We start from the raw sequence: 243793 nt of genomic DNA on the forward strand, positions 1-243793 counted from the left end.
TTAGGAGAATTTAGGAGAATTCAGGAGAATTTAGGAGAATTTAGGAGAATTCAGGAGAATTTAGGAGAATTCAGGAGAATTTAGGAGAATTCAGGAGAATTCAGGAGAATTTAGGAGAATTTAGGAGAATTTAGGAGAATTTAGGAGAATTTAGAAGAATTTAGGAGAATTTATGAGAATTTAGGAGAATTAATTTAGGAGAATTTAGGAGAGTTTAGGAGAATTTAGGAAAATTTAGGAGAATTTAGGAGAATTTAGGAGAATTTAGGAGAATTCAGGAGAATTTAGGAGAATTTAGGAGAATTCAGGAGAATTTAGGAGAATTCAGGAGAATTTAGGAGAATTCAGGAGAATTCAGGAGAATTTAGGAGAATTTAGGAGAATTTAGGAGAATTTAGGAGAATTTAGGAGAATTTAGGAGAATTTAGGAGAATTTAGAAGAATTTAGGAGAATTTAGGAGAATTTAGGAGAATTTAGGAGAATTTAGGAGAATTCAGGAGAATTTAGGAGAATTCAGGAGAATTTAGGAGAATTTAGGAGAATTTAGGAGAATTTAGGAGAATTCAGGAGAATTTAGGAGAATTTAGGAGAGTTTAGGAGAATTTAGGAGAATTTAGGAGAATTTAGGAGAATTTAGGAGAATTTAGGAGAATTCAGGTGAATTTAGGAGAATTCAGGAGAATTTGGGAGAATTCAGGAGAATTTAGGAGAATTTAGGAGAACTTAGGAGAATTTAGGAGAATTTAGGAGAATTTAGGAGAATTTAGGAGAATTTAGGAGAATTTAGGAGAATTTAGGAGAATTCAGGAGAATTTAGGAGAATTTAGGAGAATTTAGGAGAATTTAGGAGAATTTAGGAGAATTTAGGAGAATTTAGGAGAATTTAGGAGAATTTAGGAGAATTTAGGAGAATTTAGGAGAATTTAGGAGAATTTAGGAGAATTCAGGAGAATTTAGGAGAATTCAGGAGAATTTAGGAGAATTTAGGAGAATTTAGGAGAATTCAGGAGAATTTAGGAGAATTCAGGAGAATTTAGGAGAATTTAGGAGAATTTAGGAGAATTTAGGAGAATTTAGGAGAATTTAGGAGAATTTAGGAGAGTTTAGGAGAATTTAGGAGAATTTAGGAGAACTTAGGAGAATTTAGGAGAATTTAGGAGAATTTAGGAGAATTTAGGAGAATTTAGGAGAATTAAGAGAATTTAGGAGAATTTAGGAGAATTTAGGAGAATTTAGGAGAATTTAGGAGAATTTAGGAGAATTTAGGAGAATTTAGGAGAATTTAGGAGAATTTAGGAGAATTTAGGAGAATTCAGGAGAATTTAGGAGAATTCAGGAGAATTTAGGAGAATTTAGGAGAATTTAGGAGAATTCAGGAGAATTTAGGAGAATTCAGGAGAATTTAGGAGAATTTAGGAGAATTTAGGAGAATTTAGGAGAATTTAGGAGAATTTAGGAGAATTTAGGAGAGTGTAGGAGAATTTAGGAGAATTTAGGAGAACTTAGGAGAATTTAGGAGAATTTAGGAGAATTTAGGAGAATTTAGGAGAATTTAGGAGAATTAAGAGAATTTAGGAGAATTTAGGAGAATTTAGGAGAATTTAGGAGAATTTAGGAGAATTTAGGAGAATTTAGGAGAATTTAGGAGAATTTAGGAGAATTTAGGAGAAATGAAATGGAATGTAAAGGACAAAAAAATATAATAGATTTTTTGTATATTTACATAAATTGGTCATTTGGCTAGTGAACGGACACACCAGGTTAAGGGAAAGGTTAAGGAAGGTTTGTTGGAGTTGACTCTAATATAGAAGTTGCTTGATAGGTATCTGCGTTATTTGAAGCACTAGTGGAGTAAATAGGCACAATTTTCTTAGACTTACGGAAAATGTAGACTTGGCAATGTTGGTAGTACCCCATTATGCTATATAAAGATTAATATCGCAAAAAAATGCATTTTTATATTGACTGATACAGTCAATGTTAAAAATATGATACAGTTTATTACTTCGAGTGTCTCATATTTACTAAGGCCGTTTTTTTCTTATTTTTGCATGCAACTGGTCTACACTGTATATACTTCGTGTTGTGAAATTTTGTTTTATATCTCTGTTAGTGATAAAATTAAAGTGAAAACTCCGTACAGTTAAAATATATGTTGTATCTTGTAAAACATTAATTATAAGACTAATTTCACAGTTTCTAATTTGACCGTTTATTCTAATTCATTTTTTTCCCTTTCAAAGCTTTTTGGCTAAAAAAACCGGCCACCTATTAATTTTATGCAAAACGTTTCTTCAATTTTGACATACCCATTTTTTATAAATTCCTTCAGTGCCGATTACTCAATTATTAGTAACTATGATTGAAAAATATATGACAGGCAAATTATGTGAACAAATACACGCATATTTTCGAGAGCCACCTTGGTTACATAGCCGATTATTAACCTTGTAAAACGACATCTCCTAATATATCTCAATTTCTACCGGAGTTATCTAAAATGTCTATATTATATAACATAATATGAGAGACCTTATATTTTCCATATTAACAAATAAATTGGCATCCGATGCACAGATAAAAAATTGTTTATAATATTACGTATACCATGAGAAAGTAGTATCAATATAAAAAAAATGAATTTGTTTCAAAATATATTATTCGACCTGCCGGTCCATTGCAACATTGTCAGTTTATTCATTTATTTATTAACGTTCGCATTTATGATTAGTTCTACAAGGTCTTCTCTTAATAAGAATTAATTATTTGTGAAACAATGTGCGTGAGTGATGACAACATTCCATATATCTACGCGGACCACTTTGTATATTGTGAAATGACATGAAACTGGAGGAGTTGAGGAGTTAGAGCTGACAGAACTTACTTTTTTAATAGCCTCATCCTTAAGTAGTAAGCTTTGACTGTAGTTGAGTCGCTGCGTGAATATTCACAAACCCCAATAAGGGCTAAAAAACATAGATTTGTCTAGCAAGTTTGTAAGCAGTTTTCTTATATTTTCTTATATTAGTAAAACTAATCCAGCACCTTCGAACCGTGATATGGAGGAATAAATTTTTAAGTATCGAAAGCAAAACACGGATATATAAAACTTGTGTCAGACCAGTAATGACATACGCCATAGAAACGAGGGCGGAGACTGGAACTACTAAGCGGAATATTAGAACGACCGAGATGAAGACATTACGCTCAATCACAGGGAAAACACTAAGAGACAGAATAAGGAGCAATGAAATTAGAAGAATGTGTGACGTTCCGGATATAGTGAGATGGGCCAGAACTAGAAGAAGAGCATGGAGATATCATGTCAATAGAATGGACGACGATCGACTGGCGAAAATCGCAAAAGAAGAGAGACCCAATACAAGTAGACCGCATGGAAGACCACCAAAGCGCTGGTATGAGAGCTGGTCCTCGGAGTCACAACTTAGGCTGCCTCTTTGAAAACACAAGGCATAGTCTTAAAATAAGAAGAAGAAGAAAGAAGAAGAAGAATTCAGCTCAAAGGTTAATGTACAATCACAGCAAACTGGTACAGAGCAAACTGTTTACCTGCAGCTCTTGTATCAATCAATATTCGCAGGTTAATATTGCTTCACGAGGTCAAAATAATCGCCTGAATGGACCATGTGTGATTTTCAATTATTCTCTAATCTGAAGAAATATTTATGTAATACACGTTTCACGACGAAGAATAAGATAAAATATTAAGTTAGTACGAGCATCCTCGACCTAGATTGGTCGTGGTTCACTAGAAAGCCTGAGGCTGATAAAAAAGGAATGTTTTCCAACTATCAAGTTGTACAACTTTTGGTTACAAAAGAGCATTAGGTATTATTCTGAACATGAATAAAATCAAAGTTCTAAAGAGACAATTTTTGCATCTCAAAACATATAACGTCTCCCTCTATAACTCAGTAACATAAGAAGTGCATGTGTTTGATTTCTCCGTAGCTATTTTCTCTAACTCCTAGTGGTTCAAGATCTGTGATGGTGGGATCTATATTTATAGACTTTTTACAGAGTTATTTTCTTGTTTTTAACTCGAAATCTTCAATTTTAATATTTGTTCATGTAATTACGCCAAACTTATATCTGTAGGCGAAGACAGCCTAAGTATAGTTCTTCCAATATCAATTGCAGAAGACAGTTATGCGCGGAACAATCAATATTTCATAAATACGCACTAGTACCAAATTGAGAAATGAAAAAGAACGTTCACACCCCGTATAAAATTTGCTAAACATCAGTCCACGTGGTCTCATCACAATGTACACAATTTCTACACAAATACTCCTGCGATAAGTCAGCGATAAGTCAGCGATAAGTAGTGGTGTGACTTGGTGAGATTTATTTAATTCATAAAGCTCTTTAAATAAATAGATAATGAAATTGCACCGTGTAGTGAGAATAAAGACAGGTATGAATTTAATAATAAACATTTAGATATTAATAATAATTGCTGAACTAACAAGAGTAAATAAATTTTCCATTTATCGAGTAGTCACGAAAGGGTAGCAACCCCTTGCAGCAGTTGACAAAGCTACCCAAGATTTTATACGTAGGACAATTTATAGTTTATATTAGGAGAACAGGCTTGCGACATTAGAAGTAATACAGCAAAAAGGTAACGAATTATCCAGAATACAATTATACCAGTTTAGAAACATTGCGTAAAGTTTTGTCAACATGTGGTTTTAAACAAAAAAAAAACTGAATAAACGGATGGCAATAACCGAATCGTCAAGAATAGTTCAGTGGCTACAAGATTATATGCGTCAGATGTAAGACTACCGAAGTTCTAATAGACGAATGGGATTCAAAAAGGGCTCAGTTCATGTCTGGTACTCGTCTATTTATGATTTATAATTTAATTTTCAGTTGTAGCAAGTTAACGAGTTATATTAATGATTTTTTCCAAGTTCCAAGTAGAACTAAAGTTAAGTACATCTGTCTAAATAAAGGCGTAGAATGCCGTCCAATTTATAATGATTCGATTGCCTTTTAACGAATATTTCCTCGCAAAACTATTAAATTCATAAAACGAGGCATCTACGCCTATGGTAGATCAAACAAAATTGTTGGAAAGGGCTTTTATAATCTGAAATCTGCATCCGCGAAGTTTCATAAAATTAAACTTATTCGTTTAAAGTCCTTCTCGTTCATCCTCTCGATTTCCATCACAATACTACATATCTTGCATATTTCGAGGCCAAATTCCATAATGACATCCAAACTCCACTTTCACATACTAGTAAGTAGATCTTCAAACGTTAATTTGAATGCGAACAGTTTCAGATCATCCATATCCATATATATTGGGTGGCTGATATATACCAGTCTGATTAATGCTGTAACCTTTTTATTAAGAAACTGCGTTAGTGGTCGTAAAGCACAATGAAACCAGAGAGGACTTAGGACATCTCAAGTAGCCAAGAGTGCGGTAAACTTTCAAATACCTTTTGGTAATCTCTATAAGTGAGGCGTGTGTGTAATTTTGGGATGTATATAACTATGAAGTTTATAACTTCTTGAACCCATTCGTTACTACTTTTGTATTTCTTCAAGTCACTACCATCCAGATGTAGTCCAGTCATTTTAGGTATATTTAGGCAAGAATGTCGGAAAATTGAGATACCCAGCTATGAAGTCGTTTAAACGTGTTCATTTGATATCCTAAAGCTTCTCTTAAAATTCACATATAGTTCGATGTGAGCAACTTTGAAAATCGTGGGTCAAAAGTCAAAAAAATCGGTTTTTTGCATATTTTTTGCAAATAACTTGTTTTCTATGCACTTTACGCTATTTGTATTCATTATCAATATTGTAGAACAGTAAATTCTCTATAACTTTTTATCAAAAATTTTTTCATACGATTAGTCGTTTCTGAGATAGAGGGCAGAGCGCGTACGGCTGGAATCCCGTTTGCAACAGGTAGTCCCGATCAAAATAATCACTTATAAAGTTATACTTACACTTATAAAGCACTTACCTACCCGTGTAGTTACAAAATCGTAGAGAGAAAAATTTTAATAATATTATAATTCAAACCTTATTTATAGTAATTATTCTTAAATAAATAAAAAATAATAGGAAAGAAGTAAAGATGTAATTAATGTTTATTAAAAAATGTTATTACATACATTTGTGATTGTTAAAATTAAAAAAAACAAATAAAAAATAATTATAAGGATAATGAATTCTGATTTCAATTTTCTTCTTAATCGTCGTCGTCTTCACGTCTTCTTCAAATGCTGCTGCAAGTTCATCCAAATTATTATTATTTTGATTGGGACTACCAGTTAATTACAAACGGGATTCTAACGGCGCGCACTCTGGCCTCTATCTCAGAAACGGTTCACGGTTTGAAAAAATTTTCAAAATAAAAGTTGTAGAGAATTTAATGCTCTATAATATTGATAATAAATATAAATAGCGTAAAGCCCCGATTTGCTCACATCAAATTATATGTGAGTTTTGCGAGGAGTTTTAGGATGTCAAATGAACAAGTTTATAGCGGGGTATCTCGATTCTCCTAGGTGAACTACCTTAATTGACTGGACTAATGTACTCAGATTTTGTTGGCTATGTATGGCATATGTATGAATTCTATATTCTACTGTATATATCCATAATGAATAATCATCATTATCACTATTTATGTTATAGTGATTCTGCTTTTTGTAAAAGACGTTTTATCCTTATGACCATTACGTAAATTTTATTTAAAAAAACTTATTAATCATTTACCATTATGAAACAAGGATGGCATTCCAATTTTTACAAACGACATCAATCAGTGTTTCTAGAAACCGTTATGTTTGTCGACTTTTTCACCTCCACAGCAAAAACACGAAAAAATGCATATTATTCCAAGCCTCTCTGTTAAACGACAGATCCTGAACAATAAATTAACTGATAAAGTTGTACGGGCAGACATCCGAAGCGATATTTGCTAAAACAGCATTTTAATTGATTCAAAGAATCTTTAGGATTGTGTAATTTGAGAAAATTGATACCTCCTAAGATACATGTTTTACGGTAAAGTGGAGAAACTTGAAATATTTTTCTCTTTCAACTTCTTTTTGTAAGTATCTCCAAGTTGTCAATGCTACAAAATTTATTAACAAGTTTTGTTTCGGTAGTAAAACCTTGTAACAAACTTATTTAATTTGAAGTATGTCAACATTCAGCATTCTCACTACGGGATATTCAATTAATTTACAATACAGCGTGAATGCGAATAAGGTGCACAACAAGAGAAAGAATTTTATTTTTAGACTTTTCCAAAAATATTTGATAAAAAGCTTTAGCTACTTTCAAATTATTTATCTGTTATAAACAAATAAAATCGATTATATAATCAGTCAAGAGTTTCAGTATTTTCCCAGGTATGTAGAAGATATTTTCGCCATATTCAATACGAAGAAGACAAACATAGGACGAATTCATTTTAGAACTCAACTCCATCTATAATATCTACCTATAAAGTTCACCTATGAAACGGAAAATGATTCATAGTTACCATTTTTAGATAGTTTAGTAACTAGGAATAGTAAAAGGTTAGAATTTGATGTATTTAGAAAAAACACTGCTACGTGCTGGTACATCCCGTCTGATTTTTTCCATTGTATCCAACATAAGATGACCAGTCTCCATTTCCTGGTTCATCGGTTAATTCACCTTCCACTTACCATCGAGGGATACAATAAGGAAAAGAACTTTATAGAACATGTAGTATATTGGGCAAACTAAGAGAACCGTTATAGTCCGGATTAAAGCAGTGCAATTTTTTGCATCTAAGGTTTTTCTCGAATATTGTTTCAACCCAAATATTCAAAACAAAGGTTTTTTCACAAAATAATCTTCGCGTGATAAATAAAAGTAGTCCGTAAGTTTCTTTATAAGTTTACAAGTAACGTATTTTCAAATAACAAGTAGAACAGGTGTGGCCGGCAGTTAATTGAGCCATTTAAGCTTTCACGACTGTATTTTTTTAACGATCCAGATTCTCCTAAAAAAACAAATAATTCAACTTAAAGTTTTAATTTACGCACCGGCTTCTTATACGCAAAAAATACTGTTAACTCTTGCAAATACTAAAGTATCGATGACAGTAATGATACAGTATTTCATATTAATTTATAGTTTTTTTTAAACCACATAGTAAATAAATTTGTAGAACTGTATTTAATCGACAATAAAATCGCATATTTATGAGTGGAGATATTTGGGTGATAAAATATTTTGATTACTGGCGAATAAACTTATAAATAATGGTATTTGCCACTGGTTGCCTGCAAACGCCATCCTTGTTAGATTGTAACACTCAAGGACGTCGCCAAGGGGGAACAGGAGGGGGCAGCAAAGCGACCAAAGTCCTAAGGCCGTACGAGCAATCGACTTCCTTACCTATTAATAAATTCCGCATCGTATGACAAATTAAGGTTTAATGTATATTGTAGAAAGTATTAAAATATTTAGAAAAACATTAAGATTTTGACATGCGTTTTTAAAATCACCGTCATTTTCATCACGACTATAATCAAAATGAAATTATTGCTATTTGTGGAAGCGTTATTAAGGCGGATATAAAAAAAGTGGAAGAAACATATTAATGCGCTGGCAGACGGAACAGATGTTATTTCTGGCACTGATGAAGAAACACAGTCCAAAAAATGTCTGTCGGATTCATTGAACTAAAAAATTTGGATGCGAATGCACATAGCATAGATGAGATTTTGATAAAAAAAAAGATCTGAATATAAATAATTTGGTCAACATAATACATACAAAATTTCGTATGTTTTCATGTGACAAAAACAAGTTAATATTTTGTTAACCTGTCTTATCCGCCGAAGCATCTAACCTCGAACTTAGTACCTTCACAAAAACCTAACACCAATAATATATAACGTAAATTTTTGAAATAACCATTGTGGAAAACATGTCTTAGTTTGTCAGCTTATTCAACTTTTCATTGAAAATGACAAAGTTTTAAGAAAAATTACAGGAATTTTAAAATTTTTCAAATTAACTGTCAAATAAAAAACTTTTTTAGACGACGTCATCTGAAAGTTATTCGTTCTGTATTCATTTACATACCGAAAGTTGCGTTTTGAGTGATCCATGTAGTGATAGTGACAGTTCCGAATTGCACTTTCGGGTCGCTCTGGAGTAGAGTAGAGAACTTCAACTTCCTCAAATGTGACTCTAACCACTTGAATGTTGACAATTGACAGTTTCATTTCGATGATTTTGCATAACGTTCTTCCACCACAAATACGAATCAATCAACAAATTCTATCGAAGACACAAACACATCTACAGAGATTCCATCAAAATCTAATAGAGATATACATATTCCATTTGCATCCAATCCAATAAATATCCTGGAGATACAATCAACATCACTTTTTGCAAATAATAAATTAATATCGATATTGCAAATATCATTACGTCGTCTAAAAAATGTTGTGAACAACGCGGCTGAAATACTACTTTGTTGGACTCGTCTGTCCAAAAGACTCATACAGTGTACCAAAGGTGTTTTTTTTTAATTAAATTGTTGCACAGAAATTGATATTTTTCGAAATTAGGGACCCTACTTTGAGAGTCTATAATTTCTCAGGTATGCAACTTGATATAGAGGTAAATTGCCCCTGATAAATATATTTTAGGCTCTTCCCTAATGATCCAATAAGGCAATAACAACACGAATTTAAGATTTGAAGGGATAATTTTGAGTTTGAGTCAGCTAAACCAGAAGAGATTCAATTGTTCATGTTATTTCTAAATTTTGATTTTTTGATAAACTTCGAAAAAAACGCAATGTGATCAATTCGTTATGTCTATTTGTTAATTTTATCAAGAATCATATAATAATTATGTAATAAATGAATCGACTTGAAATAATTTCGAATATTATAAAGAATATAAATTTTTCAAAAATAATAGACGTAATCGACCTCAATTTTCTAAAAACTGATTCATATTTAATTTGAACATAATTAGCAATTTAAATAAAATACCTCAATTCAAACCTAGTTATTTAAATTGTTATAACGAACTTTCTTCCTGCATAAATTCATTTTCATCTTTACTCCGTCTACACCACAACCCTTACGAACGTAACGAAGATGTATACATATTCATACAAGTATTATCTCCTCTCAAACATCTAATCGCGGCATCTTCGAAGTTAATTAGGGCATCTGTCATTGTGCGACCGTTGCACTATCGAGCAACTCGAACGCCGAAGCTAGCCCTCAAAATAGTCCTTGCGGTATGCCGCCGTAGGGCGAGGGTTTGATAAACGAAAGCACGTGGCGATGCACGCGACCGACATAAGGTGTTTCTTGTTTTACTGTTTGGAAAAGGAACCAAAGAAATACAATATGCAGTGGCGGCCACGAATGGGTCTTAATATATTTTCAAAGATATTTTAATTACTGATATTTTTTTTTTGAAATATTTGGTTCGAATCAGAATACAAATTTTATTCAGTCCATTGACTAATTCTTGAAGGAAACAAGATATTAATGTTGTAGGAAATGTTTATTTTATGAGAAAAATGCTTCGTGTAGATAAAATCAAAGTTTCTTAAATTAAATAAACAAAGAATACTGCTCTACTGTTTTCCTTGATATCAGACAAGATTTTGACAGAGTGTGGCATCAAGAGCTGCTACACAAAATTAAAAGAACTCTTCTCCCAAACTACTACCCATTTCTGAAATTTATTTAACCAACAGAACCTTCCAAACAAAAGTTAATGAGGAAAAGTCCGAAAATTCTACTATAGCAGCAGGGGTGCCACAGGGTAGCGTACTAGGCCCGCTCTTTTACATACTATATACATCAGTTATACCAGAGACACAGTATAAAACAACAGGAACTTTTGCTGACGACACAGTCAACTTCTCTACTAATCAAGAACAGCAGCAATAAATTTCCAGGCTCATCTTGACTAGTTACAGGAGTATAAAGGACTAGTTACAGGAGGAATAAATGTAACATTAACGCTACGTGAGGGTACATGTCCGCCAGTAAAATTAGACAATACGAAAATACCACAAGCAGATCGTGCTCTAAATACTTAGGAATCCACCTAGACAAAAAAGTTAACTGGAAACAACACATCACAAAAAAAGAAAACAACTTGATAGAGAAGCAAGAGAAATATATTGGTTGATAGGGAGAAAATCCAAAGTCTCTCTTGAAAACAAATTCCTCATCCACAAATCTGTCATCAAGCCTCTATGGACATATGGAATAGAGCTGTGGGTTGCGCTTTCAAATCTAATACAAATATTATCCCGAGATCCCAATCTAAAATACTCAGTCAACTAGTAGATGTTCCAAGGTATGTAACAAACACACCATTTACTGAAAAAAGTTAGGCCAATGGACCTAATATGAGGTATAAGAGGCTGCATCACTGGATGTAATCCTAACGAAGACATTATTGATGTTAGATTATCTAACATTCGCGAGCAAATTAACCCATTACATTACAAGTATAGAAAAAGAATTTAAGCCACAAATTTTGATAGTTACTAATTGAAGTTTATAGTTGAAATTGTTGTTGATGTACTAACTGGTTGAGGTGCTATGGAATTGAATTTTTTTATGTAGTATCAGTTTTTTCTTCTCGGAATCATCAACGTATCCCTCAACCACAGTAGATAATCGCCAACTACCATGGCGTTTCAATGCAGTTATATCCACTCCAGCATCTAATAAATGTTTCAAAATGTAGCAATGTCGTTCCCCATCCAAATTTATCAATACCAATTCTTTCTTAGTAACATTCACATTTTGAAATTTGAAGAAATATCAGCATGATAAAGATACGAATATATCTTAACTATGACAGTAAATTTTCTGACAATTTTTGTACTGTACTTTTTGTATTTGGTTCTTTCACCATAAAACTAAATCTACGATCTCCTAAATTGTAATTCCCGTAGTCTACAATTTTGTTACAAAAAATTGTACTAATTTTAAATCTACTACCTTTGTCGCCAAATATTTCTTATCGGGAGCTTCATTTATGAAATTGTTCTGACGTAAAGGTTCTGTTGACATTTTAGCAAGGAGTAGAAAGTTTATATTTTCTATAAACGATACTGTTAGTATTACACAATTCTGTATTTACGCTTTATATTCTTGGTCCAATAATCTCTGTATGATAACATTCATGGATTGATATCTTAGTTACTTGATTCTTAGGAGAATACAAGGGTTCAAATTAAAATAAAACTAGTCAATGTCCTCCGCTCGTGCCTATTCTCTAGGAGCAGCGTAGCTTGGCTTGAGACGAGATATTTCCGGGTCAATATCGAGTGGACGATTAATCCGGTCAACTTCTTGGTATCCGTATAAGGAAGTAGATTTGAGAGGCTGAAATAAGAGACTGCGAAAGCTAGAGGGATGTGGGTATGTCGATTCTATCTAAAATGTACGATAAAGGATATTGGATTTGATTAAGTTAAGTTTATAAAAATGGACAATTTGGAATTCCATTGGTCAGTCGGGTGGTGAAGGAATATAGTTTTATTAAGGTAGGTATTCGGAAAAAATGTCGAAGAACGGAAAAGATCGTGAATGAAGATGTACATGTATGATGTATTTTCAAGTACGTCGGACGGAATGCGCATGGCGTGGTCGCGACACTTGTTTTGTTTCTGGATGTCTGCATAGTAATTTATCTTCACTGTCTGAATTAATCTTTTCCAATTCGTGATTTACAAAAATTAGATAATAACAACCATTAGTAATATTGAAAACAATAAGATTGTTCCTAAATAATTCCAAGAATCCTTAGTGGTTAGACATTCTAGCTGAGGTTAAACTATCACTGATTAATAAATTCATAAAAATCCTTCAGCTACCCCAAATATTATTAAAGTGTATTCGAGGAATAAAAATTAAATTTTGTGAATCTACGTCACTGTGATATAAACAAGAAAACCGTACTGCAACTATATAAACTATAAAAGCAGCTGTACGGGGCTGAAAGAGAATTTCAGCTTTAAGCGAAATTTCAATTTTAATATGATAATATTTAAACTGTTTTGTGCAAATAGAGGGTCAAAATGATAGATAAATTAAATCTATTGAACTATATGAATGTTAATAATACTAGTTGAAAAATTTCAAGTTTTATATGCCCCAATAAAACGTACTAGATCGGCTTGGCAGATCTGTCACATTAATAATACACTAACAATATAATCATCGTAGTGAAAGTATTGTCATCAAATCACCCTTTTATATTACCTTCCTTCCTCTAACAAACTACTCCTTGGAAATGAAAAACTTCGAGAAAAATGTTAACACTAACACAATCACTGCTGGTCTTGAGCAGCTCAAGGCAGATTGAAGCCTTGGAATCAACCAAAAAAAGGGTGATTCGTTGCGTGGAGTAGGCAGATTGAGACCACGGAATTGGATCACTTCATACCAATGAAACAACCACCCCTTCCTCATCCTTTTTATGATTATTGCTCCAAAACGGAAGCCGAAACGTCGAGAATTTTTACAATTACAATGTGGTTCAACCCGTGACCCTAGTTCTTTTGTTTATATATATATATATACTATGTAGTACATAAATTCTAATAGAACGGGTACTACTAGTAAGTTTATTACAATAAATTTCTCATCAAATACTTAATTCATTTGCTCAATTTATTTGTAAAAATAAACGAATCAACAACTCGATAGTCATGAGTAAAATCCAATCAAAATATTCCGATTTAACCGTGTTGGAAAGCCTCGTTACCTAGGTTTTCACAAAACGATTATAACTATCAATCAATCAATTAACACCAGGCAGATTTCAATCAATAATAGGCCAGCAGGTTAAAAAAAAAATTAGTATCCTAATCATGCCTAAGTAATTTATAAAAAAAAAATTGAAGTTAAAAAGTGCCTACAAACAGCATGAAATAAATATGGTAAATTTTGATAGATTGATCAAATTGGCGCAATGAGAAATTGTGATAGTGGTTGAGAAAAATGAAAAATATTGTGACGACATCTTTTTCAAGCCTAAAAAGTTCAAATATATCAAACCATTATAGCACACAACTTTTGTAGCGTATTTTTGAATACTGGTTACTGAATCTTGTTGAATAATAATGTAGCTCATCAAAGAAATGAAGAAATATATCATAAACAATGTCGAGGAATGATTTTATACTAGAACAAATAATTAAGTAAACGTTCACGACTGTATTTTCATTTTAAAACAAGTCCTTTGAGAAATTACGCATAAATCCTTACGAAAATGACTTCATAGGGACATCAATTGTACTATCTAGTTACTGCAGATTATATTTTAGCTTTACCAAGATCTCCTGAAGCAACAAACCTGAATTTAAAAACAAAGTGGATATAGGACATCAAAAGTATATAAATATTCAACCATACTAACTAGTGAGATTATTTATAGATCCTGAAAAAGCTTTCGATAGAGTCAATAGAAAAGAAACTAATAATCGGAGTAAGAGCTTTATATACACAGACGAAAAATTATGTCAGATTTAGGGAAGAAGTATCAACTATGTTCGAAACAACAAAAGAAGTAGAGCAAGGATGTATACTAAGCCCATTATTAACCATGATGACCCAAGAGGAGCTGGACAGAAGAGATAAAGAGGAAAGCGTAAAAACGAGGAATAAAAAGGCAGGAAATAAAGCAAAAGATGCAGGATAGAAAAGAATGGAAAAAAGAACAAACGTAATGACTTACACCTGAAAAATTAGAAAGGCATTAGGATTAAGTGGGTAAGAATAATTATGAACGATGTAATAATTTGAATGAAAAAATTCGCTGGAGGTCTAAAGAAAGTTATATCTAAAATCCTATGTAGAAAGTGATAGGATAATACATTCTACATGAAATTAAGAAAATTACATACTTTCCTCGATCGAAAATCAATTGAAATGTGTTATTTTTATCACGTAACGTATAATATACTTCTATAAAACTAATAGCTGAAGCAGCCTATAATTGAAACTAAAAATGAAAATTCCATACGAGTTTATATTATTTTTATCCGGGACACTTTTTAGAATTAAAATATACGACGTATTTGGAAAAAACTTTTCCTTTTTTCGTTTCAAGTTTCCGCATATTTTTGCGTATTGTGATATCTCAACACAGTTTTTAATACTAATGATACTCTTCAGAATCGGGTACTGGAACCATAATTTGGATGGTTATAATTTTTTTAATAACTAAAAAACTAATTTCAGAAAAATAATTCACTTTGATTCGCATTCTCCAATCCATAAAGTCATTTTATTAATTTTATTAATTCATTCATTTCTTGATGTCCTTGGTAGCAAATTATCTTAAACTTTGGAGGCCTTTTGAACAGTATCTGGAGGTGTATTTTTCAATAGCAAATTTTTGTATTCGATTATAATCAAAATTTTAAAAATACCAATTCTTTCAGTATAAAACTGATGAAATGATTCCCCTTTGGAAAGTCATGCATAATAATCGTGGAAATGCCGACAAATATTTGCATGACCATGTAGATATTGCGCGTTAATCGTCGGTATAGCGCCGTCAAAATGGTATAAATTTAACATTATAATGGCGCATGTTTCTCTCTGAGTGAGAAATTCTCTGTTTTGAGCGTATAGATGGATGAGGAAAGTGGAACATTTTATTATAATCGTGGAAAAAAATTATTAAAACAAACTTTTTTGCCCTTTATTGGGACCAAATATGCTGCTGTTAATAATTCAAGAGACTGGCCTAAATCATAAACATAACGAGATAAAATGTCATGATTGGTATTCTAAAAATGCAAATAGATGTTTATTTTGATATTACACTGCTGAATATAATATATTCGGTTATAATTCAAAACCTGTCAAAAATAAACGTTTTCAACAAATTCTAAACGTTGTCAGAGAATAGTTATGCTTAATAATTTATTAGAAATCGATAAAAATCTAACGGTTCTTAATGAAACTTATTATAACACGATGATTTCATCGATGTACCATTGGCGTAAATGATATGTTTGTACGAAAGCTCTTACCCATTCATATTGACAGTATAAGATCTTGATTTAAGAAAGCATTATTGCAGATTCTTTAAATTGACGTTTCCCTCGCTATGTTCGTGGTCGAGTGTGTTATCGTTCTATTTCGAATACAAGCTTTCAGAAATTCCGTCCCGTCGACCTTGCGCCCATATGATCCAATTTTATTTTTTACAGTCTTCGTAGCAAACAAACAAATTTGATTTTACCGGTTTCATGATACTAATTATTTCTCGAATATTATATCTCACTCTCTGGAATACAGCACACGACGTCAAGTTCTAACTTTCGGAAATACTACGCTGAAAATTCTTAATCTTGAGAATCCAGAGCAAGGCTTCAAGCTCTAGCTCTCTGTCTGGACTACATCTCCAACTTCCTGAAATACTGTCTAAGACGTCAAGTTCTAACTTTCTATACCACATCAAACGATGTCAAGTTCCAACTCTCTGGAATTCAACGCACGACATCAAGCTCTAACTCTCTGGAACACAGCGCACAACGCTGTTGAAGTGTCAAGCTGAAACTCTCTGAGCTATAGTGCAAAACATTAAATTCTTACTCACTGGAATACAGAGCACTACGTCAAGTTCTAACTCTCGAAAATACAGCGCACGCTTGCTGCAAATTCTTGATCTCCATAACCCAGAGCAAGGCTTCAATCTCTAGCTCTCTAGACTACAGCTCCAGCTTTCGAAATACAGTCTAGAATTCAAGTACTAATTTTCTCAACCACAATACACGTTGTCAAGCTCTAAATCTCTGGAATACAGCGCACAACGTCAAGTTGAAATTCTCTGAAATACAGACTAGAAGTCAAGTTCTAACTTTCTATACCACACCACACAATGTCAAGCTCTAACTCTCTGGAATACAGCGCACAACGTCAAGTTGAAACTCTCTGGACTACAGTGCAAAACGTTAAATTCTTACTCGCTGGAATAAAGCACTCAACGTCAAGCTCTGACTCTCTGGAATACAGAAACTTCCTTTTTGCAAATTAACAAAATTTGTTCCGTTCAAAATGCTATAACTAGAAATAATAGTACAATAGCTGTTCAATTTAATTTAAATTTAAACAAGTATTGCATGAAGATGAGAGCTTACTGAAAATCATATGAATTTATTACTAGTTGTGCCATCTATAAGTCACCCTACGAACTTTTCAGTATACTTAATTGTAGTACTTTTTCTTCTTTTTTATTTGAACAAGCAATAGTACAATAGTAAGACTTGCTTTAAATATGTCCAAGCACGAAGTTCCGTATTTTTTTAATCCGGGAGAAGGTAATTTTCATTAAGGTTCTGGGCATTCCATGAAACCATATAGGCTACCAGCTATTCACAGGGATGAACTGTAGTGAATACCTCTATACTTTTTTAAGTTCATTAATGGAACAATAGAAAAAAAATAATTATTTTTAAATGAAAAATTAATCATTTTAACGTGAAACACCTTTCGCTATGCCAAGAAAAAAGAAATTTATTTTTCATTCGAAACATATGTTATAAATTCCAGAAAGTTTATTCATTACAAACCATTCACCACATTGCATTTCATATAACAATATTTAAGATATTATTCACCAACGTATTAAACATTTTTTTCTTATTTCAATTTGACAAATGGTGGTAAATGTAGTGAAACAAGCAGTAAAGAAGAAGAAAAAGATACAAAACTTACAGACTTTCATTGTGGTGAAATAAAATTGAGTAAACTGCTTTAGTGAACAAAAACGACCAAAGCCACTATGTAGCTAGTAATTTCTAACTACCAGGTATTTGGTTCAATAATGTTAGTCCCCTTTCATGAAAGCGACTGCACTTGGTACTTCGATTCTGTCCGCCTCATTAAATTTCTTCAGCAATTTGTAGTTACATTGTTAGTTGGTCGTACCTCCAGAGGCGTAAGAAATGCCTTTACACATACCAACTATTTATTTTCTTGGTTTTTTAGATACGGACAATTCCGGAGAAGAAAAGGAACACAAAAAGCCAAAAGTTCATTGACATTCAAAGTAACATAAATGAATATATAATAAAAGTTGATTAAAAGCGAAAAGTGATAATTTCGATCACCATCTACTTATACTGTTCCTTTCCATCTCGCCTCAATTTTTTTGTTATGAATCGATTTTCAACCTACTCAAAACCAAAATATTTCTTATTTCAAATAATCTACTATAACCATACTAATTGCTCATTCAGGATTAAATAAACCATTGAATCGATATTCCCATGATGCGACGTTTCTTACCTTCATTTCACCTCTTTCTCCTTACTAATCAAATAATTCAAACTTCTTAATTAGCCATTCAGATCTCACCACTCCCTTAAACGTACAAGTGTCCGTAAAACCATATTATCATTACAAATTGCAACGGGTAGACAGCCGCACGCTTTCTGCCGGCGCCGGTCACAATGGTCGAAACTATCGAGTGACAGGTACACAGCTGCACGCTGTCTAACAGCACTGGTCATTTTAAATATAGTGGAAACTATAAAAGACGGAGGGTGACTTTATTTATTATTGGATAACCATGATCTATGTTTTAGATATTTTTCGATGAAGAAGTTAATTATAACAGAACAAAAGTTTCTAGACCGAAACTATCTATTACTAGATGCTATAGAAAGAAAGTTTGATATTGAAGATAAACGGCGAAAGTTACAAGCAATCCAGGCTTGTAAAGGATCATACCTAAAGTGAGCTGATTGCTGAGCTGAAAAATATATAAAAGCCTAATATTACACAAGTAGTCAGATCCCAAAGAGTCAGGTGATTAAAGCATGTGTACAAAATAAATCCGAACAGAATTGCCAAGAGAGCACAAATGAAGGGAGAGGGAATCAGAAGAAAAAATGAATAGAAGTGGTGACATCAGATTTTAGAAAAGTGGAAATGATTGAGTAGAGAGCAAGAACAGATAACAGAAGCGGATGCAGAGGTACAGTAAAGAGTAGAGGAAGAAGAACAAAACAGAGCTTAAAAAGTTTGATTATGAATTATGTAATAATGAGATATATAAAATAGAATTACTTCTGTTCTTCAAAATTGTGCAGTAGTAGAAAAATGATAGTATGCAACATGTAGGTAGAATAACTTTCAACTTATCATTGACAATGATTCCTTGTATTTGCTTTTATACCTAAATGGACAATACTAGTGAAATTTGTCATTGAATCCTCGTAAATTAATTTTATACCTGCTCTAAATTCGTGTCTACAAAAAATGTTACCCTCTTTGTTTCATAATCACCGACACCTAACTATTAAAATAGGTTGATTATTTACAGGTGTAACGGAAGAACTACTGTGTTTATGAATAAAACGCGTTCTTAATAATCATTAAATATATTAATTTGATCGCAAGGTGTGCATTTCCCCATAATTTATTTGCAACACAATCGAGTATTACTGTAATAATGATTGAAATAAGTATTTGACTGTGTAGCGAAAACTATATTTGTCTAATACTAAGTTGGAATTTCTGGAACCGTTCGTGATATTCATACTGAACACACTGTTTGCACTACCACTACACCAAGACTCACATTTACACTGTAAGCACGCTTCTCCAATTTCAGTTACTTCAGTTACTTCTCCAATTACCTACTTCACGTTCAAAATTAGTTAAGGGCTCAATATTGTACAATGCAAAAAATTGCACAATCACTTGCCAATTGAAATCAAATCGATGTTATCTTTTCCCGCATTTCGCAATAATTTGAGGACATATTTACTGGAAAGTGCCTTCTACTGTGTAAACCAATTTTCTTCATTGTCATTCAAATGAAAAGGAATGGAAATGAGTCAGTTTTGTCGTAGTAGTTGAGGTTAATACATTCGAAATATTCAAAACTATTTTTGTACAACTCAATTCCCATAGTTCCCTTCCACCGTTAAAATCAGAAACATTAGTTTAAAATTTTGTTGATATGTAGAATTATTCTTTAGTTTTTGTAGAAGGTGCAAAATCGGTGAAGCCTCAGTCTATCTAAGGTCTTATAGCGGTAAAAATTACACAATCTCATCGGTGTCTTGTTAATGATGTACAATGAATGGTATATTCTCTATTAAAAAGTTTGAGGATTGGTCAAAAGAGAGTTGACAAATAACAGAGATCTGTATCGTAAAATATGTTCCTGTTGGAATAAAAATTGACGTGTTTCTGCATTATTTCTTTTAAATCTAATGTATACCTCCTGAATGAATAATTATAATTTTTCATAATTTTTTTCAGAAGTCTCTTTATAGCGAACGATTTCCTTGGTTAGGTCTATATATATCTTCTAAACCTTGAATTTTATCGAGTGTACCAAGGAGAACCTTTTTGTTAAGAAATTGAAATTTAAAAAATTGTCTTTGCTATCTTTAGATTGTCCCTGTAAAAGTTAAGGATTATTAATCGTTGGGCATGAATCGCTCCTGTTCTTCAGATAGTCATGTAGAATTATTTATTATTTTTGGGACTTTCTTAACAGAAGTATCGGTAACTTTACAAATTCCTAACTTTAATTTTTCCAATTATAACTTATAATTCTATAGAAAAACTATGCATAAGTAATAAATTTACTAATTGGAAATATTTTATGCTTTCCTCTAAACTTTAATGAAGTAAAAGCTACATTCGACTTTAAAAACTAATTAAGATGTTGAGTTATTTTTTAGAATTATTCGAAGCAACCCAACTGTAAAGTAATTTGAAGCAGCTTATGAATGTTTATTAGTGCTTACAGAAATATCTGGGCCATATACTCGTATCAGAATTGACAGATGGCATACAGGACCAGATATTTTGGCAAACATTTCTTTTTAATATTATTGTTAGGTTACCTACATACAGTTAGATATAGAAAAAATATCCAATTGATATCCAAATTGAATTAGCTTTTTATTAAAACATTATATTATACAGGGTACGCATAAAGTATGAAAATATGAAGATATCTCATGAGGTATAAGACACAATAAAAAAACTTCCACATTTTTATTTCCGAGCATACATTCTGAGGTAGATATTTAGAAATGGGACTCCACCGAAAATTTTTTTGCGCATATTTAAATATTTTCCTCATTACCTTCTCCACTTCTTCTATTGTGTCAAATTTTGAACTGGTAGCTCTGCTGAGAGTTTTTCGGCGATTTGTAACTATCGAAAAGGAGACGGTGTATTTCAAAGGTGGGGTCTGAGGGCACATTCCCCAGTGTAGATTATAACTCTTTCCTTCTGCCACGAAATCTTATCTACACATTCGTCTGTTCATTATATCAATCGTTGAAATCTTATCGTGAAAATTGTATGTATTTCTTCCATTTAATGTTGTAGGTTTCAAGCGCTTGACAGTTAATCATACTTATAATTTCGTGGATCCTGATTCCAGTGCAAACACCCAAAACGTGGAGCGAGCGTGGCGTGATATGATACCAAAATATGGCCGCCGTGATTGCACGTGATATGATGCCAAAATATGGCCGCCGACATTGCACGTGATGTGATGCCAAAATATGGCCGCCGTGATTATTACATGGATGGTTTCATCGCGGAATTTCTGTGTAGACGCCGTTAAGCTAACCACACTGATCGCTTGCAAGCGTTAGCTACAGCGATTAGTGATTTTCATAGTAAATATAATTGTAAATTATTTTGTAATTGTTGTTAATTCATAATAAGAAATAAAACAATTTTTTAATTTATGTATTAAGAAATCATTAAACAGTAAACTAGCATTACGTATATTTTTTTCCGACTACCCTTTAAAAAAATGTTTCCCTCACCTTAACATAACTTATTCCACCCCCTAAAAGTAAATATATAAATAATAATAATTGGAAATAATTGGAAGGAGCTAAAAGGGAAAAGTAATGTTAAATCACACACATATTGTACGAACAACCCCAAAACTATACTTCAGTAACATCGAAAAAGAAATTAAGTCAATCGTAAAATTTTAAAAGAAAATATTTAATGAACCAAAAAAGATTTAAGTCAATTCAGGAGAAAAATAACTAAATCCAGCCCTGTTATCGGGTGTCGGATCGTCCTAAGTAGTAGTACGAGTATCATCTGATGCGGCAACGGTGGCACGCGACCGAAGTTGTGTCAGGTCAGCCCTATTGTACCCCATTATACCCGATCAAAACCTCGTAACCTATCTCTGATATATGGTAACTATAAACACTTCCGCATGGGTCACCGGACCATCAACAACCCTTCTTTTGTTTTGTTTCTTAGTATCTTGAAAATTCTTTCGCGCTTTTTCATCGATTCTTTGTTTTCAATTGATTTAGTTCCTGTTTCACACATTTAAATTATATTTTGGTGATGTGATCATTATTGTGGATGACTAAAATGAAAAGTTTCATTTAAAAGTGTTGGGATTAAATGGATTATTTCGAAATGTAAGTTAAATATTTTTTACCTTGTAATTTTAGGAATTTTTTCATTGTTGTGCAACCTTTAGTAAATTTTTAATTAGACATTAATATTAATGACGAAACAAATTTTTTTTATGATGTAAAATGTTGTAATTAATATTATATACTTATATATAAAATAATTTATAAAAATACAATAAAGAAATGTTCGAGACATTGTTCTATGTTGTAAAAAGTTGTAATTACATATACTCCATGAAATTTATCATTTTAAAAAAAACTGCTACATGAAAGAAATAATTCACGTTATGAACTGTACAGAACTTTTAATGAAAAATAATTATACAATATCAGTTTCTCATATAATCATTCAAATCAAACACAGTAGAGAAATGTTGTTAGAGACACTAAATAATTCAAAAAATATTTTATTAACAATAAACAATAATTAGATAGTTTTTACAAAAAAATTTTCAATTCAAGGCGAATAACGAAACAATCAATTCCCAATTTAAATTATATCAACTTATATTAATTTGTCCTGTATTTTTGAATGTAATATTGTTTGGAATTCCTCTAAAAGTGTGTTACATTTCTATAATAAGGAAAAAAAATAATTTTATTAAAATTTTTAATAATGATCAGAAATTACGTACAGCAGCTGAAACTTTTATAATTCAAGAACAAAGTAAAGAAATGTAAATGTTTAAACAATGTAAATAATTATTTTCTCAGGTTTCTGATTCTAATTAATATATAAAAAAACAAAAATTTAGTAAAAATTGGGACAGTTTTTCGATAAACCAACAGGATGAAGATTGCCTGTCGTTGTCGTTGAATCTGCGAAACTTGCAATTTTGGATTTTGCTTTGCTTTTGCTCGGAGATATATCACACAAAAGAAAATTTTGAATAAATGTTTGAATTAAATATTAATAATCATTTCTAGTTCCAAATAATGAGAAACGAATATACATTTAATTAAGTTATTTCATCAATATAATTTCTCATCTACACCATGAGTCATAGATTTGAATCCAAATTAGGATTACAAATATAAACAAATTGGATAACATTGAATATAAATGAAGAAAATTGGTAAATAAAAATTAGTGCCATTAAAAAATACTATAAATCAACATTTTGAAATTACATAATTCCAATAATCAAACGCATCTTCTAAAAGAAATGAAATTAATATTCAGCTTTAAATAACTGCGTGTGTCTTAATGATTTGACATACATAAGTTGGATGAGTTTTGTCCCTGTAAGTTATTGTAACACAAATTACATAACGTAAGAATTTCAAAGTAAACATTTCAACCAAGTTTAGTTTCAAACTATCGATATAATTTTCAATAGAATTTTGCAACAAGTTGATATCAAAACAAGACCGAGGAAGTGTATGTTAAATGTACAAAAATGAAATTGTTTTCTGAAAAATCATGTCACAGAATCTTATCATAATACTGATTCAATTAATGTATTTCTACTAGCTAAGTAATAACCAAATCTATTATACCGAGAGCAAGGAAACTCCTACTGGACGAGCTCAATCTTTCAAGCTTCGTTAGGAGTCGCGAAACTGACATTGAGGTAGTGGAATTTTCACATCTCAGTGATAATCGTGTTTGTGCCTTCAGTCAATCGAATAGGGAAACTATTTGGAAAATTATCACGGAAAACGCGCTTACGCCCTAGAACTTTGGCAATCAGAGAGCTTTGTTTACTCGCCGCTTATTCAGCTTTTTGCATACACCTGCTTTCGTTTTGCGTTTATTTATATTGTATATATATATATATAGTATATATATTGTGCTAATTATTGTTTCACTTTCTTCTGCGACTCCGTATTTGGAAAGCTTCGTAAGGACCTTCAGCTAAAAAATAATTAGGTAACCAACCCAGAAGTACAAGTAAAATCTGTTCTACTGACTTCAGCAATTTCATAATCACCATAGTGAACCTTGGAGTATTTTATTTTTTCGCTGCTGTCTGGAAAAAGTGGATTCATACCACGATAAGCGCACGGGGCAACCCGATACCTGAACTTAGGCGTCAAACCAGCAAATAACTCAGAATTGATAGAGCCACATATTCTTAGAAGAAATTCTGTGAAGATACCCATACAACTTCTACGGTGAGACTATTCAAGGCCATGACAAAAGCTGGAATCAGCACAGATAGGCTTAAATGTCAATATATTCTATTATTCCACCACCCTCGTCTGGAATTAGAGCATCCTAGAGCTGGGTTACGTACCAGAAACATGGAGCACAGCAATACTTTTATTTCGAAAATAGAAAAAAGTGATACAGCAAACCCAAAATCGTGGGAAGGCTTGGGAATACATAACGAATTAGGCAACAGCAATATAGTTACCCTTTTGGGCTCAATCTGGGAAAGCTAGAAATTAGAACTAATACAGTTATAAGAAGTTGATAGAAAAGAAACTGAGGAAAAAAAGGGATTGATCGTACTACGTGAAGAGACTATTTTATTGCGTACGGGACGTTACAAAAAGAATCATATAATACTAGAGATCGTATAAACTATAAAAAAATCAAAAACAGTAAGGAATGGCGACCTTGAAAGCTTGTGATCGTGGAATCGTTAGGGTGATCTCTGAGGGAGATTTCGCTCTTGCTGTATAATTTGGTATCATTGTTAGTCCAAAGGCACCAACCAAAAAAGTAGATAGTAATATATTGTATTTGCCATCTTTTTTATTTGAAACTTTTTCTGTATAACTCATAGGTTTTCAATAAAATTTATAGGAAATTTTACGCTCTACAATTCAGTTACCACCATTTTTAATTCATCATTGACCATTAACTAAATATTTAGGAAAAACCATATTGAAAAAAGTTTGTAGCGCTATAATTAAAAATCTATGCGTTATACAAAAAAAAGTTTTAAATGAAAAAGATGGATAATATTATTATCTACAATATTTGTCGTACGATGTGCGGTTCGCGAGATATTTAATAAAACGTGTTTTTCAAGATGGCGACTGAAGTGAAGCCCCTTTCATGACGCCCACTTGGATTTACATTCAGGGGACACCACTGAACATATTCAAATAAAAATACCTGTTCCTGTACGTTTTTTATAAAAAAAAAAACGGCACATCATGCAAAGCTTTTAATAATTGGAATCTGTACGATTTTCAACGTTAAGTTCCAGACAGATGTCGAAAGAATGTTAAAACCGATGACACAATGATTTGCCTTGTCACTAAATTACTTATAGTATCTTCTTAAACGCTAAGTTGTAGGAGGATTAACACCATATGTGGTACGAAATTCATGTTGCACAGAAATCACAAATAGCAACTTGCAAGGCATAGAATACAAAACGCTTTTTCTTATATAAATGTCATTTTGACAGCTAGTGAGCTAGGCACTATTGCTATCTAGCAGAAACCTCCTAAAACTCCTCATTTCTAATAGTATATTATTCGGTCACATCGGATTCACACTTACAATAGCTGAACCGGTAAATTCCTTTTATATTTTCCGAAAAATTTTGAACCTCACATCTGTTATGTCCAGAACAACCAATTTGTTGTTCATAGAAGTCATAGAAAACATAATTTTAATTTTCTCAACTCCAAAAGGGTCGTATGGGTCTTTCGAAATGCCTAACAGTCCTAACAGAAGCGCTTTCGCCGATATTAATATCCACGGATTCTATAAATTGAAAACCTGAATTCATTCCTGAAATTTGTAGACTTGAAAGTAGAGAAATTGGAGTAAGCGTTTTTGAGAGGGTCGATCAAGCGTTGTTAAAAGGAGGTATGGATGGTTGTCTGCCTAATAGAATACTAAAGTAGAATTGTAATCCAAACAAATTTGATTGCAATAGATAGTAGATATAAATCAGATTTTCGGATTTGCTGTAGCCATTTTAGATAAATCTGGATTCTCAATGTGTTCTTTAATATTTATTGAATGTATTTATTAAATGTCCTAAATCGTTCCTAAAAAAATTCAATTTTTAAATATAACAAATTATCTCTTCCTCACTCAACTAACTGATAAGGATAGAGTTAAAGGAAAACACAAGAAAATAAGGAACTGAGCACTTCAGGCAATCTGAAGTTCCTCGTCCTCGAAGAACGTAGATATTAAAATACAAAGTCGATTCTTTTATCGCACTTTGTATAAAATTCATGATCGCTCGAATCCTACTGACTGGGCCATTATATATTTAACTTCTGAAACTTTATTTTAAAAAAACTTTATTAACACAAAAAATATCATTTATAATTTTACAAATACAGAATGAATTTTAGTTAATTCAATCATTGAGATTAATTAAATTCATTCAGTATTTGTAAAATTAAAAATTGTAAATTTTTCTGAAAATAAAGTTAAACATAATTCGCTAGTAATTAGATACAATGAGCAAATCTAAAACGATTAGCAAAAAATCACAAATTGAAAAACTGTTATTTCATCGTAATATTTTTTATTTAAAACTAGATAATATAAGATGAAAAAACTAAAAAAAAATATTTATTAAATTATTTATTTCTTCATGACATTTATGTGTTGATAGATTAGATATTACTTAATTGTGGAATTAGGTACTAAAAACTGGTGATAGTGACGAATTTAAATTTCGTATGATGTTCAATTAACTATTTCGAAATTATGGGCCAAATGAAGAAATATTATGATAATTGCCTGTTTGTAAACTGTAGAGCGATGTGCAGAATCCTTCATAGAAATTATTAACATTATTTTTTATAACGGCTTAAAAATTTCAGATTTCGAAATAATTATTTTTCTGTTTACAACTTATTACACATGTTAATAATAACCAAACAATATAAAGAAAAATAAAAAGGCGCTTTCAAAGCACATAAAACTAAATAAATTAAAAATGACTTAATAATAAGCTTAAAACAAAAATAAACAGAGGCACTTAGCAAAAAAAAGTTTTTAAAAACTTTTATCACCTATATGTCATCCGTCAAAGTTAGGAACACAGAGTAATCGACCTGCAGAGTAGACAGTCGATGATTTCGTTTGTGAGAACTAGCTAACAGTGGATGGTATCAAACTGATCTTATAAAATTTAACTAAATGACTACTCGGAAACTATAACTCAGATTCGGACAGATGTTCATGGGAATTAATAGTACACCGTCTTTTAAGAATAAATTTCTAAAGTTCAAATAGCAATAGACAAATGAAATAACGCATCGGCTGATAGCATTCACCTACTTGCAAATCAACGTATAAAGGATCATATCATATGAACACGACCCGATTAATTTGATCAGTTCCCGAACAACAACTAACGTAAATCGGGTTAAATAGATCTTAGTTTTCGAAAAGTCCTTACATTCTATGTTTCGAATAATTAAAACTATGAAATATCTTATTATATTAATAATTTACATAATTATTAATCTTCTAGAAACTTTTTGACACCTATATGTCATCCGTCAAAGTTAGGAACACAGAATTATCGATCTGTAGAGTAGGCGGTCGGTGGTCTCATTTTTAATGAAACTAATATTATTGTGAAAAAAGCGTGGGACGCTTTGTTCCATATTTTTCGTACATCGAGCATAATATAATTTATTAAATTTAGTGGTTAAAGTTATTTTCAAATTTTTATGGTTCCCTGTATATAAATTTATATTATCTTGAACAATAAAACATAATGATCGTTTTTTAAATCAAACGTTACGACCGGAACGGGGCGAATGGGCGGACAAACACTATTTTTTCATGTAAAAGGCTACTTCTTGTAGCTATGATTACTCTATTTTACCGTAAATTGACCAATAACTAGATGGTATTTGCCATAATTATTTTTTCTATGTCTCGTATACCTATTTGATACGTCCCGTCCATGTCGCGCCGCCGCTACCTCATAAGCATATTTTTTCTATGGCTCGTTTAACCGTGTTTACATCCCGCGTTTTTTTCAATTGATACCACCCTCGTATAATGGCTTCTCTGCTTATATACATACATCTCGTCGAAACTTGAATTGCTGTTCTTTTTTAAAAAGTTTAGTTTCTGAAATGAAAACTTCGCTGTAATGCACTATTATTGACTCAACATACATTTCTTCTATCAAGGAAACAAATATTTGTCAATATTTTTGTTTTGTTTTTTAGTTAAATGTATTCAACCACATGTAGCCATCTAACATCCACAAATGGACATAATAAAATACTACAACCGATATCAACCGTCATGGTCGGACCAATATCCAACAACGTCCTATTTTTCCCAATTAGAAACAGAAAAAACTGTCTCACATCAACACCGACAGAAAGAGCCTCAAGAAATTTACGACACCAACACTTACGACAGTTTCGTATCGACGAGCAACGATTTTGTGGACTTAACATCGTTAACGGAAGAAGAAAAAGCTCATTACGGTAATTTCAATTTTTTTACATTGAAGAGAAGTGAGTTTAACAACGATGATGAAAAAAGAACCACCGTGGTACTTCATCAGGATAGGAGGAGCTCAAGAGGTACGTGACTGCTGTCAAAGATGGCACCTTTGATTGGTTTAAACTTAAATTTATTGAAAATGTAGAAGGCGCCAATTAGTTCAGATCTTTTTAAGTACCGCTTTTGCCTAGAAGTTGCTTGTTACTATTAAGCCATTGTTTAATAATACAAAGAAGTTGGTAATAGGAATGAATACAACAGTAACGTGTCTAGAATTCGTAATCTTAATGAATATCTTCATTTATAATTGAATCGGGTACTTGTATAACACAAGTATTATAATTTAAATCTCAACGCACTTCATAACTGCACTACTATTGCGTAATTAAATTTTTAGAATACTATGAGGAACCAACTCATTCATTAGTACTTAAAAAATTTTGCTTTTCTAGGTTATATCAGTGACGTCAGCACATTACCTAATTGTTTTATTTGGTTTTTAAAGAGGTTTTTGATAAAATGATTCTAAATATTAATTTTTTTATATATTTCCATGAACTATAAGATGGATTTAGATATTTTCTTTTGTTTATTAATGCGAAAGTTAACTAAAGATGGTAAAAATGCAAGAAAAGGTATAAAAGAAAAGAATTGTATACCATTTAAATATTTGAGTTTCATAACTTTGTTTTACCCGAGAAATATAAAATTAATAGATTTTCCAACTTTTCACTTTCAGACAGATCTTTTTCTTGTAAATGGGTCTCTTTTGACAAAAAATTAATTAAAAAAACGAGTAGAAATTGACGTTTCGACCTTTTTCGTTGTTCAAAATCTGACTTGTCATTAAAAATTTGCATAATAATATCAATCAATATATCACCTACTGAAAGAATATCAAAATAAAAATCTGTTTTAACCACAAAAAACAATTTTTATTTAGTTGTTACATTTCAATAGCATACAGCAGCCAACAATTAAATTAATCATAGTTTAATTAAAATTAATAAAATAGAACATTTTATTTTACTCAAATCATTATTTTTTTTATTATTGACATCTTTCTCGTTCCTATGTACGTAAACCATTTCTAAAAATCCTCTTTTTTTATATTTTGTAATTACTTCTCAACACCAAAACGTGAAATATTTTTCCTACTACATGTACAAAGACTCTCGAAACAACTTTTCAATTAATTCAATAAATATGATATTAACATAATGAAGGACATAACATTTTATCAATATATCTCAAATAAAATCTAAAATACCCAAAAACAAAACAAAAAGTTATTTAATAAGTACCTTGTATTGCTTGTGACGCTATTTACATACCTAGGTCAAACATCTCATTGTTTAGAAAATAGCTTGAAAGGTTCATCATTACGATAAAAAAATAAGGAGATTCATCAAGATAAGAAACAAGGGAAATTAGAATCATTACTTTTTGAAATCTCCTCCATATTTGTTAATTTTTCTTTCAAAATTTATAACATTGTACTTATGGTATAACAACATATGCTGCTCAATAAATAAGACGATTCAAAAGACACAAACTAAATAATTCAAAAAAACAGCAAAGTTTAAAAAACCTACAAACCACAATACAAGCTCTAGTACATTAGAAAAAAATAGCTGAAAGCATAAAAAGGGCGAACTTAAACTGAAGTAAACAAAACATAACCTCGAAATACGAACTTTTTCCTAAGTATTGTCCTCTCTATGGTTAGTAGAATTTCCTAAAATATTGGAATTTTGTTCTTTACTCTTCTTTTCATATTGAGTTTAATTTGATGCCTAAACTAGAAGTAAGTTCTGTTTTGTTAACCAACTTTACAGAAAACTCCAAAATCCTTGAAACTCACCTTGTTTTCAGAAGTCAATACATACAACAATGTGGACAGTAATGGACTCACGTAATTGTAGCTTGAAATGAAAATTGAATATTTGAACTTCAAAATGATATATTCTACATACTTAAGGACATAATTACTACCTTGAGGTCGCCTCGAAAGTTTTTTCAATAAAACATTTTCTTCAAAATTTTTTTTCACTCGTGCATGTTCTGTCAGGATCACTATCATCAAGTAGCACTAATTGGAGTACTGTCAGGAAATTCTTATATTTTTAACTACTAATTTCTTCATTGTCATTCAAATGGTGGTTTTGAGGTTAACACATTTGAAATTTTCAAAACTAGTTCCGTAGAACTACACTACCATAATTTTTTTCCGCTGTTGAAGTCATACAGTTGTTGATATCAAAAAGAATTGTTCATTATTCCTAAATTTCTTTGAAAATAGAATGATTGTATAACTTTCGTAGAAACTAACATCATTTTTTCGATGAATGACGCCTTCTTCATACAGTTAGCTATAAAATGTTATCAATCTTCTGAGAAAGAGAATCGAAAATTCTCATTGGTTGACATTAGCCCTAATAGATGTTTCACAACTTTCTTTTTACTGCCGTTCCGTTTCATTTTTAAGAGATTTTGCACTTTAAATTGATTAAGACTTGTTTTGCAAAGACTGGGTAAATGTCAAATGTCTTTTTAGTGATATACGACGGATAGTATATTCCTTACTCAAAAAATAAGGTTTTGGGAGATTGGTAAAAGAATAGTTGACAAATGACAGACGTCTGAACCGTAATATATCATATAAGTAATACTTCTTCATGGACAGTTTCTATAGATTTCTCTATCCTCCGAGGTTCCAGCTCGGTTCTGCGCATTCTCAAGCATGCGCAGTATAGATAAAGTGTCTCGACGAGAGAAAAAATGAATATTGTCGGCACCGTAGCGTAGGGACGTTTTTTCTCGTACCAACTGGCCATACAGAAGTATTACATATATGTAAAATATGTCCCCGTAATAATAAAAAGTGACGTGTTTCAATATTATTCCATTGAAATCTAATATATACCGCCAAATTCACGTTGTTTTCTGTACCTACTCTGTACATCAAATCTACAAATTATATTATCGAAACATAACATTGACATGCACATAAAACGAAAAAACTTCCAAATAAAAAATTAAGTTGTTTTATATAAAACGGTAATTTAATAGCAACAAACATAAATAAGCTTATTTCAAACAGATCAAAATGAATAATCAAGAAACGAACGACCCGAGCTTAACGCTTAACAGTTATACCTTCATTTTGTTTTTACTTATATATACGTTGGGATTTGTTATGTATCAGTTATTTATCGTTATTGTCTCATAAAATGTTCGATTCTTAATTTTAGGTCGACGAAAAATTTTGATACGAGACCGTCCAACTTCACCTACCATAATGAAAAAAAGAAGATTAGCCGCAAATGCCAGAGAACGAAGAAGAATGAATGGATTAAATGAAGCGTTCGACAGATTAAGAGAAGTTATACCTAGTCTAGATGCAGAGCACAAACTTAGCAAATTCGAAACCCTCCAAATGGCGCAAACGTATATTTCTGCATTGAGGGAATTATTAGAACGGAGTAACCTTGAAAGATAGTATTTTGTACAAATCTTTTTTTGTAAATCTAGTCTAATAAGAATTATGGAAAATATTTGGAGCAAATAGGTAGTCCAGTAGTAACAAATTTTTACTATTCTCATACTATTACATTGCAATCCGAAGTTTTCCTAGTTCTATAGCTGTGCGATCAAAAGATAAAGTAAAATTGTCAATGACCCATTGGCAGAAGAAATTTTTAAGGCAATTGAATTGTCAATTGACAGTTATATTACTGTAGAACTGTAATTTTTATAAAGACTAATTTTCGATCAATGGTTATTAGCTTCATTCCACAATTCACGCTGTTTTAATAAAGAAGAAGTTAATAAAAATAATACTGTTAGGTTACGTGCTAAGACGAAAATTCAAGCTAATTCTGAAAGCGTCATTTGAAGACTTGAACACTTTGGACACAACACCATCACAAATCCTCAAACTATAGAAACCTAAGCAATCAATCGAAAACACTGCACCGTTGCCATCTTCATGAATGTCTTGAATGTTTCTGACGCTTCTGACTATCAGTCTGCCATATCGAAAAATCAAATTGATATTTTTACATCTCACTTACCGTTCCATACGTATCAAATTCGACTGATGCTTATCTCAACCGCTCACTTCCCTCACTGACTTCCAACAAGACCTCATACCAGACCCTCATAATCCCTTAGAGGATGATTCCAGTTATCAAAAAAATTCCAGGCATCGTTTTGAACTATCATCAAACACCAACTGAGAAGGATTTTATCTTGCCAGCAGTTAATCGTCAAGCAACAGCCAAGTTAGCTCCAGACACAACTTTTATATCAATATTGTCATAATCTCGATCCTGAGCCGTTTGAATGACCTGCAATTCCACCCAGTCGTTCATTAGCAATTTTACTGTAACCTTGCCATAATCCAGTAAAATCTCAGCCCTACAGAAGAAAATTTTCCTAAATCATTTCATAAAACCGTCCGAAATTACAATAATTCCCCATTAAGAACCCAACGAAACAATTTACTATTCTGACTTAACTTCAATTGAGTGTTCATTAAGCCATTAAAACGATTAGTACTTCCAAATGTGTATTTATAATACTATACGTTTCATTCGCGTGTTCATAGATCACCTATATTTAGATTATTCACAACAATGTCTAAGGCAGTGTTTTTCGACGTGAAACCCACGCCCCACAGGGAGGCAATTCTCAAATGGGACTCTACACGAATTTCATTTCGCTCCGGGCCATTTAAATGCAATGCAAGATTTCGGTATCAACTCAATTTTTAGGTATAGACAGGACTTTGGTTTTGCGATTCCAATATATCAACTGGGATTTTTGACGTCGTCAATTAAACCCGCGGGGAATCCCGGACGTTTTAAAATATCGGTAAACAACGTACATGTTTTACAGTATTCAGTTGTGATGTAATTTTCATGGTATAATCTAAACAATCCGAGTCGATTCATAGTTTCACCGAGTTTTGCAAGAGAAAATGAATTTAAAATACAAGAAAATTAGAAGACGTGAAGTAAGATAACGTAGTCAAAATGACAGCACTGAACGACTACAAGCAGGGATGCCAATCACTCAGAACGAAAGCCGCAGTTTCCCCTTTAAATATAACCGTAGTGTCGGAATTCCTCAACAACTTGGTGTTAATTGTCCGTAACAACTGTAGGAAAAGCTCGTTGATTTAATAATTATATACATTGTACAGATATAATTGCTAAGTATTCAATTTTATTTATATTTATTTCAATTGTAGAAACATAATTTTCCAGAAAATGTATTTTACAGTGGCAGTGTAGTGAATGTGTTTTCCAGTGATTTCTTCCTATCATATAAGTATTGAGAAATTGAGAAATAAAAAAAGAACTGAGAGGAGAAAATATAATAAAGTATATAAAAGTAGAAAATCTGAATTGGGCAAGTCACATCGTGGGAAAGAAACCTACAGAAATGGTGAGGAGGATAACTCTATAGCCAAGAGGCAGACCAAAAAATACAAGGAGAAACCAAATTGAAGAAGATACCAGAATCGTAGAAATAGTAGACTGGACAAGAGTCAGGTCCAACAAAAAGAACAAGGGGAGTATTATACCCCCAAGAAAAGAATCGGTAGGCGCACAAAGCGCTAGCCATTATCCAAAAGATTGAACGGCATTATGATGAATATCACGGTGGGGCAAGGCACAAAAAATGTTGGGAAGCACTGGTCTAAATTCAAACTTCTTATTTGAAATCTATCACAAAACACGGGCAAATTCAAACAATAATAAATATTTTAATGTTTTTCACGTTATTTTATATCACTAACGCAGAAAAAGTCAATTTTTTGTTCAAATTGAGACCTAAAGCATATAACAAAAGAAATGTTTAAAAGTAAATGTAAAAAATGAAATAATTATTACAAAATATATTTCGATACCCCAATGAAATTTAGGGAAATCGTTTGATTGTTAAAATAACCTCAAGGAAATGTTACTATTTATTAATAAGGAGAAAATAAAACGTGTAACAAATATATATTTCGAATTGAAAGATTGTACACATTTATTGTCAAAATGTTACCAAACAAGTTATCATACTAGAAGAATTATCGAAAATTACAAATACATCACTAATCATACATTATAACACAACGATAATAAAGCAACAACTATTATTTTATACTTTCGTGTCACTTTTCCCAACTTAATGTCGATTTTTAAGTCCTTGTATAGAAAAGCCTAGATACAAGCTATAACACCCATGTGTAAGAGAAAGAACGCTAACTTATTTCTATTCTCTCCTTTCAAGAAATTAATAGTGTCTGTCTCTACTATCATGTGGCTTCGCGAAAGTAAACAAAACAGACTAAACTTGCATTTGCTTCCGTTTTATTTTACTTAAATATTGTCATTCGACTCGTCCCTTTTTGTAATTTCATTACATACATCTATAAATGTTATTTCCTTCATAAAACTTTTATAATTTGAATATATGTTCCAACATAGTCCAATAGTTCCAATAGTCAATAATATTGTTCGATCATTTGAACAGACCAATGTTTCGCGCGCTTCTCTTATTGGAGCCGCCATTAATTTCTTAGTTCTAAGCTAACAAATCGCGTGAACGACCGCTCGTGTCCAAACTTCTATACAGGAACATTAGTCGATTCATACTGACAGACCCATCTAGGGTTCTAAACTGGAAATAAAAAAATTAATAGATATTATATTATCTACAAAATAAGTGGAGTGTGGTTTATACCTAGGGCAAATAAATAGCACTATGAATTACAAGATTGAAATATGAATTCCATGCACTAAAAATATTGTAAAGAATAAAGTAGCTTTTATATGTTTTGTACGAATATCTTTTTTCTCCCCTTTTCTTCTAATCAATCGTAAAAAAGGTACCATAAGATCTTGATTGATTGCACTAAGAAAAAGTATCTCCACTCTTACTTAATAGGTGTAGAAAACGTGATAATTTTTTGGTTCGTGTCAAAGCAAGACGCCTGCACAATTTTCTATTCTGCAGGTTCAATAGTTTAGGCATGACGGATACACAGAGTTTTTTTGGTATTCGTAATATTGTAAGGAGTTATTAAAGAGAATTCAATTTTTAAATGAACAATAGATAAAGATGTTTGTTGCGGAAATTTAATAAAACTCCACCCAACGATCTTCAACAGCAATATTCTTCGTGTTCCATCATACGCTTCCGCTGGCTCCTGAATTTTAATTGTAAAAATGGGATATTTTTGTAATTATTGGGGACAGCGGAACAGACAATCTCAAAGCGAGGCTTATGATCATGTTAGTTATTATTATTATTACTTTATTTACGAGCTCTGTCAATTTTTTAACGAAGTGCTACTGATACGCAGTAAACGACTTATGGCATTACAGCTTTATTGTTTGATATTAAAATGTATAAATAGGTTTAGTGTTGTAGAAAATTTATGAAGAAAAACAGCAAATACAACAAAACCTACCAGCCTTTATAAATATAATATAGAAGTTCGAAAATTGATTATAGGAAACTACAGAAGTTAGCAAAATTCTTCTTTATATTGACTTCTTCGAGTATGCGCCACCATCTACCGACGATTAGAGAAAGCATCAATTAACAACAATAAATAATTGCACATTTCTCTAAAAAGCATTTACGTTAAATTTGCAAATTTGTCAAATGTAACTGATAATTGCGGCTTCTCAAAGAAAATACAACACGTACAATGTGTTTGCAATCACTGAACAAAATTAGAATAACCGAAGTGTAAATGGAATCATTCCTAGTATATCAGGGAAAGTTTTCTTTTAAGTATTGGCAATATGTGGCATCGGCCTTCGGTGCTGCCAGATTTAATGTTATAAAAACCAGACAATTTTGTCAGAATTTTCATTTGCATTTACCATTTGGAAGAAAGACATACAGTCAATAAGATTCTAAAATTTGCACTCTCAATTTCTAGTGGTTGAACTGAATAAGAATTTTCGAAAACTATGTAACGGGTGCGGCAGCATAACTTCCTTTTTTAAAAAGTTCGCCATTTAGTCGGTAGATGTCGTAACGGAGTGCTAGTGGTCTCGTTCGAGAGGGAGGACTATAAAGTTTTGTCCCGGCACAGTTCAGTCGCCATCATGCGTTGGAACAGTGAGGAGCGTGCGTTTGCCGTTGAGGTTTACTTTTCGAGCGGATGTTCTGTGATCGCAACCCAGCGCGCCTTTCGGAATCGCTTTAATTTAGCCCCCTTGGCCCCTGTCCCGGACCGGAAATCAATTGTTACGTGGGTCACTACGTTCAGACAAACTGCAAGTGTGACAAGACGAAGAACTGGAGTCCCTCGGCCCATTAGATCACCGGAGAACATTGAGTTAGTTAGAACTTCAGTGTTGCGATCACCACGGCGTTCTGCGCGCAAACATGCGTCTGCCCTTGGACTTTCCGATCGTTCTGTGAGGAGAATACTTCATGATGATCTTCATTTTCATCCATACAAGATGGCAATTGTGCAGGAACTTTCTGAACGTGACTTCAATTCTCGGAGGAACGCGTGTGAGGTTTTTCTGGAAGTCGTTCCTGAGGACGCTATTGTTTTTTTTAGTGATGAAGCCCATTTTCATTTGTGTGGATCCGTAAACAAACAAAACATGCGCTACTGGGCTGATACCAATCCTCGACAATTGCATCAACGGCCTTTGCATTCACCTAAAGTCACAGTGTGGTGTGCAATTTACTCACGTGGAATTATTGGTCCCTGGTTCTTTGAGGAAAATGAAGTCACAGTGACAGTGAATTCGCACCGGTATGTAAACATGTTACAGGAATTTTTTTTCCCACGGCTAGATGAGTTGGACTTAGGGGACACTTGGTTCCAACAAGACGGAGCAACGGCACACACTTCAAGAACATCGATGGCTGTTTTGAGGGAACACTTCCCAGAGCGCCTTATCTCAATTAGGGGCGATTTGGAGTGGCCAGCCCGCTCTCCCGATTTGACCCCTTGTGATTATTTCCTATGGGGTTTTTTGAAATCCCGTGTGTATGTGAACCGTCCAAGGACCCTACAAGATTTGAAGACGAACATCCAGGAAGAAATTGCCAACATAACGCCTGCTATGGTGGCAAGAGTCATGACAAACGCCAGAAATCGGTTTACTCAGTGTATGGAGAATGGGGGACGTCACCTAACTGATTTGATCTTCAAAACTCAGTAAAACAAAACTTTATGTATGTGCCTGTATTATAAAAAACGAATAAAAATTTTCTGATTCATACAATAAGTTTTATTAACTTTTGAAAAAAGGAAGTTATGCTGCCGCACCCTGTACTAAATAATCATATCATGGTCTGAATGTCCCTATTTTGTTCACGGTCTTTGGAAAACTGAACGAAAAAATCATGTCATAGCTATATGATAAGATCATTTCTACTCTAATTTCTCGTGAGTGGAAGCGATCAGCTGAAGAATCTACCGAAAACTGAATGAAACGTTCGGAAACCTTTATCAAAATCTCGCTGTGGGTTGGGATCCGCAATCAGTTGATAGATAATTTACCTGATCCCGGAACATAGTTTCCAAAAGTTCTTTTACTATATCCTGAATAAATATGTTTTTTTAAACATTAAAAGTTATTAATTCCGCGTACATTTATAAATTCTTATAAACCTTGAAATTGTTAAAGGTAAGTGGTTTGTCATTTTTGTTCTTGTTTGGCATTTCGACATAAAATCTATTACGCAACTAAATTGAGGCTTTTAATCACGGGAAAGCTATCGAGTTATACATAAGCACATGAAACTAAAGTAATGAAACAACAAAAAAAGTTTTTGTATGTTAAATTTTAAATTCAAAATTTCCATCAAATATTGTGATAAAAATCTTGTTCAAAATCAACTGATAGGTGATCTATCTTACCGAGGACCATAGAATCCGAAAAGCACTAAAATAAACTATTTCATAAAACATTTCATGGAGACAACTGATAAAAAATACAACACGACAACATTGTAAAATATCTGTCATGTATTTTAAACTTCATCTTCAAAACTTTTGTTGTCCAAACAGATGATTACTATTGAATAAAAAATAACTTAATGTGTTCACAAAATCACAATATTTTTACAGACTATGAAATAACTAAATTACGAGGAAATAAGAAAAAAGTAATATGGTAGCTGTATTACACACAAATAGTTCATAATTAAATACAACGTTAGTTTCATTTCATAGTGACTACTTTTTTATTTCAATTAATAAGCGTTTGAATCGAAACAAGAAGCATTCGAAAAAAAAGGATATATCCCTAACTAAGATTAATGTTATTGTAGATAGTGCTGCAAGTACTTGTAGTAAATAAATTATTTTAAAATTTCATTGAAATCTCAAACCATGGATGCCGATGTAGTTGATTACAACGAAGCTTTTAAAATATCAAACATTCAAGATTTTATTGCAAAAAACATATGTTTCAATTGTAATAAATTCTTGAATATAAGTCCTATTTACTGTTTACAATTTAACGAAGGAGATAAAACTCATATTTCGCCAATATGTGGACGTTGTTGGCACATAACTAAAAATCATCAAGGTAATAAGTGGAGACAAATGGTTTATGAAGACACAGCTGCATTTATGACTTTTCCTTGCTCGTTTAAGGATGAAGGTTGTGATTTAATTTTGACATGGGATCGAGTACTTGATCATGAAATGGGCTGTTTGAATGCAATAGTAAATTGCCCGGCAAATTTCTGCAGGCAAGGTAGCAGGATTGAATTTTCTTGTACATGGAAAGGAAATACTACTCAATTGGAAAAACATATTGAAACATTCCACAGGGTAAGTAAGCCAGATCATATTTAACTAATATCTAAGTATTATCATCTTCAGGATTCAATAATGGATCCTCCTTACTTTGAGCAGCTTCCCAATACAGATCAAATATACTTTACTAGGGTACAAACAAAATTAGCAATGATTATTTTTTTAAAAGATAGTGATAGTAAGTACTATTGTACTGTTTTAATAAATGGCAGTAATGTAGAAAGTCAATACTACCAGTATCAAATAGAATTGAAAGATAAGAGTGAAAAAAATTCAATAATTTTAAGAAAAAGTCGATTAGAACCATTCGGAAACCTATTAGCTACATTAGCTAGTGAAGACAAAATGATCGAGGTTAATTTAAAAGCAATACAACCTATGATTAGGAAGAATCCTGATTCAAGTCCAGTAGCAGCCAGGTAAGATCATAAATATCTAAAACTTGAAAATATATGGCACTTATTATTAAGAAATATGGCTTAACAAGTAATTCACCCAGCTTTTATAGCTTGCCTTCCACTTCTAAATTTCTACAGGTGTTTTTTCTAATGCATTTTTGTGAATGGTTACAATAGCATGATAGTCTCAACTAAGTTAATTGGAATGGCAAGAATTAGATAAAAAATTAATTAGTTATTTACTTCAATTTGAATATAGATTGTAAATATATTGTGCAGTTGTTCAGAAAAAATCATTTAATACTAACTGCAGAAAGCTACAAAAAAGATGTTTTTGAACATAATTTTAAATAAAAATAAATTGTCCTCTATTTTGATAAATGTACTTTTTTTATTTCCTATAACAATTATACTATACTTTGATTGCAGAACAAAAGGTGACAACCCTATCAGAAATAGACATAGTTTGCTCAACTTTAGTTTGGAATCGTATATTATAAAAGACCAGAAATTAATTTATTTGTAGGTTTGGAGTTGTCAAAAAAAATAAGAGAGAAATGCAACAGGTTGCTAGAGAAAATGGTGTTATTCTTAAAACAAACAAAACATCTGCTATTTCAAATACTCATTTGCTGGATGAACATATATTATCTGAACTAGAATGCCCTGTGTGTAACGAATTTATGATACCACCTATTTATATTTGCGTAAATGGTAAGTAATATTTTGTTTAAGATGAACACTAGAAAAGTAATAATTTTTAAATTTTTGAAGAAAAAACATACATTTGGAAGTTTAAACTATATTTTGAAATTTTTATCTACAGGAAATGAAAATTTATTGTAAATATATCTTCTAGTTATTATTGAACTGTCTTATGACTTTTGAATGGGACATTCTAAATTCTTGTAACTTTAGTATTCTCACTATTTTGAATTAAATATCATTATAAAGTATTTGTGGAATACTGAAATAAGGAGATGTAGCAGCAGTACATAAATTAGAGCTAAATGGCTAAATGGAGGGTGTAATTTAATTTTAAATGTTGATAAAACAGACTCAAGCCAGCTATGGATCTCCTAGAAGTCGAATTGCTCTCATCTGTATTCAGTTGAGTATCTTCAGGATTTGCTTTGGAGCTGAGCTCCAAATGTGCAAGAAATATACCAAAGATGGACGAATCTGGGTCCTGTGAAGAATTAGAAGCTCTTGAGGAGTATATAGTTTTTGATCTTAAAGAAGGCTCTAAGTTTTTGTAAATCTGACTTATCTAATTGACTATACCAGGACATATTGCTCTCAATCTCAACACCCAACAATCGAATTGGCGGTGATGGTGTCCAGACAGGACCAAATCCTGAACTGCAGGCCATTCTTCTTTGTAAATACAGCAACCAGTGTCTTTGCTGCATTAAACTAAATCAGTTTGCTTGTTTATAAGATTGGTATTGATGTACTAGTAAATAAAACAGTTTACGTTTTAGTTTTATAAAAGAGAAATTAAAAAATATAGAATTGGTAAAGTTGATTAATATTGTAAATCATTGTTTTCAGGTCACAGTCTTTGTAATGAATGTTTGGAAAAAGTCCAATGTTGTCCTAATTGCCGTAGCTCGTTAGAGAATAAAACTCGTAACTTTACAGTGGAAAAACTTACTACTAAAGTACACTATCCTTGCAAAAATCGCGAGATCGGTTGTGGAATATCAACTACATCTGATAAAATTCGGGAACATGAGAGAGTTTGTGATTTAACCGACACGACTTGCATTTTAAAATGTGGAACAAAATTAACAAGATTAGCAATTTATAACCACCTCAACGAAGTTCACGCCGACAATATCTTGAAGATTAATCATATTCATACTAGAGATATTCATGATAAAAAAGAAAATAATTTTGCTATGTATGCGTTTGGAGATATTTTTCGATTTACCATTAAAAGTAAGTATAAGTTCAATGAGCACAATCTAAATGCAAATTAGCTTTTCATTTATGGGGAATGATTAATTTTAATTATTGAGACTAACTTATACCCATGTTTTTGGAGATTTTAAGTATATGATTTGGAATTTTAGACCTCTAACCACTTCAATTATTTAAATTTTGTACAGACAGACTTTACATACAACTAAAATATCTACTAATATAGTTGACCTTCTGAAGTCCATTGGTCTTACATTAAAGATGCTTAAACACTGTATTAAATTACTTGACATATATTATAAATTCTTGTTTAGAGACTGGAAGGAGGCGTTAGTTTGTCTAATACCTACAGCAAATAATCCCACCAAGTTGAAAGATAACCTTGTTGCCAGTAATTTCAAAAGTCCTCGAAAGAGCAGTGAACTACTTTTTTATGAAAATAATCTTTCTGTGCATCAGTTAGGATTTAGTAGGCGGCATAGCACAGCAACTGCAATGTGCAGTATCAATGACAACATAATAAGAGCACTAGATAAGGAGAAGGCTATCATATCCGTCTCCTTAGATGACCCCAAAACATTTGATGTTTTTACAAAGGCAAAATCTAGGATTTGATGAAATATCTTGTAATTTTTTGAGTCTTCTTAAAAGGAAGAAGGTAGAGAGTTTGCAAGGATCATAGTTTGTGAAATAGTATCTTTTGTGCCACAGGATTCAATAGTTTACCCACTTTTGTTTCTTGTATATTTTTGATATATGTTACATTGCCTCTAACAATCAATCAGATGCTTATGGCACTCAGGACCTGCACTACTTTGAATCTTCATATTCAGAAGTAGCAGCTATATACCTAAATAGAGATCTGTTAGACATCCTTAAGCATAATCTAAAGCTAAAGGCAAATAAGAAGTTTTGCTATTTTGTTCTCAAAGATGTAGAGAAAATTTGCAACAAAATTTGAAATTGGGCAGTGAGACGTTGGTATTCAAACAATTTTCTAAGAACTTAGGACTAATTCTAGATGTGCACTTGAGGTTTAAAGGACACTTTAACAGTATGTTTACAGAAAATTTCAAGATGAGAAAAAAGCTTTGTGGATCTTTAGTATTGTCTATTTTTACCTACTGTAATGTTGTTTACAATCCATCGAAAAATAGTGTGCAATATGTATGTGTATTGTAAATTTATTTTTATGTGAAGTAAGTATAACCCAACGATTACAGACACAAAGGATTGCTTAGTTCTCCAAATCTGTCTGGCAAAATTATTTACAACATCAAATCGAATGTTACTTCACCATATATATAATTATTTTGAAATGGCTGAAGAGTTTAATAACTATTTTACAAGCATAGGGCGAACTCTGGATCCACAGACAACAAAATGCTGGTCCATAATTTCAGTTATTGTGGTCAAACTCCTTTTTACAGATAGTATAGAAAGTTCTTCTTGCTCTTCTTCGAAATCACTAATAAAAATACAAAAAAAACGTTTCTCCTTTGAGTGAACCAGTACGAGTTACACAAAAAACTCTAAAGCTATTTCAAAGAGCATATAATTCCCCACAAGGTCTATCGAACTGATTTGCATTATTGTAAAAAGTGAGTATTAGAAATTTGAAAAAAAAATTACATGCATTTTAAATGGCAAAACTTTATATTTAAATTGTAAGTGTTTAAAATTGATATTAAGAGCTCAAACTTGGTTATATGTTTTTTTCTACATGTAGATTAATATTTTGCTTGAGCACTCCAATATGATAAACGGTTCTGTGTTTCCCCAGAACTTCTTCATACTCTTCTGGCTTAAGAATAGTGTCCTTCTTCAAATCTTTCTCAATCAATCAAAACACCCTGTGGAAAATAAAGCATAAAGGGTAAACAACTCGCATAGACGTAACTGCTTTTAGACTTATCGGGTATTGCAGCTAAACCTCAAAATACACATATATTTGCTACAAAATAACAGTTTCACTGAATTCAGCATGGAAAAATCTATAAGAAACAATATCAAACTCAACTTTGAAAAAATATGGACTTGGCGGTTTTTGATTCTGGCTCCTCATATGTTAAATCTCCACTCCTCTTCATAATGTGTGTATATTTTGTAATTGTACTTAATACACATATTATATCAATACGTATTATTATGTTCATCAAAATACATATCAGATATTAGTAAATTTATTTTTGGTGTTTCTAGTATAATGTTATAAAATTCTTCTATTTTGTTTTCTGAAAGACTTTTATGTTTTAGGCGCATACAATTCGCCTCTTAAGTTCAACTTACAACAACTGGGAAAAGATCAACAAGAACGTTTTCGGTACAAGCTGGAAATAATTGATAAATCTGATCTTGAACTACATGTCACAGTTACTAGTGTAGTACAACCGTTATCTGATAATCCAATTAAATCAAATGCAGTATCGATACCTTGGGATTTAGTAAAACCTGCCATTTTTGATAATAAATTATTTTGTTTTAGAATAAATGTGTTCGTTATTAAGAAGAGAAAGTAATAAAGATAACGTTATTAGACTAAAGTAGGATGACTGGATTCTTAAAATGTTTTAATTATTTTTTAACTTTGGTTTTAGTCAACTTGATTAAACTTTTAAATAAATTTTATAATGGAAGGAAAAAACGAGTTAGTTATTATTTATTTCTGGTCAGTTCAAGATTATATGCATCTATTTCAGTTTCGCTCATTTATTTGTTTACATGTTTTTATCATTACCACATGTTTTAATCGATTTCCAAAAATATTTATGATTTAAAAAAAGACAATTTCACTACTACTAAACACACTGTTTACACTACCACTAAACCAACACTCACAATTACAATGTTTGATATAAGTTTCGATAACTAAGTTATCGTCTTCAGAGGCAGTTCACCTTCAGTTTCTGAAAACGATGAATTGGTTATCGTAACGCACGTCAGTGTAATTGTGAGTGTTGTTGTAGTGGTAGTGTAAATAGTGTGTTCAGTATGAATATTACCAACGGTTCCAAAAATTTCAACATAATTTCATTACTACCATGTGTATATTTTTTATTTAAGTGTAAGTAGTTTAAGACAATCAGTTGTAAAAACAGATTTTAGACGTTACATAACATGTAATTTTAAATACTGCATCGCATAATTATAGTCTCATTTACCAAGCTATCTTGTCATTCTGGCTTTCAATTGTATATATGTATTTATGGTATTTGGGGTATCGTATACATTGCGACCCAAAGGATCTATTATGTCCCCCTTTCTTGCTGCAATACTGGAGAACCAAGTGTTTACAACAGATCCGTTAATCCCACTCCTCTCATCTACTAGGTCTAGCGTCTTCAGGTGTTTGTTGAGCCTCAATAGGACTCCTGTAAGTATTCGTAGATTGTTCTTACTTAGGTTGATACATTCAGCAGATCTTCATTGGTTATAGTTTCCAGAAGAGTCTTTGTCTGTCTCAGCCCCTGTAGGTTGTCTCAATAATTGGTTTTGTTCCTATCTACCTTCTTTTCCATTGTTCTGTAGCTGATACCACAGAAGGGTTCAGGTCCCATGAAGGACTTATCTGCCCCTGCTTTAACGAGTTTATTATTACATTTCCCGAGCTCGTTTAATTTTTCTAAGCAATCCCAAACGAGTTTGAATTTTATTATATTCGAGCTTAGAGCTCTAATGGTTGCTTGACTATCGGACAAGGTGATGATCTGTTTACGATAATTGAATTCAATAATGTTTCCGCATTTTTTCTCTAACATAAATGGCTATAATATCCATTCTTAGAACTGTGTAGAAATAAAGTTAAAATATTTACATTGTCACAAATTTTCAATTTGTCTAATCGAATTTTTTCCTTCCAATTAATAAAACAAATTTCATACAACAGCATGCATTTTAATATATATTGAAATGAGTTCTAATGCTCTATCTTCAGTAGATTGATATAATAATATGCTTATATCTAAACTGTTTCTTCCTTGGAAGCATGATGTAAAGACTACAGTAGTGTTTACATCATGCTTGGAACATATGGAACAATTATAATCAAATTATTTTAATGATTTTTTTTTTTGGAAAACTGTGATGACAAATAATTTCATATCTAGGATATAATTGAATCTTCAAGATAAAGTGTAATAGTTCATCCTACCGTTGATTTTTTATTAATTTAAAAATAAACTTTATTAAATTTGTAAACTTTTAGTGACCGCACTGTGGAATAAACAAGTTGAACTTTTTTATATAATCCAGAGTAAAGTAATGCATAACAATTATACTGCTCAACAGTTAGAGGAAATTTTTTTATCAAGTAATATTTATATTTAATATATTTAATAAAAATATGTTTAGTAGACCATATGTACCATCATCCACAAAGTTATTTGTTGTTATATTGGAACTGTTCCTTTTTTAGATTAGTTATGTCAGTAAATCTAATTCAAATGTCTTATATACCACATTAAATAAGAACAAATCAAATCTTTTTCAATTTTCAAATATGTATTTTTACCTAGTGACATTTTTTTCAGTTTGTACTTTCATTCTAATAAATTTTCATTTTTTCATGTTTGTTTATTGGAGTAGACCAAGTTAACACCTCTAAAAAATATTCCACAAAATAATATCATACTTTCCTCGCTCAAAGGCACTTATTAAAACAAAACCATTAATTGAACTCTAAATATTTCTCTAGAAATATAATTTTGAAAATATCGGGCGAAGAGTTACAATTTTAGCCTTTAAGTGGTGAGGCAGGTCTAATATTGGGTCTAAAAAAATGTTATCCATCTCATATAAATCCACCAACTTCACCTTCTCAGGACATAAGTTTGTTAATTGATTACCAAATTATGAAAGAACCTATGGAAAGAATAAATATAGGAAATTACCAGATATCATTTATTTTTTGCAACCGAACTTAAAGTCTGTCTCATAAACTAAATAAACTAGTAGGAAGAATATAGAAATTTGAGAAAGGAAATACTACAAGCTCATCCTATCAGCATTCTCAAAGTTTTCAAAATGTGGTTTCATACTTCTCCAAGAACAAATGAAAAGGTTTGATATTACTTACAAATGAAAAAAAATTCAGTTATCTAATAGTTTTACTAATTTTTTTTATTACAAACTTATTCTATTTGTTTTTGATTTTCTGTATTAGTTTCACTGGGAATTGCTCCAACCTCTTGCAGCAGTTTCTTTTTCTCTTCAAAATAGTTTTTGTACCATTCTATATGTTCTATTTTTGCTTCAACAGTTAAATATGGATTTTTTGACAGACCCACACACACCAGCTCCATATAATGTCTAATGGGACCTTTCGGTGGACACCAAGGCTCCAAGTGCTCTTCTAAAAAGATGTGCTTTGTAAATTCAACTTTCTTTTCTTCCTCCAATCCTATAAAATAAAAGAAAATATGAACCATAAGAACCAAATAGTGCAACCATTCAAAACCGTCGCAAGTAATGAAGTTAGTATTTTAGCACCATGGAATTAGATCTAATACCTTGCTCGTTATCAATAGGAAATTTCCATAATTTCCCTTGTTCTGTCCACAAAATCATTTGCTGGAAGTAATTTGAAGGAGGATGTGTGACAGCTAATTTTAAATCTTGTTTATGAAGTTTCTGCCAAGTTTTTATTTCATTATCTTGTAGGTCTTTGTTAGTAAATATACCCAAAGGTTGATTACCAAAAAGATCTATTCTTTTGAGTACCCTGAAATGAATGGATTAATATTATTTCACACAATGAGAGCAGCATGTGCAATATTAAACTTATATGATTTGTAAACATATCACACTGTAAATAACAATTTGTTAGGATTAATAAAGATGATTTGAAAATCCAACTAAAAACCATATGCCTAATTATATTAAGGTGATTTTCTGTTGATAAATGATTTTAGCATTGGCTGAACTACAAAATAAAGTTTTTGTGGTATTTACTATCTCTGGAATATTACAGTAAATTTTATCTGTGAATTTACTTAGAATAAAATCATAAAAAACTTGTTAGTATTTAAAGGATGATTCTTGTAACAAATTGATTTTATTAAAACCACACTGGGAATGGATAAAATGTTAAGAATAGTAAAATAAGAAAACTAGTTTCTTAAAAATTTCTCACATTTCTTGTCTTGTCCTTAGCTGTTGAGGTTTTCTAATTTTAATAGGTTCTTTTCTTGACTCTTGCCTTTGATTTGCTCTCATATGTTGTAAAATATTTCGCACTTGCTCTGCTTTAGACTTTTCTTTAGTCTTTACTTCTCTATCAATTTTCATGTCTTTAATTATATCACTAAAATTTAATATTAAAAATCATAAATTATTACTTATCTAAATATTCATTTCTTTACACACTTTAAATTTTTAGATGAAGGTGTGTTGTTATTCGGACCTAAAAGTTTTGCTAACAATTCAGATTCAGTTTGTTTTGTATTTCCACCAATATCTTTAGCAACATCTGTAACTGCTTTTATCAACTGCATTTCTAGAAAAAGTAAAATTTGTTTGTTACTTTAGTAATTTTTCTCTCTAGAAATACTTACCTGTACTTTCAATTTTTTTGGATTCCCTTTCTTCCTTTGGAATCCTTTTATTTTTAGGTTTAGCTAAGTCTAACTTGGAACTTTTAGCCACAATATCATTCTAAAATAAAATATTCGAATATAATTACTTGAAACTAAAAAAAAGTTTATGTTCAATTAAAAATTTTAAACATGTACTTGTATTAACTCTTGTAGAAGATTGTTAAGTTTGGTAACCGTTTCTTTATTTTTAGTTTCTGCATCTATCTTTTTAGGTAAATCTACATCACTGTCGGAACTAGAACTACTACTAGAGTTCTTATTCTTAGTACTATATCCTGCAAACGTGATTTGTGACAAATTAACCATCGAAGCTACATTGGTCTGTAAAGGTGCTCTCCTGAAAAATATATTACTGAGCACTGCATATTAATTCGAAGAAAACAATTACCTCCACATATTCAATTTATTTAAATTCATTTTTCATTACATTTGAAAATTTTAGGTTAGTTTATTGACAATGTTATGTCAGAATTTCTGACTTAGAAAGAGTTTTCGGAAACTGATTATGTCATAGCCATAAGACAGGATTATTGAATTGATTCAATGTGACAGCAATAATGCTTCATTTTTCTTTTAACTTTAAAATCAATTCCTTGCATCCGGTTGTTTTCGATTAATTCTTATGAAATTAGATTGATGAGTGAAGTCTTGCGATTTCTGCACTTTTTTTAATATCTTATATAAAAATGTCTTATTCTCCAATTTGTTTAGTAATACGTATGTGTTCGAAAATCCCTAATACAGCTTGATAATAATTGTCAAAACACCTAAAATCTATTACTTAGCTTAATTAATGTCGACAACTGTAGAAAAACTATAAATATATAAATTAACACACGAAGCTAAAGCAATTGAAAAAAAGGTGTGTAGAGATCGAGTTCAAACTTAATAGTTCCATCGAAAACGGCACCTAGCCGTAATAAAATTCTCATGTTATTTCGAGATGATATCACAATCCGTGACCATATTGTCTTGGGGGACAAACATTGCATTAAAATTATTGTCGGTAGAGGTAGTTTTTTTCATTTTTCTCGTCAAAGTATTCATTTTAATAAAAAAAGGGCTTGAAATAATAGATTCTCCATATACAAATACTATTGAGGGTAGAGAGAGGGAAGAAACAGAATTCGTGTGTACGAAAAGTGTTAAATAAGGGTGGCGTGACTTTAGCATCAGTGTAAATTTCTTTTAAGTTATAATCACTATATTATTTTGTACAACGCGTCTTTAATAATTTTAATAATGAACTGCTTGAGTCAAAAATGATATTTAATTTCTTGACTCTGCCTACTTCAATTTGTCAACAATTGCTGCATTCATACCATACTCTTTGTTTACATCAGCGCCATTCTGGAAGTTTTTTGAACTGTTTGTCCACATCGACGTTTACCAAAAATGACTTATTCTTGGTTAGGATCCGCAATCAGATACTAGATTATGGTTTCCGAAAAGCCCTAGGGATTTCTTACACATTTTTAGCCAATTTTATCAACTGATAAATTTATAAAACGGTTAAACAAATGCTGTCACAAATGACGTTAGTACTCCAGTTATCAAGTAAATATATGTTCGAACTGAGAAAAAAATATTCAATCTAATGTTGTTTAACAGTTAAAGATATGCATAAGGAGTTTGATTGATTTATAAAATATTCTACTACTTAATAAATTATTGTAATATAAAACACACTGTTTGTCTTACGTTTATCAAATAATTTCAGATGTGCCTGTGTTTTATAATGAATACTAGATTTTGGTTCTGTGGTTGCAAAGTTGTTTAGTTAGGTTAGGTTTAGCTAAATAAACTGTCAGAATGAACTATCAGATAAGTGTGTATGTATCATATTACTTATTGTGCTTGTAAATAATTTGTAACTAATTTTTAATGGAATTTTTTTCTTACAGGGTTGTTAGACATTTGCGGTAAGAACATGTAAACTTTTGCTTTGCTATTAGGGTGAGTTACTGAGATGGTAAAATATCTTTCTATTGATGCTATTACTAATTAATTTCTCTAATTCAGAATTTGTTTATTGTGAACTGTAGACATGAAATTGCTTTAAAAAATTTGAAAACAATATGGTGAACAAGCGGTAGAATCCAATATTATTTAACAATGCAAAAATCCTACAATAATGATAGCTTAAAATTATAGGATGTCATCAAATTTATTAGAAAGTATAAGTAAAATGGTAGTTTTTTTAAATAACACCCCAATAGTTTGTAGATTCAATACTTCAAAAGTATAACAATAGATCCATACTAGGTAATTTTGAAAAATCAATGTATTGGACTAGTAGAGAAATACTCTTAAAACTGCACCTTAATACTTAAAATATTAAGAATATTAGGATAAAATAGAATAATAAATCAATAAACATATTTCAAATCAATTAAATGCTTTGATTGGTGCATCATCTGAGAGTTGTTAACAAAAATAAATATAAATATAATATTTTTAACTATGATTTTATTTAATTTGTTCCTTTTTCTCTAGACCTGCTTGTTGAGCATGAAATCTTCTGAGGTACAATCTTAGAAAAAATAAGGAATATCTACATTCTAATATCTCACTAATTTGCCTAGAGAAATGGAAAGTGATGATGAAGCAGATTTGAAAAAAATAGAAGATATTATAAAAGTTTCTCAAGAAGTTGGTAACAATATTCAACTGTTAATATTTTTAATACTAATATACTGTTTTATATTACAGGATAATTTCACTCACTTAGAGTTTCAAGAGTATATAAATTTGAGTGACAGTGAGGAAGATGAAGAGTTTGTAAGTAATATAATAATTGCCACTTATTACTATGAAATATAATTCAAATCTTTCAGGAAATACCAGATTCCATAGATAATGAAGTTGAAAATGAAGATTTGGATAAAAGTAATAAAATTGATATTTCAACCATATACAAATACAGTCCCAATGCTTCATTAAAATCTGAAGAAAAAGCAATAATAGATTCTTGTGAAGACCAAGAGTTAAAACATTTACTGGTTTTGAATAGACAAAAAAATTTACAATTGATACAACTTTATAAAAAATACAAAGATCTTTTGATTGAATGTAAACAAAATATAGTAGATAAAAATGATTTGATAAGTCAATATTTTGAGGCTCACAAAGCTCAGTCTCAGTCCTCAGGTTCCTGGCGTGTAGGAGCTCCTTATTTTAAAACCAAAGACTTTTTTGTAGCTCCTTCAAATGATGATGTGTTAAGAAAAAAAAGTAATAATGAACTAAGTCACTATGATTTACAATTACCTAAAAGGTGGAATAAATTTGATTTACTCAGACTCATAACGTCTGTAAAAGTTAATTACAACTGCAATCAAATTCTCGAGGTTAAGAAAAATATCAAACAGTTGAGCAGTTCTGATGATTTAGAAAAAGAAAATAAGATTCATGATTTAGAAATGAGGTTAAAAGAGTTAGATGATATGGATAATTTGGAAGTACCACCTTTAGGATCTGATAATAATATTAATTGGATCAGAGTATCAGAAACTTTTATAAAGGGTAAGTATAGTTTTTTTATTAATAATACTTATTTAAACTTTCCAATTGTGAATTATTTGAAATTAATTTTTGTATATTGACTTGACCTTATTAACAATTTACTTGATTTGTCAGTAAAACATGACATTTTTTATCTCATTTGTTATTCCAAAAGTTTGATTTTTATAATTTCTTCTATTTACTATTGGCAATGGGTGAAAATAATGAAATGTACAGGAAATAAAGTAAAAACATTCATCTTTGGTACTCCAAACTTATTGTATTTACGTATATATATATATATATATATATATATATATATATATATATATATATATATATATATATATATATATATATATATATATATGTACTACATTTCCAACATGCCATAGATTTTTAATCCAAATCGCGCTTATTTCGATGGATTGAACTAAATATAACTCAAACATCCTTTGAACTTCATAAGAGATTTATCTAGTCATAATGCACTCTCTGAAGTATAAAGATTGTCAAATGTATTATTCAGATAATCAACTAAATTTCTAATCTTCCTAATTCTATAATTTTTATCCAACTTTTCGGTGTCAGTAAAGTGAAGGAATCTTGTGACATCAAAAAACCTATCCTGTAGCATAGTGGTTGCAAAAATTAGAGTATTTATAATAGTTCTTTTTGACCATTTAAACTTTTCTACTGGAGAGTTGAGAATACACAATGCACTACATACTTTCATTTTTTATATTACCATTAATGGCACTCTCGTATATTTAAAACTAAAAAAGATCACTTGTATATAGTTAATTAATTAAGATTGTTTATTATTTTTTACCCCAAAGAAGCTACGAGGCGTTTTTGTGGTATTCAAGAATATATACAAAAAAAATTCCAAGCAATGAAAATATTTAATAAACTAATATTTTATGTCGATATTCTGATTTCGTATTTTATTGTATTTCAGACAGGTATTCTGATTTCGAATGTCGTTCGTGCTGGAATTTAATCGCTCATCCAGCAATTAATAATTCAAAATGGACAGCAAAGGAAAGTAAACAGTTATTGTCACTAGTGCAAAAGTACCGTGCTCAGAATTGGATCAAAATAGCAAAAGAACTAGGTACTAATAGATCTTGTTTAAACGTTTGCCAGTATTATTTCAGGGAATTTCATGATGGTTTTAAAAAAGGTGAATTCACAGTCGGTGAGGATAGGAAGTTGTTACAATTGGTTGATAGATATAAGTAAGTGTGGATATTAAATATATATGTAACAGTTTTTCTGTTTCACTAATTATTTATTTTCAAATATTTAATTTCTTCACTATTATAATCTATTAAATAACATAGTTAGATGTTTCTTTGATTTTAATAATAATAGTGAAAGTATTTATTTTACTTTTATAGGATGGGTACAATCATACCATGGACTAAAATCAGTAGACATTTCAAAAATCGATCTAGGTCTCAACTTCATCACAGATACCTTTACTATTTGAATCAGTCTGATAAGAAAAGAGGAAAATTCTCTGATGCGGAGGATGTAATAATCTTATTATGTGTTAAGAAATTTGGAAATCAATATAGTAGGTGTGCCGAATTTTTGCCAGAGCGTTCTGCTCCACAAATAAAAACAAGGTAAGTTTATTCTAATTGATGGAAATACATTATAAATGGCTGCTTGTGAACTGTGTTCTATGCAAATAATATTGATGAAAAAAAGTAACAAATGAACAAGATCAGAAGAGAATAGTAATCATCACTATAAAGAAAGAAAATATTTATATCTACAATCAATTGTGGAAATTTCAAAGAAAGAAAGAGAAATAAGAGTCTGAAGATGTCTTGACTTGAAAACTTACTGGACTGGTATGGATGCAGCAGCACTAAAGTAAGTTGGAATTTCTGGAACCTTTAGAATGAAAGAATGAAAGGATGAAGAACAATGAACGAATTAAAATTGATTGTAATGATATACCAAAAAAGAGTAACACCTGTGAATGAAAAAAGTATTATAATGAACCCTATTAAGGACATTAATAAAAATGAATAAAGTTTAGAATACATAAAGTTCAATGTGGTGATCAAAAAGACTTTGATAGAAGAAGTTGATGTAAGAAACATACAATCTATGTCAATTCTTTCTATCAGCACTGTTGTTAAGCTGATGAAAGCTGAGTATTATGTGTGAGTAAGCTTGGCAAAAAATTTTAAATCCCGAGCTTTATATAAATTACCAATCTTTAAGTCCTGTTCAAAATTCGCAAAAGTTGAAAGATGAATCTCACAATTCTGATGATCTTGTTAAAGAACTTGCTGTACTGGCATGGATGTAACAGCACTAAATAAAATTGGAAATTCTGGAACCATTGGTGATGTTCATGCTGAACACACTGTTTACACTATCACTACATCAATACTCATAATTACAATATCTGACGCACGTTTCGATAACCAAGTTATTGTCTTCAGACGCTGAAGGTAAACTAAAAACTTTTAAAATTGTTAGTTTAGAGGAATGTATAAAATTAACTATTTACTAATGTAGAATACGAGAAAATTATCATATTAGGGTTAATATTGTTTTCTAGTTTGGGGTTTGAATAAAGGGCAGCTTTCTGTTGTGATTTAAAAATTGGAATGTATGATAAATGATTTGTAGCATACAATGAAATGCCAACAAAGTATCATGAATGTTTTGAACTGCCTCACTTAAGTGGTGTCAATTGTCATTTATTACTATTTTTCCCTATGGACACTTGTGTTTTTTCTTTATAATAGCTTTTTGAAACTTAAGGGTCTAATTGTGAAAATATATGACAAATTGCTAAGTATTTGTGGAGTTCATTTAATTAAAAAAACTTGTTGGTACAACTGATTAAATTTCTTACTTATACATTGTTCCAGATACACTTCTAGTTTAAGATCCGTTGTGAAGAGAGGTACATGGACGGTAGAAGAAGACCGACAACTCCACGATTTTGTTGAAAAATATGGTCCTATGTGGACGCAACTCTCCCGCCAAGAAGGAGTATGTAGAGCAGCAGGCCAGTTGCGTCAAAGGTATTTAACGATATGCGAATATCTTAAATCACATCCTCATGCTACAATAGAAGATGTGCCAAGGAGGAAGCATAACCTTGATTACGATGTTCTGGATAGATTCCATTTAATAGAGTAAGTTTTGTTTTCTCATTATTATTGAATAATAAATTATTAATTAAACCCAAATTCTAATGGTTAAATTAGATGTGAATTAGATAAATTTAGACCATCAGAAGTTACATTACACTGCATATTTATTGTCTCTCCCTACAATAGCCGATTTCTAGATCTACAACTCATTTTCCTGCTCGTGGGCTCTAAAGAACTTTAGATAGGTTAGATCTTTGCTCCTACATGTTTCTTCTTCATTGAGTATGCTTACATTGGCATGGCTTAGGTGAGCTGAAGCTTTGTCTTTCTCTGCAACCATTAAGAGATGTAATTGTTTTGGCAAAGATCCAAATATAATTATATAAAGGTATCAAAGTCTTGAAAGAGCTTTTTAGTAAGGGGAATAAAGAAGTCACTGTGTGTTTTGGTGTTCTCCTTCTATCGAAACTCTTTATTATATATTATTCTACATCAATGGAAGGTTCATCAGGTCCATTACGACATTTTTGCTCCTTTTTAGGCCCTCGTTGATTTCCTTGTAATTCTAAAAGCACCAGACCAAAAAGACTTCTGTTTTTATTACTTGTTTATGTTCAACTGAAGATGTAAACAATTAACCAAATTTTAAGCATATATATAAAAGTTAGTTCTGTTAATTGTATTGCAAAGATTGAGGCTATTGTTTATTCTACATTATATATTTGAATATATTTTTTTTCTCTGAGTTGTTTAGTACAGCAGAACATTTTTTTAGGGAAGCAATAAAGAGATTCGTGGACAGCCCTCTTATCCCATCGCTCAGGGAAGTAGAAGATATGTTGGAAGATATAAAACAAGTGCATTTTGTAAAAGTTGAAATGCATGATGACGATTTTTTTGAAGAAAGAAAACCATTTACAGATATTGATAGTTTATTAACTGACTTTTTTTGGAATAATTCTGATGAAGAGGTAAGCGTTGTACCTCCATCAGTTTTAAAAAGTATAGTTGAAGAAACTGAAATACTTTTAGATGTACTAAAAGTTAATTTAGATATTCCTGAGGATTTGAATAAAAATCTAATGTTGGATAGCCTAGACAAAGACATTTTAAATGAACTTCGTAAAAATCGAACTCTTCATCACACCTCGAAAATTACTAAAATAGTTCCACCGAACTTTTTCACAACTACGGGGATTAGAAGTCTTTTATTGAAAAATTATAAATTTGTAAATTCCCCAAAAGATAGAATTTTCTGTGCTATGGACATACCTCAATCTATTAAGAGTCGAATCAGCAATGAAATCTATAGAGAACTTAATGAAATGGATAAGTCGTCTAAACATGAGATTGAACAAAGTAGGAAATTGTTTTATAGAAGATTCCTCTCTCTATTTAAGTTTCCAGGTGTTTTGACCATTGAAGAACCTTCTAGAGAACTTTTAAGCATATCAGAAAATTTTCAAAACGAATTTAAACCGTTAGTTAAAAGAACATACAGTAGAATGAAGAACAATGAACTAACTAAAATTAATTGTAATGATATACCAAAAAAGATTAGAGTGTTAGATGGAAGTGCCAAGGAATCTCTTAAATTAACACCTGTGAAGGACAAAAGTATTATAATGAACCTTATGAAGGACACCAATAAAAAGTTGTTTAGAATGAATAAAGTTCAATGTGGGGATCAAACAAAGACTTTAATAGAAGAAGTTGATGTAAGAAACTTACAATCTACGTCAACTCTTTCTGTCAGCACTGTTGTTAAGCCAAAGAAACAAAAGAAAGAAATATTATGTTTGAGTAAGCGTGGCAAGAAAATTTTAAATCCTGAGCTATATATAAATTACCAATCTTTGAGTCCTGTTCAAAATTCCCAAAAGTTGAAAGGTGAATCTCATAATTCTGATGACATCAATGTTAGTAAAGCTGCTCTGATGGATGAGTCGGATATTTTTGATGCAGGTAAGTTGTAAAAGCATTCAATATTTTTGAATCTTTTATAAAAAATTTTCATTGAATTTACTGTTGGTTATTGACTGAATTTTAATGGTTCTGTACCTTCCATTGTGTTTCTTAAGCAGACTTGAATGAAAATTACATGAACATCTTTGATCTACGTTAAACAGAAGCACAAATACAACGTTTTAAACCTATTTATAAAATCGGTTTCTTGGAAAATAATAAGGGTTTGAGTTGTTTTTTCGAAAATTTATTTTTATTGATATAAACATATGTAATCCAGAATGATGCTCAGTGTCAAGCTAACTGCTATCATGCGTTGACTTTGTTCTCGATTAATTGTTTTCGAAGTTGCCCTCAAAATTTGAAAAATAGGTTTGAATTGCCCTAGAACTCACAATGAAAATAAAAATTCAATGTGCTTACTGTGTTTTGGGAAAGGTAACATGAATAAAATAAGTACAGTATGCAATTTCAATTAGAGAAATTATTAGACAATTATGATCCAAGTAATGATTGTTTACCACGAGTAGTGTGCAAAATGAATGAGTATTGAGTTGCTAATATTTAAAAACAACCAGACTATTCCTTATTTTCATTGAAAAATCAACTCAGGTCTCTTAAAAGCGATTGCCATTTATGTGAAATTTCAAAATCGTTAATATTTTACACAAAAGTAGATCAAGCTGCTGGAAATACAAGACAGTTTTCAATTAAAAAGCGGTGCGGTCATTTTTTCAATTCAATTCAATAAACGAGGAATCAAACATGCATGCTCCAAAGCATCTCACTTAACCAATTTTAAAAAATGTGTAAATGAATCTTGTACTTTGAAAGATAAAGAACAAGTTAACAAATTTCTCGATCAATATTTACTTAGTATTGAATATTTTCAGAAAATAAAAAATATCATTTAATCTCAACCTGAGGAATACTTCCATAATAGCTAACACTGTTTTAGTAGCTATACATTCAAACAACAGTGAAAAGATATCGGAAGAATCATTAGTTTACTGCTATAACCTTGAAGATTTCATAGCTACTGTTCAGATACTGATACTGATATAGATGGAGTAGGTGGATTTTTAAAAGTATGTGTGTGTCAGAAGTAGAATGAATAACATCAAAAAAATTTGAAGCGTCTGGTATTATTCATATTATCTATAGAACCGAGTACACAAAAAACTACACAAATACTTCGATGAAGTCGTTAAAATTGTCGATCAATAACTTTGGTGGAATGAAACGATTGCTACAGTTGGCATTATGCTTTACTTGTACGTGTTTTTATGCTAAAAAAGGTGAATTTCACGAACAAGGTCCTTATAGAATAATTAGAAAAACAACAAAAAATTATCTAGACTGGATTGAAGAGAGAGCAGACATAAAAGGCTCCGAATTTTAAGACTGTTTCTCTACATTATTCCCTTCCTGAGCTTCACCTACTTTTAGGTGTTGTAAATACATTATACACACACATGTTCGAGAGTTTGAATCAGATCAGATGCTTTAAAGCGAGCAAGTGCATGTAGTGTACAGCATGAGAACACGCAAAGCTCTCCAACTTATAAAATGGACATCAACAACAATTATTTAAAGTTGGAAATTCCTGTTACAAAAGTATAAGCCGTTTATTTCACTTTCCGATTTTTGTTACAAGAATGGACGTTTGGTTTAGATTTTGATAGTGAACAGGCGACGGATACTTCAATATCATGGATAAAATATAAAGTTTCAAACGCGAATCCTGAATACGTTAAATAATTATTACGTGCAGTTTGTAATTTATGCTCATTTAAAAAATGACTTTACTCCTATAATGTATGTGTAAGAAATATGTTATATTATATTTTCTAAAGAACATATCATAATTATTGATATTTCATTATTAACATAGAAAAGATGAATATAATTCATTTATATAATCATTAAATCAAGAATAAAAAGAAATTTTTGAAAAAAACAATTCAGACCCCTATTATTTTCCAAGAGCTAAGGGAAAACGATTTTCCAAATAGGTTTAAAATCCTGCATTTGTGCTCTAGTTTAAGTGTGTACGTAGATCAAAGACGTTCAAGTAATTTTTATTTAAGTCTGGTTAAGTATCGGATCAATAAAGAAGTTAATTATTCCGTTTTTCAATTTTTATTCATATTTTTAAATTCACTAAAATTATTTACAGGAGACGATGATTTGATGGATCTTCAAAAGCTCTCCGCATTTATAAGAACACAAAAACAAGAATCTGAATAATCAGAAACACTGCATGATGTGATATATTTAGAATTAATATTAAGGCTTTTATTGTATTGAAAATTTCTTTTTACTTTTAAGTGTAAATATAATTCTCTTTAACACATACTTCTACGTTTCATTTTGTTTCTTTTTCTAACGACGTATATTGGAAAAGTACAGAATATTGTCCGTGGTACCTGTCAAAAACTTTTAAACTACGGCCAGTCTCCTGGCTACCTTTTTTTAACGCTTTAAAGGTGCCTCTACTTAAAAGAACATTACATATAGGTTCAGGGACCACTTCACTTTAAAGATTAAGTTAAAGTGCCAATCAGGATGAGATAATAAAACTGGCTTATTTATTATAATCTTCATCTCAAATGGAAATATTGGCAATAATGGTTGGGGAATCAACGTTGAAACATTGGAGGCAATTGTGCACGATAGGTTAGATTGGGGGAAAATGTGTGGCCGGTGGATTTTGAGGAAGCTTATCAAAGCGTAAAAGGAACCTCACATGAGGCTAACACTACAACATCTGTTCCGATATTATGAAGACTCTGCTTGTCTGGAATAGATTGCTAGATCTGACAGATTTGGTGCTAATACTTTGATTCGGAGACAAAACAAGACAGTGTGTAATCTAAGCAAGCGTTGTAACTTTTATCCAAAAAATTTCACTGCTGTGCCCTCGGTAGACAAGATCGGTAGATCCTCATAGCTTTCTTCAATATTTATTCAAAACTTCATGTCTCCACTAATCCGTCAATTATGGGTCTACAGCGCTTAAATTGTGCCACATCTTTCGAATACAACAATTTTTTGCATTAATGGCACAGGATTATCTGAGGTCATGGATGTTGGTATTGAGAGTTAAGTGGAACCCAAAAACAGGTTACTTAAGGTAAGAGGGGAGGAGAAGTAAACAAACATAATAAAAAAACAAACGAATTTAATAGAAATAATTATATAGTACATTTAGGTACATATTTACAGGTATTAGCTTATACAATCATGGCGAGTCTTTTAACAATAATTAATACAATAACATATATCTAACTACAGGAATAAAACAAAAAAAATCGAAAACCGGGCAATGCAGTATTAATAGCTATCTATTAATCAAGCAGGAAAATTAGACTTTATTAAATTATAGTCCTCATTATTTCCCTTTTTATTTCAGATTAATATTGTCTAACTTGCTTGCTCTGTTGCGTTATGAAAATTTACGCAGGCATTAAAGCAACATTTTTTACAATTGGTCATTGACTTTATAACTACGACAATTAGCTGAAAAATTATTCGTAAAAAGTCATAACATGTCAATATATAAGGTTGGCAGCTAAGTACTTTCGCTTTTTACTTTTAGAGACGCCTTTATTTTTTGAATAACTTATATTAGTGCTCTACTTTGCCGTTTGTCACGTGATACTGGTCACATTGACGTAACGTGAAGAAACCGACCATTTCTTGAAAAGAATCATCGCTGGTGATGAAAAATGGGACTTGTACAGTAACATAGTTCGAAAACAACACAAACCACATCGAAAGCTGAAAAGCAACAAAAAACCTCATGTTGTCAATGTGATTACAAAGGTGTTGTGTTTTTTGATCTACTTCCAAGGAACCAAACGATCAATTCTGATGTTTACCGTCAACAATTAATGGAACTGGATGAAGCAATCAAAGGAAAACGGCCAGCATTGTAAAGTCGAAAAGGTTGAGTATTTCACCATGATAATGCAAGGCCTCACACATCTTTGGCAGCAATTGGGAAACTATTAAAGCTTGGCTGGGAAGTGATGTTCCACCCCCTATACAGCCCTGATCTGGCATCATCTGATTATTATTTATTTCGAAGTTGACAGAATTCTTTGAACGGTCAAAGTTTCACAATCGCACCTGGTTCAGTTTTTTCCTGATAAGGACCGAAAATTTTATGGGCGCGGAATCGTGAAGCTGAAAGAAAGGTCATTGAGCTAAACGGAAATATATATAAGTAATTAGAAACTGTTCTTTGTAGAAAAAAAATTTTTTTATTTTATACTACAAAACCGAAATTACTTTGTTACCAACCCAATAATAATATCAAATGTAGTCACGAGCACCTTTGGTTTGATATTAAAATAACTGTGTTTAGAATATCTGTAAAATTATTCGTAATATTAAATGCAATAACTGGATGTGATGCAAATAATTTTAGTTGTTGGAAAAAATTTATTTCAAAGATTTTTATTATCTTGTATAAATTTAGTCAAACAAAAATAAAACTGTTGATCATTTTTACATATATTAAAAACAGGATATGATTTATATTCAACAGACAGATGTAGTAATTTCAAATCAAAATTTGGATGCTGCAGCTATCATTAAAAAATTTATTCTAAAAGGTTAATATTTTCATCGATGTGTAAAACTGCTCTGATTGAACTTCAACTATACTTTCCAACTTTTCAAACAATAATTCTTGTTTTTTTATAAAATTTTAGCTAAGTTTATACTCCAGTGAAGCATTTTGACAATTATTTATTTTAGGTTACTGCCCTCCGATTTCATTAAAATTTTAGTATGTTATAGGGCGCGAAAACCATCTCTACAGGTACTTTTTTTCGTTTGTAGAATCAAACAATTGTAATAATTATTCAGTTATTGTCATATTTAAATTAAACGTTGAAAGAAATGAAAAAGTGACAGAATAGAACAGTATGAAAAATTTGTCCAAAGTTCTAACAACCTCCCGCCCCAATCCCTTCCAATCCTTTCAACCATTAATTTTTAAGCAATGATTTAATCGAATTCAACGATTCGTTGTGTATGGTTTCATTGATCGTTTCAAAGGATGCTTTTGACGGTGTATGTAAGGATTAGAGATGATAGTAATAAATTTTTTTTTGTTAAATTGTAGAAAACGTGGGGATTTTCCGAATCATATAGTTCTTAACACCGACAGAACCATTTCATCTTTAATTGTTCAAGATGGAAACAACATAAAGAGAATGGAAAACTTCAATAAAAGCTTAATTTAAATATTATAATCACAATTATTTGATTCTTCAAAGGAGGAAAAATTCCTGAAGGGATGGTTTCCGCCTGCTCTATATATATTTTTGTTCAGTAATTTTCTCTATAACATACTAAAATTTTTAAGAAATCGTAGGAATTTAACCTAATCTAGATAATAACCAGGTAATCATTTTATTGCAACACATTAAGTATGATGTAAACAGGAGGAAAAATTTTCAAAACAATTTGACTCTTTTTGCAATTCTGATATGTCTTGTTTATTATGAAAGTTACAATTATTACCCAACAAAATAGTCACTTTGTATATATTCTTCTAAATTGTTACCTATGGCCAGGATAATTACGATTATTTAAGAATACAAGCAATCATTATACAGTATTATTTATCATGCTGGATTAATTATTATGAAGATTTGGTTAGATGAATTAATAAAATCACTTCTGAAAAAGTGTTTGGAACTCATTTAATAAACAAGAATTTTCCTAAATAAAAATTAGCAATAGGAGATAAATAATCCAGTATGTTTTTTTTTATTTTCAGATATATTTGTTATGATAGAAATATTTGTTCATATATATGAAAATAAAGTTAGGTAGTAACAATTCGAATAAAAAAAATTCCACTTTCAATGTTGTGAAAATGCATAACAAACTACAATTAATTAGAAATCGGATAATAACGAATTATACACGAACTGATGGAAATTATATCTAATTTAGATTTTATTACTAGACTATTTCGAAAGTATTGTTTGGAATCATGAAAAACTTGCTAGTACTTTCGTTCGAAAACACAGTTAATTTTTTTTTATCTAAATTTCACAATTAGTGACAAAGCGTCCATTAGGTACAAATAAGATTGATTATTGATTATATTAGGATGAAGTATGGTAAAAAAATGTCGATATATAATCTATATACTAGATTCTATACTGATAAATAACGTATTTTCTGTTTGAATACATACAAACCAACAAAAAAAAAATATGTACATAATATGTAATTTTTTATAGAAATGTTTTTATTGGTATAAATACTGTATAAACTAAGTTAATGGTCCAAAGTCATATTTGACATACTGGCATACTGAAATAGATATTCGAAATGTTAACCGATGTGATAGTATATTATGAAGAAGCATTTGGTGTGATGCATGTGTATTGGCTACATATAGTAACCACATTACTATTAATTTTCGCATAAAATATTCAATTATTTTGTTAATTAGACCTGAGGTCTATTACGAGCAAAAACAAAAGACTAGTTACAAAACTGGAAAAAAATTAAAACATTTATGAATTGAGGATTGCGCCAGAATGTTTGTATAATATATCAATGTACATGAACGATGCTAGCATCTATTATGTGTTTCAGGTTTCGTGAACCTTGTTTTGGTCTATTTTCAAAAATAAACTCTCAATATATAGACAAGAAACGTATATAAATTTTTTTAAATGTAAGTTTTTTATTTATATAATACTTCTTTTGATATTTTATTTTCTCTGCAAATAAACTAATTTTATATAGGTCTCAAATTTTTTTTTCAATACTGAGGATTTATAGATAAAAATAGAGAAAAACAATATTTGAAATGAAAATATAACAAGGTTTGGCGAAATATTTGAAATAAATAGAAGCTCGAGTCGAATCACATAAATATATACAGTGCAAGATGACACATACCTAGAATTTTGGCAAGTACCTGTTGTATTTTCGGAAATATGCGAACAAGTAACCATTTATAAAATTACCAACAAGGTTTGGTACAAGGCGATATTTGAATAGTTTAAAAATTTCATCAAAAATTCTTTACACTCATAAAAGTATATCCATTGTTATAAAGATAACTAGAAATTAGGAAAATATCAGGATGGACTGATTACAGACATTTTTAGTTAAAAGGTGAATGATGAAAATAGAAAACTCTATTACTCTATTCCAAAGAAGTAAAATCTAACAAAAAAATGATAATTTTAATGCACAGAATTTAAGTGAAAAGGAATTTTAATGAATTAAGGAAAGACAACAGGATATTAATTAAAAAAATGTATTTTGTGCATTTCTGGATAGATAGGTTAACAATCTTTCTGCTGTGATTTGACCTTTATCTACAATCTAGATGATTATTCTGTTATTGAATGGTCAGTAGCACATATAAGAAAGGAAGTAAATTTCAAGGCCTGATAGAATATTTCAAAATGTTTTGTAAATGTTCTAAAAAATTCAGGAGAATATTCAAAGGTCTCAGATTGGCAATAAAAGCAGCACATAACAGGAGGGAAGTATTATTCAAGGCCACAGATTGGTAATCAAAGCAGCACATACTAAGATGTAACTATATCGCAATGCCTTAGATTGGAAATAAAAACAGCACACAATAGGATAGAAGTATATTTCAAGGCCTTAGATTGGCAATTAAAGTAGCACATAATAGGAGGTAAGTATAATCTAAGGCCTCAGATTGGTAATAGAAGCAGCACATACTAAGAGGTAAGTATATTGCAAGGCCTCAGATTGGCAATAAAAGAAGCACGTAACAATAGGGAAGTTGGTAGGTAGAAAGTTTTCAAAATAATCATTGATAACCTGATATTAAGCCGTTGAAAATTGGAAAAGTGAAAATGAGGTTACTTACTTGTATTTCAAGACGAATACGTCACCTCACTATTAAAGTTTCAATATTCGAATATAATCATTATATTACTCACCTGCAAAATATATCCTGCACGAAAATAAATTTAAGGCTTTAAATTACATTGATACATGCTTCATAGCCTGACAGTTTTAATTAATTAGTTAGCTTTATTGTTAGAGTCAGAATGTTGGGAGTGGTCGTGGAAATGCTGCTTTAAAAGAATGTAAAATTGAAGATCTGAATGGAAATAGATAAATCTCGATTGTTAATAATTAAAATAAAAAATTCCCAACCAGTTTACATGAAACAAACAAATGATTATTGGGGTTTTCTTTAAGTACATCATAGAAGTTGGTTATACGTACAGTTGAAAGTTAAACTGAACAAAATATAAATTTGAATACATAAGATTTTCTTTTTCCTAATCTATTGTTATAAAAGTTATTCATTAATAAATGAAAAAAACCATATAGAAGTCTGTAATTAAGTTGAGTATATCGCAATAAAGCTAGATAAATTAATCTTCTTTTCCCTGTAATTTGGCCTTTATCTACATTATTATGCAGCTATTGAATATTTTGGAAAACTCTAAAATACTTCAAAACTGTTTTGAAGAAGTTAGTGAGGATACTCTAGGACTTTTTATTGGCTGTACAAGTAGTGTATAACAGGAGGGAACAAAATTGAAACAACTAGGCAAAATTTTAAAAAAAGTCAAAGTTTTTATATAAAAAGTTATAAACCTTGACTTTTGTCAAACTATATCACCTTGCATAATGTTTTGACATGTTATAGGTAATTAAACATTTTTTTTTCTAATAACATATACAAAATTTTGTGAAAATATTACTACATAAATAAATAGCGTGTAAATTTTTAAATAGAAATGATCATAACTCTTATTAAATTCAATCACCTAGTTTACATAATAAATTATTATGTCGTTAGGTATGAAACGGGTAACATTTTATAAACTAGTTTATACAAACAATGCAAAAATCTAAATATTTTAAAAATTTCGCTTATATACTATTATGAACTCAATCAAGTCAATCAAAAAATACTAAACATCCATTTCTAACTAGATAACAATTTAGGGTAGGGCAAAAAAACTTTTATCAATATTTAGAATTGCCGCATCTTGATTTTTGATTTCCCATTTAAATTACACGGTTTTTTTTTGGAATTTTGATGTATTTCAACGAATTATTGTTCATAGTTGTAGGCGGCCAGGGAACCGTTGAGTACATAGACTTTCAGATAGGCCCGTCGTGCATTACTTGACGTTACTAAAGGCTGATGTCCTTTGAGAAGCCGTTTAGGCGCTTTGGCTTGAACCCATTGATGTCATTAGGCAAGTTGTGAGGTTTGCCCACCGCTCGTATGAGTGCAGAGCACTCTCAGATAACAAGGTCTGCGGTTTCGTCCTCCTCCATGCATCAACCGCACTCCGAATCGTTCGTGATGCCCATGGTATGGAAATGGCGTCTTCCATGGTAGGTGTCCGGTTAGAAATCCGGTCACTAGTCGGATTTCACGCCTGTTTACGAATTATTGTGTAGTAGAAAGAATTGGTATTTTTGTATGAAATTGAACGGCCAACAAAGAAGGTCTCAAATAATTTTTCGTTAAGTCAACTCGATTAAAAGTTATTCGTAGTTAAGGTTCAATATATGATGAGTTTCATAATCATAGTTTTTTACATGTCTTAAAAACATAAAACAACATATTTTTCGTGATTTTTCTCATTTTTACAACACAATTTTATTGAGAAAAAACTTATTTCAATATAGTAGGAAGTGATGGAAAGATTTTTGATGCGATTATGTCTATTATTTAATTATTTGAAATCGGTTGTCAACGCTTTCATTTGAATCGTGCTATAGAAAAAAAGTTTTTTTCAATAAATTTGGAAGTTAAAAATGACAGAAAAATGATGAAAAACATGTTGTTTTATGTTTTTAAAATCATCATATTAACCGAGTTGAATTGGCGAAAAATTATTTCAGACCTTTTTTGTAGGCCGTTTAAATTCCTGCAAAAATATAAATTTGTTTTTACTACACAATAATTCGTTGAAATACATAAAAATTCCAAAAAAATAAATCCCCTATAATGTACGAGTAAACGGGAAATCAAAATACGACGCCACCTGTAAATATTGATATTAAGAGCTTTATCAGAATTTTTTTTTCGTCATCTTGGACGATATTTTATTAGTAGCTAAATAAAAAAGTTTTTTTGGCCCACCTTAAGATAACATGCTGTTTGGTCCGAAACTCTTAAACACAATTATAAAAGTTGTGGTCCAAATTATACTAAATTATTAGTTTATACTTTTTGAAAGACCTCATATACACATTTAGAATTTTTCTCTGACTATACTTAGCTGGTACCAATAACCAATAACAATTCAACTTATAACCAATTCCTAACGTAATAATTCAAAGAATTCCAATACAAAAGATGATATTCTCAATTTTGTATACCTATGTAATTATTAAAAACACCCTGTAGTTATGAAAAACGATTATAGTATATTTAACAAATTCCTATACATAAAATATATGATTCAAAAACAATGTTAACAAAAGGTGGTGGAAAAATTAACGAGTTAGGGATCAATTTACGACCCCTGAGGTTCTCGAATGTACAAATAAAAAAGACTATCAAAACTAGGAACTTAATTGAAGAATATCAATCCGATTTTTTATCATATTAGTAAATAAATTGTATAAAGGGTGTTCAAATCAAAAGGTACGAAACGTCTAAGCAACAAAACCAGTTGAAATTGAATATACCGCTTCAGTATAAAATAGTGAATTATCTAAGGACGCGAATGTAGTATCCGACCTAGATAAAAGCAGGAAATATGTTTAATTGATACTGCAGTACGTATAAGAATAAAACTGGGACTAGGGCAATCTACAGGTGTTAAGACAGGAAAAGACAATGGTGGAAAGCTATAACGAAAGAAAATCTGCTGTCAACCTAGGCAAGAACAACCGGGAGTCCTGTCAGGGCGCTGAGAAACACTAAGGAACTCCAGAACTCTACATCTGGGTGCGTATCAAATAGAAGACGAAGATTTCTAGTAGCTAGAGTCATCCCACGTTCTGAACTTTCTAAGAGGAGTGGGATTAATAGGTCAACTGTAAACAACGACTATCCCCAATATATTAGCCATAAAGGGGGATGCAATAGATCCTTTGGTTCGTGGTGTATACAAGGATATTATTGTGTTTACATTGATAAATTCGATAATGGTGAAAATTATTAAACCGGCCGATATTCATCGCCGGAAAATAAGAAATTGTCTGAACTCATTTTTCAACTACAAATGTTATTAGGAAGCCGATGAAATCGTTTATCAGCAAAATAGTCGTCGATAGGGAATAATGCTGCTCTAGCTGTAACTCCCTTAGCCATTTTCAATATACGTAATGTACCCTTTTACGCGTGAAGCAACCCTATTGCAAAAACATCACAACTGAAGGTTTGCAGAGGAAAAGAATACTACACCAGCGCCGTCCAAATTTAAATCCGTCTCGAACCATTTGTAATTTAATAAAAATCTCTAAAAGCATCTTCCTCAGATGATTATTTTGATGTTTAGCAGTGAATATATCTAAACTGCCGTTTATTTGGCGTCTGCCAAAAAACAATAATGGTTCCAGAATAAAAAAAACTTATTTTCGAAAATTTACAAAGGCCCGTGGAAGCTTAAAGAAAAGAGTTTAAAGCAATTCCAAAAAAAGAAAAATTAGTTCAGCCGCTCTTGACGAAGATCAAGAAATTATAAAAATTTAGATGAAAATATACAAGATTCGAAAAAAATTGGTGGCTTGGAAACGAACCAACCTTTCGGTTATTTAACATTTCAAAAAGGTATTCAAAAATAGCAAATTTGAGTAACTAATTAACAGTAAATAAAGAATCCAGTTCATTGCTCAATACAACTCAAATATGTCCGAAAATACAGTGAGAAATTACATTTCCCAATTTCGTGAGGGCTAGGATTATTCCAATGATGACCCGATACCAAATCAAGCAAACATGGTCAAACTCCGATCAGATGAATATGTTGAGAAAAGATTAGCGCATACAACGCGAATGTTAAAATTGATGATAAAGATCAGCGTTGAAATATTGTGGAGATAATTGGGCAAGATAGATTTGGTGAATGGAAGGTGTAAGCGCAGTGGGTTCCGAAGAAATCCATCAAACTTCAAAAGGAACTGCATATGATGCTAATACTGAAACATCCGTGCTGTTATCATGAAGACCTTGCTTTCCTGGCGTGGATTGTCAGCAGTACTAAGGTTCGTGTCAATATTTCGATAAAAAGAGACAGTATGCAATCTAAGCAAACGAGAGTGATCCTCATAAGCAGTGACGTAGCCTACGTAAGTACATTAAGAGCAAACGTCCTGAATTGATCACGAAGGAAGTCTCCAAGTTTACTGGATAATTCCAAGCTGCTTAAGCATCCACCCTACAGCATGTGACTTATATCTGTTCAAAAAAATCTTAAATATGATTATGAAGGCTTGGACGACAAAACAAAAAGACACAGTAGAGGACTGGCTCTTGTTAGAGCCACAGGAAACCTGGGAATAAACGGTTATACTCGAGTCCTTTGTATGACTTTTGAATTAATACTCCAAATAAGTATATCCAGAGCGTCGTTTCGTACTTTTTCATTTGAACACTCCTGGTATATTTTTGATGAAGATAACGCTTATCAAATTGTCAATATTTTTTTGTCTTGGTAGATGGTAGTGTAAATTGTGTTTCTTATGGTTCCAGAATCACCAACTTAAAAATATTTTGATCCCGTATAATTTATTTTTATATTTGTCATATTAGAAGCATCACTATAATTGTTTTTTATCGAAAAAGGTATGAAGAAAAACTGTTTTTCTTTATATGTATATATAAAAGTCCAAAATAATTTTTTACTTAACGCAACTACCAATTGACTTATTTCTAATTTTTGTACCATAGTGAATTCGTTCTCTATTTGTTCAAAATAAAAAATCAGAGGCTTAAAATCGTTGGTCGAACAACGTTATATGCGGAAGGGCAAGTTTACTTTATAAATTACAACTCAGTCTAAATAATACTTAACGTAGAGACGGTTCTGTTCAAAAAGATTTTTGAATTTTCGATAATTATATAAATTCAACTCTCCAAATTGATCTTTTGGTTCATAACAATCAAATCTGATTACGAATTTTAGATAGAATAGTGAAAAAAATTAAATACTGAAGTGTATAAATTCTAATAAAGCTGCATCACAACAATAAGTATCTACAAACACAACCGTATCATTGATACAACTCCAGTTCTATAAATATGACTAAAATAGTCGACGAATTGAGCCAAAAAATTCAGAGTACCAAACTTCATCTACCTTTTTTCTTTCTTTCTTTCGCCAGCTTCCTTCTTTTCAATATCATTTCGTACAAAACTTCCAAACCTTCGTGCAAGCCATCACCGGTAATAGCGCAAGCTGGTTGTACGTGCCAAAGGTGACCTCCGGGAGCTCCTCCGTTTCCTAACTCGGCGAGCCCCAATAGTTTTTCCAATTCGCGAGGTTCTCGAGCTCCCGGTAGATCTTGTTTATTAGCCAGAACTAATATTGGTACTGTAGAGTTTTCCGGAGCTTTAACAGTCCGTATCAGTTCCATTTTGGCTTCCTCCATTCGCTCCATATCTACACTATCTAGAACAAACACTATACCATCGGTGCATCGAGTATACGACTTCCAAAGAGGCCTAAGTTTCTCTTGTCCTCCGACGTCCCAGACAAGAAAGTTAATACCTGTAACAGATGATTATTATTTAAAAACCAATACGCCAATAGCCCGATTCCTATTAGGTCTTTGGATAACGTCTACTGTTATGATGGGTAGTTTGAACTGTACACGGGAGTAACAACCACCGAAAGAGTCAATGAAACAATTTGCGCTCAGATTGGTATTCAATTTAAAAAAAAAGTTGATAAATCTCATTTAAATTTCCAAAGAATCTGAGAGAATTTCGAATTTTGAAACGAACACTTAAAAAAAATTACATGGTTGTACCGATAATTAAAATAGCTTCAAAATTATGAGATTAACGTAAATATATCTATCTGTGTCCAATTTGGAATCGTAATATAAACCAAATGTCGGAAATTAGTATTTCCTGTTTTACTAATAATTTGATTGATTGACTTTCAGCGCAGCTTTTTGAAAAGGATTTATGAATTATATAGAACAGCAGTTCCTCTCCATTAAAACACATTGTATTTCTAAAAAAACATATCGTTTTCTCATGTTATCAGCCAATAAAGATAACTTAAGCTAAAGTAAACCTCTCTTAAGCGAAGCTATAGTAAACCTAATCTAACCTAATCTGATTTAACCTATCCGGAAAATGGAACCGTTCCTGGTTCTGCTTAGCATTATCAAGAAACATTTTCCAATCCGAATTTGAATGGAAGTTGAATAAATAAAAACATGAACAATTATTTTTTTCTTTTCGACATCTCGGACGTCGATAAATGGCTTCTACGACCTCTAAAACGATAGATTGACCTATTATTATTATGATCTTAAACCGAGGGCGAAATAATATATCTTTCCCAAGTAGTAGTTCTGGAAGCTACAGGAAAAGAAAACAAATTTGAAACCACGAAACAATGTCACCCCTTTGTAGATTGAAATCGATGTTTTGATATTTGTTAAAAATGAAAATGAGAGAAGCATCGAAATTTTTGAAGCACAAAGTCGCTCAACAATTTAACCTTTGTTATGAATAAATTGTCAAGAATGTATTCAGACGTCCTTGAAGTGGAAATAATCTTATTCCCGCATTTATCATCATTTATTTAGAAAGTTTGGTCACTATTGGGGCTGTAAATCAATTAAACAGAACATTTATTGGGGAAAATGTCAAAAAGTTTTTATTAGATAAGTTTAGAAAACATTATTTAATACATTTCTCATGAAAATTTTCTCATCTTAACGTCGAGAAATATTTACAAAATCTAATTTGAAATCGTTTCTTGAATTATTTTATTATAATCGATTTTCCAGCTAGAATTTGTGGTCGCTGTGTATTCTGTCTGCTAACCACGACGTTCGTTAAACATCGTAAATGAAATTAGTCGCGCCATCTGTCGGAAAGCAAAGTAAAACCACCGACATTATCCCATCCGTTCTTCCGTAGATTATTCGTTTTGGTTTTTCAGCCACTCTTCGCCTATACCAAAAATATATTTCCTACAAGACTCTAAGAACGACTGACTTGCTCGCAGAATCTGCAGTTTTTGTCAAGTGCCATGCCTATCGTCTATTAGAATTTGTTTGCACTCCCACCCTAGCTTGAACGTGCACTCAACAGGTTTCAGAGCCTTCAAGGCCGCTTGTCTATAGGAGAGAATTTAATGTGGTTTATAGATAGGTCTCTATCTAAACACTCTGTTCTTCTAATGGTATGCTCCAAAAATGACCAATCCAGCTCCTTGTGTAAGCTTCAAATCATCTTTATATCAGAGAGATACATTTTGAGTTTGCGGAAGATGTTTATTACCACTTCGAATGGGATGTCTCCATCATGGTGTTTATTTTGTCCATAGATTTGTCACTGATTTCTAGCTTTATGGATTTTAGACTTTTCAGGTAACCTCTCAAATTTCCTTGCTTTAATTATTTTTGTCTGAATTAGCCTGTGGGCTCCTCTTCATCTTACAGTAAAGAGCTGTGATAGGGCAGTTTGTCATTACCTCTCTGATACCAATGCAGATCAGCCTTTGAATTTCGTTCACTTTTTTCTGAGCTGTTGTTTGTTCAGTTTTCGGCGAACCAACATATATACAAATGTAGAATATATCACTTACCCTTTGCTTTCCCAATCATCCCTTTAACTTTCTCGCAGTTAAATCCAATTGTGGGTACGGTGTTCAAATACTGATCGAACTTCAATCTGTACAGAGCAGTCGTTTTTCCAGCAGAGTCCAACCCCAACATGACCACATGTAATGTACCTTGGCCGGATGGTAAAGCATCTAAGAGGGATGCATTTTTACCCATATTAGCACCCATTGGTTAGAACAATTATTGTGGAATAACTAGGTATGAAGACGGAAACAGTTACATTTTGATTTTTGGTTGATTGAATGCGAACTGTATCCAAATGTTGAGTTACGACGCTCTACTTTGTAGTTTGAACATGGTATTTTCTAACGATAACCTGTAACAATAGGATCCAATTTATTCAAAATATAAAAATTAAAAAAAAAAGTTTCAACAAAAACTATAATATTTAGGTAGACCCTTAAGGATAGAACACTAGATATGTTAATGAGTTGTATTCACGAAATTAGCTGTAATGTTTGTAGCAGGAAATATGTTGGGCAAACTAAGAGATCTGTTAATATCTGGTTTAACGAGCATCTAGTTCATTTAAAGTATGCATGGACAGGATATTTGGGGATTAACGAGAGCGCTTTTAATTAAAATCATGGAATAAATAAAAATAATTTTAAATTTTTATCCAACAAATCGATTAAATGGTGACAAATTGCCTATGAACGAAAAACTTCCCAATTAAGTAGTTTTCCCTTTCTCGCGGAAAGAGATTCATTGATGGAAAAATTTATTGTGTATAAATAGATGAATCTAGTAAATTTCAGTCTCTGAAGATGATAACTTGGTCATCGAAACGCGCGTTAGACAGTATAATTATGTATTCCAGAAACTCCAACTCAGTCTAGATAATTTTTTTAGAAGAATATTCGGACTCGTTGATTAGTATTTTCAATATTTTACATACAATAATATATACAAGGTGTACAAGTATGATGGATGTAAAAGGATATGAGTTCAATCAATTTGATTATCTAGACGTAACATCTACAAATCTAGAAGATAAGACTTCTAAAAGGTAATAGAGTGGTGGGATATCAAAATTATTATTGAGACTGAAAAACCTTTCAAGGCCAGTCAAATTCAAAGCTTATGAAACAATAATGAGACCAGAGCATAAAAAACAAAGAAACAAAGAAAATAAGCTGGAAATATGGAAAAGAAAAAACTTTATACTATATAACAGTATCAAAGTGCCTGAAGGTATCTGGAGAAGACGTAGGTACAAACAAAGACCTAATGACGAATAGAACGCCATAAGAAAAGAAGACTACAAGAAATCAAGCGGGGTATAGATGAGTTAGGGATGATAGAGTGGAGAGAAATAGCCAAGGACCGAAAGAAGTGAGTGATTTATAGTGAAGGATAAATTTCTGTCTTTTTGATTATGAATAAACAGGGTAAACTAATAAACACTTTTCGAAAACCATAACTCTTAATGTAATTCTAAAAGAAGTCAAATGTATAATAAATTATAATTCTACTTAAATGACTCAAACGAATATCGACCAAGTCATAAGTTATTCAAATAATAATAATAATTATTAAACATACAGTTTACAGAGACGTTCTTTCATTTCTTAATTTTAATTACTCGCTCTTAGTGTTTGGTAATTATGATCATATGTTCCCTTGCTCAATATGTAAACATGTAATTAATTTAAACCGTGACCTTTCAACATACAAGATGGGAAATAAAAAAAAATAAACAAATACACATTATTTTAATGATGTGAATACGAAGTGCGATAAAAGAAAAGAGGTAAATTACACTATCTACGAGTATATAGTTTAAACCTAAAAAAGAATTATCTCATTAGAAATTAGCAATTTTCAAGATCTAAACTAATATTCCGGGACTTTTTGAAGCAATGAATCGAAACTATAATAAAATATAAAAAATAGAATAGAATAGAATAAACTCATTTGTTGATTCTGCGAAATAGATTCTGAATGCTGTTTTATTGAACAAAGGCAATAAGAAACCTCCTATACCAATAAGTTAGTATAGGAGATGAAGACCATGTGCAGTGATCTCAAAGTCATCGATTTGTTATTGTTCCTACAAGATGGATTAACTGAATACTCTTGTTGGGTTGTGAGACAGCAAGTATTCGAAACGAGTATGTTCTAGACGAAATGAATATCAAACTAAATCGTCGGTAGATACCAAAAAATATGATTCTACCCTCTTCACACATAAAACTGGTACCTCTGAAGAAGATAAACCAAAGATTACAAAAGGAAAATTAAAAGATTGAATATTTTTTGGCCCACAGATCCGTTCTAAAAGATCCTAAGTGATGAACAGAGGGAGTATTTCCAAGAAGATTTTTGAAGAGGATCATCAGGGATTTTGGGATGAAAATATGTTGGGAGGATTACTGTTGGTCTATAATTTGTTAATTTTAATTATTTTCTTATTGTCCATACGAAGTTTTGAGAGTAATTAAGTATATTTAGAGAATACGTTGCAGAACATTTTTATTATTCTTTCTGGCTAACTATTACCTGAATATCTTTCATCTGGGGTATAAAAACCGTGTAAACTAGTGTTGCTGCTCGTATTTAGTAATGTATTTATCCTAACGTTGAATCTTTAATTGGAAATATCACCAGAAAACTTTTTTTGGAATAGCTCCCATCTCTTTTGTTGTGCCTTTCTCAAAGCGAGTAATAGAGTGAAAACTTTCAAATCTCTCAAAAAATTTGTAAAAAACTTTCCTATATTATAAAAATGAGGGAAGGGAATCCATCTCTCAATAACTGTGACGGAAGCTGTGTTGAAGAATTAAGGTTGGTACCAAATAATTATTATTATTTATTATTATTATTATATTATTATTATATTAGATTTTTGTAAAAACACAATAGGCAATTGAAATATGTGTGGAAATGAACCAGGTACTCACTACCGCTCTGTAACTGGAATTTGAGCTGTAAATGGTCTCAAGACATACAAGGATATATTGAAAAATTCTTAGCTTTCTAAAGAACCAAACAAAATTTCAATGTCAAAATATTTTATTATTCAACATATTCTCCTCTTAATTGGATACTGGATAATATTTCTTCTTGCTCTGCAAACCAGACCTCCACGATAGTCCTCCAGATAGACCTCCATGATAGTGGGTGCATGAGGGGGGTGTTCTAGTAATTCAAACCCTAAATCACGAATTTTTTTCATGACAACATGAGATTTGTGTGCAGGGGCGTTGTCCTGCAAAAACAAAACCCCTTTGGATAGCTTTCCGCGTCTTTTCTCATTAATTTTTTTCCGTAAAGTGGTCAGTAATGTCGAATAGTAATCTCCAGTTATTGTTCTACCCTTATCCAAAAAATCAATCATGATTACTCCATGACAATCCTAAAAAACTGAAGCAATAACTTTTCCAGCAGATTTTTGGACTCGAAACTTCTTAGGTCTTGGAGAACCAGAGTGACGCCATTCCATCGATTGTTGCTTTGTTTCTGGATCTTAGAAATGTACCCAAGTCTCATCCATAGTAACAATTCGGTTTGAGAAGTCTTCATCGTTTCCAAATTGAGCACAGATCGAACGCGATGCTGCTACCCTTGCACGCTTTTGGTCAACATTCAAACATTTGGGGATCCATTTTGCAGCAATTTTTCTCATGTCCAAATTAACGTGAACTATATAATGAACGCGTTCGTATGAAATATTCAGTGCTTTAGATGTCCGTTTTAGCCCAATTCGACGGTCTGCATCTGGGACTGATTCAGAAACTGGCCTTTCCGATCGGTTATCATCTTCAATGGAAAATTTACCTCTTTTGAAGCTTGCAGTCCAATTTTTCACGGTCGCATACGAAGGACATTGATCACCAAGGATATTAAGCATATCTTCGTAAATCTGATTACCTCTTAACCCTTTTAAATACAGGTACTTGATGATGGCTCGATACTCCAATTTCGGTGGACATCTTTTTTCTTTCAATTTAATTGCGTAACTCTGGTTTACTTTTTTTACGTCAAACTTTACACTTACACTTCTAATAATTTATTGTTCGTTGCATGGTAATGTAATATTTTGTTTATGCATGGAACTGGTCTAGGCTAACTAGATATTAATACATCCTCGTAGTATAACAATCTACTATTTTATCTCCAAAGACTGTTTTATTTTTCGTTATCTTCAATTTGAAACTTATTGTTAATGTATTGTACAAGATCCACAAAAACGTTTACAAGAGTTGTCCGAAACGTTTCCGACATACCAAAGAAACAATTCGTTTTTCTATACGTAATAATTTTTGTTTTTAAACATTGTCTCCCGGCACCCAACGCGTGATTAGCTGACGCATGCTTAATTCTTTAGTTAGTATATGGCAAATTTTGATACGCCGATAATCTTTCTAATTTTACATTACGCAGACGTAAATGATACTGCAGAGTTTCAGTTCACAGTGTCTATACAGTTCATTTGATAAGGCGAATTACTTTTCAAAACAAATAATTGATGACAACTCGATACTCATATTTTTCAATCTCAAAAAAATCCTCACAACTACCCACTTATACAGTTATTGAAAAAAAAACTAAGCGTCCTTAACGTCCTAACGTTCCAAATTGATAGTATTTGAAATAGGTGCAACATAAGTAATTGTCATTCAATATACTCTTTCGTATTCAAATCTATTAATAGTTTGGTTTTTTATACAAACTAACAAGTAGATGTTTACAATTTGCGAGCCCACTAGTACTTGAATAAATAGATAAAATTAACTAATCAATGATCCTTCGCGTGTTTAAATATGAACATATTTTCCCTTCTGGATTCAAGTTAGATGATAAAGATAATTTATTACATCTAGATATATGTTTTGTCCCACTTTTGTATAATAATAATTTTTGTTGGAGGTGTATTATCGCTTTGCTCGCCGTGAGAAATTTTATTATAAAATTATTTTTCAACAGAATGCGTTTTGTTATGAAACTGGCCCTGGTGGAATGTGAAGTAACACGCTTTTAAGAATTTTTATTTTCATGAAGCGAAACAATGAAATTGGAATTAGGAGGTCGTGTGGATTCAGGTTTGAGGTTGTAGAACAGAGTTATGGTGAAAGTATATAATAATAATGTTTTTATATTACTTATTACTTTTCATTACTTTCGGTAACACAAACGGTAGAAATATTATATTATAATAAGTATTTTCAATAAATAATTACATTTTATTCTCTCCCAAAACATAAATTTTATCGATTTGAACAAAGTATACCTTTTTTTTTAAAAAAATCGATTACAAAATTAATTTTTACTATCTTTAGATTGTACAGGATGTCCCTGTTAAATTTTGGGATTGTTAACCATTGGGCATGAGCCGCCCACGGCCTTCAGAAAGTATATAAGTTGTGATTTCGCAAATTTAAATGCCTATAACTCAGAAACGTGAGATAGTATGTCACAATATTATTTTCACATCATCTACTCACTCCCAATTTTTTTGCATCAAGTCCTGATGATCAAGTTTAATTTTATCAAGAATTTGTCATTCGATATTACGAATCAAATTTTACGCCGCGGCGGATAGATAAACGATTATATGCTCTCTTGGTTTAATCATTTCAGTTTTTCCGTGATAGATGAGATAGTTAAAAAGTCAAAACTGTCAAAACGTCTTCAAATTTACGAATAAATGAAGCTGGTAACGTCTTAGTGCACGTTGAAATCGGAGAATACCGCTCGAGCAATCGAAAGTAATCGATTATTATTTTTCAGGTAACTCGACGTAATCGAATTAATCGAGTTTTTTCGCATATTACGCATCGTTTAACGTTAAATAACCGATTATTTTCGAAGTTCTTTCGATATTTTAACTGTTTTGAATATTATATTAAAGTAATGTGTCCGAAATTAGTTTAGAAACAGCTAATTTCAGTACTGAATCATTTATTTCGATAAAATTAACAAGTATAGTCCATAGTCCAACTACACAATATATTCGAGCTTTCGAATACTTATGTATTCATCATCGGGGTTAGAAATTATGATCAAAGTATTAACAAATACTTACATTGATTAATTGAAGATTGTGGTGTGTTGTTCTTTTCAACAAAATTATCAAATTAGTAGGATTAATAAATCAATATTCAAATTGACACGTGCCATAAATATGGAGTCTGTTGATTCCGGTTGCTATTCAAATTGTTGTGAATTTTATTGGTTATATTATGAATGACATTAAATTTTTATAGGTTAGATTTGGTTAGGTCGTTATGAATGAAGATTTATTAGCGAAATTATGAATAACATTAAATTTTTATATATTTCACTTAATTTATAATGACACAACCTATAAAAATGTATTATTCACAATTATTGGAAAGCTCGGAATATATATTTGTATTTGTGCAAATAATATTCAATCTCAAAAGGAAATTATAGTGCTTATTTTAATTAATTATTGTGGCTGAAGTGACTTTTTTAATCAAAACAGAATATTAAGAACAATATACGTCCTTTTCTAGTGGTAAGAGCTTAAGAAGGATTTACATACACCGAAAAAAGATTGTACATAATGAAATTAGTGATTAGTTCTACATGATGTTTGTAAATCTTGTGTAGCGTTTATATAAAGGCAGGTGAACGCAGCACGTTACATTTCATTATCTTTATGACCTAGAATAAGGTAAACATATCAGTGAAAAGAGATTTTTTACTAATGTTTATTCTTCAATTAACACTTTGAATAATTGAAACTTCAAATTTAACATTGGAAAGTTTTCCAGTTAAAATAATTTTCCTGCGTAAAAATCTTACAAGAGAAACACGGTAATAGTCGATGAGACCAAGTGAAAGGGGTTGTGAAAAAAAAATATAAATTTCCACGACTTGAAGCCAGACGGTTGAGTTTCCAAACACACCCATCTCATAAGAAGAGCACCACGATACGAGTCAATCGAAAGAAATAACTTTCAAATAATAATAATTATAAAACTGACACAGAAACACAATTTATTAACGGATTGCAGATGGTATGTATGAGATCGTTGCTCTCCGTTTTCATTAAAAAAATAGTAAGAGAACCTGTTCGGAGAAATTGTACGCATAACTTTGTTTACACTTTCTGAATAAAGATTAACAGTGAAAAAAAATGAGACGTGTTTAGACAAAAATTGACAACATTGTTTCGATCATTCTGGTAAATTGGAGTAATTTATCGGAAAAACTTTTCATCGCCTATTGGAAAATTTAACGAATTTTTCGAGGTTTCGTAAACTCAAACCATTTCTCAAAAGTACTGATCACTTTTTGGACCTGTCTACGATATTCAAACAATTACGCAGTTGCTTACAAAATTCAAGAAATTTTTCTGGTGAAGTAATAATAAATTTTTGGAAAATCAAGCAATTTTTAGAAAATTGAATAACTTTTGACAATTTCTGGATACTTCTGATCACTGTTTGGGACTTTTTGAAAAAAAATTCGAGCAATTCATCAATATTTGCACAGGTTTCTGGAAAATTAAAGAACTTTTCGAAATAAAAATGCATTTTGCAAAATTCAATCAATTTCTGGTAATGTTTTGAGCGTTTCTGGAAAATTCAAGCGATTTTTCGATAATTCCATAGCTTTCTAGGAAGTTCTAGTAACAAAATTTTGGCGATGTTTGGGAATTTTTGCAAAAATCAAGCAATTTTTAGAAAATTGAATAACTTTGGACAATTTCTGGATAATTCTGATCATTGTTTGGGACTTTTTGCAAAAATTCCAGCAATGCATCAATATTTGCACAGGTTTCTGGAAAATTAAAGAACTTTTCGAAATAAAAATGCATTTTGCAAAATTCAATCAATTTCTGGTAATGTTTTGAGCGTTTCTGGAAAATTCAAGCGATTTTTCAATAATTCCATAGCTTTCTAGGAAGTTCTAGTAGCGAAATTTTGGCGAAGTTTGGAAATTTCTGGAAGCAATTTTTTCCAATTTCGATTAACTTCAGGAAAATTCAACTGATTTCTTGCTTACGCTCTTGGAATTTCTAAGATCACGAACCAATTTTTAACATTTTCATAGCTTTCTAAATAAACTTTCCCAATTTCCGCAATGTTTGCTTACGTTGTGGGAAAATATTTAGGAAATTGAAGCAAATAATCAAATAACTGATAATTTTCCTGATACAAATTTAAGTAAAATTAAAAACCAGGATAACCTACAAGTAAAACTAACGATTTTAAAAGCAAAAAAGTGTTGTTAAAGAGAATAAAATAAAACGCACAAAAAATTTAAAAAATCCATAGATTGGTTACAAAGAATAACTCTATGAATAATGCGATTCGAGCTGTCGATAGCTCCAAACTGCTCGCTGACAACGAAAAAGCTCGAACTATTACATATAAACTTATTATTATTTCGTATTTCGGTATATAATTTCAGGAGTTGTTTTTTGAAAGTAAAAGGATTTAAAAATGCGAAAAAAGAATCAATTTTTTGAAAGTTGTAACCGATACTAGTCCCTTAATGTGTTTTCAATATACCTCGAAACGAAACATATAATGAACACACATCTCAACTAAGAAATATTGCGTTGTCTTTTGGATAAAATAGATGTTTCAGCTGTTTTCTCTATCTTTATTATACAAATCCACTAGTGTTTGTTTAAAAAAAATTAGTTTGTAGATAAAATGCGAGGCAGACACGAATCAGCATAATACTCAAATGTTAACTGATGAGTTTGAAACGTGCTTTGAAAAAACTTCACAGCACGATATACACTGACAACATCAAAGACATACGTTTATATATATATATATATATATATATATATATATATATATATATATATATATATATATATATATAGATAGAAATAGAAAGTGTTTTAATTGTAGAACAAATTAATTACAATCATGTTTGCTGAATATTAATGGTATTGTTTTGGATAGTCCTCGTTCGATTGACGTGGCGAATTACCTGACAGAAAGCAATAACAATAAGCCGCCTAGAGGTAGCTCTATCTAAAATAGACGTCAGTCGGCGTTGTGCTACAACCATGTAAACATGTCCGCCATTATTGATGCTCCCGCCAAATGTGAATTGCGGAGTGTGATTCGTTTTCTACAGGCTGATGGCAATAGATTTCTTCGGTGATGTGCGTAAATGGTGTTGAAAGTTTAGAAATGGCTGTAATGATTTGCATGATTGAAGGGGCCAAGTGTGCAAATCTGTCGTTTCAGATGACCTGTATCGACAAGTTGACAGAATGGTTAAAGAAAACCGCAGATTCACCATTACTGCTTTGTCTATGGAATTTCTAGAAGTTTAAAAATCTGTTTTGTTCTCAAATGAATTAATTGGCGGCTATTTTCTTTAAAGAGGGTATTGAAAAACTTGTCCACAGATATGACAAATGTCTCAATCTCTTCAGTGATTATGTCGAAAAATAACCGTAAGTGTACCAATCTTTTGGTAATAAAATTATTGTTTTATATGAACTTGTCTTTTATTTATAGCCTATCGAAGGGTTTGGGTACATTGACAAATACTTCTTGAGTATATAATGGGTTAAAAAGATGAAGAAAGTGATTCTATAGTTGCATCTGCTATATTTTCCAGCTCCCGCATATTATATTCCTCATTAATTTCATTTTCTACAGCTTTTTGTGAATTTTTGACAACTTTGACAAATTATTTTACTCGATGTAGATTCAAACCCCACCTACGCTAGCGAATAATTAGAGGAAAATGATCTTAAAGTCGAAACTCACTAGTAACACGCCACGCCACCCCACGTCATGCGACGTCCGTTCACGTGGTACATTATGGTGTACACATTTGGAACAAGCCACTCGACGACACGCTTATTTTGTTATATAATTATTTTAAAAAGAAAAATTTTCATTAGCTTTGAGTACGTTATGAAGAGCACTAGTAGTTCGTCTAGTGACCTAGAATTTTTAGAAGAATAAATATAAACCCAATGAGATAGAACTTTTCCATAGACTGGCATTCAAAAGCAAGAGAAGGGCATTCACACGTCTTAACCGCGTCGGTTACTTCATATAATTTTGAATCGTCTCACTTGGGATGGCGTGGCGTGGAGTGGCGTGTTGCTAGTGGGTTTTGACCTTTTTGACTATCCAGCTTGGGTATTCATTTTTCGTGGTAATCTTTTAACTCTTAAAATCTTGCGTAAACCTTTTAAAGAACAACTTATAAAAAATATTTAACCGATTTGCCTTGTCACGTATAATATTGTATTCTACATGTGGCCTGGTTTTCTGCTACCACTACCCCAAAACTCACAATTACCTTATCTAACGAGCGTTTCGATAACCAAGTTATCGTCCTCAGAGAACTCTGGGTAACTGAACTTTTCCATAGACTGGCATTCAAAGGTAAGAGAAGAGCATTCACACGTCTTAAAACGCGACAATTACATCTGAGAATTTTGAATCGTCTCACTCGGGATAACGTGGCGTGGAGTGGCGTGTTACTAGTGGGTTTTGGTCTTTATCATTTCGATATTACCCGTTCACTTCAATCAGGGCGCTTGATCTGGATTATTCAAACATATAGATCATACCCGATTATATTTTTCCAAAAGATCTCCTGCTAAAAGTAATTCTTTATCAATTTTTTATGTAGTAAACCATGGATAACTTTTCATCCAGAAGTATGATGGAATTAAATCCAGCTTCGGTATGCATTTTTCTTGATAATTTTTTACCCTAAAACTCACAATTACCTCATCTAAGGAGCGTTTCGATAACCAAGTTATCGTCCCCAGAGAACAGTATGGTCAATATGAATACCACCTACGGTTCTAGAAATTCCAAATTGCAATTTTCTTATTTCTCTCAAACTTTCCGTCAACAGCGTGATTTTATTATGGAAATGATAAATTTCCGTCATTAGTTATCAATAATATCTATAACTATAATTTCACGACGTTTGCGCGTTTAAAAATCTGATTAACAAATTCTGCCGATCTGTTTGAATTTAAAGTGCTCAGTTATAATGAATGGTTATCACCTAATACTGTATCAAAATATATTTCTCAGTAATACTATCTGCGAAATTAGCGTATTATCCTTTCGGGTCATGTATAATCCGACAATGGCGCACACGCTTAATAAAAAATTCATAACTCCGAAGGCGACTCTTGTAGCCCAATTAGAATGTTAAACATGATGTAATACGAGTTAACAAAGCGAAAACGCACGCGAAGCATTTTAATTGTTTACAAGCTAATGACTTTTTTCCATTATAGTCAACGAACTTTTAGCTTTTGAAAAATTGTTATAGATGAATACTCGTTATTGAAATACAAAATATATTGTTTATCATGATGAAATAACGGTGGTATGCTATTACATCTACAGAAATATGGGAAAGAGAATACAGAGATTTACAAAATCGATGCATATCACCATCAAAACTGTGAAAGATAAAAAAGTGAAGTATATCATTTATTTTAAACTTTATCATGAGAAAGGGAGACTCGTTGGTTTATTTCTGAGAGGATTATTTCTGAAATGGCATCGATATAGAAAAACTTTTCTTCTGCGGGGCTGAGATTGCAATGGTTAATGAGAGACTTTTAGTGTGGTATCAATGGGAGCAAAACAATGAGTCTACGTACCAAACAACTGTGATAGACTTTATTTAGGTTACAGGGAAACCACAGAAATCTTACAACATCGACTATCGATGTGGTGGAATTATTATTATTTTCAATAAGTTGTTTGTAGGCTAGTAGTCGAAACCGATGATAAAGAAGTTTTCTCTTAGGTTTAGAGGAAAGTAGCCGTCTAATGGTAAACCAGGGAGCAAAGACTGTCGTTGGCCGTGGAATTGTTTAATTCAATGGCGTAAATCACCGTATCGCGATTATAGGTCATTTAGAGGGCTCTGATTGAGGTAATATCAATATGTTCCTAAACATTGTTACTGGGTATGAATCGGTGGTGTCGCGAAAATTGCGTACAGCGGGAGGTTTGACGAGTGTGAGACAATGCCTGACCCTTGAGGCAACCTAATGCGCCAGGCAAGGAAAGTTCACACCACCAAGAGTTACGCCTGGCTGTTGACTGAAAACAATTGACTTAAACAACAAATCAGTTGTTACTAATTACATAAAATTCACTAACTATATCAAATAGTGTAATAAACTACCCACGTTATATAAAAATAAGCAGGTCCGGCGTTGTTCTTGGTGGTGTACGCTTCCTTCGCTTGCTTCATGAGCCAGGCTTTGCCTCGCCCTCGTCAAACATCAACCCGTCGCGATTTACGCATTATTCGCGTATTCGAATCGGCACTTGTATTGGCAAAACCTGAGTATCAACTAGTCGTAGGACAAGAACATTTTCAACTGTTGGATGGGTAGGATGCAGTAGACGTTTGCTCTATATTCGTAGGTTTTAAACGTATCAAGTAGAGTAATAGGGTGGGTTCGTCCAAACTTTCCCCCAAGTGCCTCGATGAGAAAGTCTCCGTACTTTGTTCAGAGTATCATCGATCAGATCGGCCGGGCAACTGAGTGAATTGTACTCTTAAATAGACGGTTTCTCTGCGGATCTAGATAGAGGAATCTCACGGTATTGGGATTGTTGAAGACGATGACTTGGGTTTTTTGAGGTTTAAAAGTCACCAATCCGAGAATTGGATCAGGAGATTATAGGATCGGATATTGGGAGAGCGTATATCTGATGAATGATGGAAGAACATTTATTATGACGGTAGAAAATGTCTCACTGCATATATGCAGGTGCAGCAGCAGCATTACGTGGTTTTAATTTCTGCAAAAAACATTGACAAAAAACACTAAGCTCTCGATCTATTAAGCTAAGAACTAAAACCTTTGCTATGCCTTTAACCCACAAATAGATTGTTTTTATTTTTTATTACAGTTTCTGTTAAAGTCATTTTCTAATTGATGTTTTAGTATTTCTAATGCGGCTCGAAAGTATTCGTATTTTTAAAGTTATGAATATGATTTTTCATTAAATCAGAACTGTCGTTTTTACGCTTCTTTGTATATAATATGTAGATAAACATCGAACTCAATTTACGAAATAAACCATCTGGTGTTTGTTTGAAAATATGACCAATACTGTATAAAGGTTTACGATCAAACAAAAGACATTTGATTGTATGTACTGTCTGATGTCTCATTCTTTATTCTCTTCACACATGTATTATGCACCCGCATAATTGAAATGTGGGTTTTATTGCTCTTCAATCAAACATAAACTATTTGTTCATTGTTCTAATAATCAACACCCTCCAATCAGACATTTCGTTATCCGATGTCTCATCAACTTTATTTACATAATCAGAACAATAATGGGAATATAATTAAACAAACGGAAATTTGGACTATTGAATATGTTTGATAAATCTGTTAAAGTATAAAATGTCGGGTTCAGGATCTCTATTTCGAGGAAAACAGCGATTGTCGTATCTTAATCTTTTTACCGTTTTGTTTAATTTTATCACTATCATACTCGAAAAGGTCAGATCAAATACAAAATACATTTTCTATTCAAATTTTGAGATTTAGGTTCAGAAATTTATCTATATATGTATTAAATATGTGTAACATCTAAGATGGAATTTATGGAACCGTTGGTGATATTCATACTGAATACACTGTTTACATCACCACTACACCAACACTCACATTTACACTGTCTTCAGAGACTGACGGTGTAGTGGCTGTGTAAACAGTGTATTCAATCCCCACATCTGTTTTTTATTTTGTTTTGAACGTTATTTCTTCTTCTTCTTCTTACGTTAGGACTAGGTCTTGTATTTACATCAAGGGTTTGCCAGGAGTAGTTGGGATGCTGAGGAGCAGCTATCATACCACCTTATAGGTGGTCGTCCAGGAGGTCGAGTTGTGTCTGGTTTCTTTTCCTTTGCAATTTTTGCTAACCGTTCATTTGGCATTCTGTCAACATGGTCTCTCCATTCTCTTCTGCGGCTTCTTGCCCATCTTACTACATCCTGAATATCGCACATGTCCCTTATTTCTTCATTTTTCTTCCGAACGTTATTTATAGCGTATAATTATAGTAAATTCATCTATTTGCTCCATGTATGCAATTTTAAATATTACATTTAGTGATGATCGAGATTGGTTTTGGTCCACAACTGAGCATGCAAGACTCTTGTGGTCTTATGGTTTTTTTGTGGTATTCGTTGGCCGTTAGTTTTTCCTAATGTTGGTTAAAATTAAGTAATTATTTGTTCAGTGTTTAAAAAAATTGAAATATTGATATAACCTCTATTAATGTAGCACACCTTTCCTATAATTAAAAAAAATTAATGTCAAACAGTAAAATATAAAAAAATGTGCCAACACGGCAAACAGTTCATGTTACTCCGTGCCTTTTGACGAAAGAAAAAAATAAAACGTCATATGTGTAAAAATTATGACGTCATCAATATTTGATAAAGCTTGTTTGTCTGAATTATAAAACAATTATCTAGGTAGGGGTGACGTAAGAAAAAAAGGAAATTAAAATGTGTCCCATTCACTATCTAATATGGGCCAAAACGATGCCTAGTTAAACAAGTCATTCCATGTCTAATTGGTTACTTTAAGTCTTTTTAATTGTCTAATAGGTCAACGTAGACCCAAATTTTTAAATCTTCCCATAAATAAAATCTATGGAGGTAAGATCAGGGACCTAAGTGGCTTCAGTTCATTGATCTACGTCTTGTAATTCACTTTCCTTCTAAATGGCTATCCAGAAACCTTCGAAACCATAATGTGGTGGTATACAATCTTATTGAAACTAAATAACCGAGATTCAAGTTTTTTCTGAATCTAGTAGGGAATTTCCAGAACACAACAGTGTCGATTTACTATATCACTTAAACCAAATATTACACTTATAAGAAAATTTGGATTCTCATCAAAATGCCTCATGAACATTTCACTAAATTCCAAACGTCTATTTGAATAATTTCCTGAGAATATGTGAACAAGTTGAACTTAGCATAAGTCTTTCTCGAAAAACTTTATGACAAACGGCATACTTGTGGTTGTTTCATAGGAGTTGTCTTTTTATGACTTTGCATCGTCGCTGGGACGTAACTCTTTTTATGGCCACATGCAAGACCAAGACTAACTTAAATTTCGTCCTGTATTTACTCATCACGTAACTGTCTATGTAAAAATAGGGTTAAGTTCGTAATGATACGATGGCAAGTATGTAACTGTAATACCATGTCCACGAATCATTTGATCGAAAATGGGTTGAAGGTAAATGGAATGGAATGATAAATTTGATACTTGTATTAAACTATATATAACTGAATTATAGTATTACCACGTAGCCATTGTTGAATTTCAGTTTTTTGATGGTTTGAAGCAGGAATAGTTTCTCTGGAGATACTAAAACCACAATTCAAGGCGTACATACGTTCGTGGCAGTTGGATTTTTTTTCAGACACAAAAACCATGTACTTGCTTCCAAATATCAATTGACACTATATATGAGATTCACTAAAATTCACTAACAAACATTCAAGAATAGCTTCTCGACTGTTTGTGATGGTTTTTCAAATTTTTCAGCTGTATATTCAAAATTTACTTATATCTAGTTTGAATATAATTTTTATTTATTTATTCATTTCGTTTACAAAATTTTGATGTTTTTCAGAGATAGTTGCGTCGCCAGATGATTAGGTATCCCCATTTTTTTATCAATCTCGATATCCTGTTATACTAAACAAATTAACAACTTAAATTTGCGCAAGGTTGACGTCATATGTTGGCAATTACATCGTAATCTTTGATTTGAGTAAATATATTCATGAGAATCAGACATTATGTATTGTTTGTTTTATAGCCCTCTAATCTCTAACCTAACCAATTCATATTTTTATAAATAAATTGATTTGTTGTTGTTAATCTATTATTTTATCTACTAAACAAAATAATAAACTTGGCACCACAAGTATGTAGATTTGACTCTTTCGAAATCGGGCTCCCGCAATTTTATACTGTCGTCGCCATCTCATTTTTTGGCTATAGAAAACGGAAAAATCATCCGATTTCAAATCATTTTTTTTTTAAACTTTTAGGCGGATTCACAAAAAAAATATGGGAATGAAAAAAATAAAAATTTATTTAAGTTTCAGTGTTTTTAATGTTCATGTAAACGCACTGATTCATGTACAATAATTGTTGATACCTTTTTTACAAGTAATCGAAGGAAGAGGAAAACGACAATTATTATTAGGGAGAGTCTAAAAGGTTGGAATAAGTGTATAGAATTAAAAGGAAACTAGTTAGAAAAATAAGAATTGTTATAGAAAAAAAAATTCTTGTTTTTTGGTTAGGTCGGAAACATTTGGTTAACCCTCGTAATATGCATAACCTTTAGGTTATTACTAGAAATTAGGGTGGATTGGGGAGATTCGTTATTCCAATTTCCAATGCAACAACATTTTTCTATTTAAATATAAAAACCCTTCCGGTTTTTAATGATTTCGATTAGTAATGTTACGAGCAAGTTCGCGAAATGGGTCCTTAAGCCGGCCCTGCTTGGCTACTATGGAATTTTAAATTTCGGCGGAAATCGTTTGATCTAAAAATTTTTTAATGGCAAGCGGTTTATTTCCATTGTTTCTTTTGATTAATTTCTAGGAAGGTCTATTTATTTATTTGTTTTGTTTCTCTATGTTGTAGAAGTTTGGAGAATTCTATTTGTGGTATATAAATAAATTTCTGCAGTGCAGTTTAGTTCAGTTTATAATGAATAGTTGTAAGGAACAGAACGAATTAGCAAAGTAATTGAAGAATGTAAATAAATTATTTAAGTTAATTAAGTGATAGTGATAAGTGAATTACTGTAAGTTAGTTAAGTGTATAGTATTTAAATTAAGAACGTAAGAGACAGTGTTAATTAATCCGAATAGAATTCATATAAATAAATAAGAAAAACATTATAGTAAAATTTTCTTTGACAAAAATAAAAGTATACATGTGAATACGATCTGTTTAGATATTTTCTTCGTTGTAAACACGAAACTACTGGAGTTAAATGTATTTCTAGTTTTCCCTTTGTGATTTCTTTAGTAAATTTTATTTATAAACAAGATTATCTGATTTAAATAATAAAAATCCTGAAAATTACTATAACCATTTTATAAAAAGTTACAAGCAGCTGGTAGGTGATGAATTGATGAGAACGTCTTCGATGAAAAGATTATGTGCGGAAGTTCTCGAGACGTTTCAATAAATTTCACACCATTGCTGATTGAATAAATAATACCGTCAGGACTACTACCTAAAAACACGACGTTCTTTTTATAAATAAGAACTTAATCTCCTTGCTGTTTTGCTAACGTGATTTACAACGCTTTTATGGTGGTGAACAGTATACTCAACTTTAAATTCAGAGGGCGTCTAGTTCGTAAGGATTTCATATGTGAAAATTCAGAGTTTAAAAGTTTAAAGCAGCTGTGGCAGCAAGAAAAATATGTGAGGTTTAATAGGAAGATACAGTTAATGCCTGCTTTGGAGAGTGAGGTTACAAAGGAAGCTGTAGAAAACCAACCTAGTACCAGCTCTTGCCCCGCCGAAGGATGATAAGTTTTATTAGGCGCTTTGTTACTTCCACTGAACAATGCATTTACCTAAACAACCCGAACATGGAAAATCAGTGGTTAGACGAAAGACAATTACCAGAACCCAAGGAGATATCGATTCGAGCGGAAGTCTTGCTGTGACTGATGAAATTATGAAGGTTTAGCATACTATTTCAGATGATGAAGCTATCAATGCCGAGGTATATAGAGGATAACTGATAGAATAATATAAGGTTTAATCGCAGGAATATCCAGGTTCAATTGGAGTTCTCTTACAACTAAATAATGCGAAATGAGATGGAAGGAATTGGTGGTATAGGACCCCTACCACATGCAGCATTTATTCCGAACGATGCACCGTCAGATTACTATTTATTCAGATCCATGGCGAAATTCTCGAGTGGAAAAAAATTTAATCCAAAGGAGATATTCAAAATATGTAGTATAATTTTTTACAACCGGTCCAGAAGAATGGTTTTACCAAGGTCCCAAAGAACTTGAACGTTGAATTAAAAATATAGAATACTATGGGCTATACTTCGATAATCAAGGTTTTATTTTTGTATGATTATTTAATGAACAATATAAACATTGGACATCTATAAACAATTTACGAACTAGATATTTTATTTATGGATATTCTTACGAAACGTTTCCTATTGCCTTTCTTCTCTACATATATTTTATCCCTTGTATTGATATCAAAAGAGAGTCTGTTAATCTATTCAAAAATCGATCCCATATGGGTTGTTTACCGTTCGTAAATGCTGCTACCTTTGTAGTAAGATATAAGATTAAGTTCTGTCGCTCAACACATGTTCGATAGGAAGCTAGTTTGTTTATTTTATTATCATCGTACGCATATCGAACAGCGTGCAGCTGTGAATGATTGTTTGTTTTAATTAATTTAATCAAATTATTAGTACTGCTTGTTGAAATGATTCAATGTTATATTATTATTTATAACGAAAATATTTTTGCACCCATCGTGAACCTTTCTTATTGCTTGAAAACTACGTGGTTCATCATTTCACATGGTTTCTATCTGTAGATTATTTTTTTGTTCTATTGTAATCAATCTGATTTATATAGTATTGAATCCGAATAGAAAATGTCTTTATGAGATAGAAAATATTTTAACATTCATGTTTAAACATGAGTTCGACCATGTAGCTGCCACGTCTGGTGTGTACAAAGCGTAACCAATTTTCACAAACGTTTTGCAGCATGTGCGGCCGTATATCATCAATAACTAGTGGAATGTTGATTTCCAGTGGATTACCGACGTAGACGAGTGACTTTACATAATCTCAAAAGAAAATAATTCAATGGGAATAAATCACACGATTTTGGTTGTTGAATTGGACCATTACGTAAAATTATACTATCATCAAAAGTAAATCAATTTTAGGGCGGACTATGTGGCGTGTTGTGGCCAGTGAAAACCACATGTTAGTAAGATTAATATCAGCTGTGTTAGAGGTACGAAAATTATCAATGAATTCGCAAGCCCCTAAAGCACACCAAACAGTAATTTTCTATGGATGTAATGAATTAATCTCACCACAACTGGACAATTCTGTTTATTTACGTACCTATTCAATTAAAAATGAGATTTACCGGAAAATATAATGGAACTTCAATATTACTATCAATTTGTGCTTAAGCACATTTGACGATTTGGCAGCGCATAAACTAGTCTTCGACTTTAATATGTGCTGAAGTTGAACTTGAAGTACAACACCTCAAACCGATTTACTTTAATGTAGTAGAAATACCTGCTCCTCCTGTATCTAAAATCAATACCATCGATATCAAGAAATAAAGAAGAAATTGAGCAAATCCTAAACAGACAAACTGGGATATTTTATGATGCAGATGATAATGAAGATAATGTACCACCAGTTGTGTAAGTAGAAAAGTCTTAAATTACAGGGAAACACCAGTTCACCGTGAAAGGAAATTAAAAAATTATAAAGACATCAAATACAGGTAGAAGTGCTACTAAGCATAAACATGTTGGTTGCGAGAAGTATAAGGTGGCAGATCTGAGGTAATGTGCTAAATGAGGAAAGCGGTGCCATGAAGAGTGGGTGTTTTGTCAGCAAACGATACGGACACTTTGAGAGTCCTAAAGGCTTCTAAATAAGGAAATTTATTGCTTTTACAAGACTTTATGCATAATTAAAACATATAAAAGCACAGGGTGCTTCTATATTCAACGCTCTACCACAGAGAGATCACAATACGAGGCCTAGTTGCTGAGATATAGGGTGTTAAAAATTTTAAAAGAAAATCAAAAATTTGCCATAATTTGTCGATTTAAAGCAAAATTATTAATTAAGTTTGTTTATGTCAAAATATTACTTTATTAATGAACATAATGGTCATCAGATTAGAAAAAAAAATTTAAAAATATTCTTGATTTATGGCAAATTTTTGATTTTGATTTAAAACTTTAAGCACCCTATAAATGTATCATTTATTGAGATTTCTCTGTGGTAGCGCATTGTCGGTCGAATATGGAAACACCCTGTATATGATTATTAATCTTAAATACAAAGATACCTATTTTGGTGGTTTATCTAAGAGAGAGCCTTAGGCCTTATTATCCGGCAGTAGTATAAAAATTCCTTTAGATCATTTTTCAACATTTTCAATATTGTTATCGATTACAGAATAAATTGTTTTATTTTCAATTTTTATTGTGATAGTTTTATGGATTTAATTAATATTAGAATTGGTTGATTTGGATGTAACCCACGCAGGTAGACGTCCTGAGCTCGAACGATCAAACCATTTTCTGATAAACTGTGTCTTATTCTTCGATTCTACCTATTTCTTTTGTTGCCATGACTGTTTTAATTTTTGTTTCCAATAATACCCTAACAATACATCTATTGTAGGTATAATGAAATGTCAGACCAGACTCAACAATAAATATAGTTTATGAAAACTAAAAATCACGCTTTTAAAGTACTAAAAAGTTACAAATAAGCTTGGAACAATAATGAATTAATATAACTAGTATTATTGTAAAAAAATTGTTGATGTATGAGAAATATGAAACAAATCGCCCCACGCGTTTTCACAATAATATTAGTTATATTCATTCATTATTGTTTAAAGCTTAATTTAAAAATTATTTTCAAGTTTTTAGTTAACCTACATCTCGTCGAAACTTATCGATCCGTAACAGTGTAGCTGATAAGATTGTCGAAGTGCTTATTTTTCAACACGGAGATTGGAGATTCGAATCCTCTGTCGAACGAAATTTTGATTAAATAAGCCTCTTGCTCTTAGTCCCAAGGAAAGTTACAAACAAATAAACCCACGTACATTAAAAATAGGCATTTTTGACAAAGTTATGAACCTCTAAAGCTAATTGGAGATAGAGAGATACATTACAAAAGAAACAAGGTTTATCTCTGGTAATAATTTTAGACAATTTCACAATAATTATGTTTTATTAAGCAAAAGCTGACGTGTTTTATACAAAGTAAACGTCGTTATAAAGCGTCTAACATCTCGTAAAATATCCAAATATTCGACTAATGAAACAGCATCTTATCTCTCAGATTAATATCGTCAATCTAGCTTAATTTGAGAATAAAAAAACACGTAGGTTTACGAAATCCGGTGGCTTACAAACCGAAAAAGCCGACATATTCAAAACGGCAGTGTCATAATGTTAATTTCACTATTAATTTCATCCACCTACTTATACTGAATGAACGAAATTATTTCTTTCCCTTTTTATAACAACCAATAATGTCTCGACTTCGTGGGCGTTGTAATGTATCAAGTTTCTCGTTCACACTAAGATGATTCACAATTGAAACATAATGGACAAATGTTCCATTGGACAACAACCCATAAACCATCATTTTTTGTTAAATAAGAAACTTTCTGAGATTAGTTGGAATAGTTATTTTCAAATACGTGTTCGAAAAATTCAGGATAACGTGAGAAGTAGATTGATGAATGTTGTTTAAAGCTATCGTACTGTTGCTCTTGAATATTGGATGAGTCTTTTGAAGTTAAGCTTAAGATCAATCTCAAGTTAGACTTTTTCAACTTGACAATCTTTAACTTCTTCCTCAACTTATTTTAGGGCTTGCCATGTATTCTCTAATTTCTTCAGTATCGAATTTGGAATGTCGATATTCATGATCTCTTTGGAGGTCTGCCTGCTGATCTTTTAGTAGTTGGCTTCTTGAATGGTTTTTTCTTCAGCTGATTCTGTCGACGTATGCCTTCTTCTCTCGCCTTCTCCATCGTACCCCTTTGCCAGATGAAAGACAAACAATGAGAGTTTAGTGGATGTTATATAAATTTTGGTAGTCAAAAAAGATGATTATAATTGAGTGTTCGGGCGAAAGAGAATCGGTACATGTGGCGATATGTTCTTGTGTGTACTAAGTTCATAATCATCATCATTTAAAAAATCAAAATACGATTTTACGGGACTCACTTTCGCAATTTATTACGGGATTATATAACAATAACTGTGTTTTTTCTTATCATTTAAAAGATAAATCTGATACATCCACCTGTGACGATCAAGTGGTGTGAAATTGCTACGTAAAAAAGCCGGAACTAAGTGCCTGGTTGACTGAATATGCGGGAAATAATAGTACATGTTCTTGTTTTTATTTATATCCCCCATTGTTTCGAGCTATTAAAAAAAATAGGATGAACAATATTGGTATGAAGCCGGAAGTAGGAACTTTATGGTAATTGAGGAAATTTGGGGCTTTTTATTAAATTTTACAAGTGAGGCAAGGTCGGATACGTCTATAATACAGGTTGTCTCTAAGATATTTTGTTCCAAAGACATTTATTTATAATCTATAACAGAAAAAAAAGACTAATTCATTATTTAGAATAATGTTTAATATTTATGTGAAATTTTTCAATTAAAATCAATTCCTAGTGTGAAATTTTCAAAAAATCGATTTTTTTATATATTTAAAAATAGCATACTAAAATTTAAAATCGATACCTTAAATAGTTTTTGAGTTACAGCCATTTAAAAGAGTAGCCGCTGGGCAGTTTAGATAGTTGCATTGGCTACTGGACATATCATCATTTTATCTTTAAACGCGTTTTTCTCAAAACAGCATTTTTCGAATTTGCTGGAGTTATTACTCGGAGACAAATCACACAAGAAAGCAAATCCGATCGCTATAAAATTTTTTTTCTCTATATAGTTCTCTATACGTTGACCCTCCTGTTTTTTGATCTGCTCGAAAATCGAATTTTGGCAGACCAAAAACGACCAAAATTTTAGGTAAAATTTAATTTTTTTCAACATTCTGCCATTTTGTCAATTTTTGATTTTTTGTACGCCCGAGGGTCATCGTACAGACAATATGTTTTAGTTTAATGAGAATTTTTTTGTTAGGTTTTATCAACGGAGAAGGCTGCAATCATTCCAGCAGTGGAGGACCTTTTTTTTGGCGCCGCTGGAGATCGTGTGTCATTTCAAAAATATTTAATATTTTATTTCAAAAAATTTACTGTGTATTCTCAAAACATGTATAAATATACCCTCAAAATTTTAAAACGATTGATACACAAGATTTTTTTTAATTCTCAAAAATTGCCTTTTTTTAGGCTGCCGCACTAGGTGTGCCCCTTGTGTGGTATCAAATTATGTTATCAAAACAGTTTCGCCTTTAGAATCGCTTAATTTACTTGGACATTATTGGCTAAAAAACGATTTTTACTTTATTGTGTGCGGGTTTCCATCAATTCCACTAAGGGGCAGGACCTAAACAAAACCCGATCTGTCCTATTTGAACAGTTTTGATTTAAAAGTGTTCCAATACTGCTGGCTTTCCCACGGACAATGTGTTTACACCAATTACGAACAGAAATTAAAAAAAAAACTGTTTATGTTCTAAGTTTTATTCAATTTATATAGTTACCGAACGAGCAGGTTTGAAAATGTCGCGATCACAAATTTGAGAAAACAAGATGACGGGAATTTATTTTTGCTATTTTATGATAAATAATTACGTCTCTCTCTTCGGTACTGTGAATTTATGTTGGCTAAGTTTCATTCAACTTTAGCGGTGGACAAGTTACACATTTTGCCCAGTTCAATTTTTCTTCATTCTGTTTTTGTAGTCAGCGTGTTTGGCATGCCATACCCATAAGCATTTACAATTTTTGTAGCCCTCAATTAGGTTGGAGGTTTCTTATTACTTATATAAGAAATTGTGACTTGTTCGCCAAATCAGACTACTACTAAATCACAAAACCGATAATAAAATTAAGCTAGTTCTAATTTCAAGGACGTTTACACCAAGTTGACAAACATTCCTAGAACACGTGGACACTTTGGAGTTACCTTCATTCGCCGGGATACTGTTTGTGCTCGTAAAAACTCTATTCCCGCACTAACAAGTTTAGAAAACGATAAAAGTTCTACAAAAGGACCGATTCTATGTTTTGTTTTTGTCCTGTGTGTTTTGGAAGCATATTCCTCGAATTAAATTCATTGTTTCGACTGTTTTCTTTTTTGTTTGAGGGGTATAATGTTGGGACCAGATTCCATCTTCTTTTTCTTGGCATGCCGTATCAAGTCCTCATGTAATCAGCATGGAAAAACTCTCTCTATTTGAGCTAGTCTAAATAATTATCCTGCTTCTCTTATTCCAGTCCATTCTCTAATATTCTTCAACCAAGAAGCTTGTTTCCTTCCAATTCCTCTATGACCTTCAACTTTGCTCATCATAATGAACTGGAGGATACTAAACCGGCTACCACGCATTATGTGTCCCAAATAAGCTATTTTCCTGCATTGAATATTATCCACCAACTCACGAACCGCATTTGCTTTGTTAAGGACTGCATAGTTTGTTTGCATAGCTGTCCACGGTATTTTGAGCATGCGTCTATATAAACACATTTCCTCTAAGATATTAATGATAATATTTTGAAAGTCCATGCTTCGACACGTTTTTAGCCCTTGATTTAATTAAATTTACATTTGGACTTAAGAATTTTTATTTTTACACACAATCGTCAAAAAGGCCTAACAAACAAATAATTGCTTACATATTTTTAAAAGTATTTATAAAAATACTAAATTTATAAAATGAAGATCAACCAAAATTGTTTTTGTAATCTGCAATTGATATTGGAAGAACTATAAATAAATATCAATGAAGTGAAGAGTCCAACCCCGTCTTCAACGCGGTTCCTACTCTAGAGTAGTTAAAAAAGTGCAAAAATTTATAGCCCTGTACATCATAAACAAAGTATTCTCGACATTAATCCTAATTAAAGTAAATGTACACAAAATTAGTAACATGATTTGGTTGTCCGACCCGAGACGTTTTCCCATGAATTTTATAACTTCCTTTTACTTGTCTTTTTCATGTACCTGTTCTTTTAAATGAAATTGAACTTGGTAACTACTTTCATTTTCAAGTTTCAAGTTTTTTTTTCATTCATTCGACATTAATTGATTGCTAAAGAATCCGTACCATATCTCCTTGGTATCTTTAGAACGGTGTCTTTAGGTATGTACAGTAGTTTTATTTGTTATTGAACATCATTGAAATGAAAGCTATTTTGAATACTCGGTTGGACTAGCAGATAGCCACGGCGGGCGCAATTATTGATACAGACAGATTAAGGTACGTCGTCCCACTTTCGTACTAGTAAGATGAAGATAACTGTTGAAGATGACAATCGTTATAGGAACTGTTATTTTGTAACCGTACTCTACAATTTATCGTATAAAAAAATCCAAATGCAAATGGAAAACCACAAAACATATCTAAGATAAAAAATAGCTGATTTTATTCTCAATATCAGTATTTTTTTTCTAGAGATCTGTAACGATTATAACTAACATCTCAAAACGAAAAAAATTCCTGAGAAACTTCGTTTTGATTAATAAAATTTTCAGGTCCAACTTGAAACTATTCAAAATAATATCACATGAAAATCCAAATATTGTTTTCTTTCATACGTCAGTTAAGTTTTACATTGCCAAAACAATTTTTAGATACATCAAATTGCAGGTAAGTAATGGCCACTTAGGAGTGAAATCCAACCCAAATATTAACTTTATACTACGAGGGTTGCCTTATAAGTTTGTATAATCGAACAATAAATATTTGTAAAAATTGACGTTTTTTATCGTGCAACTAGTGGCAATTTAGAAATTGGCTAAGTTGTTAATAATGATTGTTAAAAGTAGCAAGTTTGTACAAAGCCCTACGTTGGATGATTTTTCATGATTTTAAAAAGGCCTTACACAACAACAATGCATAGAATGGTTTCGTGCAACTTTTTGCAATGAAACATTATCGAAGAAGACTATTTACAATGGGTTTACAGATTTTGAAACTGCTATCCATGATTTCATACGAAAACTGTCGTAGTAGAAATCAAAGAGTAAATCTTGCGGGTAGATTGAATAACTATACAATCCTTTGTCCAATTATTAAACATACTGGAAGATTTTTGCGTCCGTCAGTGATGCATGTCAGGCAAAATCGGTTTTCATCGATGCTGTGCCGGGTGTGCGCTATTAAAGAAGATCGGCAAGTGACTTATAGACAAATAGAGGCGTCTCTAAGGATGTCGCAGACTGCAATACAATCGATTTTACATGAACTAGAACAAAAACAACTGAATAGTTAAAGGAAAAAAACATGGAATTTATATCTCATTGCCCGTGTTCACTCTGTTTATCACCTAATGACTTTTTCTTGTACCTTACTGTCAAACAAATGATAAGCCGACAGCGTTTTTAATCACCTCAAGAAGCCGTTGAAGACTTTCAAAACCATGTTCAGGGTGGCAGAAATTTTTCTATAATTGGTTTGAGCGTATGCAAAAATGTATAGACCTTAATGGCGAAAATTCCGAAATGTACTACACACTTTTTGTGAAAACTTAAAAGACCACACTTATATAAACACGTTCAAAATTCCACGGCGACATAGACAAGACGAAAAAAATTGTCTGCGCGAATGTTAACAAATACACACGAGGAAATTCCTAAAGACATTAGCAGTTGTCTCAACTCCTGTTCGTGATGTATACGGAGAATTTAATAACTATCAAGGTCCCTAGATCTGTAGCATTTGGTCTTTTTTTAAGGTGAACTAGAACAGTAAAGTTTTTAAGACTATACTAACAAAAGTTGACGAGCTGAAAGTAGAAATAACAAATGATTTGAGAATTATTTGTCATTAGGAATGTTCAGAACGAATTTTTAACGCGTTCAGAATATTGTCGGACAGTATTTTATGAAAACAGTTACCAAAATGGCAAATGACAGCGGTATCTTTTAACAGAATAAAGTAAAACGTCATAACTCTGTATACATTATTATTATACGCGATTTGAAGTAGGAGGGTGGATCAAATTTAATTTTTGAATATACGCGCGAAAAGTGTCGTGAAAGCGACTGCACTTGATGTCAACTTTTTAGTATACTTATAGCCATGTGCGAGAAGGATGTATGTGTCTGTTGCTCAACGCATTATGATTCATTTATTGGTCAAAGATAAATGTAAAATCCGCAGAAATGTATCGAAAACAATTCGAGGATGAAGACTCAAGTGCCTGAATGGTGTTCCACTTTCCTAGAAGTGAGTGCCAAAATTTCTGAATTTTAAGCAGAAATTTACACACTAGAAAGTTGGCACGCGTTTCTTGCAGCGATGTGAGGAGAAAGGAGAAAAGTTATTGCACCGAATATTAACCCCAGACGAGACTTGGGTACACCCTTGTATTCCAGGGAGTAAACGTGCGTCTATGGAGTGGAGAAAAAAAGACGAAGGCACTCCAATTAAAGCACAGTCAGCGGGAAAGGTGTTGTGGACCATTTTTTGGGACATAAGAGGAGTAATTGCGTGTGATTTTCTTACTGAAAAATGAAGTGCGAATGCGCAGTAATATACCTAGTAACTTCCTAACAAACAACGCTGGAATACAACGCCAAATACAAATGGGAAATACTGGAACATCCTTATAGTCTCTCTTTGACGCCATGCGAAAATTATTTATTGAGTCCATTGACAGAGACACTTGACGAACTAGGATTCGAAAATAATGAGTAAAATTTTTACGAATAAAATATCCGAAAGATTCCGTAGATTATCTAGGAAAATTGCAAAACAATGTCAGGTCTGTAACTTAGCAATAAATAATAATAGTATTTAACAGGTCCGGGTATTTTATATTATTTATACTATTGAATTTACACCAAACTACAGAAACTCTCTGTATAATAAATTATCAATCAATTGGAAATTTACAAAACATTTCAAACGAGTTTATAGAAATGAGATAAGTTTGAATAATTTTGATCAATTTATGAAACAAGTGAAATACGATAACCGTCACGTTTCTCGAAATCGGAATTATTAATAAATTTTTGTTTATTTATTTTTGCGTTTCACTTTCGTAGAATACGAATGATTGAGTTTTTTGCCCGGTTATTTTTATACAATATAATAAATCATTCATTTAATATACTTATGTGATGAAAACAATTAGGGAATGTAGGTGGACCTCATAAATAAATTTCTTCAAACATTTTAAATGTGGGAAGCAACGATCATTTCACTTTTTCGCCGTTATAACGGAAAGTATGAATTGTATTTCTGTACCATACATATATCAATTAAGAGGGCGTTTTGAGGAAACATGTTCCATGTTTCCGCCATATTAGTATCCATTCCATGCGTCAACATTTTACGTAAATCTGACACATAGTCAGATCAATATGATTAAGAACGCTTTTCATTTTCGTTGTTGGAAAAATATAAAAAAATACTAAAATAAAAAATGTTGCATCCTCACAATGCCTCATGAAGATTTAACAAAATCCAAATGTTTGTCGGGTCCATCTCCTGATATTTCATGTGCCAACTAAACTTTACTACAAACGACTGACAAAATATTGTTATAAATGCCGCTTGACAAAGTGCAAGACAACTTGCAAGAAATTGCAAGCAATTTTTTCAAATGTCAAAATATTTCATAGATTAATATTTGACATCGTTTGAAATCATGCCAGCATCTGCATCATGGCTGCCCCTAACAAAAATTCCATAAGTAAATTAAGCAAATTCATAACCTTACACTTTATTTGACCTATTGTTGGCAGTTTAAAAATAAAAATAACAAAGCTAAGTGAATTGAACAAGAAAAAAGTGGTCAGTGAATAACTGTCAATAATGATATTTACCGCTGCCTCGTTTTCGGAGCCCGATGGACCGGTTGCTTGTTACGCGAAAAGCTACTAGACTTCTCCATAGAATTGCACCTTATACGCAGTAGAAATTATACTAAATAATGTTGCAAGCGCGAGATTTTGCATGCATTGCATTGCACGTTGTATTGCATCATGTCAGGCGGCCTTAAGGCAATTTTTGTTGTAGTTGCGTGAGGGTTCTCTTCTGACAACAAAATATCTAACTGTATCCAGATACTGGAGCATCCCTCACGCTTCCCGTATCATTAAATAATGCAACAATTCAACTTGCTAAGCTTCCTTTCTCTTTGGGTTGAAAGAGACTTAGTGATAAAATCGGGCATGACGCTAAGTGTAAGTCATTTTGCATTTTATCTCAAAAATGAGCGTTGTACGCTTTATAAATTTTGTACATTACTTCATGGCTTTGTATACATTATTTTCTACAATGTAATATATAATATAAATCTACTAAATATTCTAAAAAAACTTTTTCCACTTGAAAGTCTCCAATAGCATCTTGAGTTTGATAGTGGAGAACAAGAAAAATTTATTAGGCTATAAATCTCCTTCAAAATCAGTTGTTTGGCGTGCTTTAAGAGAGCTGGAATACGGCATCCATCTGGAACATATCTTTCTCATACCTAAATGTTCATGCAAAATAAATAGATTGTATTATAGTATGTAGTATCCTAAGAGATGGTTTCATCCTCCGATCTGCCGATTTTTTAAATCATATTGTCCACAGCATCGATGTTTCTCGTAATGACAACCAATTTTGGCATTTGTCTTTGACTGACACACGACCATGACGAAATTCTGTAAACCAATTGTAACCAGTCTCATGGTGGTGACTCATTACCAAAAATTACACATAAGCCTTCACCGGTGACTTTCATTTTTGCACAAACTTTCATTTTTAAAACTTTTACTATCAACAAGTTACTCAATCAATTTCTAAATAGACACCCTAATGTTGAAGTTGTTCTCTAAGGGGTTGGGCTTGAAGACTTGTTTGGCAAACACGTGACTTTGTCCTGGTTCCTTTTTGCCCAATAACCTTAAGGAGTACACGTAGGAGGATTTGGTAGTTGCGGTCTATCCATTTTTTTCGTTGTTTTCCATAAGTCATAATCAGTTGCTTCTGTTGCGTTTACATTCCTGAGTTGGTACTGTATTTCAGTATTTCTCTTCGGTTTTTTTCCTCAATTTCCATTTTTTCGTAATTTTTTGTTTAATTAATCTAGAGGTTTGGATAAAGCAACTAAAATACCTGCATGAAATGCTTTTGTATCTTACTTTTTATAAAAAGCAAGAAGTAGTTAAAGTAGCTGAGAAATTTGTGGACCTTCCGGTATATTCCAGGTAAGATAATGATTTATTCGGATTCTTCCCTTCAGGTAAACATTTCGGTATTTTGGGAATCCCTATTATAAAGAAATAACAACCTTTGGTTAAAACAGGTTGAAATATTATGAAAACCGAAAGTTCTTCACATGAGTAATCAGAAATCACTTTCGGATCTTTCTAAGATGTTTCACTTTCTTGGAATACACCGCGTCACGTTTATTATATATTTTATTGCAAACATATTTGTTGTTATAGATATTTCAATACAAAATTATTATCACGCGGAAACGTTTGTGGAAAAATGAAGCTTACTAAAAAACATGAGGAATGTCAAAGGAGAACAATTTGAAATTTTTTTATTATTGTAGAAAATAATATATTCTGTCAAAAAAGTCAAAATAGATTTTAAAATATTTAAAAAATCGGTAAAATTTGGCTTCTTCTGAACGCCGCTATTTTTTCGCGGGCTTTCGATGACCAACTGCCAGTATTTGTTTACTTCAAGTGTAAAATATTCATTTTAGGTTATGATATTAATAAAATTTATGGAAAAAGTGAAAAGTGCTTTCATAAAACCACTTTCAGTCGTCAGACGTGTCAAATCAATTTTGCAGAGGACCATATATTAAGTTTTGAATTTGGCCCCGTAGGTGGGCCAGATTGAAAATTTAAAAAAAATGAACTGAATTATTATAACTTGCTTCCTGCTAATAGATGATGATACTGTCTTTCTCTCTCGCTGGTCTAGGCACGCACTGCCCTTGAAATTACTGATAAACATCCGTAGACTTGAGAGTACGAGTATTTAAAACATCAGTAGAGGAATCGAATGAAGTTTAAAACTATTAAAAAACATGATTTTTTTTCTGTGACACACTGCGATCGCGGGCCTTATTGATACAGCCCAGGGGCCGAAAGCGGCCCGCGGGCCGGATCTTCGACATGACTGTCGTAGATGATTATTAATGTCAGAAGAATAATTTAGAATCTAAAAACACTAAAAGATCCAACGTGAAAATTTAAGGAAAAAAAAAGTATTTCAAAACGAATTTTTTAAAAATAACTCATTGTAATTGAAATATCGAGTGAAATTAGTTTTCACCCCTAATTTTCAATAGAATGGAGGAAAGAATTTCAATTTTCTACGATTGTTTTTTCCAAAATTAGAAAAACTGTTAGAATGCAAGATTTTTATTTTTTCAGTGCACTTAACTGTCCTAGTGATTAAAGAGTGTATTTTAGTGGAAAAGTGGCCTAGATAAAGGATACCTAAATATTTCCCTCTACAACTTTTATTTAAAACTTTTTTTGATGTTCGCAACATTAACCTCTAACATTTCAGGGTAGTATTTAATTTTTCCACCACCTTCTTGGGAGTTGAGAACTTCTTTACTTTGCCCATAGTTTTGTACGCATTATTCCGATTTTCAAATTAAAATATATATATATATATATATATATATATATATATATATATATATATATATACTGCGTGTATCATGTGACAAAGGCCAATACCAACCTTCTTATTTTAAATGCAACCTCCTGTATATTGTTATTTAAATTTTGTAATGCTGATTAATTTAACAGAAATGTACGAAATAACTATTCTACAAATGATTGGTTATGGGGATACTGGCCAAAAAACCGATTTCTGAGTCTTTTGATTGGTCTACAATGTTGCTTACAGAAACTTCTGTTGTTTCCTTCAAAAAATTATAAAAAAAAACACAAATTCTTATTTTTATTTACTTATATTTACTTAAAGATATCTTTTTACTTTATAAAGATATAAAATTACATTTATTATACTGCTGCATGCTTAAGATGATGATACACCTCATAATTCATAGGAGATAACGAAAGGATTATAGTTATCACAAAAAGAATGTAATCCTGATATAGTTTCATCTTGTTCTACATACCATTCTACAATATAAAGATTTACGTGTATCGTTTAGTAATTTTTTACAAGGGCAGACCGATAAATACTTAGTCTCACCACTCTATGACACTAGTTGGAGCAAGAACAGTTCATGGTTTAGTAAATTTTCGTAAACGAGTACTGGCATTCCTCTCTTTCGATAGTGACCGTCGAAAATTGGTTTAACGGGTTAGAACGTTGTCACACGACGGTTTTTGACCAACAACGTACCCTCGAAAAAAGGCTACAACGGAAGGCAAGCGAACAAAAATTCACGATTTCGTATTGGTAGACCGCCGACTAAAGTTGTGCGAGATAGCTGAGTCTGTAGACATTTCAAAAGAACTTGTGTATCATACACGAAATTTTGTGCTGGAAAAAGCTGTTGACGCGATAGATGCCGCATTTGCACCCTCCGGACAACAAGCGTAATCATTAGACCACTTCAAAGTAGTGTTTAAGCTCAATCCGAAGAAGCTTTTGGCATCGTTCGTGATAATGGACGAAACATGGATCTACTGGTACAAATCAGACACCAAGGAAGTGTTCATAGTAGTGTTTTTTCTTCAAATTCTTCTGTTTTATCTAGTTTTTTAACCGCTTGATAATTTCTCCTAATGTGGGTACTTCTTTTTAGAAGTCTAATAGGTTATCTATTATTCTTTTCCTTCGAATTCAACGTTCTTTTTGTGGATATTAGCAAAGAGGTTCTCCCATATTTCCTTGGTTATATTTGACGTTGGTTATCTTACTTTTTAATATATTTGTATAATTTCTTGTTATCTTTGTTGTTTATTTCTATTTCGTCTACCTATTCTTTAGACCAGTTCGCTTTTCTTCTTTCAACAAGCTTTGTTTTGCATTTTTCCTCACAGTCTTCGTTTACCCATATTTTTGTTCTTTCATTTTCTTTTCTGCCTAAAATTTCTTTCCCGGTTTCCGTTATAGTTGGAATATTTTTCAGTCCTACGTCTATATTTCTCTATGGATAATTTTTGTTGGATTGCCACTGAAGAATTTTGAGTTCTCTAAGTCCCACATCCTTCGTTATTGAGTGATACTTGAATGTGATAAAATTTTTACGAATATGATTTTCAAATTAGTTTTATAGTAGTTACAACTATCGATTTTTTACTTAATTCATACCACAGAGGTATGATGTTATTTTGGATATAAGAAAATTTCGAGATTGATATCGGTTAGATCTTCACATTATTTTTAGTGTTTCATAATTTTTCTCCCATGCTCATTAAGAAAGTCGTCAAGCATAAACAACACGTTTCTCATTTTTGTCTAACATAAATAAGGTAATTCTACCCTTTAAATAAGTGGATGAAAAACGTGTTACCCAGAATCAACGAAATTCTAAAAGATTTATTTATACCCTCACATTCAAATATATAAATAAACGTTTTGTTCCAGATGCTAATATTACGAGGGTTTGGTGAAAATTTAATTTGCTGAAAAACTCAAACTGGGTATATGAAAACTATTTTATCAAATCAACCGTTCATTCCGACATTTCATTAATATAGTAGACGTTCTGAAACCAAATGTAAGTTGCCAAATTTCATTTAGTCGGTCTGTTAACTTACCTAAAAGATTGCCTAAATCTAAAGATGGCTATCGAGTTTAAGTCTACAAATTGACCTATATCTGTCAAAGTTTGTAATTCAACGCTTAAGATCATAAATCAAATATTAAGCATACTACATTTTTGTTAATTAGAGTTCGTTTCGTTTTGCAAGCCCCCAAACAAACAATGACATTTGACATGACATTTCGGACACTCTACAGCAGCGCCTTCTAGTGGGACATACAACTTAACAAATCCATGACAATATGATTCCACGAGGCACATATGAGCTCCCACCATTGTCGATGAAAATTCTGTGATTGGAAATAGAGAATGGAAGAATACAAGTTTAAAATTTTTTACAAGGAACAATACATTTATGTAATTTTTAAAGTTTCATTTGAAAATATATACCTAAATATTTGAACCATTTATCGATTACAGTACTAATCATAGAAGAATTTTTTGTATTATTCATATGCGACTTAACACGCCTTTATAGTGTGAAGTCGTGTATAAAATGTAATAATACAAGGTGGCGCAAAAAGAACGTTTGAATTTCAAACCAGTCTAATTTGCTTTATTTTGATTACATACAAAATGGACTCACATTTATACAATGTTTAGATTATCCGATTTATCATTTGGTTCATTGGAATATAGATATGCACTGTTTGTAGTAAACTATAGTACACTTTTAGAAGATTACTTCAAACAGATGGCGTCGATAAATATCGAAATTCCTTTTTCCAAGTTTTCCATTACTTTTGACAATCATCGTTCAGAATGCGCTGCAGCAAGCGTCGAGACAAGTTTAGAGTTGGAGCGCGCCGCCTAGTGGAGCGGCGAGTACTTCGAAGAACCGACGCCCTGACTCGTCGACATTTTGTTTGAGTTAGCACCGTGCGAGGACGACCAGACGACTTCTGCTTCATAACTGATCAGTTGTTCGAGAAAGCAACCCAACGAAGTATTTTGTTACGATCAAGTATCGAACTATTTCGTGGAACATTGAACGGAAAAACCGTTGAACAGTAATAACAGATTCATTACTATTGAAGAAATGTTTAACAGCGAAAACGCAATGCGTCACGGTCCACTGCGTCGTTTCTACTAAAACTAGACGCCCTAACTTACAAAACAACCAACAATTCATGCGTTTTTTGCGCCGCCATTACTAATAATAACAGTGGGAAAGTTTTGTCAGTGGTAATTCTCTGCATACTCTGGATTTCTTTGCAGTCCGATTTCTCGCCCTATCCTGTATAGACTCTCCAGAATAGGAGGATCTTCAGGACATCGCTGGCTTCCTCTAGGTAATATCCCAGGAATTTCCTCCGTGACTTAATAAGAATTTGACAATGTCAGAGAAGGTATATCATAGGTTTGTCCTTCATTCCATGGTATCGGAAATCCGGATCATCGGCCTTCTCCGTATTGTATCTGCTTACCCTGTGATTCCAGCGCTGACACTGATGATTTTTTTTATATATAAAAGTTTTGGCTTGTCTCCATCCTTATGATTGTAATCATGGCACTTTGTTTTTTTTGCCTTTATGAGTGCTCGAGGTCTTTGGCAATATGTGATTAAAATATTTTCACCCCAGGTTATTAGTTATAAAAGTTTGTATATGGGACCAGATCTTGATTATAAGCAACTTTCTCTATATTTGCCACCTACCCGGGTATATTTTGTTTATATATATTTTTGTTTATATAAGTTGAAACGACAGAGATCTTGAAATTTGGATGGCCATTCAATAGTTCCCCTTCCTTCTATCAATCTGCATGAAAATATAGCATCGATATACTCAGGAACAGGTCTTGACAAATGGGCATCATCTTGTATAAACCAGATGTTTCCATTAGAGACATTAGTATGGTCATGATGGAAAAAAATTAGGCAATTTAGGCACCATGCAGTCGCTCTTGTAAAAATTCAAAATTTCGTATTCCACAAATATTTTTTCAAAGAGTATTGGTGCTATAACTTTACGATTATCCATTCACCTCTTGTGATTGTAGATTCTTATCCACCCAATAATGACTATTCTCTACATCTTTAGATATCTGATGGGTAGAGATAAATTATGATTTTCTTGAACAAATAGTTTGATATCTTTAATGAGGACAATTTATCGATGAGTTGTTTCTTTAAAGCTTATTTTTCCTAAAAATATAAACATATGTGCTAGCCAGTTCATTGAGTTCCTGAATCAGCTTCGATTTGGTGATCACGCTTTTGCTACGCTCTTTGTGAATTCGTAAACTAATGAAGTCACACACGGTTTACCGTAGAGGTTACTCGTACAGGTTTTCTTGCACAGGTCAACTGAATGTCACTAACGTGTATGGGTACGTTCTGATATATAAGTCTTCATTCCTTTTTGCTCTGCAAGGCGTTTTCAAGTTTTTTTAATATAATTTACTTTACACCTTCCCTAATTTGTCAATAATATTGAATACTTCTTTAAAAATATCGATCGTAACATTTTGAAAGATCACTAGCCTAATTTTTTGTCTATTGGATTTGATTATTTTTTTAATTTTCCAAAAACATATCTTTTGACTCCCGTATTTGCTTTATCCCTATAATCTATGAACGTCGAGTCTAAGAGATGAAATTCTACCCGTCTAGCCGATTTTAACAGGAAGAAGATTTCTGGGGGAATGCTGATTTGTTATATTTGGGGTGCGAACAGCTGCTTTTGTTGTAAAATGAGTTTAATATAAATATACCGCAAAAGCTTGGGTATTCCAAATAGTAACTATATAATGTGAATCAACTAGATTTTTCATATTTGACATTTTAATGACGTAACAATTACTGAAAAAAAGAATATCCTCAACAAAAAGTTAAAGTATTTAAAATTTCTTATCGGCAAATAATTGTTTTTGTGGTTTTTTAAAATTTTAATTTTATGCATATTTTAATGTTTCTTTCATTCTATTGTTGTATCAACTTGTGGACAGCGGTAATTTAAGATGTGTTAAAGTCGAGACTAGTTAAACAAAAAATGAATAGAGTTAGGCAGTTAAGTGAACGCGAAGCTGAAAGAATAGCCGAGTTAGTTGGACAGGGACAAAGTTATCGTGATGTGGCAAATCTGTTTGGCGTACACCATACAACCATTGACAAGGACGTCCTTCAGTTTTAACTCCTCACCGATGACCGTTTTTTGCAATTAAATTCATTAAGAAATCGGTCAATGACAAGTGTGGAGCTCAACAGCCTTTTAGGAGAAGTCCGTAATGTAAATATCTCTGATAGATCAATAAGACGACGACTTCAGAATGCAGGTGTACACAGCAGAACAGCTCTCCAGGCACCTTTGCTAACCAGGCGGCATCGTGTTGCTAGACTACGATTTGCAAGGCAACATTTAAATTGTAATTTAGAAAATTGGTGCCAAGTTTTATTTACTGATGAGACAAGAATCAATCTAAGAGGTCCAAATTCGAAGACGGCGAGGAGAAAGATTTTCGCAGTCTTTATCATTTCCAGGGAGCCGTTCCAAGGAGGGAAGGAATTTGTTTTGATGCCCGCACAGAATTAGTGTCTCTTCCTAGACCCGACCTTAACGCAGCAAGGTCGACCTTAACTGACACACTTGAAAATCACGTTGTTCCGTTTTGGGCCATCTATTGGTGATGATTTTCGTTTAATGCATGATAATGCTAGACCACACGGTGCGGCGGATGTTATGAATTACCTATAGGACACAGGAGGAAGCTACGTAGTTTTTTTCAGATGAAATTCTGTCGAAGAAAATGATTTTATTCGACATACAAATGCTAATATTTCAGGAATAATCATGAATACATTGTTTAAAAAATAATGAACGTATTCTTACTTTTTTCTCAAGTTTCTTCCTATCAAATGTGATTCATACTTTTGCAGGAAGGACTTTGGGGCGCATATTTTGCCTCAAAAAACAACCAAAACTACATAGTTCACTTTATGGACGTTGTATCAAATCTAATCATAAGCAACGTGCTAATAGAATAATAACAAAAAGAGAGAAGGAACTACTCTGTCAACCAGATACACTTGAGCCGAGTTTTGAGTGGCTTGATGTCATCGTACTAGAAACAAGTCCTCATAACGAGAATGATCTATTGGATTGTGTGTGGCTGAAACCACCATTTGAGTCAGACTCATAAATATGAGAGATATACAAATATATTATAATATACAGAGTGCGCTTAATATATGGAACGCCTCAATTGTCTCGGAAATGGCTTGCACGATTATGGTGGTATGTTGTCAGATCTTTCCTTTTTCCGGAAAAATAATGAACTTTGTTATTTCAAACGGATCACCCTGTATATTTTTCGCTTTTCGAAATCCTTAAGAAATACTTACGTGCAGAGAGGCAGGGGTCCCAAAAGAACTATAATCTGATCACGTGGTTTAAGGACGCTTCCTATGTTGCCGGTTTTTCAAAATTCTTTGAAGTATAACTGTGAATCGGACATTCGTGATTTTTTAATGGTATTGAATTTAATTTTGAAAAAACCACAAAAAATTTGTAAAAATTGATGAAATCTTCATCGGAATAGATAGAACGATCAGTATAATTTTATATTTGACGATGATTTCATGCAAATGTTGGCCGCGGCTCCGCTTTAGATAGCCCAGGCAGGAGGTCCAATTTTGACACACTCTCTTAAACATATAGGCCGGTATTTCACGAATAAATGCTTCAATATTGGCTTCCAGAGCGTCAATCGTTGCTGTTCTATCCCTGTAAGCATTAGCCTTAACTTGGACCCACAAGAAATAGTCCAAATGCGTTAAATCATACGATCTAGGCGGCCAATTGTCGGGCTCTAAACGTGAATTGAACTGTTCACCGAAGGCGGCTCTCAATTTGGCCATTGTTTCGCGTGCCGTGTGGCATGTGGCACGTTTGCGTGTTAGTGGTTTAATGTCCAATAATGTAAACTGGGTTCGAAATTTAGTCACAAGCTTCCGAATAGTTCCCTCAGCAGGCCGACCAAATTGCCCATAAATTGGAAGAAGTGCGCGATGCATTCTCTGAACCGAGCTTGAATTTTGATTCATGATTAAATTATAGACCAAAACTGAACAAGTTTGACAATGACACAAAACACGATTCGTGCGTGATCTGTCAAAAACAGTGTTGCTAAAAAGATACCAGCAAAAAAATCACTCGTTACTTCCTTGAACGATAAGAAAAAACATGATTGTCATCATTCTTGTAACTTGTATTCGAAGGTTTTAAAATAAACTCACTTTATTAGTTTTATTATTACGAATTAATGATAAATAAACGCTGGTGTGTAATTATTTCAAAGAAAATAAAATGTTGTTTTAATAATACATTTGTTTCTCAATTTTTTTTGTGAATTTTGTTGTACGTTCCATTCTCTGCGTCCGTTTTAATTTTCCCCAAAATATTTTTATTCTAGCTAAATGGAGAGAGAAGGTCAAACTTGAAGGATTATTACAGAAAAGAAATGTTTAGTCATGTCACTAATGCAATTGAAACGCCTCGGTTCCTTGAAATTAATTTTGTGCAGACAAAGAGATTTGCTAAGAAATGACCATATCAAATCAGTTTTTGTAGCATTAGATAAAACCATTACCGCAACCATCAACCGCGGTCGTAGATCCAGAATCCTCCAGCCTACACGTCGTATAAGTGAAGATGATGGCATCTCTACCATTGTGGAGAGGATTCAACATTTCTTGATCACGTTGACGTTAATTCCGATGTTATGATAATGGATCAAGAGTTTGTCGCTGAGTGTACCCGACAACGATATGAAAGAGGTAAAAAGATCCTGCAAGTAACTCGTTAAAACTAGTCTCTATTTCTATGAAGAATTTAATTATTGCTTCAATTTCTTTTAAGAAGTCTCTAATAAATATGAAAAATTATTGGAAATAAAAGTTTAAAACAGCCGTGGCAGCAAGGAGATTTTGTGAAATTGAAGGGAAAGACATCTAGGCAAGATCTATAAAAGTAGTAAAATGATGCCACACGAATTAACCGAAATTCAAGCGAAACATCGAAAAGATTTTTCTTACCCTACCGAAAGATTACTTTTTGATTAGACGTATTGTTACTTGCGATGGAAAATGGATTTATCTAAGCAATCCGAACATGAAAAATCAGTGGTTAGATAAGGCTAATTCGTCGAATACGTTGTATAGAAAGATCGAGTCGAGCGGAAAGTCTTGTTGTAGGTGTGAAATTATAAAAATTTACTTTTAAAACATTCCAGATGGTCGAGGTATCAATGCCGAGGTGTATAGTGAACAGATAATCGAATGTATGATATTTTATTTGAAAAATTTACGGTTTTAGTTAAAAGAAAGCGGGTTCTTTTGCAAAAAGACAATGCTAAACCTTATATTGCAAAAGTTAGGCGGAAGAAGATAAAAGAACTTGGTGATATTGAATCCAGAATATAGTCCTGATCTTTCACCGATAGACTATTTATTCAGGTTATGGCGAAATTCTTGAAAAGGAAAAAAATTCAATCTAAACGAGATGTTGAAAATGCAGTGCGACAATTTTTAATGGGATCCCGTCGCATCGAGCTACTTACTATGAAAATTGAAGATATAATAGAAAGGAGTTCTAATAGTCAATATACATGTCACCAGGATTAAATTCAGCCACTGTGGGTTTTTTATTCGCTTTCTTAAAAACGGGATTTCAATCATTATTATCAGAAGGAAATAGAAACAGATTTTCTGATTCTTTTCTTTTTGGAATTAATATTTGAACTGGTTTTATTGAAAAGAATAGAAGTCATGTATTATTCCTCCAAAGTAGTCTCAAGCATCCGAATCTCGGTTAAGGTTAAAACAGCATTCTGATTGGCTTGACAGTATTTGCAAATTCACGTTGTTAATTTCTGAGTTTTATAACTGTATCTTAACTTGTTCATCAAGTTTCTCATTTATTTCATAATTCATAAGTTGATTGTATTCAATTTCGTCTTGCCAGATGAACCCTAATGTTATTTTTGATAATTTTCCTTCCTATTCTTTTTTGTCATTGTTTCTACGCCATACATTAGTATCGATCATATCATTGTCTTATAAATATTCCTTTTGGTCTTAAAATTTTGCTAATATTTTTTCCTTTATTTCCGAACTTCTTCTTCTTTTACTGTTAATCATTTTTCCTAGATATTTGAAATTTTTTACTTTTTCAAATTAATAATCTCCTACCTGATTGTTTCCTTCTTGAGTAACTTGCCGTACCTCAATTTTTTTTTATCTTATTTATTATTAACCCCATTTATTCTTTTTGTTACGTACTTTCCATAATATTCCTCCTTTTTATAATTAAAACTACGTCGTTTGCTATTATTTGACCCCGTGGTTTTACAAATTTTTTTTATATTTCAATATATATTTTTATAATTCTTATTACGTGCTTCGACAAAGAAAAAACGTTTAGACCATTTCTAGTGTCAATTCGTTGCCAATGTTAAATTTTATATTTTTTATAATAGAAAGTTTTTTAAATAAACGATATACATTGGTGATAAAAACTTTTATTTAGTTTATTGCGAAGCTCCATTAAAATTATAATTCTAGAAATGTATTCTGGTGAACACATAATAATTCCGAATTTAAATTGAATTTCTTCTATATAGCAGCATTACTCTGAATACACCTAACAAAGACGCAGAAGAACGAGATAGGGAAGTAATTTTCTTGTTTTACAACAGCATGTGCGAGATGAAAATAACCAGAAATGCCATACCCAACGTTCATTCTCAATACCTAGAAAATTAAGACACCCTCGTTTCGAATTTCGAAACAGGTGTTAAACTAGGTAAATTATAAACATCTGCGGCGATAGTTCAAATTTATTGCGACAGAAAATCTGTTGCTTTGTAACTAGAGAAAGATCGATATACCTTTCTGTTTTTTCAATAAATCGAACTAAAATTATACAGTGTTTCAAAAAATGTGGCTGGTAGAAAACTGAAAAATAATTGGGTTTTGCTTAGTTAAATTTTTTTTTAAAGTTATCCGTATTCAAGGTTATAAATAGTATATAAGAGTTGCTTCTCAAGTTTTTCCAATAAGTGGAATACAAAGTGTTTGATTGCTTTTCGAAATATTCGCACTTAACGATTTTTGAATACGCTCAAACTAAAAATTCTGGTTTTTTCCACTCTGAAACTGATGTCAAAGATACACGGTCTTTAACGTGTGACGTTTGTTGAACTATTAGACAAACTAATAAGGTTGATTGCAAGCAACGATAAACCGAAAACGTGTAATTCGAGTCGATTAACAAACACTTTCTAAAGTAACACGACGCTAAACTATAACAAACTCTGTAAGTATAACATTCGATTAAGTAATGTCAAGGTACTTAATATTTTGTATAAATATCTTAATCAGCATAATAAACGAACAGTTATCATTGTCAAGCATATGCACTACGGTTACCGACATGATGCCGGAGGTCAGTGCTCATGTTAGATACTTAACTATATACCAGTGATTTTGAAGATATGATTTAATTAAATTTCCACGGATTGGAGGCCCTAAATGCTTAATAACAGATTGCACCATATGCAGTAATTGCAAACACTTTCTAAAGAAAAATAAAAGAGAATAAGCGATTGTGGACCATAACGTATCTAATTTGCTGACGGATATCAAAATTCAAGAACCCAGTGGACATTTTTTGAACTTCTTTCGCATGTCACTGATTTTCAACTAGGCACACATCGTTATGAAATGCCGACGCATTTTTTTTATTTTTGGTTCCAGAAGACTATTTATTTCTACTTCGCCTCAAAAGATTCCTCTTTCAAATTACAGGCAATGCTATTCTAAGCTTCCACTTTTTTGTTTTTGTTGAAATGCTGTTGGTGTTTAGCATCCCACAGTGTGAGATGCTTTTCGTATTTATCGATTAGGTCAGTATTTAAACTTTTTCGCGTTTTTCGCGTTCACAATATTATTAAACAGATTACAAAGTGTGATTTATTAACACAAACGTCCGCGCTCGCGTTCCATCGTCCAGCCAACGTGAACTCGAACGTAAAACCAACGAAAGCATCAGCTTCGGAGCGAACAGTTTATGGATCCAACTTAAGTTGTAATCCTAGCTCGCTGTATTTCGATTCCATTTGTGCGCACATAACCTTTTGCTTGTACAAACCGCCCAAACTGGACGCATAAGTCCTGAGATGTTTCGAGAAAAATCGACAAGCAAGAGATAGCGTTCGCGTGCGCAAATGTATACGCATACAAAAATTTGTCATTTTACTCACCAGAGAAAGTTGACGTACGCTCAGATCAGAACGCAGCTTAAGAGCCACCTCTATTTGACTGTAAGTCACATGTCAATCTTCGAATCAATCGATGTTATTCGAATTGACAACCGAATTTGGCCGTCTTACTCGACTAATGGATGCACGACCATCACAAAATTGTGAAAATTTTCCCTGATGGTGTTTCATTACAGGCCCTTCACGGGTGATTTTCATTTTTGCACAAACTTGCTGCATTTAAACCTTCAGTATCAACAACTTACAGTGGTGCCACAACTCATTAACGCCACCTATTTTTCGATTGTAAAAATTTTAAAAGCAACCCACGTTTAAAAAGCACATAGATTTTTTAAGTATTTTTTCCATTTTTTCGCGAAATCATCGTCTTCAGAATTACATAGATTGGATAGTTTTCATTGGAATCATACATTCTTATACTCAACCATTAAATTCATTAAACTTTATTTACCATGTGTGTTCATCGATATAATTAATTAATAGTTATTAATTTCTTCTACATTCACATTTGAACAACCCAGTTCATTATAATCAACTCCTCGTCGTACCAACCTACTTATTCATTGAATTTTCGAAACGCCTTCTGTAATGAACAATTTAAAAGATCTGGTTTTTTTTCAGTCGACTGATCTCACTAGATTTATTTCCCGATTAAAGTGGAATAGTAGATAAGTAGACAATGAAAATATCGTAACACTAACTCAATGATTGCTTTAGTTGGGTTTAAAAGTCCGTTAACGGCCGCAATAGCTAACCAACGGTCAGCATCCTATTGAGGAGTATTCAGTTTTTACAACTGTAAATGTAATTGTCACTAACTGAAATAAAACAGTTTAAAAGAGTGTTAATTACTAAGTAACAATAATGTAGCCGTTTTATAAGTATACTGTGGTGTAAGTCGTGTTGTAAAATGAGTCATTTAAAAAATATATACAGAGAGGTTCTGTAAATAGGACATGCTCTAAACAGTCTGTCAGTTTCAATAATGTTTCGTTATTGCTGTTATTTATGCAATGTAATAAAAGTTATGGAAAACAAGTAATCGATTTATTACATTCAATTATATCAATCAAGTGTAATGACCAATGGGTATTTTGTTTATTCATAAAGCCGACACTACACGATGCGTCCAACGTTTGCGCCAACATTCGCGTTTCCAACGTACGGCTGTGCATTGGAAGGAAGGCTGGATGCAGTTCTCGCAACTACATGATGCGTTCAACCCATAGAGACCAATATTAGTGCCAACTACGCTCGTCCAATGTGTGAATTTATGGTGTTGGTGCCGGTTGGCGTCAACGTTGGCTCGAACGTTGGGAGTTGGCCGTCTCTTGTCGGTTTTTCGACGAGGCATCAAAGAAAATTTGTCCCAATGTTTGTGTATTCGGCCACATATTTGCGCGTAATAAATCGTCTTTTCTTGCTGTGAGAGTGAGAGTGCTCGTCGTAATAACTAATTATTATTTAAAGTAAATAATAATAAAGTTAGGAGACTAGGAGATATGATCTAATAAAAACGTTTTACTGTCCGACAGTTGGCTCTGCTTGGAGCTAACAGAGCTTGGCTTCAATAACTTCCAATGTCTAGATGCTTTTAAAAATGATACCACCAACATAGCCCAATAATGTGGCGCCAATACTGGCCCCAACGTGCGGTTCCCGGGTAACTGCCATCTTCCAACGTTGGCTGAACATTGACCGAAAGCTGGAACCTTTCCTAAACTTACTAATAGAAATGAAAACGTGGGAAAAATTATGAACAGCTTACAACAGATATAAATTCTTTTAAAATAAACTGGATGATACTGACATCTTTTGTTTTTCATACAAAACACGTAGCATTTACACGAATGAGAACAAGAAGTGTGTGTCTAGTTGTACCACAAGTGTTGGTTCCAACTTCGTTCCGATGTTGGGTATTCCTTTGAAGGGGTTCATGTTCTTCTGCTGGGAACCACTGTAGATTTCGAAAAAGTATAGTTGTAGTCACTTTCCTTTTTTTGGTATCTATTAGCAGCACAATTAATTTAAATTTGTTTAATTGATTTTATTATCAAATAATTAACCCTATCAAGCAATCAATTCTAAAGCTTTTTTTTTCGAAAACTGTTGACGCCACAACGCAGGAAAGATAGATCTAGATCTAATATTCACATTTTTTGAAGATTTGGAAATTGGTAGCGATTTGGCTGCCGCACCGGATCCAGCAAAATTTTCAAAATGATCTATGAAACAAAAAAATTAGGGAACCAATGGTCTAAATCTACTGAAAGTTAATTAACGTACTAGGTTTTTCCAAAGAAAAATCCCACTACAACTACGATAAGCATTTTAGAAAATAATGAATATACACAGGGTGTCTCATAAGTAATCGCAGTTTTAATATGTGACAATACTTATGCCCCAATTTAAACGTATCGTAACTTCTCTTTTTGTTTTTTAAACAACGCAATACGTTTTCATAATAAATAGTATAGAGTAGGATAAAAATGAAATTCGTTTATTTTCAAGCCATTATTGGAAACAAAAGTTTGCAAAAGCACCCGAGTCAGTAAAAGAAATATATTTAATTGAAGGTGGAAATACAGTTAATGGGCTCAGTATTGATTCAATGATTTCAATAATGGAGATTTGACGCTTGAAGTTCGTTCGCGCCCAGGTCGTCCACCTGCGTGGAATATTGAGGTTTGGTGAGTACCAGTATTCGGCGATTATCGGACCTCCAAATATACCATACATCGAATAGTGCCACACGATTTAACTGAGACTCAAGACTTTGCATTGTTACTTGTGATGAAAAACGGATTGATATAAACAACCAGAACATGAAAAATCAGTGGTTAGATAAGCCCAATTGCCAGAATCCACCGCAAAGAACGATCGATTCGAGCGGAAAGTCCTGGTGGAATTATCAATGATTAGTGTTCTTCGAAATCATTTCAGATGATCGAGTCATCAATGCAGAGTTATACAGTGGCAGCTGATATGAATGTACGAAGTTTTTCCGCTAAGTCCCATACTGCGAAAGTTAAGCGGAATCAGATCGAAGAACTTGATGGTATTAAAATTTAAATCCAAGGAAGATGTTGAAAATGCATTGCGACATATTATCTCTTAATTATCTTGTTCTGATAAATTCAACACGTTAACTGCCAACTTCGGAATAATTAACTTCCCGAAGAGATTTTTCTTACATAAGTCAGATACGATAAATTACTTCGGAAAACTTTTTTTAAAAGTCTAAATTTTCTACAACTTTTGGTGATAACTTTGTATTAAACTTGGTATCTCTCGTACAAGAGAAAAAAAACTTCGCGTGATCTCTCTGTTAAAAAAAAAAAAAATAAACTCGGCATGCAATAGGAACCTTTCAAATTAATGTTTTATTCATACGAAACAAATTAAACAAGTGTTAATAACAACTAGTTGTTATTGTATCTAGCGGTTCTTTTAGTATTGGCACACTTATAACAAACAATAAACAGAAAGAAGTTCAGTGACAGCTTATTATACAATATATTGTTTTCGATTTTAATATACGATGTGGACATTTAAATTTACGTCTACCGTTTATTCCGGTTATTAGTGTATCAAGTTTTTTGGAGACAGAATATTATCAAGCCTCAGTCAATTCTTTAAATTCATCTCTTTGATTTGTGGTAGTATGAAAAAATTGTACACAGTTCTGAAAAAAATTGTTTTTCCCAAATTTTTCGGAAATTGATGATTTGATATAATGTGGAAATACAACAAAATATTTTTGTTAAAATTTGTGTTCTCAAAATTTTGAAAATTCAAAATTTCAACCACGTAATCTAAATTTATATATTTTTTCCAATCGCTGTTCATTTTAAGAATAATAACAATTCCGTGAAATTTCATTTGGATATTTTTTTAACGCTTAAACGGAAAAGTTTCCTTCCTTCCAACCATCGCAGTCTTCTGAATCTTATAAATTTGCTTATTTCTTGGTCATCAAACAGAATCTTTATTTCCTAGTTAGTTCTTGTTCTTCACATGTCTTCCTCCTCTACTGTCGCTCTAATAACTGTCTTGTTTTGTTTCCTGCAGTCTCTCTAAGTGTTCCAACAATCGCAGTCTTCTGAATCTTATAAATTTGCTTATTTCTTGGTCATCAAACAGAATCTTTATTTCCTAGTTAGTTCTTGTTCTTCACATGTCTTCCTCCTCTACTGTCGCTCTGATAACTGTCTTGTTTTGTTTCCTGCAGTCTCTCTAAGTGTTCCAACAATCACAGTCTTCTGAATCTTATCAATTCGCTTATTTCTTGGTCATCAAACAGAATCTTTATTTCCTAGTTAGTTCTTGTTCTTTACATGTCTTCCTCCTCTACTGTCGCTCTGATAACTGTCTTGTTTTGTTTCCTGCAGTCTCTCTAAGTGTTCCAACAATCGCAGTCTTCTGAATCTTATAAATTTGCTTATTTCTTGGTCATCAAACAGAATCTTTATTTCCTAGTTAGTTCTTGTTATTTACATGTCTTCCTCCTCTACTGTCGGCCTGATAACTGTCTAATATAGATGTAGATTGGTTTTTTGGGATATGTTCTTGGAGATTAGTATGTTTATAATTCCTGTCTGTTTGCTTCTTCGAGTTAACAATGCCTTTATGTTTTCTTCTACATCGACAATGTCTTTGATAAGTTTTCCAAAGTAGACGCAACTATTGACTTGCTATAACTCGATTATTTTTTACATTTGTTTCCCGTGCTTGGGGATGGGTTATTTTCCATTACTATTCACTTGTTGAGAAGATTACCACATCATATGCATAGGCTAGCAGCTGTGTGACAAAAAAGTATACATCTGAAATCGAAAGTTCGGCGTATCACAAAACTTTCTGATCTGTTGTTAAACTGTAGTTCTTTTTTATATATGTTAAATGTAAACCACAACACGGATAGAAGTCAGAGGTCGTCTACATTAGATCATGGTTATAGTACAAGAAACTAGATGTCGAATCGCAAGCAGTTGATATTTTTCAATAAATTTATAATAAAAATTGTGCCAAATTAAAAAAAAATAAGGTGCGTTTAAATTTACCTCATTCATCGAGATACACTGTAACTGAGAGCAATATTAACAATCTTTCTATTTTTTTCCCAATGATATAAAGAATGTAATTTTTTTCACAAAAATTATATACCAAACGACGTTTTCATATTCTATGTAATATTATTGGATGCTAGTTTAATCTACCCTTGAGCAGAATACGGGCACTTTGGATAGGGTGAATGTTACACGTCAGGTTAACAAAGCTTGAAGTTTACCTAGCATGTTTATTGCTGGAAACCAAGGTGTAGTTACAGGGTGATCAAGGCAAAGTATAACTAAAGAAAAAATCCTCTTCCACTTTTAAATAAGAGTAGATTCAAACCAAGAATAATATAGAATACATTTTAATTGAAATATGATACATAAACAAGTTAAATTGAAGTTTACAGCACCAGGAATTCAAATGCGGTTCAATGAAAGTCACGATAAACAGATATCGGTAAGTGTAATAAAGGAACGCTTACAAAAAGCTGACCTTAAAGGGCAGAATTTCTAATTTCTAAACTCTTGCGACGTGGAAACAGAAAAAAAAAGACTAACATTGGCCCTTGCACATAAAGATTGGACAGAAGAAAACTGGAAACAAGTTCTGTTTCGAGTCCAAATTAGAAATGTTTGCTATCCAAATGTCAAACATGGAAGTGGCTCTATGATGGTGTGGGGATTACCATTAAATATTTAAAACGCATGCTAACCCTTCTAGAATGCGCCTAATTGGGTATGTATTCCAGCAACATAATGACCCACAGCACACATCTAAGATTGTCTTGACTATTTAAAAACCTCGCTCATCTTGCCAAGCTGGGTATTATCACCAACCTGCACCTGCGATGATGATTATTGTGCTGATCTCACATTTTTTTCGGGTGCGGCAATCACATTCATAAAACAGGGAGCCGAGGCTAGGAAGATCTATTGTGTGTCCCTAGTCTAGCCCTTCGGGCAGTCCAAAACTATTCATGAATGCTAGTATCTGACGTTTTTAAGAAAGTTAATTCTTCACTTACAATTTCGGTCAACCCATACCTAACTTTGTATATAACTATTCCGTGAAAACACTCATTTTTGAAACACTTGATCCTGTACACATAGAAATGATTGTAATTTATGAAACTATGTAGCTATCTATAAGATATTTGATAAATGGGAGCCAAAATCAAACAGACAATATCAAGAAAAAAGTTGATGAGTAAAAAAAGATATTAATTTTAAAAACGGGACACCCCGTACAAATCGTATTTGACCGCAGGGGTATTTCACATTTTATTCTATCTCTACTTTTCCAATCTCTCAAATCAAGATCTGCGGCAGGTGGTATTCCTTCAAGCTTTTAATCATCTTCGAATTCGTTAAGCTTCAATGATTTCATAAGGAATTATACGGTAGGTCTACTTCGACATTTTTTATTTAATTTAAACATGTTTCGGTTCATATAAATTTAGTATCACCTTTCCGAGAAATGAATGAAAAGTATTGTTAATTGAAAAATACGAAAATCTAAAGAGAAAATGAGAACGTATAGCAGGAAAGGTAAAGAATTGTACTGAAAAGTTAAGGTATGTATAATTTATTTTTCAAAAAGCACAAAAAACATGTAAAAGAAAAAAAGAATGCATAATTTTTCCAAATTTCAAGGTTTTTTAAAAACACAGAGAGAAGTTAGAGACAAGAAAAAATAAGGAGTAAAAATTAAATTCAGAAATATAGGCCATGAGCCAGCGACAAAAAGCTACTATTTATTTTTTAGGGGTGATAACTAATCCTTATCGTAAAAAATTTAACAATTGTTAAATCGAAGATTAATCTTCGATTTTAGCATGTATTTGAGTGAAATACAGTTGGAATGAATTATTCGTAGATTTGTTCATATTCTCAAACAAGTTTATGATTAATCGCACTCATGTAACTGCTCCAAAGACCATACCCTGAGGGTAGATACCCTCAGGGTAGTATTATTGAAAGCTTTTTGAAAGACACTTATTATAATCTCGATTTTTATGAAAATTTGAATTGAAGCTCTACTTACACTCTTCTACGAAATCTTCCCTGTGCCGAACCGGGCTTTTTATATTTTGGAAGGTGTAAACTACCCCTTATTGCATGTTTCGGGTAAAATCAAGTTTAAATGTATTATTCGTAAATCTGTTGACATTTTCAAACATGTTTATGATTAATAAGATTCATGCAATCCCTCCTAATCATCCACTAATAATATGAAAAGTTGAGAAATAATCTTAACGATTCCTTTATAATTGAAAATTATTCAAAAGTGTATTTATTTTGAATTTAGAATATTTCGTCAGTATTTTTAAGAAGTTTATTTAGAAAAACCAATTTTGAATTATATTTCATCATCACTAATTCTTCCTTTTCTCGCTAGTGTTCGCTGTTGCTCGATCTCTTTTTCCAATGCTCCGAAATTTTGAAAACAAATCTGTTGGTTTTTCGACAATAACTCGCTCAATTTTCAAGCTAGAAACCTTTTTAAAAAAGCATTTGTTCAAGTACTTGAACTTAATATCAATTAAAACTTTTTTCACCCCCGGTTTCGAAAAGGGTGGTTTCGTAAGCCACAATTGCTACGCGAATGCAAACTTTGAACTAAGTATCTACTTCAATTTTTATAATACATAGATTTAAAAACGCTCAAAATTTTTGGCTATAAAAGCTCTACAATTAATATTTGAAACATTTTCTCATAACATGAATAGTTATTGATTTATTTAAGAAAAATTCATTTGTTTTGGAAATGCAATGTTCAATTTAATCAATTATTTTTTCTAAAATAAGCATTCAAAACCGGTCAAATCACATGGACAATATCAAATACGTGTTCTCTATCAAATTCGTATTTCGATGGCAGCTGCAGCTCCCCTAGTTTCGTGGAAAATATTCAGAAACCTTTATAGGAAGTTACAGTATATTTTCAGTTCGTTTGTTGTTAGCATTTTCAAATTCCATTCCGTGTAATTAAACATCACATTCTATACTAGTATCTCAAATAATTATTGAAATGAAATATTGGTTTCATAATTCATAACTCAATGAGGATTAATTGATGTAGAAATTACTTTCAACACCAAGGTGTGAAACTTGTACTTTTCTCAAGTAATTTTCACAAAAGAATGGTTTGAAATTTCTTTTATAAAACAAAATAATTAGAGAAAACAATTCGATTAATATTACACAGTTAAACAATTCTAATTATATTGGGGATTTTAAAAAATTACTGAACAATTTGTGAAACTCATTTCACTGATATTGTATTTATGAAATTCTACTTTTCGCTTTTTTTATATATCAGACGGTTCACTTTTTAGTTCATTCGGATGAATGATCACTCAAGTGAATGTTCTCTTTTCTTTCATTCCACACTCACAGGACAAACACAAAATGACAAAAAAATGAATTTTCTCGAATATGTCGTCAAACGAACTCGAGTGATTGATGCCGAATGCCGAAATTCAACGTCTCTGGATTCGTTCACTAATAAATTCATTTATCACTTTTGATTCATTTAATGCCTAGACGTTTCATTCTTAATGAAAGAAGCTGAATGAAAGACAGAAATGAAGAAAAAGTGAACCGTCTGAAATCACCTTTAAATTCAAAAATATGAAGAATAACAAGGCACCTGGACCTGATGAGCTATCGGTAGAACTACTCGAGCTGTTTGAGGAAGACCAATTACAAATACTGGCAAATCTTTTCAATACTATTTATAAAAAGGCACTATCCCATCAGATTGACTAACATCCTTTTTCACAACAATCCCCAAGAAAACAAATGCGAAGAACGTCGGCGTATATCACTAATAAGTCACATGCTCAAGACATTCTTCAAAGTTATACACAATACAATTTATCGAAAACTGGAGGAGGGTATGAATAGCACTCAATTTGGTTTTAGAAGAGGACTTGGTACTCGGGATGCCTTTTTCAGTTTTAATGTATTAATCCAACGCTGCCGTGATGTTAACGGAGAAGTTCATACGAGCTTTATTGATTACGAGAAAGCTTTTGAAGAATTGATATAGATACTAAAAGAAAAAGAGATTACAGACACCACAAAATAATAGAAACACTTTATCATAACCAAACAGCCAAGATGAATATAGAGGGAGAACTAACAGAAGAAATACATATAAAACGTGGAATAAGACAGGGTTGCATATTATCACCAATACTTTTTAATATATATTCGGAAGTAATTATCCAGGAAGCACTAGCAGAAGAGGATTCGAGTAAATGGAGTCCCGGTTAATTACAGAAAAGGTGAGATGAGTCAGGGAGCAGTATGGGCTACACATGAATTTAAATAAAACTAAATTTATGCACTAAGAGGTAAAAGTAAGAATTGAAATTGCTCGCAGTGTATTTTATAAAATGAAAAACTTCTTTCGATGTAAAAACTTGGATAACGTATTGAAAAAGAGAATGATAAAATTTTACATATACTCGATCCTTCTTACAGAATGGCTACATGGCTACTTCAAACTAAACTTGCATTATCGCTTGAAAGACTTCGAAATGTGGAATACCACGAATATCATGGACAGATAGAACCGCAAATGAAGAAATTTTACGCAAAATGGCAGTTCAAAGAGAGTATTATTAACTACCATAAAGTTAGAGTACTTCGGTCATGTAATGAGAAAAAAATACGAATTCCAAAGATTGATTATGCAGGGAAAGATAGAGGGAAAGAGAGGTTTAGAATATTATGTCTGCGAAACTTAAGTGAGGGGTTAAGCTATACATTAACCAATTGCTTAGAACAGCTGTGACTAAAATACAAATAGTCATGATGATCGCAACCTTCGTCCGAAGATGACACTCTAAGAAGAAGAAGACTAAAGAGCAACTTTTGTTGGTGCTATATGCGCCATTGCGTGGGATATTTTCGATATTTTAGCTCAACATTTCATAACATTATCATCATTTGATTCCCGTTTTAATCTTTTTTTTTATCAAAAAACGTTAACTGTATTTTGTTGTAGGATCTTTGCGTTCTTAATATCCTATAGAAATCTAGTCGCAAAATAAAATTCACTTTATAGTATTGACCAATTGATGATTGAAAATGCGACTGTTGTTGTTGAATCCATATCGTGTTTATCGATGTTCAATTTATTGCACCGTTTAATAATTAAGGACCAAAATTAGATTTACCAAAACAAACCAGAAACTAAACAGAATCAGCACCAAAGAAAACCAATGTGTGTTTGTCGTCCACTAAAGTCATGGCAACCGTTTGGTTGGATACAGTCTATATAATCAACATTGAGTTCCTCCAAAAGGGGGAGCATATTAGGTCAATTTGATGAAGATCTTGAAAAATCACATTTGAACAAGAAAAAAGTTCTTTTGCGCCAGGATATGGGAAATATACATGAAATAGGTTCAAATTGCTTTCTCGTCCACGCTATTTTCCGGATTAGGCCTCTAGTAAGTATTTCTTGGTTATAAATTTGAAAAAATGGTTCGATTCAAGCGATGGAATCATCTCACAAACAAATAACTATTTTGATAATCTCGACATTTTCTCTCGATTTTAAGAATACCATCCAGCAAATTGTAAGGAATTCAAATAAATTTAATAGTTAAATAAAAACTAATTTGGAACGCATTGTATAAACAACAGGTACAACAAAAATATATTTAAGATAAATACAAATAAAAAAGGATATGTTCATATCTTCATATAAAACAGATATAATCCACATCGGATATAAATGTTAATGAACTATAAAACGCCAAATTAGGAAGACTGAATTTCTTAATTACATAATGTGTAGTGTTATCCTTATAAGAATGCGTTTAAGAGGTTTATTTAATGGAATTTCTATACAGTTACTTGTAGAAATGCATATCTGGAAATAATTAACAAAATGACTTGAGGGAGTAGTATAGTAAACACAGAACTTTAAAGTAAATAGTTGAAGTAAATCATAGGTACGATTCACTGGCTGACAAGATTTCCGTAATACAGGCGAGATCATTATTTTTAAAATGGAAATACCCGTCCAATAATAGTAAGAATATTTATTAAGCTCTAACACGTACCACTTTTCAATAGCTTAACTATCCCTGTTTATAAAATTAATAAAATAAAAAAATAAAATAAAATTTATTGGCCGAAAAAATACCTGAACCGTATTATTCAGAATAATAAACATAGAAATAACATTAAAAATTAGTATTCTGTTGAGTTTAATAGTAAGTGGTTCTCTGTTTATAGTGCAAAAAGTGATTATAAAGACGAAAATGTCGAGTCAAACGCATCGCAGTTGCAAAACTTTTCCTGACAAATTTTGCTATATTTATGGAGAATTTATGATGAAATCGCAAGGCAGACCATTTTTCGAAAATGTGAAAAAAGCCTCTTTCAAATATTTTGGTAGTTTAATTGGGGACCAAGACATGCAGTGGGCTCCCCACGCCTGCTTTGTTAGTTGTAACGTGTCATTGGTGCAGTGGATGAATGGGAAGAAACAAAGCATGCCTTTTGCAATTCCAATGATATGGAGGGAACCTACTAACCACTAACACACGAACGAGTGCTATTTTTGTCTAACAAAAACTGAAGGTTATTCTAATAAAGGAAAGCACAAGATCGAGTATCCAAATTTGCCGTCTGTTTCCCATAACGAAGATTTACCAGTACCTAATGCGCCTTTAGATCTGCAAAACATTGTTTTAGAAGATACTGGAGACAACGTATCATCAAGAAGCTCCGAAGAAGTACCAGTTCCGGCAAGCCACATTTGATCGTTCAAAGTGAGTTGAGTGATTTAGCACGTGATTTGGGGTTATCAAAGCAACAGTCTGAACTTCTTGCTTCCCGTCTTAAGGAACGGAACTTGTTAGTCAAATAGTATGGAAAAATGATTGATTGCTCTTAGTTGAGATGCTTATATTACCTAGGCTCTGTAGGTCATCTTCATTCACTTGTACTCCATCATCCGCATAACCTGCGCTGACTTTGTTGACAATTTATTTGATTATGTCCATGATGATATTAAAATATAGGACTAAGGCTATTTCCCAGTCTCATTCCGATAATACTCTTTGTACTTCTTTGGATAGTTTCAATCTGGTATTAATACTCGTTGTATATCCTTTATTCAGTTATCTAATATTTTGATATTTATGAACTACTAGAAACTTTGATACGTCCCCAAGTTTTAGTGAAGTCAGCAATAAAATTATCGAGCTCTATTCATTTTTATCTTATGCGTCGCCCTTCGATCTGTCCGAATCTCTGTTGTTCTCCAGGCATTACATCACTATGATTTTAGCGAGGAATTTAAACACTGAGCTCAACAAAGTTATATTTCAATCATTGTCGGGATTCCTCAAAATGATATACATACAAATCCTTCCAAACAGTTTCTCCGTTCGCCACTGTTAGCTTATACTCGATATGTACTTCTTCATATTCCTCCACAACACCTACTCGTTCGAGTGTGTTGTATCATGTCTCCATAGAAGGAATCCGATGAATACGGGTATTTGAATATAATTAACCTTCGCAATGACCGACGGTCCTTCCAATCAAAATTTTGTATTAAGTCGGTAGTCACGTGTCAACATGATATAATAGAATATTTAAATTAGAATTTATTGGCTACTATTGATTTATATATTAATAATTCAACTGCATTTGGGCAATAAATAGTGTCTATAAACAAATAACATCAACAATATCATAAATTATTTATGAACCGAATATCAAGTACTTCTGCACAAGCCATACGGAATTTCTTGTTCTGATTGTGTTTGCGTGAATATTCGCTCACGAAAAAACCCTTAAAATCCTTTGCTATGCCGATGACGCAATTATAAGTGCCAAAAAATGAAGATGATTTGCAAAGATTATTAAATATCTTTAATCTCAAAGGAAATCGGTATAACATGACTCAAAAAACCGTACGCATTATGATATGCTCATAAAAGAGCCCATTAGGTCAAATAATACAACAGACAATGAAATTTTAGTATCTTGAAATTAACATAACCAGTTATGGAAACGTAGGAGACGATGTAAGAGAAGTAGTCGGAGCAAATAAGGTCGCGGGATGTCTTCAGAAAGTAGTATGGCGGAACAAACACCGAAAATAAGAAAAGCAACAATCAGAACTATACATCAGAAACAAAACTAAAAACATCATAAAACAAAACAACTTTTGGAAACCACAAGAAGGAAAATCCTAAGGTGGATCTCGGGAAAAACACAGCGTAAGAAATAATGGAACCAAAGACAGATAGACTGGTAAAAGTAGCAAGTGATAAATCTCCAATTGAAACACAGGGTGGACGTCGACCATGAAAGAGATGGAGTGACAACCTAGACCTACGATGAGAACAGATATCGAGAAGGAAAAGGCGATAGGCCTATTATGGAAGAAATAAGAAACTTTCGTACGCTAACGTTTTACACTGATCACGATTAGGAAGCACATTCTCGAATGAAATAATTACAGGGGTCATGCGAACGAAATTGACTAATAAAACATTTTGATAAATATCACTGCGCTGGAATGGGACTATGTTTTATGATTCTAGGGAATTATTTGTGAATTTCCTCCAGTTTAGGGGTAACGGTGATCGTTTTTTTGAGATAATCATGGGATTGTGTTCATCGACTGCTTTCAAAGAAGCCACGGGCATTTGAGAAAAAAATGCTTTACCATTAGGTCAAAGCACTTCGTGGTTAATCACCTCAATCACCAGATTTGGCTCCAGTGGTTTGTTTCTGTTTGCCAACCTCAAATTTTCACTACCAGAAGAAACATTTTCATCAAACGAAGAAAAAGGCTGTTTGTGCCCTAAAACTATATCATATTTACCTGATCTGGATGATTTTCATAATTTTGTATGTTTTTTCCGATATTTCATTGATAAAAATAAAAATGTGCTGTATGGCAGATTTTATTTTGATAATCATGTATTATTATCAATTTATTGATGGATGTAATTATTCAAGCTGATATCTTGATAAAGAATGAAATTGGGTCGAAACGTCTCGAATAATGTCTTAAAAAATTTTATTGAACAGTATCCTAAAATCGGCGAATACATACAAACTTTTTCCGCTGAATTAATGATAAAAAAGTTTATGATATACCGCAAACTAGAGTGAACACACTGTATACATCCCATAAATTAACTAGTTCTTGTGTTTAGACATTTTGAATATTATTTAACTATGAATTATAATTTTTTAACGGACATTAGTCCAAAAAAAGGTACCAAAACTTTAATTAATTTAGTGCCACCATGACAGGATGAAGAAATTACACACTATGGAATGTTACCTTGAATTAAATAATTGAAGATACAGTATGTTTTGTATTTGTTAATTATCCGTATACATAGCTGATTACAACCTTGATAAATCTATCATTAAATGATTGTGTTTGAAAATTTTTTTATCAAATATACAATAAATGATAAACTACACTTTATATTACCGGCGGAAATAATTATAAAAAAAACATTTATTTCCTGTCACTCTGGGATGATTAAATATCACTTTTTATAAGATTAAGTGAAACTCGTATTATATCATCCTTTTCTTTGAAATTCGTTGTGGTTTGAAGACCAGGAGGTCACTAAAATGTGAGCTATAAATTAAAAATACATATCAAATCAATAGCAATAACAATAAACATTATACTAATTTCAGATTTCGAAAAGAATCCTCATTGTTTCAAGTAAACTATTTGTCTAAAAACTAGCATCAATAAATCTGTAAAGATATTTAGAATATTGTTACGAGCTCGTCCACGACATAGACCGTGAAGCCGTTCCTGTCCGGTTATAATGGAACTCTAAATTTGGGCGAACACGCCGAATCTTTTGATGTTGTCGGCGCCTTATATTCCCTTTGTTGTATGTATTTCATAATCAGCGTCGAGTTATTTTTTTTGACTAATTTCTAGGAAGGTCTTTTGATTTATTATTTTTTTACCTTCTAGAAATTCTAGAAATGGCCATTCTGATATATATTCGAGCTTGTTTAACAGCAAGAATTAGTGTATGATAAAAAGTCATTTAAATAAATGGTTAGTTAGTTATGGAAGTAGTGATAAGTTAATAATTATTATGTAAATTAGTTAAGTAGAGTGTAAGTGTTTAAATAAATTAACTAAATCACCCCCAACGATAGAAATAGTATTAATAAGAAAAACATTACAATATAGACATCTTCTAACACGGGGTAATTTATACGAGGTGTGGCTATTAAGCAACGAGAATAGCGCTACGACAGAAATATTACGCATGCGCTAATGGTTAACGAGTGTCAGCTGTTTAGACTTGAAACAAATCAGTGTAGCCGTTGCCTTTGTTTGTACAGGCTCACAATTTATTGAAACAAGTTGATGGCAATGAAATTTTTGTCGCGTCCACGTCTTATTGAGAAAAAAGCGAAATAATTTACGTGCGTTTTGAGGGCGGGAAGTGATAGGGGGAGGGTTTTTAAGGGAGAACTGTTTGCGGTAAAACTATAAATTCTATAGAAAAAGTTACACAGCAAAGTTGTAGGCGATAAAAAATTCTACAGCTTTTAAATTCACTTTTTCACCTCAACATTTACATGAAAAACTCAAATAACCCATTTTTAGTTTTTAGTCGAATTTTTTTAGGAAAAATTAGACTATTACGGTAGGCATGACTAGAAGAAAAATGGGGGGCACATCATTTTTCCCATGTTTTGAGACCTCCTGAACACGATTATGATGGTTTTTCGAATGTCTGTAGTTTATATATATATATATATATATGTATATATATATATATATATATATATATATATATATATAAAAGCGAAAACTATTAGAATTCGATATTTTTTCCAGGCATTGTGTGAAATTTTTTACTTTAATTATTTATATTTATCAATCTAACGCATTTATCATGTAACTATAGTATATTTTTTTCGTTTTTCTGAATATCCTAGGAAAATTTACAATATATATACAATGTTTAATTTTTATATTATCAGAAAGTAGAGATTTCAATGAAGAAAAAGCCCACCGAATTTTTTTAAAAAGATATTTTGGCGTGAGAATTTTTGATTGAAGATTAGGGTACTTTTTCCATAAAAAATTTTGATTTTGAATAAAAAAAGTGACAGTGTGTATAAAAAGGTAAATATTCACCGAATTTAGTGAAAAGAAAATAATTTTTTCAAAAGATAAAAATAAAAAACCGAAGACACAAAAATTTTGAGGTTTTGTGTGTGAATACTAAAGTTGCTATTTAAGTTTTTTGACTGGTACTTTTAAACGAGATAAACCGTTTTTACCCATTCACATATCCCTCGCTTAATATTTTTCCCTCCATTTTTGTTATACTCTAAATTTCTCAATAAGTTTCACCTCACTACTGTTTTTTCGCGGTCTTCTCGTTTTTTGGCTTTAGAAAATCGAAAAATCGTCCGATTTCAATGAATTTTTTTTAAATCTTCCTTTTTATGGCAGATTTATGAGAAAAATATGGGAATAAAAAAAAATGAAAACTAAATTCAGAACAAATGTTCACATTTAGTCTGCTTTTCAAACACACCTTCCCCTTGCCCTACTCCCAATTCTTATTAACAGTCAATCTTAGTAAGGTACCATTTTTTTAATGGTGAAAATTTTTAATTTTTCAAAGTTACCTCTCAATATTATACCCTTGATTACAAAAAGTGATTTTAAGAAGGTTTTTCTTCATATAACTAATTATTACTTAATAAAAAAAGATACAAACGGTTATATGTGAAAAAAGGTCAATTTTAAAAGAAATTTTCAACATTTATTTTTCAATTTGTTCGTTTTTTTGTGTAAATTTTGAAAAAAAATATAACAACCTCATTTGATTATTTGGAAAATTATACGTGAATTATTGCATTTTCATGAACATTTATAGCCCTGAAACCAATATTTCCATTTTTTTCTATTCCCATAATTTTTTTCGTAAATCCGCCATAAAAACGAAGATTTCTAAGAAAAATTCATCGAAATCGGATGATTTTTCGATTTTCTAGAGCTAACAAACGAGGGTACCGCGAAAGTATAAAATTACTAATTCATTATATACGAGGGTGAATCAAATATAAACAAGACTTATTTTTTAAAATATTTATTTTGATTTTAAACGCACAAACAATCATAGTTTATTTTTCTACATAATCTCCTGATTTAGAAACACATTTTTCCCAGCGTATAGGTAATTTTTTAATTCCTTCCAGGTAAAAAGAGTCAGGTCGTGTTTGTAGCCAATTGCGCACATATGCTTCAACCTCATAATCGCTGTGGAATTTTTGCCCTCCCAAAGCTTCCTTGAGAGGACCAAAGACATGGAAGTCGCAGGGAGACAGGTCTGGACTGTATGGAGGGTGTTCCAGTGTCTCCCAACCCAGTTGCTCCAATTTTTGTACTGTCAGGGCTGCCGTATGGGGGCGAGCATTGTCATGGAGGAGAATCACTTTTCTCATTGGAAGGTGTCGTCTTTTGCGGCGATATGCAAGTCTTGCATATCGCAATTGCAATATCCGAAGTTGTTAGACGCCTATCACTTTCAACAAGTTGACGAACACTGTCGATGTTGCCCGCTGTAATGCTGGTGCGGGGTCTGCGGTCATGGCTCTCATTTTCAACACGTTCACGGCCCTCCACGAACTGTTTATGCCAAGCAAACACTCTAGCTCGCGACAGCGTCTTTTCCCCGAACTGTGCAGTCAATCTTCTCAAGATTTCGGCCAGTTTTACACCTTCTGCAGCTAAAAACTTTATAACAATACGTTTCGCAATAGAGGGAGGTACCTCCTGCTCGGACATCGTAACGATGGACACTGAGCGAGTCTATGATGATGAGTCACGTGCTTCCCCCACTCCTGACAAACCAACCTAACAGCCAATAACAGCGGAACGTTCTTCCATCACTATTGCGCGCGCAGGTCCAAAAGTCTCGTTTATATTTGATTCACCCTCGTATCTAGTGTTATGTACGAATAGTATGAAAAATTATAATATTGCGAAATGATAATAAATTAAAAAAATAAATTGAATATAATAGCGCAGAAATAATCATAAGCAATTTTTTTTAAAACCACTTATTGTATTAGGTAATCCTACGATCAACTTGTATTTCGACATCACGAACGGCCACGTAGGAATATTGTTAAGCATTGAATTCTATTTCCAAGTCAAGGAGACTCAATGAGTTCTTTTTTCAACTGCATTTAATGGATTTAAAAACGCCGAAATATATTTTTTTGTAACTAGCTATAGTATATTAATAAAAGAGTAATAAAATAATGTAGCATTCGTAATCCAAAGGCGTATTTTCGTATGAAATAACATTTGTATAAATATAATGAATATATCGGATGCACACCTAATTAACCTGCTTATTATATCTAAATAGTTGAAGGTAAAATTTTTCCACAAAGTATGAAGAACATCGTACTGGTTATAAAGGTATAAGAGTTTAAACTTTTTCAGACCTTTAATATAAAATCTCATCAATATAAGTAGAATTACTTTCCACAAATCCAAATCTGAATCAAAAGAACTGTAATGGAATTTAATATTCTTTGAATTTAGCCAATCCTCTAAATCTTTTTTAACCACTTGGTCTCGATTACTATTACTATTACGAGGATGGTTCCAGAATTACCTCGCTTGACCTAGAGATGGCTATAGTGAAAAATATCACTGTATTAGAAAGTACACAATCTATTGGCTCTGAGGGTAGTCATGGTAGGGGAAATTAAATCGACTGAAGCGTTCGCAGTGGTCATTTTGAGCATTACGAGAGGCTATTATAACCGAAATTATAAACAACTACACGTTAAAGTTTTTTGTTTGTTTTAATTATAATAAATTAAATAAAAATGGATCACCAGTGTTGTGTAGTGAATTGTGAAAATACTAGCAGAAAAGGTAAGTGGATAGCTGCAGTTAAAAGGTTCAAGTAAGTAGTACCATAACCTTATTGTTATCAAAACTAATAATTCGGAGTATTGTAAATCTTTTTCTTTGTTATAATTTTCCATTTTTAAAGCTCCAGTTGAGCTGCTGTCAATTTTACTATGATTTAGCATGTCTGAATACTTTCAACTGGTTTCCTGCATAAAACTTTTATATTATAAACGTTACAACTTCTTAAGCGTCTAGATTGAAACCAATTGTTACAAGAAGATTGCCGAACAGTTTCACAAGACAAATTAACTATTTCATCTTCCGAGAATTGCAAGTTTTTCAAATAAGGTTTGTTCATACCCACTTTCATAAATAAAATACTCTTCTCAAAAAATTGATAAATTATTGACACATGTAGCACATTATTCTTTTTCTAAATTCAATTCTACTTGGGTCAACAGAAAATTGATGACATTTTTTACTTTATGTTTATTATTTTTTGTCAATTGTGCCTCTATGATTCGTTTTAATGGTGAATCGACTTCAAATTCAGTTACTGAAACGTTCTGAGGTTCATGTGATCAAATGTACTTAGGTGGCAACATGTTCTTATATACGTTTACTGCATTCTGTTATATATTTTATACTTACTTGTGTTTTTGGCTTGTTCAAGATAATTATAAAATTGTAGTAAGTATTAAATTGTCACATTTTTTTTGACGACTAATTTATTACTATTTATTATACTTTTTTCCAAAATTTTTCTATTTACTATTAAAAAACGTAATAAAACATGCTCTAACAGCCTCCCGTAGTTCATATTTGCTGTGGCGCTGCAGTCACACTCGGAGCGAATACAGCACACAGTATGAAGACGCCATGTTGTTTAGTATTTGTGTGACAGTCATCAATAGTAAATGTTTTCAGTGGATTTGTGAAGATGTAAAAAATTTGTCATCGTTATGTAATAATTTGAAAAGCCTTCGACCAACCAAATTGGGTAGCAAATTTTCATCGAAGCTGTAAGCCCTGCAAAGACCAGCATCGGAGTGGTCGACCAAATGAGGTGACGACTCCAGAAATGAACGTTCGGTTTAGCTTTTTTAAATGGATTTATGAATTAGACGAAACGAGACTACTTCTTGATTGTGACTACTTCATTTCATACAAAAATAGATTTTACCCGAGCCATCGGACATACCAGATAAAAAAATAAGGTTAATCTTATTATACTCGAGTAGATCGAGTGGTGCCAGCCTTGTGGAGATGCCTGTGGATATTGATCTTGAACTTCTGTAGGTTGTGGTGCTCTGGAAAGACGTTTCTTGGTAGCTGATTCCACAGGCTTCCACAGTCCCGAAACATTAGCGTTATGGGCGTCTGCAGGCGAATTTGGTGTTCATGAATCAGGTCAACATGTCGAGTAGTTCTTGCAAATACTGCTCTAGCAGGGATTATGTTGGACAGCTCGGAAGCTTTTCTTCTATGCTCTAAGCTGACCAAGTTTCTGGTCAACTCTGGATCGCCTATAAGTCCACAATCTTCATAGTATTCTTGGGAACCGAGCACCAATTATGCGAGCAATACTCCAAGCTAGTTAAGTTAAATGTACTTAGAAAGCGAAAACGGCACGACTTCACATGAGGTCATGAGGCCTTATGTTTTAAACAATTTCAGATAAATTCAACATAAATATGATATTTCAAACAGAACTTTTAATCGTCTTCTATGTTTTCTCGCAATTTTTCTCATTTAAACGTCTGAAGAGGTTTCAGGTATGATCCCGTATGACTTTTTTGAAAACGTGATTTTCACTATTATATTCACAACACATATGGGTGATTCCGTTCTAACTGTGATTTTTTGTATTCAAAATTTCAAGATTTTAAAATTTAACTTTTCTAACTTTTTTATGCATATTATTCATCTATTTTACTGTAAAAATAAAACTCTAAGAGGAATTTACTACAACTTCAAAGTATCACGAGCAAGACACAAATGTCGGATTTTGAGTTCCACGGTACTGACTCATTTATCCACGGTACTGACATGGTAACTTAAGATATTAAACAACAAGTGCATCAATTTTCCTCAGTTTGATCATAAACATTAGAATTTATAAGGTAATTAGTTTAAATCATTTGTTACGACAAAAAAAAATTAATAATTTATCGGTAAATTCTAGGAATGGACATGACACGGTACTGACATTCAAGTGATGTAGTATAAGTTTTCTTTAAGTGGCAAGTTATATTGTATAAAAATAATGTTTAAATATCTTAAGAATTATTCAATTAACACAAAATTTTTATTAATTGATTATTAATTAATGACTAGTACAAAAAAACAATACAGGACATTGAATATCACAGTTAGAACGGAATCACCCATATATACTTGTTTCCTTTTATAGACAATATATTTTGAGTTCCTTGTTAAGGAAGTAACGAAGTAGAAAATTAATATTTTTCCATTTGTGATATAATTAATACAATAATATAAACTAACTGTCGATACATTCTTTTACAAAAGATAAATAATTTATGTTTATCGGTACTTCGTGTTTCGATATTATTCTGGCGATTTGTCAGTTGCATCATTTCTGCAATCGGTCTCGGTTGGCAGCTTTATGGTTAACGACTAGTTAACATTTTACTAAATTTGTTGCTTACGTAAAATGTTTGTTTTATCATCTGTAAACAAATTAGAATTACCGAGTGAAAACTATCTACTAAGTTGTTCGTTTAAGTTACAAGTCGAATAAACTCGGAGTAATAGATATAGAAAGATTTATTATACTATGTAGTTTTATTCTGAAAGAAGCAAAAAATACGGCGAAAGTAAAAAATAACACAAGATCCTTCCATATTCAAAGGACTCCCAGGACGTACCAGTGTACTGATGCGCAACGCATCATTATTCGTTTTTTGGTCAAAGATAATGTGAAATCCACGGATTTCGAGCAATAAGGGGATTAGTACCTCTCCGCTTTCCGAAAAAGCCGAGAAGTGGTGGCAAAGTTGCAACATACACGGCGCGCCAGAACAAGCGAGAACGTAAGGGTTGTAGAAAAACACATTTTGGAAGACCGACGCGGTACTGTACGCGATATAGCTGATTGATTTTGGCATCAGCGTAAATAGTATTGAGTAAATAATTCATAAAAGCCTCGGTTACCGAAAAATTTCAACCAGATGGGTGCCAAGAATTTTGAGCATAAATTCACACGCTGGGAACTTTGCACTCGTCTCCTACAGCGGTATGAAGAGGAAGTAGATAATCTATTGCACCGAAATTTCACCACAGACGAGACTAGGGTGTTATTTACCGTGTTTTGGGACATGTGAGGAAAATGTGACCAATTAGGTTGGAAAAATATTATTATAATCGCTATGCGACAATCATTTATTTAGTCCATTGAAAGAAGCACTAGGCGGAATGCGATTCGAAATGCGGAGGTAGTATCATCATTCGTGCGCGAATGGTGGCGAGAAAAGCCGAGAGATTTTTAAGAAAAAGGCATCAGAAAGCTTCCGGAGTGGTGGCAAAAGTATGTAAAATCTGACGAACACTATCTAGGAAAATTTTTCATAGAAAAATTCCTGTTTGTATTAATATTACCCTTATAGCTGTAACAAATGCATCTGCAGTCTACAAATCAAAAAATATCGCTTCAAATATGCTTCGAAGAACGTTGTTAGCAAAACTCTCACTTGATTTTGGTTGCCATTAATCTAAAAAATTCCACGAGAAACAACAATTTTTATGTCTAATTGTCAAGATTGTTGTGGTTTGATTTTTATGCCAATTTCAAGAAATAAACAAAATTTTTTTACGTTTTCGCTAAAAATTCGATGTAGCATTACAAGGTAAGGATGCTACAAATTCTCCTAATTTATTCATCAAATTTTTGTGAGTTCGCGTTGAATGAACTTTTTTTAACGCAAGTATTCAATCACCACGCATTACTCAACACCATCCATTTTGATAATGAGATGTGACTCTTCGAAATCGAGTTGGACTGTTACTATAGGCACGCTTCAACAGGTTCAAAATTGTCGTTATATAAATAATAAATAATTGAGTCAGAGGTGGAACAAAGCGAATAACTATATACCAGTGGCGTAGACAAGTCAAGCCCAACCAACCTTCATGGTCCTAAATGAATAAAAATATATAGCGAAGAATATAATCCAGTCATCCGATAATAAAAGTCAGATAAAAAGATAAAACTATTAATTGATTTTGCAAAAACGATATTTTGGCAAAAGTAAATCCAAAATAGACAATTATAACTATTAAAAGTACGGAATCGCATACAATGATTATTATACATACACATCAAACACCCAAACTACTTTCTTACATTGTACTTTGATGGTTTTCGCTGTGCTTCTATTTTTAGAATATTTCAATCATTTCTATATTTATAAAGAGCATTATCTTCATTCTTAAATCCAAAACAATAAAATTCACCATGTTCCCGATTTAACTTTTTGATACTTTATTGCAACAAGTTGACAAAACAGATTTAATAGAACACAAAAATTCCATTTATACAAAAGTTGATACACATCAATCATTAATCCTAAAATAGAATGTAATATAAAACAGGCTAAATATACAACAACAACCTTTTATTTATTTTCAATAATAAGCAGATCTTCATTGACATATGTTTTGAATATAACTTATTTCTGAAACGTCTTGTTGTGTATATGAGATTTAAATAAAAATATAGATGAGGTTTATGAATCAAATTTTTTGTATTCAATAGTCTTATAATACCTTTTTGAGTAATTCGTGCTGATTTTACATTAGCATGTTCCAGTATAATTAAAGGAGAATCAATAACAAATCTACCTTCAAATTTTTACATGGATCAATATTCTGGTTTTCTTTTGATTTTACGTAACTACTTAATTTGAATTAGAAATTTTGTCAACTCAGCTGACAGTGTCTCGTAAAATATTTAACTTGCAGTACAGATTTTATTGATTTTGACAACACTGACCAACATTTACAAAAAACATATCTACTACTCAATAGACTGGAAATCGGCAATAACAAAAAATGTCTGTACTTACTTATAATGAAATAAATGAGTGAACAAAAACAACAAGAGATCACTAACACTAGTTGATTAAATAAACTGTCACAAAGAGTTATTTACTAAATTTAAGAGGTCACAGAAAAGGTCAGTCAAAATTTGATCAAATCCTACACGTACAACACATCCTTCCCTTACCAATACATTTTATCAACTGACAAGAAAATTACCGAAAACTCAAACATTAATCGTTAATTTCTAGCAATCGATTATGCATCGATACAATCATCGATTCTTTTAAATCGTAAAACAATTGTCTATATCTATATTTTAGTAATATTTTCCTAATAAACCAGTATTTAATTTAATAATAATTCAAACTACTTTTAATTAAATTGGATTGAGCTATGACATATAATTGCGGTCGATTATAGTTTGATAGTTCTTAGATAGTATGCAAAGTAAAAAGTTTCATGTCTAAGATATAGGCAATATGTTGAACTGCTAGAAGTATTGTGTGTTGCTTATACATTGGTGCACATCATACCCAAAGTGATATTATATCCTTCAATAAAACTCGATTTCTTTTCAATTTTTCGTAACCTACTCCTTCCACCAGAGATTATTTCTAAAATTGGTACAACTTTGCAATATAAAATCATATATATTCAGCAGTATAAAATTACCATGTCTATATACTTTATATATATTAATCATAGGCAACCAATTATACTTTTATTACCATTGATATATATACCATTGAACCCAACCAATTCAGACGTTATCGTCTTTTATAGCCTATGATAGCTGCTATCCGCCACTATAAATGCTAAGTTATCATAAAATGTCTCTAGAAAAGATTCGGTACCTTTGATAAATGGTATTTTACGCGCCGTTATGATGTAACGCCATCTCCACTTGTAATTGAAAATGAAAATTTACTAGAATGAGAAGTTTGTATAAAAATATTGGGTTAGTTTAGAAAGTTTTACAATTTTTAACTGTTAATTCATCCTTATTGCAATTTTTTCGCGAATTATTCCACTTGAATAATATTGTATTCTACCCGAATGCAAAACTATGGAAAGTTTTGTTTCAAATATGTAAATAGATGTGTAATACATGCAATATGAAGATACTTGGATTTAATAAAGGTATGGAATATATGAAACTTGTTTATTTATATTTATTTCCGAATTAAAATAGATGGTATGATATGTAACTAAATTGATTCATATTGTGAGGAGTATAATAGAATAAAATTTGTTAGCTATTACACATTTTTTCATATAAATAATTATGTGTAAATGTTTGAAAAGCTTCGTCAGTCCTCAGCCAACCAAATATCGGATGTACAGTCTCCACCGGGGTACCTGTTAAATTAATTTCATATTAAGTGAGAATTTTTTTAAGATTGAGTGCGATTTAATATTGATCTAACCTAATTTATCTATATCGAACAATTCCTTCCATATCTACAAATTTTATACATTCTAATCTTGCCACGTTTTGTTTTGTCTAAAAAACAGTGTTATCACAGAGAAATCAAAGAGTCAAAAAACTAACCAAATCCATTCAATGCCCTTCACTCATTGATGGTTTGTGATAGCAACAAAAAATGCAGGTTCATAGTAAATAAAGTTCCTGTATTGAAAAGTTTGACCCTCGTCTCTTTTTGTAATTCCATTATTAATGTCTATAAATTTTAGTTCCTTCATAAAACTTTATATATCCCAATAGTCAATAACATTGTTCGAAAATTTGAACAGACCACTGTTTCGCACGCTTCTCTTATTGGAGCCGCCATTAATTCCTCAGCTAGAAGCCAATCAATCGAGTGGACGATCGGTCTGATAGTAAATAGTAAAAATCGCTACCGGGTGATACAAGTTTGCACTTTATAGGAAAAGTTTTTCAAGGATTCGTTTCGAACGCTTTTTAACACCATCTTCTTTAAAAGACGCTAGCTAGGAAATTTGGAAGATTTTAAATTAGGTTACATCGACATAAAATCGCATCTAGTATCTGTAATTCGTGTTTTGTAAGAGAGTTTTTGGATACTTTCTATTTTCTAAAATCAATAGTTGTACTTATATGTTATTTTAAAATGTATACAACCATTTTGTCTAAAATTTTTGATTATCCAAGTGATGTAAATGATGTAAGAAGTACAGTCAGAATAATATTTAAAGTATTAATTCACTAGTTGGGAAAAATTCTGTTAGAAATTGAACTGACAACAAAATATTATAAAATGAAATACTTGAGAAAAACTTACAAAAAATTTGAAAAAAATTTGTCTGATTGTCTTTGCCAATGTCCAAATGAATTTGATAAAAAGTACTTTCAATGAACTGCACTTTTTGGGTTTGAAACTCTTAATTTCTTCCATAATTCGAGAGAAAGTTACTGATTCAATATCTCATACGTAATAAGGTTTTGTTTGCCATTCAAATTTTACTCAAGGGAAAGTTTGGTGATTCTTATTTTGATTTGTTTGTTTCTACGAGATCATTTTGAATATTACATTTAGCTACAATTGGTAATTTGCACATTATCAATAGCTTTAAAAGTTTTTAGAGTATAATGTCCTTAATTCATTTCTATTAATATTTTCTGTTATCTAAATGATTCAAGTTCAAATAAGGAATTTATTCACTATGCTTTGTATTCTAATACATAGATTTGATACAAACCTGATCTCATGAGCTAATAAAGGTCCATCAGGCCCTTCTCCAAAATCAACTAAGAAGTTTTCATCTAATTTCATACCCCCATTCTCAGTGTCTATATCAATTTTTAGCATTATTGTTCCCTTCTTAACTAAATCTGGATAAAATTGTCTATCCCAAGGTGATAAGAGGCTAGAAGTCACATACAATCTTTTACCGTCTAAAGAAAGTTGTATCATTTGAGGACCTCCTTCGAATCTTTTACCTTTAACATAAACTGGATCTGGCTGTCTTTCAAGTTCTTTATCTTCGATTACTTTTATAGTCGAATCGGAAAGAATTTTACCACCCAAGAATAATTGACCTTAAAAAGAGTTTAAAATTTACTCTAGAAATTAAAAAAAAAGTATTGAGATAGGCAACGCTGTAAAATGAAATCGAATTGAGTCGCTAGAAGTTGAACGTTACCGCATTACTGCGTTTATGCCAAAAGAAGGTTTTCCCAAGTAAATCTTAACAATCATGTCCTAAAATCACGATGTTGGAGGGAGAAAAAGCTTAGACTCAAATAGCAATTATTCATGCAACTCTACCGTGTTTACAGATTTAACAAATAAATTAAATTCTGTGGCAATGTGTCTCCAAAAAAGTGATTCAGATTCGGACTGAATAAATTAATTATTTTATTTTATTTTGTGCTAGAGTTTTAGTAAATTTTACTTAGGCACTTATTGTTCATATTTTTGTAAATGAATCGAATATTCCTGCTTGTATTTTCTACTTTTATTTCCACTCTACCTCACGATTTCAGCTTCTAACCTCTGTGAAGACACTTTGCCTTCTGTGCTTCTCTAAGGGCTTCTCAGAAAAACCTGAAAATCTGACAATACATATTATGGGATCTAAGACGAGTGGAGAGTCAAGAATTACGCTCACTATAAAACCAACCAAGAGATTATACTGAAATACAGAGTGGACAGAATATTATTGATGTTACTAGACTACTAGGCATCAAAAGGTCCACAGTAGGCACAATCTTAGCCAAGAAAGATATCAAGAAAATGAATAAATGAAGTTGGTTTCTGCCTGGCGGAAGCTGTGTTCATCCCTCGTTCGAGGTGACGAAGGTGATTCGAGTTATACCCCAAAAGTAACGATGAAACTGCGGGAGATCTGAAATTGGAGGTAAACGAGGATCACATTAAAGAACTCCAAGAAATCTTGAATGAAGAACACCAAGAAACTCAGCGAAATGTGTTTCCTTTTGAAAAAGAGATAGACGACATCTGCTTTTAAAGATCTTTTGGTTGTGGTGTGTTGTGGTTGATTCAATATTATTATATATAGAAAAGTATACGGAAATTATAGGATTTACTAAATATAACATCTACCTGTGAGTTTAGGATGAGCTCTATCAGTTATGTCGTATTGTCTGACATCTCCATGTAGCCAGTTATTGAAGTATAAATATTTGTCATCCAATGATATTAGAATATCAGAAATCAGACCTGTAACAATTTTAAGGTGCTTATTATTTAACAAAATGAGGAAAAGTGATATACCTTGTATATAAGGAGCAACCCATCCTGTAACTTTTTTCGCAGGAACATCTACAACTTTATGTGCTGCCCAAGTACCATCTTCTTTTTGGTAAAATCTAAATATACAGTAATAGAAATAAAAAGAAAAATCTCTCAATAATAATACTCACCTATAAATATTAGCGTCAATAGCACACCCGACATATCCCTGAGGTTCTTTTGGGTTATGTAAAAACCTAATTTCCAACGGAGCAATACCTTCTTCTCCCAAATTAATACTTTGTATTAGTTCCTTCTTTGTCCACGAAAAGAAGTTGATACTACGCCCATAACGATCAGGTGCGGTATCAGAAAAATCAAAACCTCGCTTAAATAATTTAGGAGCCCCCCATTCTGACGACACCATCACGTCGAAATAAGGTTGATACCAAAAATCGTAATTAAAATACGGCGATTGCTTGCCATTCATCCAAGTTCCTAAAGAAAATAATACGAAAACTTGTTTTAACGACATTGCTGCGTCCAAGTATTCTTTGAAGATTATGTACATTTTAGTGTTTAAATCTAAAGAAACAAATTGAGTTTTTTGATGAATTTTATTACTTTTAAAACACTAAATATTCGTAGTCGGATCAGAGTAAGCGAAAATTAGATAAGAAAACTCAAATATAGTTTGGGACTGTTCAGATCCATAAACCACTATGAGTGAGAGAAGAGACACTTATTCAATGCAATAATATTTTTGGAACTCTCAAAAGTTGAATTGAATTACAGTACTAAATCTACAGCATACTTATGCGTTTGTTTCTCAACTTATGTATTGATTTCATTGGAGAAAGTATATTTGACGTTATTGAAGTGATTTTATTGAGTGATAAAATTGTAAACTCATTCGAAAGCAACTTGCCGGAATCCATTTTCTATGCAATAATGAATAGCAAAGGTTTAATAAACACCAGTGGAAAGTCTATACTGCGAATCAGGTAAACCATTCTTAAAAAAGAGAAGAATATTTCTGAGCTTTACGTATGCAGCCAAAGTAAAATCCAATCCTACCATCCAAAATTGCTTCTCCAAGAAATTCCCAAACCTTTCTATGCTAGAATTAGATCATATCTAAGCGAATTAAATTTCTTCCTTCTTGAATGCCTTTTTATCGAATTTTCTCAGACTCCACCATGGACAATAAAAAGCATCAAATTCATTACCCAGCTTACCTCGACAAACATCACACCAAAAGATTCTTTAGTAAAATACTCGATGAATACAAAACTTTGTACATACTTACACGGACGCATCGAAATCTCAACGTGGTACGGATATGGCTATCATTACACCAACCTCCAGATGTATGCTCAGAGCTCCTCCAACCCCATCCACTTTTCCACTTTCACTGCTGAATTATATGAAATATATCGAGCTACACACATTTCTTCTTCGTCAGACGAACCTAGTTACCTCAAACTCACAGATTCCCTTATCTCAATCGAAACTTTTCAAAATCAAACAGCAACTGCAATACATTCAATAAAATTTTGTTGCATCTTCTCAAATACTGGAATAAAAGGAAACGAACAGACAGACCTCGTCGCTATGGAAGCTGTAAATAGTAGTCACTGACTGACCATGGTCAGTGCTACCGAAAACTCGTATAGACAACGCGTCTCTATCTAGGCCATACGCGACTGACCCATAGTTACTTATTTTATGCTAAACCTGAATCAAATTGACTATAACCTCAAAAACTACCTCAAATGGACCTTGATTATAAATTTATTTTAACAATTATCTGTAGTTGAAATACTAATATTTAACTTGTACTGTTAAAAAAACTTGAATCGCTAATAACAAGTACACTTCGATAAATGTGTCGTAGAATAGTTTAACCAGACTCTAGATAGCTTGAAGATTGTTAAAAAAATGTTCAATTTGGAATAAGGAATACAAAATTTTTTATTTTAGTAATAGTGATCTCGAAGGTGTTAAAAGATATTTTTGTAAGAAGCATCTGGGGAGAGCAAATCAGTAGATCACGGAGACTGAAGATTTACCGAATCTTTTATCAAATTATCATTCAAATGATGTTTACATTGCGGACAAAACTGCTTTATTTTTCTTCCAGATCTAAGGGTCTGTTATGGAGTGAAATGAAGCGGATGACTAGAATAATTTTAAAGGGAGTGTTAAAGAAATCAAACAAGAAAAATTGTCCTCTATATACAACTGGGAAACTGCACTATTTCAGGACATAATTCTTTCAAACAATTTTACCACAGAATAATCAACCACTAACGTCCTTCTAGATATGAAATCTACACGTAGAGTTTATATCGGTCTCCGAATGCCAAGATACCGATGTTTTTGAAGGAATGATGCTGAAAGTTCTAATAAAGAATTGGACAAATTGCTATGAAACAATCCAACTTTTGAGACTTTGTGGCAATTGATGGCGATTATAGCCAACAGTTTTTTTGATTATTGTGATCCCTATTTCTTTTTATAATATTTCTGAAATTGAAAAGCATATTTGAAAATATATGATATAATGATTTTGAGTAACCTTTTTCGATGAGAGTACTCTTCGAGCGAGTATAATATTGAATTTTCGCTTATCCAGGTTCGACTATTTATCCGAAATTAAAGGAGACCCAACAAATGACCTTATCATAAAGCTATTGAGGATAAAGAGTAATTTACCTTTCACTTTAAAAGTTTCTGCATCTATAACGATGAAATCTGATTTGGAGTTACCTACATTGTCACCCAAAACCGAAATCATTATCTCTCCATTTGGTAAACAATGTGCTGTGTGGGGAGTACTACAATTGTATTTTCGTAATTCTTTTCCTTCGATGACCTACATAAAATTCATAAAGTGGCTTTAACAACTTTTTTTTTAGATAAGGAATACTGATTATTCGCTTTATTCGAGACTGATATTAGCTTAGGTTAAGAAGTTTCTAATGGAATGATTCCGCGTATGTTCATGTGTCCAATTCAATCTAGATTGGAACTATTGCAAAAAGATCATCATCTTGTCCAATAGCCAAACAGCCATTAGACACCTAATGACGCTAGACTAGATAATGCAGCGTACAGATTCTGTTGGGCAGAAGACGACACCTCTATCCAAATCAGACACTATGGATTTCCAGAGCTCTACACCTAGGAGCGTATAAAATAGAAAACAAAGATCTCTGGCAGCTATGGCCATTCCATTCAGCTGTACACAGTTGCCTTATGATTATAGGAAGTTATAGGTTAAATCATAGTTGGCTGTGGCCAGTATCCGAAGAGAAGATTCGGATCTGGCCAGTATACGATGTATATTTCATCCGTATAAAGTAGTGTTGAAGGGGACTAGGTTTCAATTTTCCTCCGAGTGCTTTGATGATATTGACTCCGTATTCTGTCCACAGTACCATTCAGATCTCCCGTCTAATTAAGAGTGTTCTTTCCGAAGCAGACACGCTTTCAGTGATAGAATGTCTAAAGACGATATCTCAGTTGTTAAAGCATTGAATGTCATCCTCCATTTTCTGCGTCTGCTAATTCCCTCAGGAGATTTTGGAATTGGATTTTGGGTGTGGCAAATCTCGGGGGTAATGCGGAATCCTAAGCAAATAATTAGAAAATGTAATGGCTCTCTTTAAAAAGTTATTTCGAAAGATACGGAGAAGTGAATTTTTCAAGCGAATTTTTGTTCAACATGAATTGATTATGCAAAAGTAAAATTAGGTTATGACAGTTCTGCATAATGTTTCCATTAATTTTTGGTACAGATTTCGTAAATAAAAATCTTTGCGAAGTCCACGAGAAACAATAATTATAATAGATTTGAAAATGTATTAGACTATCCGAATCGATCTGGTTGTGCTCGAGCAACTTAACATAATATAAAGGACACACTTTATATTAAATGAGCTTATTCACTACAAACCTATATTACCCAATATCTGCCTAAATTACAAATATTTCTTCAAAATTTCTTTACTACTTTTATGTGTTACCTTGTAAAATTCAGGCTTTCTTGGATTTTTTCCAACATCCACTACATATATTCGGTCTGATCCTATTGCTGGTAGGATCAGTTTATCTCGTACCAGCCCGTGGCAGTTGTGGCAACTAGAACAGATATTCCATCCGGAATGGTGTAATTCGTCACCTTTATTACCAGTCCTTAAACGGTGAATTATCTAAAAGAAAATAGAGGAAATCTTGTATTCCACCCCAGTTTACTTACTTACTTGACAATAAGTCGACGATTCTGGATCTACATCAACCGTGGCTAAGAGGTCCGTTTTATCATCTCCTTCGTTAGGATTAATACAAACTACATACAGAAGTTTTTCTTTTGATCCGTATTTCATTGCATCCAAAGGACTGGCATAACCTGGACCGCATTTCACAGAACCTAACCAAAATGTATGAATGAAAATTTGTAGTTGTCTTGAGAGAAGCAGTGACAAGTTTAAACCAGTTATTATAGCTTCTTCAGTAAGGTCTTGTTTACATCCTGATAATGCCACGGTAGAAAAGATAAAATTATTTCAGGGAGAAAACTTCTAAAATGCTTTTAATCACGGATTCTCCATTGCTTTGTTTTCAAGGTTTGGTTTTTATAACTAGTATGTGAGAATTTATTGCAGCCAAGTCTTGTTCGACTGATAGATTAGTATAGTATAGTAACAGAAATATAATGGACGCATCCATTAAGCAATTCATTTTAACCTAGAATACTATAGTAGTTGTGCTATATGTACGAGGATATATTGAAAAATTCTTAGCCTACTATAGAACCAAACAAAATTTCAATGTCAACATATTTTATTACTCATCATAATCTCCTCTTAATTGCAAACCAGCTTTTATTATCTCCTCGTTCGAAGAAAATTTACGACCTTTTAAATTTTTTTTTTCAGTTGAGGAAAGAGATGATGGTCGGACGGAACCAAATCTGGTGAATAAGGGGGGTGTTCTAGTAATTCAAACCCTAAATCACGAATTTTTTCATGGCAACATGAGATTTGTGTGCAGGGGCGTTGTTCTGCAAAAACAAAACACCTTTGGATAGCTTTCCGCGTTTTTTCTCTTTAATTTTTTCTTTGGTTTTATAGTAGGCTAAGAATTTTTCAATTTATCCTCGTAATTAACAGTTATCATTGGTTGACCATTATCTTCTGTAATTTCCGCCTCTTGATACAATGTTAAAAGCAATAATACACATTTATTTTTTCTTGGTATGTACAGACCAAAGTTTTACTGTAGTCAAAACAAAACTTTGAAGATTTATTATTCCTGCCTTTCATTTCTAATAACTCTGGAGGTATCTCCTTATTTTTTCTTATTGTACCTAAGATTGTTAGTTTATATGGCTCTTTTAAAAGTTCATCGGCAAGTCCCACTGAAATGAATCAATTGTCCATCGTGACATTTCTATTGCTGTCGTAAAGAGATTTTGTCAGTTCCTTGACAAATTAATTTGCTATTGGTAGTACCATCCGTTTCTGTTCCTTTGTCTAAATATTGACAGCCGTCAACTAGGTATTTTGATGAGGAATCATGTAGCAATACAATTTTGATATCATACTAAGAGGGCTTGTTAGCCATATACATTTTAAATGTACACCTGTCACGAAATCCCAGAAACTGCTCGTCTATGGTAAGATAGGACGTGTCAATGAATATTTCTCATAATTTATGTATATGTGCAAAAGGATCATATTGTTTTCTTTCTTCTCTAGTCTTTTTATCATCAAATCTGAGACAATTAAGTTGAAACGTTCATAACCCATGCAAGCTTTATAAAATGAACCTGAAATAGTTGAATCGAACATGCGTTTGGCGTTGAGATGATTATCAAACAAATTATAAATTTCAAACAATCGATATTCATTCAGCAACATTCTTTTATAAAATTTTTTATTCATAAATTATCGATAACTTTAAGAAACAAATATTTCTCTTTAGATTCTGATTTTTTTAAAAATCATACATATTGACAATAAATAATTTAAAATTTTAGCGGATGGTTAAATTGTTGTGCATGATCCACCATTCCGTTGCAGTGTGGATCGAAAACCATAATCATATTTTGTAACATTTCAATCGATATTCTGTAACGCCACTTACTTAGAAAAATCCCAAAAAAACTCTAAAGTAAGTACCCCTATGAAAGAAACAAAAAAGTTAATATTTTATTAAAATAATTTATTCTTGAAAGGCTATATTTCACTATACTAGGCACATCGAATAGTCCATTTCATCTTGAATGTTCGAGTGGCATAATGAGAGACTTTAATTCATTTCCGCGTCATTTCAGCACTTATTATGTTTTCACCGTAAACATCCTCGATTTGTCGACGAATATTAGCTATTTGGAAGCATTAAGTACTAGGAAAACGTATTATAGCTCATACAAATAGATATACAGACGATGGATTGAAAGAAAAGATTTAAAATTCTAACTCTTTCTTCCTTATTCATCTTTGAACCCGTTTGCCTAATTCGTAAGCACGCTTCTCCAAGTTCAGAAAGGTCGTTGCACGGCTATCCTCTAAGGAACGCGGAGCACGACCTTTACTATCTACTTCACGTTCAGAAATAGTTAAGGGCTCAATATTTTACAATGCAAAAAATGTACAATCACTTGCCAATCGAAATCATCTTTTCCTGCGTTCTGCAATAATTTGAGGGCATATTTACTATAAAGTGTCTTCTACTCTGTCAACGACTTCTATTATAATAATATTCAATTCCAAACATGCAGCATACTGGTTTAATTTTGTTACTTTTTGTGGTTTTCTTCTATATAGAAATTTTATTGTATTTGTATCTTTATTTAGTAATTTTTATGTTTGTTTTTTAGTTTTTACAAGCTTTTGTCTACAAATTGTCTCCCGAATTGTCTCTCTCTCTCGAATGGTTCCGTAATAGGACATGTGGCTAAGTGCTTTAAAAACAGCTTATGTTCTATTTTTATATTTTTGTCATTTTTGTTGAAATTTACTCTTCATATCAATAGTTTTTTGTGCCTTGAAATCTCTGTAATTCTGTAAAACTTGTTTCTTTAGGAGTTGGTTAAGAATTAGACATTCATCTTTATTCATTTCTAGTTTCTCTAATACAAGCCATCACTGTATCAGTTGTAACTTTTTTATAAACAAATTTCAGTTTGTATGTAGCATATAACCTTGATTATAAATATGTATAAATCGTCGGTGTTGCAGGTTTTAAAAATAAACAAAAAAATATATCCCCAAGCCGAGAAGAGCCGTTTTCACTTATATAAAGCTCTCTTTTCGTTCTCTTCTGGTCAACAGTCGATCGCTTTTCCTTCTATCAGCTAGGACAATATAACCCCACGCAACCACCACAACCTCAGCCTTGCAGAGGAGCAACTCCTATATATCAGGGACAACTCCAACACACCTTTCTCCTATAAAAAGTCTCCCTTATCTTACCTAAAAATTTTCCAACGAATCTCTCTAATATGTATAAAATATTTACATAAATCTTGTACTACTAATAATACTAAGTATTTAAACCCAGATGATTTGATATATCTTCTTCATTATAAAAAAAATTATATACATAGAAACAGAATGTTCTTTTTGTTCATTAAACAATCAAACTGTTTTTAGACTTTAGGTAGTTTAGTCTAAGATAAGAATAAAAACTCACTGGGTTTCTCCATATTGCTTGCTGAAGGTCACTGATAGACTGAGTGTTGTTTATTAAACATATTGAATTGCGTTCTGATTAAAACTCACACTCCTTTCTGGTTCGATTCACTGTTTTTTAATATGTATACTTTTGAGTTAATCAGAATAATGATTTGTAGGTTTTTGAATATTAAAAACAATTTATTTATACATAAAAATATAATTAGATAAGTAAAATATTCCAATCAAGTCGTTTGAATAATAAAAAAAATTGGTTATCTGAGTGTCGAAGTTCGTTGAGGTTATCGAAAATTATTCTCGTGCTAACCAGATATCGGAAGTACAGTCGCCCCCAGGATATCTAGAAAATAAAAAAAAACGTAAATATTCTTTAAAAAAACAAAATCGTTTTTAAATTTTTCTTTTTAGTGTATAAAAATTCAGTAATTTAAGATGTATATTGACGAAATAATTTGAAGTTATTAGTTTTTGATACACAGAAATATAATTCGTGATAAAAATATACCAACTCATTCAGTATTGACAGACTGTGCAATTTATGAGATATTTAATCATATTTACTGAAAAATAGGTACTTTTAAAGTTAGTTGTACACAAGAATCAATCGGAACAAACTTCGGTAAGTTTTGTGTCAAATTTGAAAAAATGTCACAGATTAATTGTTAATTCGTTGCCGTATCCGAAATACAAGAAACTTGATTCATTGAATGTAAAACACGAATTTTTTTTGGAAGATGTTTTGTCACAAATTAAATTTCTGAACGCAACCATAATATTTGACATTTGACAACCAACTATATGTAGATTGATAAATCATAAGTGTTGTCACAAATTAAATTTCTGAACGTAACCATAATATTTGACATTTGACAACCAACTAATTTGTCGATCCATGGATGGATCTCAACTCGACCATTCACAATTTTCTTCTGGGATGGTTGGTTTCCTTCAAATCAGTCGACACCGTTATGAACCAGGAGTCAACTAATCCACGGAGTTTTCTAATTCACTGGAATTTCCTGGATTGCCACCACACAATCAGTTCTCATTATGCTGCGTAACATTAATCAATTTCTGTGCAATAAAACAAGACTGACTGTGAAAAAGGTGATGAAAAACGTCATTGAGGCAACAATCATAAAAGAGAAAATACAAAGGAGGATGTTTTGATCCCGCATATACCGATGACTCCAACAGATTTACCATTTGATTTTAAACGTTTATAATATTTGGTACGTCTAGCCTTTGCGATGACTATAAATAAATCGCAAGGCCAGTCGGTGGAAGTTTGCGGAATCAACTTGGAGTTTCCCTGTTTCGCACATGGACAATTATACGTCTCGTGTTGTTTATTTACACACCAAAAAACAAAACAAAAAATATAGTTTACCAGAAAGCTTTAAATTGATTAAAAGACTGTACCATAACTGTATTTTAGGAAAACTCTGTTTTGTAAGTAATCAACATCATGTGTAATTAATCGAAAATAATAATAAAACTTCATATCGAGTATTTTTTTTATTTGTTTTAATAAAAAAAGGATTCCTATTATTTGTTTTTTGTTATACAAAAGTTTAGATCTTTTATTTATCTATTGAGGCAGTACGAAGTCTAGTTTAGCTAGTTTTTTACCTTCTTAAGCTCTTTTATAGTCTTCTTCATTAAGTAGTAATCAATTTGTCTGATAACAATAATATCAGAAAATTTTTTCCAAGCAAGCACAAATATAAATCCAAATAAATCTGAAATAAATGCCCAAACAACGTCAAATCTACAGTTTACCATTTTGCAGGTCATAGAATCCAAACATTAATCTGGTGTATAAGGGGCAAGGGAAAATGCAACTGGACGCACAGATCTTAAAATTGACAATTTGGATCGTGGGTTTGAAGACTTTGAAGCATTGCGCACGCAAGTGTAATTGAAAAGCGACTATAGTAGCCAGTGCCGGCTAGTCAAGTGCTGCTATGTTATGGGCACATTTTTTTCGAATAAAAAATATTTCTGGACATTTGAATCCTACGAAAATATCACTAGATTTTTCCCATTAACTTCGTTGTTACTATGGAAGTATAAAAGGAAGGAACAAGCACTTGAACCATAAAGAGAAGCCTGAAGTATGTTTAACTTATGGTAAGATGCTTGGAGTCGAAGTGCGACCAATCTATACGTTCTAGTTTTAATAAAATGACATCGCAAAATGAGATTACTGATCGTGAGTTATTAATATCGAAAATTAAAACCAGGCGAGCCCTTTGGAATGATAGTTGTTTTCTTTTGAAGTTGATCCTTGATTTTTCCTAGAATGTAATCAAACGTTTACACTGACATTCTTAAAGACTGAAAAAAATCTTATTGGATCACTGCGAAGTTCATGATAAAGGTGATGGAATTCAACATAAGAAAGTCTATTTCTATTAAGTTCATGAACGCCTTGTATTGTTTTGCTTTTCTTTAAAATTAGCCTTCGCAGTCGTGTACGTTCTATAAGTAATAATAGTTTGGATACCAAATTCATTACGTTCTTTTGGTTCTAAAGATAGAAAATAACTAAAATGATGCTTAACCGATTTGAACAGGACAACGCGCGCGATGACATCGCAAAAGCGGTATCGCTCGACGCACACCAACACTCACAATTACACTCCCCGACGTGCGTTTCGATAACCAAGTTATCGTCTTCAGAGACTGAAAGTAATCAGTGACATGCGTTGCTAGCCAAGAGAAGTACTTTTAAAGATATTAATTCCTGGAATTTGTAGTTTTAGACTCAGATTACTTAAAAATTTGTCCTGGTAATTGCAATTCTGCACTGATCATTACTCCAAACAAAATCTTAATCTCTTAAAAAACAAATACGATCCTCTTTTGCATCCCCATGTTATCCTACTAATGTAATTTCTTTATTTATTTAAATTGTGTGATATCATTTTATTTGCCATAGTTTCACCATAAAGTTGTGGTGTGAAAACGCCGACAGCAACAAGCAGCCGTGTCGATTTCGGTGAACAGCAAGTCTTTGTTATTGTTCAAATAAGAATTTGAATCTAAATTAATTTCTTTTATACATTTACTACAAATTATGAAATATTTACCAACCTTGGTTCGTGGGCTAATAGAGGACCATCGGGCCCTTCTCCGAAATCAACTAAAAAGTTTTCATCGAGTTTCATTCCTCCTTTATCAGGATCGATGTCGAGTTTCACCATTTTAGTTCCAGTTTCAATAACCTCAGGATAGAATTGTTTGTCCCATGTGGATAAGACGCTGGAAGTAACATATAATCTTTTGCCGTCTAAAGAGAGTTGCATCATTTGAGGACCTGCTGCAAATCGTTTACCTTTTATATAAACTGGTTCAGGTTGATTTTCAAGTTCGCTATCTTCTAAAACATGGAGGTCCGAATCGCTTAGAATTTTTCCGCCGAGGAAAACTTGACCTAAAAGAAAATGTTCGTTATCAGGAAAACTGGAAAAATATGATATACTGAACACATATACAGGGTAAGGCAACGCTTAGTGGTTTCCAACACGAGGTGGGGCTATAAAGTTTTGTCTTAGCACAGTTCAGTCGACATCATGCGTTGAAACAAAGAAAAGCGCGTGTTTCCCGTTGAAGTCTACTTTTCAAACGGATTCTGTGATCGTAACTTTCGGAATCACTTCAATTTAGCCTCATTGATCCCTTTTTGAAACGGAAATTTATAGGTGAATGGGTCACTATGTTTAGATAAATTTACAAATGGAATCCTTCGACCAATAGATCACTTGAGGAACTATGAGATGGCGAGAGCTTCCATGTTGCGAACACCACGACGTTCTGTGCGCAAACATGAAATTTCCGATCATTGTGTGAAGAGGATTCTCAATGAAGACTTTCATCCATATAAGATGGCGATTGTGTGGGAACTATAAGATCGTAACTACAATTCTTGGAAAAACACTTGTGAGGTTCTTTTAGATGTCATTCCTTAGAGCGCTGGGCGCTATTGTTTGTGAAAAGCCTTTGCATTCGTCCTAAGTCACAGTGTGGTGTGTAGTTTTCTGAGCTGCATTTATTGGACCCTGATGTTTTGAGTTCCAGTATCAGTAAACATGTGGCATGAATTTTTTTTACAGCTTGATAAGATAGACTTGGTGAATATTTGGTCCCAACAAGATGGTGTAACGGCATACACCGCACGAGAATCAATGGCTGTTTTAAGGGATCACTTCCCAGAACGCCTATCTCAATTAGGGGCAATTTGCTGCTCGATCTTCCGGTTTGTTCCCTTGTGATTTTCTACTATGAGTTTTCTTTGGAAAAACCTTTTTTACGTGAACCGTCCAAGGACCTTCAAAGATTTAGAAAATAATATCCAGGTTATCGTCAATATAACTCTTAATATGCTTGAAAGAGTCAAGACAATCGCCAGAAATTTTGAGGAAACAAGACTCAAACTGGTCATGTCAAATATCTGGGTATAGCCTACAAAAACCCAAAAAAATAAAAAACTAAACCAGAGCCATATCGAGATGTTTTAAATATATTGAGTGTAGCAAACACACTAAAGGTAAATAGTTGTATCATTATAGAGAATTATTTAATATCATGTTAGTTTCGTAAACATAAACTCAAAAACTTATGATTTCATAAATGTAGCTCTTTATGAGCTGGCGACAAAAGTAGTGTAGTGTAGTGTTATGTAGTTACATACCTGTTAGTTTTGGATGAGCCCTGTCTGTTATATCATATTGTCTAACGTCTCCATGCAACCAGTTGTTCAAATATAGGTATTTGTCATCTAACGATATCAAAATGTCCGTTATCATACCTGTAAAATGAAATTCTGTTTTAGAAAAATGTCATATATATATATAAATGTTTTTGGAATGGAAAAGAGTTGTTGATTTGATTATTAGAAAACTTAGTTCTCATATTTCAATTCTAGTCTAAAATCAAACTATTCCTCAAAAGGTAATCACTATTTCTCAACGACATTACAACTTTCTCAAGATCTGCAATTTTTAGAGAAATAGAGAAATGTTTGATAACCTATAGGCTATACATACATGCTTATAGGCTGCTCATATCTACGACATTAATTCTATCAAAAAATAAATTTGGATATCCTGGATATATTTGGGGCCATTGACAATACATATGTCCGCCATAGATGGATTCATGACATGTTTACGATGACAATATTAGAAGCTCAGATAAGTAACATTAGCTTTGTTAAAGCTACTCGTTCAAGTCTGGTAGTAGATGACAACTTCATAGACTCACGAAGCTCTTGTTTTCTACTGCATAGGCTCAGGGCGAGAGTAATTAAATCTCAGAATTATTGACCAATGGCACCTAATATCAAAAGGACCAAGATTACAATAATCATATCCACCCGATTGAAGTCCTTCTCTCTAAATGAAAATATTTGAGGAATGACACTGGTCAGCGAGCTTCTCTGGAATAAATACATTGTAATTGATTGTAGTGAAGCAATAAAGGCTCTGATGGTTAATAAAAACTTGGGTTTGTAACCTCAAAGTACAGTGCTGAATGTATGTCAAGATCGTGAAATCGATAATCACATATGGGTTGGTGTCTGGCACACCAAAGTATGTCAGATTAGCACGAGGACAGATACTTGCCTGTGTGCGATATGGAGAAGTATCCAACTAGATTATCACAAATCTCGCATGGGAATTGAACTGAAAAGAAATGCGGCATAACTAATTATTGTGACGGTCAAGCTGCTATCCAAACATTGAGCTTACATGGTTCGTTTTAAAACTGGGAATGCCATAGCTAAATCTATCTCCTGGCACGGAACCTTTCCGTGGTATAATAAAAATCACAAAAAAATTTTCGGTTTAAACAAGAATTTGAAACATAGTTAGTCTGCCCTATTTTTTTTCTTGACTGGATCATTACAAATGTCCCTACATGCCTTTAACACTATAAGATATAAGAAATATTTGGATCTCAATAAAAACATCTCACTGGTTCGCTTACAAGTCACTGCCTCCATAGGTAGCACCTAATATAATTGAGTAGTACAGGTTCTGGGGAGAAGGAAGAAACTCTAGATCATCTAACTACAGAATGCTATTACATGCTAGCTGCACTAGCAACTTGGACATGACCCTCGACAAAGCAATACCATATAGGTAGTGGAATGTAATGTATTAGATCTCTGGAACTGGAAGGTTAACTGTAGAGAGTCCACAGACAAGAGCGACTCTGATGGGAAGCATAACATACCATAGGGTTTGTAGTGTGTTGTTAACTCCTTTATATAATCAAACCTAATCTAATCCAACATTTCAAGTTTTGCATCTACATTTATATACCCACCCTGTATATAAGGGTCATCCCATCCAGAGACTTTCTTAGGTGGAATGTCTATGACTTTGTCGGCTGCCCAAGTACCATCTTCTTTTCTATAAAACCTGTGGAATGAAATAATAATTAAAATATATAAAATAAGAGTAAAATAAAATCTCGTCAATAATTTCATTTAAATAATAGGGATACTCTTAATTAACTGGTTGAGTATCGATTGCAAAATACTACTTTTTATTCTTCTTTTATTTTTCCACCTTTCCAGGTTTTTGGAAAAGAATTCCGGTTTCTCTTGTGAGAAATGTTTTTATTCTTGTTCTTCTCTACCTTATTTGGTCTATCCATCACTTCTTGTAAATCTGCTTGTTTCCATTTTAAGGATATGTCAATACGAATTTAGTTTTCCCTCAATTTTCTCCATTATTATCGATTGTTTCTTATCTGTACGTAATGCCTACCTATAAACATTGGCTTTAACCGCACAGCCTACATATCCCTGAGGTTCTTGAGGATTATGTAGAAATCTAACTTCCAAAGGAGCAACACCATCTTCGCCCAAATTAATTGTCTGGATCAACTCCCTTTTACTCCATGAGAAAAAATTAAGGCTACGTCCGTATATATCGGGATTTTCAGAATGGGATTTGTGGTAGCCGTGCTTGAATAACTTTGGTACTCCCCATTCTGTAGAAACCATCACGTCAAAGTAGGGTTGGTACCAGAAATCGTAATTAAACTTCGCAGATTTTCCATTCTTGACCCACGTTCCTGAAATAATTTAGTCAAATTGATTCATAAGAAATACTCCACAAATTTATCATTTATATGTAAGTCATCTTTTACCAAATTTTTCAAATAATACATACTCTATGATCCTCCAAAAAATTTTGGAAAGTATTTTTGCAAATGAATATATTAGAAAAATTTTGTTCACGAAAAAATGTATGAGTATTAAGAAAATAATTATTGAAGAGGCAATAAAACTAGAAATAGGTTTCAGGTTTAGAAAGATACAAAGTGTACAGAAAGGGTATCCTTTTAAAGTCGTATCGTCATACAGTATCCCAAGTGGAAATAATAGAAAAAAATTCATCTGGTTGTTTGAAATACAGTGAGTGAAGCCCTCAGTTGGTCAAAATACGACTTCATTCATTTGAAAGCGAAGCCAATTATTGTCTTTGTATTCGATTTTAAAAGAAGATATGCATTTAAAAGCTTCCAAAATTCAAGGATACGTACCACGCAAATCAAATAATTTTGCCAACGAAATTCTGCGGTATTCAACAAGTTTGAAAATATCCTGTTAAGTGACAATTTTAATAATAACCAGAACTATTGATACTTGGCAAGGGTGAATCCGAGACGAAAGTATGAACAACTCCTGTACAGTCCAAAGCTCGGTCTAAAGATCGCTGAGTTTGCTAAAGACATCAAGAAGATCGATGACACCAACTTCTCAAATAAAGAAAATATTGTATTTTGACCATGTATGGTAGCTTTTACAGAGTTGAATATTCCGAAGTCTAGTAATGTTCCTAATTTGCCTCAACGGATGCCAGTTAAATGTTTTTAACGCAATTTGAAACGATGTGTATATTCTGGAGGTTGTGTAATAACCACTGTTTAAATTAAAACAAATAGTTTGTACGGATTTTTTGTTTTTTTGGATCCAGAGTTACAGAAGTCTTAAAATTTCAACTCAAGAACCTGTTTCCAACAAAACTAAGCAGCTTGCCGTACATCAAATCAAACAATTAAAACGAATTATTCCCTAATAAATAGTTTTATATATATATATACAGTGCTTTTCAGATAAAAGTATCCACCTTTAATAACTTTTGTAATACTGGTATTTAGAAAAAATCCAAAAACACTTCAATTTATGTTGGAAGGGGCAAGCATTATGGCTTATTTAAACTTACTGGAAAAGCCACCCCCTCACCCCTAGCAGCATCCCCTTTATTTTTTTAAATTACTTTTCATATTTTTTATGTAAAATTTGGATACTCCTCTTTGAGCTGATTTCAAAAATGTATAATACTTGTAGGTTAAAATGGTTAGTTTATGAGATAAACAATTTTTCTTTTAAGAGCACAAATTTTACTTATTATTTACTTTCACCTTATTTGCCTGTACTAAACTGGGTTGTACAACAGTTCAAACTCTTTAATCTTTTTAACTGTGCTATTTATTCTACTTAAAAAATCCAAACAACAAAAAACTCTACTTTTTATTAAAGTTTGACATTGTCAACTAGAATTTGTAGTCACTATTGATAGTGTAATTTGATACATTATTTATTTTGTTTCTCTGAAATGGTTTACTCTTTGCAAGAAAGAATTGAAATTGTAGGTTTATACTACCAAAATAATAATTGTGCAAGAGCTGCTGCTAGAATATTTAACGAATTACATGACGGAAGACATGCGACTCATAAGTATGTAATTCAACTGATGGAGAAATTTACCACAACAGGGTCTGTTTGCAATAAAGTGCATAAGCGAGAGGGACTCGTAAATAACGAAGCAATCCAAGTGGCAATTTTAGGGCAAGTCAGCTTAGAGGCTCAACAACCCCAATCGTTGTCAACAATAAGTAGAGCGATCGGTGTTTCATCTTCTACAGTTTTCCGAGTTCTACATAAATTCAAGTACCACCCATACAAAGTTAAGTTGGTGCACGAGTTGAATGAAGATGATTTTGATCGTCGTCTAGAGTTTTGCGAATCAATGACGCAAATTATCAATAACAATCCACAATTGTTAAACAATATTTGCTTTTCTGATGAATGCTCATGGTCATTAAATGGCTTAGTAAGTAGGCATAATTGTAGATATTGGGCTGAAAGTGATCCACATATTATGCGTGAATTCCATACACAACATCCCCAAAAGTTAAACGTTTGGTGTGGTATCCTAGGTGACCACATTGTCGGACCTTTCTTCATCAACGGAAATTTAAATGGTGAATCATATCTTGAGTTACTCAGGGAAGGGGTTGACCCACGTATTACAACAATAATAGAAAATGATGATAACCTTTCCGAAGATTTACTGGTATTTCAACAAGACGGAGCTCCCCCACACTATGCTATGCCTGTCCGACAATTTTTAAATGAAACATTCACCGCTCGTTGGATAGGTAGAAGGGGGCAGATGATGGAGTGGCCACCTAGGTCACCGGATTTAACACCCCTAGACTTCTTTTTATGGGGGTATTTAAAAACAAAAGTTTATGCTACCCAACCAGAATCTCTGGATGATTTACGAGAGAGGATAGAAAATGAATGTCGACAATTAAATCCAGCCGTATTAAGCAATGTCAGAGAGGCATTTCAAAATAGATTATACCATTGTATGGAAGTGAATGGTACTCATTTTGAACACTTATTGTAACTTCATAATAAATAGCACAGTTAAAAAGATTGAAGAGTTTGAACTGTTGTACAACCCATTTTAGTACAGGCAAATAAGGTGAAAGTAAATAATAAGTAAAATTTGTGCTCTTAAAAGAAAAATTGTTTATCTCATAAACTAACCATTTTAACCTACAAGTATTATATATTTTTGAAATGAGCTCAAAGAGGAGTATCCAAATTTTATATAAAAAATATGAAAAGTAATTTAAAAAAATAAAGGGGATGCTGCTAGGGGTGAGGGGGTGGCTTTTCCAGTAAGTTTAAATAAGCCATAATGCTTGCCCCTTCCAACATAAATTGACGTGTTTTTGGATTTTTTCTAAATACCAGTATTACAAAAGTTATTAAAGGTGGATACTTTTATCTGAAAAGCACTGTATATATATATATATATATATATATATATATATATATATATATATATATATATATATATATATATATATATATATATATATATTTTAAAATTCACCTTTAACTTCGAACGTTTTGCTGTCTAACAAGATAAAATCAGATTTCGCGTTTCCTTCATTATCCCCCATTATCGATATCATTATTTCGCCATTAGCAAGGCAATGTGCTGTATGGGGAGTCCTGCAATTAAACTTTCTCATCTCGGTTCCTTCCACTACCTAAAAGACGTTTATTAATATTTGCCAGCTTGTATTTATATTATAAATTTATATTGTAATAACTTTTTCATTATGTTTATGTAAAATGTAAAAAAAATCATTTCTATGTAACACAAACTTTTATCTTCAACTTGACAAGTTTTATTGCGAATATGAAGCATCTTCGATTATAGTTGACAACAAAAATCTGCCAACCATATCTCAATGTATAGAAAAACATTTTAAGCCGCAGCAAGAAAATATTGATCGACAATTTACACTTAAAGACCTCTTGACATGTTGGAAGGCAACGTGCAATGCAAGACTCAATATTTCTTGATAAAAAGCATGCGCAGATTAAATTGAGGTTAGGAAATTGTATACTTTTACTAATGGAATGTAAGGCGACGTGCAATATTTTGTTCCTGCATGAAATTGCTTGTAATCTCTTGCACGTTGTATTGCACCATGTCAAGCGGCCTTAACGAAAATATCAAAATGATTCAGACACTATAAAATAACCGTAATGGCTACAATAACAATGACGTTTATATCTCTAAATTTAGACAATCTGCATACATACATTATTATTGTAAACACAATAGTCCCAGCCTTTGATCTTTTCTTTTTTATTAATTAATTAAAGTACAGACTGTGTTCCTGTGTAACTGTTTTTGTTATTTTTTTTTAATATTCAATAAGTCTATACATGTGTTTTGCGAAATGTGTCCTTAGGCCGGCACTGTTCAGCTTCAATGGCAATTTAAATTTCGGCGAAATCGCGAGGCGCCTTTCATCGACTTTTTAATAATGGCGGACGCGCTTTTGATATTTGCTTTTCGAAATTTTTATTATAGCAGGTGTTTTATTTACAGTATTTCTTTTAAATAATTTCTAGGGAAGCCTATATATTTATTATTTATGTTTTTTGGTCTAGAAGTTTGTAGAATTCTATTCAGGATATATAAGGAGTTGTGTAATCGCAGTAAGTTAGTTTTAAATGAATAGTCCTAGTGAAAAGAACGAATTAGTGAAAGTTATTGCAGAAATTATGTAATTGATATTTTTTATAAGTAAATTATTATACGTTAAGTGTATTGTATAGTGTGTAAATAAATTAAGAACAGTGTTTATTAATTCACCCCACGAATAGGAAGAGTGTAAATAAATACGAAAAAGTTACACATGTATGTTTTTGCCTATCAGTTGTAAATCTAATATACCTTATGAAACTCGGGAGCCCTTGGATTTTTTCCCACATCTACCACGTAGATTCTATCAGATCCTAAAGCCGGTAATACTAGTTTATCACGTGCATTACCATTGGAACATCCCTCAGAACAATGTATGCTAGAACATACATTCCAACCAGAATGATGGAGTTCGTCGTTTTTATTACCAGTTCTTAATCGATGAATGATCTGAAATCATGAAATAATAATAATTAAAAGTATGTATACGTTCGTCAGGAATCCAGTTGACACATAATCATACCGCCACCTTCAAAACATACAGGTGCGTCATCTACAGCGTTTCTCTGAACTATATTTGAACTGCCTTCGTATTTAATACTGACCTGACAATATTGCGATGAATTTGGATCCACATCAACAGTAGCTAAAAGGTCCTCACCTCCGTGAGGGTTAATACAAACTACGTACAATAAGTTTTCTCTTGGTCCATATTTCATAGCATCTAATGGACTAGCATATCCAGGTCCTCCTAATGAATACAAAAATCACATTTAGAGAACAATTGAATAAAAATTTGAGGGATTAAACCTCCCGCGAAGATATACGCGTCCACCTAAATTCAAAGCATGTGATGAACTTTTTTTATTATTAATATTACGAAAAAAGTCATTTTTTCTACGTCCGTTATAATATTCACGAATTTTTTAATTCATTTGCATTTATAAACAATGTAATTTCTGAATCGTTCAAGAAGGGTGAAAAAATGTACTGTAGCGGTTCATTTTTTCACGTTTTTGCGTTAAAAAAAGTGTCGTTACGTGGCATTTTTTAACGCAATTATTTTTCTCCGATAAACTGTCACACTTTTATTTCTTGATATTCAAGAAAATCCGTTTTGTGTCTAATTATAGAGTGTAGAATTATTATTAGCGATGGAAAGTAATAGTGAAGAAAGTCTAAACAGCACACCAGAAGATGTTGTTGAATCGGCAACTGCAGCGACTATGAATCTTCTCCCTAAGAAATCCAGGGAACAGTATTTAAAGCAAAATAATTCTTTCCTTGAGTGGCGTACTAAAAAAGGAAAAAACAGCTTTCCAAAAAGAGTGTTACTAGCTTACTTTGAAACTAAATCAAAAATGTGGAAGTCTTCAACACTTTGGTCGACTTATTCAAAACTGAAAGGGCAACCTAATGGTAAATAACGACGTAGACATCAGTAAATACTCGAAACTCATTGCATATTTGAAAAATAAATCAGTTGGCTATAGACCCAAAAAATCTAAAGCATTTGCCAGTAAAGAAATTAATAAGTTTCTGTTTCAAGCTCCAGACGATAATTAACCTTAGATATTATTTGTAATATCTTTCAGGTTGCCTCAATATTCGGAATCGCTGAAGCCCTGCGGAGGAAGGAATTATATAAATTGTATAAAACGATATTAATAACAGCGCAAATGTTTTAATTATCACACATACAACAACTAATATTTAACGTCGACTTACTGTTATTGGTGAAATATCTGACAATAGATTAAACTTGGTAAATATTTATAAAAAATATAAAAACCAACGACCCACAACTGTCAAAACTGATCATTTCTTTTTGCAGTATAGAAATATAAAATGCGAAACCCAAGTTGTAGGTATCAATACCTTTTAAAAATTACACTGGGCATACATTTCGACGCTCCTTGGCGTCTCTATTAGTGGATTCCGGTGGTGATATAATCCAACTAAACAAGCACGGTGGGTGGAAATCCAACACAGTTGAGGAGGGTTAGGACTCAATAAAAAAAATAGATCCCAGTAGTGAAAATTTTGACAACTAGTTCGACTTGAAGCAACATTGTAAATGTTCACGATCCTACCAACAATCCAATAAGTACTAATACAACTATAGACGATGTTATTTCTTTGAACTCGTTAAATGTTGTCAATTCAAGTACCAATAGTAATGTAACTTCGTCTTCACTTCAAATTAATAATGCTCATAGTTGTACTTTTAATATTACTATTACAAAATAAAATTGATAAAAGTTTTGTCGAATTTTTTACGTCTACGGACGTAGAAAATTTTTTATATGAAACTCGTGAGTAAAGTAAAGAATTGGTCAAAGCTTTACTCACTTGTTGCATAGATAACTATTTTATAAAAAGTTATGCATGTTAAAGAACCGTAAATGCACCATGAGGTATTAAAATTTTATAGTAATATACGAGGCATTTTGAAAAATATGGATTATTATAAAAAAATATTCAAAATTACAAACTAGTATATAATAGATATTTGACTTTAATAATCTGTAATTTTCTCAACCTCTGTATCATATCTTTAAAATTAAACCAACGGAAATGTTAACGGAAGAAACTGTTATACGCCCTGTGGCATTTTTTAGATGTGGACCTTGTTTTAAATTCTATTTCATACATTTACTATGAATAAAAGAAAAAAATAAATATGGTAGCTGATAATATCCAAAAAATACTTACCAGATTTCATTATGTCTCTAAATTACAACACTTATGACTGCCAATACTTTATTTAATTTCTTATCCTCTCTGGTCAATAATGAAAGTTTATTATTGTGAAAGGATCTTATAAATAGCTTTAAAATAGAATAAACATCAACACATGTAAATATATTTATCAGTTAGTAAATGAATCGTTTAAATTATTAACAACTGCGTTTTTGAACATGATAATTATTCTAATAACACTTGTTTACACAGTTTTTATACCCCAACTGAAAGTTATTGAAGTGATAGTTAGCCAGAAAGAATAATGAAAATATTTAGAAATACTTATAACGCCTTCTTTTTATAGTTTCTTAGATATTTTTTTCTTATTTTAAACGAACATTAATCTCCTATTATATTTTATTCCAAATCCCTGATAGCATTCTTTAAAAATATTTATATTTAAATGAAAACGCTTTCCCGTCCAACACCCATACTTCCTCAGATTTCAAAGAAAAAATTCAAAAGTTTGTGCAAGAAATGAATCTGCAATAACATTTCACCATGAGTTAAAAATTGCAATCTGCTATTTTCTTAGAATTCTGGCTAACAGAATAAGTATTTTTAGATCTGAGCTGGAATTTTTGTAACCGTTGGTGATATTCATACTGAACACACTGTTTACACTACCACTACACCAACACTCACAATTACACTGTCTGACGAGCGTTTCGATAACCAACTTAGGGAAACAGTTCACCTTCAATCTCTGAAGACGATAACTTGGTTATCGAAACGCGCGTCAGACAGTATAATCATGAGGATTGGTGTAGTGTGTTCAGTATTTTCAGATCATCAGTTTGATGAAGTTAACTTCTAGTTTAGTCAACCAACTTGAATATTCTTCACTGTATCCAATCCTATCTGTTGATAGAATAGAAGAATATGACAGTGTATTTGGTTTCAACAAAAATAAAACACTTGTATCTTAAGTGCCATAAAAAAGAACAGTTGTGTTACTGTTAAGTTTGCACACGTCTATCAATTAAATGTCAGATGACCGAGAAAAGAAACCCGAAATTATTCAATTTTATAACAACACAAGCAGACATCGTTGATGAATTGTGTGCTACGTACAATGTTGCTTGATCATCAAGAAGGTGGACGTCAACGAATATGTCACGAGACGAGAGGAACTAAAAATTTTGTCTCTCTGAGCTTAGTTAAGTAAACAGCTTAAAATATAGAATAAAACCATGTTGACAAAATATAAACTAGTTCCACTTCCAAGTAGTGAAAATCAACATGGTACTAGTTCTGATACAACAGAAAACGTTGTACAACTTGCTATAAAGAATCAAAAAAAACGCCAGAACGACATATAGATGCGATGAGTATATATGTCAAAACAGTAATAAACATTTTCTCATCAGTAATTTAATCCTTATGCCAAGAATTATCTTTTAATTTTTTTTAAAACTATGTTAATGTATTGCTCCTATCGGATGGTTTTGAAATTCCAGAAGCACGTTCTTTCTTTGGTAGGGGAATGTTTGTAATGAAACGTTCAATGCAAACATCATGTCTTCAGTTCTAATACAAACGGAAATGGTAGTAGATTCTAAATATTTCAAATCACTAAAGCATATCTGCGAAGTCCAAATTCAAGTTTAAACAATCAATCTGGTATTTTTTGCGATCAAATAAAAAAAAAATATTTGCGGTAAATTTACATAAACAAACGATTACGACAATGAGGAAAATGCCTAGTACTCGTACAACATTGATCTACATATTTTGTAGCTGAAATAAATATTTCGCAAAATAACTAACGTACCTGTTACTTGAATTACTAGTTTAATGGTTGCAGTACTTGTATGTGACGGTAGACTCTGTAACTTGGTCATAAATTTTCAATGCACTTGTTCCACTTTCACGAAGTGCGCCGGATGACCCTGGGTGATACACCCATTTCTCATTCATACTCTCATTGTTTTTTCTTCATTCATCGATAAAATATTCTCACAGTACCTACTGACCAGTTCATAAAATTTTTTTCACTTTAATACTAAAACTAAAACGATGTTCAAACAATTTTTGTACCATTTTTATAGATTACTATCGAAATTTGTGAAGTTTTTCTCTTTGCTTATATCTTAATATTCATTGGTATAGTCGTAGATAAAGTATAGTATTCAACTTGGTCTTCATTTAATGGAGTAATTGGAGCAGTCGCTTGCGGTTCGTGCTGCATACTAAGGATTTTATTTATTTATTAAGATTCACTTTTATATTCGATCTAATAGATAGAACAAAGTTTTTTTTACTTCATTGCCGAAAAACTTGCGTTGGTTAACTTGATTTTTTTTGTATTTTGAGATACCTAGGGAAAGGGTGGAGTAATTAAAAAGCATAACAAAAATACACCATAATCACTATGCTTATTACTTTTATTAATTTATGGCACATTATGACTTCAATCTATCAACTTATCACATTTTTTAATAATTAATCATTAATAAAAACATTATGGAAAACCATCTATGGGGTATTGTCGTGGTATATATCTACTTGATATAATTAACACAAGTTACAATATGAGACTAAAGTTATTTCGTGCTGAAATCTAAGAGTAGTTCGTTTTTCGTCTCTTGTTGTCTTTGGTCAAAATTCGGAAGGTTTTTCCTCAAGGTACCAACCAGTGTCAATGTCTTTTTCTTTTGTGAAGTTTTTATGAGTGGGATACTTGGAAACCAGTTATTGGTGATAAAGTTTCGGTTGGTGCTTTGGACGGGCTGAAAAAGGCAAAGAACAATAACTATATTTCGCAGTGTTGTATAGTCCTTCAGATTGTGTACCTACGTATGGTTCCAAATTGATTGTAAACGCGGTCGTTGCATCAACCAGTGCTACTATCTTTAGACCATACTTAGCAGGTTTACTGGTGATGTACTGCTGGAGTGAACAACGACCTTTAGATGCTAAAAGATGTTAAGCTATTCGTTTGCAGTAAAATTTCCTAGAAACAGTTTAAATATTTGCTTCATTGGAGCGAGTTTATCAGTTTCTTTCCTAGCAACATGATCGGCTAACGTATATTATCAAATCTTAGGTAGCTTAGTATGAATCGAAACCACTTTTTCACTTATTGGAAGGTAACAAGCCTCAATGCCACTACCTTTTGAATTATCCCAAAGCTGAGAGGCATTTTTTTCTTGAGATTCTGTTGTTTGTTTCAGCGGGTTTGGGTTCTTTGTTGAGAAATGATGAAGTCCAAAGTTGACAAAATGTTGAGTTTATTGAACAGAGTTTCAAAAAGTACCTGTCAATGTACACAAAAATCAGTATCTAACTTTTACAATTTTAATATTAAAAATATTCAGGACTTTATATAAAAGTAACTTACAATTCTGTGAAAGAAAATTAATGAACAAAGTTTTGTCATGTGGCGACAATATTTGAATACAAAAATAAAGCTTAATTTGATACGAAATGAACATACCTCTTGAATCGTTTGACAATAGTTGTTTTGATTAAAAAAACTCTTGCTAAACAATAGTCGGATTGTTGCTCAATACTTAAGAATTCTTGAGATTACAAATTGGAGCACGTTTGGTTGTCGTCATTTCATTTCGCTTTTTCGTTGTCGCGTGAACATATCAAAAAGTGCTTATCGCCTGCCAACTTAACTAAATTAAAAATTATCATGAACACGGTTACCAACTTTGACTATATAAAACAAAATAGTGTGAGGTAAGGATAGGGTCAAGGTTGGGATAGGTCGTGTCAGCTGTCAATTTGATCAATTTTCAACAGATTCTTAGAATTCCTATCAATAACAATATTCCTATAAAGGTACTTATTTCTCTTTCATCTATAAATCTAGCGTCTATAATTCTCTCAAAAAGATGCTGAATTTGCTGTGTATATATATTAGATTCCATTTATCTGTAATATTTCTGTATATGGCGTTTCTTCTTCTGTGTTTGAATTGTGGCCACTTTAGTTCAATACATCTTCAATTTCAAGTGAATCCTCCTCAATTTCATTCTCATTCACCTCCAATTCTAATTCGTTTAACATTCTAGATGTCTGCACTCGATAACAAGCGAAACGTTTCTGATGAGTGTAGAATAGTGTGTAGCTAGGACAGATACTAAGAAGGTTGTATGTGAGCGCGCCATCTATTAGAAATTATGTTACTTAAAACATACCTGGTCTACGATCGTAGACCACGCGCTTAAACTAGGGTTAAATTAGATTTAAACATTTTACGGATTGTCTATCTAATATTTTCAATCATAGAAGTTAGGTTAGGAAAACTGTAAGGTAATTTAACTTCCTAGATTGTTAAAGGGTGTTTCAGATTCATTTTATTAAATTGAAACGGTCAAACAAATTGTTGCGTTTAAAATTCTTGCGTCAATCAATGGATTGTTGCAGGGTTGCGAAAGATTTTAAATCTTATCTTTATAAATTTTTATGAGAATTCGAAACTAAATAATAGCAAAAAATGCTGATAGAATTCGAGTAGAAGTAGCTTAGTCGAACTCAATAAATCTGGACTTCCCCCGTCCTTTCTAGTGCCTACATAATAATAGAAATTGTAGCAAGGACGTCAACAGATTGATTAAGAATCAAAGTGATTAATTAATATCATTATTTGTTGTACTTTATACCGCAGCAGGTTTTAAATCGGGTCAGAATACGCGTTAATGCGTTTGTGTATTTTTTTTTAATAAACAAAAAATCAGTAATTTAGAAGAAGTTCTTGTGAAAGTTTACCATCGTCCATTATTTATACAATTGTAAATAAAAATAAAACGTTGTGTTGAGGTGATTTTGATGAGATTTGTTGATACGAAAAGTACATAATTTTTATTTCAATAAAAAAATTCCGATTTTCAATAAGTGACTTGACAAAATTTTCAGCATAAGCCGTAAAACAATTACAAAAATTACTGTAAGAAAGCTGTTCTAGAAGATTTTTGAGCACCCACTCACCCAAAATAATGTCCACGCGTTTCTAGAGGCCACTTTTGCTATAATACGAGGTTCTGGCTATTAAATAGCGAGACTGGTTACGAAAAAAGGTTTATTATAAAATTTATTCTATATTCGACTACACCCCTTCAATATACTACCCACCCCTCGCCACCCCTTTCCATAAGTTTCTTCCATTAATCGAAGTTGTACTGAAAGTCTTCTTTGGTGATGGTGTTTAGGAGCTTTGCCGTTTTTTGTTTTACCGCTTCCATCGACTCAAATCGGGTCCCTTTCATAGCAGATCTTTTTCTAACCTTTCTAACCTTTCAAGGAAATATGAGCAGAAACTTTGACGCAAGAGCTTTTGGTCACGATTCAGATTTTTTGGCAACAACTCCGCACAGACTTTTGTTATGTGTAATTCCTCGTGTAAAATTTTTCTGACCGTTTCTTTATCGGCGTTTACAGCCTCAGCAATCACCCAGATGCTCATTTGACGATCGGCACGCACAATTGGGTTGATTTTGATCACTGTTTCTGGAGTTGAAACGATCACAGGGCGACCTGGGCGCTGGTCATCTTAAGTGCTCTCTCGGCCTTCACTAAAGCGCTTACACCAGTCAAAAACACGCGCACGAGATACAGAATTGTCCCCATAGGCCTCTTGCAATAATTTATAGCACTCAGTCAGAGTTTAATAAGAAATTTGAGATTGATACGTTTTTCGTCACACATGGTTTTCGGCACGAGAAAAAAACACGTTCGTTCCAAACCGCTTCTACACAAATACTATAATAGTGACGGAAAAGTGTTTTGGGACGTACATAGACAAGATACACAACGCACTACTCGTTTTTTACCCCATACGTCTAGGGCGCCCTCTAGGCGCATAGTCTTGTTATTTAATAGCCAGACCTCGTATTTTTTTCCTTGAAGCTCTAAAATAATCCGTTTCTGAAACATAGCGGATGGCTGTTCTCAAATGCTACCCGTTAGAAATTACAAAACAAAAATGTGTCATAAAAACAGAAGCGAAGCTAATGGTTCCAATCAGAGAACGAGACTGTTATGCAACTATTGTAGAACTATATCGAAATATATGAGAAAAGTGAACAAAATCTGAGATTGAACCAGACCAGAGATTTGTTAATTCAAGTGTTCGTGATGAACCGTTAAGTTGTGATCTGTCTTAGAAGAAAAATGATTAAATTCGTAACAGACATTTTTGTAACGGCTTCACCATCAAAAAACAAAACTTAAAATGTCCTGGCGTTCGTAATATATATGCCGAGGCGAACACCTAGTGTATTGTTCACCCTTTTACTACTTTTATTTAATTGTCTATTCTAGCATTATATTATACCATTCACATTCTAATGGAACACTATTAATTCCTGTGATTAGATGTCTGTTGTTGATAAAAATATATTTCGAAACCCACGCTTTATGTGCATAATTAATAGTGAAATATTGAAACAACGGCTTCCAATACAAGTTGTTATGTAACTGAAACGCTTCAGTACATTCGAGTATATTTTATCAATTTTTCGACGTTGTTAATAAAACCACTGAAATCGGTTAATTGAGTATTGAGAACGTTTCCAAATTTAGTTTAATCAAAATGTGATAATATTTAAAAAAATGAAAATTTCTCTTAACCAAAAAAGTGGTATGTACGAGGTCTGACTATTAAAAAACGAGTCTGTGCGCCTAGAGGATGCCCTAGACGTATGGGGTAAAAAACGAGTAGTGTATTGTGTATCTTGTCTATGTACGTCCCAAAACACGTTTCCGTCACTATTATAGTATTTGTGTAGAAGCGGTTTGGAACGAACGTGTTTTTTTCTCGTGCCGAAAACGTATCAATCTCAAATTTCTCATTAAATTGAAAAAACTCTGACTGATTGCTATAAATTGTTTAAAGAGGCCTATGGGGACAATTCTGTATCTCGGGCGCGTATTTTTGAGTGGTGTGAGTGCTTTAGTGAGGGCCAAGAGAGCAAATCAAAATTCAAGGCAATATTGATCGTTTTTTCGACATCAACGATATCGTGATGTCCGAATGGGTTCCAGAGGGTCAGACTGTCAACCAAACTTACTATTTGGCAGTTTTGGCAGCACTGCGAGAACGTGCTATCTGTGAAGCAGTATTTGGCCAGTAATTCAAGCCTTGAATCACGAATTTTTTGCATGGCAACATGAGATTTGTGTGTAGGGGCGTTGTCCTGCAAATACAAAACACCTTTTGATAGCTTTCCGCGTTTTTTCTCTTTAATTCTTTCCCGTAGAGAGGTCAGGAATGTCGAATAGTAATCTCCAGTTATTGTTCTACCCTGAAAACTGAAGCAAGAACTTTTCCAGCAGATTTTTGGACTCGAAACTTCTTAGGTCTTGGAGAACCAGAGTGTCGCCATTCCATCGATTGTTGCTTTGTTTCTGGATCGTAGAAATGTACCCAAGTCTCATCCATAGTAACAATTCGGTTTAAGAAGTCTACATCGTTTTCAAATCGAGCACAGATGCTTCTACCCTTGCACGCTTTTGTTCAACATTAAAACATTTGAGGATCCGTTTTGCAGCAATTTTTCCCATGTTCAAATTGACGTGATCTATATGATGAACCCGTTCGTATGAAATATTCAGTGCTTCAGATATTCGTTTTAGCCCAATTCGACGGTCTGATAAAATCATGTCATGAACTGCATCGATATTTTCGGGGACTGAAGCAGAAACTGGCCTTCCCAATCGGTCATTATCTTCAATGGAAAAATTACTTCTTTTGAAGCTTGCAGTCCAATTTTTCACTGTCCCATACGAAGGACATTGATCACCAAGGGTATTAAGCATATATTCGTAAATATGCTTACCTCTTAATCCTTTTAAATACAGGTACTTGATGATGACGCCATACTCCAATTTTTCGATTTTCACAATTTTGGTGGACATCTTTTTTCTTTTAATTTATTGCGTAACTCTGGTTCACTTTTTTGACGTCAAACTTTACACTGACACTTCTAATAATTTATTGTTCGTTGCTATGGTAACACAATATTTTGTGGTCTAGGCTAACTAGATATCAATATATCAACATTTTTTGAATTCTTATACTACTCTAGCGTTCTATATACCTCACAATGTAGCCCTTTTTCCACAAAATTTATCTCTATTAAAATATTCAAATCGTCAGAACGTTAGTTATTTCATTGCTTGATGGTTCGTATGGACGACTAGTCACGTCATATCTGGTATTTCGCCGGTGATCAAATCCCCGTCAACCTCGGTCGAGTTTAGTGGTAGTTTAAGCACTGTCGGAGGTGGTAGCAATTTTGATTAGAGTTTAATATCGATTCCATGAAAAGATGAAAATATAGAAGATTCTGTTCCACAAGAATGTTCATGGATTATTGAATTGTATATGACCATTCTACTAATTTATTTATGGATATGTGGATTTTTTGCATCGTCGCCGTTGCTTTGAATTCGTGGGATAGATAATTTGAAGTGCCGATTAGGAAAATAAAAATTATGTTGAGATTCTAGTAGAATAAATATAAATGGAATACAGATGATTTAGAATAAATATGAGGATTGTCTCAGAAGTACCTGGTCCAACAAAAACAAACAAACATTTTGAAAAAAAATTATTTTTCAACGTAATATCCTTTTAGCTGGGTATGGACCCTTTTCCTAGCTATGTTCAATAAGTTCGATAGTTTTAATAAGAATCTTTAAGCTCCACAAAATAGCCATTAAATGCCGACGTCACATCTTCATTGTTGGAAAATCTTTGACCATCGAGCCATTTTTTCAACTCTAGATCTAGCGAATAGGGTGTATGAGGTAGCAATACAAACTTTTATTTAATAATTTTTTGTCATTGCAAGAACGGATCTGTAAGCATGGTCTTGATGAAACAACACTTTCTTCTTATCCAAATGCAGCCGTTTTTGCTTGATTTCTTCGCTTAAACGTTACAATAAATTAGCATAATACTCGCCGTTGATAGTTTTCCTATTTTAAGATAGTCAATGGAAGTTATCCCACCCGTATCGCAAACAACTGACGACATCACCTTGCCTGCAGATGGAACGGTCTTTGCTTTATTTGAAGCCGGTTCTCCTTTTTCGGTCCATTGTTTTGATTGTTCTTTTGTTTCGGGTGAAGTGATGAACCCACGTTTCATCCATGGATATGAAACGGAGCTAAAATTTCTGTTATATTTTTTCCATGTTTACAAATTCACTGAAAACGTTCACTAGTGATGGCCGCCAAACAAATGCTAAACAACGTGACGCCTTCAAACTCATATGCTGTATAGATTATGTACTTTCTAAAAGAGTGGTATTTTTCAGACAACTAACGCCATCTAAAGGTCAGGCCAGGTACTTCTGGGACTACCCTCGTAACATTAATAATTTTCATTGGGGATTTAAAATATAGTTGACTGTAGCTTCTATACTATAGTTCAAGATTTTATTGAATATGTGTAGTGATTTAAGAGTTTCGAAAAGGCAGATGAAACTTATATTTAGTTTATTATTAAAGAATGCCGAATCATCTCAAATTTGGAATTTTCATTCCATCATCTAAGGATATAATTGGGGTTACCGCACTCTTTATTTTTTTATGTTTGTATTTGGATACATGTTGATTGACTGATCCTTACTATGTACTAAATTATTTCTGATAGATTGCGTTATTTAAACGAGTTCCAAACAAACAAATGATGTGCAGTATCATATTTCTTTGGAGTTATCTTTCTGACGGTCAATTCATCGATTATATCGTTACACGTAAAGAGATTTGGCTTCATCATTTTTTTGTCTCCAAAATAAATAAAAAGAAATATGGAATAGATACCAAGTATGCCAAAACTTCTAGGTATCTTATTCCAACTTCCTCAAACTGAAGCTAGTTGACTAGAGAGTACCAGTACTTAGAAATCATTGAGGCTTGTTTAAATAATTTTCCCCTACTGCTGGTCTTGAGGAAATGATTTTATTTACCTATCGAACTATGCAAAATATTTTCATGTGTTCGGTTTGTGATTTATTGTAGCGTAATAACAGTTTCTTCTCAAAAGAAAGGTAATTAAACAACTGAAACTTGTTTATACGTTACAATTAGGAGTGAATTTAATTATATGCATAAAATAAATTTGCAATTCAAAATGCCTAATGAAAAATATAGTTTTACCAGTGACATTCTAGAGTATTTATTTAAAGGTTTCATTTATAGATACATCCAAGTGGTAATTCGTAGTTAATTGTGGGCGGCCGAGGGGCCGTTGAGCACATAGGCCTTTAGATAAGCTGTTTGATGTCATTAGGCAAGTTGCGAGGCTTGCCTAAGTGTTTAAACCGCGCTAGTATGGGTGCAGCGCCATCACAGATGACGTGGTCTGCGATTTCGTTCTACTCCAAGCACCAACGGCAATCAGGATCGTCCGTGATGCCCGCGGTGTGGAGATGGCGACTTAGACGGCAATGTTCGATTAGAAGTCCAACTAGTAATTATCCGTTTGTCTTGACGAGCTGGCACTATTGTTATAAAACAGTAACAATAAACAATTATTTATTCACAACTTCCATTTTATAAGGCAATTAGTTTATTCAATACTTTTCTGCAATTCAGGACTATGGATCTGCTAATAAGATAAAAATAGAAAGAAAGTTAATAAGTTAATAACAATTACATTATGTCTAAAAACAAAAATTATGAAAACCCTAAAATACCTCAGAAATCACCTGCCACTAAACGCTCCAAATGGATACAGAATCTAAAGATACGGAAAAAACGTCCTTGCGATACGGTGCCGACAATATTCATTTTCTCTCTCATTCGAGACACTTTATCTATACTGCGCATGCTTCATGCGCGAAAAAGATGCGCAGAACTAACTGAAGCGCCCGAAGGAGAGAGAAAACAATACACTATTTGTTTCACTAAGTCGAAACACCTTCCACTTATAGAAACTGTCTATATAGGAGTATTACATATATGAGCTAGACGGACGAATGGTACATCAGTCGTAATCATTGGAATGCCGGGTATCAAATTCTTCTTCTTTATATTTTCCTTTCGATATGATTCCTTCTATTATGTTTATTCTGTAATTTTTCATCGCTAATCGTGTGACGTTGGTTGGTCGAGGTTTGTTGATATTTCGCAACGTTATAACCTTGATCTTTATTAGTCTTGGTTCACTCGAAGGCCTAAGACCCATTGCATTATCCTTTCTACCCCCTTCTTTATATATCTCTTCATAGTACATTGAATCTTTCTCAAAGACAAATATCGTACCAAGATTCACGCCAAAAATAATAGCAATTGTTATGATGGACCATAGAAATGAGAACATATAGTGTGAAGTAATCAATAAAACGATTGTAGATATGTGTGTATCAATTTTTAAATTTTCATTTTGTATAATTTTTGAAAATGAAGACATAAACAATTTTATTCAAAAATTTAAAAGGAATTTCGTAAAAGAAATCTTCGCTTCTTTGGTTAGCTCAGTGTGTGACCCCAACGTAGTTAGTAGCCCCACCGTGTACACCATAACCACCATGACCATGTCCATGAGGCGGAAATCCTGGCAAATCTAGAGAGTTTTAAAATTCTTGTGGATGGTTCACAACATTTTATATTTCCTCATTTCGCCAGGAATGTCGTCTTGGATTTTGAAATTAAAAATTTGATTCGTTGCATTTCCGGTTCTTCTGTCTTAATTTGTCAGACACAGAACGCTCTTTTATATTTTATAGAAATTTGTGGCTTTTAAATTTATTAATATAATAGATGCACATCAAAGATACGTTTACATTTCAAGTGAAATTTTACCACAGACAATTCGTATTGAAGAATTTTTACGATACTAACGTCAATCAATTGTTTTGCCTTTCCTGAAACTCTCCACAAACCCTTGATTATATTATAGAATATAGAAAAGTGTTATTTTTAGACTTTCAGGCAAATTTTAAAATTTTTTTCTCCGCATCCTCATACTTCAAGAATTGTTATGAGAAAAAGATTTCTTCTTTTTTTGAACCTGAAATAATTGGACTTATACAGTTAGCTTCACAGTTATTTGATTACAACTTATTTGGTAATCATTTCTGAATACTATACTTCGCGTCGTTAAATATTTATTCACAAACAACCAATTTTCTATAATAAATTTTCAATTATCCAATATACTAAGCAATCTAATAATACGAAAATATATTGAGAACAGTTCATAACACATTTATTTCTAATTAAATTTTGTGTCGTACCTCTACTACATAACAATTATCTATGTAATTATTAAAAAGAAGAAGAAAATTGAATAACTATGACAGTTGGCTTGTATTGATCCAGGGAATTAATCAATATTAAAAATTAAATTACTTTTGACAACGTTCAAAACACCCCTATGTTTTATTGGTTGATTTTTGAGATTACAGCTGCTGCTAGAGTGATATAATATTGGTGACATAAGATGAAATAGCACTATTTCTGATTCTAATAAATTATTTCATGAAAAAACGTTAATAGAAACCAGACAAGAACGGAATTTTGCTGTATTTGTACAACAAAGCACTAGCAGAACAAGAAATTATTGGTTTGATGTAGAAAAATTCGTATGGAAATGAAAAAATTACGAAATGTGAAAATTTCATGCTTATTGTTAGTTACCTAAAAAGTGATTGATAATATTTTCATTACAAATATGAAATCGCGAAAAAAAAACAAATGAATCTTATAGAAAATATTTGGTATTTAAAAATTCAATAAATGGAAATAAATTCCAATCTACTAAATATGTACTGAAAAGTAATCACGGCATGATCATTCATAACATTGTTATGGTTTTTTACCTAAACAATAATGATAAGAATCTGAATGAGACGCCGCTGATTTAGATGAAGAATTGATTTAACACTACAGATATATCTCATATTATGTTGTTTGGTAAGGTTGGGAAATTAAAATAAAAACAAAAAGAAAGGACATACCCTAGTTAAGTAGAGGGCACATGATTGAGTACCAGTGGGGAAACCATATAAAATAACAGATATTGTTGGTTGACAATTATATACAGTTGTTTTCCTTTGTTTTTACAATACCTGAGAAGTCACAGCTAATATGTTCAAATTGGTATGTTTTTTTTTATTTTATTATCAGTCAATCAACAGATATAAACGTTTATTAGTTTGAATTTTGGGGTTTACTGTAACATTAGACTTAAAACATTGAATAGTCCTTATAAATCCACTTAACTATCTTGATAGTAGACGAATTGTAAGTGCAAGTTACTGAACAGTAGACACAAAACGGCTACAGACCTTTGTGTTTGTAGTTATATTATGATGAAAGTTGACCAATGGTTTTCTTATGATTAGAGCATATTTTTGAACTGACATATTATTGGTGTTTCAAAAAAAGGTGATCCCATCTCTAGGATAGATAGAGATGAGAAATGTTTGCGGTTTGCTCAGTGAAAATTTTCATAACGCCATCCGTATTCAAGATAAAGGGCGAAAAAATTTACTTACTAATTAATTATAATAATAATTAATAACTTTATCAATACTTTATACCAACATCAGTTATTACTTCATAATTTTCAAATAAAAATATTCCAAAAACGGTATACAGTATCGAGTTTTATTATTAAGAGTACATTTTGGTGTAAAATTGAATGATGTATGAGTTCAGTTGAAATTTTGCTTAATAAATCTAATATTGAAAAAGTTATGTTCAATTCTACTTGGTACGAACCGTGTAACTAACGCCCTCTATAAGAGTCAGACATAAAAACAAATTCATTGGATGTATAAACTTCCAAAATATATTCGTATAAAATTTCAATACTATGATGATAGGAGTTGACGCGAAATCGTAAGAAATGTGTATAATTTTTTCTTTTTTTTTTCTAAATGTTCTTGATTTTAGGTTTCTTCTGTCTTAAAATTATTTTTTTTTTAATAATTTTTGAGATATTGATAAAAAATTGAGGTTTTGAATTAACTTCATTCTTTATCAAAATATAATATTGACACTGACAATTTGTGTATTTATATCAATGTTTTTTCTTCGACGCCCTTTATCTAGAATACGGGATCACCTTTTTTGAATCACCCTGTCTAACATGATGGGGTTATTTATACAAATTGCCATTTTATTTAAACATGCCCAAAAAATGATTCAATTTTCTATACCTATAGATCCAAAACAATCACAATCAGTCAATCAGCAATACACTTAATTCCTGAATTATCAATATAAGTTACTTTGAAGTGTCTCAAATAGATTTTGTTTGAAATCATCCCCCGGTTACGAGGAATTAAACAATTATTAAAATGTGTTTTTGTTTTAATGCTGGACACAAAGTGAGAGGCTCGTTAGATTGTTTTTCAGAGAATTTGCTAACTTCAGAAATGGCCCTGATATAGGAAAGTTTTTTCCTCTGCATGTCTAGGGTTGTGGTGGTTTTTAGGAAGGGTTTGTTTTAGTGTGGTTCGCTGTGTGTATCAGCTTGCCACAACGGGAGGAGTATAAAATGGGATAAAAAAATATCGACGACCCAGCATCCTTTTTTGGCAATAAGAAACCTGCAACAATGACGATTTAATTTTAGAAAAACTGTGAAAGTTTTACCTTTTTACTTTTACTATTACTGATATTCAAAGAGTTAAGGTGCCTGGATCGGGAATCATTTTATAGCTTTAAAAAACATTCCTCGCCGGAAAATTGTGATGTTTGAAAATAGTCATATTTCATAGATTTTCAATTTCAATTATCAAATTATTATAACTTTGGTAAAACTGTTGATTTTCGCAATTTTGAAAACCATTTTTTGAAATATAATTTTTCAGCGAGAGTTATGCTTTTTTAAAGCTGCTATTATCATCCTTAAGCTCTAGCCATCTTAACTCTGTAAATCGATCTAGAATTTACTTCGAAGTTTTTTTCTAGCTTGAGCCTTTTCCAAAGGTACAAAACTCACTTTTCATCAATTTTTTCTACCATCTACCCGTGGTTTGAATCTTGTGTGTTAATCATATTGAACATCTGTTATTATTTTTCTGGAGCTGTAATCTGATTAAACGAAATTATGTTTACATACAGTGTGGTCCATTTATATTGAAAACGTACATGTTAAATCTGAAGTTATTAATCGATTTTAACTAATTCTACATATGTGTTTCCTATCTAAATATGCAGAATTGGAAAAATACAACCAATAGCCAAATCCTAAAGCAATTACGTATACAATTTGTTTTACTATTTAAAAATATTATATTTGTTACAGTTGGTACTTGCCGTGCTACTTTGCACCGTCAACGCTGGCATAATACTAGATCACAAACCTGTTATTGCGGTTGCTCACACGGCTACTTCGCATCAAAACAGCAACTCCCTTTCTATCAATCCCGTTCCGATTGTAGCACATAAAGTAGCTGTTGCTCATGCTCCTGTAGCTATCGCTCACGCTCCTATCGCTGTAGCACATGCACCAATAGCCATCGCTCACGCTCCTGTCGCTGTAGCTCATCACTCTGTTGCTGTCGCCCACCATCCTGTAGCTGTTCTTCATCATTAGGCCATGAAAAAGATACTTACTAAGAGATGAGCAACAAAATTATTTATTATTGTATTATTCTGTAAATATATTCAATAAAGTACAACAAGAAATGCGTTATGAATTTATTCTAATTTCTATTGCACAGGAATTGGCTTTAGGAGGGCAGCACTGCGCCATTCTGGAATACCTACGATATTTGGAGGGTCCAGGAGCCTTCATTCAAAATTCCTTAAAAATTCGAGTTACCTTTAAAAATGATATAGGAAATAAGAACAAATCATAAGCTTTGAAGCTTTTTTAAATACAGTACAACTTTGATAACTTAAGTCTCGACAACGTAATAAAGTCTATAAATTCATAAAATGATGTGCTTCCTTTCCCTTGGAATCCAAAACCTCTTTTACTTTAAAATACGAACCCTCTATAACGAATAATGAATAATTTGGGCATCGCACCCCAGCAACTAAAAGTTTAAACTATTACAACCTTTGTAACTTCTATCATCAATGAGTCAATAATGAATGTACAAACAAAAAAGGTCACTGCAGACAATTGTACTCTAAGATCTAAGACAGTAACTTATTTTTTTGTATGTATCAGTAGCTTTCAGCCTTCGATTGGAAATGAATTCAAAAGGAAAACTAAAAGCACTAACATATGCTGATAAGTTAAAAATTATCGAAGCAGTGGTTTCCAGAGAAAAATTGTTGCGGTCCACTTTGGAACACATAAGAGTACATTATCCATCAGGAGCAGGAATCGAGAGAAATTGCTGAATTCCTAATTCAGAACAATGCTTTTTACAAAGTTTAGCGGACCTATACTGAAGGAAAAGTAGAAGAGTTTGTTAAGTCACTGTAAATCTATAATTTTAAAGCTAACAATGGTTGATTAGAAAATTTCAAGAAACGATATGTTCTGTTTTCAGAAAAGTTTACTTTCAAAATGAAAGTGTGATCAAAGAAATTTGCAAATATTGAAAAGATCGATTGAATAGTTAATTGAATGGATACGACACAAATGTTTTAACTCTAACGAAACTGGACTGGTTTTCAAATATCTTTCTGACAAAGCATTAACATTTGAAAATAAAAAATGTCATGGAAGGAACTCGTAACATTCTGCTTTGTACAAATACTAAAGGCACAGAAAATTTTAAGCCATTAATGTTTAGCAAATCAAAGAGACCTCGTTGCTTTGCGGACTACAGATCACAGAAACTGGATTATTAGTTCGGTCAATTTAGACATTCGAAGTTACATAAAATCCCAATAAGCTGAATTTTAGTGAAATTGTTCAAAACATAATTATAAACAATGTCGAGAAGTTCCCCATTATTCCCGTGTATGGAAAAAATTTTATTCAAGGTCAAAGGTCAAAAAAATAAGTTTTTCCCGATTTTCAGCAAAACGGTAAGTTTTATCATAAAAGTACCTCAGACAAAAATTGTAGATCATAAAATTATCTATAAAAAATGTATCGATACTTTTTCTCTTACGAGCCACCGTTTCTTAGACATAACGATTCAAAAAGTTATAAAAGTTGTTATCGTCATAATATGCACTAGTATACTTAGCGCGTTTTTTTTAACGTGGTTTCCCCAGTAGGCCTACTCCATGGGTCAGTTGTGATCCTGTTTAATGTAAAACTATTGCAAAATAACGGAAATTTTCAAAGATTGGAAAAGATAAAAGCGATGTAAATTAAAAAAAAGTGTTGAAGTTCATTAGTCTGATAGTTTCAAATTCTTGTTCTTCTTCTTGATCTTCTTCTTGTTCTACTTCTTGATCTTCTCCTTGTTCTTCTTCTCCTGCTTCTTCTTCATCTTCATTTTGGATGCAAGTAAATTGCGTCAATAGCGATGTATCGCATGATACTTCGTCGGAATCAAACGAATCCTCCATTGTTTGTGATTCAATATTAGAGCACGACCGGCCTTGACAATTTGTACATGCCAAAGAACAAAACAGTCCGACTTTTTTGCAACCACATTTAGCACTGAATCCCTTTTTGCAATTGCAAAAAATAGTGTTCAGAAGTTTTTCCGGCGCAGGTAGAAGTAAAGTTTCAACTGGCTCTAATATATTGTTGACCAACTTCCAATCCCAGTCTGTAGGGTCTAGCTGATAACCAAGCCACACTTGAACTTGGTAGTATACTCGAAAAAGATGTTGGTGAGCAGCAACTGAGGTTGGAGGAAGACAAACTAATTGAACTTGTTTTTTATTTTTAATATTTTTAACGAAACATGCATATCGATGCTTATCTAAACAGGTAGTTTTTTACGAGCTCCGTACATAGAAAGAAGAAAGCGGCTGCCGTTGGTAATAACTTCTTGTTGAGTTGAATGACTTTTTTTAAAAACTTCATCACACTAAATTAAATCTTGTTTTTCAAACATCTGATTGATGCTGAGCTTTTCCTGGTTTTAAGAAAAAACTAGTTTTTTCAGTTGGCGTTCGAGCAGTGAGTAATCAACATCTTCACCAACAACAATAGTTGTATTTGTCAAATTGAATTGCTCTATATACGTGGCGTACTCATGCATATTATGACGATAACAACTTTTTTAACCTTTTGAATCCTTATATCTCAGAAACGGTGGCTCGTAAGAAAAAAAGTATCGACACATTTCTTATAGATAATTTTATGATCTACAATTTTTGTCTGAGGTACTTTTATGATAAAACTTACCGTTTTGCAGAAAATCGCGAAAAACTCATTTTTTTTACCTTTGACCTTGAATAAAAATTTTTCCATACACGGGAACTTCTAGAAATTGTTAATTATGTATTGAACAATTTCACTGAAATTCAGCTTGTTGGGACTTTATGTAACTTCACTCTCATTTTTTGGTCTAAATTGACCGGACTATATAAAGCCTGGATGACTGGAGAACTTTTAAAAAAATGGCTTATTGAAACAAATGATTACCGAAAACAAGGAAAATTCTTCCCTTCATAGATAACTGCACATTCTGACGTGCCTCCATTGAAGGCTACTGAAGTTCAATAACCGAAAACATTGTGAAAAAATGATAACTAATATGAAGCGATTTAACATCTAATGCAGTGATTTCAACCTTGTGGTTGCAAGAAAGTATTGAAGTGGAGGGCGATAAAGCGCCTGAAGAATGGAATAAGTGTATGTTTCACATAGAAATTACTTTAGAAGAATTCGTCACATGCGATGATGAAGAAGCTACAATGGGAACGTTAATAAAAAAAGGAATAACGTATACCGTTATTCATGGTGCTTAGAGATATTATATAGACGAAGATTTCCTCCAACGATTATATCTATCAGCGAAACAAGGAAAGCTGTAAACACTTTACGATCTTTTATAGTGCAATGCAGCTTTATTTAATATTGGAAATAAAATTGATGTAGAAATTGTGAATAGTTTTAAACAAAGAAATTACTTACTTTTTTATGTAGAATAAAATAAACTTAATAAATCTACCTTTAAATATGAAATAAAGTGTATGTATTAACATTTCAAAGTTTCATTTGCATTTAACTTAGCTCGTATATTTCTATAAATTATAAACTTAGCTCTGTGAGTAAAATTATAAACCAATAAAAACTGAAATGTTTCGAAATTGCTTGCTCACAGTTCCAGCTTTTCCGCGAGTCCCACTCAGCATTTAAATGTGTCTTGTTTAGGTTAGGTTAAGTTAGGTTAGGTTGTGTCTTGTTGGTGTGGTCCAAATCAGACTTCTGAAATGAATTTGATTACTTTTTTTTCTAAACTCAGTTTTAGAGCGTTTTTAGATGCGTGGAATCGATTTTTCGAGGGTGCCGTGTCCAAATCTGGTCAAGTATTTTGTTATAAACAATTAAATTGCTTATAAATCTTAAACAAAGAGAGATATGAAAAAAATTTTCAAATAAAAAAGATTTTTTTAAAAAAGATCTACAAAAAGGTATCCACGGTTTTTAGCAAAAATCAATATTTGAAAATTTATCGTTAATATAATGCAAAATTTTTACAAAATTAATGTTTTCCTCACTTTATCGATCGTTACTTAGTTCCCACATGACGTAGAAAGATTTAGAGCAGCTCATTTTAAACGTTAAAGTATAAGCTTCAAAATAAAATGTGGAAGACCTTGTAAATATATTTTGATATTATATTTTTGAGACCATAAAAAACTAATTTCAATTAAGTTACTGTAAAGAAGTAATCGCGGCGCGCCTCAGATCGGGGGAACGCACTTTAGCCTCTGATCGCGCAGTTTAAACCCTGCACAACTAAGGGTCGAACAATTCAAGCTACTATAAGGTGCATCTCGTTTTTTTAAATTTATATACCTTTTAAACACTTAACTCTAAACAAATCACGATGCTTTTTCTGACGAATATTTGTACATTCAAGCTTCAACGTTTAAAATGAGCTGCTTTAAACGTCATGTAGGAACCAACTAATAACCGATGAGGACAAACGTAAATTATGCAATATTTTTGCATTATATTGACGATAACTTTTCAAATATTGATTCTTTGCAGAAAAACTGTAGGGATCTTTTTTGTAAATCTTTTTTATTTGAAACCTTTCTTCATATAATGTCTCTCTTTGATTAAGAGTTATAAACAATTTAATTGCTTATAACAAAATACTTGACCAAATTTGGGCTCGATACCCTCGAAAAATCGGTTCTATACATCAAAAAACATATGAAAACGTATAAACGGCAGCGGTACTATTTATAAAACTATCAATTTACAATTATTATAAATTCTAACCAGGAAGTTCCTTTTTACGGTAGCCTTATACCAATTTCATTTTTGCCGGGTTATTTTTCATCGGTTTTAAACAAAAACTGTCATATTATTGCAATACCATATAGTTAAACATTATTAATAATACATTCATTGCGTTACAATCGCGCATTTTCTTGGAGAACAACAAAAATTAGGATAAATCGGTCAAGTAAACTGTTCGACTCAAGATCTAAAACGTCTAATAAAACATACAGGACCGGATACAAATATAATTTTTGATATATAATACAATTTAACCGAGAACAAAAAATGATTATATATTCTATTATGAAATTATACAAAAGGAATTCTATTAAAATGAGAATAAGATTATCAAATGTAAATAATATCAACTGTTTCTATAGAAAATACCAAATGTTGTAACCATTTTTTGAAATTTCTCGAAAAGTCTGAGAACGTCTTATAATCGCAATGAATCTTTTCGCAATAGCTTTAAGTTTAGAAATAATCTAAGAAATCAGACATTTGACCCCTCTGAATTACTTTGAAAATGCAAAAATGCGACTGGAACCAGTTTCAAGTATTCTGTTGAGCGAAAATTTATTATATAATTGTGACGAATAATCAAAAATAATCGTAACTCGATTCTTAAAAACCACTCGAACTAGGCACTAGTGATTTTTGTCAGATTTCGTTTCTATTGAAATCGATTATTTTCAAAACACTGAAATTATATCTGATGATTCAGTCAACAAGTGTGATCTACGAGGATGTCTGGGACCAACACGCAAATTTTGGATAAATATATATTAATTTTCGAACGTAATCTCCTTTTAGATCCATACACTTTTTCCAACGATGTTCAATACCCTTTTTATAATAAGAATCGTCAAGCTCCTCAAAATAGACATTGACTGCCGACATCACCTCTTCATTGTTGGCAAATCTTTGACCATCGAGCCATTTTTTCAACTCTAGATCTAGCGAATAGGGTGTATGAGGTAGCAATACAAACTTTTATTTAATAATTTTCGTCATTGCAAGAACGGATCTGTAAGCATTGTCTTAATGAAACTACACTTTCTTCTTAGCCAAATAAGGCCGTTTTTCCTAGATTTCTTCGCTCAAACGTTGCAATAAGTTCGCATAAAACTCTTGTTGATAGTTTTTCCTTTTTCAACATAGTCAATTAACCGACGTCATGATCTTGCCTGCAGATGGAACGATCTTTGCTTTCTTTGGAGCGGGTTCTCCCTTTTCAGTCCATTGTTTTCATTGTTCTTTTGATTTGAGTATGAAGTGATGGATCCAAGTCGATCAATGGTCATGAACCGACGCAGAAATTCGGCTTCATTTCTCTGAAATATTGCCAAAAACTCGAGGAAAACATCTTCACGGCGCTGTTTTTGTTCCATTGTGAGCAAACGCGACATCCATCTTACGCACATGTCCAAATTTTCAGTTAATATGCGACGTACCGTACTTTTTGAAATGCCTATTATGTCTGCTACCTCGCGCACTTTCAGCTTTGTCAATTTTCATCAACATTTCTGGAGTCGTCACCTCATTTGCTCGACCACTTCTCTGGTTTTCGTAGGTCGTACGGCCTCGTTTAAATTCTGCTAGCCAATATTTTACTGTTGATACCGAAGGAGCAATCTCACCCAGAGTAGAATCTAGTTCAGCTTTTAAATTGGTTGGGCTAATGCCTTTCAAATAAAAGTATTGTATCACATAACGACGACCAATTATTTCCATGTTCACAAAGTCACTGAAAACTTTCACTATTAATGGCTGCTAAACAAATACAATGATTCCGGAAAATTATAAAATCATTTTTGGACTAATGCAAAAAGACATCTTAAAAGTAAAAAATTTGATAAAATACAAAAAAATTTCTTCTATTTCAGCTATAATACGGCTCAAAATAAACAACACCGATAAATAAACTTCATTTTTTATACACTTTAATGAATTTCAACGATCTTTTTGTAAATTATTTTGGCTTCGATTTTACCATACTTTAACCTATCAGATTTATTTTAACTGCCTACTCTTATCAAAGACGACTATGCAATACTTCTATCAAAATATCCTGATTCGATTCGCCAGGAGTCATAAATTTCTTTTTCCATGAGAGAATTAAAGACAGCTAGTGGACAAACTACATAAGCGCGCAGTCCCAGACTTACAGAATCGAGATGCAGCCATCAACACATCTGTACATATTAAAGACGGATGTAAAATAGCAGATTCGGCTAAAAAGCAACAAATAAACAGTTTGAAAATAATGAGAAGCACATTTTTAGAATTTATATATAGGGTTTTGGACTTAGTCAATAATCAAAATAAAAAGTGAAAAATAGATGTTTAAAAATGTTGGAAAGCACTCCACGAATTTATAATAGTGACATTCATCAGTAAGTTTATTCCATGCCAAAAATTTAATTTTCACTTTTTAGTTAGATTATTGCTAAAAACCTATTTTCTAGTTCTTTTTTTTTAACAAATGATATGAAGTAAATTTAGCAACATTGCCAATCCGTGGTCAGTCGAAATAAGTATAAAATGAACATTTAATAAACTATCAAAAGTATTGGAAGCCATGAAAGAAGTTCCTCCAGCTATTGATGTGATACCGATTATCTTTTATATCTGCTTTGAGTTTTAAATCTACTCGGAATTTAACAATTTAAAAAAATAGAAATCGAAATTGGAAAGGACGATGTGATCCAAGCACGTTGAGTCACTTTCATGGATGGTATGTCAGAAACTTTCCGTTGATCTATGCACATGATTCTCAGGATTCCATTCCAAAAATTACTATTGCTTTGCAAATTTTCTCTCTAAATTTTTGACAGAACCATATGGTGCATTGTTATGCTTTTGTTTAATACCAACAATAATCGATTTTAGTTCAGATCCAATCTTGTACTTTAATGTAATTATTTTATTTAAATTGTCGTAAATCTTGGTCTTTGGTCTTTAAGTATGATATTGATAATAGATGCAGATGATGACAAAGTTGAAAAATTATAGTAAAAGCTGGTCATACAGGAACTACTGCTTTTTAATAATTAGTAGGAAAATCCGCTATGTGATAGTGATAAACAACTTAACCTCAAATGTGGTAAAAAGATAGACTTAGCACGGCGACAGCAGTGGTTATTGTATTTAAAAATATAGACGAATGTGGACGGCATTTTTCTGTTTCTCCTTTCTACAAAACTAGATTTTCGAGTCTTATTATATGAGTTTATGATAATTCAAATTTTAAGCACATTTTTTGTTTTAAACAATTTGTAGATTCATATTTCGCATGTGCAAAGTCGTTCCTGTACTACCATAACTAGTAAAAGTAGTAATAAGGTTTTTATCCATTGTCGAGGACTAAATTTGAAAGACTTTTACCCCCCTCATAACATCTATTGGGCTAGTACACCGATCTAGTTAAGTGATTCTAATAAAGTTGATTCATGCAGATTCGGTGGGGCGTAACGCCAATCCCTATAAAATAATGGAACTAACACATGGAGATCATAGTGTAAAACTGTGTATTATCTTCAATATATTATATTTGAACTCTACAGAAAATATCAAAATGTTCCGAGTGGTAAGTTTTACCGTTTTGACAAGTTTTTTATATACGACTAGCGGGGAAACCCGGCGTCACACAGCTCAAAATTAAATGTCTATAAAACCAGCCATAAATGTACTCAATCTTTGTACCATAAAATGTACGTTTTATTTATAATATCTGATTTCAAAGGATTAATTAATATGTATTATAAATCAAATTAGAAAGTTTTTTTGAATGAAAAAATGTTTTTGATTGAACAAATACATATTCACATTTTTATAAACTATTGCAGTTTTTCAATTTTGGCTCACTGCTATCTGTTTAAGTTTTCTCGATCAAAGTATTTAGTATATACTAAATAGAAAATAATTATTTTGCGAACAATGCAGAGAATTATGAATCAACAACTACAATCAGTAATTTTTGTAGTACCTTCCAAAAATTGTAAAATATCAGAATATATTCTAGACCACTCTGGAAAAAATTTTAAATATTGTAAATAAGTTCTACTAATTGTAAGTCTAATTTACGCCATTCTGCACATTCCTAAGCATGTATGAGTCATACAATGTATTGTATGTACAATATATGAAATCATCTATATCTAAACTTTTCGGAAACTTTAATCAACTTAATATGGAAATTGCAAATAAACGACTTCTTAAAATGAATTCAAACAATTAAGTTGAATAACAATAATTCATGAAATTCCTTGTTTAAACTGTGAAAAAACAAAAGTGACAGCAAATTATACCCCGACAGATGTTCACTTACTGAACATGTATTTTATGCCATTGTAGAATAAATCTGCCAGAGTATTAACAACATAAAATACCATAGTACCATCGAATCAAATAACTTTGCTGCTAAAGAAACCCTTCTCAACCCCTGGGTCAACAATATACGGCCTCTCGGCTCAAAACCCAAGAGGAAACACCCTTATCCGCCCCTTCGGCTGCTAGTAACAGCATATGACGACCTCCCAGAAATCTACCCTAACTTCCTTGATAATTCTCCATTACCATCAAATAAAGCCACACCCACCCTACACATTCTTCGTCGATCGTCGGTGTTGCAGGTTTTCTGCGGTTTACCTACAACCTGGTGAAATTTATTTATATTCAATGTCTTTTTGAATACTTTCCTTTTCAAATAAATGAATTTAGCATTCTTCTTTTTCCACACGTTACTCAAATTCACCTCAAAGTGAAATTAATACTAACCATATAATTTAAGATTGAAAAGGATTTGAAATAAGTACCTTAAAATTCAAATCAAAATTGTGTCACGAGATTGCTGATTCAATAACAAATAAACAAACAACGACACGATGTGAAGAATTTTTAGAAGTATTTTTTCATTTTAGTGTGTTATCGCTATGATTATCTGCAGCGCCAAAGCCGGCGTTATCGGTCTAGGATCTTACGATGGTCACGGTTATCTAGCTGCCGCTCCAGTAGCCGTAGCTCCACCTATAGCCGTTGCTCATGCCCCTGCAGTAGCTGTAGCACACGCTCCAGCTGTAGCCGTTGCTCACGGAGCGACTTCCTGGCAAAACAATAACTTGCTAGCTCTTAATCCAACTGCTGTTGTTACTAAAGTAGCTGCTCCCGTTGCCATTGCCGCTCCTGTCGTCGCCAAAGTAGCTGCCCCTGTAGCTTATGCTCCTGCTCCATGGGCACTTGGTAAGAAGAGAATTATATAAGGAGTAATTTTATTGATATAATTATGTTGTTTCAGGTTTGGGAAAAGGTGTAGGTTTTGGATATCATTAAACTGGATTTCAAAAAATTACTTCATTTTCAACAATTGAAACTTGAATATCTGAGTGCATGAGATGAGCAACATTGTGTCAATTATTTATTATAGAATAAATTTTAGTCGAAAAATTATTTTTAGTTTTTATTTCTCACTTTGAATATTTATATTTTAGCATAAATTTCATTGAAAATATGTTGAAAGAAATTCGAAAAAATCGAGTGTCAAAAATAAGCTTTTTATTCAAAATAGAATATTAGTAACAAAGCATAAATCCAATCTATTGTAGGAATATAACTTTTACACCTGAGGGCTCACCATAATTAAATAAAAAACAAAAATAAAAAAATTCTAAAATAACCAAGAAAGACATTTTTGCCATCTTTTTCCTTAAAATAGGCGCTTACGTTTACGATAACGTCCTTGTACGATGAAAATCTCAGTAAAGTAAAGTGAAATTTTAAGGTTATGAAGCAGCAAAAAGTATCTGGGGGCCTGATCTGGCGGTAAACCAATTATATCTCAAATAACGGTCACTTTTCCGGCCCTGGAATCGATCCTTGCATTCTTCAGATTTACTGTTTGCAATTACTGTCTTTTTCTTTTGATGAGGTAATTGTGGATCCAAATTTCATCTACAGTTATAAATCTATGCAAAAACCTAACTCATTTTGCTTAAAACGCATCAATAAGACCTGAGAAATAGTCATTCGAGAGCCCTTTTGGTCTAGAACGAGTAAACGCTCTGACATCTTCAAGTTGAGGTCGAAAACTTTTTAGACAGCCTTCGTATATATTTTGTTTTATCTTCGTTACATAGTGTGTGAACCTAGCCAGTTTATTTTAGGAATATAACTTCTACATTTTACATCTGAGGGCACACCATAATTAAATAAAAAACAAAATTGCTATGAACAAAATTTATTCAGCCTATTTACACATCACAGAATATCCAATAGTTTTCAAAGTAAAGGTGCAGCGACGTAAGGAGATGCATATCTATAACTTGCTATCAAAGGAGCCGCTGGAGCTGCAACCAGAGAAGCCGCTGGTGCTGCAACTAGAGGTGCTGCAGCATAAGGAGCGGCGGCTACTAGAGGAGCCACCCCGGTTGCTAAGGCGTTGTATTGACGAGCAAAGACTTGGGAACTCTGTGCGGTAACTACTGCTGGAGCTACTGCTAGAGGAGCTGCAACGAAACTTGGATCTGGTTTGGCGACTGGGTCAGCCAAGGCAGCAGCAGCAAGAGCTAAGATAATTACCTGGAAATGAATTTTCGTAAAGAAATATATAAGTTGAAATTTAAAAAGTAGTTATGAGTGTTAAATCAATATAAGTATTGAAAGGTTGAAAAAATATATAGAGATATTATAAAAATGAATGTTTCAAAATAGAAACTGAAATTTTCCTCAGAAGTTCAACAACTTAACGATGCTGTTAATATGTTAATATTTTATTAGATATAAAAGCTTTACATTCGAGCAACTTAAACAACTAAAAAAATGCCAAAGATATTTTTCAATATAGTCTTCTTTAACATATTAACTTATTTTTCTTACAGTGACATAATTTTTACTGTATAAAATAAAAATACTTACGTATTGAAACATGTTTGAACGTTTAAATGGTTTCGATATGTTTATTTCAAACGAAACAAATGCTTTTATATCGATGTTAACATGGCCCCACCCTAACTCAAAAAATTATTAAGTATCTATGCTTTTAGGTCACTTTTTCAATTTTCGTAAGTCTCCAAAATTGATATGCGAAGCATCGTCTTGTTGGATGAAACATTTGTAATAGACATAGTCATGCAATAAAATACTTTATTATACAACGATGTCGCGTTTGGAATACAATCATGATTATGAAAAGTATTTTCTATAAAGTGAAAATCTATATTTCTATAATCAAATATTAAAATCTGATTCGGTTCATTGTTTGAATGAATCACAGCTAAAAACATTCTTTTATCAAAAACCAGTAACTTTAAATGATTAACAAGATTCTAAATCTTTACAATAACGTAATATTATATCATTTTCTTATTATTCTGACTATTTTACTAGCGTTTTTTTAAAGTTGCTGCCAGAAATTTCTGGAATCTTCCAGAGCTCTAAGTTTTCACACACTAGTATTTTCTATGCCCCAAATTTTGTGAAAAATTCCCTTTTTTGCTGTAACTTTTTTTCTTTTGATTTTACAAAAAAATTACCTCAGAACAATCTTTTAGATCTTCTTTTGAGAATTAATTTTACCTATAAGTTTTTTAAATTTGACTAATTTTTGTGGGTCATATAGCACTCCAAAAGTATTGGAGCGCTTCAATACTCGCGGCGAAAACGTAGCGTTTGCTTTAATTTTATATATATTTTTTTCAACATACTTTTTCAGATTTTTCGCAGCATTCCTTTATTATTTATTATTTTTTATTGACTTTTTTCCCGACTTAGTAGTCCGTAGGCGCGTTTTCTTACGTGGCCCAGTAAGTCTAATCCACAGATAACTTTTAGATGAGGTGGTTTTGGGTATGATTACATTTTTCTGTAGTTTTTTACTAGTTAATCTATTTTACTTCTTTTTGATGGTGCAGGCTGTGCTTCAGGACCTGAATCAATGTCAAAAGTGAAGGTTTAGGGAATGACGGGAGTTAAAATTGGAGTTATAGCTGGAAGTTCATCTTCTAATTCATTTTCATTCTGTTACTGCAGAGTATTTGAGTCGAGTTAATGTATATTTCCTATCTGCTGCAACCAAGCCAAAACTGTATCAAAAAATCACCTCCACATATTTGTAGTTGGGATCCAAAATGATGAATATTATTTATTTACGATGAATTATTAAACTATCAACATATTTTGTCTTCAAAACGTGTCTATGTTAATAGTGAAACCATGTTGTTTGACACTTTCTTCCTTCGTGATCAACGCTTGCATCTATATACATTTTTTAGTAGCTTTGAATTACCAATAACTTCTAATAACTTCACTTTTAGGAAAAATATTAAAAAAAAATATCTTGGTTCCAGAAGTACCTGGCTCATCAATGAAAACACACAAATTTTGGATAAATATATATTAATTTTTGAACGTAATCTCCTTTTAGATCCATACCCTTTTTCCAGCGATGTTCAATACCCTTTTTATAATAAGAATCGTCAAGCTCCTCAAAATAGACATTAAATGCCGACATCACCTCTTCATTGTTGTAAAATCTTTGACCGCCGAGACATTTTTTCAAATCTGGGAACAGAAAATAATCCAAGGGAACTGAATCTGGCGAATAGGTTGCATGAGGTAGCGATTCAAACTTTAATTCATTAATTTTGGCCATTGCAATAGCAGATTTGTGAACTGGTGCGTTGTCTTGATGAAACTACACATTCTTCTTAGCCAAATGAGGCCGTTTTTTGCTTGATTTCTTCGCTCAAACTTCGCAATAAGTTCGCATAAAACTTTTGTTGATAGTTTTTCTTTTTTCAAGATAGTCAATGGAAATTATCCCACTTGGATCACAAAAAACCGACGTCTTGACCTTGCCTACAGATAAAACAGTCTTTGCCTTCTTTGGAGCCGGATCTCCCTTTTCAGTACATTGTTTTGATTGTTCTTTTGTTTCGGGTGAGAAGTGATGGACCCACGTTTGATCCATGGTTATGAAACAAGGCAAAAATTCAGCTTTATATCTGTTAAACATTGCCAAACACTCGATGGAAACATCTTCACGACGCTGTTTTTGTTCCCTTTTAAACAAACGCGGCACCCATCTGACGCTTATATTAAAATTTTCATTTAACAGTTGATAACGAAGGAGTGATCTCGCTCAGAGTAGAATCTAGTTCAGCTTATATATTGGTTGAGCTACCGCCTTTCAAATGAAAATATTGTAAATTTTTCACATGTTTACAAATTCTAGCAACTATCGCCATCTCTAGGTCAGGCTAGTTACTTCAACGACTAGCTTAAAAAATGAAAGACTATAAAATTCGAACTTATTACAACATTTGAGCAAAGAATTCAAGCAAAAACGGCCGCATTTGGCTAACAGAATGTGTTGTTTCATCAAGATAATGCACTAGCATACACATCCATTATTGTAATGGCCAAAATTAATGAATTAAAGTTTTAACTGCTCCCTAATGCACCCTATTCACCAGATTTAGTTCTTTCGAATTCTTTTCTGTTCCCAGACTTAAAAAAATGGCTTGTTGGTCAATGATTTTCGAACAATGAAGAGTTGATATCGGCAGTTAATGGCTACTTCTTGGACCATCCTCGTATAGTTTCCAAAAAGCCCTTATGATTCCGAGGTTGACCCTTATTATTGAGATATAAATGACTAGACTAGACTAATAATTTCTAGGTCAATGTATTGCAAATATATCCATTTATATTTACGTATCGTCATTGAAAGTATTATATGAAATATTATCTAATAATCATTGTATCATTCTCCAATCCGATATATTGCCTTGATATTGAAAAACTATCACGTATGTCAAGAAATTAAATCGAAATTTCACATTTCTCCGTAAGTAATATTGAGTAGGTATATAAATATTTAGCATCTTGTGAATAGAACAGTAGTCTTTCGATTGGTTTGTTATTGTTACTAAAATGCATTCAAAAATTGTAAGTAAAGTAAACTAAATGTGATTAAAGACCAAATAGTCATTTCTGTGGATAAAGTCGGTTGAACCTTTAACCTTTAATTACTATAAATTTGAAGTACTTATTATAATATTTTTAACTTTCTTAAATGAGATGACCAAATTGTATTTTTGCTCACATAATTAATTTTTCTCGTTGTAATATTTTAATTTTGATGAATGCTGTCTATTTTTGTCAATAAGACTAACCAAATTTTAAATACTTCTCTCGCCATTTTAGTTTGTTAACATTTTTCAGTCAATAACCATAAATCTTGCTTCCAACATTCAAAAATGTATATTTAAAAATAAAATTGAAATCTTATGAAAAATAAAAACAGCACATTGAAAATCTAATGTGGTTTTATTAAAATTTTACAGGTATTGTTACTACTACTTACCATAAATGTACTTGAAATTAAATCCAGCGTAGTTCCTGTAGCACCACCTTTAAGATACACTTTGATATCACCCCAGAACATACGACCATTTGCTGCCCAAGTTAGCACATTCACCAAAGGCCTTGACGTTTTATCGGCACCTTTGGCAGCAGGAGTTTTAAACCCACCAGGAATTGTTACTAAAACCATTGGATTACCACCTTTAGTTCCAGGCCCAGCTCCCATTGCTCTACCAGGGCCAATTCCACAACCTACATTTTTCCCTGCACCATTACCTGGTCCCATTCCTGCTCCAATCGCATTACCTACACCTGTTGCATCTTCAGTTGCATTACCTGCACCTGGAGTATCTCTGCCTTTTGCTGCACCCTCCTATGTTCCTGCAGCACCTGCACATGTACTGCCATTTCCTAACGCCAGATCTGTGCACGCAGTAGCTCCAGCTGTAGGACCTACACTATGGTAGGTCTGTAGATAATGTTAAGATACGTTTTTGTTTTCGCATTGACTGAAAATTTGAGAAAAAATGTTTTTTTGTGATATTGTTTAAATTTTCTAAAATAAATAATTATTTTAAAAAATATTTATTTTATCCTTACCTTATGTTTTATAACCGGTTAAAAGTTTTTGCCAGTCTATATTTCACGTGATACACAACAAATATACGATCGATTTTGTTATTTATATTTTAAAAAATACATTCAAATAAAAATTTTGACATTCTCTGTAACAATTTCGACGTTATAATCGTCGTCTACTTGATTCCATTCGTTTTTCAGGATTTTCCAAAGATTTGAGGTGGAAGTAGACCACTGCTTTCTGACCTCGCTGTCAAATTTATTCCACAACAACTCATCAGGTTGAGGTGAGGCGACTGTGATGGTCAAATAATTACTTCCAGTACATTCTTCCTTTCAAATTCTTTCGAATACTCTTTGTACAGCTTCAAAGAATGCTTGGGATTATTGTTATGGTGGAAAATAAATTTTATGCAAATCAGGCGCTGGCCAGGACGTACAACATTTTCCTTCAATTTTTTCATAGCCTCTTTTCTTCAAAATCCTTCCAATTTCTATCAGGTCTTCAGTCGCTCTTTCTCTAAAATATTGTCAAAACAACACCGAGCCTGTCTTAGACCCAAAAACCTCAAAATTTTACTCATCATTCCATAAAACTCTCTCCCATTCTTCATGCGTTCAATTTTTATGTTCTTTAGCCCACGGCGACCACTTAATTTTATGTTGACGTCTTTCTTTCTTTTCTTTGCTGCCACCCTTTCAATCTCCTTTTCACTGCAGAAGTACTCAAAGGCAGATCCCTAGATTAGTTGATCTTAGCTGCTATCTCTGGGTCCGTTAATCGTCGATCACGGTTACTGATCAATACAATACGTTCATCTTCAGCGGTTGCTGATTTTCGAGGCCACCCTGAACTTTTTCTATCGCAAAAGCTCCTCGTGGATGCATATTTTTTGACTTTGCGTTTCACAGGGCAAACTGGGACTAAGCTACAATCATAAACACCGAAGAAATAATTCCCAGTTAAAGTTGGAATTTATTAGTTTGAAGTTTAATAAATGGATTATGGCGTGGGCAAAAACTTTTGAACGGTAGTGTAGTTGACAGTAGAATTTTGCTGTTTTGATGGATTTTTATCAAATAAAACACAATTTTTTTTTCTTCAAATATATTTTACAAATGGTCCCCAAAAGATAACATTCCACTGACTAAGGATACAAAAAAACCTTCAGAATACAATGTAAAGTACTTAAAATATATATTAATCTACTTAAAAATAATGTTATTTTTCAACAAACAAAAATATTTAAACTCACCATCAAAAATAAACTAAACTAAGAATAAAAAATTATAATAAATTAATGAAAAAACAGCTATTTGTATATCTAACTACACCCTGTATGTATTTTAATAAAACACCCATCAACACGACATTAAAAATACGAATATCAAAAACCAATCACAAGGTCTATTTACAATTGTACAATATACAGGGTGTCATAACCACAGTAGGTTTCCCAAAAACAGGAAAAATTTCAAACTTGTAGTATAAAATAAAGTTTCGTTTTGCTTTTAAATTCTTCCTGATTTTGTTATCTATACATAAAAGTAATTATTCAAACACGTACGGTTTGTTTCGTTTCCAGATTAGCTACTAAATCCGATTTTTTCAATTATTAGAATCCGACATTTTTCTAACATGAAAGTTTGGTTATGTTTTTATTGCAAGTCGTATTAACACATATTTGATAATTCGTTAGAACACATTATTTAAAGAAAATTGACAAGATAGAAGAAACAAACAAAAGATTAATTACAAAAAATTATTTGCACCATACTATTATTAAATGATTTTCAAATGTAAAATTGAAAATACTTTTTCTTTTCGAGATAATTGTTTGCAGTTTATTTAATTAGAAGACATACTATCAAAAAATGCTCAAAATTATGCCAGTCTCTGGTATAGTTCTCAATTTAGAAATTATTTTAGTTTTCTCAATGTTCTACACCATTTTGAATAATAAGCTGTGAATATTTTATCGTTTACTTAGTCATCTGCTAAACTAGCATCATTTTTCGGAATCTCTTCTTAATTATATATTTATTCATAATTATTGATATTACGAATCATTACCAAATAATCAACTCGAACTGTATTTACTTATATAGATTGTCCGATTTATTCCAGAAATCAAAAACCTAAACTTCTTTAGTTCCTCAGTACTACTACTACTTTTGTCCTAAATATACTTACTATAATAATCCTTTCGCATCTAATGGGCTCCATATATCCCAAAAGGAAATAAAATCAAAAGGTATGAACGAGAAACACGTCCATTAGTCTTTTAAACGAAAGAGAGCTACAAGAGATTGTTGATCATTTGTAGATTGTATCTGAAGATAATTGGGACCTTTTCCAAGATAGTGGCTCCGAACATGCTTCTTTTACCATCGATATGGCTTCATAATCTGACATAGATGAAAGTAACTTTCCTCAAGAGAATCCAGGCCAGGTAATGTTGAAGAAAATATGAAAACAGAAGTTGACAGCAATGAAAATTTAGAAAAAATTGGAGCCAGTATCTGAAATTGTATTGTTGTCTTGTCTTGTCGTTCTTGTAATGAATTGAATGATTGCCTAAAAATTTTCCCTAGAAATTTTCACATCAAAAACAAAATCAGGAATATCAAAAACGAAACAACTTTTGTAGACCACAAAAATGAAAATTCTCTCGGGGAAAACACTATTGAACCGAAAAAGAAGAGAAGATATCAGAAAATTGTGCGACGTAGATAAAATTAGCGAATGGGTACCATAACGTAAAAAACTATGAGATCAACATACAAGTCAAATTACAGATGATAGGCTGATAAATATAGTTAGGGATAAATCTTCAATTAGAACACAGAGTAGAGGTCGACCACGAAAGAGTTGGAGGATGAAGACAAATATCGCAGAAGGAACAGGCGTTATGCCTATTGTAAAAAGAAGAAGACAATACTAATGAACGCGTGACAATACTCAACAAACAAAAAGCGTTCCAAATATATTTAAGAAACAGATCCTTCTGAAAGAGTGTAATTGTACTAATCCGATAATAAATTTATTGGAAGCAAAGAAATTTAGAGACAGATTTTTGTAGTTTTTTTTTCACGTCATATTTCAGTTCAAAATCAGCAGACATTTGCATAGCTGAAAAAGACATTTCTGGAAAGCAGTCAGATCCAGGTAAAATTAAGTAAGTAAAAGTAAGATCCGAATTTTTACCACTGAAACCAATAGAGCGAGGCATAAAATTATGGAGAAGGTGTGGTAGACACCGCGCTTTCGTAAAAAGGTGTAGGTTGTACGACAGACTATGTAAATCTGTAATTTCGCTGCAAAATGTTGGCAATCACTTGCCAGAGGAAGAAGCAACTCGTCGAATATGTCACAAAATGAAAAAAGAACAAAAGTTACTAGTGTTTAATGTAACATAGTTTGGGCTGTTTCTCGATTTATCGAGATATGTATTGATTCGATATAACCCATTGTTGAAGCCTAGGACATATATGTCCCATGCGAGTTTTTCTGAGAATGTTGAAAAAAGATTGTTTTTCAAAATTTGTGTTATCATTCCACCATTAAGTTCCAAGAATGTAGATTTTGTTAAGTCAAAAAGTCGAGGCGAAAAGATTAGATATCGAAAAAACATATTAAGTTTTTAGTCTCAGAAATTCCAAATATGAAAAAAACAATTAGTGAAATAATTGGGAAAAATACAGAATTGGTAATCTTCTAATTCTATATTCTACAGAAATGTATTATTTCGCATTGTATTTGAATTGTTCATATTCTACTTTACCGCATAAAATTTAGTAATTCAAAACTTTTTATGATAGAAAAATATCGTCTCTCGATTATAACCATATTTTTTGTAAATTATTCGCATACGTATAAAACTACACGACAACACAAAAATATATTTTAGGCCTTAGAACTAGTATCAAACGTGTACCAAAATTTAAACTGATTTCAAGAAAAAAATAAGTTGAAGTATATATTCAATACAGAATGCTTTTTGCAATTTCTACTAACATAAAATAAACTACTTTGATCTAATTTCGTATTATACGCATTCGCTTTAACTCTTTTTGATTTAAACTTACTTTTTCTGATTCTTTATCAGTCTCTCTTATCTACGAAATAAATTTACTCATTTAATCGACAAATATAGGAACACAATAGATTTCTAGCTAGCTCCCTGTTGAGTAAGTGACTGCAGTATGGTTGTTGGCCATCCTGGGACAATTTCTGTTAGCGACACTAATTTTTTTTCTTCCACAGATATGTGGCGAGACTGAGTGTCTCATCAATAAACATTTGGATATCATTGATACTAAGAATGAGTTCACAAATATAAAATTAAATCATTTTATAGAAATAGCACAGGGTTATAATGGGTTTTGATTCTATGAATATTTCACTAATTCAGCTTTACCGACTTTTTTTCTTTAAAATTTCAATGTAGTCAAAACGATGACGACTTATATACTGCAGTAATTGTGGTATTTTCCATAAGAGGTAGCTATCCATCTTGTTTCTAAATAACCATAATTGAATCAAATAGTTTTTTCTTCACATATCTTTTAACGTAGAGTTAATATTAAAGATACAGAAAGCGGGGGTGGGAACTTTGTTCAAGTGGAACAGAACTGCTAATAGATAAAGAAAGCCTCTATTCTAATTAGATTGTCATGACGTCGAAGTTTTCAGTAGTGGGAATGGCAAATGAATCAGATGTGAGTAGAAAGATAAACAGAGTGGTAGAGCGATACTTTTTCTCTGTCTTCTGATAGTACAATTATACTTACATATCACTCTATCTTCAATATTAACTCTATGATATACAAATATAATTGTTTTGACATTGACATATGTCAATTTGGTATCCTGTGTTTGAATGTACAAAATTTATCGTTACAGGTATCACAAGTGTTAGTATTTCACCCCATTACCACGAATTTTCATCAAGTAGCCATCGATCAGCGCGAGAGCGGGATTAGTCGGCAAATACAAAACGACAAAGGTTATGCAGCCAAACAAAATTTCCCGCGCTTTTGACATAACGTTAATGATGACGTGTTACAATATTTAGTACTTCTACAATCAATCTCATATTCCCTTTTTTATTATTGTAAACACTTCTGAACTGATTTCCTTTGTTAAAATTCTATACCAATAAAGAGTTGTTTCTCTACCCGGCGCTTTGTAAATAAACAGCGTCATTGTCATTTCATTCCCAGACGATGAATACATAAGTATTCGAAAGCTCGAAATATATTAGAGTTAGTACACTTTGATCTTTAATTTTGCCAGATTTCCGATACGAAAACGCTCATAGGTATATATATATATATATATATATATATATATATATATATATATATATATATATATATATATATATATATATATTAACGTGCTTGTTGTATCATTTTAATAAAATAATACATAAGTTTTCATTCACAGGAAATAACAGTAAGCATATTTATTTTTGTATAACTCGAAATTTTCATGGACCACATGGCGATTGAGCTCAGACTGTAGTTTTTAGTTTCAACAAATTTCATTATATTCATAGCTGGTACTGCAAATCAAATCTCACTCAAAAAACCAGAAAAATTTATTTGCTTTAAAAAACAACACAATAAATTAAAAACAATATATTTATTATTTTTTCCAAATTAAGTTTTCAACATAAATTTATTAGTAACGATAATTAAATCCTGTTCGATGTTGTATTAACTCTTAGGTACTATAATTTATCTTCTGGTTTATTGAGATATTCTTGATCAGGATATTGATCTTTAATATCAGACACATGTCAACGTCAAAATACCATTTTTGAAAATAAACGTCACTGATCATTTACAATAACGATACACTTGTACAACTAATGGCCATTTTGGTCAACATGCATGTTTATACCATCAATCAATAAGCCCATGGTTTGATTTATATCGATTTACACAAATTACATCTTTTGGAAGATGCTATGAAATATCAATCTCATTCCTTACAACTTTAAATTTATCAAGGTGAATTTTTTGAAACAATAAAAAAAAGACTTTTGGGGCAAAAACTTGGCTTGAAAAGTATTATCGTGACTTTTTTCTGAAAAAATCAACCATCATCTGCTGATATGCAGAGTTTAAACTTGACTGTACAAACACTGATTATGCACAATGATCAAGACGTCCAAAAGAAGGGATTACACAAGAAAATATAAAAGAGATCTTGAAAATAATGAAGAAAAATCGTAAAATCAAATTGTTATAAATAAAAGAGTATAAAATATCTTTTTAGATTTGTTTAGATAAGTGAAAAGGATTTCGTTTAGCCAATATGTGATCTGAATCAAAATGGTAATCTCATAACTGGACAGGACTCAGTAACGTACCAAGTTCTTGTGGAATCCGGTGCGGAATATTATCTTGTCACCCTCTCAGAAATGAATTGGAGAATAGTTTCCAGTAAAAAAAAACAGTTCAAATACCTTCCACAAAAAAAAAATTAAAATCACGAACTTGTCACTGTTATAACACGGTGTTAGGGTGCTTATAACTCATTCATAAATAAATAGGCTATTTCAAGCTGCTTGATTTAAATTTTTGAATAAACTAAAAATTCACCGGATATTCAGGTTCAGTGCACTGCTGCTGTTGATTGAACAGCATAAGTGGATAAAAGAGAAGTATTTTTATATATAGGTTTCATATTCTAATCTGGACTCAATAAAAGCCTTCTGAGGCATGTTAAAATGACATATTGTCATTGATAGAAAAAAGAAAAATAATAATGAATATTGACAATGCATTGTGTCATAACTCGATAAAAGCGATGGTCTAATTCAATAAAATGAACCTAAATTGTTCCCGTATCCACCATATTCACCAGATCTATCTACCAGCATATAATGGATGTTGTTAGAGCTGAAAAAAATGTTACAAGGAAAGATATGAATCTAAATATAAAGCCTATATTGAGACCAAAGGAAAATTGTTGTATAAAAATTAAACAGAAAGGTTAGAAAAGCGTTTTGAGCATTTTAAATTGCTGGGACTTATTGTTTGATGTATTAAGTTACATTGAAAACAAACCTACATAAGATATTGTGACATATTCCCATTTCTTATCTATATTATTGTCAATTTCGATTGTTGTTATTTAGTTTTTATTTGTAATTTAAGGAAAACCAAAAATGATACAAATTCAATATTAATAAGAGGATTTACTGTTCCCAATTTACAAATGTCAATTTTAACTTCATTCGATTCGATTTTTAGTTAATATTGAACTTTTGACTTCAACTGAACGACCATTTGTACAACTGTATCTAAAAAATTAGGTAAAAAGCGAATATAGAAAGAAAATGGAAAAAACATAATACAAAACTAATTTTCTATATATAAAACACACAAGTGGAAGACATATAATTTACTAAAAACTCTCCATATATCGCAAAAATATATTCTTAAACTTATTAAGGTTTTGCTAATTTGCCAAATATAAGGCAATTGATTTTTAGTGAATATAGTGTTTCTTTGAAAAGAATACAAAGTTTAGAAAACAAAAAATTATTACTGAACCTATACATTTAAATATAAAAAAAACCGAAATGTATATGTTACAGTTAAAATCCGTCTTCAGTTAATTCTAGTTTTGACAGGGAAAGTATAGTTTTCACGAACCCTTTCTGTTAAAACTTGTTCTTATAGTAAAAACTAGTTATTTCTAGTGTTAAAACTAGGTTTTATACATTTCAAATTTTATTCTAGTAGAACACTAAAAAGTCAGAATTTTTACAATAAATTTTCATGGCATATCATTTTTTTGTACAAACCTCGATTAGAAACACAAAATTTTTTCCAGGAGCATCTTATGAAACTGAGAAAAGTTGTACCTGGGACTTTATCCAAGTTTGTTAGAACTAGTCTTCCCTAGTCAAAACTAAAATCAACTGAAAACAGGCTTTAACTGTAACTTATATAATTAGTATACCATTACCTAAAATTATTTTATTAAAAATATAAAATATTAATTAACAAACAAAAATTGTTCCTGATATACAAAAAAACCAAAACAACACAGTTGTTCGTCAAAAATGATTAGATCAATAAATCGAATCATAATTTGTCTTTTCAATAATTTTTGGACATATGAGACAATAAACTTTATTAAAAACATATGTTTGCTCTAATTTAATTACGATTCAAAAATATCGATTTAAATTAGTTGTATTGTTGCACTATCAGACTATCGGGGTGTCTGGTTCATAAGTTCATAAAGTCCTATATAATTTATTATAAATGAGAACCTATGTCCCCCCATTATACCAAACTGCTAAAATTTAATCCCTTTATTATTATGATTTTATTTTCTTTGACAGACACCCTAATAATTTAATCAATTTTGGCACACAGTTTACACTATTAAACATTTTTGAACTTAACTTAAATTTTAAAGGCTTTTCACCATTGGAATGCTGAATTACATATAGTTGACACTTATATTTGCTGCACCTACAATTAAGTAACGAGGATTGCTAAAAAATATTCCATTTTTGGAAAATAAATAATAAAATAACGAAACGACATAAAAATTAAGGCTGGGCCCCATGGTATACAACAAATCATATAAATTGGATCTGAATTTTTCAAATCAACTAAATTAACAGGTCTGGTAATGGATCACTCAAGATAATCTATCATTGATATCAAGAAAAGAATTTTAAAATATACAGTTTCTGTATATTTTGTACAGAGATCATTCCAATAAGGGAATTTGAAAAGTATTATAAACAGGGGTGTATTATATTCAATTTATTGCTATATAACATTAAATAACAAAATTTTGGAGAAAATTATATCTTATACAACATTTTAAACAATGAATATCTTTAAGAAAGGTCCTCTCAGAGTAAAACAAACTTCATCACTAACTAATTTAAATAATTTCTTTTTCTAATACACTATTAGATGTTATTTTTCAACAGATAACAACCCTTACAATAAAAATTATCTTAAAATATATTTCAACAAAAAAAAAATCAACTTTTAAATGGTTTGATTAAAAAAAACAGTAGCAGGTACTATCTTAGATAAATCGTATATAAAGACTAAAAATAATAGTGAAAATGTAAAATTTTTTGGCAATCCCGTTTTATAAGCTCTTTTTGACATATCAAACTTTACACAATAGGCTAATAATTACTAAAAATTACTTATATTAAAAAAATACATCTGCGACTTAACCTCTCAATTATGATTACAACCCTTTTTTGCAGAGTAACATAAAAATAATAAAAAAAAACATCTATTCACGTTATTTTTCGATGTCTCGGTATAAGATTCGAAATAAATAATAATTTTGTTTTCATAGATGTTATCAACCTTCCACAAGACTGATTAGCTTTCGAAAAATCTGCCTAGTAACGAAAAATCTTTTGAAAATATAAACAGGAATGGAGAAAATGGCAGTGGAGATAATAATTATAGATCGATATTAGGGTGATTCATTTCTGTACCATTATTCGGTGCTCAAACAAAATATTGATCTACATATAAAAAAAACATTTCACCAAGTTTGAGCTCATAATGTCAATTTTAAAATTCCCCACAAGATCCATCAAACTGATTTGTAATATTGTAAAAAGTAAGCATTATAAATTTGGATACAAAAATTTTTGTTATATGCATTCTAAACAGCAAAACTTTATATTTATAATTAAAATTGCTATTAAGAGCTCAAACTTGTTGAATTTTTTTTCTGTATGTAGATTATTTCACTTGAGAACCGAAAAAATAATCTTTTTTCGGGAATGAATCACCCTAATGGATATATTAACAAAATAGTATAAAAAATAAAGTGAATATAACAAAATATACATAAAAAAGGCGAGCAAACTTAATGTATCAAAAATATCCTAAATACAAAAATAAAAACAATGATAAAACAAATGAAACTTAATACAGGAAAACAAATTTTGAAAAATTACAAGGAATATTATAAATACAGAATCTTTTGTACTGGGAATGCATAATGGTGATTTTTAATCGTACTTATGACAAGATATATGAATACACACATGTCTATACACAATATTTCCAAATCTATGCAGGTATTCACTAATTTAAAACCCATTAGAAACTTTAAGCAAAAAACATATAGTTTCATAACACTGATCTGGCAAATTTTTCAAATGTCAAAAACCCTCAGAGTTCATTAGAATAGTGGAATCGTGAAACGGTTTATATTTCTCTGCAATTATTCCACATATGGTAGCCAGGTTTAGCTATATTTAAAAAATATTTGTGTCTGATTCAATACTTATAAATTCCTTTAATTAATAAATATATGAATTATCTCACAAATTCTACCAAAAACTATTAACAAAAAACTGAAAGTGATGTAATTAAAGAGACTTTCAACAATGGCTATCATATATGAACTAAATAGATTTAGTGTAATCAATAGTCAAGTCTTTTTATATTGATTATAGAGATCTGAGTCCCGTAGCTAGATGCTTCTGGTTTTGTGATCACATTTACCTGTTACTCTTAAATTCTAGTGTACAGGCTGAAATAGTTTGTTTTTAAGTCTTCGATGATCTATTTTAATTGTCCCTGCGAGCTTTTTTCTTGCTTGTTTTCTTAGTTGCCTTGGATTCAGTCCATGTGTCTAGAAGGTAAATGAAATTACAGTTGGCAGATTGGCTTGAGGAAAGTGATTTAAATAAACTCAGGATAAAAGCTATTTAAAAAAGACTGGTATCACAAAATTGTTAAGAATGAGTCAATGAAAGAAAAACTATAAATTTTTCATCCAAATCTACTCTACTAACATCAAAGTAGAATCCATCTGAAACGATACTCTTATGCTAATAAATGAGTCACTAAACAAAACTTTTTGTGACCAACATTGAAAAATCAACCTTCGTATTCTGTTGAAAGTTGAAGAAATTCTTAATAATAAACAAAATAACGAAAACAGTGGAGAATCAGAAGAAGATAATTATTTATAAATTTATATAGACTCTTCATTTATTGTATAAGCAACTTTAAATAGAATTTCTCTATAATAATCTCTTCTTCCATACTAATCTAGATATAACTTGAGATGTACGAAAGAAATCAGAGTTTGACTAAAAAAATACATAATAAGAACTGGTATGCATGATACTTTTGGCAATTTCTAAGCCCTCATATTTTCGAATCTGTCATCAAAATGCATGAAAAAAGGTTTTTGTGATAACAGAAAAATTTTACTCTTTATCACATCATTCAAATAAATATGCCTGATCTTTCCTGTTAAAAAACATTGGTCAACTGGATTTTTTCTAAATCTGTATATAATTTTTCACAAATTAACATAAGATTGATCAACATCTGTGATTACTGTAAAACATTATGGCCATTTAATAATATGAAATTCATTTAAACATATTTTTGTCTAATTACATCCGCTGACCATGCTCATTGTATTCCTCTGCATGTAAACTTTTCATTTTGCATTTGCATTTTAGAAAGAAATGAAAGTCAACTAAAATCGTATGCAGGGAACAAAATGATCGTTTCATCATTTTTTTAGCCAAGAATTCATTACAATGATTTCCTTTTCATATGGTTTGATCGTGGGGTGGCCTCATATGTTTCATTTCCAGAAATATGCTAATTTATGGCAAATTTTGTTTCAAATGCCAACTAAAACTCAAATAATAATTACGATCTCACCCTCCGACAACAAGAGTAAGTAATGTAATAATTGAAAAGAAACTATCACATTAATTTTTGACATGCTTTTTCCTTTTCATTCAATTGAACATACCATTGTAAATCAAATGGAGCAAGTTTGTACAATGCATTTTATGAATGTAAGAATTTGTGTGGAATATAGTTTTTTACAACACTTTCACTCCCAAATAATATTGGAGTAATTTGGAAGACCGAAAATTCAGAATTGAAAATGATGGTATTTGTTCTACTTATCAAAATTAAGTTCAGTTGAGTCTATTACTTGAAAGTGACATTATAAATTACAATGACTACTTACCACCTAATTCATCAAAAACGGGAGCAGTTTCTTGAGGGACCACATTAACAGGTGCCTCAATTTTTTCAGGTACTAGAGGTTTTTGAGGAGTTACATCCTTAACTTCATTTTTAATTTCTTTCTTAACATCTTCCTGTTTTATTTTAACTTCTTCTTGGACAGGTTTTTCGACATCTTCTTTTTTAGGCTTCTTTTCTTTCTTTTTTTTATCTTTCTTTTCCTGTACATTAATAACTACTTCGATCTTAATAGGTTCTTCTACTTTTTTCTCTTCAGCTATCACTTCCTTTTCTTTTTCTCTTAGTTCCTTGTTCACAGCATCTTTAACCAGTTTTTCTATTTCTGCCTTTTCTACTTTAGTATCTTTTTCTTTTTTAGCTGCTTTTTTATCTTTTTTAATGGGAGATTGCTCTTTCTTTTTCTTATCAGCTTTAAGCGGTACTGTTTCCCAATTACCATCATCAAAATCTACTGGCTTTTCTGGGGCTTTGTTTAGGTTCTTCTTGTTTTTGCTTTCTTCGATTTTCTTGGTTTCCAGCTTCTTGGATTTATCATTTGACTTTTCTGGTTTTTTTTCTTTTTTTTCCAATTTTGGTTCAGCAGGTTCCTTTTGTGGTGACTTTTTTGATTCTTTTGACGGTGACTTGTCTGATTTCTGATCTCCACTAGCGATATGACCATTAGCAGTCAGTTTCTTAACAAAAAATAAATATTGAACCATTTACTAAAAACTTATTTGGTTGACTAATATACTAGTCATTCTCTAATATACAATATAACTAGTATGATTTAGTAGAATGATTTATAATAATTTTAATTTCCAATTTTTGGGAAATTATAATCAAGTAATTGTTTGATCATTATTTCTGGCAAACAATTATATTAAATATATTTTAAATATTGACTGTACTTTCTAGAGAATTGTGCAAGCACTCAATACATCAGTTTTAAATTAATAACTGGATGGATATTAATAGCAGATAAAAATTGAGCTCAATATTTCATTTTATATCAGAGTTGGATATCTTCCATATTCTTGTCTTTTCTAATAACAGATATTGTAGAATAAATAGTAAAACTTCACAGTTTATATTTGGTTAATAAGTTGGTCATTGCCAAATTTCAGTAAACAAAACAAAAGGTTATATGGAAGAGGGTCTTTAAAAAAGTATTAAGAAATAATTAGTATAAAATTGTAACAATTTATTGAAACAAAACAATTATTCGAAAATTAAACAAATCAACTTTTGAGTGTAAATTTGATTGACTTTGTGAGAAAAATACACGAGTAGTGTTTAAAAACGGTAAACTCATATTTCTATCACCAAATTCATTCATAAACGTTAGAAATAACCTAAACCAAAGTGTTTACTTTTTATAAGCATATGTTTGACAAAATTTGTCTCTTATAAAAAATATTTAAACTGAAAATTGGATTAACTATGAGAAGTAGGTTCCTTTTACCTTTTCCTTGAGTTTCCTTTTTTTCCCAGCTGACTTTCTATCATCTAAGGATAATTTGTCAAAAGGTGGTTGTACAGCAGGTTTAAATCCAAAAGTAAATACCAAAATTGCCACGATTATAACTAAAGCTACGGGTATATACACAATATATTGATTGGAAAATTCTTGTACAATTTCCATTATTATGCTATATTCAATCTTCCACAACGAGACACCTCCAAGAAAAAGATACAACTAAAATTTTTTGGTGACGCGGCCGTGACGTAAACATTAGTTTTCCATATTCTGCGACACGTATTTGCGCAATGTGATATGAGCTTGCGCTTAATCAACTGTGATGGCATAGAACGATAGCAAATTTTGTGATAATTAGTATTTAGTCGTTTTCCTTGGTGGTTGCATGGGAACATCATCCAACCCATAAAGTTACTTTGTTTTCAAGATATAGGACCCCCAGGAATGATTAGTATGAGACGCCAATCCTTCTTGTTATCCCAATAGAGACAAACTAATCCTCCGTGATAAAGTATTGTATTAATAGCTGTTTTCCAATTACATTCAATTGAACTGACACCAACTGAGTCACTCCGTCAAGCGAGTATCTTATACTCAATTAATGACGTCACTGCTCAGTGAATAAAAGGAAAACGTAATGTGAGTTAATATTTTCAATAAGATTATTAACATCAATGACTATTTTCAATAATTTAGTATTGTGTACTTATTTGCTTATAACAAAATTTGACAACGTGATGTCCTCAACCTCACAATCTTAGTTCACAAAGCTCACTTAAGCACACGGTCTCGAGCCTGCGCAGATTGTGGGTAAAAACTTTGTTAGGTCTTTCTTGTGAGACAGAAAAGTGCATTGAATTGAATTATGACGTCACAATGACTTTTGCGAAATCTGGGTCTCTGCATTTTATAGCAAGGATTTTAGGAAAAGAGATTTTCTGTAATGTAGGCTTCTTTAATTAAGATAAAATGTGAACCGGACAAGTATTCTGCAATAAGTGCAACGTACGAAAATTTTTTCTGTCCCTACGTGCATAATTTATTTAATAGTATTCTATTTTCAGACATTAATTTGCACCGTCTGCATTTTTGACAACGCAATCATTTAAATTGTTGTGTCAAAAACGCACTTCTAATAATTGCCTCAACTATATGTCAATGTCAATACAAAGATAAGTTGGTTACTTTATTGATATTTCAAACTGAAATATTGTGTGATATAATCAAATGATCAAAAATCACAATTTTTTTGTTTATCCAAGTCTTTTATACGATTTTAGTACATACAAAAAAATGAAAAGAATAATCAGATTAATTTTTTATTCATAGCTTTTAAGAATTAAAAACTATATTTCAATAATGAAATACAGTTGAAATTTATATTTAGTATGGATGAAACTTCGAATAAGGTTAAAAAATTGAATAATTTTGATTATGCTCTGGCTGGTGGTGGCTCTGGATTTATAACTCGAGCACTTACTCAACCACTTGATGTATTAAAAATAAGATTACAGCTTCAAGTAGAACCTATAACGGGTAATGCAGTATCCAAATATAAGTCCTTACATCATGCAGCAGGTTTAATACTACAAGAAGAGAGTATTAAAGCTTTTTGGAAGGGTCATGTGCCCGCACAGCTACTGTCTATTAGTTATGGCATGGTACAATTTTCCACATTCGAACTTTTAGTCAATGAAGCTGAACTATTAAATTTAAATAAAAATTACTCGTTTTTTATTAATTTTCTAAGCGGATCAATTGCAGGTAACTATTTTGAAAAATGTTTAAATGATGACTATTTAATTATTGTTTTTTAGGTAGTGTAGCAACAGTAGTTTCTTTTCCATTTGATGTAATTCGCACTCGTTTAGTTGCTCAAAGTGAAAAAAAAATTATTTACAAGGGGCTCATACATTCATGTAGGGATATATTTCAAAATGAGGGATTTCTGAAATTTTTTCGAGGTCTTTTACCAACAATTGTACAAGTAGCGCCTCATGCTGGTGTTCAGTTCATGTCATACAAACTTTTCAATAACTTATATACAAATTTATTATCACAGAATGATGTAACTTTATCGAATAGTCTTGTATCAGGTAGTTTAGCTGGTCTGTGTTCAAAAACTGTAATATATCCTTTAGATCTGGTTAAAAAGAGAATGCAAATCCAAGGGTTTGAAGAAGGTAGAACTATTTTTGGAAAATTGTTCAAATGTAAGGGGATGATCGACGCAATTAGTAATGTTTATAAAGAAGAGAGCTTTGGAGGGTTTTATAAGGGGTTATCACCTAGTCTGCTCAAAGCTTGTATCACCTCTGCTATGTACTTTGGCACTTATGAAATATGTTGTGATTTTATAGAGTTTTTAAAATACACTTAACTTATTTAAAGAAAACTATTGTTTCTAAATTATACAAAAAAATTATTTTTTGCAGCGAATCTCAATTATAAAATACCCAAAATTTTGTTAAGTCGTCTGTTATTTATTAAAATACCCAAAATTTTGTTAAGACGTCTGTTATTTATCAAATTTAAATATTTATTTCAAGTGATTTTTGAAAAGTTTGATCTCAATTATTATATTCAAACATTTTTTCAGTAAACAAATAAATTGGATGTGCAATGTAAGTCTAAAAACACAATAAGCTTTGTCTAGTCATTATACTTTAAAATTAATAAAAAATATATTTCAGAAATGATTTTTCATTTATACAACATCAAGGTATTCAACCTTATGACAATGTTGATCGATATTATCTTACCTCTACAGCACCCTGTGTATTTTTGGCATTCTTCAGACTTATTCGTCTATAGTATGGATGATTTTAGATCAAGAGCAAAGTGAAGCTAGCAGGAGAAATCTCACGTGAATTCCAAATAGGACGAGGTCGCAGGCATCTCGTATACCCTCTTCAACCTGATACTAGATGGACTCATCAGAAATATAGAAGTTAATAGAGGAGGAAATCTGCTCAACAGAACAGTGCAGTACCTGACCTATGTTGATGACATTGATCTATTCAATCGAAGGGAGCGTAAACTGAGGAAAGCTTTGAGCAGCTGAGCGTACAAACACCGAGTCTATCGACTCTATGAATGAAGACCCCAGCCTGGTGACAAAAGAGGACCAGACTCAGATGGTTAGGCAACTTGAAGCGGGGGGTGCGCAAAGCGTACCGGCGACTAACTATTATATAATTCAATTCTATGTCCTATTTAATTTTACTCAAATAAGATGAATTTAAAAATTCATCTCCCCCCTTACCGATGCAACAACTTTTGTTTTACGGAAATAACTAATTTCAGTTATTTGACAAATTGAAAAGTTGGAGGATATATTTATTTGTTTTTTTATTAGTGCCGAGTAATGAAAATCGTGGTTAAGATTTGCGAATTTATTTTACTTTTGTATTGACAAGTGCATTTTGAGTTAAAATACGATAAGCTGAATGAATGTCTCAGTTTGTAATTCCATTAGACCCACCATATCAAACTGAGAACAGGTTACCTGATATCAGCTCAATTTGAAATAAATCAGATTATTTGCAAAAGGAAAGCTATGAATAATACGAATGTTTCCGACTGTAGACCACAGATCAATAGGTGGTTTGTTTTGAACTGTAAGTATAGTGCGAAGTTGTCGTGGTGTTAAGTTGAAGAACGTATCCAGTTTGTCAGTGTCAAAACATATGTCTGTCGTATATTAGAAATTTCCACCTAATATTTAATTTTTATCTTCCAAAACAATTGGATAAATACTAACAAAAATCTGTTGTAATAAACATTTTTAAGAGATTTGTTGCAAGTTATGGAACATATTAAAACTCCAAAGGTAATCAGTTTCATTACGCTTAATTCATGTTTTAAGTAATTTTTTTACACTTAAATTTATTTATTTACTAGGTGGAAACAGTTCGTATGCTTGACAGATACTCGAAGACTCCATCACAAGGAACATTGTATTTAACTGCAACCCATTTAATTTTTGTAGAACCTGATGAAAAAAAGGAAACCTGGGTATGTATAAGTAATTTTTTTCCAAAATTACACACATTGATTACACTCATAGTGATGAATGCAGAGAGATCCAAAATAACTGTTTTATTTTTATTGTCCTACATATTTGAGCTACTGTTAATTAGTTTATAATCATTTTAGTCTCAATTGAATGGGTCAGGGATTTTCCTTAATATACAGAAAAAAATAAAAGAATTATACACATCTAGGTATGAAATGGTATTTTTTAAAAGACAAAGCGTATTAAAATTTTTATATCGAGAGTACTACCCTTGTTATTATTAAAGTACCCTAAAAGTGTCTTTTTATATGTTGTTTTTACTGGAATTTACTCACACTTTGCACAAATTAATTTATAATGACAAAATGCTTTTGTATAATTTCAGATTCTTCATATGCACATAGCTAACTTAGAAAAACTCCCATTATCTACAACTGGTTCTCCCCTTTTGATAAGAACCAAAACATTTTTATCTGTTACCTTTGTTATACCTAAGGAAAGAGACTGTCATGATGTATATGTTAGTTTACAACAATTATCTCAACCAACTAGAATTGAAGAATTATATTGTTTTTCATACACACCCCCCATAGAAGAAATTCAGAGATCTGTTGGGTGGAATTTTCATGATTTGCAATCTGAGTATCAAAGAATGGGAGTGCCAAATGAGCAGTGGAGTATCACAAATCTAAATATAAACTATGAGGTAAAACTCTTTAATTATTAAAAATAATTGAAATATTGTACAGTACTGTCCTGAAATTTGAAAGTAGCAACTTAAAACAATGTGCTCCTAGATAGTTTGACCTGTACTTCCAAAAAGTATCATCTTTTCAACTAATTAACAGAAGAATTTGAAAACATGTAAATCTACACCATAAATCCCTCTACTAGTGAAAACCAGATGAAAATTTGATCATTAATTTTCAATATATTGTGATTACATAGTTTGAAGAGACAATTGGTTTTGTTTTATAAAATGTGATAAAATTTTGAAGAAAGTACAAAGATTTAGCATATTGCTTATGTTGTTGCATAATTATCTAACAAAGAACTTGAGAAACACAAATTGCCTTTTTGGACTCTTAAAATAAAGTTACTAAGTTACTCTGTTTTTGATAATTCTTTATTGATCTAATTTCGAACATTACATACCTTACTTTTAATTATTTCTCCTTTCCTATATAAGTATCATATGTATTTTTGATATGTTTATTGTGACTATTATAATTTTAGCTATGTGATACATACCCACAACTTCTTTATGTCCCAAGTAAAGCAAGTACTAATATTTTGACAGGCAGCTCAAGGTTCCGCTCAAAAGGGAGATTACCAGTGTTATCATATTTATATAAGAACAAAGCAAGTATATGTAGATGTAGTCAACCCTTGTCGGGATTTAGTGCAAGATGTTTGGAAGATGAGACAATGCTGAATCATGTTCTTAAAACAAATCCTCATGCTACATATATTTATGTAGTAGATACAAGACCAAAGGTAATATTTAAAGTGTATAATTTAAAATAAAATATTTTTGATGGAAAATGATTAACAACCACCGGCACTACCGCTCTCAAAGAGCCTTGGCCTCGTCCACCACATTCCTCCAGTCGTCACAGTCGGATCCTTGACCTAACCTTGTCTTTTGTCATGGACTCGTTAATGGTGAGCCCTGCTCTACAGGATTCCTGCTCAAGCTGCTCAAAGCTTTCTCTTCGGCTGAGTAGATCAACTTGATGGTGAACAATTGTATATTTTATGAATAAAAATTACCCGGAAGAAGTGGTTTAATGTTGTATTATTATGAAATAACTGCTTTTAGATCAATGCTATGGCAAATAGAGCAGCAGGTAAAGGATATGAAAATGAAGCTTTCTATGAAAATACTAAATTTCATTTTCTTGGTATTGAGAATATACATGTGATGCGAAATAGTCTTTCAAAAGTTGTTGAAAGTAAGTTATTGCTTTTAATAAATAATTCATGTAATTTGGTGTAACTTGAGATTTAATTTTATATAATATACTTTTTCTTATAATGTATATGCTATAAATATCTTTAATGACTGCAATAGTGGTAAAGAACTGTTTTGTTACTTGTTGTCTTCCAAGAAATTATGATAGTAAAAAAAATTCCTTAAAAAACCATTTGAATTTCCAAGATTTACATGATGATTTATTATATGAAATTGCTGCAGGTCATCCGTTTTACTAATTGCACAGATGTACATATTTATTTATAGTTTCTTCACTTATTTAAATCAAAGAATGAATTCTATGAAAATATTGGTGATATTGTAATCTTTATATTTTCATTAGCATGTGAACAAAAAAATCCAACAATGGCGAGCTTTCTTAGTGGCTTAGAATCTAGTGGATGGTTGAGACACATAAAATCCATATTAGACACTTCGTTGTTTATAACAGAGGCACTTGTTGAGGGTATAAGTGTTCTAGTACATTGCTCAGATGGTTGGGATAGAACTGCGCAAGTCTGTTCATTAGCTTCAATTCTTTTAGATCCATATTATAGAACAATATCAGGCTATCAGGTGAGCAAAATGACCTAGGTTATTAGGGTAGATTCCACTTGAAACTGGAATATTTCTCATTCTTATTCTTTCATAATTCACTTTTTCAATTATTTACTTAATAATTTTATCCAATTTATTGGTAAAAAAATGGTATTAATATCTTAGAAATTTTCCCTTCACTACATTTTTTTATAAATTTTTTTTCCCAACAATCTAACTACTGCAACATATGCAGATGACACTAATTCCGTATATCTGAAAACTTTGAGAATAAAAGTGAATGAAAATAAATCTGTAAAGGAGAGGGACCTGTCCAACAGTGATGTCAAAAAGGCATCTTTTCCAGCAAAAAGAGATTGCAAAATACCTTGGAATTAATCTGGACCGACGATTAACCTTGAGCACACACATATGTATCAAGAGAAAGCAATTGGGCTTAAAACTCAGTAAACTGTACTGGTTAATAGGTTGAAGATCCCAATTAACAATCAACAACAAGCTGCTAATATACAAAGTCACACTAAAAACCATCTGGAGTTATGGTATTCAACTATGGGGCACTGAATACAACTCATATTCTAGAAAAAATAATCACTTTCAAATTAAGTCAGTTAAAAAAGAAATAGAAAAGAAAGAAAGAAATAGTAACCACTAACAAGATCTCTCAACCAATGAAGGCTTAAAGGCATCTTCGTGTGATTTACCTGACAGCTTTTACTCTCTTAGTTAGGTGTTGTGTACTTATCCCTCATTGAAACTATATTTTTTCAATGAAAAGAAATTGATAATGAGCATTTTTCCTACGAGATAACTTATATATCAACCATTTGCTCATTGTAAATTTTCCTAATTACAAATAAAAAAGGGGTTAAGGGGTTGTTAAAACAATCTCTCTTTACATGCCAAAGAAAATACTGACCAGGGTTTGTTCACATATTACAAATTTCCAATATTCAATTTTTCAGGCACTGATTGAAAAAGACTGGTTATCGTTTGGACATAAATTTTCAGAACGATGTGGGCATATACAAACTGAAAATAAAGAAAACTCACCGATATTTACTCAACTTTTGGATGCTACTTGGCAATTGATGCAACAGTTCCCAATGTCTTTTCAATTTAACGAGACATTTTTGTTCACATTACACGATCATGTTCACTCGTGTCAGTTTGGAACTTTTATTGGAAATTGTGAAAAAGAAAGATTAGATTTAAGGTAAGTCTTACTATTAATAAACCTAAATCTGTGAAATGTGGCAAAGTTTTCAATTGTCCCCTATTTCAGTAATAATAAATTTTACATATTACTATATTCAGAGTTTTGAATAATTTTTTCGTGGAATTTGATTTAAGCTACATATCAGTAAATATCACAGTTAAAGAATAACACAGCAAAATAATTACTAATTATATGCCCAAAGTGTATGTTCTGTGTTGTATTTTTTTTTTCAATTTGACTGTTTTTCCAATATGTTTTGAACTAAATAGAAAATCAGTAGCTTTAGACTTCACTACCCTAGTTACACAACTTTTCTTTATTGTTCCTGTAACATTTTTTACTGTAGTTTCATTTTTCAAGTAGATAATAAAACAAAAATCAAAATCAATCTGCTAATCATTAACCAATAAATATTACCCATTGCAGACATACAAACAATGTTCCTTCTGATTTTGTCAGCGTGGCTTTAACCCAATTTTAATTCATTGGTGCTCAAGTGGTTCCCGGATAAAACAAAGAAAGTTTTAACTATCAATCCATCAATTTGACCATGTGAGGGTTATAAATGGTTTAACTTTACGATATCAAAATGTTTTTAAATAACGGTTTGAAATATACTTATCATTATACAGATATATTGTTTCAGATTGTCAGAAAGAACATTTTCTCTTTGGGGATATATGGCAAATCATCTTAATGAGTATATAAATCCATTGTACAGTATAGAAGAAAGTCCCGATGTGCTCATTCCTAACTTGATACCTCAAAATATTAAGTGAGTATGCATTAAATTAATTAACAATATTTAGTATGACAAAATTGTTTGAAAATTGTAGATTCTGGAGAAGTATGTACTGCAGATTTGAAAGTGGAATACATCCTAGAGAACCTCAAGCTGATTTACTACTAGTTACTTCAGATTATGTATTTTCTTTAGACGAACACGTCAAGTATTTAACTAAGGTGAGTTTTTCGTGTGAATTAGAAACATATTTGAATATCAAAAGCAACTGTTGACATTGTAAATCCGTCATTGTCAAATTATACACAATGACACCACATCTATATCTTAGTTGTCTGTAACTATCAAATATATTAGAAATGGACCCCTGTATTGTTTTTTTAATGATACACTTTATTTCATTGAAAATTGACTAGCATAACTATGAGAATTATTTTTTGGAAACATAGTCATAATTTATCTTAGTAACGTCTTGAAAATTTAAAATTTTGTAACTGACTTTTCAAATGGCATCCACATTTTCTATCAATGCCAGTTTCCAAAAATAGAGGTAGTTTATGCTTATCACCCTATATCTAAATTCCACTTTTTTTTTGAGGGGGAAATAACAAAAATTTCTGTCCCATCAATAGATAATAATGATTAATTGTAGTTAATGTGAGAAGAAAAAAATATCCCTCGAAATAAATTCTAATTGAAAAGTGAAATTTCTTTATCTTTAGAGGTTGTCGTCTGTAAAATCTCTTATCACAAGAACTGTAGACAGAAAGAAAAATAAATCGAAGCGAGATCAGTTGTGTAATAATGTATATTTAGATAACAAGATGCAATATGAGAAAAATGTATCCAAAGAAATGGAAAATGCAGACCAAGACCACCCTCTGAAATTACAAGATAAAGTTTCTGCAGAACTTTTAGACATGGATCTCCTAGCCAAAGAAGTTGATTCGGTAGCAATCGATTGGAAAGCTTTAAGAAATACAAACGAGTGCAGTTGTTCTTTATCATTAGACCAGTTAAGTAAGAAAGTGAGTAAATTTTATATATTTGTTAGGCATATCTGGTGTAAGTATATACAATAACAAATTAATTAACTATTATATAATTAATACATTCTCCAGCAAAATTAATGCAATATCTTTAAAAATATTTAAAAATATTAGGGCGCCATATTTTGGACCAGATCTCTAGTTTGCGCTTCATGACATGCCACATCAACAATAACCTGAATATGGCTAAGATTGAGTCTCACTGGAGAAACCCTCAAAAAGTTTCATAATCATATCATGTAACAAATCTGAGAAACTTCTGGAGATGTCCGCCACATTTGGTGGCTCATCTTCTGCCAGGTCACAGCCCTGTCAAATACCACCTCAAGAAGATAGGCATGGCTGAGAACAACTGCGTATTCTGAGGAAGAGCTATGGAGATAACATATCTCTGCGAATGTCCTGCCTATGTAAGCAAAATATTTAGGTACCTCGAAGGAGTAGTACTACACCTTGCGAAGTGGAACAAAAAAATTCCCAGGAAGAGTATTTTAGAGGCAGAACAACGAGCCATGTACAAAATATTGGACGTAAAATTAGGCCAGTAAAAGATATATAACAAATTTTGCATTAATTTTGCTGGAAAGTATTTATATTTAACTTTTTTTTCTCAATTTAAGATGCACTGTCGGAAATGTGGCGACGTATTTTGCCAACGTTGTATAACAAAAAAAGTTGCCCTTCCTGGACATCTGTCCCAGATACCAGTACCTGTTTGCAAGCCTTGTTTTGACACCGTCACCTCATCTTCACAGACTTAGCATATAGATTATAAGTAAAGATTGGATTGCGAAATGAACAATTCATTATGTGATTATTTTTTATTTAGACTGCATATTTTGTTATAAACTTTTCAGTAGGTTTTACATTACAGCAGATATAACTGTAATTCTGTTTATTTGGCAAAAATTTTTTGTATTACTATTTTTTTTTTCATTTTTGCTCACATTTTACTGTAATGTAAAAAACTGCTCTTGTTAGGATAAAAAATTATATTTTTATGTTACAGTGGTTTAATCACAGATAGAAAATTTAAAATTAGTACAAAAGTATCATTAACTTGAAGTTTGGTATACTAATAGAGGTAGCTTTTCATTATTTATTAAATCAACAAATACATCAGCGATTATCAATATGGTAAAGAAACAGCCCTTTGCAGCAAGCACAGACAGCGATGCAGATTTGAATCATAATCAGATTATTAACTAATTGTAATTTGTATTCACTTCACTTCACTTTTTTTTGTTAAAACAGTAAACTTGTTGTAATTATATAAACTCGTTCTACTGAATACCTTCTCCAATCTGTGGATACCATATTTTTGGTAATTCTATTATTAGTCTAAAAGCTAGCTTAAATCTGACCACAAATATTTTACGGTACCAGAAATTTCGTTCACTGAAACTCCTATACCCCATAAACAAGCAATGGGTATATATAATAATAAACGAACACATCTACTACTACAAATAATAAGGAAAAAATATCCATTATAACTTACTGCTGAAAATAAGCGATTTAATATCTGTAAAAAATGTTATAAGCAAATAAAAAGGAGTTTTCTACCCAAACCCAAAATTAGGAAAATTTGGAATAAGTTCAATTTCGCTCTCTGGTATTTTGCTTCCTATTGTACAAGGTATTATACTTTCGCCTTCTGTTAAAATCAAAATATCGCTTCAAGAATTTCAATAGTATGAGTTAATAAACAAGGCATCGTGGCGGGACCCACGATACAAATTGAAAAAGTCAAAATTATTGAGTATAATAAACAGTTTTATGTTTAACGAAAAATGTTATTTTTAAGAATTTTCTTACTTTACTCTTATCTACTATTTTTAAAAGTAGTCATCTTTCTTGAAAACATATTGAATTTAATGAAAAAGTTGAGTTTTTTATATTTTTATTGTTTTCAAGTTGATATGTTCGGGGTATTTTGTAGTGAATATATTATTATATTCTAACATGAACCCCTCATTGGGAAGAGTGTGAATATAAAAATAGAACAAAAATTATATTATGCATGTGTAATCCCATAGATTTTCATTTATGTTCTTGTTTCTTTATATATATTATTTGTACAACTGTGTATTAAAGTGAATTGGTTTTTGAACTTTTTTTCAAGGAATAAATAGTGATTTTCACAAATTTAAATCTGAACTCCTTTCCTATTTATTTTTCTAAGCATTAGTGTAGTTCCTCGTTGGCACTGTTTTTATTATTTTATTATGTAAATATTGCAATATATGTACCAAAATGTTTAGTTTTTTATTATTAAAAATAACTGTTAACCTCTTAAGTTGGGATAAAAATTGTATTTTACATATTTTTTTGGATGAAAAAAGTATTAATTATTTGAACCATAGATTAAAAACTCCTCATGGGGATTTGGTCAACACTTTATCTAGTGAAAAAGTAAATCCCAAACAAGTTTATATATTTCTAATGGTTTCCATTTGTTTCCACTTAAGAGAGTTGCCTATATATAAATGGTTCAGGACATTATTTGTTTTGACAAGATTGGTGTCGCCTAGAGATTAAAATATTGGAAAAACATGAAATTTATTCCTCTTTAATGCTGTCTGAGGCTCTAAACAGGAAATTAACTTTAAAATAAATGGTTCCTGCTTGCTTGATTGTACACAAGATGCATTATCTATTCTTCCAAAATAAATTAAAACATCAACTTATCAAAAAATAGAATTACATAAAAGAAGTCACATTAAATAGATGATTTTATTAGAAACACCTGATAATTAGCATACATATCCATTTGTTTAATCATTTCTAGTATCTACAGTAGCACAGCTTTTTCTTTAAATAAACTATTGCAAAGATACATGGAGGACTAAAAAAAATGTACAAAATTTTGTAATTAAAAAGAACTAAATTGTTTGGAGAAGTATCTAAATATTTAAACCCTAGATCAAACACTCCTTTTGGGAATTTGGTTAACACTTGATCTAGTATGAAACTAAATTCATAAATATATCCAACAAACCATTTATGCCTGAGGTCTTCAAGGAGGAGAAGGTTACTCATTTTTATCACGGAATACAACCTATATGTGCAAAATTCAGTGATTGGAAAAGAGCTAAATCACATATTTCCAACTTGTAGAGTAAAACCACTATACATTTTTATCAATTTATTATTCACATTAATCCTAATATTTACATAAAACAAGATAGGTTAGTGATTTACTACTTTTTAGTTTTAGAAGGTCCTCCCATTTCTTCCAGTTCACTTTTAAGGGTATTGAGTTCAACATCAGGGACATACCTAACTTCTTCATCTGAATCCTCATGTGGTCTAATTTGTACCGTCACACCAGCTGGTAGACTTGCTTCTATTGCTCTTATAACTAGAGGAAGCTACAAATCATTTAATCATAAATTTGATAAAGGATGTTATTAAATTGATAATTTTACCTGTGTTGTTGAAATATCTGTCATTTGTACAATTCTTTCGTAGATTTTAAGATCGTATTGGTTGTGAATAATTTCACTTTTTGGTTTGAATGTTGTAATTTTCATTTTTTGTGCAGGAAGTGCCCAGCATTCTTCAACATTTATGTCCATATTTTTCAACATATTATGTAGAAACTTTTGATAATGTTCTAATACATCGAAATTATAACCTTTCAACTGAATATTGAGGGCGTCAAATAAAGGAATTTTAGATTTCATACCCTTAAACAAATAATTACTTATTACTTAACAAAAAAAGTGACTCTTTTACCTCTAAATAACTAGGTTCATAAATTCCTCCACTTTGACATCTTACATTATTATGTTTTATACAAGAAAACAATTTTTCTAAACGTAATTTTCGTAAACTTAACATATTATTTTCAAATGTTAATAATGAAGAAGTTAGGTTATATTGACTTAGGAAATATTTTATTCTGACAAATTAACTTTTAGGCCATTTCTCGCGTATAATCTATTTTAATTTTCAGGATATGTTATTTACGGATTAAGTCAGAATTTTTGAATTATACAATTACATTTGAATTTTTAATGATTTATAACATAATCTGTTCCAAGCTCAATAAATATTTGTAGCAACAATATTTGCTTGATAAGTTATACATCTACAAAACTCGAATGAAAATATCAAATGTTGACACCAGTTAACTCAATTGTCATTTATGGATGTAAATACAAGCACAGAATATACAAACGAGTACGTGTAGCCATTGGGCATGAAATTTATACAAAGTATATTAACTTACTTATTGACCTTATTTTTGTTTTAACCTTATATTTACTACTATGTGTTCCGTATGATGTTTAAGTAAATAAAGAAAAGGTATATTCATATAAAATTTTCATGGCAATAGATGACAAAATTACCTTATTTTAGATATAGTCTTAAACTTCAATGAGTGATAAAACATTGAGCAGTATGAAGGATGAGCCACAAACTAATACTATTTATTACGGTGTATATACTCCAAATGATAACAAGGATTACAATACGACCCCCAACGTATTTGAAGACAAAATTGAAGCTCTTAAAGTGGCTAAAAAGAACAAAAAATCTAGATTCAAAGCATTTCATTTTTATCATGAAGCTGTAGAATTTGCTTTAAATGGTTCTGAATTTCCAAATAATAACGCTTCTCTAAATACATCCTCAAATAATAAGACGACAGATTCTGCAAACAATGTTGGTGAAAAATCTAGTCCTTTTAAGGGTCCAAAACCACAAGAATTGGTAGAATTAAGGAAACATATTGAAAATGGCAATTTTAAAGTAGTTAAAGATACTATATGGCAGAATCCTAGGTATTTAGTTAGTAGTGGCGATACACCAGCTATATTGCAGGTTTGATTATTTACAATATATTTAATTACTTATTAATAGATGTGTGATTTGTCAAATGTATAGTAGGAAATTCTTATCATGATAAATATCAATAGAATGACTCGTTTTCTTTGCTTTCACATTGTTATATTCAATTCTCGATTATATTCGAGTGTGACAAATTATAGCAGCATAAAATACAAGGGGCTAAAGTAATTTGTCTCAAAACTTCTTCCAGAATCTCACTCATTAACTAAACATGGTCCTCTGGTAGTAAACTGAAAATAATCAATTTTCATGTTGAATATTTTAAATACCATAAACATAATTTCAGTGAGATTAATTTTTCATTCTAAAAGCAGTTTGCCACTTTTTGATTTTAATAATTTTTCCTTGTTAGATTATCTAACTGTTGTTTATTTCAGGAAGGTCCTCGTTACAATGCCTTGCATGTAGCAGCTAAGTCAAAAAATGCAGAAATAACCGAACTGATATTAAATACTATTTCAAATCCCGAATTTGTGAAATTGTTAAATGGTGATGATAATCAACTGAATGCTGAATATCGAACTGCTGTTTTACTTGATCTGTACCTAAACACTCCAAATAAAGGCCTTAATGAAACACCTCTACATTTTGCTTCAAAACATGGTGCAGTTGAAGTCGTTGAAATTTTAGTTTCATATCCCCAATGTGATAAAACTTTGAAAAATAAATTTCAGAAAACAGCAGCACAAGTAAGACATTGATATAAATGTTATCTATATTATTCAATACAAATTTTATCATCTGGATAGTGTTAATCTGAGTGGTTAATATTTATATTTCAGATTATATGTGAAAGGGTAGAGGGAGAAAATGTGTCGGCTGTTAAAAAGGCCATTGAAACACTATTACAGGAAAGCTATTATGTACCAGTGTTAAGAGCAGAAGATGAATGTATGCCACCTCTTATAGGAGAACCATTTTCACCTTCTAGTCCTCCAGTAAGTTAACAAACCCAAAATGTCATTGAGAATGTTTTATTAGTTGAATGTACATCAAGACTTTAACAATTACCTCCAAATATGCTATAAATTTTACTTACTTTACTCCATTAACTGGTATTTACTACTCATGATAATGTTAACTAGAAAAAATCTTTCAAAATACCCTGTTTTAATATTATTGATTGTTTTAGATGATTAACTCAGATCCTTTAAGTCCACGACTAGAAATCCATGCTTATGCAGGTCCTATGGATAAAAAAGAAGCACAGCATTTTAGAAAAGTATGGAAAACGCCTCCTCGAAGTTTAAACTGCTCTTTACCTGGTTCAAAATCGAAGGAGTTTAATATTGTATCTCTTAAATATAGAGATCCAAAGAAAGGTTTAGAAAGAATAGGAAAGCGATTGGCGAATACTTATAAAGTTAGTTGGAAAGAATATTGGCCGTTTTTAGACAGCTTCATTGATTTGAGTTCAGAGGAAGGTCTAAATTCGCTAGAAACTTATTTAACAGATAGAAATACATTATTGAACATTTCGTTATTTGAGGCAAAAAAAAGTTCAGATTTGAATGTCTCTGATTCGTTGAGTCCTATATCTAATTTATGTCAAGCATTTTCTTCTTGTCACATAAACGATTCGACCAGATCCCACAACTCCAGTGATGATCATATAAATGACAAAGACTCTATTAATTACATTGACAAGTCATGCCGTGTATTCGCTAATAGGATTTCCAATGACATTCTTTATATTTTATGTAGTGAAGACAATATTTTGCAAATTTTAGAAACTGAAATTAAACAATTAGAATTGTTGATGACGAGTTATATGGATGATACTAGATTTTCTATGATCAATTTCCAGAAGATCCACTCACGTCTCGGTATTCTAGTTGGACAAAAACTTTACAATAATCTAAAAGAAAACGTTCGTGTCTTTTTGAGCGAAAAATTAAGTACCATGTTGGACAGTTTAACGAAAAGTATTGATTGTTTTTCATCCGACGACGAAAGTCATAACTTGGACATTTCTGAAACGCGTAAACCGACGATTTATAAGCGGCAGTTAATTTGTCTTTTACATTTTATTCTCAATGTCTTAACGCAAAATTTTGATTGTAAACAAGGAACTGAAGATGCTGGCTGTGTAAAAGATTGGGATAAAGCGGAGCCTTGCACGTGCGTATACCATTCGAGAAAATCTAAAAGAAATAATAGCTTGTCTAGAAGTAATAGTTTTAAAAATGGATCGAAACTTTTTCAGACTTCAAGCATTGATTCTATACCTAGAAGATTGTCATTCAGTGAAACAGATGGAAATCCAGATTGTGGTATGTATCATTTTTTAATAAAAATATCTCCAAATGTGTTTATACTTATATTCCAGTCATTATAAGAGGTTGTCCTCGGAAAATCGACATACCCGGTATATTTCCACATAAAAACGTGTATTTTGGCATCCTGAAACTATTCTCAAAATAAACATATAATTGGATGGTCGCAAGTTTTAAAGTGAAAGGTGACAAAAATCAATTTTTTTCAACATTTTTTGCAAATACCTCGTTATCTATGGGTTTTAAGCTATTTCTATTTCTTATCAATAATATAGAGAATTTAATTCTTTACAACTTCTGTATTTAACATTTTTTTATTCCTTGAACGGTTTTCGAGATAGAGGGCGTAGAGCGCGCGGTCTGACAATTATTTGAGGTCAACTGGTAGTCCCGATCAAAAACTAATAATATTAGAGTTATAATTTGTTGTTAAATATATAAATATTATTTTTTATTAACTTTTAATCAATTCAATAACACTCATAATGTCTTTCGTTAATTGAAAAATTACTAAGGGATATACTTTAATTACATTGTAATTATATTCTCATGTACACCAATAGCATTTAAAGTAGAAAATAATTAAGTACATAAGTATCAATCATCTCCATTATGCACTATACGTCAAGTTAACAAAGTCGAATAAACTTATGCACATATCAAATATTCCACCAATAAGTGGAGCAGCTCACTAATATTTCAATCGCATTTATTATCAAATTCAAACTTGGTTAGGGCATGATTTAGAATCCTAGGATTGGGGCTGGACAATATATAACGAATTCCTGGAACCTATCGTAACTATTTCACTCAATACACTACAATAATATGTAACTACAAAAGTGACTGTGTCACATAATTTGGTTGCAGGAAAGCAGGGTACAGTCCTCTTTAGCTTGCGGCCAGTGTAATGGATAAGTTCGTCTCAATGCTATACCATATTAGACCGATATTAATGATGATAGAACCTTTTACCCAGAAATCAAGAATAACTTTCTTTACTTACTATACTTACACTTGTTTGAATAATCGTATATTTCATGTTATAGTTCTAAATGGCTTTAATGTAAGCAATCTTAAGAATTCAACTAAATCCAACTCTGATGATGAATCTGAAGATAAATTTTATACCCCACCATCTAGTCCCAGCTTCTTAAATAGTGATTCTGAATCTGAAGATGAATTTATGGATTCACAGTTACCAAAGCATGAAGTATTTTTAGAAGGGTGAGTAATCACTTTGTATTTTGATCGACATTATTACATTTATGTATTATGCAAAATTAGTTTTATTAAATCATATTATTACTGCTTACTTTATGCTTTTTCCTCAACATTTTATATTTCTTCAGAACAGTTGAAATATATGATGAATATTTAAACAATTGGGCTTTAGTTTACATTGCCAGACGACCATATTAACCAGATCTCTGAATATATAATTAACTCGAAAGTTGATATGGCTGTATCGAAGAAGAAAACTTGTTGAAGGATAATAGACTCTTTTGTGTCATTTCTTGTTCACACAGGAGTCAAAGCCAATACAAGGAGCACTAACGTTCTTTATTTGTTCAGTGCCATTCTGTGGGAGAATTGCTCTTCATCCTTGCTTCCTTATATGCCACTGCTACCTAATGAGATTAGGTCTAGCTGAAACTAACCATGGCAGATTTGCTAGGAAATAGGATGAAACTTCTTTCAAGTTAGGAAAGCATATGCAAAAATCCTTCGAACAAGAAATCTATAGGAAAAAAGATCTAATCTAAAATCCATTACAGTTACTGGAGCTTATTAGAACTTTGGAAGTGGAAGTCAAGCTGTAAATTTCAAAAATAGAACATAGATGGTTGCAGTGCAATGTAACTCCTAATTATCTATTTATCTGACTGTTCGAAAGGGAGTGGCGTCAAGCCTTACAATTGTCTCAATTGGAAACTCGCAACTGTAAAGGTGCGAAAGAGAGGTGAGACAAAGTATAGTGCTACAAATTCTTGGTACTTATATTCTGGTTTTACTGCTGAAATTCTGGTATATAGTTGGATACAAATATAAGAATCAGTAAAAAAGATATATTTATAACTTGTTAGAAAAGTATTATACAAAGGTGGTCAGGAATTATATATGATCTTTATATACATTTGAACTGAATAATAAGGGAGGTACAATCCTTAGAGTTAATTGAAAATAGTTTTCCTTCAAATATTTGCCACATAATTTTCTTCTATATAAATATAGGGTATTATTGTGTTATATTTTTTCAATTATATAATTTTCAATAATTCTAAAAATTTTTCTATTATAATTCTATAGATATCACCGCTTTAAATTTATTTAAAGTCACAAGTTATATGTGTATTGTAATGTAAGTGAAAATGTCAGCTAATAATTCTCACTTACCCTTTATTCATAGATGATAATATCAATTATTTTTATATCTTATAGTGACTTTGAACTTCCAAATGAAAACTTTTTGATAAAAAAATTTTTTATAATGTCAGCTATAGAAATAAATTAACATAATTCTGGACATCTTTCAGAGAAAATCCAACCAAATTAGACTGTGAAGTATTTAACGCTCTTTGTTATTCGGAGGTTAAATTAGATAATAAGAAATATCCAAATATTTATAAATGGTACCATACTATTAGTTTATATAGCCAAGAAGAACGAGATAGGTAAGTTTTTTCTTATATTTGTATTGTATTTTATTGGTATTTTATTAACGACTTTTAAAAACAACATTTACAAAAAAAATTGAATCTGGGAATTTATAAATTCAGTCTAATATAAATTTGATTTGTCCTTTGCAGATCTAAACATTCTAAACCTATAGCTACTGGAATCATTGAAAAATTTTTTTTCAATTATCTACTTGTAATTGATCTAATACCAAAATATATCCTCTTTACTACTCTCCTTTGTGGTAGCATTAAGAATTTATATTTTTGTGACTACTAATATCTATTTTTAGTTGGATAAGTGAGAAGGACCAAGAGAAAGCCAAAAAATTTTTTCCCAATACTTCTGTAAACGTAACTTTCAACATGGATTCTCCTCGTACGAGTACTCCCTCCAAATCCTGGTTTAGGATAACTGGTGCCAATTCTCCAAAATCGGCTCTCAAGTCTAGAAGTCTATTATTTTAGAAAGAAAACTCAACATTTTATTGACTGCTAATTGTTCAATCATTAAAGGTATCAAGTGATATAAAAACAGATTAAAATTTTGTTTATTTATTTAAAAAAATATATTAATGTCAATAGTAATTTTATAATTTTTGACTAGTAAGTTTTAAAAGTATATTAAGAAGTTATAGATCGGGAGCCAGCAACAGAATTACACGACCAATTTCCTCTTGAGCGATAATTAGTTGATACTTCGAAAGTTATTACATAGGAGTTAAGCGGAAGCATCAATTGGGTATGTAAATGCATCAGCAGTTTCCCTCAACTTACTGCTAGCCTCCCATCCCATCCACCGAGCCGCAGCTGACTTCATTATACTTTATATTGCATCTCACCAATTATCTTTCGAGAGGAAATAATCAACCAAATTTTCGCGTGGCTCCCGGACTATTAGAAAAATATTATTATGTGAATAAATGTTACTAGAATTTTGTTTTAATACATTGTTTATTGAAAAGATTAGAATTCTGTTACTTATCATTAAAAGTCTTACAATGTTACTTTTTTAAAAATTTTCTGAAACTCGCTGGTTAAAATACAGTATTTTTTGTCAAAACATACATGTACCCAAAATCAAATTGGAACTTTTTTGAAAAAAAAACCTGCAAGCACAATACAATTTACAAAGTAATTTAACTAATATGATTGCCACTAGAAGCGCTGGTTATTTCTTTGAGCACTTCAATGCTTCAATAAATAAATAATTACTCTGCAATACCCGTTTAATTGATACTGACTACAGATTTAAAATAGTTATGTCTCTCGAAAACTTAACCTTTTTTTAGCCAAAACTGAACTGCACTAGAGTGAAACGAGCATGAAACGGTAATCCGCTTTTTCTACTATACCAGCGCAAATAATTTTTCGATAATTAAGTGTTAAGACATAAATGAATAGAAACAATAATGCTTGTCATGAGAATTATTAACGAACTGTAGCCAGAGGTTTATAGAATATATTTTTACTTTTGTAAATAATTTCTTATTCACAAGTAGGTTTTTATCGTTCTGTATTTTTAGGATATTTGTTTTGTCATCAGTTCCAAATAGATAATGTTTGTTATATATATATATTTGAGACCAGCTGTAAAACTTTTATTCAACTTTCAGGTTGTGCCTAAAATAATTGTCAGTAGATAGGAAATTACAATGTATATTTTTTTATTTCTTTACTACTGTACTATTGCTAAATTATAATCAATAAAAAAGTGTTTTTGTAAACAGTTGTTTTTGTTTTAAATAATTTAAATATTTTCAACTAAAGTAGGCAGGAACTTTTACGATTAGTCCTAATATTTGATTTTCAAACTACAAATCTTCATGGACACCCAACAACCAAACCCGTCCGCTCATTATCGGTTAGTATCGGATTCTTATCGACAAATCCTCCCCCTCAGGGCTCTCACACTTTGCAATGGTATCCGCTCTCGCATTGCTTTATTGCAAAGACTGTCTTTCGTTATGGTCTAATTCATACTCTTTTTCTGTCTAGTCTTCATAAATTTACTTCCAGAATTCCTCTGATGCTAATAAGCATGATGACAATATTAAAACTTACACGTTTCAAAGTTTAGGTATATAGGTACTTGCGAAAATATCCATGGCCTTTAAGTTTTGTTTTGTTATGAAGTAGTCAGTTTCCCCAGATTTCGATAACAGGAATATGTCGGTGGGTCCATCGGCGGTACGTTCCATTTCACTTGCAACCTCTGGATGAGATTTATTCTCCAGCCTTCGACATTCCGTCATACTTGTCTTTACTCTCTTTACCTTACAGTTCTATATTAACTAGTCCTACTCCTTCGGCAGAAACAGTCCGTTAGGCACCGCATATAGCTATAGAAGTTTTTTTTTTCGGAAACGGTATGCTATACAGGATCTGGCTATGGATCAACCTCGGAAGGATTTTCCTCTTAGATGCATTGGGGTCGCCAATATTTGGCAAAATGCTCGCCAAAGTTGAAAGAGTAGGCACAACAATCGTGCCCTTGTACAATGAAGCATATTTGTCCCATTTTCCTTTAGTGTCTTAACAGTACAGTCTCCGTTTTTTCTGGCACTAGCTCCAGACGTTTACTTTTAAGCCAATCTCCTACGAATTGCAGTGCTGTGCTAGCTAAGCTCATTAGAAGTTGTTCTATTACAGCTGTTATTACTAAGGCGATGTCGTTTGCAAAGGCAATTAGGGTAGAAGATGTTCCACGCGCGGGAGATCTTGTACTACAGAAAACATTAATTTAGTGGAAAAAACGGGAGATGAAATCATGGGTCTTTTACTAGATCTAACATCCAAAAGAGGCACTGGAAAAGAAAGGAGAGCCCGAGCTAACAAAACAAAGGAAAGCATCAAAAAAGTGATGGTTACATTATTTTTGGACTGTGAGGGTATCCTTTTGATTGACTATAAGGATTCAAATACAACCGTGAACGCGACATATTGACTTATTAAGGAAGTTTCGTTAAGAAATTATCGAGACACAGCTGAGGTGTGCGCTTGCTTTATAACAATACTCCAGTTCATACTACTTCGCTTTCCAGGGCTACTGTATAGGAATGTGGCTTCACAGAGATAGAACACCCACATATATTCCTGATCTGACCCCGTCACACTATTTTTTGTTCGCAAAGCTGAAGGCCGAGTTAAGTGGACCGCATTACCTATTTGAGATGGCGTTCTAGTCTAACTAGTACTATGACAGCTTTTGATGCTCGAATACACCGTCGAAAACTGTTTGACGAGGTATTTTGGCGCTAAAAACTAGAAAGATTCTAAATTATTCTAAAAAATAGGTTTGGAAAATCTTATGATTGAGTATGGGTCCAATAAAAAAAGCGAATATTGAAAAAAATGTTTTTATTCTTTGCCTATATAACAACTGTTAAATTGAAAGCAAAACATCATTAGGGTCAATAGTAAGTCGCGTACAACAAAACAATGTCCAGTAACTGGCCCAGTTATAATAATTACTAAAACATATACATACATGAAATTACATTACAGTCAGACTTATAAATATATAAAATATACATAAAGGAGAAGGTAAATTTTTAAATTTTCATAGAATACTATGAACAAAACAAATAGAATAATTATGTACAAATAAAAATATAAAACGACACGGGAAAGGAGAAGAACTATAAAGATAAGAAAGAAAAGAAGAAGGCTAGGGATAAATAGAAATAGTTGCAAGAGAGAAGAAAATAAGAAGTTAGCATAGTTTTGACATGGAAGCTAAAGTACAAACGAATAATTATTATTATTGATTCCAGGAGGATAAAAAGTGGAGAGGATAAAAAGAATAACTGAAATCAAAAGAAATGATTGGATGTGCTGTCAAGAAAGTATACAGCTATTAATTAAATCAATTAATTATCAAAAAGTAGAAAAAACAATAAAAAAACAGTTGTAAAGTTGAAATGAAAAAGAATACAAGCAGAATATTAAATGCGAAAAAATTATTAAGTAAAGTGTTTGTTGAAAAATGTGAAGAACAAATTAATAGTGTAGCCAAAATGGTAATGATAGATCTATATCAGTATATCAGTGCGAATAGGAATTTTTTTGAATTCTCTGATCAGTATTTATAGAGAAAAAATTATTGAAAATTCGAAAATTTTGTAGGTAGTATAAACATTTCAGTAAGACTGCCATATTACGTGACGACATAGGTATAAAATAAACACTGTACATATGATACAAAGTAAATACGACAGTAATTCTAAAATAAGCGTTATTATTAAACTTTGATTAATCTGAAAAATGGTGCCAGGATATAAAAATACCTCGATTAAAACCCCTGATAAAGTTTTTTTTATGAATATAGAATATACAAGCCAAGAATATACAACAAAAATGGTTTGAAAGTTAAGTTTATCATGCTTTTAATTTTTAAACGTGATTTTGTAATGATGTAAAAACTTAACTGTAAAAGGTTTATTCACTTTATTCTTATATATAGAAAAATATTTTATTTATACGTAACTAATAAATAAAAACTGTATTATAATAGCACACGCTATGTTGCCGGCAACGATAACCTCGTGATCATCAAGCAGACAACTGCCTAATTTTTTTATCAAACCTATGACGTCACAACTGAAAACCAATGAGAATCTTTTTCTTATGTAGTTAAAAATTTGAAATTTTTGGATCATATTAAGAACTTGTAAAACAAATAAAGAAATAAATACTTTTCAAAAAATGCAAGTAATTAATAGTGATAGCTTGGAATTAAGCTGAACTAAAAAAATTAAATGAAAACAAGAAATCAATAGAATATTAAAGTACCTACATATAGCTGGAAATGAAGTTAGTTAAAAGTGAAAATAATATAAAAGTAATTATGTCAAAAAAGATAAAAATGAATAAAAATAAATTTAGAGTAAATTTTATTAATAGGTAAGAATGAAAACAGTAGAGAAGGAATAATTGAAAAGTGAAAGAATAAGCAGATTTGAGAGTGAAATTCGTAGTAATTCTAAAATAGATAATGTCAAAATTAGCAAAAATCAAAAGAACTAGCTTGGTAAGATTATAGTTATCAATATAAATAGTTAGAACCAGTGAAGTGCGAAAGTAAAGCTATTAACATAAAATAAAGTATAATGTTGAATAATATCAAACAAACTTGTAATAAGTATTATTAATAAGTAAGTACATGTGTCAAAATTACGTAGAAGAAATAAAGTATACGTTATTAATGAAACATTAAGAATAATAACGGAACAAAAAAATTGTTATATTAGGCCTCGGTCTCCTATTGAATGCTATTTGCGGCGTCCGACTTGAGCGTAAACGTTCCGATGGATATAGTTGCTCTATGGTATCGATATTTGAACGCCAGAAACAGCGTCAGAGTTCAATAAATCTCATACGCGAACAACGACGTCTCGTTCACAACCGTAGTCGACAAACAGTGTTAGGCAAGGCGCAAATTGGGACACGCATAGCATGTGTGAGGTACTATGACACATGTCGTACATGCTACACGTGCTGCTTGGTTATCCGCATATTGAGACACGGGTTTTCAAATTGTAAACGGTGGGGTTTGGATTTGATTGGTAGTTCGCGATCAAAAAAAGTCTTGACATTTTCGACATTCGAACAAAATAATTGTTGTTATTGAACTTAAGTTCTTAATCAGAATCGGATGGTGCTGAGGAGGAAATGTTGTTTTATTCCTTGCTAGTCACTCACACGTGTGACACAGCAAACTCACACGTCCTATATGTGTCCCAATTTGCACCTTGCCTTAGCGAGAAGTCGTATAAAATGGATATCAATTCGACACATTTTGCGGCGATAATAGAACTTGAAAAGGAGGTAAAAGACAATCGCATACGAAGAAAAATCGGAGCCAGAAGGCATCCATTATTCATGAAAATGAAGAAAGAAGGATGTTTATATATATTAAATCAATTAAATGCAATAAAAAAGGCGTCTTAACCTCATATCACCTTTGATGTATCTTCGGGCTAACCAATGATAGTTGACCATATTCTTTGTATTAAAACTACTTTGTAAAAAACTATTTATTATGCAAGAACATAACGAATTACTTGGTTTCAATAATCAGACTACCTTACTCGACGAATGCCAAACTATTAAACTATTAAGAACCTCGTATCTGTTTACAAACCGCTTTAAATACCAAAATCCTATTATATTTATGGTCACAATCACATCAATATAAAATAAATGTGAGTTGAGTCGTTAATTAAACTTCAAGTGTCTAAGGGACACTTGGAATCACTTAACTATGTTGTTGGTTCCCATTAGGAGCGGTCAGTGTACAATAAATCTTAACGAATACAATTATAAATTGAAGTTAGGTAGGTAAAATTATGATTCTTTAGAGTCACATTAATATAAGACAAAAATTAGGTAATCCGAGACTTAATGGAGTTAATGGAGAGTAAAACAGGGAACGCTTTATATCAGTAACTTAACTAGATGATTAATGGTTTCCAATACAAGAGGTTGTATCTCTGCCTGCCTGTCTGACACTTTTATTACATAATGCACTATAAAATTGGACTGCTTCAATCCACTTTTTGTTTATCGAATTTTGACATTTTATCCTAATTCAGCGCGACGCGGTGCAAAGAGTTTGAATGGCGCCAACGTCAGCATGTGAAAGAGACCACAACAGTACATTTCTATTGTAAGTATTGTGACGCAGCGTACGGCGTGACGCTGTACGCGGCCGACGGCGTTTATAGGAGACCAAAGCCTTACCCAGGCGTTGATTATTTATACCAGCTATATAATATATGGCAAAATAACCTCAATAATAATGTAATGTTAATTTATACACTATTATATTGTTACCAAATAAATGGTTAAATAGATAAATGCAAGTAACGTGGAAAATAAATACATTTGGTCGAAGATATTAAAATCTACCTTCTTATTTCAACATATTGAAAACAATCATTGTCTAAACGGCGTAGGCCTGATGTTATACCTGTAAGTTGATTCAGCACCAATTGGACTATAATGCTCGTACTTTTGATTATCTCTGATTGCATTCAATCGAGACTGTTTGTAGTATTGTAATTGGAGAGAAGACGGTATGTAGGAATCCAATAAACTCTTCGGTTCTCTTCTAATGAACGGTGTTTCATTTGCTTTCAAGTTGTACATGCTCTTACCGGTTTCAAATGTTTTTGGATTTTCTGAATAAGTGTTGTATTCTGGTTGAGGTGATTGGTATGCTTGTTGCTGGTTGTTGGTATAAACGACGTTTTCTTGGTTTTGAGTTTGCTCGGTAATTTGATTTGGAACATAGGTAGGAATGTACATTATATACTGCAATCCGCCTAAAAAAATACAGATACAGATTGAAAATAGAGATAATTTAGTCTCACAATTTCAACTTGACATATTGAAAGATGTTTATACCTTTTGGATCTACGATAGCTTGTATGGAAGTGCTCGGCTCTTGATACTGTTGCAAATAATAAAATTGTTGAGTATCGTAGTTTTGCTGACCTGCTCCTTGATCGATAGTATTATCTGCTACGTACGCTACGCTATCGTACTTCAAATCCTGACTCTGCTCTTGAGGTACATAATAAGCTTGTGTATGTGACGGTGTTTTTTGAGCCGCTTCCTTTGAAGGTCCTGTATAGACTGGTGAAGTGTAACGAGTTCCCGAAACATATTGAGGTCCAATTGAATATTGGATTTGAGTTGGATAAGTACTATCTCCTTGGGCGTACGTTATTTTTGGTTGTTTCTGGGCGTAATTTGCAGTTGTTTTAACAGGAACAAAACCAAATTGTGTCGGTGATTTAACAGGTATTTTCGGTAATGGCGGTGGAGAGAGTTCGGATTTAGTAGTGATGTATCCTCTTTCGACGTCCTCTAAAGTAGTCTTCTTTTCCTTTCGCGCTGCTGAGACGCATAGGAGGAGAGGAATGAAGCAAAGTATTATTTGTTTCTGGAATAAAGAAAAAAATAATGCAACAAAAGTTAATAACAAACATCTGGAGTCTGTAAGCAACAAACTTCTATGGATGTTTCTTCAACAAAACGGCTACGATAGGGGTACCTACCACAACTCTTGAAAATACTCAGATCTAGTTAGAGTTTAGAGAAGGTGATATAAAGATATAGGTGCAGAAAACAATACGTTTGAAGGAAACCAAGTCATACTTGCAAAAGTTGAAAACCATATTTAGAAACTTGTCTAGTCGTGGAAAAATGACTACCTGGTATTGAAGAACGATTACTTTACATGTTTTGTAACGTTAATAAGAAGTATTGGAGGAACGGTAACCACTTTTAAATTTAATATAAAAACGTCCCTACGTTACAATACCGACAATATTCATTTTCTCTCTCGTTCGAGACACTTTATCTGTACTGCGCGTGCTTTATGCGCGCAAAAGATGCTCAGAACTAACTGAAGCACTTGGAAGACAGAGAGAACGATTCACTTATAGGAACTGTCCATATACAAGTATAACATATATGTATAGAAGCTAATTTCAGTGCTATATAGTGACACGTGGTTTTCGCCAATAGTTTCTAATAATTTTTTTCTTTTAATAGTCATCAAGTGGAAAGATAATTATTATTTAAAATCGTCGCGGTTCGAACTTTATTTGACACTGCTTTAATTACATCTCTCTGTCAAGTGTATGTATCTAAACGTGTAATTACAATCAAGTGTTGTTACATTTTCTAATAAATTGTTGCCTGGATGTCTATTCGAATAAAATACGTCATTCGTTTGGTGATTCTTTTAATGTTGTATGTAACAAACTCGTAATTTAGTTACACGCAATGTATTTACATCGCCTTAAGTGACGAAACTACTCTATGAAGACACATGGGAAAGAAAAAATCTGTTACATAGTTATACAGCTCGTGAATTTTTGTTATGCTATAGTTTACTATATGTCTATTGTTTTTTGTATCGATCATTATTATTTATCAGTATTATTTATTTAATTTCTTGTTTTTAGTCTGCTTTTTAACTGAATAATAAAAAATATCCCTACAAAAATACATTTTTAGCTTGAGTATTTAGATGAAAACTTTATTGAAACTTCGAAAAGATCGATTCATTAAAGTATCGATTCTTTCGATACCAAAGTATCGATACTTTGTAAGTATCGCATAACCTTAGACAGAGAGAAAAGTTTTTGGGAGTCCGTTAGCATCAAAACTTTAGAAAATGATGATTTTAAAACTTATCAAAATGAACATTCTTTATAGATGTTGAAATTTCCTATAAACTATCTTCTGTATCGATTGAATAGCTTTGAAATTGTTGAATTACCAAGCGTATGTTAGTATTGACAAATCTATGCTTATATATGTTTCATACAGATATAAAGTATACATATATACAAGAATACAGGGTTATTCTAAATGATGGACCCATTTTTAAAAATTCATATTCGTTAAAGTACAAATGCTACATTAATAATTTTTATACCAATGAAAAGGGGAAGAAAAATCCACATACAACATTGTAACACGAAAGAGACTCACCGAAGATAAATGTGTTGTGTGCCTTATGACGTACAAAGGTTTATGGACCATTCTTTTTGCGGAAACAACTGTGACTGGAATAACGTACCTACACATGTTGGATCAATGGTTATTCCCCCAAATTATGGAAGATTCTCAGAACTTCATTTTGAATGAATCCCTTCCTCAGCGCTGGATTGGTCGCAAGGGAAATGAAGACCTGTCTCAAAACTTCTGGTCACCGAGATCTCCTGATCTCACCCCATGTGACTATTTATTATGGGGTTATGTTAAGTAAGCTGTTTTCGTCCCGCCTTTACAAACAACTCTGAACGATATGCTCAACCGTATCACTGCTGCCGTGCACTCAGTAACAGCAGATACACTTGCAGATACAAATGTTTGTCGTGCAGCAGCTGGAGGCCACATTGAACACTTGTGATAAATTAAAAAAAAAATTGAAACTTCCTCTTTTCATTGGTATAAAAATTATTGTATTGTAGTATTTGTACTTTAATAAATACGAATTTTTAAAAATGGGTCCATCATTTAAAATAACCCTGTATATATAGAACTGTGTGTAGTATTAAGTGGTGTCTGTGCCTGTTGCAATTTACTGTGAAATATGAGGATTATCTTCACCACTTACATACATTCAACATTAAGTTTCATGCTTTCCGATACCTTAGAACATCCACCATTTGGAATGATGTGTTTCTCTAATTTCTATAACTTCGGGTTTTTTCAAAAAATGAAAGTTAGAAACAAAGTGCTTCATTCCTTTTCGAAATCTTCACCCTTTTTACGCTGAAACGAATTCTAAAAACAATATCTGTAGCTGATATCATGAAAACATGGTTTTGGAAGTCTTCAACAGCTTCTTGAGGAGATTAAAATCGCTGTCCGCGTTTTGTTTGACAGTGAGAAACAAAAGACTCACTAGGCAATACATTGGGTGAATAAGGGCAGTGAGACAATAATTCGATGTTTTTCCTTCAAATATTCAGTTGTGTAACGTGTTATAAGAGATCTGGCGTTGTGGTGTTGGAGAATGATGCGACGTTTTCAATTCGAAGTATTAATATATAATATGTTCTATAACGAATCAATAAAAGCGTTAGAGTTACTTCTAACGAAAAACATATTTTACGCACTGGTGCGTGAAGAAAACTACCATTTTCTTACGTATTTTGATAAAATTTTCCCTAGTAGAAAAAATATTGTATGCAATTCGTGTGTAAAGGCCTTTTTTCGACTCATGTGATGTCGCATTCGACTTTACACATTTGTTACATAAATAAACTATTTGTTCACTTCGTATGAATAAAAAATGAGCAATTGTCACAAATGAAGTATTAAAAGACCTTTCAAATGAGTTAATATACGATCCATGCTATTTCAAATTGATTAAAAATTATGAGATCATGTTATTTAAAACATTAGGATTTGAAATTAAAAATCGGTATATTTCAAAATTTCAATAATTATTTGTGAAATGTGTTCTATAATTTAGCTACGTTCTGTATAAACTTTGTTCTACGATATTTATCCTAAACGGACTAAACAAATACCAAGGATACGATACTAGAAACAAGTACTGAAATCTCTTTCAACTGAATCGCCCAAATTGAATTAATACGTGGTTTTCTGTATTAAAATTTGATGTGCCGACGTTTATTGAATGTTATAATCATTTTAATATTAAAATTCTCTTCTATTGCCTTTCTAAATTCTTCCTTTTCACCGATATTATGCAAATAACAACTTTAGAATCACACACTAGAGAAATTTTCATCCAACAATGTAGGTATAAATAATGTAATCAACAACTGTAACATAATGCAATAACGATACGGTAATAAAAAAAAACAAGTTCAAAATGGTATCAGGTGTGTCTCGATCATTTATTTATCTCTACCAGTCCATCTACTCATTATGTTACACTTTCACTAGTGCAGACGACAAAAATATACAACTGGTTTTAGTTTCTTCATATATGATGAACGTTTTTTAATTTTTATCGCTACATAGAAAGGATTTCGCAATATTTAGGTGATGAATTTTATTATCACGTAGCAACAACTTGTATTCACCTTAAATTTTCTGCTTATCGCTTTTATTAGAAAGCCTCCTTGAAATTTTTCTAAGCATTAGATATCGTTCACCATATTTTGCTAGCGTCTACACAGAAGAATTATATGCAATCCTCCAAGCCTTCACATCAATAAACTCCATTAGACAAATATATCCAGTACACCCTATAATTCAGAATATTTATGACTCTATTGACCGTCTTGCAAGCTCTGATGTTAACATTACTTTAATCTGGATACCGTCTCACACTGGCATACATGGGAATAAACTTGCAGATCAAGCTGCGACTCGACACCAATCCATAATGATGTCATAGATAGCATAAGACGTTCCATACGCGACTGATGGGTAAACCAAGCTACAGCACTAAGCTACGTGTAATTCAACGGTCCATCGACTTCAGAAATCTAGCTCCTATGAGTCGTAGAGACTCAGTTGTTGTACGCAGACTACGCATGGGGCATACTTGACTGACTTACTGAGATTTAATGGCCGCTTATGAATCCTCCACTGCAAAATACCACTGAGAGTCAACCACATACTAGTAAGTTGTACACAATACTCCAATAAGCGCCGTAGCTAGGAAACTCGTTCCAAGAAAGTTTAAATAACGTGAAACAGCTACCACGCCTGATCCAATATTTAATGACATTGGTCCATTTGATAAAATATAAATTCTTGATGTATGTAATTCAAACAGTTTGTTAATGTTAATGTTAAAGTGTCGATATAGCTAATAATCACTGAAGATTTTTTGAAAGTTGTTTATATTTGAGCCACAAATATCACCAATTTATATTATTTTAAACACAAAAACACCTACATATTTGCCCTATCACATCAGATTTTTTTAAGAGAAGGAAAAAGCATTTTTTTCAAAATTTAAAGAAAAAATCAATAATTATATTAAAAAAACATATGCTTGAACATTTACAAAGAATACATTGAGTCTAAACAATGTTACAGGACTATTTAGAGTGACATCTTTTACGTCTGGGTGTAGTTTTTTTGTTAGTAATTTCAGTAATATCACGTGTCAGTGACCAGCAGTAATCAGCCATCATATTCACATTCCATGGACCTCGGTACCTTGTCTCCATAGTTTTTATGTCCTGATGCAACCTTTCTCCCTGCTCTTCACTGTAATCACCAAGATTATCAGGAAAAAAGTCCACATGTGAATCTAGAAAGTGGAGTTTTACGCTCATATTGCACCCCAAATTTTGATACTCATTCAATAAGTTTGCAACCTTATTTTTATAGTCGGGATGTTTATTATTTCCTAGAAAATTGTTGACAACATCTTTGAACGCCAGCCAAGCATCTGATTCAGTGTTATTCATTGTGGCATCAAATTTTTCATCAGCAATCAAAGATTAGATTTGCGGTTCATCGAACACTCCTTCTTTAATTTTTGCTTCAGATAATCTTGGAAATTTTTTACACAGGTTTTCAACACTAGTATTGTTTTTATCCAATGCTTTAACGGACTGTTTCATCATACCGAGTTTGATATGAAGCGGAGGTAGTAAAATTTTTTCAGGGCTAAATAAATTTTTTGTATATTGTTTTTTGTTCCTACTTTGAGATTTTGTTTTTGCTTTAAAGTCATAAAGTTTTCACAAATATAACAAAATGTATCCGCATTATTATGACCTTTCTTGAAGACATTCTGTTGTTTTAACAGTTTTTCAACAACAAATCATTCATAAAATTTATTGAACGAATGGATGTGTCGTTGCAACTAATATATTTTCTCACGAGAGGCTGCACGATTCGAGAAAAGAGCGCCAAAATATAAAATTTAATTTATTTTAATCAAATTTAAAATAGCCAATGTCTCAACTTTTTTAAGAACCTGATGTGATACGATAAAATGAGGTATAATTTCGTGATCAGCACTACCAAATTAATAGGAAACAATAATCAGAACTTGAACAAGGAAAATAATGTCGGCCGGTGTAATTGTATCATAACTGTACCATTTGTCTATGATCTTTGTTGTCGAGACACGTTGATTAAAATGAAAAAAAATTATGTTATAATAGAAATCTTTAGGAGTTATTTTAAGTTAATGCTTTCTTATAGAGATGGCGCTTGATTTGTAGAAATAGTAGTTTAATGTTCTATGTACATAGTTTTGTT

At 32.0% G+C, this 243793-nt stretch overlaps 15 protein-coding genes and 1 long non-coding RNA gene across 22 annotated transcripts; 8 read left to right on the forward strand and 8 right to left on the reverse strand.

Moving 5' to 3' along the window:
• Positions 1 to 18988: 18988 nt before the first annotated feature.
• LOC130903790 (uncharacterized) lies at positions 18989 to 21654 on the forward strand. Its single transcript, XR_009060780.1, has 2 exons — positions 18989 to 19036; positions 21418 to 21654. It is a non-coding gene; the product is annotated as an uncharacterized LOC130903790 (long non-coding RNA).
• A 6994-nt stretch (positions 21655 to 28648) lies between these two features.
• Positions 28649 to 32395, forward strand: LOC130903686 (fer3-like protein). The gene is made up of 2 exons (XM_057815915.1): positions 28649 to 28973; positions 32148 to 32395. The coding sequence occupies exons 1-2, from the start codon at positions 28649 to 28651 to the stop codon at positions 32393 to 32395; spliced, it is 573 nt and encodes a 190-aa protein (XP_057671898.1).
• Positions 32396 to 38862: 6467 nt separating this feature from the next.
• Positions 38863 to 46587, forward strand: LOC130904100 (uncharacterized). The gene is made up of 6 exons (XM_057816658.1): positions 38863 to 39091; positions 39208 to 39715; positions 39767 to 40119; positions 40625 to 40812; positions 41653 to 42042; positions 44281 to 46587. The coding sequence occupies exons 2-6, from the start codon at positions 39269 to 39271 to the stop codon at positions 44541 to 44543; spliced, it is 1641 nt and encodes a 546-aa protein (XP_057672641.1). The 5' UTR covers positions 38863 to 39091; positions 39208 to 39268; the 3' UTR covers positions 44544 to 46587.
• A 524-nt stretch (positions 46588 to 47111) lies between these two features.
• On the reverse strand, positions 47112 to 49387 carry LOC130903566 (28S ribosomal protein S31, mitochondrial). 2 transcript variants are annotated; one of them, XM_057815749.1, is made up of 8 exons: positions 49006 to 49387; positions 48753 to 48954; positions 48626 to 48675; positions 48576 to 48592; positions 48388 to 48517; positions 48155 to 48325; positions 47532 to 47743; positions 47112 to 47422 (listed from the first exon to the last, which is right to left on the reverse strand). In XM_057815749.1, the coding sequence occupies exons 1-8, from the start codon at positions 49032 to 49034 to the stop codon at positions 47154 to 47156; spliced, it is 1080 nt and encodes a 359-aa protein (XP_057671732.1). In that variant the 5' UTR covers positions 49035 to 49387; the 3' UTR covers positions 47112 to 47153. The 2 variants fall into 2 exon arrangements, with proteins under 2 accessions (XP_057671732.1, XP_057671731.1); XM_057815748.1 differs by having other exon boundaries at positions 48576 to 48675.
• Positions 49388 to 50391: 1004 nt separating this feature from the next.
• LOC130903895 (uncharacterized) lies at positions 50392 to 59575 on the forward strand. 3 transcript variants are annotated; one of them, XM_057816259.1, is made up of 10 exons: positions 50392 to 50449; positions 50522 to 50573; positions 51114 to 51269; positions 51330 to 51398; positions 51455 to 52142; positions 53083 to 53362; positions 53525 to 53755; positions 55025 to 55294; positions 56028 to 57217; positions 59397 to 59575. In XM_057816259.1, the coding sequence occupies exons 3-10, from the start codon at positions 51207 to 51209 to the stop codon at positions 59465 to 59467; spliced, it is 2862 nt and encodes a 953-aa protein (XP_057672242.1). In that variant the 5' UTR covers positions 50392 to 50449; positions 50522 to 50573; positions 51114 to 51206; the 3' UTR covers positions 59468 to 59575. The 3 variants fall into 3 exon arrangements, with proteins under 3 accessions (XP_057672242.1, XP_057672244.1, XP_057672245.1); XM_057816261.1 differs by lacking the exon at positions 50522 to 50573 and having other exon boundaries at positions 50392 to 50476; XM_057816262.1 differs by having other exon boundaries at positions 50424 to 50539.
• Positions 59576 to 60384: 809 nt separating this feature from the next.
• Positions 60385 to 140238, reverse strand: LOC130903479 (ADP-ribosylation factor-like protein 4A). Its single transcript, XM_057815595.1, has 4 exons — positions 140059 to 140238; positions 72997 to 73349; positions 70525 to 70935; positions 60385 to 62573 (listed from the first exon to the last, which is right to left on the reverse strand). Exons 2-4 carry the CDS (start codon positions 73199 to 73201, stop codon positions 62545 to 62547), a joined length of 645 nt encoding a protein of 214 aa, XP_057671578.1. The 5' UTR covers positions 73202 to 73349; positions 140059 to 140238; the 3' UTR covers positions 60385 to 62544.
• A 566-nt stretch (positions 140239 to 140804) lies between these two features.
• Positions 140805 to 191623, forward strand: LOC130903462 (cuticle protein 70, isoforms A and B-like). 4 transcript variants are annotated; one of them, XM_057815567.1, is made up of 3 exons: positions 140805 to 141175; positions 191156 to 191474; positions 191530 to 191623. In XM_057815567.1, the coding sequence occupies exons 2-3, from the start codon at positions 191168 to 191170 to the stop codon at positions 191562 to 191564; spliced, it is 342 nt and encodes a 113-aa protein (XP_057671550.1). In that variant the 5' UTR covers positions 140805 to 141175; positions 191156 to 191167; the 3' UTR covers positions 191565 to 191623. The 4 variants fall into 4 exon arrangements, 2 of the variants coding, with proteins under 2 accessions (XP_057671550.1, XP_057671549.1); XM_057815566.1 differs by lacking the exon at positions 140805 to 141175 and adding an exon at positions 189786 to 189822; XR_009060746.1 differs by lacking the exons at positions 191156 to 191474; positions 191530 to 191623 and adding an exon at positions 181212 to 181472.
• On the reverse strand, positions 141179 to 152080 carry LOC130903460 (methanethiol oxidase-like). The gene is made up of 9 exons (XM_057815564.1): positions 151918 to 152080; positions 148482 to 148648; positions 148245 to 148430; positions 146932 to 147091; positions 144405 to 144711; positions 144256 to 144350; positions 144085 to 144201; positions 142718 to 143057; positions 141179 to 141394 (listed from the first exon to the last, which is right to left on the reverse strand). The coding sequence occupies exons 1-9, from the start codon at positions 151928 to 151930 to the stop codon at positions 141346 to 141348; spliced, it is 1434 nt and encodes a 477-aa protein (XP_057671547.1). The 5' UTR covers positions 151931 to 152080; the 3' UTR covers positions 141179 to 141345.
• Positions 152099 to 166627, reverse strand: LOC130903461 (methanethiol oxidase-like). The gene is made up of 9 exons (XM_057815565.1): positions 165959 to 166627; positions 163849 to 163994; positions 163496 to 163693; positions 162134 to 162293; positions 158702 to 159011; positions 158256 to 158350; positions 156616 to 156732; positions 155019 to 155358; positions 152099 to 152259 (listed from the first exon to the last, which is right to left on the reverse strand). The coding sequence occupies exons 1-9, from the start codon at positions 165966 to 165968 to the stop codon at positions 152211 to 152213; spliced, it is 1425 nt and encodes a 474-aa protein (XP_057671548.1). The 5' UTR covers positions 165969 to 166627; the 3' UTR covers positions 152099 to 152210.
• An 842-nt stretch (positions 191624 to 192465) lies between the features above and the next one.
• On the reverse strand, positions 192466 to 197331 carry LOC130903902 (uncharacterized). The gene is made up of 3 exons (XM_057816274.1): positions 197196 to 197331; positions 196597 to 197104; positions 192466 to 192809 (listed from the first exon to the last, which is right to left on the reverse strand). The coding sequence occupies exons 2-3, from the start codon at positions 196879 to 196881 to the stop codon at positions 192510 to 192512; spliced, it is 585 nt and encodes a 194-aa protein (XP_057672257.1). The 5' UTR covers positions 196882 to 197104; positions 197196 to 197331; the 3' UTR covers positions 192466 to 192509.
• Positions 197332 to 198396: 1065 nt separating this feature from the next.
• LOC130903715 (nucleolar protein 58-like) lies at positions 198397 to 210962 on the reverse strand. The gene is made up of 3 exons (XM_057815954.1): positions 210673 to 210962; positions 209209 to 209902; positions 198397 to 207837 (listed from the first exon to the last, which is right to left on the reverse strand). The coding sequence occupies exons 1-3, from the start codon at positions 210850 to 210852 to the stop codon at positions 207773 to 207775; spliced, it is 939 nt and encodes a 312-aa protein (XP_057671937.1). The 5' UTR covers positions 210853 to 210962; the 3' UTR covers positions 198397 to 207772.
• An 875-nt stretch (positions 210963 to 211837) lies between these two features.
• Positions 211838 to 213383, forward strand: LOC130903492 (mitochondrial thiamine pyrophosphate carrier-like). Its single transcript, XM_057815615.1, has 2 exons — positions 211838 to 212451; positions 212505 to 213383. The coding sequence occupies exons 1-2, from the start codon at positions 212076 to 212078 to the stop codon at positions 213065 to 213067; spliced, it is 939 nt and encodes a 312-aa protein (XP_057671598.1). The 5' UTR covers positions 211838 to 212075; the 3' UTR covers positions 213068 to 213383.
• A 727-nt stretch (positions 213384 to 214110) lies between these two features.
• LOC130903482 (myotubularin-related protein 6) lies at positions 214111 to 222509 on the forward strand. The gene is made up of 11 exons (XM_057815598.1): positions 214111 to 214519; positions 214591 to 214704; positions 215091 to 215411; positions 215942 to 216202; positions 216528 to 216660; positions 217024 to 217256; positions 218204 to 218454; positions 219104 to 219232; positions 219294 to 219420; positions 219922 to 220227; positions 220869 to 222509. Exons 1-11 carry the CDS (start codon positions 214496 to 214498, stop codon positions 221007 to 221009), a joined length of 2040 nt encoding a protein of 679 aa, XP_057671581.1. The 5' UTR covers positions 214111 to 214495; the 3' UTR covers positions 221010 to 222509.
• An 874-nt stretch (positions 222510 to 223383) lies between these two features.
• LOC130903733 (39S ribosomal protein L48, mitochondrial) lies at positions 223384 to 224185 on the reverse strand. The gene is made up of 3 exons (XM_057815983.1): positions 223990 to 224185; positions 223680 to 223940; positions 223384 to 223622 (listed from the first exon to the last, which is right to left on the reverse strand). The coding sequence occupies exons 1-3, from the start codon at positions 224092 to 224094 to the stop codon at positions 223452 to 223454; spliced, it is 537 nt and encodes a 178-aa protein (XP_057671966.1). The 5' UTR covers positions 224095 to 224185; the 3' UTR covers positions 223384 to 223451.
• Positions 224186 to 224385: 200 nt separating this feature from the next.
• On the forward strand, positions 224386 to 231789 carry LOC130903703 (ankyrin repeat and LEM domain-containing protein 2 homolog). The gene is made up of 8 exons (XM_057815941.1): positions 224386 to 224562; positions 224617 to 225081; positions 225486 to 225797; positions 225891 to 226046; positions 226241 to 227381; positions 228434 to 228611; positions 229922 to 230059; positions 230356 to 231789. The coding sequence occupies exons 2-8, from the start codon at positions 224635 to 224637 to the stop codon at positions 230528 to 230530; spliced, it is 2547 nt and encodes an 848-aa protein (XP_057671924.1). The 5' UTR covers positions 224386 to 224562; positions 224617 to 224634; the 3' UTR covers positions 230531 to 231789.
• A 5212-nt stretch (positions 231790 to 237001) lies between these two features.
• Positions 237002 to 239671, reverse strand: LOC130903696 (uncharacterized). Its single transcript, XM_057815929.1, has 4 exons — positions 239576 to 239671; positions 237736 to 238013; positions 237473 to 237654; positions 237002 to 237390 (listed from the first exon to the last, which is right to left on the reverse strand). Exons 1-4 carry the CDS (start codon positions 239669 to 239671, stop codon positions 237002 to 237004), a joined length of 945 nt encoding a protein of 314 aa, XP_057671912.1.
• Positions 239672 to 243793: the final 4122 nt, after the last annotated feature.

This window comes from Diorhabda carinulata, chromosome 2 (genome assembly GCF_026250575.1).
Source record: "Diorhabda carinulata isolate Delta chromosome 2, icDioCari1.1, whole genome shotgun sequence".
NCBI lineage: Eukaryota > Metazoa > Arthropoda > Insecta > Coleoptera > Chrysomelidae > Diorhabda > Diorhabda carinulata.

Coding starts and splice junctions, on each gene's coding strand:
- LOC130903902 (XM_057816274.1), bottom strand. CDS start 196,881: ATGGGACCAGGTAATGGTGCAGGGAAAAATGTAGGTTGTGGAATTGGC. Junction 192,810..196,596: donor TAATTTCAAGTACATTTATG/GTAAGTAGTAGT, acceptor ATTCATTTCCAG/GTAATTATCTTAGCTCTTGC.
- LOC130903482 (XM_057815598.1), top strand. CDS start 214,496: ATGGAACATATTAAAACTCCAAAG. Junction 214,520..214,590: donor AACATATTAAAACTCCAAAG/GTAATCAGTTTC, acceptor TTTATTTACTAG/GTGGAAACAGTTCGTATGCT. Junction 216,661..217,023: donor TCTTTCAAAAGTTGTTGAAA/GTAAGTTATTGC, acceptor TATTTTCATTAG/CATGTGAACAAAAAAATCCA.
- LOC130903686 (XM_057815915.1), top strand. CDS start 28,649: ATGGACATAATAAAATACTACAACCGATATCAACCGTCATGGTCGGAC. Junction 28,974..32,147: donor GGATAGGAGGAGCTCAAGAG/GTACGTGACTGC, acceptor TCTTAATTTTAG/GTCGACGAAAAATTTTGATA.
- LOC130904100 (XM_057816658.1), top strand. CDS start 39,269: ATGGATGCCGATGTAGTTGATTACAACGAAGCTTTTAAAATATCAAAC. Junction 39,716..39,766: donor ATATTGAAACATTCCACAGG/GTAAGTAAGCCA, acceptor TATCATCTTCAG/GATTCAATAATGGATCCTCC. Junction 40,120..40,624: donor TCAAGTCCAGTAGCAGCCAG/GTAAGATCATAA, acceptor ATTTATTTGTAG/GTTTGGAGTTGTCAAAAAAA.
- LOC130903566 (XM_057815748.1), bottom strand. CDS start 49,034: ATGAATTTAAATAAATTGAATATGTGGAG. Junction 48,326..48,387: donor CCTTCATCTAAAAATTTAAA/GTGTGTAAAGAA, acceptor ATTAAATTTTAG/TGATATAATTAAAGACATGA. Junction 47,744..48,154: donor CTAAGGACAAGACAAGAAAT/GTGAGAAATTTT, acceptor CATTCATTTCAG/GGTACTCAAAAGAATAGATC.
- LOC130903733 (XM_057815983.1), bottom strand. CDS start 224,094: ATGTTAAGTTTACGAAAATTACGTTTAGAAAAATTGTTTTCTTGTATA. Junction 223,941..223,989: donor ATGAACCTAGTTATTTAGAG/GTAAAAGAGTCA, acceptor TATTTGTTTAAG/GGTATGAAATCTAAAATTCC. Junction 223,623..223,679: donor CAGATATTTCAACAACACAG/GTAAAATTATCA, acceptor AATGATTTGTAG/CTTCCTCTAGTTATAAGAGC.
- LOC130903715 (XM_057815954.1), bottom strand. CDS start 210,852: ATGGAAATTGTACAAGAATTTTCCAATCAATATATTGTGTATATACCC. Junction 209,903..210,672: donor AAAGGAAACTCAAGGAAAAG/GTAAAAGGAACC, acceptor TTTTTTGTTAAG/AAACTGACTGCTAATGGTCA. Junction 207,838..209,208: donor CGTTTTTGATGAATTAGGTG/GTAAGTAGTCAT, acceptor TTTACCTTCTAG/ACACATGGACTGAATCCAAG.
- LOC130903461 (XM_057815565.1), bottom strand. Junction 163,694..163,848: donor ATTCATCGCAATATTGTCAG/GTCAGTATTAAA, acceptor TCATGATTTCAG/ATCATTCATCGATTAAGAAC. Junction 159,012..162,133: donor CAAAACGTTCGAAGTTAAAG/GTGAATTTTAAA, acceptor AAATTATTTCAG/GAACGTGGGTCAAGAATGGA.
- LOC130903492 (XM_057815615.1), top strand. CDS start 212,076: ATGGATGAAACTTCGAATAAGGTTAAAAAATTGAATAATTTTGATTAT. Junction 212,452..212,504: donor TCTAAGCGGATCAATTGCAG/GTAACTATTTTG, acceptor ATTGTTTTTTAG/GTAGTGTAGCAACAGTAGTT.
- LOC130903696 (XM_057815929.1), bottom strand. CDS start 239,671: ATGTGTAGGTACGTTATTCCAGTCACAGTTGTTTCCGCAAAAAGAATG. Junction 238,014..239,575: donor ACACAACACATTTATCTTCG/GTGAGTCTCTTT, acceptor TCTTTATTCCAG/AAACAAATAATACTTTGCTT. Junction 237,655..237,735: donor CAATATTCAATTGGACCTCA/ATATGTTTCGGG, acceptor ACCGTCACATAC/ACAAGCTTATTATGTACCTC.
- LOC130903895 (XM_057816261.1), top strand. CDS start 51,207: ATGGAAAGTGATGATGAAGCAGATTTGAAAAAAATAGAAGATATTATA. Junction 53,363..53,524: donor CAATTGGTTGATAGATATAA/GTAAGTGTGGAT, acceptor TTACTTTTATAG/GATGGGTACAATCATACCAT. Junction 53,756..55,024: donor GCTCCACAAATAAAAACAAG/GTAAGTTTATTC, acceptor ACATTGTTCCAG/ATACACTTCTAGTTTAAGAT.
- LOC130903462 (XM_057815566.1), top strand. Junction 191,475..191,529: donor TCCTGCTCCATGGGCACTTG/GTAAGAAGAGAA, acceptor ATGTTGTTTCAG/GTTTGGGAAAAGGTGTAGGT.
- LOC130903703 (XM_057815941.1), top strand. CDS start 224,635: ATGAGTGATAAAACATTGAGCAGTATGAAGGATGAGCCACAAACTAAT. Junction 227,382..228,433: donor AGATGGAAATCCAGATTGTG/GTATGTATCATT, acceptor TTCATGTTATAG/TTCTAAATGGCTTTAATGTA. Junction 228,612..229,921: donor CATGAAGTATTTTTAGAAGG/GTGAGTAATCAC, acceptor GACATCTTTCAG/AGAAAATCCAACCAAATTAG.
- LOC130903479 (XM_057815595.1), bottom strand. CDS start 73,201: ATGGGTGCTAATATGGGTAAAAATGCATCCCTCTTAGATGCTTTACCA. Junction 70,936..72,996: donor GATGATTGGGAAAGCAAAGG/GTAAGTGATATA, acceptor CATCTGTTACAG/GTATTAACTTTCTTGTCTGG. Junction 62,574..70,524: donor GAAAGAAAGAAAGAAAAAAG/GTAGATGAAGTT, acceptor AGTATGTTATAG/AGAAAATTACTGAACAAAAA.
- LOC130903460 (XM_057815564.1), bottom strand. Junction 148,431..148,481: donor AATCGTCGACTTATTGTCAA/GTAAGTAAGTAA, acceptor ATTTTCTTTTAG/ATAATTCACCGTTTAAGGAC. Junction 144,202..144,255: donor GGTTGCTCCTTATATACAAG/GTATATCACTTT, acceptor AAATTGTTACAG/GTCTGATTTCTGATATTCTA.